This window comes from Haemorhous mexicanus, chromosome 4 (genome assembly GCF_027477595.1).
Source record: "Haemorhous mexicanus isolate bHaeMex1 chromosome 4, bHaeMex1.pri, whole genome shotgun sequence".
NCBI classification, from domain to species: domain Eukaryota; kingdom Metazoa; phylum Chordata; class Aves; order Passeriformes; family Fringillidae; genus Haemorhous; species Haemorhous mexicanus.
Window position 1 is genome coordinate 62,071,281 of NC_082344.1, and position 285,325 is coordinate 62,356,605.

Here is a 285,325-nt window from a genome sequence, read left to right on the forward strand (position 1 = left end):
AGAATAGATTAAAAAGTTGAGCTTGTATGGGGAGAACGATGGTGCTCCACTCAGCACAGGATGATGATGATGAAGAAGAAGTTTCATTAGGATTTAGCAAAAAAAAGATTTTTGTGTCTATGCCTTTGGCTGAACTGAATTCTACTTTCTACTCTAGCCTCTGTGAAATAGCCTGTCCCTCGCTGTGGTCCATCACTGAATGAGTATTAACCAATGTATGATGAGAATTATGTCTACATGATAGGATAGGATCCCATGGGAGAGCCTTGCAGTGATGCTCTTACTGTGTGTTGGGAGAACAATGGGATGTGCTGTCTGCCCCTTTACCTCACTGCCAGCAGAAGAAGACCTGGCTTCATGAACTGGCATGTGTGACTTGAGAGACACCAGTTTGAACAGCTGGGCAATCAGTGTCACAAGCACACTGGAGAGTGTGTCTGCCTTGATACACACCAGTGGGTTCCACTGCTCCTATGGTATGTGTAGGAATAGCATTTGCACACAATATGCCTACAGAAATGCCATTCTGAAATCAGCAATAAATTATGTCAAGCTGTATGCATGATATATGCTCCCAGTTTCTTACAAGAAACACCATTAACTTAAATTTTAGGTTGTTAAACTTCATTTAGCACCATCGTACCCTGTAAAAATTCAAGGCTGCTAATACAGTCACTCAGCTCACTATTCCAGTCTCCCCTCTCAGTCTCACCTCTTAACTCTATCATAATGAGCAGTTTCTTTGAAGAATGGTCGTGGGAGATGCATGACAACCTGAAATACATGTAAACAAAAATTTTGGAAGATGAGGCAGAGGGGTCTCTCCTTTTTTATATTACAGCTTCATTGCCTCACTGAGACTATGACAAGTGTAATCTCTGCCTACATAAAAGCCTGCTTTTTCCCTAAAGATTTTCCCAGTGACTCAATTTGATTGTTTTGAATCAAGGACATTAATTTGAATTTGAATTTTAGTATTTTCAAAGTGCCAAAAGCTTAAAATTGTGCCAAAGCACATATATTTACAACTGAGACCTGGGAAGAGTGAATGAGGTAAAAGCAGCAATCATACAGAAATTAGACTGGACACGTTATCAACAATAGGACTTTATTTTAAAATATTTCCTCTGTACAAGTTAATACAAATGAAGCTTAAGTATTGAATACTTAAAAGAACTATTATTGCTTTTGACTTATTTGCCATCAGATGTGCTCCCTAAAACTATATAGAGAATCCTGAGCCACTAAATGGAAGTGTGACTGAAGATCATATACAAACCACCTGTCATTTCCTTTCAAAGGGAAATGTAGCAGCAAGGACTCAACTGATGGGTATATCCTTCCATGAACTTGCAACACACACTGGTCATGTGCTCATCTTGACAGCCCCATCCCACTGTTCTTTTAATTCCTTCACTAAAACACCCTCAGTGAGCTTAGCTGTGTTTGGCAAGCACTGTGGTCTGGCCCATAATGCAAAGAAGTTCAGAAAATCAAAGCTGTTCATCAAAATGTGCAATGGTTTAAATGTTAGGGTTTTTTCAATGGCATGTTTCAGTGCAGACCTAACTCCAGGTGTGTGAACACCTCCTTGGTTTTGATCTCTATGCAATGCATATTACTAACTAGAGTGTGATTATAAGGTATGTGTATACATGAAATACAAAGGTTGTATGAAGACATAGAAAATTTTCAGTGCTCATGCTGTTAATGTAAAAATGTCCTGTAATTGTCTTTGTTATGTTCATAATTCTTTAGCTGACTAAATGTCCCTTCTCACACACTTTCATTTATTCTTTTCCTCAAATCTTAAGATGACCAGTTTAAAAATGCAAAAAACTAGAATACTGTCACTTAGAGTCTTAATGCCTGAATTCATTCCAAAATTTCATATCATGTTAAGGATGTTGTTAAAACAATTACAAAGTTGTTTTTAAAATAATGGGCATTGTTGTGCTACCCTTTCTAGCTAAGACATGCAGGTCCTGTGATAATTGTACTTGCTTTTTTGGCTTTTGGAAATTAACACAAATGTCTTGCTGGTTAATCTAAAGGCTTTTATCTTCCCTCCAAAATTTCTATCTTTATTGGATTCACATCTGTAGTTTTATTTAATGTGAAGCAGATGTTGAAATCAAGGCAATATTTACTAAGATACTTGCAGTGAAGAAGGCATGCTACAGAGTGTTGTGCCAGTTCCCTGGGTGTCAAGCAAAAATAAAGTGAAGGTTTTTTCTGTTTGTCTAATTAGAACCAAACTTTTTAATCAATAACTTTCAAACTTCAAACTCCACAAGCAAAGAGAAAAATGGGAAAACGCACTAGAATTCCACAAGCTGCTGTACTTCATGCACAAAACACTGTGCTTTTGTTAAAATGGTGGGATTTTAGTGCACCACTATAAAATCCACCATGGCATGGCTGGAGAGTACATGCAATGGGATGATGCTGGGAAGACAGCAGAGAGCAGAATGCACTTTTAGAATCAGAAATCAAAGCTAGCAATGAGGGTTGAAGCTGGGAGATGCAGCTGCTGCTATTGAGCAGCTGGCTGGTGGTGTCCTGTCTTCAGGAGTGACAGTAGCTCCTGATGTGGGCCAAATTTCAAGTCAGAGGGAGCTCAGATCTGCTGCTTCTCCAGAGATGTCAATATCTTTCCATGCTCTCTGCAATATGTGCATGCCAGACTTGTTTAAAATGCATCTGGTGTATTTTAAATACTGAATTAGATACATGTTCATTTTTTTGGTCATTGTTTGCATATATATATGTCACTGAGTAGCACACCAGGAAGGTATGAGATGTCAGAAGAACAGGATCTATGAGATAGAGTAGATAAAGATGTATTTAGTATATATTTTCCTTAGCCTGTATTTTTTTGTGCAAACTCATTATTCACTTAAAGGAGAGGCACAGCCAGTCTTTCGTCCTCATGAGCTGGAACATTTTGCTCTTGCAGCATAATCAGATTTTCCAAGCAAAACTCCTGGTTATTTCACTCACATTTATGCAGCCCTACAAGGCCTTGGCAAAATTCAAGCACTGCAGAGCATGGTAACATTTCAAATTATAAAACTTGAAATGATAACATGTACTTAAATTTTAAAGACCAAATTAAAAAAAATTATGTTGTGTCTACAAAATATGCATACAGGTAACTGATTGCATTTTTCATGTATTGAGTGTACAGTCTAAAGAGTACCTGAAACAGTGATATCCAGAATTTCAATGGATGGGATCCTGCATGCTTTCATTTCCTGGCAAGTTTGGGCTTGTGTTTTACAAATGCAAAGGTCTAAGATCAAATTAATATCAAAATGCTTATGATCAAATCTTTACCAAAAAAAAAAAAAAATGGAGTATGAACTATAAAATTAAATAAAAGACAAAAACAATGTGTGTAGTAAATAATATTTTTTTGATATAAATTTCTATGCAATTGGGACTTTGTGTTAAAATAACAGAATAAATAAAACAGAGGGGCACTGCATATTTTGTAGTAAAGTATAGGAGTTGGTTCAAAACAACATGGTGGATGCAGTCCAGGTTTTGGTGGCACCTTGTTTCAGCTACATGGTAAACACATAGTTACAAGTTCCAGATTGATCTGAAATTAATCCCACCTGGTACCAGGCACAGAATTTCTCCTTGCATCATTCCCTTTCACACCAGTTCTCCTGTCCATCCTGACTTGTTCTGCTTAGTATGTATATCTCCACGGTGCAAGATCCAAATGCAAATCCTTAAGTCATAGCTTCCTGAGGTATAACTACATTTCTACCATTGACTTTCTCAGTTATTCACCCCTCCCTTACCTTCCACGCCTGTAAAATAGGGACAGAGACCTATATGCAGGAGGTTGCACAGTTTTCTCATAGTGCTAATCACCACAGTGTCTCCACGAATGTTTATAAAGTGCTTTGAAGATGAAAATTGCCAAATAAGCTAGGGATGATTATTATAAGTTAATGAATAAATTTCAGCATGTATTTGATTGCCAGGTAATTCAGAAGGGAATCACCAACCCTACCCTCTCTTCGAAGAAGAAAAGTTGACAGTCAGCTAGTTGCTAATTAGCACTCAACTGAAATGCCTCCAAAGCTGAGTGCTCCCAGTTGAGTCCTTTAAAAAGTAATCTTTCAACTAATTGAAATATGCTGAAAGTTGAGCAGTGGGTGAAGTGTGTAACAGGTAAATCGGTATGGTGGAGTTGGTTATGTAGAAGGAATACTAAGTTTTTCCAGGTAGGAAAAGCCAGCCAAAATGATCATCAGTAAATCACCAGCCAAAGCGAGAATCTCTTTTTCATATTCACATATCTGTTCTAAGACCCATGTTAGGGAGAAAGGGTTGCTTAGAGCCTAGTGTTGTTTATCTCTTACTATATTAAAGGGTAGTTATCATGATTCTTGCTTTGGACTGAGACTAAAGAAATTTGAAATAAAACATTGCCTAATACATTAAAGCTGAGTGACTGTGCCACCTGCATTTAATTCTTATTTAGCTTGCCTGTAAGGGAAACTGGAATATCAGAAAGGGGCTCAGATGCTTCAGGCCCTTTCCTCTCTCCTGACCTGTCTGATTTTTTGCTGGAGGGTCAGTCTGCCAGACCATAGTCTGCTCCTGCAGCCTCCCCCACTTCTTTGGAGATTTTTTTTTTGGCTGTCTGCCAATGCTATAAACCGCAGCACTGTCTTCTCTGCTGCTGAAGGCTGTTTTCTTCCTCAGCCGCTGGGAGATGGCTGCAAAAAGCAAATTACAGGAATTTCATCCCTTTCTTTCCCCTGTTTGACTGCTCTAGATTCACCATCCTCAGCATCACTTCTTCATACTTTCTTCAGGGAAAACACTCCCAGCAAAACTTGCTGATCACTTTGAGTGGAGAAGCTCAGTTGCTTCAAATAGTCCTTCCCAGCATCAGTCTCCAGTGACAATGCACCCCAAACTTCAGCAGTATGCAGCCCCATGCAGGGGGTGGGGGAGGGGAAACCCAGTTTGTAGAGTGGGAAGCTACCAAGGTGGGTATGATTCATGGAAAAGGAATCCTGCTCCAAAAGGGGCTGTGGGCAGGTATGTGCAATATGAAGGAAAAGGGGAGAAGGAACAAAAGCAGACAAGTGTTCTTGAAGCTGCTAGATTCTCAAAAGCAGCCTTCATTGTGTCCTCAGATATTCAACAGAACCAAGGTATATTAAATCTCTTTGCTGTTTACCTAGTCTGGAAGATGCTGTCAATGGACAGATATTCCTCGGTCTTGTGAAGCTGCTGCAGATAAGCTTCCCTAGAGGTCAAGGGCTGAATAATGTCACACTTTAGACCTCTTACTCTCCTCCCAGCACCTATTTCCACTAACAGTAGTCCCCCTCACATGGTCACAAAGTACTCTGTAGTTACAGTGTCCAGGTGTGATGCAGGGTAGGTCGAGGCCGCCCAAGTTCACCGTCCACTCAGGAGCTGCCCTGACAGCATGGTGAGGAGCAAAAGGAAGTCACTTAGGCTTAAAGCAAGAGTCTCCTGTGAGCTGAGGAGCTGGACTGCAGCTGGGAGCTCCTACAGACCAGTATCCTTCTGCAATGGCACAAAGGGAGGACACTTAAACACACAGCACTGGCTTACCACAGCTTAATCAGAGAGATGTTAAGTCAGTTTGTCTGCTATATCTTGGTGGGTTTAAAAGGCCAATTAACGTAACATCAAGGGAAGATTTTTCAGCACTCCAAGTTTGTTCCATGTTTACTTCCCCTGCTCTGTCTCCTTCAGGTACTGTGCAGGTCCTGGATGAGTGAAGCAGACAGACTGCTCAGTCAGGCATGGGCAGGCTCCTCAAAGACTGCTTTCAGCTGAGCATTCATAAAGTTTCCAGACAAAATTAAATATCCATTTTGATTGAGGACAAAGACATTGTGTACACTGAAAAACTCAAAAACATTCAAAATCCCTTCTGTGTTATCATCAATTTAGAAGTACTTCTAGCATCACTAGTGAGTGCTGGAGCTGTAACTCTAATCTACTAGGATTAAATAAGGGAAGAGAATTCTTAGAATTTTCATTTGTATTGAATTATAATTATACGTAATTTATGCAAGGTAGGCTTGAGTCTGCAAAAAGCCTGAAGCATTTAAAAGATGTGAGCCCTTCTTGCCACACTCTGAAATGCAGTAGTTTTGGCGGGTCCTACTTATGGATTTTTAAAAAACCCTTCTGATAAAAACAATCATGTCATTCATTAATGACAGAAAATGAAAATTATTACAACAAAAATAAAAAGTAATCTACATAGAAAAAGTCTGGAAGTGTACACTGAGCTCAGTAATTTTTTTAACAATGGATTGAACAGATTTATTTGGTTTCCTGTCCACAAATTATCTGCGAAAGGGCACTATTTTCTGGAATATATTTTTATTTCAATGTACTAATATTTAATGCAAACAAATTACAGGTTCTACTTTTGCTATAAATTGCAAGCATCTGGTACACTCTATTCTATAGCTGTAGAAATGAATGGAAGTAACCTGAAGCCTGTCAAAATCTGTGTTTGAGCTGTGCAGTTGAGTATATGTTACAGATGGCTGGGTATTGCTGGTGGTTCTTCATTGTGCATCCCAGCTTTTGATAAGCATATTTCATGTAGCCACTCTTGAGCATTCACAGGAAAACAGTTTTGTTCTTCTACCTAAGGCCCCTCTATCAGAAGTCTTCAGTATTATTTGGCTTTTATATAAACAAAAGATATGAAAATGTAGTGTTGTTAATTTTAAAAAAACCAATCTTGTTTACTTGAGCATTCTCAATATTCAAGTACTTGTATTTTTTTATCTCTTCATATGCTATGTGTCTTTAACTAAGATCAGTCTCTCCTTTACTGTCTTTCAACAGCTACAAACCACATTAAATGCATCCTTGTAAACCTGATTTCTGACAGAGACTGAACAGTCAACACATACCAGGGATAAATAAAGCAATTACACCTATTTTCAGCTGTATAGTTTTTCTACATTATAATGATTATTATCACTAAGCAGTTATTAAAAATAGTGCAGCCTTCAGAGCTGCTGCCATTGTCAGCCTGGCAGGGCGAGGGCTGTGCCCGTAGCAGGGCTGTGTTCCTGGGCTGTGCCTGTGGCAGGGCTGTGTTCCTGGGCTGTGCCTGTGGCAGGGCTGTGTTCCTGGGCTGTGCCTGTGGCAGGGCTGTGCCTGTGGCAGGGCTGTGTTCCTGGGCTGTGCCTGTAGCAGGGCTGTGTTCCTGGGCTGTGCCTGTGGCAGGGCTGTGTTCCTGGGCTGGCCCTGGCGTGCTGGGGCACTGGCAGCACTGGAACCCTCCCAGTGCAAGCTGGCCAGGACCCCCTGTGCCAGGTGCTCCAGCATGGACAGATGAACAAACTGCTCTGCTTCATCCTATCTTGCTCCCTGCTTTTGTCCTGGAAGTTTCTGCCCTTGGTTTTTGGTCCTTCTACCATAGTGCGACGTGGCTACTCAGAGGTGCTACAGGTATCACAGAGGTGGGTACAGAGATAGAGGGCATGCCCCCTTCTGCTCCAACAGACCCAAGCTTTCCCCCAAAATGAAGGGAAATGAGCTGTCAGGAGTCCTTGACTTGTGTGGGTCCTTCTGTTTCTGCCCAGGAGAGGGCAATCCAGCACCCAGGCAGCAGCCAGATCATCCCAGCCCTCCTTTGGGGTGCCGAGGCGCCACGTGATGGTTAGTGCCTCGCCAGAGGGACATAAAATGTTGGCTGGTGGGTCTAATGGCACACTTCCAGCCAGCTGGGAATCACAAGCCTGTGTCCTGGTCCCTCTCTGCTCTGCCTTGTTTGGTGCTCATGTGCAGCATCCAGACAGGGTTAGGGTAAGCCAATGCACTGTGCAGGTTTGGGGACTGGGGAACCAAGGATGTGTCCCAGTCCCTCCTTCCTGGTCTCCAGGTGCTGGTGTAAGCTTCACCACTTTGAGGTGCAGCAGGATTTGCATGTGCAAACGCCCACATCAAGACAACTCTGCACATGGTTTCCTCATCTGTTGGTAGCCATGCCTATGCACAGGCACAGGAATAGACTCATTTTCAGATCTGGGAAGACTAATCTCTTCCTCTTGTTTTTCTCCACTTCTTTTTTTCCTCTGCTCACATTCAACTTGTTTTCCTGATTAAGGAAATTATTGACTGCCCAAAATCTTGGTCCAGATATTTGCCTTTGACCCCTGGGCCACTTCGAGTAGCAGCTTGATGCCAATGGTGCAGGGGTCTTGGAGCACTCCAGGCAGTGGGGCTGGCTGCATGCCCCCTAACCCATGCCCCCAGAGCACACACAAAACTTAAAAGGCGGCAGATCCAAGTGGGAATCGAGATGACACTGTCAGGATCCCTGTAACTTTATGTTCCTTTGATTCTGCCTTCTGTTTTACTGTTCTGCACATCACACTAGTCTAGATGATAACAGGCAACTGGAAGAGCTGCTGGAGCCTGTAATTAGCAGGCTCCTACCCTGGGACTTGGTTCTTGCTGGTGGGCTGTAGGTGTGGGATAATTTGCCAGTTAATCAATGGGAATTATTAAAATATCACTGCATATTTTTGCTTTGTGCTAGACCCATACACAGAAGCTCTTATAAGGGGGTTGAGGGGAGTATCTGGGTTTTCTACTCATGAAAGCAAATTCTACTGCTCCTTCCTTTCCCACTACCTCAGCCAAAATAAAAATACTAATATAATTGCCATGTTTAACTTCAGTGAAACAGTGAATTTTAGCTTAATCAAAAAGCCCTTAAAACAGAAATAGCTTACAAAATATGCAAAATTCCACCATTTTAATTACAGAGAGCAGTGTGTCCTTTCTTAGGCAAATATATTATATTTTGGATTTGCTTTGCAAAGAAGGTAAAATCCATAACTTGGCAGACTTCTGGTTGGGTTTTTTTTTGACATTTTGAAAAGTATGTCGTACTTTGGTTATAAATACTATGTTTATTAATGCTGTAACTCTATTTTTTCTGGTCATTATGGGTTTAGGTTTTAAGGTAGCCTTGTTGGGATCTTTTAGAGAACAAGGTAGATGCAGAGAAGTTTTCTTGTAGGTGTGTAGCCATGTTACATGGTTTTCATGGGGTCAGCAAGCCCTGGTAGAACACTGCCACAGTCACTGCAGCACTGCTGAGCCAAACGTTGCACATGCTATTTATTAAACTCAGCACCTCCAGTAATGGTACTGGAGTGGCAGGGGTCAGCAAGCCCTGGTAGAACACTGCCACAGTCACTGCAGCACCGCTGAGCCAAACGTTGCACATGCTATTTATTAAACTCAGCACCTCCAGTAATGGTACTGGAGTGGCAGTGTAGTATTGCTACATAGCTGGGGTGCTCTCAAAGAGAGAAGTGACATTCCTCATGTATTATCTGTTGTCTCTGTGTTTAGTGACAGAAGCTGTGGGAAGTCTATAAAAACAGCTCAATACGTCACTTCTTATGGAAACTGTTATTCCATAAGAACATTCAGAAATAGTTTTGCTAAACAACTACTGGTAGGGGAAAGATAAATCATGATTCTGATCAGTGACCAGTAGAATATGAAGTATGAAATTTCATATTTTATGCAGAAAAGAGAGGTCAGACTTTCCAGAATTAGCCAAATTCCAGTGAAAACTAGAATTTTTCAAATATCTCTAAAATATTCCTACATTCAGTCAGATTCGAATTACATTTTTGACAGTGGGTAAAGCCATACCATGCTCAAATATCTTTCGGGATTATTAGAAAAATTTAGAAAAAGTAATGGCGTGTGCCTTGATTTCCCCATCTGTGAAATGGGCGATCCCGCAGCGCTCATGCAGAGCGCTCCGACTGAGAACCGTTGTGGCTGCAGCTCATTGTTATTCTCTTAATCATATTAGTTAACTAAATCTGTTCCTAGAGTGGTTCCATTTGCTTGAATGAATTTACATGAGAGATTAATTCAGCGCTGTTTATTGTTGTTTTTACATTTATTCAGTACTGTAAATAATGCCTGATACTTTACAGCTGTGTATGAGGACACAGCCTGTGCTTCGAGGACTTTTTCGTACAGGTAATTTGAAGGCTCCCCTCCTAGACCTGGCACTTTCCCATTGAGCGCATGAGCCCATTTTGTTTATTCTATATTTTTAGGACTTTTAGTTCACGTGGTGTCCGCTCCCAGCACTTTCCTGCAAGTATGATTCAACAGATAAAGTTCATCCCTCACCTCCGAGGGGTGATCTCCTCCCCTTGCCCTCCCCTCCTCCCTCGGGACCCCCCTCCCGAATGTTAGATATTCACTGGCAACGCTCTCTAACCGCTACTGGATTTATGCCCAGCAATGATCCCAAAAACTGGGAGCAGTCTCCCACCTAGCTGCCGACGCCTTCACGCCGGACAGCGGCGTCTAGAATGACCCATTTGTGTCGGGCTGACCCCCGCCGAGGGGCACTGCCGCTGCTCGTCCGGGGGTCCCGCTCTGCCACCCGCCCCTTTGTGCTTTCCCATTTTCCGGGAGATTTCCGCGCCTGGCATCCGAGTGCTTTCCATTGTGTGAAGTGCGGCGTGCGGGGCTATTTCTTTGTGCCGGCCGCCCTCCGTGCCGTGCCCCGGGTGCGGCCCCCCGGCCCGGGCAGCGCGGAGCGGCCGCCCCGGGCGGGCAGCGGGCGCTGCGGGAGCCGTCGGGCGCGGGGGAAGCGGCGGCTGCCCGCGGCGGGCTGGCCGTGGCCTGTGTTTATGCATTTTGTAGTAATCACATTTCTGACATTACCCGCGGGGTGATTGGCTCAGGCAGCTTTTAAACCACCTATATGCTAACGAGCCCGCCGCGGCTCCGGCGGGGGCCTGCGGGGGGACAGCGAACCCCAACCCGCACCTCTGCCAGGCGGGGAGAGGGGGGGATGGCATTTCTGAACTAGTCGGCAGCGCGGACAGGAAATGACCCCTCCAGAAACTGCTGCTTTAAAACCGAGCGGCGGTGCCTGAAGCTATCCAGCCTCCCTCTCCGTGTCTGGAGCCTGTGCGCTCCCGCTCCCCCCACCCCCCCGCCCGTCTCCGCCGGAGCGGGCTCCCACAGCAGTCCCCAGCCAGTGCGTGCAGCCTGGATGTGTGTGTGTGTGTGCGCGCCGCTACTTTGTACTGTGAAGAACACACAGCCCATGTGCTCTGTATGGATGTTGATGATACTCTGTGTAGCTTGAATCTCTGCAAGCAGGCAAGATGTCCAGCACACCACATGACCCTTTCTATTCTTCTCCTTTTGGCCCATTTTATAGGAGACACACACCATACATGGTGCAACCAGAGTACCGAATATATGAAATGAACAAGAGGCTGCAGTCGCGGACGGAGGTAAGTCCCCCAGCCTTGTTTTCCTGTGCATGGACCGTGGTTGGTTTCAGCCCGAATTCCAGCTGAAGCGTCCCACTAGACAGTACAGTATATGCAGGCATGAACCATAATTAATTTACTAGTTTAATTGGGTAATCCCTCATTATGTTTCCACGCAGAGCAACTCTTTGAGGAGATACCAGCTTAGGCTGAAATCATGAAATTACAGTACAGCACTTCAGGATTGATTAAAACGCTGGTCTCAGGAAATTTCTTTGCCTTAGTGTGTTGTTTGTTCAGGATCTGTCCTGCTGGCATTTTCAGCTATAATATTGCAAAGTCTTGCTTCGGCTTTTGCACAAAATTAATTCTGGAATGTTGCAGGTTTAGGGGGGAGAGTCGAACATTTTGGTTTTGTTCTGTGAACTCATTAAAATGAAAAATGGATGATAACTGAAAAGAGGAACGGAGTTTTAAAAACTTATTCCTAGGCTACTCTTAAAGAACACATGTTTGGGACAACCGACAAGAGAAATTTGTGTTTACATTTAGAATGCTGTTGCTTTTAGCAAGAGAGATGGTCAGTTCACTACTTTATCATATAGCTGTCAAAAGTACCCAGTAATGTAAACTACATTCACTGTTGGTTATGCTTTGTAAAATGTGTTAGTGGTTTATATCCCCTGGCTTCGAAATCCAAATCTGCCACTGCAAAGAACATACTGAATGGGAGGGGGAAATGCTTTTGTCATTAAAACAAAAAAAAGAAAAAGAAATACTGGGGGCTGCATCTTGTTATTTACGTGGTTAAGTAAAGCACACTTTTCAAGTCTAATGAAGTGAAAGTGAATCAGGCTGCATTTCTGTCCATGTGTCTGTGTTTGTGCAGCAAACATTCTTGTTGCTGCAATTTTTCATAGTAGTCTATTAGTGGTGCCCTGAAAAGACTTTTTAAAAGTATGAATCTTTTATAGTAAACGGCTTTATGTAGTGCCAATATCTGTCAGGTGTGTGACACACAGAGTGGTGAAGGATCTCAGGTTGGTCTGTTTGTTGTATTGTGATTCTTTAAGATAACATGAGGTTATCATAAAATAAGACACACATGCCTGAATTGTCAGCTAAGCCATGGAGAATCTGTGACGTTTAATGTATATGATACAGCTAACGAGATGTGACCTGCTTTCTGATTGGGTACCGCCACGGGGTAACTGCTTTTCTATCACTGTTACCACTGCCAGGCTTGAAACGTTGCTGGGGAGCAATTGGTGATACACTTTGTGCTGGCTAAAAACTCCAAGCAGCTCTTTGCTCCCAAAATCATGGCAAGTGTTTGTCAGTTTTGCCCTAAGTTGTTGGCTGCAGAGGGTTGCTGCCATTTAGAATGAGGGTTTGTTTGCTACTGCTCGTTTGTTACTGTCTTGCAACTCCGTTCCTTACATTCCTGTACATATTCCTGTAATAATTTATAGACTTTTTTAAGTGAGAAGAACAAATATGTATCACTGAGTAAATTTCTTCAGGGTTGTATATGCAACCTGCTGTAAAAGCTGTCAGTGCTAATTTAGCCTTTTAACATATTATTTTAGTGGTACTTTTAATGCTTGACCAGTATACAGTTTCTGATTTTAGCTCCTGTATGGATGTTACACTAGAAAAGTTTTTGAGGGACTTGTCAAACAACTTTTCCCTTCTTTGTTGCTGAGGTGTGCTGAATTAAACTTCAGCACCTTTAATTCCAATTTTTGCTGCACGAATTCAGATGGATTGTTGTGGGAAAAAAAGCAATAACCCACTCTTTCTTGCTAGGAGTGCCTTGCTAGGTTTCAGCAGCATTTTATTTTGACAGTCAGTATTTAGTTAATGAAGGCCTTATGCTCCAGCATTTCTTTTATTTGGTCAGAATAAAAATTCTTTTGCTTTGTGATTGTTCAGTGTTTGCATTCTGGTTCTCTGTTTTTTCAGTTTATGAGTTCTGTGCTGTAAGCATTGTTGTTCATTGAAATGTGGTTTTTAGCTAACTTCAGTTCATCTCATTCATCTTCCAATAAAAACATCTCCATAATAAACACACAAAAAATATTAAACTAATTTCCTGGGACACTAGAGTGACTAGGTGTGGACAGTCTGTAAAGAATAATTCTGGCTTCTTGGGCAGGTCAGAAAGTGGAAGTTTCACATAATTTTATGCACTTCCAAGCATGTTTGGGATTCGTAGGTGAAGACTTCTGGAGCATGTGTAACTAGCTCTAAATTTTTTGAATCCAGAGCCTGGTATGTCATGGAAGGAATGTGCTTGTGCTGTGGGTGATAGAGGCTTGCTGCATGAACGTTTCTCTTCAGGCAGTCTTTGGAATAATGTAGGCACTGGTCTCTGAAGGAGGCTGCTTGTGCTCTGTGAGCCCCAGGGGGTAGGTGAGCACAGGCAAAGCAGCTTAAAGCGAGAGGAATTACAAAGAAACTCTCCAAAAGACTGGGGGTAGCAAGCTGGCAGATTCCACATGGACCCAACTTGTGCAGAAGGACAGTGGCAAATGAGGATGCATTAAAAAAAAGGGAAACTACAACCTTTTTCACAAATATATCCATGGAAAGCCTTTGGGATTTTTCTGGTTTCATAAAACATAAAAATGTTCTTAATAACCCTGTAGAGCCAGATTCTCTACTGTCCCTTGCAGAGGTGGACGTTCCAAGGCAGAGCAAAGCATACCTAATTTAATAAAGTTGTACAGAGGATGGATGGAGAGCCTATGGAAGGAGCATCTGTATGTCGTGTCTATCTGTTCTCTCCTCTCCCTTCCCACTGTAGTTCTCCAAAGCTTGCAGGTAGGTGAGAAATTATTAAAAACAAACAAACAAACAAAGGCAATGAGCTGGTAGAAGCCCCATTGGGGAATCCACCACAGGCCATTCCTACTCCTGCTCTCCCAGCAGCAGGGTCAATGGTTTGGGAGGTAGAAGTGCTCTCAAAAGGGCTCAGGGCTTGGGGATCCTTCCTGAGAAATCCACTGCTTCCACTCCAGTTTCTGTCAGCATTGGGTAGAAGGGAATAACAGCCAGTGTGAAGGATGTGCTCGGTGTATTAAGCAGACAAAGTGCAGAGTGATAAAGAAAGGTCATTTAGATGCAGCATAGCTATCTTTGTTGTTCCTGTTTTCTTCAGGAAGACATGGAAGTCATGAAAGTAAAGAATTAGCAGCTTTAGCCTGTGCTAGACGTGCAAACTTTTGCTCTCCAAACTTCTTATAACTTTATGGGCTCCTCAGACAGAACCTACAATTGCCTTTTTAAATTCAGGGTCAGTCTTAGGCGAAGAATTCCAATCACACCCAGGCAGGGGGTGGTTTTATGATGTAAGTACTGGCAAAAGTCCACCACCTAGCTAATTCTTATGTGATCTAAAGTAAATTAGGGAGTCTGAGTTACTAAACAGTCTACAGGAAAACTGAACCTTCCTTAAAAGTTGTTCAAAGAAATCTAATGTGGTAATACTTTTTTCTAAATTAATACATGCTTTCTTAATAATACTTTGGGAGCATCCAGTGCCATTTTGCAATGCATCAACAATCCATATTTAAAGAAGTAAAATGAATATTTAAATGTTTAATAATCTCTGGCAGATCTAAAGATAAATCTTGCTTACTTCTCTCATAGTTGATTAACTTCTGGTTAAACAAAATGCAGCTGTTTCCTTGCTCTGTGTGTGGTTTTCAGGATTTCATTCCCATTCACTCATACTTGGTTTATCTTAATTTTTTTATATCTGTGTTAGTTTAACATTTCAAGAAAGGAATCCTGTTGTGGCATAATCAGCACTTTCTGAAGTTCTAGGTAGCAATACACTACATAAGTAAATGTCTCTGTTTTTCATAAAACTTGATGTTTAAAAAGGCACCTCTTTTCCTCTTTGATGTTGTAAATCCTTTTCTGTTCTAATTTTTAATCATTTGAAATTGCTTACACTTAAAAGAAAAAAAGGTGATTATATCTTGTATATAATTATTCAGTAACATTACAGAGTGCTGTGAATAGATCGCTTAAAGTTGCTGACAGTTTAAAGTTTGAGGCGTTGCTTTATTGTCAGTAATCAAAGAAATGTATCAAGCCTTTCACTTGTTTATTTAGTCCCCTGTATTGTTAGAACTTTTGTGTATCACAATACATTAAATTCACCTGTATCTCTCTCTGTCACTACAAGAGATTATGCTTTACATCACCATTGGATGCAACACACAGCTTTCCCTCTGGCTAAGAGAGCAGTGTTTTTAAGGGTGACTAGAGACCTTGATTAGTAGCATATTTATTTTAAAGACAATCAGCTTAATCAAATGATATTAAACTCCTATTAAACTGTGTAGCGAATTTAACAAAGATTTCATGATGGAAAAATATATAAAGAAAATTAAAAAGAAAATAAAGGAGGGTGTTATGATTATTTAAAAGCTGCTAAATGAACTGGAAGCTTACACAGACATTCATATGCAACCAAATATTTAATGCAAATCAAAGCAGAACAAATTTTCTGCAGTTTAATGAAAGTCTCTTATTTTTCTTTCTCACATTGCTATCTGATGAAATAATCTTCTTCTTCCTGATGAATTTTTAATAGATTAGTCATAAAAATCTATGTTGTGGCATCACATTTGTTCGCCTAGCAACTTAGTATGGCAAACAGATCTCTCATATTGTGTACATAAGTCTGAGTTTGTCCAATGAGTTTGTTTGTTGAGGGGAAAACATATAAACTTCTGCTTTAAAGTAATTTTGAGGAAATATTCGTTCACCCACAAATATACTAATGCTTAGCAATGCTAGGAACATGAGTAAAGTATTTTGAGAGTACTGATGAACTATGCTTTGCTGAAAATAAAAGGTCAGTGTTAAAAGAAAACCCTTGAATGCCTTAGGCAGACGCTGACTTCAGAATGGATTCAAGCCTCTTTTTACTGATTTTCTTTTATTTCATACATGTTTTCTGTCCGTTAAAAAAATTTCAGTTGCAGCTGCTTTCAATTAAAATTGTTGCAAACTAACAATTCTTATGAGGCCAGGGGAGAAAAAAAAGACTCCACTTCCTTTACATGTTGATCCTTAGCTTACGATCAGGGATATCTTGCTGCACCCGCCCACCCTCCCCCCCAAAAAAGTCATGTAATAGAAGGGAAACTGTAAACATGCTGCATTTGGGGGTAGGGGCTGGTGAGGGTGGAGAAAGAGTCACTGCAAAAGTGTAAGAATGGGTCTTGTATGCAATCATTCTGATCCTTACTAGATCATTTTCTATCAAGAAAGCTTTTCAATTCTTCTTTTTTTTTTTTTACTCGTTAAGCCATAAATCCACTTAGAAAAACCCCTAAATTTCGTCTTTCCCTGATGTAAACAAGATTTACTATGCAGATCCAGTCTCAAAATAGAAGCTGTTGGTTAGTGAGAGAGAACAAAATAGAGATCATAACAAGGAGCCAGTCCTGTGCTATTATTTAAGCTGGTGTTTCGCCTGCAGTAAGATTGCAAGATCAGATAAAAAAGAAAATAATTTGGGTTTTGTATATGAATTTTCTGTGTTTAAAAAGGGATAAGATTGCAAAACTCTCTGCAGTATTTTTTAGCTGGACTTCTTACTTCAAATGGTATTTTTTTTTGCATCTCTTTGCCAGAAGTTGCATATCTACTATAAACACGCATTTCAGCCATGCTGGTTCTTTGTTCAGTTGTTTCCTCCACAAGAAGAGTCTTCTTCCCTGCACTGTGCTGTGTAAACAGGTCAGGATAGATCCCCACTTTTGCCAGGTACTCTTTTCCAGAAGTTGTTGCTGGGCTACTTGATGCCTTCAGTTGTGATTGTGGCATGAACAAGGTTGCCCCAAAGAGGCTGATGATTAGTCTCCAAAAAAGATGGTGGCAGGACCTGTTGGCCAATTCTCAATGGTCCTATTTATTACACAAAATTAGTAGTGAAAGAAGCATCACCAGACCCCTGGATAAAATCTTCTCCCCTAAGCCTGCCCCTTTCTTTTCCCTGGTATATTCTTTCTGTGTTTGGTTACTGTCAGAATTTCAGAGAGAAGGCAATCTATGGTAGAATGCTGTTTCTATCACATTGTGGTTGACAGCCATGCCCTACTAAACTAAAACCTGTAAATTATTGATCTAGGCTGAATCTAGTACCATCCACTTGGTACTTCTGAGCTAACAGGGAATCAGCTAGAGCATCTGCAGAACTTGAACCTCAGTTTGGGAACATCTGATACCTCTGGAAACAGCTCCAGTACTTGCATGCCTTAAAAGGTTAATGAAAAACCAACTGCTCTGGAAAAATGAGACCTTTTCAGAACTAGACATGAAGTAGAACTCGGTGTGTTTCTAAACCTATCACCTCTTCAGGATTTAAGAGTTGCTGGTCCTGCAGAGTCTTTGCAAAGGCCATAAATTGTACAGCCACAGGCTGTCCTCTCTGCCAGACTCAGGTCATCTTGGCATCACCTTGATGTTTCTGCAGTATTGTCAAGGAGGATGCCCATGTTGAAGCTTCTGGCCAGGGGCTGTGCCCATCCTCAGCGTACAGACTTGAATCACAGACTCACAGAATGGTTTGGGTTGTAGTGCTTTTGGGTTGAACTAGAGCCAAAATAAAAGTGTCACACTAGAACTTCTCCCTGAGATCTTTCTCTTGTCAATATTCTCATTCAGGTGCTTATCCAGAGCAGAATGGCAAACTCAGAATTGATGCAGTAAATCCCTCAGCTTTATGTATGTTTCTAAATGTGCTTAAATCTACTGCTGGGTCAGCTGCAAACCAAATAGTTTGCATCCTTTGGAGCACCTAATGAACTGGAATGTTGCTGTAAATCTGTCATACATGATCTGCAGTACCTGTTGATATCCATCTTCCCTGGTTCTAAGGTTGCTAAGCCTAGTTAGCTGAGCAGGAGCATCACTCGTATGTGTATTAAAAGGGGAAGGGAGAAATCTAATCTCAGTATGGTTTTGACATCAGATTACTCACATAAAGCAGATTCAATATCTTTCTAGATCCCATGCATTTTACCCAACTGCTAGCTGCAGACTATAACATCCAAAAAGAATTGCCTGGCTGAATCACCTTATCTGTTGCATTCAAAGTACAAAGAAACATCATATGTGTAAAAAAGTCATCATATTTGGAATCCCCTGATTAAAGCAGACTCAAGAATAGATTGAATCATAGATCCACTTTGCTTATTCTTGAAAAACTAAATACCTGGAAAAAACAACTGACAGTGCTTGAGTATTAATATATGCAGTCTTACATTACATGTGCAGTGGACTATTTTGACTTTCCTTTTGGACTTTCAAACATTTGGGTTTTTCCTAACTACATTTTTATTAGGTTATTTTCTAAAGTAGTAGATTGAGAAAATTATGACTTTGAGCACATTGTGCATTTGAAGTATTTTATGTACATTATTGTGATTTTTGTTCCAATTGTGTAGTTTTGCCTCAGCCATTAGCAGATGATTTTATCAGACAAATAGCTGCCATCTGTCCTAGAGCAGGTTACAAATAGATTTCTGAGATATTAATGACTACATTATACAAAAATGAAATATTCTAAATCTTTAAATACAATAGTTACATGAAGAGAGAAAAATGCTCAGAAAACAGGAAAGTAAATAGAGTGAAACTCCTTCATTTGATTTCTTCTTATGCTGAAGCACCTTCAGCATACATCATCCCTTAGGAAGACAACAGCATCAGCATTTCTAACCATCTTCTGTGGACTAGACATGCTCCAGGGTGAGGTGGGCAAAGCAGGTGTGACACCAGCTTTGCCTCTAGGTTTGCAACCAGGACAACCCCTAATAAGTGGAAAAAAGGAAGATGAAATACCTCACACCTAGACTGCTATGTTTTATTCCTGTAGTTTACAAAAGTCTCATGCATGGGTCATTTGGCACTGAAGAAGGCCTACAACTGTGTTTTACTCCCCCACATTCTAATAGTAACTTGCCTTTTGAGATTAATTCCACTCACCGTCTTCCATAGGTCTTGTAGCTGGTTTAAGTACCAAAAATGTTACCATGTTACTCTATCTTGCATCACAGTGATGTAAAAGGAAAAGAACTGCTATATAATAGTTCCTTTAGAGCAAATGAAAATAATTCTTGTTGTTCAGTGTGTTGCAAGAGGGACCTCCTTCCTTTTGGCACTAATTTCTCCACCTTTTTTCTCCATACCAAGACGTTGAAAACATTCACAGAACCTCAGTTTCACAGAATCTCTGATGGACTTGAGGTGTGCAGTTGCGATCATACCTTTTGCTTTAGTGGATGAAGGCAATACAATAGCTCTATTGCTTCTACCTAGACTTAATCACTGGAATATCAGTTAACCCTTAGGGTAGTTAGGTAATAATGTTGATGATGTGATTTGAAGTATCATTTCAAGCAATTAGAAGTTCAGATATAATGTGATGCAATTATGCATTATATAGTGCATCTATCCATTTTACACAGCAAAAATTACCATATGTTTTTTGGGAAGCTTGGCATTTTGCAGTGACTGGGGTTCTGCTTGTATTTATGAACAGCATGCCTGTAAACTGTGGTAATAACTCTTTGAAGGCCACACCTATGCACACTGCTGATTATGTTAAATAGCATAGGCCCATTTTAATGAATGTGTTGGCATGAATAATGGGACATGAAAAGCCAACACACTGGGTAAATGTTCATTACCTGAGTGCAACAAATACTACATGAAAAATTTCCGTGACAATTCACTGGAGTTTAGCAGTGAATTTGCTTTGGCTATGTTCGTGCTCTTTAAGCTTCTCTGTGAATGTTTGATCAGTAGAGTTTTATTCTTACAAATAATTGCAGAATGCAAATTTCAATTTATTAACCATTACTGAAAGAATTTGCTTATTTTATACAGGCTAAGCTGAGAGGCAGTGTTTCCTGTTTTGAGCTTACCTCCCAGATAGAACCATGATACTTAGAAATTAAATACACCAGAGATGAATCTCTGATTGCTTTGCAGTGAGGACTGACTGGTGTATGAATGTAAAGCAAATTAATAACAATGGCTGGTTGCAATGGGAAAATTACAAGTCAGTAAATATGATGTATGTGCATAATTTTTTCATGGAACGGAATGCTGCTTAGTGTGCAGTTGCATTAGAAAATGGTAAAAATTTTCTAAGCTTCCTGGCATTTTAAGCTCTAGCTCCATCTGTGCTCATCCAGTCAAAGATGCAAAACAGTAACACACAATATATGACCAACTACAATATATAGTCTTACCAGAATATTACATGCTCAGAGCACATTGCTTGTTATGAAGGACCAGCAGAAATATGTCATAAATTTGAATAATTAGTGCATTCAAATAAATTGTTACTAATTCCTAGAAACTCTTGGTAGAACAAAGTGGTATTCATAAATTTTTTTATTTGATATGAATGATTAGCTCAACTCTTTTCAGTACTTCCTAACACTGTCAGGGTTAATAATGCAAAGTGAAAAGATTGGCCAAGATGCCAGCGCACCAAGTACTTCTCTTGCCTGGCAGTGCTGTAAGATTATTTAATGCCCGTATAAAAAACATCCTTAGGCAACCGAGTTGCACCTTGACTGATAGTTGCATCCAAAGGGCTGCACTTCTAAATATGCAGTGTAGCACAAACTTCCTGGTAGGGAGCAGTGTTAGCACTGGTATGTAACCTGAAGCCACAACCTGCGTGTCCAGACTGACAAGAACCCTACCACTTGAGCCACTGTGACACCTTGTGGCTTGTGAAGCAACACAAGCATCCTTTAGAAAACTAACAGGTAAAAACCAGAGGTTAATGGGTATTGACAAATGTCCTTTCATACAAATACCAACAGAAATCTCTTTGCTGGGTTACTACACTGTGTTTTCAAGATACAGTTAAATTAGGTGTTAGTGGGCTCATTTCTGTTTGTGTCTTTATAGCATGTATTTTACTGCTTAAGTGGCAAAAGCTGAGGCATCATTTTGCTAAGTCTGACCTGCTGCTATTATCTCCATGGCTTTGGTGTTTGCTCATCAGTCAGATTACATAAAGAAACACTGGTTTTGGATGCAATACAGAGTAAATATTTTATTTGTTTGAGACCACTAATTTGGTGAACCGAAAGAATGCTTGAAGGGTGAAGAGTACTTTTTGACACTGAGTATGTTTTAAACAGTAGCTAAACTGCAGCTTAAGCTCAGTTATAGTTAGCATTTGGCAATGAGCATGTAACTCAGTACAGCCACGAATCTGGGATTAAATAAATCGACACTTAGCTGTGGATAGTTCATTAACTACACTGAAGTTGTATTTTGCTGAGAATTACCATTAAACTTAAAATTTGGCCAGTAGTGCATGGAGCTTAGAAAGAACCCTGCATCTCTAAATGCTCAGGACCTCAGGCTACTGTACTGGTGTCTTGATTGTCACTTGTTACATCTTCAAATGAGCATGTCCATGTTTTCTTCCACCCTGATCCTGAACATCTGAGAGGAGTTGCCTGTAAGCTCATGCATTATGTCCCATAATAATTTCCTTGGCTCTGATGTTTTCTAAAACTAGGCAACAGTTGGGCTGAAATAGTTGCCTTCTGTTGCCAAGACCACCTTATTGCTGAATAAGGTTTATGATGCAAAGGGTCTGCATCCCTCTTTTGTCCCTTATCTTCAGGTGTGTCCACAGTGCTGTCACTTAAGCATAATACATAGACTAACATGCCCAAACTTTCATTTAACTTGATGGCGTGGGGAAAGATAGCAGCCCAGGACTCAGGGTGTATAATCTGCCTTATTTCATGCAAAGATATATTGATCCTTGCTGAGCTTTATGCTTGTAAAATTAGGTGGTTACTGATGCTCATATTACCTTGTCTTTACAACGTGCACCGTTACTATACGGTTCTTGGGGCTGGAACCACCTTCTCTCTTCTTGTACAGTGCTAGAACAGTAGAGTTCTGGTCTGTATCTGCAGCATGTTTTTATTATTGTGCTGTGTACTGTAACTAACTAAAGGCTAAAAGTTGGTAGTAGTATTTAAAATACTTTCAAATCCAGATCTGTATATACCATTGTCATTTTGATGTCATAAATAAAACATATTAATTGCTATTACATGTATTTGTGCACTAGAAAGAATTGTCTGACTAGAAGGTATCATAATAGTCTAAGTTCTTGGAAGATGACTGTTTAATGTTATTAACACATTTTGTTATTTCTCAAGTAATTCAGCACACCCGTGCAAATCTATTGGTTTTGCCAAGGAACCACAAACATATTTAAGCCAGCATTCTGCTGGTTGATTTGTATGTCTGATACTGTTAATAAATCTTTTGCTTTTTAAATGTGATTCTTCAGTAGCTTCATGTCAGTCAAAGAAGCCCGTTCTAATTCCACATTTTCTTAATAGTGGAAAAAACATCTTATCTGAAATTCTACAGGACAGGCATATTATTTTGGATGGGAACTGGTGCTGTGGAATATGTATCTTATTTCATGATTTGGGGAGAGAATATTGTAAAGTCTGGTAATAAATTAAGTTCTTGTAATAAGTAGAGATGAATCAGGGAGGTTGTTCTAGGGAAGAAAGGCAACACTTATTTTTTCTTTTATTGTTTGCACTCTACTGATTTAATTAGCCAGTGAGAACAGACCCACTTTGAATATTAAAAAGACAAAATCAACTTCCCCCTCCCCCGTCCCCACATCTGTTGCCTTTTGGAGACTACTTACAGTACCAAAACTACCCAGAGTCTAATGGATTCTGCTTTTTAACAGACATTACCTGTATTTGCTCACAAATAAATGAGGTACTTGGAAGTATTTTATTCTGGGTCTGAGGAAAATGCGCTGTTTAAAATGTCATTTTGAAAGGAACTGGGCTACCTTAAGCAAAACCAATGCGTTTTTAGTGTTATACAAATGAAGTCAGCCTTGATACATTTCTGAATGGTGATCTAATAGAAATATCTTAATGGTTACCATATTATAGAAACTTATATCATTCCTAGGACTGCTTGAATTTGGAAAAAGTGAAGTCCTGTGTGGGGTTATATATTGGTCAGGAGCAGGAGAGCATAGATTGATAAAACTACTGGAGTGATCTCTGCTCTGTTTCATTATGCTACGGCCTTCTGCAGTATCAATTAGATGGACTGAATTCTGAATTTCAGTAGGACAGTGAAGCAGTTTGCTGCACCTCTGCTGGGTTAGGCTCACCCTTGCACAGAGCTCCAGCCTTCTTTCTAATCACAGCCTGGAGTGTGAATATTAATGCCTTACCCAGATTGCAGTGCTGCAGGGCCAAGGCATCCTTGTCGGTGGGTCCTGCTCTGTGACCATGCTATTTTGACACCTTTTATCACCAAAATTGTGAATCCCTTAGCTTTGTTTAATGCCACATTTAAAGGCATCAAAAATGGATGAAATTTTTAAATTGCATTTTTTCTTGCCATTTTTATAGGCGTATACACTAACTACTTTCTTAAAATATTTTTCCTGTTGAGAGGAAAGAGCTCTCCCAATTTTGCTGAAGGTGGCTTTTTAGAAACACAATTACCTATATAATTTTCAAGATTATTATTACTAATATATGAAACTATTAGGACCATGGGAACTTGGATAAACCCACCTGGTGTGCAAATTTTGTTACCAGAATAACTGCACTAAGGTTGAGAACACTGTGTGTGATTATAAGAGTCAACTGAGAAACATAAATTGAGAGCTCAGCCCAGCAGTCTTTCCCTTCCTTGGAGATTGATGGCACACAGATGCACAATTGCAAATAACATAATTTGTAGGCCAGCAGTGCTGTTGTGATAAAAAAAAGAAAAAAAAAGGGGAAAAAAAAGGAAAACAAAAATCTTTTTCTCTGTCAGAAGCTTCCTAGGTTTGCTTCAGTTTGGTCTTGTAACTGCAGCTCCTCATCCTATGCAAAGATTTCTTCTTCAAGTCAATGAAATGAGCATTTGGTCCTATAAATGAAGGTGTTAGAACAAGGTGCAAAAACTGGAACAGCAAAAACTTGGTTTTGTGGAACCTTACTATTCTAATGGATTTACCAAAAGGACTGGAAATATTCAGCTTTTCAGTGTTGTCCACAGTTGGCTCAGCAATAAAACTGCATGTTCAGGGACTTGTATCATGTTTGCACGTAAAATTTCACAAAATGCGAAAGGTATAATAGAAAGCATGGTTAAGAACAAGCAGCAGTCATTATTAAGGAGTATTGTGTAGCAAAACAAATAACAGAAACTAAGTGAAGTTTTGCTCAATCAGAAATTTAGCTAGAGAGAAATGTATGGCTCATAAATTAGCAGAATAGTAGGTAGATCTGGCAGGCTGAATGAAGTGCATAATTTAGTCAAGCTTATCAACACTTTGAAAGTGGACTACAAAGCCCACATTGTTAGCTGTTTTATTATAAATAAAAACAAATTTTGCAAGATTTGTCATTAGGGTTATTCTAATGCTGATCAAAACCAAATCCTGGATGTGCATAGTTAATATTTTCCAGTGTTTTTTCTCCATGAACTGCTTGCTTCTGCTGCTTTACCAGGAAAGGGAAGGATGATAAAATAAAATTCACAGCCTTTTAGTGTCTGCTCAGCCTGCAACTGGCAGCATTTGGGGTTTGTGGCTGCTGACCTGGCAGACTTACAGCATTTTTATGACGTCAAGTGCACACATCATGGGTCTGTACAAGCTAAATATGAGCTTCAGCCTCCCCTCTACACCCCCCACCCTCCATTTGTTTTCATTTGGGAGACTAAGGACTTCTCCCAGTAAAAGTAAGAGAGAGAACTGAGCTGCTTCCTGCACTTGCAAACTTGTGTGTGGCAGTGTGACCTGGGTTACTGGGCTCAGCAGCTTGTTTTTGTAGACATGCTTTCTGTATGGTGCTTTATTTGATTGGTAGGGTAAATGGCAACTTGCTGGTTTAATAAGTGAAAAATGGATGCAGCTAGCAAATCTGAACTCTGCTGAAATAAATAGCAAGTTCTTAATTATCTTCAATATCACCAGCACCATATAAAGTATGGATTCCTTAGGTTGCTATTTGTATTAACTTTTGAGCTCTTTTGCTTAGAAAATGAGATTGAATAATTATGTATCTACAAGGTTTTATATATCTTGACAAAATGTTACTGTCTGTTTCACACTCAGTTGTATTTAAAACCTGTGGGTGCATTTCAGGCCATAAAATAAGTTTACAAAATAACAGCCACTTGCATTCACAGTTGTACTTAATGATTTATTTATTTCTAGGAATTGCATTTGAAATTCCTAGACATCTAAAGCTTTTTCAGCATCAAACTGACCACTGATCTTAAAAAATCATCTACATCAGCACCAACTCAATCACTGACAAAGGCTGGAGGAAATGAAACATCTGGGATCTATTAAGATTTTTATTTATGCTTTTAAATATTGAAGTGTGCATGGATGCTTGGCTTTTACACTTTGAGCATGAATCCATTAAAGAAAGCTCTCACAACACAAACAGTTGCAAGGAGAAGTGATTTGGGCTGGAAAGCTGGGACCCCACCATGGAATTGCAGAGGAATCGCAAGGAAGGCGATCACTGTGGTGAATTAAGATTTGTCTATTTATTGTGGTGGCAGAAAAGTTCTTCCCAAAGATAACTCTTCAGTTTTATCAAGGGTTCCTGCAGAAAATGCTTCCCCTTTGCATTTATCTCCCTTCTGTATGCCATGCATTTGGGGTGCAACCTTGCTGCATCTTCAGTGGTAGGTGATGGCATGAAGTTTTGTTGCTATCAAATACGCCCCTGCCTGTGCCCTCACAAAAGGACAATGTTTGGTTATTAGCTTGCCTTTGCTCTGGGAAGGAGGCTGTAAGGCATGGGGCTCAGGCTGTTTCCATCAACTCTGTTAAATCTGCTCCTGCATTCCTCTGGAGTCCTGGGGTGCAGGATGGGGGATTGCAGCCTCTGAGCTGCTCTGTCACCATAATGCCTAGCAGCTTGTAAATATATGGTTAAAGGCTGACCTATGTACAACTGGCAGTTCAGCTACTGGCTTTTTCAGAGATCAGTTAAGGAAAGGCCTGAGTGGGAAAGGCAGTCAGGTTTTCCACAGGACAGCCCTGCACCTCGAAGGCAGCATCTCCGCCTGAACGACGCCACTGTTGTGTTGGGGCCGAAACAGCTGGGCCTGCAGACTCCTGATGCTTTCTAACACACCTTTGTGCCTTGCTGCTCCTGCAGCCTGTGCCTCTGATTGCTAAGCTGCAGAATGGCCTGGGCTGCTCTCGTTGCTGAGGTGCTGGCAGAGGGCAGGCTGCAGCATGGCTGCACGTACAGCGGCCGGAGGGCTGCAGGTGGGGCTCCAGGTAGGCACCAGTGAGTAACTGTATCCCATTCTCACCAGGACCAGTCACTAGAGGGAGGAGATCTTGTAATCTGGGCTAACAAACCTGGAACATCACAGGCATTTTCGAGGAAGATTGTAAATCCTATCTATAGTGGCTGGTGGAAAGGGAAGTGCAGTACCAGGTAGTGATCCCTCAGCTGAGGCCAAGCCTTCCCCATCCTGCAGAAACACTCCTGTAAAATATATTTGGGATTTTGTCTGTGGCTTGCTGATTTCACTGAAGACTCTGAAAATAGCATCTGGAAAGAATTAACTGGAAACCATGTGAGTTTGGGGAAGAGGAAGGAAAAAGGATGCATTCTTTCAGAAAACAGGTGCATTCAAGGTATGCTTCCCTTAGTGAGTTTGACCAGAATTTTCCATCCTTTACTTTTGGATTCGTGGAAATGGGAGAATGATGCAGTAAATAGTGTCAGCCTTAGGAAGAGATAGGATTCCAGAAGTGACTTTCCAACAAATATATTAGTCTGAGTGACCATGAACAGGCAAATGTGTAAATACCATTTTTATAGACATTACTAACCTAAAGGGAACAATAAGAGCAAAAGGCTTTCCTAGTTTAGCACACAGTGTCTTTAAAAGGACATTTTGAAATTTCTTGTGACCTGACATGAAATTTCAAGACTGGATAATAACCTGTAGCAAAGGTGACATAGTTAGTTTAGTTGTATTGTCTTGATGAGCTACATTTAAAACTTGCTTAGGATGTATCTCAAAAACTATACTGAAGCAGTAAGTCATGGAAAGCTAATCTATTATTTATCAACAAATGTTAACTAGGCTGCACAGATTTGAATACCCTTTAGGATTTCCCTTTGGGTCTTTTCACAAGTACACATAAAAATGTTAGATACATCAGCAGAAAAACTTAAAGAAAAATGAAATTTGTTGAAGTTTCACCCAGAACCTGCATTGCTGATACAGGGAACTGCAATGAATACAGATGATTCCACTGATGATTATCATTCAGAATACCAGTGCTGTGGGTTTTTCCCTATAAGTGACATTGTAAGAGAGATTTATTGTTTTACAAGTTTAAATTGGCATTTCTCATTCATTTAGAGAGATGCACTATGTTGTAATACCTAGCAGCTTAAACTTAGGCTATGAATGAAAAAGCACATTTACAAAATCTTGGAGCTGGATCATAGTGTGGCAGCTCTGTGAAAGATTGCCTGCTCAATGATTAGTTGCAGCACTCCTACCAAATGTGTTTCAATTCAGTTTTTGTCACTGAGAAATCAAGAAATAGGTGGCTTATTAAAGGTGACCACATCCTTTTATGCAAATTTAATGCACTTGGCAGGTTTATCATGATAAATAGTCAGGATGAGATGGTTCATGATGTATCTCTAATCTCTTCTGTGAAGATGTTCATGTCTTGCAGGAAGTAGCCCCTTGAGAGTTCAAATCTTTAGATGTATGTGACAGATGGTGATGTCTGCAGAGTCTCATAGACTTGCTTTGAAGTAACTCCAAATAGTGCCTTTAGTTAATGTTCAGTTTTTGCAAGTTCTCTTGCTTCATCTCTCCTTTGGTGCCCTCCTCTCTCCTCCATCATGTTGCATCCCCAAGTTGTTCCACATACTGAGAGGGACATGCACCACATCTTATAGAGTGCATTACAGCTCTCTCCCAGTCCTGTCATATTTTTGCCTGTAATGTTGTTCTTCTATTAGACATCTTGCATATTTTAAGGGAAGTGATTCACAACAGAAAAACAATAAAACAGAACAAATGTCTTATAAAATCCCATCTATCATTCATGCATTGTTTTTAGTTTTTAGTAACTCTGGAGTAAGGAGCCAGCATCAGTGCCAGCGTCATATTAACTATGCTATGTTGTGTTAATTATAATCAATTACCAATAATAATTAGGCCAACTTCTCTTTAGATTAGTAACAAGAAATGGTTAAATTTTAATGCTGCTGCAGGGGATCTGAAGGAACTCACATAATCAAAAAAAAAAACACTGCAAAGATTTTTATGTAAATCTTATTCTACTGGAATACAGCTAATGAGATATAATGATATAAAAGCATCAAAAATACATAAAAAAACCATCTTAATATTTTCACTTTTCATTACTTGGCCTTGATTGATCTCAGTTTGGATGGGCTTCTCTTCTAAAATCAAGTACCAAATTTCACGTAAAGTTTTATACCTGTTATGGTCCCTTTCTAAGTTCCCATTTTAGAATCATTCTTAAATGTTGCTGTTAGTATCACCACTACACATAACTTTGTGTGTTAAAACTGGTAATGTTTAGTTTGGTATACATAAATTTGTAGTGTATAGATGTTTTTCGGCATTACTTCTTCCTCAAATGGAATTCCCACAATTTTTCAAGGAAAATTTGGGGAAATCATTAACTTCGGGATTAGTCTGGTTTGAAAATTCTTGGGTTTGAGATTGTACTTTTAGCCATCAATCTATGCCATTAACTAACCCCATTTTGGACGGTTGACATTTTTTAATGACGTGTCAGTAATTAAATGTTGAAGGCACACTAGTACATCTTCATCAACATATGTTTTAGATTCTTGTTATTATGTTTTGAAAACATTGTACTTTCATATCACAGTGTAATTGTATTATAGTAGTAATAGTAATTATAATAATAATAACAAAAGCCCTAAAAAGTGTTACCACAGACCTGATCAGCTGTCTATAGTCTAGGAAAGAGGTACTGATGAATTGTACAATCTCCTTGTTAAAATTCTGCATGTGAGTTAGGAAAAAGACTGTAGTGACTTTTCTGTCTCTGTGACATTCCCTTTGTTTCTGGTTATTGCTACAGCATGTCATCCCAAAGTGATTTATGGAATCACTTTGACTGATTCTCAATTTATAACAATTTATTTGCAGAGCAGAGGTGTTATTTTGTTTCTGTAACGAAAAGGAAAGTCCAAAATTATAGTTGCAATCTTTAATTTAAAGATACATATATTCTCTTATCCAATTGGTACTTTATAGTCTACATCTACAGGACTTCCATTTCTTACTTAAGTAATTCCTGCAGTTCTAATGCAGACTCAATAAGCACTCTAATAATCATGAGTCTTGTACTATATTTTAATAAGTTATGTGATGGAATGCAAACTTAGATTACCCCTTACTCAGAGAGCCTGCCTGAAAGGTCACCATTACATTTCTTCTCCAACCATTTGTACATGTGAGTGGAACAATAATAGGTAATTACCTGCTTACTGCTGCTGTCAGTAGTTAGGCTGATGGAGACTGAAGCAGTACCTGTAACGTGCTGTGCTCCACCACAGACCATGTTAGAGTTGGGTGGACCTTGGAGCCACTGGAGCCAATATGGCCATGACCAGAAGATTCATTTTTTCACTTCTCACCTATTTGACAATTCAGCTGTTAAAAATATGTCTGGCTTGTGTGAGTCCCTCTTGGTTGCTGCTGTTTTCGTGCAAGCCATGCTGGTTGTCTTTCCTTTGTTAAGCAGGACTGTTTCTTTCCCAACTTGCTTTCAGACCTAGACTTAGACCTCCTCAGTGCCATGTTCTGGTCTAACTCTCTTCTGTAGCCTTGGAAAGATTGTTGATAATACTTTGCCATGATTTTAATAGTGAAGTTCAGTAAAGAATATTGAACTTGTCTGCATCATTTTTGAGCCTTTCTGGAGAGCACCCAATCAACCAATATACTCACAATTCTAAATTTTCCAACTTTGATGTTAGTTTTTTTGTAGATTTTTTTTTTTTTTCAAATGATGGGCACATAAGAAACCTTATTCACTATGATTCTGATAATTGTCATATTCATCAAATACCTGCATTGCAAAATGAATATGCAATGCAATGGTCTCAGTGAAGAACGTCCTGAATAGTATATTCATTGCACACATTGTGAATCATAACCCAAATCTTTTATCTAGGGCATCTTTGACTGCTTATGAGTGGATTGCTATCTGGTGATCTTCAGAGGAGAAAAGCTGCTTAAGTGGAGAGAAAAAAAATAGGAAAGAAGGGGGGAAAAAAAAGATAATGCCATCAAGACTAACTGCTTCACCAATAGGTAATATTTGTGCCCACAGAACTGATGCTACTTAACAATCAATAATATGCACTGATAAAAAAGAAGTGGAAAACACAAAATATTTACTCAACAGTCTGTTTGCTTTTATAGTAGCAACCAGTCTAGGCTTTTATTTGCAAACTGTGAACAAAAATGTAACATCAAAATAACTGTGTAGTTTCCTAAATTTTTTCTTTTTTCTTTCTTTCTTTTTTTTTTTTTTTTTTGTCTCTTTGGAAGCCATTTACATGACTGTCAGTTTAGTAAATGAGCACATTTTTAAACTTCAGGCATCGCACATGATAGGTGTATAAACTAGCTAGAGCAATTCACTTACAGCAATGCCAGCAAAGCTCTGAAAGCTAAAGTAGATGCTAAAGCTAACTGATTGTCCTGGCTGTGTGGGCACAAACATGAAGATATGGTGCCATCTCTTCTGTGTTGCTTGGCCAGACTGCCTGGAAAGAGAGATCAGGAAAAGACAGATTGGCATAAGCCCTCTTGCTCAGTTCCTGTGAACACCATGAAAAAACAGATTCAGACTCAATAGTACTGGGGGCCGGCTAGCAGAGTAAGGAAAATATTGGCAAAGTAACAGCTCTAGAACAGGGTTTAGAACAGCCTGGAGGCTCTTATTTTTGTGAGTCAGTAAGAGGAAAGATAGTTGATAGATGCTGTTTAGATTAGTCAGCTTTGTTGCTCTCTTACTATTACTAAGGATTGCTTTAAATAAATCTCATTTCTTTTTATTCATAGAAGAATATTCCTCTGGACTTAACAGAAGTGTTTAGCAGGGTCACCTAGTGATGATCAATACAGTAACTTGTTTTCCATCAGTGAAATGAGTGTGCACAATTCGCCTGCAACCATCATGTTTATGCAAAGGACAAAACTGGTAAATAGCTTGAAATATGTTACTTGACAATTTTCTGTGAGATCTAATGCAGAGAAGAGAAGGTGAAGGACAGAGTCTACAAATATATCTGATATCTTATAGATGTAAGGAGCTGTAAAAGGAGATGATACTGCAGGATCCTCTTTTGCCCCACCCCCCCATGTAAAGAAAGAACGTGTGCATGAAAGCAAGCAAAACAACATGATCTTCTAGCATTATCTTCAGCCAAAAAGTGGCAGTTCTTACCAAAATAATATAGGTTTTGTGTTCTCAACAGGAGAATATTGTCAAAAGGAGCGAATGAATAAATTCTCTATAAAATGTATGGGTTCAGGTCCTGTGAATTTCTCATAGTCGAGTCTAATATAAATTAGGAAACTGTAGAGCCCTTGAAAACACACAAGTCAAACCCCTAGAAAATTCTGTGGTTGCTTTTTCATCTAAAGTCCCCATTTGACTTTGTTTAAGATTCATATTTGAAATTTTAGTTAAAAATAATACTGTCAGCTTTATATAAAAAAAACAAGACACCAGAATCCCTGGACAGTCGTGCCATAAACAGAACGTTTTTTTAAAACCTCACACCATTTATTGTGTGTTCTTCAAATTTGCATAGTTTTTTCTACCTGGTAGTAAAAACTTTTTTTTTTTTTTTAATTCCTGTTTGTGGTGGAATTTTTGGAGGGATGTTCTGGAACTGGTTGACTGGTTGGCAGGACTACTGATAAGGGTTTCATAAAAGGTAACCAGGAAGAAAAACTCATTGGAAGCCTTTACTTGTCTTACAGATGCTAGCAAATTTTCTGCTTAAAATTTTTAGGTGTCTGCATGTACAAAAATGAAAACGGATGCATTTTGTGGTTTCGTTGTCATATTTTAAACACTACCTCCATTGTGCAGTATCTAGATTACAAATATACCAGTTCAGTTTCTTCTACTTCTGACCTGATATGCAGGCTTAGAGATCTCAACACAGATCCATTGAACTTCTTTAGTTCTAACTATAGCTCCCAAGTTTGTCTGCTAATTGATAAAAATAGTAAACAAAGACTTAAAATGATCATCCTTACCCACGCGCACAACAACAACAAAAAAAAAGGCAAAAAAGGGCTGGATGCTTGGCTTGAACTGCCAGACATTATCTGTTTAAATTCTCAAAGAGAGTGAGTGAAATCTGCATAGAAACTCAGAAAGAGCATCTATAGACTGAACACTTTCTCACATGTCAGTGCTCTCACAGGCTGGCATGTCAGAAAAGGCTTTGCAGTTTTGTTTTTTAGGGTGTCACAAGCTAGCACAAGCATGCAAGCCTTCTTCATTGCATGAAATTTTAAGAAATAAGTTGGATCACTGAATGAATGGAAGGAGGGAAGCTCTCAATGCTTGCAGTGCAAGTTTAACATATGAATTACATGCTTCATCCTTCAGCCCATCTAACTACTCTTGTGCACCTGATAAGAGCTGGGCTGGCATATCACTCTCTTACAGTGAAACAATTTTTGAAGAATGTCCTAATCTGCCTGCCTAGAATCTTGTATTAATACTCATTGCATTGTATGTGAGTACTTCCCAAGTGTCAGAACAACAATGATATCTCTCTCTTCCTTCCCCAGCAGGGATGGAAACAGTTAGTTTGTTCTTTCGTCATAAGGGAACTCAAAAGGGGTCAGGGAGGCAGGATGGTTAACAATATGGTTTTGTAACTTAGCTGGCTGGGTGGATTTCATCTCCATTGTTGCTTTCTTCCTGCTTTGTGGTGGTTGCATGCTCACTTGACAGCTTCCCTTCCTGGTCATTGGCACAACTCAAAAGAGGAAAGGAAGGCTCTAAGTGGCTGGGTGCAGAATTGAGGCTGGGAAGAGGTGAGATGTTGTATGAAACAGACTGATAAGAGGCTTGATGACACAATCAGATAGAGGAGCTTTAGAAGGCTAAAGTCAGACCTGCTGAGAAAGATTTATTGCAGTAGAAAGAGGTCATGTATTTTTCTCTTGTGAAGCCCCACAGGAATGGACTAGAGTGCAGAGAACGATGTGACAGGCCTAATAGTAAAGGAAGATGAGTTGGTTTTCTCTCACAAACCACTGGAGAGGAAGTAATGCACTGAATTGTGTGGGTAAATATGCAAGGTGGAAGGTGGATAGCTGGGGGCAGGCCTCAGCTTTGCTGTAGCTGGGTGCTCTTTAGTACCTCCTTCTCCCAAAGGCAGTGACTTTACAGGATCCTTCTAGTAGACTACTCGTGTATCAGAAAGTGACTGAAAATATTTTTGAGGGAAATAAAAAAATTAAAAATCCATTGCTGACAATAAATACTTATTTATTTATCTCAAAAGCATTTTAACAGTGTCCATGTAACCTTTGCATGACAGCTGTGAGTGATTTCATCCTTTAATCTTCCGAGATAGCTTGGATGGAAGAAGGGAAGTAGAACAGGAAAGACAAGGTGCTGCTGAGAAGCTCACAGCCATGGGACTGTGGAGTTTAGGACCATTCTGTCTCATTAAGGCAGGAGACAGCACTGGCCCAAACATGTCAGACCTGCTGGCTGCATGGTCAGATCAAAGAAATGCTGCAGCCTCACACACTGGGTTTTGCTAGGAGTTCCAGAGTGTGTGACATGCAGAGGGTTTGCATTTCTTCTTTAGGAAGATAAAATGTCTGTGCACTGTTATGTCTACTCCAACCCTCCGTACAAACAGCAGGAGTGACACAACTAAGTGTAACAATGCAGCATTGCACATGGTATTTCCACTGTGCTCAGTAGTTCTGACAGGATTCTTAATGCAGAGAGTATTTGCAGTATGAATTGCTGCCAGAACTACAGGCACATTGTTGCTAGAACAGCAAACAGCAGAGAGCTAAAAATACCAGGGGTCAAAATTTACTGTTGGAATAAATCTGAGAACTGCGTCAGTTTTGAGGGACTTCCTCATGCATGACCAATTTGCCACATATGTTGCTCGATATCTGGCCATACAAGCTCTTTGCTTTCTCAGTTTTTGTAGTACAGGATTTGTCCATATCTGCTTTATGTCTTTTTGGAAGCAAAGTGCCTGGCATTTGAGAATTCTCTTTCCCTCTTTTTTTTTTTTCCTTCCTCTGTTTTTTACCCTTCCTTGGCTTTTCTCACCTTTGGTTCAGAAAAGCTGATGTCTTGAGAAGCTGTCAATGCACAGGATATTCCAGTGCTAGCTGGTGATTGATAGGTCCTGTACTGAACCTTGTCTTTCTTCATCCCCTTCCCTTACTGTGTTTCATTTCCTTTTCCCCTCGACAACATAGTGGTTTCCAAACTGAATGTCTTTGGCTCTGCTGTGGATTTAAAAATACTTCAAATTTAGATATTTTGGGAGTTCTGGAAAGGGAGAAAGAATGGTTGAGGGCTTTTGTCTTCCTCTTATTTTCTGATGGAGCTTGAATTTCCTTGAATTCCCAAGGGAATTTCCCATGGGAAAGAGAGCAACTTTCACAAGGAAAAGCTTTGCCAGTCTGTCTTGAACTTAGACCCTGGGAACTTGCACAACTATTCACCTGTACTATGAATGCAGCAGTCAGAATATCTCCTATAATCTTCATCTTGGGATTCAGACTGCAAAAAAAAGTTCATTCAATTAAAAAGAAGAAAGAAAAAAAGAAAAAAAAAGAAAATAGCAGGTGTCACCTCTTATTACGCTTGCTCTGTCAGGGAGTTAAAACCTTTCCTTTTTTTCGGTGGTGTCATCTCTTGCCTTTGCTGAGGTTTTTGCAAACAAGACTTGTCTCTATTCTCCCATTTTTCTTTTAAATTTGGATTTGGTTCACATATTTGTTCTTCCATAAAGTGGAACACGGTATCAGAGGCAATTCTTTGCATATCACTCCCTGTGCTAGTGTCCCCTCCATGAGCAGAACAGCCTGATTAGGTGGCAAAGCCCCTTATCTGATAATTGCATGTATTTGTTTGATGTTACTGCAACTCTCTAAACAGTTTCCACACACCCAAACTTTGGTTATATCCTCTACATTGTGGGTATATTATCCTGTCTCTGTTTTCTGTTGAACTCTTGCACTGTTCGAACTTGAAACTCCCTGGTGCTGATGAGAATTCACCTGGAATAGAAAGTTTTAAGCCAGCCCATCCTCCAACTCCATATTTTTAAGTGATAGCATGAAAGAAATGGAAGGCTGATTTATACATCCCAAGAACAATGTATCTTTGTATAGACATCTCTCTGTGCTGTGATAGCAGAGAATTCTTATGGGAGTGTGAAGTAACCTGTGCAGTATTTGGGGTAAAACTGCTGATGGTGGGAAAAAGAAGTGTTTCCTGACCACTTCTATTTCCATGAGGTTGAAAACAATGTTGCCCATTACTTGTTGACTGAGATGCTGCCTTGATCCTTTTGGCCTCAGAAACCAAGAATAAAAGTACTAAAGGCTTAACATGACTCACTTACAGGCAGTTATTTGCTACACTGAATAACACAATCTAGACATTTTCACCCTATCTACATGTTAGCTTTGGCTTAATAGTTCTGGTGGATGATCCAGAAAATCACTCTCCTGCCTTAGTAATTTCAGCAAACATTTATTTGTGTTCATATAAACTGTATACAGACTGAAATTATTTCAAATAATAAATATAATTCCCTCACATGCCACATGTTTTCTACAGTCTATTAGTATTTATTTGTGTGTGTGTTTAAAATAATACTAGATAGAAATGCTAGTCCAGGCTTTTTTCTTGTGCACGATTCAGCTGAACCCTTCTTCCCATGGTGGACTATTCCTACACCTCATTCCCACAGGAGCTTTTCCTCTCCTGAGATTCGTTGTAATGCCATAAGTATTAGGGTAAACCCATAAATATCACAATAAACAAGCCTGATCACTAATCAGCATTCAGCATTCCCCAGGTGGAACAACACCTGTTCATTTGGACATGGGGAATATGCAGTGAAACCATTTCTGTGACAATAAACAATGTTTTGTTTGTTTTGCAGTTAGTCTTCTAAAACATACAAAGAACTGAGGAAAATTCTGGGTGCATAATTCTATTAAACATGCTTGTCTTAGTTTGTTTTGATAAGAGTTGATAAATGCTGAAGCTACAGTGACCAGATAAATTAGGGACTACATATCTGACCAACAGAAACAAAAAAGGCACCTGCCATATAGGAGCATTTTAAATTCAGCTTCCTCCTTCAGGACTGGATGACAGATTATGAAGGAGGAAGATAGCATCACCCATGTAATCCTGCTATGATCCTTCATTAAACAATCCAAAGTGATGAAGAAGAAGCAGGAGGAAACTTTTTTAGAAATGTTATCCCTCTTAGGCATCCTACTTAAACCTTCAGCCTGTTGGTCATGTTTGAAGATCTGTTACACTACATGCCTCTGGGCCTTTACCCTCCTTCTCTAGGCCACCTCTGGATCACGTTAATTGGTTTTGTTAGTGTCCTGTTGTGTTTATATTTGAGTTTTTGTTTGGTTGATTTTTTTTTTCCCTTAAATCTGGCTACTTTAATTTGAAGCGCCTAATTCAGACCTAGTTGCAAGTTTCAGCAGTCAGATTTAAATATCTTGGCCATAATGTTCATCCTGCACTGAAATATTGAATCTGTTCTCGCTAACAAGGCAGTTTTTCACACATTAAAGGAATATGTCGAATGTTGAATCTGTTATACTCCTCAAGTGTTGGATCTCTCCCCTACTCAGAACAGCAGTCCTCATCACAGATTGCAATTCAACAGTAAAATATTGAAATTCTATTGAATCACATGGATTCTCCCTATGCTTCAGTTCTTAAAAGAAAAACCAAAGAAACAAAGCTCAATTAATCCCTAGAGCCTGAGACAGAATTTCATTGACACTGTGAAAAGAAAAAGTGCCTTAAAGTACTATATTAACTTTTAGCTTTATATGTCCTCTGCAGATATTAGGAGAGAGAAACAGGCAGCATGACCCACAGTAATTGTGTGTAACATGTACTGCCTATTCCTTCCCTGTATCTTTTCAGGTTTAGTGCATGGCACTGTCTGTGTCTCTGCTCAGAGCTTGTGTAAAACCAATATGCCTATTAGCTTTCTGTAAACTCTGTTTATATGGTCTCCTGGACCTCTTCAGGAGACATTTAATTTACTGAGAAATACCTCAGCTCTTTTATAGGTAAATGCTTGAATTCTGTGCTTCAGTAAAACTGAGGTCAAAACACATCTTTACAAAAAGTGAAATAGCTGGAACTTTAGGATAGTACTTAAAAAAAAAATAAAACCTTCTAAAATAAAATTTTTAGTGAAACAGCAGACAAAGCTGTGCAAGAAGTATCTTTCAAAAGCAACATTGCTGGGTGATTAGACTTTGTTTTTAGTTAACAGTACTGAGTTGCACATATATATTGATGCAGTTTTCAAAGCCCATAAATAGTAATAGTGCTTCAGCTCCTGTATGGGAAGAGGATGTTGCAGAAATAATTATGACATGATGTGATAACCCCTTCCTAAAAAAAAAAAAAACAAAACAAAAAAAAAAAAAAAAAAGGAAAAAAGCAAAGCAAAACAATACTGCAGTGTTCTGGCCATCAGGAAACCACTACAATGCTCCCACCTTTTTCCTGTGGCTTACCCAGAGTTCCTTCCAGGCGACAGAGATAACTGACTGCTGCAGACTGGATCCTGTGCCAAATGAAAATAAAGTAAATTTTTTTGTTAAATTTATATCTGATTAAAAATGAATCTCAACAACACCTTTTTTTTGACACTCAGTTTTACAGATCTTCAGCTAAAATATGTCTTTGTAACTTTAAAATTGCCTAATTTCTTAGTGTGAGTGTTACTCCAGCAGGACAATGATGAAAAATTACTTTATTTTGTAAATTCATGTTTCATAAACTAATTGTGATTGAATAAGAAGGTTGTTCATTTCTGTTTCTGCTTAAGAAAAAACTACTTGGAGTTAGCTTTTATGATTCTCTGGGACTTGAATATTCATGGAACAGCTCAATTTGTCAATAATGCTTATTAAGGTGCATGTGACTCAGGGAGACCTTTCACAGTGTTTGAAATGCAGATGTAGTCCCCTACATGTGAACTTTTGGGGCTGTATACCTTTATGGACATCCTGCTATTCTCTGTGCATCCATGGATGTGTTTCACTGTCCCCCTCTGTGCCCTGGGTAGGGAGGAGCTGGAGCAGCTCTCCAGCCAAGGCTGCAGCAGTGCAGGAGCTGTGGCTTTAGGGTCCTTGGTGTCTTGCTTAGAATGAGGCCACTTTTATCTCTTCAGCAATGGTATCTAGATAAAATGCCCCATCTATGCAGGGCTCTGCAAGCATGTCTGTGGGAGGTGCATCAGGGATTAGGAGCTGGCTGTGACATCAGGGTACAAATGAAGTCTTGCTGGGCAAGAAGGAGTCTCTCTGGTGTGTCTGAGTGATGCTGGCATCCACAGGGCCTCGCTGTGCTTCCCATCAGCACACACACACATAAACACACACACAGACACACATACACACAGACACACACACACATACACACACACACACACAGACACACACACACACAGAGTTATTTCATGCTCTCCTTACAGATAGGGAATTCTTTCTAGTCCCTTGTTTTCAGCTCAGCTCACTCAGTTAATTTCCACAGGCATTTTGCAGGGTTATTTATGCTTCAGCCTGTACTTAGCAGCCAAGTTATTTTTTTTTCTGACTGGCTACTAATGAAGAATAAGTCAATTTATCCTCATCAGTTAAATTATAAATACAGAGAAAACAGAGTAAAAATGTCACCACATGGAGATGGCTTTGCTTTTTTCCATTCCCTAAATCCTGGTTTATGTAAACTGAGATAAATATTTATAAAAAATGCTGGGCACAGTAACCCTCTTTTTAAAACTATTTGGATTAGCTTGTGAGATGTAACTATTGATAACAGAGTTTGGTACCTTTGCAAGTAGATTTACTTTGTACAGCAATGTCTTCCATTAAATTTTAAAATAAATACTGTGTTTTATTTGAGCTGTATAAGTAAAGAACTTGTAAACCACCAAAAGAAAGAAAAGCTGTCAGAAGAAGGTTAATTTTTATTGTGTATATTGTGATTTTAAAAAAGAGACTATCTTACTTGCAGGCCAAAACGTGTCCCCAAACCAAATGGAATTGAAGAAGACAGGCAGGGGGGACTTCATGGAATGTGTGGAGATGTTCTGTGCACCCAAAACATGTGCAGGAAGCAAAGAGTGTGAGTGCAGGTGTGCAGGTCAGCACGGGGGGCTGTGGGGAATGAGGCTGCTGATTGTCTCCATCAAAGCCTCTCTCAGAGGGGCTGATCCTGCTCCTGTTGAAATCAATGCCAGGGCTTCCCTGTATTTCAAATGAACAGGGTTAAACTCTTCATTACATGCCCTGGTGTTTGTCCTCTGGTGTGAGCACCTTGTGCCATCTCATCCTCACAACTGCTACTTCTGCTGTTGGAAGTGTGCAAACCAGAGGAGAGTTTTGGGGTTTTTTTCTGAAGTGTACAGTGAGGGATTTCAGCATCTTACGATGTTTTTAATAATTAATTGTCAAAAAACACAACAAAAATAGATGGAGCATTAAAGCAAATTTGCAAGCCATTGAAGTAAGGAGTTGCAAATAGAAGCAATGGCTGTATTCTACCTTTAGCTATCAGTATAAAACTCATCAAAGTAAACCAGTTTTATTTAGACATCTGGAAAATGTACTTTGACAAACATCCACTTGATGACTGTCAGTGTCTTATAAAAAGACTTTGATATCAAAGATCTGCAGAAACTGTCAGAATAAACTGATTGTTTTTTTTTCTTTTGACAGAAGGTTGTTTCCTAGCCACGATTTGTATTGTCTGGATGATATGTTTTTAATATCTTAATACAAAGGATTATTTTTACAAATGTTTTTGTATCTGCTTTTGCAAAATGTCATGACTTTAGGAAGATATATTTACAAGTTAAGCAAACTAGAAATGCAGACTCTGTATTCCTGCTCCTTCCAGCACTCTTAATTGTTCTGTCCTCGAGGTTAATGGATAGTGATTTTAAGACTTTGTGTTTTTGATAGACTCAAAGAGCTTAGGTAATTTATCAAAACCTCTTTTCAAGCAGATGAAGAGAATACAATAATCGTGTCAGTATCTGAAGGGAGGGTGTTAAGAGCCACCAGGCTCTGCTCAGTGATGCCAAGTAACAGGCAAAGAGGCAATGGGCAGAAACTGATGCCCAGGAAATTCCACCTGAATATGAGAAAGAATTTTATGTGTAGTGCAGGTGACCACATATAGAAAAGTTTGCCCAGAGAGGTTGTAGAGTCTCTCTCACTGGAGATATTCAAAAATCACATGGATGCAGCCCTGTGCCATGTGCTCTGGGATGGTCCTGCTTGAGCAGGGAGGTTGGATCAGATGACCCACTGTGGTCCCTCCCAGTCTTACCCATTCTGTGATTCTATACTTTGAGTGATATTGATTCCTTGCATTTAATACTACTGAATTATATAGAGACAGGGCAAAATGCAGTTTATTCTGTTACATATTGTAGCCCTTCTGCAAAAGGCTTTTCATCACCCATAATCCAGCATTCCTCACCTTAGACAGAAAGAACTGTTTGAGGCAGTAGGCATAACTGCAGATGTCTAAAACAGCTTTTTCCTCTTGGCTTTTTTTTTTTTTTTTTAATCCAGAAAGAAGGTGTTGCCTTGCAGTGTTACTGGAGATGCTGAATACATTAAAGTAGGAAGATGAGAGGAATGCCTTGTGGGGACTTCTTGTAAACATGCAGCATGATTGCTTTTTATTGGAAAAGGCATTTCTGCGATGTTCAGTGCAGTGCTGTAGTGCCATAGATATGTTGAAAATGCTATGAAAGCCTTAACTATTTAATTCTCATAATCCATCTGTGAGCACTAAGTGATTAGTTGCAGTTTATCCCAGTATGGATGCTGGTGTTGCTGCTTGCATAATCCTGCCCTGCAAGGTCCTGCTGGAGATGGCAGTGCCCGTGCTCAGTGTGGCTGGAAAATTTCTCTAGAGAGCTGGCAGGGTGGCCCTAGGCAAACAGAAAAATCTGCAAGAGGTGAGCAGTTTAAACTGGTTGGAAGAGTAATAGTGGTAGTTTCTTGATGGCTACAAGGGTGGTCGTACTGACTAATTTAGGCACCAGATTTAGGACTATGATTTCCTGTTTTGTCATTAGGGAACAGAGACTTCTTATTTATACAGACCAGATCAAGAGGAAAACTAAATTTTAGCATATATATATATATATATACGTATATATATATATACACATACACATACTCTTCTCAGCCTCACTTACATAGTCTGGTATTTGCTTAAAGGCAGGTTTCTGTACATGTGTTTTTCTGGTTCCAAAGATATGCCCTGGCCATTGTCCCAGCTTTGAGCTTTGGGAGAGCACATTGTTTTGCAGAAAGGCATTTTATAGACAGATAAAATAAATACAAGAATCTTGAAACATTTTGTTTTAGGAAAGCAGACTGCCTTGGAGTGGATATCCTGTATGGAGTCAGGAAGGTATAGGAGGGTACAGGAGATGCTGTGCTTGCAGTGGCTGTAGATCTAGAGAGAGATAACAAAGGGGTGGGGGAGGGAAGTTAGTTGCTTTTTTGCTCATTCTCTCAGACACAGATACTATTTTTGTCTAGCAAATATCAACTCATCAGCATTATAAAGCAATCCTACTAAGGAAATACCCTTTTTAAAAGTCTTTGTTTGCTACAAAATTGCAAAATGTTTGGTCAACTTTACTTCAAAAATGAAGTTTTTTCATTATTTCACCATTTACTTTCAGGGTGGCTAAACAATAATTCAGTTCTGTCTGAAATGCTACACTCTTTCAGAGCAACTGTTTGTGGTACAGGCAATTCCATGATACAATTCCCTCATGTAAGGATGGCTGTTCAGGGAGTCACAGGTATCAGCATACTGGACACAACAAGCATTGCCTGCAGCATTAACATTGGATTAAACAAGTGTGAAGGAGGCTATTTATACTATTAAGGAGATGCTGGAGAATTACCGAAAAAAAGTGTATGCTGATAAACTTTGTCCTGCAAGGCAATAATACAAGCTATTTTGACTAGTTGGAAAAGTTTTTAATGCTGTGGCCCAGGTTCTTTGACAATGGCTTGTATGTTTGTGGCAGCTGTGTTATGGATTGCATTGACTAGTTTCTGTTTATGACCATAAGTGTTTGAGCTCACCAGGATGGATTTTGAGGAAGGAGCTGCTTTCAGCTGATTTGGGTGGGCTACTTTCCTTGACCTAGGGATCGTGTTCTTCCTTTTTACCTGCACATCTTTTTTGAGGGAAGTGGCCTCCTCTGCTGGTCATTCTATTTTTTCTTCAAATACGTGAGAGACATCTAGTATCCTCATTTCCCTTTTTTTTCTAATCCACAGAAATGATCTTCAGTTTGTTTGTTTTGGCAAATGATTCCTGAGAAAGGATCCATGAGAGCAATTGTTACTATCCTATTAGCTTCCCCTAAGTTATTTGTAGCACCCCTCCAAGTCACCACCTTTCTCTGCTTTTCGTCTTCTTGACTGCTTCCACTCTGGTTTCCTTTGATGTTTTTTTTGTTCTTGTTGCTTGTTTATATCTTTTTGTTGTCTTTTCAGTTATGATTTTTCATCCATCAACTCACTGCTTTTCTAAGCCAAGCCAAAAGAATTGCAGTAGTTTGCACCTACACTCACACAGAGATTTAAATCTTCAAGCTTCTGACTGTAATTTGTCTGCCAGTTCTCACCTTTTTTTCCCCTCTGTATGAACAGCCTGTGTCTTTCCAAATTCCAATTTTGGGATGCTTTTCTCTTCCCCCGTCCCAGTTTAATTCCTAGGAAGAATAAAATCCTGGCTCCGCTGCATGCTCTTTGCTACAGAGCAGTGCCCACACTTTCCATCCCTGTGACTCACAGCGTACAAAATTAGTGCCTGCGAAGCTCCAAGAGCAGAGAGAAGCTGCAGCTCCCAGGAAACCCTGTTAGCAGGCATTAGCTACTGCTCTCACTGAACATGGTGACTTTTTCTTCTCTGGGCTTATCCCTGTTGTCTGCCCTGCCTTTTTTCCTTATGCCAGAAAAAGCATATGTGCAACTTTCCCAGATCAGGACAAGATTTCAGTTAGAGTAACTGGGGAAAAGGAAAGACTAATTTGATTGTGTGTGTCAAATGAAAATATTTTTGACTTGATTTTTTTCCCTTCTTTTTAAGGAATTTAGATCAATTTTTTTCTAATTTTTGTTTTCATGGATTCTGTGATGATAAAGACTACTTAAATGCTGTGGGCACTGCCAGAGAAAATGTGCAAAATTTTACATTACACATCTGTTCAGGTTTTCCTGTGGTAGCCAGAGACCTGCCAAAACTATGGATTCATAGGGAATTTCCCAGGTCTCCAATGAAATCTCACATCAGCTACAAATTTATAAAAAAAAGAGAAAAATAATTTTTTTTTTGCTTTTACCACACCATTTATGAAACAAATGTTACTATCACACAGAAGGTTCCTGTTTGGAAAGTATTTCAGTTGTAAGCAGAAGATGAGAAACTTGGTGTATTCAGAGCATTATATCAGCAACTGTAGCTAACAATGTAGTTTTAAGAATAATTTAGAACACAAGATTAAAGTTGTCATGGTTGTTTCCATCTAAATCCAGACTAGTCTCCTTATTTGACTTAAATTTCAAAACTGTTTTAATAATTGTGTATCTGATGTTGTTTCATGCATTCAGTGTTTAATTGTTATGCAGAAAACTTACAGTTGGTACAGGCCAAATTATTTAAGGGTCCAAAAAGTTAAATTTTCAGATTTTAATTGATCAATATATATACTCACATGCATGCATGCATGAGTGTATATATATATATATATATATATATATATATATATGTATTTATGCATATGTATACACTGTTTCATAAATATAGCTAAGAATATGTTTTTCTGCTAGATGAAAAACACCCAGTAGAGAAGGGTGTAAGTAGTCTGTAATAAGCTAAAATAAATCATCCAAAAAAGCTGAGGTGACCATTTTTTGTTCAAAGCTGCATAACTGCCCATTTCAGAATTATGACATAATATATATTTATAGCTGTCATCACAGTTTTTTAAAATCAACCAGATCTTAAAACATTTGAAACAGCACATAATATTCTTCTCTGTTTAGGGGTGCTTTCCTGTAAATTTAAGTCAGCTCCTAAATGCTAATGCTGGAGCTAGTTATAGTTCAGTTGAATTTTAACAAGTGTATGGATGGCATGTTTCTGTGAAATAAAATTCAGTGTAACTTTCCAGGGTACTTGCTCTGCCAAGAAATATGTAATTTCCCATGCTAACTGTATTTAATTGTTGGAGGATATCTTGTAGTTTCTAGTGGTAAAAATGGAAAAATATGCCAAAATTGGTCAGGCTAGGTAATACTATTTTGAGCTCAGTCCTACATAGATAGCACTGAGTATCTCCATCATTCCTTCTTCCTTGTGGAAGGAAGACAGCCAGCAGGGAGACCCAGTGATGCTCATTTTCTTTCTGTCCTATTTGGTACTGCAGTTGTGGATCCAGAGCAAATGGATCACTCCTTAGTCCCAGATGGGGATGATATCCATTAAACTCTGTGTTTGTTCTCTAACTCCTTTCTGAGAAACCATTTCCTCTTATAAAAAGGATGGCTTTTGGTTTTAACTGGAATCAATTCACAGAAACGGAGTGAACAAATACCAGCCAGCTGCAATGGTTGTGTGGTGCTTCTGCAGCACTCGAGGGGAAAGAGAGAGGGGCTGAGTGCAGGCTGGGGGGAATGTGAAGGAATGAGGGAGGGATGGATGATGGAGCTCACTCAGCCCTGTTCCTGGCTGGGCTGTTCCATCAATGACCTCTTGGTTCTTGTCACAGTGGTCTCCCTCCAGCCATGCCCCCTCTTTTAGTTGCAATGGCACATCTTGAACCCCTCCATGAATTGATTTGTCTTGATGAAGAAACAGAAATTGCCACAGCAAACCAACAGTGAAATCCCTGCAGTGTTTTGCCAGGTGAATGGCTTACCTGGCCCACAGAGGAGCTAGATGAACCCAAAGCAGAAGGTGGAGGGCCTGCAGAGCCATTAGAGAAAGGGAAGGAGGCTGAAAGGCTGCTCATTTTGACACAAGGTGCTGTTGGACAGGCTCCTCTGTGCTGCTTATCCACACTCTCAAAAGAGGATTTTTGGCATCCAGGACACTCTGCAGGGAACCTGCCACCCTAGCCACCAAGAAAGACAGGAGGAAAACCAGGAGCTGTAAATCTTGTCTTTGCTTTGGTCTTCAGGGAAACACTTCATTAGGGCTGTTGGCTCTCAAATGCTTCCTGAAGCAGCCATTGGTCCCTTTCTGGCCCAGATTTATTTCTTTGCTTAAGGTGCTGGTGAAGAGGTTCCTCAGCTGTCTTGCTCAAGCTGAGCTAATGGGCCCAGAGAGCTGCATTTGTGCTTACTGAGCAGGGTGGGGCTGGAGAAGAGACTCTAGACCACAGGTTAGGCAGTAGGGCATTCACCTGACCTGGGGAAATGTGGGATTCAGCCCTGCTCCCAGCACACTGACCACAGCTCTGATGGTGTGCAAAGAGGAGACTTCTGTAAAGAGGAGGAGTGGGATTCACCTGACCAAATGTGGATGATGACCTCTGAGTCCCTCTTCTAGACTCCATGTACTGGAGATAAAGATGTTTGCATAGAAAACAGCTCTCCTTCCAACGTGGAGATTTGAAGTAGACACAATGAATTGAAGCTTCAGAGCATCTCTTTCTCTCAGACTACAAGGAATTTAGAAAAGCAGCCCACATGTAGATGGCTGCACCAAAGGAGCCTGGCTGACATAAATGTTGCAAAAGGTAACTGAAGAATTCAGGGGTATTTTGAGAACACTTTCAAATTCTATTGTCTGAATTTTCCTATCGGCTTCTATGCAATTTAGCATAACTAGGTCATGATACCTTACAGGATAGAATCTTTCTGCCTCAGAATAGATTTTCACATCCAAATATCTTAAAAATATACATATCCATATAACAGGTGTGGCTGGCTGTGATCGAGACAGGTTGGTGTTAGGGATTGTGACATACAAATAAAGTCTACACTGGACCAAGTACCAATGGCAAATAAAGACTTCCCTATGCTCCACTGGCTATCCATGGGCTGTGACAAACAGTGGCCTTACTGTGATATTTTCCTATCAATATCATTCTCCAAGTCAGAATTTAGGTTTAAAATAATCATTTGCATTTTTCATCCAAACAGTAAGATTTCAGTAAAAATGGGCTGGGAGTTTTAAGAGAGATAATTATCCATTATTTAAAACACCAGATAAAGTGAATTAATGAAAACAAATCAAATTTAAGTATTCTGTATTTATATAACTCAGTGTGTTGCAGTACCTTCCAATCAAATGGCAGTTGCTTTTTAGTGACTGTGGTATCAATCATAATGAAGCAACAGGTGAAGACCACAGTAATTTAATTAATTAAACTTCAAACATTAATTTTCCCTGTATTTGAGTCACAGTTTTGGGAAAGAATAACAGAAAAATTGTGTTCGTTATTAGAAGTTGTTCCTTCATAGAAGCTTTGGTTTAGCTTTTTTTTTAATTATTATTTTCTAAGCTTCACACAGTGGTTTGATTCTGATTTAGTTAATGTTCAGCCTATTCAGAAGGGTAAAATTACTGGAGTGAGCTTTATTGCTGTAATGGAGGTCTTGAGAAATTTAAATTGAGAAGTATTCTAATGCATCTCTGTAGAATATTATCTACCTCACTTCTGAATGCTTTGCTACCATGTGCAGAACATGGCACATAAGTGGCTTTTGGGGCTCAATGCACTTATGCAAGTGTTTTTCCTTGCCATCTCTTAACACAACAAAAAAGACACTTGAAGCCTTTACTTGGGATTTATCTTTATTCCAGATTTAAATGTAAAGAGACAAAAGTCCATCACAATGCACCTGCAGGCTTTTTTTTTCATTCAACTCTAGACATTGTGATGATTTTCAATGGAAAATTCTGTTGCTAAGGAATTGCTGAAGTGAAGGTTTGCAAAATTCTATTGTTTAAGAAAGAGCCAAGATTAAATTTTAAAAAAATATTTTTGCAATGAGTTGCAGGTAAAAATTGTTTATAAGCTTATATTAACTAGTCAGGGAACATAAACTTTATTTTGTGCTTTTCACAGACTGTTCTACAGTGCAAATGTTGAACTGCATCTAACAAATTATCTAAGGAATATGCCCTGTGAACAGTTGCAAACATTATATGCTGAGATGTGTTCAATACACTGTTCATTGAGCAACTCTGAAGAGTAATAGCAATAATAATAATAGGAGCCTATTTGCAGACAGTTGCAAGCAGAAGAAATGGCTAAATGCTTCAGTTAAATTATTCCTTATTTGCCTTGTCATACTGTGTGGTAACAGTTAATAATATAATGTGTTTTAGTAATGGATTGGGGTTTTTCCTGTGTTGCTTCCTCCGTCCAGACTATTCTCTTCCATTAGCCCATTCTCAGTGGTTTATTTGTTTGTAAAGTCCATCCAATGGTTATAGGCTGACTTCAAATTTGACTTTCCTACTATGTGCAAGGGATGAAGTAATGTCTTTTGTGGACACTTATCCAGCAGATCAACTAGAGGGCTTTACTGCTATTTTATTGAAATTCTTCCTGGAGGCCTGGTAATAGCTGTGCTGAGTATCAAAGCTGAGGATAAATATGGACATAGGCCCTCCCTTACACATTTCAGAGAACTTCTAACCCCATTTTCTGATCTTTAATATTTTAAGATACTTTAACAAATATTATGATTGAGATTTTCAAATAATCAGACTTAAGATAGTATTAGGTCAGTTTAAAATTACATCACTTGAAGTTCTAACATACTTTACACCTCACTAAGCTTTCCTATTTGTGTTTAACTCATCTATTACTTTCTGCAGAGAAAAGTATTTAAGCTTGTTGAGGAACATGTCTTCTCTGAGCTGTTTCTAATGAGCTGATTAATGTAATGTGTTACAAATAATGTGGTATTCAGTTGTTTGGGTTTTTTTTAAACTAAAACAGTTCATGTCAGATTTTATAAAAATGCTAACGGCACAAGATATATTCAGATACATCCATCTAAAAGCGAGGAACATTGTGCACTAGAGTGAGGCAAGAGGAATTTCAGTGTATGCAGTAGATATTGCCACTTGCATAACAATTCACCTCTCTCTGTTGCTAGTGAATATTCATATTCCCATAGTAAGGCTCTTTGTATTTACTGTTCTGCCGAAGTGCGAGATGGCATCCAAGCCCTCTAGTGTTTTATCGGAGTAGACATGTCATTTGCAATGTTATTCTAAGCCTCCCTAAATGGAACAAGCTGAGATGAACAATACTCATGTATACCTCTCCTAAAACTCCTTAAAATGTAAATGTAATGTGATATTGACTCCGTTATAACTGCCTGTTTTTGTAAAATCCCTTACACGGGCTTGACTTGGAATAAGAGTGAAGATGGGGGGAAGGGAGAGAGTCAGCTTCTCTGGACACTTAGCAGACCATATTTGTAGCCCAGAAAGCAAACTAGGAATCACCTGAATTAGAAGAAATAGATTCTAGCGTGCAGGAGAGAACTATCACACAGAAAACAAATTCTGTAAGTTATACATTAATCCATTCAAGGTTTCTGCTTTTTGCATATCTGAAGTACAAACTTTCCAATAGCCATCACTGCCTGTCTGTAGAAGCACAGCTTGTAACTGTGAACCATAGACTGCTTAAAAATAAGTAATCAGCATGATTCCTGGCAGTGTTCCCTGCTCTGGCTAGTCCTGCCTTCACAGCTGTTGCCTTCCTTCTCATACTGTCCTTCCTACCTGTGCTCTCCCTCAGGCCTTCCCACTCTCACCTCAAGGTTTCACGTGCTTCATCTTTTCCAGGAAAGCAGCAGCCCCTGGTACCAACAGAACCTTGGGGGCCATGGTTGTTTGCCTCCTCTTCCTCACCCTCCCCTGCTGCCTCTCCTCTCAGTCAGCTCATTACCTCGGCAGGTTAAGTAACACCCAAGAGTTAGATGCCCATTTTAGCACACTGCATTTACAGCTGCATTGGCTGCTTTTCACTAGGGAGGTCCCACTGGACTGGTCTGGGCACGAAGCAGGACAGCACTAGGTGCTCTTCTGGCTCTGAGGGGGCTGCTTTCTCTGGACAGCATGGCTCTTCTCTGAGCAGTCTGAGATGCAGTGGAGTTTCATGCAAAGCCTGAAATCAGGACTATCCAGGTTAGATCCAGACAGGAGCCAAGGATACAGCACAGCTTCAGATGCTTCCAATGTTTCAAAATTAAATAATTTCTGTCTTGAAAGGGATTAAAACATACAGTCAACCTTATCAATTAGTTTGTTCTCCTACAGATAATTTGTAGTCAACCTGCATATCAACCTTATCAATTAGCTTGTTCTCCTACAGATAATTTGTACCATGTTTGTGTGCAAATAGGGCTTTAAAGTGATCAGACAGCATAATTAAGCAAAACTGTATTTTAGAAATACCAAGAGAGTTTCCTTCCTCTTCATCTTGGTGGGGAAGGAGGTCACAGCCATCAGGCCTCACTCTTTAGAGTGACAGAGTTGTATGACTGTAGGTGCTCTTCAGTACCTCTCTAATCAAGGTGCTTCTCTTCAGATCACAGTTGATGCTTTGGGAAATCTTCATCAGCCTTCAGTGCACTGAAAGGACTGGGAATGCAAACATGGAAATAACAACCTGTTGTTCTGATGGATTGTTGTGAGTTGTGCAGGGGCTGGTGAATGAAGATCAGAAGGGTGGTGGAAGGTTTATTTTTAGCTGTGCCAGAAAGGGCTGAGCTGCTGGTGTGCCTGATTGGGAGGTGCTCAATCCTGAGAGCAGCTCTGCAGCTGAGGGGCTGCCAGTCCATCTTCAGAGGTGCAGCCCTGCAAACTGCTGAGGGCTTTTCTGGGAGCCATGGTGGCAGACAGACGGACAGACACCACTAGGCAGTGTAAAGGAAATACTTGACTGCTTTTATCCACTGTCCTTATCATGTGTGTTCCCAAACATATGAAGGCAGAGTTTTTGTTTTCAGACTGTGTGGTGACTTTTGTGCACCATCTGTATTCATTGTATTCTCTCTGTATTCTCTAGAAATATGCCATTACAGGTAAGCCATATTTATTCAGGTGCTTGTTCCCTAATGAAAACCTCATTGCCACAGGTTTCTGTCAGGCCAGGAGCCATTCAGAGCAGCAGATGGGAGCCAGGTGTCTCATTCCAGTCAGATTTCTTTGGCTTTTGTGTGTTGCAACTGTGGTCCTGTTGGGTGTCCTTTTTGCTAGTATAGTTGCTATATGTGAGTTAAAGTACTGATTTTGTTTAGTGATGATTGATATCAATAAAGATAATTTTAGTAATTATCTTCCTGTAACATCTTAATTTTGCACCATGACAAGGTTATATTTGTTATTTGGTTTTATTGCAGTCTATTAATTGGAATCTGTTTTTCTTACTTCATTACAGTATAGCCACTATATTTTATAAATATAAATGACTTATGACTTGAAACACTTGAGAGGACATTATAACTTTTGTCATTTTGTATTTTGGGAAACAGATTTTCATTATTTTGTCAAGCAAACTTTAGGATAAAATGCCCCTACCTGTAAATGAACAGTGTAAATTAACTTGGCTGGTAAGTTGAGTAAGACAACAACATTGCTTTGTGTGTCTTGCGTGGGTGATACTTTAATTAAAATTAATAATTCTTAGAACCATCTTTTCATGGGAGTTTTTCCTTGCCTTCAACACTTCAGCACATACAAGAACTCATTTTACAGACATGTATGTGTATGTAGCTAAAGATGGGGTGTATTCCAGACAGCACCAGCTGCCTCTGATGGAAGAGAAGGGGAATGCAATTGCTTCTGTGGAAGTCTGTACATATTTGCCAGAATTTATAAATGTTTACAAGTAACTGGTCTTCGCATAAGCAGGGCCCTCAGGGAGTGCTAGGCCCCCATCTGCTGGAGAGTTTTATGTCAATTCTGGTGATTTTTAGGTTATTTTTCCTGCATTTTTCTCTAAGAATTATCATCACTTGGCTTACTTACTTAAATGCTGATAGTGCCTGGAGAGGCAAAGGCCTTATTGTTTGGAGTAGTCTACATACATATGGTGAGAGACAGTTTCTCTCCCAACAAGTTTTCCATCTAAATAAACAAGGTTAACAGGGCTGGGAAGAAGCAGTAACTCCCCATTTCACGGGGGAAGTACCAGCAAGTGAGAGGAGCTGAGCACTGAGCCCCAATCCTGACAGGCACCAAAACGTTTGCTCCTGGCAGGGCCAGAGGGTTTTGGAAAATATTTTCAAGTTGAAAACAGTTGGAAATATACTTCAAGAAAAATAAACATTGCAATCTGCTTGGATAGCTAAGCAGGAATGGCACAGAACTTGGTATCCCAGAGGTTCTGGGGATTAAAGGCTCTCAACTACTTTTATGACCTTTTGGGGATATTCTGTGGCCTCCTGAGTATTTTTTGGTAGCTAAATTTGCAGCTTTTCCTGTGGCAATGCTGCCTAGAGCTGTGCCTTTGACTGGAGTCTCTCGACTCTAGTTACACAGCAAACACGTGACTGAAGTCTAAGTGTGAAATTATCTGTTCCTTGCTGGTTTTAAGGAGCCTGAGAAGGTAGCTGAGATTCCTGCCTCACTGTTTATAGAGAAGGCTTGCCTGAGGACACAGATGGGGACTCTTTCTAGAACGCTGCTTGTCTTCTGTGCACTGTTGGTTGGATGACACAGGAGCATGTAATTGAGAGCAGTCAGGCTTGTATAGAAATTCTTCTCTTTGCCCCATCTCTGCCCCAGCAGGGCCACTGCAGAAAGCAGCAGAGAGAGTGCTCCTGGAACCAGCCTTACAGCTCTTGGCAGCCACCTCAGGGCAGTGTGTTCCAGTGGCTGGAGTAAAATTAATTGCACACTTGAATTTCACACACATCTTTAAGGGCACCTCTAATTATGGATGCATTACAGATTGCAGTTAAAATTGTAACATTGGGAATGTTTAAAAACAGACATTTGTCATCAGCAGGGAAGCCTTTAAGAAGGTAAATCTTATATTACTATTTCCCTCTTCTCCCATGTAGGAGTAGTAGTGGGCGAAGAGGGAAAATCTTTGGTATGGTAGAGGAAAAGCCTTTCTGTCCAGTGGAGACAGCACCAAGGCATTCAGGTTTGGGGATCCTTTGGGAAATCTGTTGTTTTTCTTCTCTTAGACCTAAGAAATAGCTCACAGTCCTGCCCAAATAAACTAGTCTGAAGCTAAGCCCAAATTGTGCCAGCAAAGAGTGGCACACACTGTAGTTTGAAGAGACTGGGTTGGGCTGATTAGCAGGGAAAATGAATATTTAGGTAGAAATGCATATTTAGTAGAATCCTATTTATTGCTGCAAATTACAGTCACTTTGAAAGTGGATTGATTTACCTGTTTCCTCTGAAGTCCTCCTATCATTCTCTGACTTGATGTGGTGCAGAAAGAATCAAACCATCTCTACATTAAAAAGAAAGAAAAGAGAGAAACTGTACTCAAACCATAAAAAGGTTTTTGGTTTCTTCAAAAGAAGAAAGGCAGTCTTGCCATAAATTTGGTAAACTGCATTTATAGTGCTTATGCCCACAGATTTAGCTTGTATCAGGGAAATGTGCTATGTTTAAATACCCAGAAGGAGTCTGGAAGACAGATTTGTCCTGATAGCTTGTCATTTACCAAAATGGGTAGTGATAATTGGACACAGGAGACACTTGCAGATCAGCCTTTAGTGACAGTGCTGATAGTTACTGAAAACATAAAATATCTCATGGTGGAGCTTCAGTGTCTCCTCTGTCATCAGCCCAGCAATGTCCCCAGCAAGCACCATATGCATCATTGCCAATTGCATTTTAGCAAAATACTCTCACTTCAATCCCTTTATTGGTCTTTAAAATATTCTACAACTGTACATATTAAAATTTAAGAATATTAATGAAATTGGAGAAGTGTAAGGGGGTTGGATAAACCCATCCTTCCTGTTTTGCTTTTGGCTGTGATAGCTCTGGCCTGGAATGAAGCAGGCACATGAGTTATCTACCAGGTATAAACCTGTTTTCTGAACCTTGCTCCCCTTGATCAGAATTATATTCCTAATCTTCACCTTTTAGCTGCCCTGTTGCTGTCCTGTGCTGTAGGACTCAGTGTTGCTCTGATGGAGTGGAACAAGATGAAGAAGAAAATTACTTATTCGAAGAGTGAATCATCACACTTAACTGAGAATCTGGGTATCAAAAAGCCCCCTAAAGTTCCTTAATTAGAACTTTTTCTTTTGCATTGCTTTCAAGTATAATTTATTGCAACTTCCTTGTTATTTAGCTTGTGCTTTTGAGAAATTATGGGGTTTTTTTGGGGCACTGTACGCAGCTATGATATAATTGCAGAAATCCCAGCAAAAGGTCGTCTATCATCCTGACTTTTCCAACTACACTTCTGCCTGTCAAATAACTTATAAGAACTGGGGTTTTTTACCATGCTTGAATGCCACATCTTAGATGCAGGATACTTATCTCCTTGCTCTGTGCTGCCTTTCAGCACTCTTAACTAGTCCCTTTCCTGCTTCTTGCAAAGCATGCACAACACTGCCTGCAATGGATGCTTGTATTGCCTTGTTGTAACATTTGGCTGTCTGAGGAGCTGCTGAAGATTACATTCAGATGAAGCTAAACTGCCAGCTAAATACTGAATTGAGCAGTAGATGGTGAAGTCCCATGTGGTATTTTATTATTAATCTCATCAGGAGGTTGTAAAGAACAATACCAGTAATTAGTCATAACTTCTAACCCTGTAAACGAGGACATATTTGTTATATTACCCTTCATAGTATACTTTATTAATTCCTATTTTTCTGATGTATTGTGATGTAAGAAGGATTGCTGGATCTTAATAAAGGAATTATGTGAACTAAAGAATACAATTTGACTGAACAGGTTAAAATTTATTTGTTCATAACTAAATCATTGCTCAGCATCTTGATGTGTATGATTGAAAAGGTAGGGTTTTTTTTGAAATGAGACCTTGGATTAATAAATGCTGTAAAGATTTAAGAACTTCCTTTTCTGTCCTTTTGCTGATGTTGTTACCCTAGATATAAGGTTTTCAGGCTGTTTGTTATATTCATATCCACTGCTTCTAAGACATGTGACCTGAATGTGGCAAAAAGATAATTTTATAATATAACGGTAAGAAATTATAAGAAAAAGAAATGGGTCCAGTAGCGACCCTATAATGAAGGTTCTGTTTGAGGAAAGGATCCCTGTACAGCAGAGCTGTTAATATCTGCTAAAGTAAATGGCATTTAGGCATGTACATGCACACATCCCAGTGTTAATTATCAGGATCAGAAAGTTTTTTAATTCAGTCAAGATAAAACATATGAGCACATTTTCCTGACTACTTATGGATTCAGTAAACTGTGTTTTGAATCACATCATTTTACCTAAAAGTTTTTGGGAAAAAAGTTCCAAGGGAGTTCAGTAACATAGACTGGCTCAAGTCCTCAAGACAACACAAGTATTAAATACATTTATAGATTTAACTTTCAGGAATTTTACTAAAAATTACTGGCTTTAGCATTTGTTGCAATGTGCTAGAAACAGTTTCTCTGCCCATACGTTTGATGTATGTATGAATATCAGGTTGGCTGCATGCTTTGAACTGGTAAATATTTACATAGGAAGTTGTTGGTTTTCCTGTAGCCATCAGGCTGATGAGTGGCTAGTGTAGATCTGATGTGAAGTTCCATCTCGAGTCAATGCTCCTCAAATAAGCTAGACACTGAGTCCATCTGTTTTACCACAAACTTGCTCCCCACAAGCCACAAATTGCCCTTGTAGGAAAGCAAAGCAACCTTAAGGCAATAATAAACTGCACTGCTCAGGCAAAAGCACTTTTTAAATGGGCATGCAAACATTGCTGTAGAAAGACTCAAAAGCAATTAAAACTTCAAACAAATAATTTTAAAAAAGGGACATAGAAGATAATGTTGAATTTCAGAATTGTCTATCAATATTTAAACTTAAGTTTGAAATCCCATCTCTATCTTGAATCCTACAGGTTGGTTTGTAGAAGAAAAAATCCTGCTTTTGCTCTTCAGAATCTTCAGTCTTTCATTTATTCTTCTGTCTTGGGCACAAATGAATCCAACTTGGATAAGCTTAATGTTATATTTTTTTCAAGTGGTTGAGGAGTAAGAGGAGCACAAACCAGTTTTCAAGTCTTAGAAAGCAAGCTTTAGTGCTTGCCTACTTTTTTTGTTTGTTTTGTCTTGGAGTGCTGGTGTTTTTATGACTTTTTTTTTCATGAGAGACAGGCTGATCCAACAGACACTCAAAAACCTTGTAATCTGTATTTATTACTCAGTGGAAGACACAAGGCTAATGGAACAAATTGAGAGTGCTCTATATACACATGCTGTATTTACCTAGTTCTGCTTAAGTCTGAATGGAAATTTTACTTATTGTTTAACTAATAATTATTTTACCAGCTATATTAGTTCTGGATATTGATTTTACACTGGCAATAAATTTGATAAATCTTTTTACAACTATTTTATTGTTTATTTCTTTGTTTGTGGATAATAAAATTAAAAGTCCCAGCTGAGAAACTGAGGTGCCAAGAATAAACAAACACCTATAGAAACACAAAAATATTTTTCTCAGAAAATTCTCTGCAGATATCAAACTGTTTTCTGATCTTTGTACCCACATATATTTAAATATTAAATTTTTAAAATGTTGAAAATAATAAACCATTAATAGTTCTGAATCCAGGTGGCTGAAGTTGGAGTAAGATGCCCACTTATAAGTCCTAATGAGGAATAAAGTTGTAACCACAGTTAACTGTCCTGCAAATTTTAAATTGAGTTACAGATGCTTAAAGGTGCATGGAACCATTGCAGGGGGGAGAGCAGGCATCTAAACACTAACCAGGCTCCAGTTAAGTTAGTGAGGCAGGGTCCTGATAAATACTTCTGTGTTTAGGCATTGTTTTTGTTGGGGTGCATGGTTGAAGAAAAGCATCTTTGGAGCAGTGTTGGTTTGGAGTGATGTTCTGTTGCTCATTTAGATCATGAACCTTTTGTCAATGCGAACAATTAGTGGGCTAACGATTCCATTGACCACACGACAGGAATCAATACACACAGTACTTGTTAGTTGTTTACCACAGAGTGTATTAAAGCCTGTAGATTCACCATAAATCCTTTAAAGCTATCCTGCTATGATCCTTGCCACAACATGCATTGACACATCAATAAATCCTTTTGACAAGGGCGATATGTGAAAATCAATACCAGTTTATCAGCTATTTCCATGTAGTCTTTTCTGCAGAGGTTTAAAGATCTTTTCCCAAAGCTGTACAACTGACATGCTGTAGGGATGGATCTTGAATCAAATAGTGACCTTGATTAATGCTGTTCACACAAACAAACTCTTAAATCCCATATAAAGGACATACAACCATTTCTGATGAGGTTAACTGTTTGGAAAATGCTTTTCAAATCTTTTAATGAAATTTCTTCTTTTTTTTTTTTATTGGAAAGTGAATGAACTTTGTGTGCACACAGACCACGATGGGTGCTTTTTTTTCTCAAAGAAGTTTTTCTTCTGATAAAAAATTGCCAGATGTTTCTGTTTCACTAAATTATTTTCTATAACACATTGCCAAAGGCTGTGCTATGTACTTATTCTGCTATACAAACTTTATTGCATTATAAAAAGAGGTTTAATGCATATATCTATAATGGAAAGTATATGATTTAGGCAGAGTAGAACCATTTTTTTTAGTTGGTTCTTCTGAAGTGTTTGAGAAACTTTGAACTGATCCCATCTGATTTCAAATGTCAAGAAATCTTTTAAAAATCTAGGCACCTTAGGCTTCCAGTGGTGGTTATCTTTCATATCTAAGTAACAGATTATTTAGATTCCTGTAGGGATTCCTTCTATGCATACTGTCCTCCAAATGTATGCAGTAGTTTTATCCTGAAGTTTTATGGATTACTTATTTCATCAGGAAGTTCTAATTGTCCTAGAAGATGTAAAAACTTTCAGAGCCAAAGTAAAGAAAAAAAAGAAATGTCCCTAAAATACAGAAATATAGTTGAAACAAAACTTAAACAGAAAATAATGACTACATTAATGACATTAATTATCTTTTTAAATTTAAATATTTTCCCCTTTCTTGCACAAAAATTTAAAAATTTTTATTCCAAGGTAGGCAAAATATTAAATTAGTTCTGTATCTTGCATTCAGGGGCATGTAAGTCATGCAGCAGCTTAGAAATGATCTCAGATTCCACAGAGAAGAAAAGATAAGGAAGCCTAATACATGCCTTTATGGGACTACCTCTGCCAAAGTCAGCTTTGATAGAAGAAAATCCAATTCCCTCTTCAGTCAATGGGAGCTGGCACTGCTAATGGCAGGGTTTGGTTCTGCCCCTTGGTATAATATTTCCTGTGAAAGTTCAGAGTACTGATTGTGTTTCCTGTAAATTTTCCTACAGATACTGACCCTAAAGGAAGGAATAGGAAAGCTTTGGCTTATGTTGCAATGGTTTTAAGTGATGCAAAAGCTAAGTGTAAGACTCATGATGGAGATTCAGGTCTCTTGGTCTTTCCCTGCCCAGCTCTATACAACATTTCACTGTTAAAATCTTACCTAAAACCTCCACTCTGAAAACTCAGTTATGCTGCTATATGTATGACACAATGTACACCTTGTTATCTGCCTTGCTTTCTCCCCTTTCGTTTCCTCCCCTCCATCATGTTCCCTTCTCCTTTATCATGTTCCCTCTGATGAATCTCTTAAGTATGGATAAATGTAATGCATTAAATGGCATTAAAGTACAGGAAAAACTCTGTTTTGTTAAACTACCTTGTTTATGGTAATAAAGACATTTAAATAATATCCCCTCTTCAGTTAGATACATGAACCATCCTTAAAAGTAATTAGTGAATTTGTCACTTTTCACAAAGGATTTGTTAAATACCTTCTCTCTGTCTCTTTATCTTCTTTAAAGAGGAAAACTGTTCTCACCTAATGCTGCTCTTTCCCATTAGGGTAGTCTGGATTTCTTGGTGCACAACCAGGATGGGGTTCTGGTGTGTCCCTCAGGGACTGCAAGCTGAAAAGGGAAGACAGTATGAAGAAAAGGGTGGAATAAAATCCACGTAAACAAGTGAAGAACAATGATCCCTGAATGAAAAACAAGGTAGAATAGCCTTGGGCAACAGATAACCCAAGCTCCAGCTGACCTTGGCAGCATGACTGGGTCTCTACATAAGGACAGAATCCTCCAGCAATTTCATCAGTTTTGCCCCACTTTCAACCTTGCATTTATTATTATTTTACTTTTTTTTTCTCTGCTCACATATATTTATTGCTTAAATATATTTGCTATGACTAATAGAAGGAAGATCCCTAAGTAAGCTTGAGCTTTCTCAAGTCTCTCAGACTCCTGATGAAATTCAGGACCCTTTTTTATTTTGTTTCAAATCTTTTGAGCCAGAGAAAATTAGACACCAGTTCTGCACCAGCAGGGTTGAATTTTGGGCCTAAGAGCAGTCTTGCTTCTCATTTTGGCATATTTGTAGAGTGTATCTTTTGTCCTTTCTGCTGTGAATGTGGAGTTAAACTAACAGCAGAGGATGGAAAGGCAGCTGTCTTGAGCACGTCACTTGGCAGTGACCAGACCTTAAGCATGAACAGATTTGTTGAGGCAGCTTTCCCAGCCTATTCAGTACAGGCAACCAATTCTGAGCCTTGTGTACTGTGAGCTGATGGGGTCTATTAAATATCCTCATATAAAATGTGCCAGGGGCCAGTGTAAGGGAAAGAAAGGAGTATTCACTGAGAGATGTAAGCTAAAAACTGTCAAGAGTTCTGTGTTGCCAAGAATTTGTTTGTTTGCTTGTGAAGGATACAGCAATGCATCCTGCTTTAAAATTGTAAGGGCTGCATGGTTTTTATATCATATAAGAATTTTGCCATTTCTTTGGCTATAACAAATGATCATGCTACTGCATCCACAGCTGGTATATATGAATGAAACTCCACATATTCAGCTGAGAGAGGAAGATTGCTTCGTGGTGTTTTTGCTATCATGTACCCTATGCACCTGTGTTTTAAAGACACAACACATGAACAAGAGTCAAACACTTGTGAACTAAGCTGTACAGGATAAAAATGTGTTACCATGGTGTTTTGATGTTTTAGCTGTTTTAAATATTAATATAATTTAAGAGCGTGAATTGCAAATTTCTGCTGTTTGGATAATTTTGTGCATATCTTCACTTGATGCTGTTGAACTAATTTCCAATGTGTTTATTTTTAAAGGAAAGTGTCCTATAATTTAAAAGCACACTAGTAAAAATACTGTTAATTTTTAGTGCTGCTGAAACTAAAGGGGTCTTGTGCTCGTATAATTAAAAAGGGAACTTCTTTCATTAGAGTAGATTGATAAGTTATTACATGGAACATCATTTGCTGTTTTTAAAAGCAGGAAAAAACTTTTAGGTCTTCTGATTACACCCATCTTCATCAGATTTTCCTGCAGAGGAAGTGCAGGGGAAAAAAATCTGTGAAAAAAAATATGATGTTGCTTCATGACCATGAGGTCTCTTCAAGAAATTATTTTTCCTTATTATTCCTTATTATCCTTATCCTGTCAACTATCTTCTGTAGTTGACAATTTGGGTTAGGAGCAAAGTTAGAAGTGTGAATGATCAAACAAACAAATGGGAAAAAACAAGAGAGAGGATTTCAAGGCAAGGATTTGTCTGGTGGTCAGCAAGATGGTTTTATTCCCACCCTCCAATCTGACCCATTTTCTTTGCTTGAATTATTTCGTAGTTGTACATGAACAGTGATAAAGCACGTGGGCTAAATGCCTAGCAGTGTTTTGTCAAAAAGAGGTTCTATTTCAGTAGAAAGTCTGTATCAATTGCTTTAGTTAGTTTGTAAATCTGCTAGTAGAGATGCTGAATTCAGAAGTCCTGACAATGCTGCATAAATGTTTACCTGAAATAAGAATAAGGTGTAAAAACACACCAGTCTTCTAGATGGGGGAGCAACAAGCATATTTTGGTTTCACCTTCAACTGTTTGACAAAACCAAACCATCCATTCTTCATTTTGTGCCTTGCACAGAGGGAATGACAGAATATTTTACTTATATCCAAGTATATGATGCTAAGTGTTCTAAAAAACTGAATTTTTTTTTTTCTCCTAGAAATAGTATTTCCTCAGCTTCTAGGATCACAGATGTAAAATACTTTGGAAAAAAAACCAAAAAAACCCACCAAAAATCTCTTAGAAGCCTAGTGTGTGTAGTCAGTCCACACATTATATGCTTGTTCCTGGGAATTTCTTATTTCCTGGGATTCAGACATCCCTTCCATAAGCTGACTGATAATGAGGCCTGTGCTGGACTCAGCTTAAAAGAGGAAGGGCTTACTTTTAAAGATGTCTCTGCGCATTTTGGCTGAGGTCTTTGCAGGAGTTGTAAAGAAATTTGGCAGGTGAAATGCAGCAGTCCTTTGAAAAGATGTTTTCTCATGTTTGAACAGCTCTGGTGGCCACTGCCAAGGAGGGACAACTGCCAGTCACTCCTGAACTCTTCCCAGCCCTTTTTGGGAGAAACTGATGTCATGATTCATCTTTGCATGAGACAGTGCTCATGTTTCCCTGCTGTTTTATGCCTCAGCACAGGAGGAGGTTCTTTGTCTTCTCTCCCCTTGGGCTCGCTTCTTGCAGTCCCATGCAGGGCTGAATACAATCTGGCCTATGGTAGATATTTAGAATCTGTTTGCTTGCTCTACTAGAGCTTTCAAGGCTTGCCAGCAATACTGTGGGAAGCCTGGAAAAAATTAAAGTGTTATTCTATCCTGAAACTTGTTTCTGCAAAAATGCTATTCTAGGCTTCCATGTTTATTGTTTCTCCATGATTCTCCATATGAAATTTGATCTGTTTCAAAAGGAGAAGAAAAAAAGCAACAAAAAAAGAAATAAAATTTCTGATTACCTGTCCAGCAGATGCCTTTTTGAGCAGACAACCTGAATTCTCTCTCCTCAATCTGAGAATCAGAATCTCTTCTGGTGAAAGGGAATCAGACCCAGCTGAGAATGGCTCTGCTGTGTTTGAACTTAAAATTCTTTTAGCTGAAAAAAAATGAAGCAACTTGACAGCAAATTCACAGTGCAAGGTTATTTTTAAATGCTAGTATATTGGCTGGTTCATAGGGAAGGCAGGACTGTAAATAGTGGGACAGGACCTGGGGTTCCCTCTGAGAAATATTGTCACCTGCTTTCCAGTGTCATTTATTCAGCCTGCAGAACAACTTCTTATGTTACCAATGCAAGTCACAACCACTTTTCCACTGTATCTTCTTACAACAGCCCAAATCACCCCTGTATTAGTCCAGTTGGAGCGAATCCGTGAAGATTTAAATATTTGATCTCTGTAAAACTCAGTGAAGTTTATTGTGGAATGTTTTTGGAAGTTTTTGTTGGGAGAAGATGTGCATGGTACATAGCTTACCTTTACCTTTAGGCTGGTGACAGAGAAGTTCTGAAAGGGTCCCTGTGTCATAAACACAGGGAGGCACATCACAGGCCCTGATGTGAACGTGACCTGCAAGAATTCTGGACTGAAAACAGCAGATTTCTTAATGGTCAGATCTTGTAAACTGGTGGTAGCCTTATTCTCATCTGTAAACTGTTTCTGTTTATATTCAAAAAACAAACAAGTATGTCCAATCAAACCTTCTTGATCAATGAAAAATAAAGTTCTTCCAATTTACAGAGCCATAAACAAGACACTTTAACCACTTTCCAAGGAGCTAAGAACTTGGCCATTATTAGTTAGTTTAGGAGTGTAATTATCACCTTAGATATAATTAATAAAGATCAATCCTAAGGGACCACTAATTTTAAAAAAGCTTGGAAAAGCCAGGAAACTCAGAAGGCAGATATGTAAATCTGCCTTTTAATTATAGTCATATCTATACAGCACCTCTCAATAGTCACCTATGAGAGGCCAGACAAAAGGAGGGACTCTGTGCAAGTCCTGGCAGCTGATTCCCCTCTGAGCTGGCATCATGTCCTGGGTTAGAGGAGCTGCTGGCTCCAGGTGCCTCAGTGTCTGAACACTGGTGCTTGCTGCCCATCACCAAGAGGGTGAATTGGGCTTCACTGCACTCAGTGGGGTAAATTACTGCTCCAGCCTCAGTCCTAGCTGAGAATCCCCTTATTTATCTGCATTTCAAACTGGCTTTTCTTCTGTTAGTATGGCTCCTTTTAAATACGGCTGGTTTCCCATTTTTGAAAACCAATCATAATTTTAAAAATTGTGGATACTTGCAAACAAAGAAAATTGCAGGGGATTATTTGTTGCAGTCATTGCCAGGGCTGGTGTTACAATTACTGCTAGTTTTAAAAGTCCTCTTGACCCATGGCAAAAAGGTTTTTTTAAATTTGATGACAACTGGCAAAATAAAATAATGCACTCTTAAAATAATGTGCAATGAAATTACTACCAAAATTTATCACTGAAATCTATGCTTTCATTATATCAAAAGCATCAGTAATCACGTATTTTGTGCTACATTTTGTTCTCTTTGGTGCTACAACAGATAAGGTTTTACTAAGGTTGCATAATGTTATCCATGATAGCACCCAGTTTGCAGTTGCTGATAGCTTTGCCAGACTTTAACTGTTTGGCTTCTCTGTGAGGTGAAGCTTTTCACACTGCTTTTTTTCTTAGTTGAATCTGTTTTGGAAAATTTCAGAAAAAATGATTCAAACAATTCCAGGCATTAGGCAATGGGAATATATATTTTTTTTGACCACACTGAAATGTCCTGACAAACCTTGCTCTGAATAGCTGTAGCTTCCCCTCCCTCCCTCCCTCTGCTGCCCATCCAATTGTTTGGGAATACAGATTTGAAATTTGGAAGGAGGGTGCTCTTTGTCTTATAAAATCCTTACGAAAATCATCACATTGCATGAACTTAAAAATCTTTGAGAAAGTGTAATGAAGGCAGGTGGGAGAGTGGAGTCAGCTGAGAAAAGAAATTGTTCTATCTTTGGAAGCATTGGTGGAAAGAAAGGGGGAAAGGGGTATGAGCAGAGAAACAGTTAATTGAGGATGAGACACTGATAGGAACCTGGAAGTCAAAGGGAGTTACAGGATTTAATATTTACTACACAGAAGATCAGGCCTTGAAATCAGCCTTTTCAGAAGGGAAGATTTGTGGGGAAGAAGGGTCAGATGTCAGCTCTCCTGCCACCAGTAGCAGATGGATTGGGAAAGGATAAGTGAGCAAAACTGGGAAATGACCAAACATTTTTTATATATCAGCTCATCCCAAATGGTAGATTGTGCCTGGAGCATTGCATTCTGGAATTGCCAGTGTATTTTGCCTCTGCTAATACACCTAATATGTTTTAAAATTTGTTTATGCTTGTAACTTGAAGCCCAGCAGCAATGAATTCTACAGCTTGTGCACTGTACGAAAAATTATTTCCTTTTACTGGGTTTAAAACTATGAGCTAATTTTACTGCATCCTCAGTTTTTTTGGTAATTTATTTATTACAATGATGATTTTTAGACTGAATAATCATTGTCTAATCACAGAAAGTCCAGAACTTTCATGACTTGCAAACCTCCATTGTACCCATCCCCAGTTACCTTTTTTTCCTGATCTGAAAGCATGTGGTTGGCCTCTTTTATTACTACATATCATTAAACCAACATTTCCATGGAATTATCCATAATGGTTCAGAGATTTTTGTGCCGCATGATAATAGCTAGGGTCCATTGTGGTTTAGATCTAATTAGGATTTTTTTCCCTCATATGCATTACTTTGCATTCATCAATACCCTCTGCTGTTTTATTGTTGTTTAGTATTTTAAGCTTCCCACAACTCTTTGCATTCAGATCAGCTAGCCAGAGTGACTCTCCATGCCTGGTAATTTTTTTCATGTTGCTATCCGTCTTCTCTCAAAGTCCTACAAGACTCTACCTAACATCTCAGGTCCTTGGGAGTTGGGTAGGTAGCTTTCCTCTGTTGCAAAAGCTTGCCAGTTATTTCTACCCTTTGTTTGCTATCTTTTAATGATTTATTAACCAAATCTTAGCCCTCTCTTTATTACAATTTAGAATAAGATAAGAACTGCCTGCATTTCACAAAAAGACCCTCAAATTTTGTGTCATTCTCTAAGAAACTGTGGATGAACAAAGACACATGCACAGATATATAAATAGATGGACCTGTGTACGTCAGATCCTTCTTCCAAGTCTAATTCAGAATTCCTTTATTAGTATTATAAGAAAATATCTTTGTCTTTAGGCAGCAGAAGAACCATTGTCCACTCTGGTAAAGAACAATTGCTTGCAAATGATTAGACTTAAATGTTGGCAAAATAATACCTAAATTCTTAAGACAGCTCTCGTGTTTATAAATCAACACCAGCTGTTCCTGTTTATGCAATACTTTGTAAACATAAAAGAATAAAATAGAATCTGATATGACAGCTCATATACCAAGATTCAGCTTTCTGCAAAAACAAATCAGGCCATTAAAATTGTGGGGTTTGTGTCAGATATTCTAACAAAGCCAGTTAGTCTCATGATAATAAATGTAACCATGTTTCTCTAATGCCTTTAGGCATATGGCAGGTACCTGGAAAGGAGGCTTCCTGAGCTAAGGCATCAGAGAGGTTTTCTTGCTCTCCCCCTGGAAGGGACTAATAGGAAGACTCCCCCCTTACAGGCAGCACCTGTCAACCATTTCTGAGCCATGTCAGCTCCAAATTTGCCCTAAGTGCCAAATTCTGATTTCTGTCACACAGATTCTGTCAGAGGAAGGGAAGGGATCCTCCAAAGTCAGTGGGGTTTTCTTTAGTTTAATTGTCCACAATTCTCTCTTAGGAGTGGGTGTATTGTACATTTGGCATACTCCTCTCTCACAAACTCAAAGGTAACACCTAACCCCCCTGCCCGTGTCAGTGACGGAGATTGAACAGCCCTGGTCCCAGTGCACACCCCTCAGGGACACTGCTCAGCCATGGAGAGACACTTAGGTGGCCTTCCTACCTACCAAGCTTTGTGCAACATCTGGAAACTGAAGACAAGAAATGCTGAAATCTCAGCTTTCCTGTTTAGAGATTTTTCTGGGACATGATATTTCAGGGGCAGAATCCACTAAATAGAACACATTATTTTGGAGCTCTATTTTTAGCTTCTTTATTTACGACTTGGCAGACTCCTAGTCAGGAGGGGATAACCCTGGCCCTAGTGATAAGTTCTAACAACTACATGTTTATGCACCAGTAGGTATCAGGAGGTCAGTCATAAAAACCTGTCAGTTTGTATTACTTCTCTGTTGACTCTCTATCTAAGCATGAAGAAAATGGGAACTGCCATCTTTCTCTTCCTACCACTGGGTAGTATGTCATGAACTAGATAAAATAAGCTCATTTTTTCTTATATTGGTGCAAAACACAGTCCCTTTGAGAACTGGAGGAAAAAACAATTAAATTTCTATCTAGCTATTCAGTTACTGAAGCAGGGATACCACTTTTGCAGGTGAAGGCAATGGAAATGTAGAATACATGCTGCTTCTAGGCCTTTTCAAAAACACATGGGCAGTACTTTCAGGTGCTTGTGAATCTAGTGTTGAATTCTGGTCAGGTCTCCCCTAAGCACATCTGTTTGGATATTAATGAACTGTTAATTTTTTAGTTACACACAACAGGGAATTGTGAAACTTGCATCACCTTTAATATGTTCAGGTCACCTCCTTTTGATACCAACACTCAAATCAAAGAAGCTGAATGAGATAAGAGAGTATCAGTGATGATCATTGATGCTCCATATGAGAAATTTATACTCTGTTTAACATCCTGCTTCCAAGTGAGCTTCCAGTTATTTGATATTGATGGCCATGACAATGAACATACACAATTAAAATATGTAAACCATTCTGTGCTTCTACCCAAAGCATAGCCAGGCTCTGAAGATCATGCCATTGGCTGAAATTCATCCTTTTGAAGAAGAAAAGAGTTTGGAATTCCCTTTCTTCCATTGCTCACGTTTAAATGCATTTCATGACACTCTAACTTCTCTCTGCAACCATGGCTACAATTAAGTCAGACACCTGTTCTTATAAAAAACACAATTTATTGTCTATCTAGAGGACCTGAGAGCTTTGATTTCAAGTTATTTTTTTGATAGGACAAGCTAGAGAGTGCAAAGTCTACAGCAGAAGAGTAGAAGACTGAGTTATTCTGAGCTTGTATCAAGAAATCAGATACTAAAGACTGACAATTTCAGAGACCTGCAATTCTACCTGTGTGCTCCAAGCACCACACCATGCAGAACTGACACTGCTGCATCTCACCTCAGGTAGACCCTGTAGGTCAGGAAGGTATCCAGGATTATTTTGATCATTATCTGGGTGGAAAAAAATATTTTAATTTTTATAATGAAACACAATGCATAGTAGTTTCCTTAGAAATATTTATGATAGCAGTAGTCAAAGTGGAAAAAACTGTAGCTTGTTTCACTTTATTTTACCGTGGGTTTAAGTTACTTTTGAGTTTTTCTCTTTTAAAATCTAAAACATGGACACCTAGAAGTACATAAAGGATTACTTGATTAAATCTATGAAGTATACCTGGCAAGTGGACATTTTTTAGGAGTGCAAAAAGATTTTTTCAAGTAGGAAGCATAAATTCTTAGAGGAATGGTTACTTCATACTGTATCACCTTTTCACCCTACATTTCCTAAGGAGACATTTATTATTCCTGACTGCTGTGCCTATTATCATAGGAACACTGTGGAACACCATGCTTCCTTTTATGTTTGCAAGGCACTGCTGCTGATTGTCTGATAGGTTAGATATTTCCCTAGGACATTCTTTAGTGTAAGACTCATCATGTACAACATAGGCTGCACTTCTGTTTTCACATCCCATCTTGACCACTGCATTCAGTTGATATCTATATCTATATCTAATCTATATCTATATCTATATCATCTATATCTACATATATCTATATTCATATCTAAATCTAATCTATATCTATTTCTATATCTATATCTTTATCATCTCTATCATCTATATCTATATCAATGTGTATCAACTCACAAACCATAGGGTCTTTTATCTGCTGCATACTACATAATACAGCTGAAAATATTCAGTATCTTTGCAGTTTCTAGGCCATGTGCCCTGGGCAGTTTGGTGTCACCTCTCTGACTGATTCTAATGAGTGCTTGGAATATTGGCAGAGGAATGAGGAGAGTCCTGACAGTGTAATCCTGCTTGTGGTCCCTTCAGATCAAGGTGCATGAGTATTTGCAGGGAGAGACAGGGAAGCTGCTTTGATTCTGTACTTGTTCTGCAAGTCTATTGAGACTTCAGGACGGGAAGGCCTGTGATTGTCAGCTGTACTGGAGGGGGTGGAATCAAGTCAGAAGGAACTCAGACCAGACCTGACTCCTGCCAGATGCTGAGCCTTTCTGAACAAGTACATTTACAGGAGTCTGAACAAGGAACTGCTTGCTTAATTCAAAGTATAGTTGATCCTCAGTACACTGCTTTGCCCTTGCTGATATGCCATGAGATACATGGTGGGCTCTGTGCTGACCTGGCAGTTACTGATGTGCTTCTTGCAGCTTTCAAATCTCACATGTGGAGGTTATAAAAAGTTCACATTCATTCTAGAATGTCTCAGGTTAGGGATAACTTGATATGTGATTTTGAGAAACAGATGAGCTAATCCAGGAGACACTACTACTGAAGCTGAGAGTTTCAATAAAAATGTGTGTCTGTGCATCTGGTTTTAGAAAAAAATTTTACAAATCAGAAAGCAGAACTAAGAGAGGAAGAGGGGAGAAAGAAAGAGTAAATAATTTTGTTCTAGAGCAGAGAGGTGATCCTTCAGTGTGCCAGATAGAAAACAGGTGTAAAATTCAAGTGATTGGGGAAGAACTCATTTAGAGGAGGAGAATCCTAAGAACAGTCAGCACCTGAAACCAGCACCCTCCAAAGGGCATCTGTGCTATTTTGATAGAGTATTTTATTGAGGACCTAGAGTGATCCAGCTACAACTAATTTTGTAGGTTCTGACAAAACATAGGGCAAAGAAATATGATAATACCTCACAGTGGTTGTCATTGCACTAGTAGAAAACAAGCTGCTTGATGTGGATCCATATATTCTGGGCTCAGCTTGACATAAGGTTCTCCTAGTCTGAGAAGGCATTAGCACTGAATCTTTTCTGATTTTCTGTCTCACTTTCAGATGACAGCTCCTCTGGCAGTTAACACATTCCCAGAAATGGGACTGTGTAGTTTCTTAGCTTTGTCAATGCTATTGCTGGTGTCTCAGGCTCTTTGGTACTATGAACACAAATCTTTTAGGAAAGCTCTGAAACTGTAGATGCTCTGGGTTTATGGCACTCCAGGGAAACACACTGTAATTAGAAAAAAACTAGGGTTCTGAACACGACCATTGTATATTTTAGTTAGAAATGCACAACTGTAATGAAACAGAGAAACAATGGTATGCCCACAGTATATTTTATTATTAATATGTGAGGATTTAGATTTGTGAAAATAGGTCTGAGCTGCTCGATAGGGGCACTTCTGTGAGCTCTTGAAGTTATTTCAGTCTCCTCTGCAGCAACTTTGTCCATACTTATCCATGTTATGCAAAACTGTTTTCTTTCTTAAAATAGTTTTCTGTGTGTTTGAGCTTTCTCACAGATTCGAATTCTTTCTGGTTTTAAACATCTTGTATCAACACTGATAGGTTTTTTTAGGCTGTAGGTACACATATGTCTCTAGATCCTCTTCCTTAGCTGGGGAGGAAGGAAACTGCTTTTTCAAAAGCTTTGCTTGCTCTTTGTCAGGAGATGCCTTCACCTGGCAGGCACTGAGGGTGAAAATCTACATCAGCGCTCCAAGGTGTCATTTGGCTCTTTGACTAATGTGAAAATGAAAAATCAGAAAGACCATTAGTCATTTTTTTCACAAGGTAGCTTGTTGTCTGGCAGGAGCACACCAAGAAAGACCCAGGTTTCAAAGCAAATTCACATTTTCTGTAAGCAAGTTTTCTGAATTGTCACTTTTTTGCACTTCTTTATGTACTGCAGCTTTACACAGAGAAATCTTGACGGCATTAGAAAACAGGAAAGGCCAAATACCACTTCTGGCAAACTAAGAAATCTTAACTGAATCAGTTTTACTGATTTAACAGCTCCACAGAGTCTGAAGTGATTGGTTGTAGTTCATAGGAGGCTACTGTTGTAATGAAAAGATGTTTAAAATTTCATTAAATGTTTACAGACCCAGAGGTGAGGCCCCAGTAGATTACCATATACCACATAAAGACATATTAAAAGAAACCTACTACCTGTTATGAGCTTTTAACTGGATTGTATCAGGTCTCAGCTTCAAGGATGACCTTAGTGGGTGACTTCCTTGACATATGTAGCTCACACTTGACTTTGCTTACTTTGTTTAAATTTAGATTTATGCATTTTTCATGTTTAAGCAGTAGGGTAGCTAGTAAATAGACATTTTTAGTAAGTAATTGCTCATGTTGTTACTAGTTGACTGACAGCAAATGAAATCCTACAAGGATTTTTATACATACTAGTGGTAGTGATACAGCTAAGTGGCCACTTGGTAGGTGAAAGCTTTGTTTGTCTAGGGTTTTAGCATAATCATTAAATCACAGCTTTCTCTAATTGCTTCAGCTGCAGCCAAACTCAGTTGGACGGGATTCTGAAGCAAATGGAATTCTGTCACATTCAATATCAGTGTTTGCTTTATTAAATAGCATTTCTCTGGGGACCTGCATAGACTTTTGGAGTTTTTAATTTGTTACAGTATGGAGTAGCTGGCTTCTGTAAAGGAATTGTTCACCAAGCTGCAATTTTATTATTACTATTGATGCCTTTTTACTTTAAATGAGGTTGACAAGATAAGAGATGCCATTTAGAGGAAAGCTTTACTTACTTTCCTCAGTGAAGACTGAGTTTTGAAAGGGAGCGCTTCTTGGCATGCATAAATTCTCCCATTTCTTTTGAAGTGAAAATTTAAAGTTAATAATTAAAACAAACACACAAACCCACTCTGTTATCACAACCTTAGTGCTTCATTCTCTCTCTATTTCCTTCAGTGCCTTTCAGTACAGTATATCCTTTGATTTAGCAACCCTAACAGCCTTGTCAGCGATCTGTTACACTGTTCTACAATATTATAGCAGCAATAACAGTAAAAGTTTTGGTTCTAAGTAGATTTTTCATGGCGAGCAGGCAATTCAGACATCTCCATTTGAATCAGAATTTTAATTTGTAAATGCTAATGTCAGTTTAAAAAGTGCACTACCTTGTGCTTCTCACCACCAGAACTTGAAAACCGTTGTGTACACTGAGAATATGCAAGTGTCTGGAGCCCAGCTCATCCTCACTTTGTCAAAGCCACCTGAACTGCTGACTTGTTCCTTTGTTAGTCAGACGTGGCTGTGCCTGCCCAGTAGTGAGTGTTATGTGCTGAGAAGGGCAGTGCTGCCCCACAGAAACAGAGCACCTGAGTGATCTGAGGGTCACAGGATAAGACAGGAGCAATGTCAGTATTTGATCCGTGTTGTCTTGACCTAGGATTTCCTTATATTTCAGTTACCCAGGACATAGGAAGATATATTATGAGCAATTCTGTCTCTAGCTTTATTTTATTTTGGGCAGGAATTTTGTATCCAAATACAGTATGAGATTAAAAAAAAAAAAAGGGCTTGAGGGCCTTTATTTGCAGCTGTGGCTAGCCAGGGAGTAAAGTTAGGAAGCCAGGCAAATAATCACATCTTCTTCATTTAAAGTATTTCATACTGGCAGAAGTCTTTAACCAGTTCTCCAACTTCTGTCTGCCACTTGGAGCTTTTTATATGAAACAGCAGGAACCTGGCAGCCTGGAGATCTTTGAGAATTGTGAGCAGAAAACTTGAACATCATTTATAGGTTTTCCTGCCAAGACTGTAAAAATCTAGACAAAGTAGATACAGTTGTTTCATCCAGCTTTTCACGTATTTTTGTCCTTCACTAAGCTCTCAAAGCCTCAACCAGTTTTCTTTCTGACTTTTAAATTCTTGGTAGATATACAGAATAGGATTTATCTTACCTACCTTTATCCCTAAAAAAGTTACATGGCTAGACTGAACCATTCTCTAGGCTCCCTCTACAGACAGTGAAGAGACAGAGATCTGCAGGAGGCTTTTCATCTCACATGAATTTAGACAACTGTCTTGGGGTGAGATGAATCCCAGCCCTGTTGTCACCCTCTAGCTTTGATTCAGCAAATGTAATAAGTTCCATTTCCATGCTGGGATTTGGAGCCTTGTATAGAATATTCCAACATCTGATTTCCACTTAATTTAATGGAAAATGAATGCATAAGTCTTTTAATTAGCTTTGAAAATCTCTGCATTAATGTTTGATTAAGTTTGAATGCACATGTGTTTGTATATTTAAAAATGACAAGCAATAAATGGAGCTGTATTATTTTCAAATACCTGAGCATCTGATCCCTGCAGCTGACCAGTGGTTCAAATGGCCACTGCAGATGATACTATGCTGCATTGCTGAAAATTGGAACAAGTAAATAGAGTCTAAAATATAGACTTAATACCTTAAAACCTCAACACTATCTTTTTTCTTATCTCTCTCTTAAGTAGAATTTAGATTCTGAAACACATTTAACACAGATAATATTTGTATATAGAGTGACATCACCGGCTGACAAAAATGACTATGATTACCAGTCCTAATAAGTACAGAATGCAGACAGGAATTAACTTGGAGTGTAGTTTTGCTATAAAAAAGAAGTAATCCTTTACAAATTTTCACAAGAGTGGGGCTCCTGATATCGGTTGAATAAAAAATGCGAATGAACTTTTAAGGGACATAATTTGCAGGTCACTGTAACTCTTTTATGAAATTATTTGTTAATTACCACAGTGGGGTTTTTTGCTTAAAGAATATGCACTGTTTATGAAGCAAAGATATGGAGGGATTTTTCTATTACCTATACATAACAAAGAACACATATTTGTGCTTTACCATTGCTTCTTGCCAAAATTTCTGTAAGGTGCCATAATGTTTACTTCTCTGTACTGTCTAGAATTATACAGTGCTTTTACAATTTCTTTGGGTGGTACCTGGACACCCAAAACCACAGTCATATTATTGAACAATTAAATGCAGCAATATATAATTTAAAGTGCAGATATGGTCGTAAATTTTAAAAAGAGTGGTTTCTTCAATACTTCTTTTTAAATTGTTTTCTCTTTTTCTGACGAGTTGCTAAATTAAATTTTTGTGCTTGAGATTACCTGTCCTCCATAGGAGATGGGATATACAATACTCTTGATCTTTTCCACTTCCTGTACCTTCCCAAGAAATAACAGCTCTTTGGTTAGAGCTGTCTATAGTTTTGGTATGCTCTTACCTGGTTGCAAAGCTTAATAGTAAGTCATAATTTTGAGTTAATTAGACTTGCAGACTAGCAAAAGCATAGGTGGATCTCAGCTCAGCAAAACATTTAAACACATCCCTAATTTTAAAAGTCTCTTGCTATGACTTAGCCGAAGTTTTCTCAAAGTCCTGTAGGGTACTATAGGACTTTGTAGTATAGGACTTAGAGTTGTGTGTAGTGGTCTGGGCTGGAGGGGACCCTAGAGATCATCTGCTTCCAAATCCTCTGCCACAGGCAGGGGCACCTTTTACTAGACCACAGTGCTCAGAGCTCCAGCCAGCCTGGCCTTGGACACTGCCAGGGATGGGGCATCCACAGCTTCTCTGGCCAACCTGTGCCAGTGCCTCACCGCCCTCCCAGTGTTCATTAAAACCTGCTGTCTTTCAGTTTAGAGCCATTTGCCCCTGTCCTATCACTATATGCCCTTGTAAATAATCCTTCTCAGGCTTTCTTTCTGTATGTAGGGATGTGTATCTCCTCACCTATATGTCTTTTCAATCCATATAATCTTTTCTTATGATAAAATCAACTCTTTGTAGCTGCATTATTTGATACTCCTGCAAGACTCCAGAATGTAACTGGGAGGATGGTTTGTCTTACCTGTGTTTCCCTTTCCTACCTAGATCACCAGATTCACACAAGATTAAGGAAAAGTACATAGCAGAATAAGTTTTTTTTAACTCAGCTGAAGAGCCATTTATGACCTCTCAAAGAACAGTCTGCTGGATCATAGTTTAGACTGCAGTTCTTCAGGATCAGGGACCTGGGAGGGTCCCAGCTTTGTACTTGACTCCAATACACCTGGTGCTTTTGTGAGACTTCAGTAATCAAAGAGGTGGGGAGAGTCCAGTGTGGAATGGAGGTATCAAGGACTGTCTTCATCATGTTCCAATGTAGTGTTTAGATGCTGTCAGTAATAATTTTATTTTCAATGTAATAAATGATAAAGGGATTTGTGTTCACTAAATTTTAGAGCCTTGGGAGTTAGTGCAGTTGGATACGTAGACCTAGAGAGACTCATTTAGTAATCTTGCTGGGAATATGAGTTTTTTTCTATGCCCTAGTGACACATAATATTTGATGCTCTATATTCACTCATGGCAATACTAGTTATTGCCTTTTCATTCGGGTAGATGGCATAGCAGCTTCCATTTACTCATAGAGATGGAAGTAAACAAGGTAAAAAAGAAACCAGGTCAAAATGTCAGAATAAAATAAGAACATTTGTATGGCTGACAGTAGTGCATTAGATAATAGACACACTTAATATTCCATCTCTATAAACTATTCTCAAAGGCAGAGGCTGTGGGGTATTCTCTGGCAGAATAGAGAAATGTAACTGTGGTTCATTTTTGATAAACACAAAACTCAGGTCTGTGATTTGTCTGGAGTGATCATGGATTGAGAATACTACTAAGAAAATCTATTACTGTTTCCAGCCAGCCAGAGATATTTTCATGCCTATTGAAAAAAGGGCTCAAATTTAAAACAATTTTGAATGTGGATTTAGTATGCACTGTATATATACCATGTACTAACAGATAATCTGGTGTGGGTGGAAGTGTATAGCTCTGTAAAAACTGCACAATTTGGTTGTTAATGTCCAGTCTTTTTGTTCTCACAGCCAGAATATAGGTCTTCTCCCTAGAGACCAAGTGCAATCTATCCCATATATTTTAAAAGGACAAAAGAGCATCTTCTGCTGGTCACTGATGATATTGCTGTGAAATCTCAAGGATGGTGCCACATTGGCAGAAAGGAATTGGCAGTGGAGTGTGTCTTAAGCCCAGCTTCACTGCTCTTTTTCCCCTTTCTTTCTCCTATCCATTCTTGTGCACAAGTTTCAGGAATGGAAATAATGAATTCAAATTAAAGAAGCCAGTGAAATGACACATTTCACAAGTTAACTCCTTCTGCTCTGTACTGCTAACAGATAAGTATTGAACTGCAGTCTCCTGTCTGCTGCAGGTGAATAGTCAAACATGCAGAGAGTGGATATTTAAGAATTCATTTCTCTTTTGTCCACAAGCTTCAGTAAAATTTAAAGACTGACAAATAATAGGTTTTAGACCAGGCATTCTTCTCTGATTCTGATATTAGACTGAATCAGGTATGTCTCTGTCTTATCCTTTCCTGACAACTTAAGTTAAAAATCTCTGTAATTTTAAGCACTTCAATTTTAAAAGGATATCCAAATTGTTATACATGTAGCATCTGTGTAGATGGAAAAATCAGGTGGCTGAGATGTAGTGGAATAACTATTCTTTTATAGCTGTGTGTAGACTGGTCTTGCTATTTGCCAGCCTAGTGAGTATTTCCCACAAATACTCTAACAAAAGGTATCTAATTTGGGCATAGGTTAGTGGAAGGGTTCTACCATCCTTCTGAACACAAGAAAAATATTATTTGCCCTTATTTCAGTGTCAGCACGTTTCAGTTTATCTGAACCCCTGGTAAAATTTCCCAGTGAGGACTTGCTATTTGTGACATATAATTGACATTATCTCAAAGCACTATATCTGCAAAGCTGAGTTGTATGGCCAGTGTCATTACAGCACAGTGTTTTTGCTAAAATGATGCTGATTCTCACCTGCCTGGGTTCAGAGTACAACAAGAAAATGTCATGGATCAATTTGTGTATTTTGCAAAGCCTCTCTCCTTTTCTATTATTTTGTTGTTGTTGTTGTTGTTTCTCTCATTTGTATCTGAAATCAAATAATTCATGTTTGATGTTCTGTTGCCTGATATTGTACTGATTTATAGGCAATAAAAATAGGATCTGATATATTAGGCATTTCTAGTGAATGCGTAAGAGTAACTCCCTATTATGGGCCTTTCCCTGGAATTCCTTTGGATTTTTAAACCAGATTTACTCCAGATTACATGGGAAACAGAGATGTTGCCCCCATTTTGCACCCCAATCAGTCTCTCTGAGGAGGCATTGCTGTGGGGATCTGTTGCCTGACTATATTTTGCCTTTTCAATGAAACAGAAACTTGGTGTTGTTTCTTTACTGTACAACTGAAGATAAGTTCCTAAGTGGAATGTAAACTATAGTTCAATTAATTATTAAGTGAGCTGGAGAGGCTGATATGTTTTGGGCATTGAGCAGAGTTTTGGCAAGAAGTTGCAAGTGTATAATGGAACAGAAAACTACTTATGACCAAAGCCAAGTCTTAAAATCTTTTAGCCAGTTTTACTACACATTGTTTGAGAGATGGAATCCAGCCACCCTAGTAAGTGAAATGAAAAAGCAACACCATTAAAACTGTGAATATGTGTGAAATAACAAATGGAAGGAATAGAGTGGGGCATTCCTGGCAGAGATTCTGTAAGATACCACTAGGTGCAAGATTAAAGGTATATTAAGTTCTGTGTAAAATATGCTCTATGTTTGAAATAAAATAAATGAGATGGAATAACAAGTGGAAAAGCAATGGAGGAAGTTCTTAAAAACTGGCCCTGAGTAACCAGACTGGTCCTCTTTGTCAAGTACTTTTACTAACTATAGGGTACCACATATTCTTAGCAAGGATACTGGGAAAATAGGAAAGGTGTGCATGTTCTTGTATAACAGACAGCCATGTATGGGTTTCCCACCTACATAGATGTGAGTGTTCCACTCTTTCACTCTCTTCATTCTGTTTCCAGGAAAGCCAATCTAGGACTCAGTATCTGTAGGCCATACTGAATGTAAACAAATAGCAAAAAGCCCTATGCCAGATCATAAAAGCATTGTGCTTTGCAGGTCCAGACCTACAGATGAGTACTCAAATTTCCAAATCTACACAAATAAGATATAGAGATCCCTATTAATTTGTTATTCATTTGCAATTTATATCAGAATCTTAAATATATTAGGTAGAGACAACACTGGTCTAATTTAAAACTAATGGGGAAAATTATTGGTTTCTTGTATTTGTACATTTTATTTTTCATGGTTTTTCCATGTGCTTTGAGTATAAACTTCAATGTCAGATTTTTTTTTAATACTTGAGAGTTTTGTAATCTGTAATGGCTGTGGAGTTTTTCCAGGTGTATTTAATGGCATAATCTTATCTTGAACTGCATTTTGAAAGCTCAAGTGTAGTTTAATTTGCTGGGAACAGGAGGAGGGAAGGAATGCCTTTCTTTCCTTAGGGAGACAGCAGTTCCTTGTGCAACATTAACTTAAAAGAATATGAGACACATATATGTTGCCAACAGGAATGTAGATGTATAGAGTTCTGAAAATAGTAAGTGTCAATAGGGAAGGGTTGCAGATGCCAGAAGAAAAATGTAAGCTCCCAAGTGCACACTCTCTTTTTATTTTTGCCTTGTCCAATGCCAAGACTGACATTTAAAATTCAGGTTTTCCCTAAAAAGTGATTATTAAAAAAAAGTCTGACTTCAGAACAGATGTGTTTCCTGTGTGTATTCAGAATTGTATTTATTTGTTTCCATAACTCTGTTTGAACATAATATTTTCACCTTCATGTTAGACATGTGCAGCCAAAAGCAATGTGGGAGAAACCAAATTCAGGTTCTCACTGGGCATGAGCTGTGGAGCTGCTGTACAGGGGCAGCTCTGCCTGAGGCCCATGGGCAGCAGGATCTCTATACCCACTCCCCTTGGGAACGCAGCAGTTGTGCTCTGCAGCTCTTTCCCCTCTGCAAAACACTAGCCTAGAAATCTGTAACAGGGCATTAATCCACTTAACCTGCAATGGCAGCAAACTGAACCAATTAATACTTTTCCTGTCTGTGTTAGCCACCAAGGACAAGTGTTCACTCTTCCTTATAGCAATCTTTTCATATAGTTGAGGACTTTCATCATCTCCCTGTGAGTTTCTTATGTCTCATACAAAATACAGCTAGGTCCTACTGCCTTCTACCATTCTTCCTTTGAGTCTTTTGGGGGTTTGTTTGCATGTCTTTAAACTCATTGATTGCTGTGGTTCTCAGCTAATTCCTTTAAGAGTGGGTGGCCCAGATTTGGCCATAGTACTCCAGAAGTAGACAGACTATTCCAGTTGAAGTCTTTCCAGAGGTGTGTTTGCTGGAGTGGAAGGGTACTGTATCTAAGACATTTTTCTTATTTCCAAGAGCAATTGTTTGCTGACATATATGCTTCATGATCTGGACCATTTTCTACAATACTGCTTAGTCGGTCATTCCCCATTTTGTTTTTGTACTTTTGTCACTTCACCTTATTGAATTTCATTTTCATTTCAGATCATTTCTCCAATTTATCAAAATAATTTTGAATTTCACTTCTGTCCTGCAAGGTGTCTGCATCCCTTAAAGTGTGATTTCATGTACTGACTTTTTACGTCAGTCCATTCTGCCTTCCAAGTCATTAAAAATAAAGGAATTTGAAGAAAATGTCACAGTCTCAGTTGGCCTCATATCCCAGTTCAAGATCTATCACAGGCAAGTGGAAAAGCCTCATTTAGCTTGCAGACCCTTAATCATGTAAGTGTGGAAGGTGTAAAGAAGAACCCAGCTTGACTCTCAGATCACACAGGGAACATACGGGACTTTTAGATGGAGGGGGAAAAAGAACATCATTGTACCTAAAATCTGATTACCTTTGCCAAAGAAAATCAGAGTCAGAAAAAAATATTGAAACAGTAGGATTCCATTTACTTGGAGACCCTATTCAGAGCTGAGCCATGCTTCAAATTACAAATAATACCAGGGGTGGAGGGGATCAGAGGGAACAATGGCATTTGTGGAAGAAGTCGTTTTGCTGCTTGGGTACCTGGCCACAGCAGCACAGCATCTTCACTTCTGACCCAACTTGCTGGCTGTGTCTGCCCTCTTCTCTCCTGTGACCTATTCCTTAAGTTTATTTTAATACAAAATATTTTTAGAGAATTAATATTTTTTTGGTTATGTTTAGGCCATTATTTCAGTGTTTGAGCATGTGAGTGCACTTCGTGAAAGGGAGGTTGCCATGGTAATTTCTCATTATTGTTGAATAGAAAAATAATTACTCTGGCGAAATCCCCCATAACCTGTCAAAGCAGAAGTTAAAGATGCCTGAGGGCAGCCTTGCCTTCACCATCCCCTTTTTTGCAAAAAAAAAAAAAAAAAAAAAAAAAGGTTTTTTTTTTGAATAACTGGATCCTATTTTGGTTTGGCTGGGGATACCTCACTGGGTTTTCTTCACATTTGTCTTTGAGATTAGATGGGCCCACCTGTGACAAGGGTGGGGCAGAAAATTATTCAGCAGAGCATTTCAAAGCTTGACAGGATTTATATACTCTTTTTTTAAGGTCAGGTTTTCTTTCTGGGGGTGCTGTGTTGCATTTTATATTTTTCTTTCTTCCTCACCTAAAATATGCAAAAGCTTAAGATAAAGACTTTGGACTGTGCTCAAACTGTGAGAGAGTCTGGATATTTCATCTAACCAGGGAGGGAATCCACAGTAATTCCATTTCCACATTCTTCTTGCTTTCAAGACTTCTTGGGAGCCAGCGTGAGTGCAGATATGTGTGGTTTTGAGGTGAGGCCCTGCACTTTCCCTGCTCTTCTCTACCTTTCCCACATGCAGTTAAGTCCTGGCTGTGCCATGCTCTCCTTTTTGTTCCCATGTCATTGGATGCTACAGGCGTAGCTCCAGTGATACTCAACTACTGCATTAGCAAGAGCTGCAAATGTGGTGTGTGGCATTGCTGAAATTCTTCCCTCCACTCTTCCTTCCCTATGACAAGTATGTCCAAAATGTTAAATGGTACTGCAGCCTCTCTTTAGTCAAATGGCAGAGTGGGAACTCAGAGCTACTTGTTGGACAATACACTCTTGTAATGCAAGCCCCAGGCTGTGCTGAGTGCAGGGCCCCGTGCAGGGGTGTGTTGAACACCTGTGTGTGTTTCATGCTGACCACTGTCTATTTCATGCTTACTGCTGTGGCTGCTTGGCTACTCAACACAGCAGTGTTTGCACATGGGAACACTCATCAGGTTTACACCGGGAAAGAACAACAGCTCTCTGTGACAGCAGATTTCTGAGATGTGGGGACAGCTTTGATACCTCTTTGTGTGACTGAATGGCAGGGCTGTATGATCCTGTCACTGCCAGGTTGGATGAGCCTTGGCAGGGAAAGTGTATTACAGGCTCTGACTCAGACAAGAAGTCTCTCTAGGGTCTCTGGAAGGAACCAGATTGTTAAAACCTGTCCTTACCATTTCTCCCTTGGATGCTTGACAAAAAATCAAAGTGAAATTGAGAGGGATATATACCTTGCTTAACATTTGGGAGTGAAATCCAAAAGTAACATCATCAGGAAATACAGCAGCAGAACTAAAATCCCCAGATTGCTCTGCATGTGTACATAAGGAATATGATAGATGCACATTTTCTTTTAAATTGGCATTTTATCTCAGGATCTTTTTCCTGTGAAGCAAACATTTGTTTGCTTCATTTCTGGCTTAAATCTATATTGCTCAGGCATTAAGAGGTGCTCAGACCTCACTGTGCTGAGTGAACCTGGCCTTGCTCACTGGAAAGGAAGGTGCTGTGATGGGACAGAGTGGCTCTGAGGAGTGCAGCCAGGACATCTTCAGAAGTGTATTTCCAGCTTTGCTACTGACCTTGTGTGCTACAAGTCCAGGGGCCTAAAAGGAGAGGAAGAGACTGAACCAAAAATTTCTAATCCAGCTATTAAATATATCCATAGCTTTTGAACAAAACATTTGGTGGGTTTTGTGCTGCCCAACTGCTGTAAAACCCTTGCAAGCTGGACCCCTTCACTTGCTCAGGTGCTAGCCATTGAGGTTTGGGTGCCTGTTGTTGATCATCCAGGTCTGAAAATGCCTGGTTCAATTGATGAATTCAAGAAACTACCTGTAGTGCTGTGTTGGTATGTGTTTTCATTGTTCACTATTTTCATAATTGCCCTGTTCCTGCTGTCTGTATTACCATGAGTCTAAGCTTGCACAAGTCATAACTTTTTTTTTCACTTCTTGTATCCCACTTAAAAGTAAAGATTTTGCCCAACAATTACATTTAAGTAATTAGCCAGTATTTAATCAACCTGAAGTATTGTATTTGTATAAAATGCATTGGAGTAGAATGGCCATTATATTCAGTTTCTAAAAAACTTTCTTGTCATCTTGTGCTGATGATGAGGTTATGTGACATTATAGAATTAAGCATGGAGGGATTTTTCATTACCAGGGCCAAGCATTTGAGACACACAGCCCAGAAAAGGAGGGAAAACTCATAATTGCTTTATTTGCAACAGATGTATAAAACCATATCTAACATTTGGAGAAAAAAGGTTATCGAAAAGAAAGGTTTTACATATTTAGTATGCTGGATAAAATGAAAGTTTATTATAAAGTAAATTAAACACTTCAGGTTTTTTTCCTAAATTAGAACTAGAACTTTATCTAGGAAAAATTAGTTTGAAATATCATATAGACATCTGTACCCCAAAACCATAGGTGAAGGAGCCAAACTAGGTGTGATCCTGTTGAATTTCTTTTACAACAGATGAACATATTTTCATTTTGCCTCCTGTTAAGTGAATGATCTGTTGCTTCCTAGGATAGTGACAACCTCTGGTGGGATGCCTTTGCAACTGAATTTTTTGAAGATGATGCAACCTTAACACTTTCATTTTGTTTGGAAGATGGACCAAAGCGATACAGTAAGAAATGTATATTTTTTGTTCTAATGTTAAGTATGAGTTTTTAAAGACAGTTTATCTGTACAAGACAGATGCAACTTGGCAATGACAGTCACTTGTGTATATTCAGTGACTAGTAAGTTACAATAAAGAATTCCATTAATTGGGAATCCATTTTTTATGGAATTCCTCTGAGTTTTATTACATGAAAATATATTATTTTCTAGTGGAATGGAGCAAATAATAAAATATAATCTTTGGATTTTTTTTTTAAATTAATGTGCTTTGTGGCTGTGCTTGCACTCTTTGGTAATTTGTCTTCTGCAAAAATTCAAGTGTTGAGTCTTGTGGGCAAAATTGTTCACAGAAAGGGAACTTTATGGCAAATATCAGTATTATTGCTGGTAGGGCTTCCAAAAGTAAAGACGGATTAGAAAAAACGCAAATAAAATCTCTGTCCTTGTTGATGTAGATAAGTGTTATTCCTTCAACTGTGATGGATGGGTCTATGCTGCTTGCCCGCATTAAGGACCAGCCTTGGATGCTGTCTGAGCAGCAGTGGAAGTGTAGAATATTCTCAACTGAGCACTAAGTGAAAGCTTGAATAAAAGTGAAGCAGTGAATAAATCTGATGATATTGGAATCCATTGCCTGCACACATTGAGCAGCAAAAAGGGATAAAATTCATCGAACAAATCATTTGAAGTGAATAATTCACTCAGCTTTAGCACCAAACAGAGAGAGAAGTAAACATTGAAAAACTGCATTGCCAATTGTTTGACTCCATTCAGAGTGACCCCTGCTTCATGGTGACAGATTGTGCTCTCTACTTAATGTTCTGAATCTTTTGAGGTTCTTCTTTTTCATGAGTGACTGATTGTCAGCCTATCACTCACATACTTCTGATTCCTATTATCAGTTATCTCAGGTATTTATTTGACAAGTGTTACCTTCTTCTGGAGAAAAAATAACCACTTTGAATGCACGTTTCTGGGATTAGTGTTGACAGAATTACAGTTTCTTGCCTTTCAAAGCAAGTGATAACTCTCTAAAGGTCCTCAAATTACAGCCTATAGCAACATTGGTAACAGCTGATCTGTCCTGATTAGGTTGAGTCAACTTGTCAGATATCAGATTTGCTAGTTGTGTTATCAGTCCAGAAGGCACAGATACATCAGCAAAAAAGCAATTAATGTCCAGTTAGATCAGAGGGAGTTGTGATTCTGGAAAACAATGCTGCATATGAAAGAATTTGTCAATGTGCAAAATACTCCTGTTGTCACAAATGCTTGATAATGGTTGTAATGTCTGTAACTGGGACAGTTTGGCATGAGGTAATACTGGGATTCTTAGCATTGTCACTGATAAGAATGATTGAAAGATCAATTTACTGCAGTCATGCTTTTAAAAGTGACTAGCACACAAAATGTTTCCTCTGGTTTTAATTTCTGGACTCTGCACAAACTGATTGGATTATTCTCAGCATCTGGAATTGAAGCTCTGCATTTAAGGCTCTTTGCTGGTAATTAATATTTCCTTTCCTTTGTTAGTTAATATTTACTAACTAGTGAATCGTTAATAGTAAATCAAAAGTTACTGAACTACAGTATCAGTGATGCTTTTTGACATGAGCAGTATTCCAACTCAGTGAAACTCTGAAGAGCATGCTTGTGGCTGTTCCAGTTTGAGACTTCCATTGCCTTCTGAGAAGGTTTGGGAGCAGTCTCGAGGCCTCTGTGCTGTCCAAGTCCCTGCTAGGGGACACCTTTGGCATTGCTTGTGGTGGCTGCAGAGTGAAGGCTGCATGCTAAGAGTAGCTCTCTCTTCCTAACTGGGAACTTTGTGTCCAAAACCACGTCCAGGAGTTGAGAATAGAGAAGTCTGCTCCCCTTACAGCTCTCTGTTTTGCTTGCCTAAGCCGTGCTCATGCTCTGCTGTTCTCTTATGGATGCTCTTGGCATCTCCCAAGAACCACTATGGCACCCAGAACCTCTATTCCAAGCAGGTGGAATTGCTGACCAGGGGCTGTGGCTCCTGTTAGGTGAGCATGGCACGTGGTTGCAGCACCAAACATGGGGTTCTGAAAGTGGTAAAAAAAAAATTGCCCTTTTCTTCATCTGTGCTGTCTCCAGCAGGACACCTGCCTCCTTGACTAGAGAGTATCCTCTTTAGGATGGACAGGGCATTAAACACATTGGAACTGGCAGAGAAGAAAGAGAAAAGAAAAATGGTTTGTTCTTATTCTTATAGGCACAGACAGTAATGGAGGGAACCAAGATAAGGCCCAGGAAAGGAGAAAAAGGCATCCTTTGAGAAGTTGTTTATAAAGTTGAAAGTGATGAAAGATGTCAACCTCTTGCCTTTGCTCTAGGATTCAGGTCAAAATTGCCTGCCTTTGTCTTGCTTCAGCCTGTGAGAGCTTTGCTTACATCTCTGACATTGATTGTGGCCACCACCTTATTTTTTTTTCCTTTGGGCAATGTTTTCCCTCTTCTGAGAACTAAAATATTCTCTTTTGGAGCAAACAAATTCAAAAAAAACCATTGCATGTATGTGTGTGTGTGTGTGGAAAGGACAAAAAATTTTTGCTGTCCATGGCTTCATTTTTCTCTGGGTTATGGCAATTCCCAGTCCATTTCCCTCCTTCTTCTCAGGGGCTATTTAGAACTTGTGTTAAGCCATCAGAGACATAAAGAAGCACTCTGTTTTGCCCCAGGTTCCTTCTTCAAAGCCCCTCGAGAATGTTGTGGGAGGCTGCTGGGAACTAATCTTGAGTGCAGTTCCCAAATTTCTTTGGAGCTTTATTCTCTTGGTTGCTGTAGACTTTTTCTTTCTGTGAGTTTCATATCATAGCCTCTTTCCCAGTTGGCTCTCTCTGCCCTCTGCTCTTACCTGAACAGTCCAATTCCACAGACAGTACTAATGTTCAGAGCAAGCCTGTAAATCAGTGTTTGTGTAAATGGTGGAAGATTTTTTTTTAAAAATTACTTTTATTTGCCTCTCTTTTTGGTTTAACTGTAATATACTGTTTTTTCCAATAGATTATAAGGGTTGTGAACTCATTTTTTTTGTTTTGTTGTCTCAGAAAACAAAGTTGATTATTTACTTTTGTGGCCCAAAACTGAAGCTTTATGAAGAACACAAAATATTTTTAGGTGTTTCATTCATATTCCCATGTTTTACAGCACTCCTCTCTATACTGAGAAAAGCAGTTTTCTTCCCTTTGCTGTTCTCAATGTTTCTCTTCAACTGTCAGCTCTGAGATTCTTTCATTTGTAGGGAAAAATAGATATGGTTCAAAATGGGGATTTTAAGTCACTGGGTTAAGTTTACTTTGCTTCACGTCAGGCAACACTGTGTACTGATACTCGAGCTAGCTCTAAATGTCCCTGGATCTGCATGTCACAGCATGTAAACATACTTACTATTGCCCTGGGAAGAGCAGAGGTTTGTTAGTTCAGTAATCCACCTGTTTTAATTAATTTGATTGCCAGGTTTGTTAGACCTAGACCTAGTTATCTGTGCAGAACAATATTCTGCCTTGGATAGATGTGACTTGAAAGCCCAGCTTAACTTTTTCTTGCAGAGTTTCTGTGTCAGACCAGAAATAGCTGCTGTGCCCATCTTTGCAGCTCCTTTTGTCTTTCTTCAGTATTTGATTTCTGTACATGCAAGAACTTTACCTTCTGCAATCCTTTCTCCCCAGCACAGCATTCCAGAAAGAAGATATTATCTTCTTTCAAACAGACCCTGAAAATATGTTTTTCTCCTACTTGCTTATACCCCTCAGCTATTCTTTTGCTCTGCTATTATCTATGAACCCTACTGATATTACTGAATTCTATGTTGAGATTTTAATGAAAATGCTGCAAAAAATAAAGATATATTTTAAGTTAAAGGTGTAAATTATGCATTTCTCTTGTCTGGCTTTTCAGGGTAGCTTGACTACCCTGAGATGGAGAGAAACCTCACACATTCCAATGCTTAAAGACAAGGAAAGATTCCTAAAAGTAGAGATGCTACCTGTCTTACACTGCACTGAATTATAGTCAACAGAAACTAGGATGTAAACACATGAAGTTCATTCTACAGTGAGAGCAAAAAGAAATTTGCTCTAATATATTATGCCCTGATTTGATTGTTAAAGAAATAAATAGGATTTAAACAGAATCGAAAAAAGAAAATATGCCTAATGAAGCAGAATTTTTGTTTCCTTGTTGTGGATAAAGCATTCATTTCCTGTTAAGAGGTTTCTATCCCTGTAAAAGAGTAAATACTAGACTCTGATCCATTGTTGCCCAGGTTCTTTGTTTCTCAGAGACAAAATATTTCCCGAACAGATAAGAGAAACAAGTTTGATTGACAGCTCTTAGCAGAGTCTCATCAGCTGCTGTGCTGACAGCCTGGTGATGCGCACTGTGCTGATGTGGTAGGGACTGACAGGTGATTGACAGCCCAAGACTGTGGAGACAGGAAAGATGAAGCATGCTCAGTAAGAATAATGTGCAGTGTTTATGCAGCACTGCAGAGAATAGGAGCTAGAAAGTTAACTCTTTCAGGGAAGGGGCTTTTTTAACACATAATGAATGCAGTTGCCACTGTACAGAAAATTAGAGCTTGTCTACGTTTCTCTTCTGTTCACTAAATGATTTCTGTCCATGGAGGAACTATAAAGCTGTGAGGAAGCAAAAGCATGAGCTATTACATTTGTAGCTGTAAAAAAATTTCATGTGTGGTAGATATGATGGAGTTCTCAAAATGGATTTATTTAAGCTTATAGATGTAGAATATATTGAGAATTTCAGGCACTTTTTATAGGCTTTCATCACCCAATTTTATATGGCATTGCATAATGTTACACAGTAGAAATTTCAAAAGGAACAATTTGAGCTCTTTGCTCTCCATATCCTTAGGAAAATATAGTGATTTCACTTTTATTGTTGCTCTGAATCTGTAGCTGATAATTGAATATGTATTTTCTGTTATAATTTCTACTGCAGTTTGTGTTTGGAATGTACAGGGTAACTATACCATGCTTTGCATTTTATACCTTTATTTTCTTTTTCTCTACTTGGCACATGAACCCTGTTTGATTTTTTTTCATTGAAAGAAAGGAAAAGGAAGGAAGGAAGGAAGGAAGGAAGGAAGGAAGGAAGGAAGGAAGGAAGGAAGGAAGGAAGGAAGGAAGGAAGGAAGGAAGGAAGGAAGGAAGGAAGGAAGGAAGGAAGGAAGGAAGGTTGGTTTGTTTACTGGGCAATAGTTTCAGAGTGAACTTTGGGCCAAGCTGCAAAATCATCAACTTTGAAGTGCTTATCTAAGTTTTTCTGTGTGCCTTTAGAATATATTGCATAAGTGTATTTTAGATTTTACTACAAATTATTCAATTAATACACAGCAAGGAAGCTGCAAGCGATTACTTGTAAATTTGTCCCTGTTTTTATAACCTGTGCAATGCAGGTAACATTGTAGCCCTTTATAGAAAAAAAAATTGCAGGGATTAATGGTGAGAAGCTACATCTAGTGGGTATTTCTTATAAGCATAGTTTGGGAATAAACAGGGAAAGTTCATTACACATTACCCACTTGCATAACTATTTTCAAAAAGATGGTTTGAGGGGCCAGCATGCTACATTATCACCCCAGGTTTCTCTAAAACTCTCATCTAGCTTCTCTCCTATAAGTCTTAGAAAATTAAATTTGCCTAGAGAAAGAGATTGTTTTATTTCCAGGAACATCTTATTTATTTTTCCCTTTATTTTTTTTCCCCAAGAAATCATAGTCATTAAACATCATTTGAGCATTCAGATACAACACAGTAAATTGGCCGGGCTTTGTGAGACAGCTTATTTTGTATGACTCCCTGGTATTCATCTTTATGTACCACTATTCTAGTTTTGGGTTTTTTCAAAGTTTCTTGGCAATAGTTTTGAATTTAATTTCAGAACATAGGTAAAAATTTCATTAAAATCAGATGAAAAAGGTCCACAAGTTCCTGGATCACCACTAGCCCCTCCATCCTGCAGCTAATGATTTCTAATTAACAATTACTTCCTAAAATTGATGTTTTAGAGAGTTCTCAATCAATTTTACGTATGCTCTATGGAAATTGTATATTAATAAGCTTTAGAAAGAATGTAAGTGATGCACTAGAAGGTTGAATGCCTTACAGGTGTCTAAGTGTATTACAGCCATGCACTTATCTTTATCACCCAAACTTTTGTAAGCTCATCAAAGAATAAAATAAGATTTGTTTGACAAGAGCTATTTTGCATAAACCCATGTTGACTGGCATTAATTACATCCCTTTCACTTCAATCTTTGTCAGTTAAATCCTCTATAATTTTTTTCACTATTTTGTCTGGATTGATATCAGCAAGTGTGTTATGTTATGCTGTTCCCTGACTCTATAGTGTCCCTTAAATATCAGCTCAGCAGTAGCAGATTTTCAAAATTCCCTCAGTAGTTCTTTTATTTCCTTAATTAATATTTTATAACACCCGATAGAAATGGGGAAAAAATCCCTTAGAACAACTAATTTCAAAACATTTACTTCTCATAGATACTATTTAATATCCATCTTAGTTGCCAATGGACTAGAAAGCACTTTTCACTCAAGATCAACATTCTTTCCAAAAGTAGAACAAAAAAACTTCTTATATGTTGACAGTTTTTCTGTTCTTAAAATAAATTAAGGTTTGATAAATTTCAAGGTCTTATTTTCGCTAGTTTTTATGGATATGAATTTTTAACTGCCAACTTCAGCATCTCATTCTAATATTTTATATTTCATAATATGTTTTCACAGAACATTTTTCCTTTTCTTATCTTTGTTTTTATTTTCTACAGGCATCATAATTATCAGGATTTTTCCCCTTCTAATTATTGCCTTTGTTTTCCTTCTTACTTTTTTTGCCCAGGTTGTTTTCTTTTTTACCTTATAGCTGCATCTTTTAGATATCTTAAGAAACCTCTTTAAGAGATTGTTAATCTTCATGCATGGTTCTTTTCTGTATTTTCTCCCCATCAATTGAGCAATGGTGAATCCAGCATTCTGAAGCACCAGCTGTATCTCTCCTACTGCCTGGGATTGCCTTTTCTTTGTCTGTACTGAATGCCTGTTTTGGATGGCATTTGTACAGAAACATGTGGTCTGATTGGAGAGTGTAGAGGGCAAAGCAAAAGTCTTGAAATAAACTTACTAAGAAAAATTGAAGAATTGGAGTCAGTCTGCAGAAGACATAGAAAAAAGGAAAGAGGAACATGGGACATAATACCAGCACATATCAAGAAAAGGCAGGTGGTCTGTTTCCATAGCCATGATGAGCAGGAGAAGAGATGCAGGTCTTAAATTGCATTAAGGAAAAAAAAAAAAAAAATATATATATATATATATAAAGAGGGCTTCACTCTTACCTGTGATAAAAATGAGGTGCTTGGAGAGATTCCCTGGGGGGAGCTGTGGAGCCTCCTGTACTCAGGGGGCTGTCTGACCTTCACCTCTGTTTCCCTGAAGTCACCAGTCCCAGAGCTGGCACCAGCTTTCAGTCCCCTATTCAGTTCAGTCTCAGCCATCATAACCAGTTCTGGAACAACTTACTCATCTTGGATGCTAAACTTTTTGTAATTAAAAACACCTTACTATTTCTAATTCTGAGTAGTAGAAATAATGCTTTTCTAATACTGCTGGCTAAGCAAGACTTTGCACGTGCATCTTCCACCAATTTCCTTCGAAAGAGCATTTTTCTTTTTCTCCATGTTACTGACAGGTGTTAAAGGAATAGTTCCTGCTAGTTCCTGATTTGCAATTAGCAGGGATGAATTAGACTTTCACCTCTGCCAGCTGCAGTCTTGTTAGCTAGCTTAGTGTTCCTGCACCTCTGAGTTATCAATACTTTCAAATACAAAAGAAGGCTTCACTGCAAGGTGCCAGCCACATGCAACGTGTGTGGGTGTTGCCTGTGTGCACACACACAACATCAGTTAGGTGGAAAAGTTTATCATGAAAACTGTTTCATCAGCCTCTTTCTCAGCTATCCTAACAAATAATGTAAGATTTCAGATATCTTGCAAAGGGAGATCTCAGATTTCTTCTGCTTGTAACTAAGAATGTTGTACAAGTCAATATGGGAGACCCTGTGTCTGTGAAGTGGTACATGGAAAAGGGCTGCTCATGTAATAAGGGCTACTAACTCCAAATGTGAATATTGTGTAATTTTATGGAACCCCTTATTGCAATTTCTGAAACTCCAGTCAATCAGATTGGTTCTGCTAAACAATTTAAGTGATAAGCCTTCTTTGAGAGAAATCCTAATATCACAGGACATGACACATTAGGGGTGTCTTAGGTCTGTTCAGAAGGAGAAAGAATAAAGGTAAAATGAACATGAGAGAATCACAGTGATTTATGGGCTTTTCCCCTGCTCAATGCAAATAATCCCTTTGTTGTGGTTGGCTTTTGTTCACCCAGTTGGTCCAAATTATGTAGCATTCAGTTCTTTCTGCAGGAGGTGATGTTAATAAAATGAAGGAAACTCATGCTAAATAATGGAAGTTAATAGCTTCTTACATCAAAATATTAACCAGTTTTACACTATTTTAAAATTCAGGTTAAATTATGTCTTAATTGTTTTGTGTGCATAGTGTAATGGTAATTATGAGGAATTGGTCAGTACTTTTTCTGTTTTGCTGAATGACTGTGTTTGGCTTCAAATGTTGTCAGTACGTTAAATTAATTTTCTTTTACTGACAAATAAAAGTGTTGCTCTACTAGAGGTATTTTAGATTTTTTTCCATTAAATTGAAAATATCCAGTGGTTAGTGCTTCAACTTTTAATGTTATCAAGTGATTTTTAAGATGATAACTTAATATATGTTTTATTCTTTCAGAAAAATGTCCTAACATAATTACAGAGTTCCTGTATGAAACAAGACTGGATGAGAATATTCATGTTTCCCTTAGTAGTCAAGAAGTTTTTTTCTGCATTTTTCATTCTTTTCCTTTTCTTTTGTTACATTCATGTTTTGTTTTTTTTTTCAGAAGTGAAACACCTCACTTTATGAATTACCTAAGCAACACCATAAAAAATACAGAAGTTTTGTGGCAGAGGATATTTCCATATTGTTGTCTCATTTCTAAAACAGAGAGGCATTTAATTAAGTATAGTAGTTTTATCCACAATTGGTATAAACTATAACACTTCCAAGCACATGGATTGCCTGAAGGTATTAGAAATAAATTTCCTTTTATAGAGCATTGAAAAACTAAACTATGGGCCAGATTTTTTTCTTCCCATTTGAATCTTCAGGTATAGGTAATCCAGAACAAAATTCCTAATTGTTCTGGGAAGTTTATGCATATTAGGATGACTTTATAATAATTTATAAATTCTGTATTTTGCATTTACTCTTACCAGTGCAGTTAGTAGTGTTGAATACTTCATGGCTTTAGAACATTGTCAGGACAGGGCTTGTAGGTGCAGATGATCTTTTTTAAGTTCAGATAATAAAATATTTTCTCCTCTACCCACAAATTTAATCTTGCAGACCTGTATGCATGCCCAAATAGAACACAGTCAAATACACAAGCATGTGTCCTTATATAGTGTGAGTTCTATTACACAAAATGTGCATGCTTGTGTTTAATGTACAAATAAAACTTTATTAAGACTTTTACATTGTATTTCTATGATGCAGTAGAACTGTTCCACATGATGTACCTTATTTTTAGGCACTAGGTATTTACTGTACTGCAATATTTCAAATGGCTTCTGAGAACACAAAATGCAACATCACCAAAAATTATAGAATCTTTATAGAAATACATTTAAACTGGGTCAGCTGCAGCACCATGATTAGTAGAAATAGACCCAAAAGCTGATTCTGGACACTGAGATACTATTCCCAATTCCATACTGAAAGTTTCCTTAAATTAATGCAGTCATGATTTTTTTTTTTAAAGTCTGCTGTGTATGGGAAGGCTCAGATATTATACAGTGACTATCATTCTTTATCATATTGAATTCTGCACTCCAAATTATATTACCTTTAAAATGTTGCTGACATTTTGCTGTTCCACTCTTCTGATCCATATAGGTTTTATACCATAATATTTTAAGTTCATTCTGGTGCATATAGCAGTGTAAGCAGTACCTTGCATTTCTTGTTTCTTCTCCCCTTATTTTCACAGGAAGTGGTCTCTGTGAAATATTTGCTTAGGATTTTTCAAGACAAATGAACTCAATACATAGATAGTATAAAAAGTTTACATCAGAGAGGACAGTTTATAGGTATATGTATAGGATTTGGAACAGAATTATTAAGATTTATAATATTCCTTTGTTTTTGTGGAGTTTGAACAACTTTTCTACTGAACTGCTGGGAATATCCTGGCCCCTGAAGGACACTGGTGTCCAGCTCTGCCTGTGCAGGGAGAAGTGCTAGTGCAGGTCCATTGTTCCAGATATGCTCTTCTTTGAAGGATCTGTTTCAGGTCATTGAAAGTGTTGGTATCTTGATTTTATTTTGTATGAGAAAGCCAAGAGAAGGATTGCAAGCAAGCTCTGTGCTGCTGAGGAGATACCGCCACAGCACATGGCATCACCTGCAGCCCTGTGGTTACACCGTGTAGGGCTGTTTCCTTGCTGCCACCCAGCAAAGATATATGAATCAACAGTCAGTGGTTGAGAAAATTTTGCTGCTGAAGGGCACTATCACGTGCAGAGTCTGGGTGTTGTCTCTTCCATAGCTCTGCTCCAGAATAAACTGCACACGTAAGTGTTCCTTCAGCCAAAGAGGCTTGTGCCTTGACTCCAGGGTCAGGAAAGTGCTATTCCTTCATTATCAGTGTTACCTTTTGCACACCATTCAGCTTCAAACATCTGCTTTTTATCTGTGACTTGGGCTAATCTTAGCTTCCCATTTTGAATGTAGTACAGGAACATGTGCAGAGAAGCACCAGTGCACAGCTGTCTGTCCAATGGCTGCTTCTGAGTCAACTCCATTGATGCAGTTCACTGGGTACCTGAAAGTACATGTTGACCATTTTGTTGTATCTATTGAAAATTCATTACTCCCAACTCCATTTGGCTGTGATAAAGGTTTTTATATACAATTTTATCTAGTCCAGAAATATTAGAACTATGTAATTCAATTTTATTTTTGTCTTTAATGTCTGAACTTGAATTAATACAGCATTACTTTTCATCTTGATATCAATCTTGTTCCTTTCATTCAGTTCCAAATTCCTTTGTAGTACATGATTTAATTCACTAAAATAAGGTAAAATGAAACCCTGGTCCAGGGAACATTAAACTAACATATTTATGGTGTCACATATATAGCAGTCTGCTATATAACTGTGTTTCCCTCCCCTCTTTTAGTTGCTGACAGACTTTAAAACTTTTTTCCCTCTCAAGAATTGATGTTACCTCCATTTTTTCTTCCCCCCAACCCTATCCCCACCTTCAGCCTTAAGGAAAATAAATTCATCCATTATTAAATTATATTAGAGAGATTAAAAATACACTTCTCTTTTATAAACTCAAGTCCCTATTTTTTTAAGCAATTTTGAACTCAAACTAGTTTGGTATTCTCTAACTGTGGATCTGTGCTTTCTTTTGTGGCAAATTAGTTTTGATTTGACAGCTATTTTTGCTTCAAGATTGTGGGCACACCAGCTTTACTGAGGCTTGGCTCTTAGGGACAGTTGCACATGCATGGCTGGCTGTGCATCAAATTCTGTAATCCAAAGGGATGCTCCAGGTCATGGTCTTAAAACAAAAAAAAAAAAAAAAAAGGGTCCATGCAAAGAGATTTTGAGCCATGACATGGACTTGCACCAAGGAAAGATATATCAAGCTGGAAAACAAAGGAATGTTTTTCCTTTCCAGACTGTTTCTGTTCAGTACTCTTCTTTTCTACATTATGCATGCACAATTAATGGAATTAGTTAATAGTTTTAAAATGCAAATGAAACAGAGGGTATCTTCTACTGAGAAGGGTTAAATTTAGCTTAGCAAAACATGCACAGCCTCTAGTGTGAATTTGTACAAAACTTGGGAGTTGTGTTATGGTAGGGAGAAGGTTCTTGACTAAAAAGCTGGACAGTACATTCCAGCCACCTTCAGAAAGTTAGAGTTTGTACTGTTAGTACTCTCAGGGCCAGCTTGTTGATTCAATTTGTAATCTGTTGTGCTGGCAGCTGGATGCTACCCTGACATCAGCAGGCAGTGCAGTGCAGTCAGAATTGCAGTACTGGGGGCTTGGACTTCCACACAACTCATGTTTGGCAGAGGTTTATTTCAGACTAGGTCCAGCCCAGTCTAGTGAACTCTCTGCCTGTTGGTGGCTGGCATGCATGAAGTGCTTTCCTGGAGTCCATCTCACTCCTTTCTCACAAAGGCCTTAGAGTCTGTGAGCTTGGACACCTCTCCACATCACGGACCAAAGTGAGATGATTCAGCCACTGACTTCAGAAAAGTGTTCCCTAACTGAGCTAAAAAGTGAGTGTGAATTTAGGTATGGAGTAGGAATTCCTTAGTGATAATGCCTTCATTAGGCACCCTGCCAGATGCCATGTGTGCCATCCTGGGATAAAAAGTTCATTTAATTTTACTTTTGATATCATTTATACCATAGACCTAATAACCCTCTGCTGTTCTCCCTTACTTCTATGAAAAGCATCCAAGTCCTGGAGGAGTCTATTCTACATGTTCAGCACCAGTCATGTTCCTGTGACACTCCTCCAGGAGTCTATTCTGGTCTGATGACAATTCCTCTTCCTCAAACACCTGGTTGATTTGGTTTTTTTGCTCTAGAGCTGTGGAGAAGGTAGACTGTTCAGTACACAATCTCCCACCCTCTTTGCTTATTTAGTCTTTGTGAGGTCTGCAGCCTTGTTCTACAGCTGTGTCTCAGCCCCTCCAGTGCTTGGCAGTGGCTTGTTTTGCTGCTTGGACTTATTTCCCCCATGTGGGGTTGAGGAATCAGCCCCATCTGACAGTCCTAGAGTGCTATGTAGAAACCACATCCCATGAATAAGGTCGTCGTGCATGCTCTTGGCAAACTTTGAAAGCCAGTCTTAAATCCCAAAATGCTTTCTTCTAAAGCTTCTTTCCCCCCATCAATTCTTTTTAATAATAACAAAGACAAAAGACCTATTTAGGATCCGATGATGTGATTCTGCAGTAGAGAGCTCAGATATAATAAATATAACTTTGGCTGCTCCTAGCAATAACTTTCAACAGAATGTAACCAATATGTCAGTAGATATATTGTGAACTGCATGATTTCAAATAAGTATTAATATACCTTGATATGTCTCTGGATTGTAGGAAGGTGAACACATATATATATTTACGTTGTAGTACATTTGTATACTATCAAACTCATTTGTGCAAATGTGATCATGTAATTACACTCTGTATTATTGTGATACAGATGAACAGGGAAGCAGGATTAAGATTGTGCTGTCAGCTTCAATTTGAATAACCCCTGGCATCTGAGAACACTGCAGTGGAACATTAGCTTTTGGTGTGGCTTCTGCTGCAGCTGCTGGAATTAGGATCAATGCCTGCTTCTCTTTGGCAAGTTTCTGCTATCCTGAACACAGGTGTGTGTACCTGGTCATTCTGATCAGTACACTGCTCATCAGCAGCACACAAAAGAACTAATAGAAATGAGGGTAATGTCCATGGGGAGCATTAGCTAGGACAGAAATGGCAGTGTAGCTTCTCAGCAGAAGCAGTCAGTGAGAGCTATGGCACAGTCTACAGAAGAGATCTTTCCATGGACTGGGCCACCACAAGTGCACCTTGTTACAAGAAAGGAATGAAGTGGCTTGCTAGAGTTAGCAAGGACAAGCATTCATCATTACCCAACTTCTAGATGTCCTGCTAGAAAGGAGAAGAATGTCATTATTTTATTTTTGTTTCTTTGTATAGAGTATTATGAGATAGTCACTGTTTAAGTTGAATGATTGTTTAAAGACATCTTAGGATCTACTGAAAGTGCTAGTTAATAGCAGAGACAGGAAACAAAAGATATTGTTTACAGGGAGCATGTTAAAACCATTTCTAGCAATGCTTTAATGAGATAATATTGGCACATTAGAATTTTCTGGTTTGCATGTCTTGCCAATTGAGTATTCCCCTTCTGTCACTTCTGTTTTAAAGTAAGGTTTATTGGAGTTGCACAGCATATATATAATTTGTCTTTATGAAACTGATACATTTACTCACCAGAGCATGACACATTTCTCTAGACCTGTTGATGGGATCTAAACTGTACCTCTTCTGTGTGCTTTGAATTTGAAAGCAAAAGTCAGCAGGATTGAAAGGGACAACCATGAGTCATTTACCATGAAATTTTGGAGCAGTTTTAATATGAGAGGAAAAGAGCTGGAAGCCTGTATCAGACAGCTGTGTTACAATAGCACAATACAGTGTTTCAAATGCACTTTACTATATAATTTTCATTCTCACTGAAAAAAAAAAAATTTTTTTGGAAGCTTTTCAACTGCTTATGTCTTACTCTTCTCCTTCGTTATACCATCATAGTTGTACTATTTTTGTCACTGTTAATTTATGAAATGATGTTTGATATGTCTAGCTAGTTTAGTTATTAAGGAAGGAAGCAACAAGAAAATAGCATCCTACTGTAGTAATTATATTCAAGTCAACAGTGTTTGGGAAAAAACCTCCAGCTTTTGATATATACTCTTGTGCCTTACCTATGCAATGATGAGTCAAAAGGACTCAGAGCAGAATTTTCAGATGTCACTAATTCTTACAGTCATTTTTACAAGTGCTCATGTAAACCTCTCATTAATATATCCATACTTGCCATTATATGCAGTCATCTGATGAAAAGAAAAAACATTATTTAAAATATTGATTTATTTGTTTAGAATCTCACCATCACTTATGAAACTTTTACTTTTGCTTTTTTGTAAAATAATTATTTGTGTACCCTGTTTTCTGGCACAAAAACCTTGGTAAAATGTCATGCATATATAGCCTTCCTATTTGAAAAGCAGCCTAGGAAAGATAATATTTGATTGACTACTTATGAGTAAACCTTCTATTCCAGACAATGTAGCTGAACATATTTTATGCAAAACTATTAAAATGCATGGTTTTCTAAAACAACAATAGGCCAAAACATCAGTAATTATAGAAGTGTTTATGCAGGTTTACAACAGTTCTCTTTCATTTGATAATTACCTTTTTAAGCTAGTGTCCAGCTAGCTCTGTATACTTTAAACAAAAATAATTTTCTTTTTAATTCATGGCAGAGCTCCAGCACTCTTCATCAAAATATTGGTCTGAAATTTTGACTTAATTTTAGATTTTCTGGACTGAGTAAGTAGCTCCTTCTTAGATTTCCCCTTAATCATTTGCCACTCTATTTTTCCATTATTTATTTCTGCTATTAAACTTCAAATTACACCATATTTAGTTATAGAGTCATAGTGCGTGGGTTTTTTTTTAAAGTGACCTTACAGACCATCTGGTTCCAACCCCCTGCCATGATCAGGTCCATCTTTCACTAGACCAGGTTGCTCAAAGCCCCACCCAGCCTGGGGTGGGGGCTTGAATACTTCCAGGATGAAACATCCACAGGTTTTTTTGGGGCAACCTTTTCCAGAATCTTACCACCTTCATTGTAAAGAATTTCTTCCTAATAGCTCATCTAAACCCACCCTCTTCATTTAGAGCCATTACCCCTTGTTCTACCACTACACCACCTTTTCAAAAGTCCCTCCCCAGCTCTCTTGTAGCTCCCTTTAAGTCCTGGAAGGTGCTAAAAGTGCTCCCTGGAACCATCTCTTCTTCAAGCTGAAACAGCACATCCCTCTCAGCCTGTCTTCATACCAGAAGTGCTCCAGATCATCTTTTTGAGTTTGCCCAGGTCCCTCTGGATGACATTCCTTCCCTCCAGTCTTGCTGCATCACACAGGTTGGTGTCACCTGCAGCCGTGCCGAGGGTGCTCCTGATCCCACTGTCCATGTCACTGATAAAGGTGTTCAACAGCCCTGGTCCCAGTACAGACTCCTGAGGAATGCCACTTGCCCACAACTCTTTGAGTACAAACACCCTGACAATTCCTTGTCCTCTGAGTGCTTCATCCACCTGATCCATCTCTCTCAAGTTTAGAGACAAGGTTGTTGTGTTGTACAGTGTCAGATGGCATCAGTCCCTCTTCCCTCCTCACCAGCATTATAAATCACAGTGTCTGTGTCTGGATGAGTTCTGCCCAGTGCTAGCAGCCCTACACAAATGGCAAGAATTCCCTGTCTCAGTACAAACTAAAGAGTATGTGATTTTTTATTTTGACTGTCCATTTTCTCTCCAACTCTGGTTGGTACAATTTTAAAAATGGAAAAACATGTACCAACTTTTTAACTCATTGCTTATTTTTCAGGCTAATGATAGACATGGATCATGTTATAAGGATGACAGATAACACAAAAATCATTTAACAAAACATGTAAATGTTTCCTTGGATGATGTGAAAATGTCTACAAATCCTCAAAGAGAATTTTCTTTTTTTTTCCTGTTCCAAATGTAGTTCAGACTTCTTTAGTGGGATTGCTGAGAACCATTAACAGACTTAGATCAGTGGAATCCTTTCTTAAAGGTTACATTTTCTTCTTTTTTTTCTTCCGAAAGAAATCTAACTTCCTGCTTTACATCTCGGATGCCTTGTGCTCACTGAGAATAGCAGCAATCAGGTTCTTCCTGTTGCTGAACTAGCTTAAATATAGACATCTACAAAGGTGGCAATAATGAATCTCAGCTAATATCCTGTTTATTCTTACAGAGCTTTTGTATAGATTCCTTTGCTGTCACTAAAGATGCTTTTATGATTTCTGGAATGTATTTATCTTTCAAAACAGCAGATTATCTTTCATCTGTCTGCTGTCATTGCTATTTACAACTGCAGTGGCACTAAAGATGATCCTCCTCAAGTTTCCAATCCACAGTATTTTCTCAGATTATTCAAAACTGCAAGAAGTTATTTCAGAGATAATATATTTAATAAAGATGAATAAATCTGATGCCTTGAATTCCTCAAGATATGTCACAAGTGACTCAAGTTCTTATTTGTTTTCCTATGGACTGCACAAGAATATCCTTTTATTTGAAATTAAAGCAATTTAATCCATTGCCAAAAGTGCATGAAAATTAGCTCAGGATGGAGGAAAGGTCATAAGATATATATATATATATATATATATATATATATATATCGGAGTCCTCCACCCAGTGTTCTAGACATGCTGCAGAGCAGGACAGTCCAATTTTCTGTCTAATAAAAATAAAAAGGTATGGGAGGATGGGTAGTGATGTTTCAAAGTCCTCCTGTGCTTTTTCACTTAACATGGCATCTTAAGTAGTCAGTTCTTTTTTGACAGTTCTTTCTGGATGGCAGTTGAGTGCCCAGTTCCCTCATTGACTTTCACATCCTGATCTTCTGCAGAATCTGAGAACATAAAAGTGGGAGAGGGCAGGAAGGGGCTCTGGCCTGTTGGATCCCCTCTGTTAAGGACTCATTACCTTTACCAGCCCCTGAGCTGCCAGTGACACACAGGAGTGCCTCTCTGCAGCCTCCAGGATGACCCTAATTCCCATGTGCTTGGAAGCTGAATTGGCTCCAGGAACTGCTCCCTCCCTCTTAGTAGAAAGAACCATCTGTTCATCCTCTTTGGGAATGTTTACATTCCAGGTGTTGAGCCTACTTTCCCATCACCAGGCACTCAGGCTTATAGCTGCAAGGATCCCTAGATGATCTTTAAGGTCCCTTCTAACTCTAGCTATTATATGATTCTATGTTCCTTGAAATGCTTTGAAACTAGGACTTGAGTGATTCATCCCACCTAACTGAGCCATCTGTTAGAAGATATCTGGATTTGTTTGGTTTAGAGTTTTAGGATTCTTCTTTTTAAAAATTTTTGTTACAGTGAGAAACTGCAAGATTCAGTCCAGCCCTTTTCCTGTTGACACAGCAATACACTGCTATGCAGAATTTTACTGAATACCACCTACTTTTCATCTGAAGTTTGATCAGACTCTGCTACTTCTACTAAGTTTATTGGGACACAAGTGTTCATTAGTACTACATCTCTGTGGCCAGACAAGTGTCTTTGGGATTTAAAAGAGTACCACACTTCAGAATTTCAGAAAGTGTCAATGTGTACAAATTTAACACATTTGGGATTAGTTTTATCATTCTTATTTCTGTAAAATTTGGACATCGGAGTTCCTCCAAGCTCCCATTACCTGCCACTTCCTTCATCCCCTCCTCTCCAGTGCATGAAAAGTGACAGCAGGGGCCCTACCACAGGACCAAAGTCTTCTTCCAGCTGGAGATAGAAGGTCACTGCTGAGGCTGGCCAGAGAAATGGGACCTGAGACCTTGATGGGTGTCTGGTACAGGGGAAAATGAGGGATTGTAAAAGTTTGTCATATCTGCTGGGGGAGTAAAGCCAGCAGAAGAAGGTAGGAGAAAGACAGACCACAAATACTCTTTTTAGTGTGTTTATTGCTAAAATGTAATTGAGGGTCAGAATTTGGCTTACAGCAAGTAAGGGCCATGCAGGGAAAGCCAGCACCTGAACAATATAATGATTATGTTCTGGGGTTTGTTTAAAGCAGATCTCAAGATGGGGGTTTTTTTGTTTGTTTGTTTGTTTCCTCTAATTTTTCAGTGTTCTGAGGTTTTATCTCTTCTGAAAGACCACACATGACCAGGATAAGTAGTATTCTAAAAATTCTGGAAATAATAAGTGCAATATGAATTGTCTTGCTCTAGTTACATATAGATGATAGGAAGAAAACACAAATCCTCTGAGTTTTAATTCCTGAAATTTCACTAAAAATCAGATTTTTTTCTTTAGATCACCCTTTCTAAAGTTTAAGACAAGATGCTGTGTAGTTATAAAATTATTTCTTTAGTTAACCTCTTCTTTTACTATTGTTACTCTTTTTTTTCTGATATTGTCACCTTTGGCACATTTTGTCTCATTTTAGATAGAAGGTGCTGAAATAGCATGGGAACTTCTGTTTTCTCAAGATCTGGAAAATTGCCAAATCCTGTGCTAAGTTGCTTATTATTCTAAGAGATCAAATCTGGCTCTAAAATCAGGCTCAGTGAGTTCTAGCTATGTAACCAGAAGTTTGAAAGCATGCATGATCTAAACTGGGCCTCTTGTAAGTTGTATAGCACCATAAATTGCAAAGCAAATATTTTTCTCTTGCTGTAAGTACTGTCTGAGGTCTGAGAAGAATTCACAGATCTTCCACAGGAGGAACAAAAATCCTCTCTTCCACACTGCCATCATTAAATCCTATGCCATGCATTTTCTCGAGCAAAATACGAATTAATTTTATGTAGCACAGAGCTAAAAATCAAAGGTAATAAAACCTTGCAAGTTACTTCTAATCTTCTGTGGTATGCCTGGCTGCATCATATTATCCATGGAGAAGAGACAGTTTCCACTTGTGCACAGTCTTTTTCTGCTTTTGTTTTTTTTGTATAACCTCTAGTTTTTATGAGGAAAATTACCATGCTCTCATTTATTTTGTCTCTGACATTTTTATTGTCCTGGAGGTTAAAAAATTCGGTACACAGTGATTCCTGTCCAGTAACTGTCCTGAAAATTTGTGCTTTTGAAAACTTTTTTCTTCTTTAATTCAGAACAAAATCTGTGCATAACACCGTGCAAACAATGTATTTGCACATATATTATATGTGCTAAATAAAGCTGCTGCCTTTTGCTGTGATTTGTGACTGAAGTTACACCTCAGGAAGTGTAGGTCTAAGCCATGCAGCAAACAGGATCAAAATCTTGTCTATTCAGATTGTGACAGTTAATTCAGGTAAGATTTTTTTCTGTTGGAAAAGTCCAAATGCTTTTTTTGATTGCCTATCCTAAACACTTCCACACATGGGAGATGGACACCAGACAGCTCAAACTATCTTTCCACATGCACAGGTTCTGGGAGCCTCCAGGCTCATCAGAGTTACTTTCTGCACAAATAACTGCAAAGACTTTCCAGCTGACCTTCTTGTAAATAGAAGTCCAGAAGTCTTAGATGGAATTAGATGGTGGGAATTTTGGACATGATGCTTGCAATAAAGTGTTTGTCTTTGCTTGCCACACACACCAGTCCTACTTAAATGTCTTCTTGTACCTCCATTCCTTATTACCAAGGCAGCACTGTTCACTGTGAGGATGATGAACACAGACAAAAAAGTGTCCATAACAGGGTCCTGAATATGTTCTAAAACATGTGTCTAAGGCTATAAAAATTGGCCTCATTTTCAAAATTCCAACACATCTAATTTTCCACAAAATCAGTGGAAGTGACTTGCATGGTTGAGGGGAGGATTGTCATAGGCATGCAGAGGACATAAATGCCTGCTGTGTGTGGCAAGCCACTGTAAGATTAGGTGGCTGATATTACTAAGTGCAGTTAAAAATGCAGACCTGTATATCAAAGCACATTTAAAGAGCAAGTCTGCGCCATGGAAAAAACTGGCCCTGCAAATAGTCAGCATTTTCATCTCTTAAGTTTTTACCATCTAGGATACAAAAAGTCTGTAATTTCAAGTTTCTCATAGGTGAGAAAGCATCATAGAGGCAGAAGATAAATTCTGGTCTCTCTCTGTTATTACATATCTGATAGAAAAGGGCAATACTTGTTTAAATCACATGGCAGTTGTGGATTTGTGTGCTTAAACTGTTAGTGATTCATAGCTTTCTCACTTGGGGGAGGAAATGTAACCTATTAGGTCCTTGGGAAAGACCAAGCCTCTCCTATGCCTCTTCTTCAGTTATACCTTTTCAGGCAGCAGTGACAGCTTGTGTAGACTGCATCATCTTATCTTTGTCATTTGTCTTGTAACTGTTAGGTATCCCTATAGATACAAGGCTAAGAAAATATAATTGAATGAACTATACAATAATTTTATTAGCTGACACAAAAATCAGCTTCTACACTTTTTCCCCCCTAGAGAAATACCATGACATTTGTGTAGATGTGAATTAAAAATGCCATATAGATAGGGCCTGGACTTCTGAACTCTGTTGAAAATGGAATATATATAGCTGTCAAAAACAGTAACCAAAAACAAGGCAGTGAGGAGGCAGATCTGTCATTCAGACTGATTGGGCTTACATATATTCACCACTTTCTGTATCTTGAACTATGCAGTACTTGATTGTCCAGATGGCTTTTATCAGCTGTTCAGCTGACAGAAGTCCATTGAAAACTGGCCTAACAGTGTTTGAATTACCTTGCTATGATTCCTCAGGCACCTGAGGGAGGCTGTTAAAAGTTGAATCTGATTTAAGTCTGTGCTCATGTCAGACTACACAGGTGTTAATTCTGTTTTTATTTGTTTTATCTGATTATTCGTTTAACAGAAATTGCCAAATTAAAAAAAACTCAACAAAACAACCCTGACAACTTCCTTTGGCTAAAGAGAGGAGAATTTTCTGGAATACATGCTTACTCCTTCTCTAATGTCAGTTTTGTTTCGATTTCTTTAAATTACATATCTATGTTCAATTAAATTTAGTTTTCTCAAACAGCTATTTGTCTGTGCTGCTTCTGAAGCAAATTAGGCTTGAGGTTTTGCTTTATATATTTTAATGTAAAAAAAGGCAGGAAGTATCAGAGAAAATTGAAACAGAAGGACCTTATTTACAGGAGAAAATTCTACAGATGTTACTGGCTTAAATCCAGTGAGTGAATTTTATTTTGATGTTTCATAATTCCCAAATTTCTGTGGCTACTTCTGAAGTGCTGTTGTTTACCAACACTTAAAAATTTAAGAAGAGCAAAGACTTATTACATTAGTAGATTCATCTCCATTTCCTTGTCCTTTTCTGTGTTCAAGGTCACCCACTGCCTGGCAGGGAGCAGGCTGTTACCTCACCCTGCTCCCTATGATGCTTGTAAATGTAAATGGCCTACTGCCTTCATGTAAAAGGTGAGGCTCTTAGGACATGGCTAAATTGATAGAATCTAAGTAGCATAATGCAATTGGTGTGTTACACAAGTTAAAAATCACAGGTGACATGAAATGTTAATGGTGTTTGACACACAAACCTCTGTCATGAGTGTAAGACTCACTGTGTCAAGCCCACATTGAAGAAACACCTTCTCCATTCTGAAACCATCAGAAATTTGTCAAATTAAGTGCTTGTTTCTGTTCTATATTCTTTGTGTGTGTGTGTTTGTGTATATTTTCAAGAGTCTAAAATTGATAACTCATGGCTGCAGTTTTATTTATAAGACAGTCTTTGTGCAGACAAAGTTCTACAGTGCTCAACATGAAGAGAAACATTTAAACCTCTCTGCACAAGTTGTAAGTCAGACTTGGTTCGAGTCTGTAAGAAATCAGTTCAAAAAACTGAATTCTAGGAGGTGGCACCTTAATCTTACACCACCTTGGTTTCCCAGTGTTGTCACTCCTTGGCTTGCAGCAAATTGCAAGACTAGACTTACATCTGTGTGAAATGAGCATTAGACCTTTCATGAATCTAAACTTGGTTGTCTAGAGCGGATCTAGGTATATTATTTGGATATGTCCACATTAGATAACAAAATTTGCTCTGTTTGGCAAGGAAGTAGAACTGCAGAGCATCTCAGTTAATAACCTGAATCTCAAAACATCCCAGTGCCTTCTATGAGAGCACAGGCATAAGTTTAGCATCTATGACCACTTCTCTTGTTCTGGGTTACATGTGGGGTTCTACAAATGTTATCTACAAAGAAATAGCAAAGGTATCAGCCTGATATCAAACCAGGTACTGTAGTTCATTTTGTGAGGTTTTGAAATAGATTGTGTGAGTACAAATATTTGTCAGAACTGGTCCTGGCTATTCACTGATTTTAAACAACTGGATGACTGTCATACTGCTTCCCTAGGTGCTAAAAATCAACGATAATGCCAGACTACTTCATTCATTGTTATTTTAGAAAATCCCTAATCAAAACAAGTATAAGTGCTGATGTGTGCTCAGTGGTGGAGTTTTGTGTGTTCCTTGGAAATATGATATTCCCTGGAGAGAGAGGAAAGGATTAGAAATGATAACCACTTTTTAAATACATCAGCTTGCTCATGTGTGTGGTGTTTTTTATCAGCTTTACAGCAAAAGCTTCATTTGATTTGTGCAGGGATGTGGATAATAAGGAGAGAGGCCAGCAAGCTGATTTTTATAGTCTGTTTGTAGCTTAAACAAAGATCTGGGATTTTGCGGATAAAGACCAACTGAAATACCACAGATTATGCAGCTTTGGGTTTTTTTCAAAGATTTGTTAATTTTTCCCCCACAGAGCCTGATTTTCATGTATCCACTCCACATGAAAAGGTGGAGTTTTGAAGCAGAATTTGTGTCAGAACTTTATCAAATCCTGCTCCTTGATTGTGGCTGATTTGCTGTATTTAGGAATGTGTCATAATTAGACACTCTCGCGTTTGTCATAAACAGGGGTTGAACTTAGACCACAATGACATTAGCAGGCACAGCTCTCACTGCAAAAATGCCTCTGTTCTGGATAAAATCCTTGAAGTCAAACGATATGTGGAGCAAGCTGCCATCTTTACTGAAGGGAGTATATGAGTCAGTGGCATGGCTCCAGTTTTGCTGTGACACAGTTAGAAAACTTAATGAAAATCATACTACATTGTCTCTTGTACAGGACTGGAAGGCACAACCCTGCCAACAGATTTCTCAGTCCATGCAGAATTTCCCTCTTTTCCTCTTTTTTCCCTTTTTTCCCTTTTTCCCCCTTTGTTTATGGGAACACTACATCTAAAAAATATGAATAACAGGCAAAGTCTACGTTTTGTCTGGGGAAAAATAGCATTTCCCTTTTTTTAATTTTATTTCTTTTGTGCATTGTATATCTTTTGCTTAAGTTAGGATCACTTGAATGCAAAGTGGCTTCTGGATGCTGAGAGCTAAGTGAAAATTGCTGTTAAAGTCCAGCAGTGTGGCTCCTGCACAAACTGCAGTTCACAGCTTGCTCTCTTGTGAAGCTGAACCAGATGCCTTCACAACAGAGCTGGGGCCTCCTGCATTAGATGTTAGCTGGAAGTGCAAAGGAGCAGATAAATGAAAAGCATCACAGAGATGCTCCGTGTGAAAGCATCTGCGTTATTTTTAAATGCATAGAAGAAAGGCAGGCAAGCGCAAGGCGGAGTGGCAGGACAACACATCGCTTTAGTGGTACTGCTCACTTTCTTATTTTGTCAAAGTTGTTGTTTTCACTGTTGGAAGAAATGGATGTTTTTAAAATTCATTTTTAGCTTGGTCTAGAATTTAGCTTCTTTCAGAACCTGTGATAGAGATGTTGGTCACATTTATTTTTAAATTCCAAGGGAAACAAATATAGAAATAAAATCATGTTTCCCTGCAGCACTTGGAAAACAGCTTTTTCATCCACCAGAACATGACCACTTGGAAATTCAATTGACTAAAAATTGACTAAACGAAAGAGAATCTGCAAGGAATATTTCCATTGCAGAGAAAACTCCAAGGAGTAACTCAGCAGCATTCTGGCTGGCATTGTGATATAGTGGGCAGAGCTCTGGCACAGCTCTGGGGCAGCAGGTGGAGACATAGGTCTCAACTCCTGTAATTTGTAAAAGAAGTAAAGCAATGCTTTTGACTTTCATGTTTGAATTTTTTCTGATACACGATTTATATAATTTACATTTTCAATGAGCTACTTTTTTTCTTTTTCTTTTTAAAGCAGGAAATAGCAAACGGAAAGCAGTGGTACAGGAAAAATGAAGCATTCTTAAATAAGCTAGAGCTGCTTGTGGGAAGACTGAACCAGCTGTCAGTGACTTTAAACAGCTAAAACATGGGAGCTGATTTTGCTCTTAATAGCTAGACTGTCCCTCATTTTAGAAGACTTCTACATATTTTCAGCTTATGTTTGAAAACGTGCCATCTTAGATGTAGTCTTAGCACACCTCATGTACAACTGATGAGAGATTCCTGAGGACACCTGAGACTCACCCCAGATCAGTGATCAATTGCTGCATATTCAATCTGCAAAGCACTTTGGGTTCTTTGTGAGGTTAGGATGCTGCCTGAGTTTTCCAGTAGTAAGGGTCAGATTCTGATGCTAGTCCTCATGGTACCTAGTACCTAAGCCTGGATCAGCTTCAATGGGGATGTGTGTTGAATGCAGTATTATTCAACATGAGTTAAGGTAGCTCACGTAATCCTCAAAAGAATACATATGAGTATATAATAGATATGGTTTAAACAAAATGCCTTTATAAAACCATTGGCTATATGGGAAGAGGAGACTATCAGAAAATAATATTCAGAGCTTTCAGAAATACAACTGTTATGACCTCTACTTCCAAACCATCAATAAGCATGCTTTATTTTGTAGTGTACTTCTGAATGGTACCAGGCCATTAGTTTAGATCATTTTCAGTTCTCTTGCAAGTGCCTGGCCCCAAAACACAGTTCTGAATGACCTTCTTTTTATTTTGCTGATTTTAAAAGGACTGACGTGGTGCGGCTGCTGTTGAGGGACTGCCAGCCAACTGCCATCCTTTATTATAGCTGGGCCTCTTCAGCTTCAGTAGGGTAAAGTCACAAAGTCCCTCTAAGAGCCTTTTTTGCTCTACAGGAAATGTCACGTGTAAGGTATAGTAGTGCATCTATCATGAAGTGTTCATTTAGGGGGCAAAACATTGCTAAGGGAGGTAAATTTGGTCTCTGGGAAGCAGATGAAATAGAAAGCAAGCTAAGAGTCTCTGGTATAAATGAAAGAAAAATATCAAAAAGGTAATTGTGATTGTGTGAGATAAACCCTGTGTTGCTGTGACTTTCTTACTGCTGATGGTTGGAATTCAGTGTCAGGTTGTGCTGGATACACAAAAGGTATACATGGAGGACTTAATCCAAAGGGAAAAGCTTCCAGTGGGACTGGCTGCAGCCCAAGACTAAGCAGGGGTTAGTATGGCCACATTCATGCCATAGGACCTGAAGCAAAGGAGTGCTGCACAGCTCAGTGTTTCCTTTTGTGTTGGCCAGTGTGGGCTTTTGAGCTGTTCCCACCAAGCCTGGTGAGGAACCCCTTGCTCTGGGCATGGCCTCCCTGTGGCATAAAGGCTTTTGGCCAGCACCAGAGGGAATTAATTACCAGAAATTTACCCTTGCTTGCTCTCTAGAAGGCTCCCACAAGACTGTGTCCTGTTTTTTAAGAAGTGGGTTATCTCAGTTGAGCATGTTGACTTCATTAGGGGCCTTTGAAGGTATCCATGTACTTCCTCCTGCAAGTGGAATAGGGACTCTGTCTCCAGACCTCACTTCCAAATTGGCAGCAGGCTAGAAGTAAAGAATGCCTCAAAATTGGGTAGTGGTGACAATACTTAACCCTCTGTGTTTCCCAGGTGCTGCTTGCAGGAGTGCCAGTCTGCAGGAAACAATTTCTGTGTCTTCCTGTCTTGTTTTGTGCATTCCATTGTTCTGCTCAGCACTTCAGAAATGGTAGAAACGTGACCTTTCCTATGCATTTTAACATAAGGGCCCTTATCTTACAAACTTGTCTGCATCTGCACACCCTAAAGGACTAAAGTCAGAACAGCTTGATAGAGTAGCAGCATTTGTTAGCAGAGATCATCCTGGCAGAACTGAAGCCTAAATTCTTTCTGATTCTTTTAGAAATATCCAAAAAATTTAGGATTTTTTTTTTAAATATGTTAAGCAGAATCAAAATTTTAACCAGTATATTACTTTCTGACCAAATAGCAGTAATTTCAACCTGTCCTCCTTAGTATATACAGATAATTTTTATGCTTGAGTTTGCAATTTGGAATAGGATATATGGCATTCTATTACTGTACATAAATATGACAAGATTCCACTATTAAACTTAAATTTTTTAAAACACATTTTTAGTTGAAACAATCTCTGTTATCATGAGACTGTTTAGTAATAAATACAAGCTGAAATAAGTAAATTTTATCTGTTGAGAAAATAGTCTGTTATTGTTAAACAGAATTTCTATTATACACATATTGTTTACTATTATTTGAATTAAAAAGAATTTATTTACATTACAAACTGTAAATTTAATTTACTGTTAAACAGTTAAATTACAGCATTTGCAAAGCTAAGCTGCCAGTAATTTGACCATAAATATATGCAATTTTTTCCCTGAATGCTTTACACAAAACATTATGAAAATTCATATATTACAAGAATCCAGACAGGGAGTTCAATTCAGCTTCTCCTAATTTTTATCTGAAAATCTAACCATTTTCAGCATTAGAAAGGGAGATGCAATAATGTATTCAGAGTGATAGAACAAGGGATTCTGATGGCTTTCAGCATCTAACACCCTTCTTAATGCTTATAGGTTTTGATCCTTTCAGATATCATCTTGAAAATCATTGTGAAGGAAAGCTACTATGATTTATGTGATACAATGCATCTGGTATCTGCTTTCGTGCCTTTTTTTTATCTGCCCTTTTTTCAAGTGCTTTAAACTCATACATATTTCTAAATTGCTTTCCGTAGTCGACACTTACTATGACAACAGTTTTCATATAATTCATGAAGGTCTGGGTCCTATAAGGTGTTGACTGCTGTACTGCTGGTCTCACAAGGGTTACCTCAGCTTTAACCAGAGCTCTCATTTGCCCGCTGACTTGGCAGTAGGGAGGGCTTACACCTGGCTGTTGGATTTGGGGAAGGAGCATCCTCGTGGACAGCAAAAGACGAGACCTGTCTGAGACTTGGCATCCACAGCGTATGAGCCCTGAAAATGAAGAAGGTCCAACTAAAGGCTCTAACCCTTCCTTAATGTCCATTCTGACTTCCAAACTGAAGTTCAAATTCTTGCTGGCATACACTTCTGAATGGCAGAAGGTGCGGTCATGTATTTTTCCTGCCCTATAAACATTAGCTCTTGTGATATACAGAAAGAAAAAACTGTGATAAGACCAGCCAGTCCACCAGCAGGACTAGTTAGTTTGCAACACTAGTTTTTGAACGGTTAGTAGAAATTTTAAGTTATTAGTGGGACATGGTTCTTATTTGATGTTTTCTTTGTCTGTTTTCTGTTAACTGTGAAATGCTCAGAACACATACAGATCATTTGCCACTTTGGCACTTAAGCAAAGATGCCTATGGCTATCAGTTAATTTGGCAGAGACTATAAAGACACAGTTTAAGTGATCAATTTGTCTATTCTCTATTTCAGGAACTTAAAATTTGCATTTTCTTATATTAACTGTGCATTCTGGACATTAGTTTTATTTTTTCTGCAGTGGATGGACCCTTGTGTTTTATTCTGTCGCTGCCTACACAGGGACTGTGTCTCTTTATCTGTCCTGTCATACCCTTTCTTCATTTTCTTTGGAAGTAAGAGTCAAAATTTGTCTTATATATAACTGGACAAACAATAAGATACTTTTCAATTTGATAATAGAGAACAAAGATAATTTTAACATCTTCAATAAACGACAAGCTGAAGTACTTGTGCAAGAGCAGTCGGAGCAATTACAATTTCACCATATTTTTTCTACTTCAGCTATTCTACCCACCAACTTCATTTAAACTCTCTGATGAAAATCTCATCCTGTCTTCCCATTTCCTTTAAGGTGTGCTTCTGTACCCATCTTACATTGATGCACACTTGACAAACCAGAATAGTGTATGTCTTTACTGTGCTGTCACATCCAAGAAGTGTTTTGTGAATATCACTGCTGGTTTCATTTCTACATGATGTGGTTCTACAGTGTGTTTGCACTAGCTGTGCTGGCAGATAGGATGGAATATTGCACTGTTACTTTGAACTGGTCTTTTCAAACATTGGTTGACTCTGGTTTTGAGTTAGGTCTTCTCCTGAAGAGAGAGTCACTCAGTGATAAACATGCTACATGGGCTCTTCACATGTGTTCTGAGAGAATTTCCTGTCAGACCACAGAGGCACTGAGGCAGCCGAATGTTCAGCTGATTGATCATGTGCACCACTGGCCCATTCTCCAGCTGTCTCCAGTTTGCCTGCTGTCAGCAGATTCACAAGGAGGATCTTGTGAGTAATGCTGTGGGCAGCTGGTGTGAACCAGTTGTTCAAGATGTGCGAACTCCTTTCCAAAATCTGAAAGACCATTACTTGGGGTAAGAGGAGGTCAGGATATACCTATTACCAGCAGGAAAGGCTCTCATTTGAGTCATGCAAGCAAATTTACTTGGAATTTCTTTTTCCTTTGCTCGGTGCTGTTGAGTTGCACGTATTGAGATCCTTGCCTCCCAGTAGTGTGCCATCAGTCAGAAGGTCAGAATATAATGATAGAGCAGTTTGTACTTGACGACATTTTTCACACCGAATTTTTTCTTCTTAACATTTCTGAAAAAAAATCACACAGTTTTTAAGCACTTCTGAGCTGAATTTGAACAAGCTGGCTTAGGAATTCACCATCGCAGCGCTCACCCATCCCTAACCTTGAAATGTTTAAAAATAAATAAATAAATAAATGGATTAGCATAAAATAATATAGTAACCCACTGAATTTATTTAGTTTAATTTATGCTAATCATGGCATATTGGTACTCTGGCAGATAAAATAAAGCTGGTGGAGAAGATTGCGTCAAGGAAACTATGACAATTAACCCTAGAAATTATCACTCTGAAAGTGTGTTCAGCTTTGCCATTGAAAGGAATGAGTCCAGCAAATTCTGTAAACTGCCACTAATAAGATTGATTTATTAATTTTAGGAATGTAACTTTAATTTTTTAATCATATATATACACATATGTACACATGCAATTTCTCAAAGTTGTGCACATTCCTGTTCCATATTAGAATTTTAAATATTTGAATATAAGAAAACAACTTAATCCAGAACAATGTTCAGGTTATTTTACATTGGTTTTTAATTATTTCTGGCTTATAGTTCTCAGAAGTTTTTTTAAGGTTGTATAGTATACCATGTCAGGAATAACCATATATAATACAGAAGTTAATATTAGTTTAGGCTTTCAGTAACATCAGAAATAATGAAAATGACTAAGCAGAAAAGGTTGTATGTAGGTTTACTATTATTTTATCAGAAAAGGATAGATGGACTCTATCATGCTGCATCATTTATAAATGGTGTCTTGGCTCTGTCTACCAGAGGAAGTATACAGACCACGTAAATAAATAAAATATTATCATAAACAAACAAGTATGTTAGGACTTCTCACATGCTTTATTTCCTGTGTTTGCTGATTTGGTTTTAGATGTAAATGAACTCCTTTGGTTTCTCACTTAAAACCTTATATAACACTCAATGGAAACAGAGATGTAGTTAATACTTTTTTTTCCACACAAAATGAAAAATTGAAATTGTGAGGGAGGGGAAAAAAATTTCCTTTCTTCACCTTAGACCACATTGCATGAGGTAAATGTCAGACAGGACTTGAGCGCAAGCAGCCTCTGAAAAGGTAAGATGTACTAGGTTAGGGCCAGCATTTTTGTTGATTTGATTCACTTTTTAAGGAGTAGAATCACAGGCTTAAAGGTGATGTCAAGGATTTTGCAAAGAAGATGCCTCAAGGAGGTTTTAATTCTCTTTAGGACATAAGTAGGTGGCCTGATTTTCAATATTGCAGAGCAAGCAATGGCAATCCAAGGCCCACGAGGACTGCAGGATTTTTAAAACTCATCCATTTTACTGCTGCATTTTGTGGCTTTAAATTGTTTTGTCCTGAACCTTTAAACAGGTCTTTCTTCCTGGTTACTGCCTGCAATGCCTGAACAAATGGCAGGAGCTGAGCAAGTGAATGCCTCTGCACAGGGCAGACTAAAACTGATGATGTGCAACTTCTGCCATGCATGCAAAACAAATATGAAAACAAAGCTCATTTTCTCAAATGCCTTTTGTTTGCTGTTATTCTTTGAAGCAAGAGACACTATTTTCAGTATTTTCACTAAATTTTCAGATGCTCTTATGGATTGCACTGCACGTTGAACTCACATAGTAATTTTCGTATGAACTTCTTGGTTTCAGTCAATTAAAACTTGCCAAAGTGTTCACTTGGAGGCTGAAAACACTCCTGCTGCATACCTACCTGGGAATCCCCTGTGCCTGAACATGGGTTGAGCTGTTTCCTGGAATGGGCCAAGATAAAACATACTTTTCCACTTTTACAGAGAATATTTGTACACTGAAAGCTTGTTCAGCTGTAGGTAAAAGCTTGAAATTGGCATGGAAATAGCTCTCATGAAGGAGAATGCTATTAGTTTTTCTAGAGAAAATTGCTTTGATTTGACTGAGTTGTAAGCCTTTGGGAAGTAGAACAAAATTTTATTCTCTGAGCTTACAGGGTGTGTAGTAGAGGAAAGATTCTGTATATGGTTAATTTAGTGAAAAGGCAGAGTATAGTGCAACATGCTTCTGAAAATGGGAGGAGGCACCTGAGGCTGGAACTTTATAAGGTGCAAGGGACATATTGAAAGAACTTTCAATTTTTAGGTGCTAAGGCAAAGGCAGCTCCTTCTCCTCAGCTCTCAGAGATCTCCTTACTGATGCTCCTAGCACAAGCAAGAAGGCTCTCCTACACAGAGTCATATTACTCTGTCCCAGAAAAGCAAAAGAAGGAAGACTTTGAACAAGTTTTTTTAGCCTCTTTTGGATTTGAAATGACATTACGGTTGCACTACAGAAAATCCAGCAGATCTATCCTGCCATATACACCATGACCCAGGTAGCAGGGTCTGTATCTAATCTACCTTTTGCCACATCCTCTGCCTCTCTTTCTTCACTTCTAGATAACATCAATCCCCCATTTAAGTATTTGAAATCCATCTTTGGGTATCTTGCATATTTTTAATTTTCCTCACATTAGAGATCAGTAGGGTTTTTTCCCAGCCATCTTTCCAAGGATGATATAGTACACCCACTCCTTTACCAAAGCTTATCTTTTTTATTAATTTAGCTAGGTTTCTAATAGGGTCTCTACATTCTTCTCTTCTGTAATGTTCAAACTGGTCCTCAGGATAAGATGACGTAGGACAGAAGAAGGAATCTGTGGCATGTTCCTTCAAGAACAGCTTTTGTTTCCTGGACAGACAGCAGCCATCCTGAGCTATGAAAGGTTCTACCATGACTCCAGCTCCTGAGCACCTCCTGCCTTTCTCCCTGACTGGGCCCTGGGCTTCCTTTCATGTGCAGCTATGTCACCTGGCTACCACTTCAGAAGTAGATCTTCAATCCCATCATCCATGAATCCATATCTTGTTGAACGCAAGATGTACTTAAAAGGCCAGCTCTGTGGCAGGTCCAAGCACTTCCCACTGTGCAATTTTACTGTCTAAAGCCCTGCCCAATGTAACTCTGATAGACACTGATAGACACACCCCCTCCAACAGGGTCAGATCCAGTCTCCCTAAAACTTCCCCCTAGCAGCTCTGGCTTGACTACCTGCCTACAAGCCTGGCCTCTGAAATCAGGTCAGTGCTTGGGGAGCAAGGCAGCTCCTCTCTGGTGTGCAAAGAGGTGTACAAACCCTCCCTGAAGAACCTTCCTTAACCAGAGCTTCCTCACTAAAGGATGTCAGTGGAGACCAGAGAGACAGAGCAAGGGCAAATCCATCAAAGATCTACCTGTGGTAGAAGGATGCAGTGATTTTCATATTTCCCTTGTCTTTGTTACAAAGCTCTTTTCTCCAGAATTGCTGCCAAATATACACATCATTCACACTTGCTCAGGCTGTTGCTGCCTGTTGGTGTGTCCCGCTCTGTCAGAGCCAGTAACGCTCCTGACCCCATTGGACTTGATCCCTGGAGAATTCAGAGAAGGGATGAATTTTTTCCTTAGGCCTTTAGCTGCCAGGCTTCCCCAGTACAGAGCAACACAATATCAAAGCCATTTTATTCACTACTAAATTAATTATATTGTTAATTGGTTAACCTAGGGCAGAATGTATGGAAAAAATGCTTAATATGTGTTTGTTGGCAAGAGCGGATGGAGCTGGACAATGGAGATGCACAGATTATGACAATAAGATGTTTTCAGAGTTAAATGGTGGAAGATGATGTACAGTCAAATGTTGTAAAGTGTTGCTAATATTATTTGAAAGTACAGCATTCTCTAGAATCAAATCACAGATACTTTAGGACTGAGTGTAAGTAGTTCTGCTATGTCTTAGGTTTTTTATGCTTAACTGGCTGTTTTACTCCTAGCTGCCTGGTGTACAGGCAGCATGGCACAAAATGGTAAAAGGGTGGTGCCAGTTCAAACAGTGAGCTCAACAGCTGGATCCTGGCCTCAAGTCCTGTTCTAGCAAAAGGACAGGAAGCCACTGCAAGCATTAAAAAAAAAAAAAATAGAAAAAAGAAAACTGTAAAAATTTCCAAAAGCAAAACATCTCCAGAAATGTGCTGCAAAGAAATAAAGCATAATTAAATTGCTCAACCCATTTTAGCCCCAGAGCTTGAAAATGTCAGTAAATAAATTATTGGTTATGTAAAGACTACTTTTTTCTGCTAACAGAAGAGAAGAAACAAAGCCATGAGGTGTTCCTTCTTTGATCCATAGCAGGAAATACAAACATAGTCAATATCACCAAAATGGAAAACAGAAAAATACATATCCTTTCATAGCTGTCAGTACTCTCCTTGCTTTGGAAGGGGGAAAGGCAGGTTATCACTTGTGTATGTGTGAAATTCAGCCTTGTTTGCAGTATGATTGTATAAACAGCACTTTATTAAAAGCTAACTGTTATTTCCAGACTCTAAACTTAAACACAGACAGGTTCAGGGATAGATATAAAATCAGTATAGCTCTTCAAGTAATGCAAGCAACATTTTGAAAGGCAACTCTTTAGAGTGTAGCAAGTGATTTACTGATAAGGATGCTCTGCTGATCCGTTTGTTGCTGATTTGCTACACCTTGTCCATTAACATGACTGCAAAATGGGACTGTGAACTTGGTTTGATTCTGCTGTAGGACTTTTATTTCATCCTCTGAAAAAAACTGAGAGCAGCACATCTGATACTTTGTGAGAGAAAACTTGTGACACTTAATATGAAGCTACAGTGTGTTTTTACACAAAACATGCTGTGCATTTCAGATGGTCTTCTAATCACTGTGCTAAAAATCTTGTTTTATTTTGGAACAATTAGGTGTATACACATCTCTAGCAGTGCATAAACACGAGTGATGAAATAGAAAAGACCATGTCTTTAACTATTCCTATTGCCTCTATATGCATTTTGATGAAATGACACATGAATTTTGCAGTATTAATATTATTTTCCTTCAGTTACACGGACTGAAGTGAGCACAGTAGCCATTAAACAAAGTGCCAATATTTCCTCTATGGCCCCATTTTCCTTCCTTAGTTTCCTAGTTTATCTGGTTCTGAGTACCATCTAATAGGTGAATGTCATTCATTTCAGAGACATTGGTTTGATGTCAAATGTGACTTAGGCTTTGAGGTTGATGGGATGATAAGCAGCCCACCATTTCCCCCTGTGGGAGATAATGTCTGCACCAACCTGCCTTTTTACATTCAGAGGTCATGTCCAGTTGAGAGAGCAACATGTACAAATGGGATTTTAGCTACACATTACCTTTTGCCCCTGAAAGTACAGGGGGCTTGTGACACAATAAATATGCAGGTTTTCCTTCAGTCCTACCTGTTCCTCTGACTAATCAAGCAATTTTAAAAATGTACACAATTTAGCTTAGACATGCTTGTCTCTTTAATTAGATCCTTCATCAGCAAAGTCTGCTTTTCGAAGCACAAATCAGTCAAAAGAACAAAAAATCTCCACAAGCATATACTGGACAAGTGGTTTTTTTATATATAATTGCTGTGATGTGCACAGCAGAAGAACTCCTATATGGTTTGAGGACAACAGATGGAATTGATTCCAATTCTTTTTTTCTGAAGAGCTTTTTAAGTGAATTCAATGATAGTACACTTTTGATCATATTTTTCATTTAGTATTTTAGGTCTCTTATTTTACTACCTACTCTAAGCTAAAATATAAAAAGAGGACATATAAATGCATACTGCTACAGTGCTGAGTATGTGATGGGAAAATATCTTACCACTTGGTAGCTCATATTGTGAAAATATCATTTTTTAATTGTGGTATTTATGCATAAGCGCCAGATTTTCAACCAGTGTGAGTTTTAACAGGTGAGACACTATTTTGCCCAAGGGAATACAGAGTTTATGGCAGTATCACTGCCAGACCTCTAACTGCTGTTACCCTGACACTTCATAGTGACGCTAGTGACCACCACTGTTATGAGTGTAAATTCTGCATGCATTGAGCTTTTATACACAAGTTTAAGGGTGAGGGAGGGAGGACAGTGCTTCATGACTGGCTTTAGGGATATTAAATCCTTGCCAACCAGTTAGATGGATAGCACACTGTTTCTAAAATTTGCAAGTCAAAGGGAGACAGGCCTAAATTCTTTCCACTATGAAACCCCCACAGTCCTCTGCCTTTCAGGCAGAAGCAAAAAGGAATGGAAAATTCCAAACTAACGAGCGCTTCATTTTTTTTTTTCTGCAGTGCTGTGCTTAGAAAAATTGCACTCTTTTTTTTTTTTTTCTAAGGCAAAGAAGTAAAATTAAAGTTGTATGACTGTTATAAATATTACATGTTCAGGGTATCAAGAGTACCTGTAGTTCTCTGGTTTCTGATGGTGTTTTTGAATTAACCCTTTTATAGATAGTGGCTGTTGGGAGGAAAGGATTCATTCTTAGGCAAATGTTACACTGTTAAGGAGAAAGTGTCCTATCCTAAAGGTTTGTGGTATTTGTATATATGTTGTTTGCATATCTGTTTTGTAGAAGTGGACTGCAGGGCATTAAGAAATAATGACTTGTCCAAGTGTCCCTGACAAGCCAGAGATGAAGCAAGAAATGGAACCCAATATCTTCATTCCAGATTCTTTCATGTTTTTTAATTCTTTCAGTTTTACTGAATATTAGAGTTTAGTCAACATAAATGTTGGTTCTACATTAAATACATCCAGCAGCAGCACAATTCAGGATTTAGAAGATGGTGAACTTTTACTGAATTTCTCAAAGACTTTGACAAATATGCTGTCATGTTTCACTGACATGTTTAAGAAGAACTTCTGATGGGTCTTTTGGGAGGAGTAATATAAAATGGAAGGAAATTGAAGCAGCCAGATTTCTTGGTTGAGATGTCATCAGTCTGAAGGACCCCCACAAGCAGGAATGGAGGTGCAGGAAAGCAGACTCTCCTGCTGATCCGGCCAAGAAACGCGCGCTGTGCAGCGCACCGGCACTCAGGCTCTGGAGGTTGCCTGGAATTCACCCAGTCATAACCTTCACTTTAGCTAAGTACCGCTCTTGCAGGGGATGAGATACTCCCAGATATCCTTACTCTGTGGGTGAGACACACTTGTAGCTTTCTGCTGGGTCTCGTATAAGCAATAGACAGGCTCTCTGTGTCCTTAATTGATCCATTTGCAACATCTTCCTACATAAAATCTGTCTGTAATTTAACCTATACTGTCCAGATGACAATGATTAAGAAGAACTTCCATCTTAAGCCAAAGTCAAAAAGACTACCATTCAATTTTTTGTATTTTTTTCTTGTGATACTCTGAATAATTTTTTAAAGCTGCTTCACTTCTGCTTCTCCATTTATTCCAGTCAATTTACTCATTGGATCAAACTCTGTTTGATCCACACTAGCACCTTTGTGCCTGCCTCCAGTCTTCATTTTGCAAGCTGCTCACAGCCAGTAATAATAATGTTGTTTCATTTTCTTCTTAATCTTTAGCTGTCTTTGGGCTGGTTGATGTTCCCACAACTTTGGGAAATGTTACCCTACTGAAATAAATAAACATATTAATTAGATTGTCAGGTATTAACATAGACGGGACATCCCTAATGTGATTAATCTTTTGTGCATTAATGTTTCAGGAGTGGATTGTTTTGTATACAGAATTATATGTTTTGGGGATCTTAAATTGACTTCTCTCTCTCTCCTGCAGAAGGAATCAGTGATATTTGAGAAAACTGTACCATTATGGATAAACTTATATATCTTTACTAACTGTATCACTGGCAGGCCAACAATTTGAAAATATATTACGCTTTGTATTTAATTTATGTGGCATTTCTTAAACATTCTTAAACATGTCTGTCTCTTTAAAGTTCTGCTTCAAAGCTAATTTTGCCTCTGACCACTATCTGATGAGAAATTCACATGTGCTAAATATACTTATGATAGTAATCTTATTTTCAGTCCTCCAGTAAATATCCTGATGGCCTGAAAGGGATTTGAGTCTTCAGTGGAGCTTCCCTGCCATTATTTTTTCCAGCAGATTTCAGGAGAAAGAAATGGTTAGAATGCTAAGCCATAAATACTGCTCTAATGTGGTTTAGCAATCATTTTGTCAATATAACAATAATATAGCAATAACAATATGTTCAATGAAACAGTAACAGTATATGCAATAATGACAATTATGTTTGTCTCATAAAGGACTCAGTGAATAAGGGACTACAGAAAGGCATTGATAGAAATGGATTCCTCACACATACAATACAGTCCAGGTGTGAGTAGTATATTCCTCCTATGTGATAAATTTGGGACAGCAAGGAGTGTTGTAAAATTATTGAGTTGTTCAACCGAACTTCAATTTGATTTTCACATCTCTGGGCTGCTGCTTGAAATACAGACTGTGGCAGCCCTGTCTGGTCAGTATTCATGCATTGTTCTTGGATAGAAGCCAGTGAGACTATTGCAAAGTCACCTCAGAAAGAGCAGACATTGTAATTCAGGTTTCTTCTGGAACAGATCTCAATGCCACATTTCATTGATCATTTTGTCATGTTTAGGGCAAATGGCATTGCCTGTATGGTTATGTGCCTTGTTTATACCACAGCTTAATTAGAACTCTTCTGATGTTTCTGTGTTAGTCCTCTGGCTAAAGAAATTTTCGTTCCTGATGTAGCTCAGGCAGGTGACAGGGCTTAGGCACAACGACACAGTTGGCAAGTAATTACTGGTGCAATGCCCTGCAGAGAGAAGAGGGCACTCTAGTACATGGCTCTTGGTTGCCTTAAAAGTATTTGTGTAGCCTACAAGTAGCAATGTCTGTATTTTCATATCTTTGCCTGAGCTGGTCTACACAGAAGGCAGCAGCATGGTCAGTGCCCATCAGACATTTCTGGCAGTGAAACAAGAAGGCTGTAAAGAGATTCTGAATGCTGTTGATGCAGACCTTTCAGATTACCAGTGAAAGACTAAAACAAAGAAATAAACAAAATGCCCAAACAGCAGCAACAACAAAATTATGAAACTCAAAACCACAAGATCTAAGAATCTGGGCATTATTGTTGAAAAAAGGTGGAAGGGAATATATGTGAATGTTATACCAACAGTGGTTTTATTACTGCATTGTTTTTTGAGATTAAGGCAATCTGCAGAGCGGGATTATTTTTGAGAGTGAAAGCAATACGAGAGATCTCAGCCAATATATAGAGAATACAAAGCACTGGGGTTTTGAGCTCCAAAAAAGAATCAATTTAATGAACTTTCTTTTCCAGATGCAGTCATGCAGAGCATGAATTTTACTAGAAATCTGAGCTACACTGTACTTACTGCTTACATCAAAGTTAGGTGGAGTAAATTACAAATTAAAACAATGATCAGGAACTAAACTCTTACTTTATTGTAACTGAATTTTAGATTTGAGCTAAGACCTAGACTTGAGCTTTTTTAACTTTCAGACTATTATTAAAGATAATATCTTGACAATCCTTTTCTGTCATGATTAATTTTTAGGTTTTTCAGAAATTCCTAGTCTTATTCTATGAGAGTCTCCACATTTACATCTTTATTCATGGTGGTAGTTCTCCTTGAAGATTTTCACAAAATTAGGGTTGTATTTGCAAATTCCTCTCCATCAAAACAATTGAAATAGTAGTAGAAGTTACATAATAAAAAGCTTTATCTGAATATTTAGCCCTGAAATTAAATAATAATTCAAATTATAAATTATAATTTTTTTTTACTTAATTGCTTATCATGTCAGAAGACACAGATAGATAAATGAACTTTTCTGTTAGCATTTTGAATAAAAGCATAATTTTAGTGATCAGGTTAGCATTTTCTTCATTCTACTATCAAACTGACAGAAAAATATAATGCAAATGTATTTTTATAATTTGAAGATATGCTCCTTCCACAAATATTTGACCCGAGTTAGAAAGTGAAGAAGATTATAGCTGTCTCTTAGTGTTTCATACTCAAGTGATGTTGGTTATCTAACAAGAAAAATTAGTAATGTGGTAAAGAGCCACACAGAATCCTGTGTTACAGAAGGACATTTTATTTAGTAAATCTTACTCTCTTTCATTTTTCTTAGGTGAAAATAAATGAAATGTGTTTTTTATTTGTTTATGGTGAACTCCACTACCTCACATGCAGGTTTGTTGCAATTTAGCAATACCAATAAATGTTTGAGCTTGTATTATTTTATCCTGTACCTTAAGCTAAAACCAGATTTTTTTCATCTTTGATTTCATGTTGAAATGGAATTTGGTTAATAATAGATATAATTTTTGAGTATTTTTCTGATTCATTAACATACAAAAATCGCTTTTGTCAATTTTGGGGAGCTAATTTAACCTCCTAGTATGGTGTGAAACTTCAAGAATTATGGGGTTATAATACCCGTGCTTCATTTAATAGCTCAGTTTACAAACTCTGAGGATTGTCATCTTTAGGTAGGGAAAAATGGCACAGGCTTTCTACCCTTTTAAACCAGAATTAGTCAGTCAAGTGAATCACAGAAATATTTAGGTTGCTGGAGGTTTTTGAAGGCCATCTGCTCAATGCTTCTTCTCAAAACAGGGCAAAAATTTCCAAGGTGCTCTGAAAGATGCATATCTAGGATCTGCTCAGTGACTGCATATCTAGGATCTGCTCAATGAAAATAACCTATTCATTATTAATATTATTTTTTAAATGTATTTATTTTCATTTTTCTTTAAAAAGGAAAATAACTGCAGTTCTTCCAGAAATTAAATAGTGGGTCTTGAAAGCACAGATTGTATTGTATAACACAATCTAGATTATAGCAGTTTTAGCTCAGTGAAATCCCATCATTTTTTATGCATAATTTGCTAGACTAGTGGTATGATTAATGCTTCAGCTTGCTACAAATGCTAAAAGAACTAGGAGGAAAACAAACTGTTCCTTTTCATTTATAGATAAATAATCTGAAAGGCTGCAGGAGATTTCTCCAGTCAGAGATAGGAATTTAGATGAGACACCCAACTTTTATCCACTTGTTTGGAAAACCCGTGTTCTTTCTGTTCAGCTGTCCTCCCCATATGCATACTAAAATACATACTTCTCACATAGCCAGAAATAATATCTAGGTTTCTTTTTTCTTTCTAGCTCCTCCAAACTAGATGGCTTCAATACCATCCAGTAACTATAACAGCAAAAAATTGGCGATTTTTCCATCTAGGTCTTAGTCCATACAGAAGCTATATGAGCTGTTTGGGCATTAGAATCCCATGGTCAGAAATTTAGAGTGCATGTAAGAAACAAGATGACCAAGTTTTTGACAGGACAAAACAGCTGAAAAAGAAATCAAATGGAATGTAGTGATTTGGCACCATGAACACATAATCTGCAATGAACACCAATGTTTTGCAGTAAAGTTTTTTCTCAGTCTTTCATCTGAAATTACACAATTCAGTAAAGTATTTTAGATTTCGGCCATTTCTCAGACTTGGATTTCTCTGTTTCTCCTCAGTGGCACTGCAGATGTGAGAAGCTGTGAAAGCAGTTACTCCTATCTTTTAGACTCAGTGGTAACTTTGTACTGTTTTATGTTGATTAACTTCTGCAGAGACATCCAAAAATAGCAAGGGAGGTAGAGTCCATGGTGGTGATTTGAAACCACAGAAATTTTGGTTCTCAGGGACCTGGGGACCAGTTTTGTTTATTGCACACTTCATATCAAGCATATAAAGTTTAACACAGACAAATGCCAGATTCTGCACCTTGGATGTGGGTTCAGGCTGGGGAATGAGATGCTGGAAAGCAGTGCTGTGGAAAGGGACCTTGGGGTCCTGGTTGATGGCAAGTTGAATGTAAGTGAGCAGTGTCCTGGCAGCCAGGAGGGCTATCGGGGGGCATCAGGCACAGCATGGCCAGCTGGGCAAGGGAGGGGATTTTCCCACTCTGCTCTGGGCTGGGACAGCCTCACCTCGAGTCCTGGGGCAGTTTCAGGTGCCACAATACACAAAAACATGAAGGTGTCAGAGATCATCCAAAGGAAGGTAATGAAGATGGTGAAGGGGCCTTGAAGGGAAGCCACATCAGGAGCAGCTGAGGTCACTAGGCTTGTTCAGCCTGGAGGAGACAGTGGGGAGACCTCAGTCTTCAACATCCTTCATGAGGGCAAGAGGAGGGGCAGGCACTGATCTCTTCTCTCTGGTGACCAGTGACAGGACCTGAAGGAATGGCATGAAACAGAGTCAGGGGATGTTTAGGTTAGATACCAGGAAAGATTCTTCACCTAGAGTGTGGTTGGGCACTGAAACTGTGTTAAGGAAACCTCTGTCTAACAATCCAGAAGCCAATCTGGCAGTCTCACACCACCTGAGTCAGGAGTGAAGCCCCTTTGCAGCTACACACCCCACACTCTCACAAGTCAGACCATCTTTTGTTACCAGCTCAACCCCAGGTTTCCCACAGCAGAGTCTCAGATGTCTCGATCCTTACAATAGTTTAATCATGATGCAATAAGAAAATAGTTCAAACTGGGTGCCTCCAAGGAGAGACCTTAAAAAAATTGGTTTTTATACTCTTGGAGTACAATCAGGTGAAAGACTTGGGTTGTCATCTCCTGCTGTGTCTCTGAGTGTCTTGTGCCACCGACCCCTGTGCCCGTTGTCATGGAAAAGGTTGGCAGTTCATGGCCTCTTGCCCAGGGCTCCAACCCCAGATGTCAGACTGCAGTACAACGAGCTACTGCACTCAATGCACTCCCTGACAGGCTCCCCAGGGCAGTGGTCCCAGCACCAACCTGACAGAGTTCAAGAAGTGTTTGGCAACGCTCTCAGGCACATGGTGTGACTCTTGGGGCTGCCCTGTTCAGAGCCAGGAGCTGGACTTCTATGATCCTTGTGAGTTCCTGCCAACTCAGGATCTTCTATGATTCTTTGCTTCTGCACCACCTTCTTCTCCTCCTTCACTTCTGCTTTGGATGGTGCCACATGTTTCTGCAGAAGTGAGCTCCAGTGCATTGCCATCAGATCTTCAAAAACACTTGAGTGAGTCTTCCCCTTCCCTATATATTGAAACCAAATGGGAGCACAATGTGGACAATGGGCTTGGGCAGTTGAGGCCCTTCCCAAGTGTCTGTGAAAAAACAGAAACCTTTATATCAATCATTGGGAATGTTTTATTACTATAGATAGATACAAACCCACTCCCCCTCACCCCCCTTTCCTCCACAAGAAAGAACTTCAGGCTTCAGTGCATCCCTAGAGGATTCACCATCTGAAAAAAGGAAGAAAGCACAGATAATAAAAAAATAATTTAAACAGGCAAGAGGAAAAAAAAACAAAAACCAAAACTGGAGAAGTTCCCAAATCAGTGTATAAGCCTTTCCAAAATGTCACTAAGTTATTCTCATAAAGCAGCTTAGCTCTCTGTTTTGGCACTCTTCATCCAATGTTTTTGTGAGAGAAAGCAAGAAAGAGTCTCAAGTGAAACTGGTCATTTTTTATTCCTTGGTCATTCCCTATCTAATGTCTGGATTATTTTTCTTTCCACACTTAAGAAACTTGTAATGACTTTCATTTACCTCACCAGAGACCTGGAAAGGAGGAGTGTCTAATTCCCTCAGTGAACTTGACCTTAGCTGGGAACACCTCTCCTTCTCTATCTGTTTTTCTCTTTTTTCAACTTCATATACATGAAGTATCTTCAAGTGTATTTTTTAAGGCCAGGAAGCTCAACAAGGGGAGAATCATGTCTGCATTTGTAGCAACTGTTTAAAGAAATTATATCACAGAATGATTTACAGATTTTTCTAAAAAGCAGTATTTTAAGGCATGAACAGTTCTTTTTATTTTTTTAAAGAACAAGCAAAGAGCTGTAGTAATTACCTTCAGTCAGCATAACCCTCAGTGTTCATTGCTGTCACAGAATAGAAAAGTATTTCTTCTTTGTATTTCTGGATGCAATGTTTTCCACTTTTAACTGCAGTATAAAAGGACAATGATTTCCTTCTCCACCCCCAGAAGAGTGAGAGATGAATGCTTAATTAGAGCCAGAATTTGTAATGTTCACAGAACAATTTTTCCCCATAAGTGTCTTGGCTGATATGGATACTGTTTGTAGCTCATCTCCATGCATCCCTTCTATCTGCTAACAACAGAGCCCTGCTGCAGTTGCTGCATAAGCAGTTTTTGCCTTTTTAATAAGGAGAGGGGAAGTCTTGTGGTTCATCCCAGTGGTGCAGTTTAAGAGAAAAACAAGAAATGAGGCAAACAAGGGCAAAGAGAAGATTCTTTTAACTCTCTGATTGCTTTTGCCACATTGCTTAATTTACACTGGTGATAGAAATTTTGGCAGCGTGTCTGGTGCACCTCATCCTCCCTCACTGCCGAGAAATATCAACTGGATGCTGTCAAATGACTTTTGCTTGCCATTTTTTCTTGCATTACTTGTCATAGCTTGTTATCTCTTTTGAGTATTGGCTCCCTCAGGTTGCTGTGGCACGTCAAAAAGGAGGAGGAGAAATAACAAACTGTTCAAATGGGATCTGTTCAGCAGGGCCCTGGTGAAAGAAAACCTGTAGAAACAAAAAGGAAAACTCGTGGGGAATGCAGAGGAGAATGAAGACCAGGACAGTGACTGCCTTCTATTTTAAACTTTTTATAGAAATCACCAGTTGTTTTCCTTAACTTTTGGCCATTTAAAGCAATTAAAATGGAAATAATCTTATCGTGTTTAAAGGAGCTATTTGCTGCAATTTGTTCAGGAAGTATTTTGCCATAGTCTCCTGAATCTTTCAGAAACAGGTGGGAATCTAAGGGCTGTGTTTTTTAAGGTGTGTTTGCCTGGCAGAAGCTGCACTGACCTGCACACTTTGCATCCTAATAGCCAATTTAATTGCTCTTCTCTGATTCCAATGAAACCACTTACAGAAAGACAGTGCACTGTTGCCAGGCATAACATCCAAACCCCAAAGAGAAGTAGGATATAGGAAAGGGTGTGATCTTCATGTTAATCACTAATTCCAGTAAAAAATGAAATACTGGGGATGGAGGGTTATGTGATCGCAGACATATTGCTGGAAGGAGTTGTAGCATCTCATTTATGGAGCAGTGAAATGTAGGAATGATAATAGCTTGAGTTTATATAGCACCTTCCATCACAAAGGATTCAAAGGTGATTTACAAACTTAAATTGTTACATAGATGGCACTTATAAAACAGAACACAATTGCTGTTTTCAGAGTAATGGTCTGAAACGCCACAGATTGCGTTAGTGCTACTGAAGTGATTTGGGCTGTTATTGGAGAATAGGTAGAATTCTTTATTTTTGTAGAATAAAAACTGAATCATAGTGACCAGCTCATGAATGAGCTGCAACAGCTGTTAAAATGTGCTTGGAAAAGCAGCACAATGCAGGATCCAGCACATCTGGGGAAGGTCTCTCTTTACACAAAAACTTTTGGAGTGATTCAGTAAAAGCAGTAGCATTACCATCCCATGGAAAAAATCTGTATGTAAGGGGTCCTGATCCCTCTGGAGTGGCTTTTCAAGAAGTTGTGACTTCTGCATTTCCTGAAAAAGTATGTCCAATAGCTTGATGGCCCAAAGCACTGCAGGAGGAAAACAGGCTTGCAGTCCAGGTTCCTGGGGAGAAGCAGCCTCTGCTGAATTTGCAGTCTCTCTCCTGCTGCCTTTAGGCTCCCTTGCAGGTTTCCTGCCCAGATATTAGTGCTGCCTGTGATGTTTAAATGTGATTTATGGGAAAATAAACTGAGGGTATACTGTATAAGAAGTCCATATGGGTGTATCTGACACCAATAGGAGCTATCATTGTTTTTGTCCCTCGATATACCTTTGAGTGTGATTGCAGAAGTGGTCTGGGTTGACTCAGCTAGAAGAAGGCAGATAGAGGCAACTGCTGTACAAAGTGCAGCTCTTTTGCCTGACTTCCATGATGCAAAGTGTTATGTCCAATGCCCCTGTTACAGGTGAAGTTACAGCACGACTCTCTCCAGCACAAATGTATGTAGTTACTCATCTGACTATAAATCTTTCTTTGAATAGACTGAAAGCACATGCAGGTGAAAAGAGGTCCCAATGACTTCTACTGCTTGGCTACTAATTCCATACCAATCAAGAGGAAGCGTGCTGACACCTCATGCAAATCATGCTTCTGTCCTATGCCTGCATTGCTGTGCTATTATCACTGCACAATATTAAATGGAGGTTGTTTTCATCAGTGCTTTCAACAGTTTGTAAGAATTGTATAACATACACACTGTAAACTGTTACTGTGAAGTGTTTGGAAATATTTAGAAGATGGGCAGAGGAACTGTGTAGTTTTTGTTTCGGCAATAGATTTAGTCAAACAAGCTGTTGGGAAGCAGTATCCATTTTTATTTTTGTTTTCCTGTTGTACTTATTCAATGTAGATCCATCCACTCCATGCAGACTCTTCTGACCTAAAAAAAATAATGCTTCAGATGCAATGTATTCTAAGCACTTAAAACTGAAGGAATGTGTCTTGCTGGCTATATGAAGTCTATTAACAAAGTAGGGATTAATAAAAAATGTAAAAAATTTCTACTGAAAGATGTGAGATCAACTTGATTCTAAGCAGAGTGTTGGCAAATCTCTATGTGGTAACACCTGCAACTATGTGGCTCCTGTGCAATTTAGTCTGGAAAATGCAAGCCTTAAAACTTTGCAAAACAATCTGAAAATGTTTTTTCCTGTCCTGTACATATTCCAATACAAAGTGAAGGGTAATTTTAAATGTAACTGTAGCTATATGTACTGATGGGACTTGTAGATTAAAGCTTAATTACAGCAAGTATCTCATGAAAACCTCCTCCAAAGTGCAGATCTCTCCCCAAAAATACACCACAGAGCAACTAGTAGCGGTCTTTTACCAAACACTCCTGTATTTGTTGCTAAGTAGACTAAATATCAAAAGGAGTATTGGTCTAGAATATGTATCTTGATTCTGTTAAATCTGGAGTAAAGAACCACTGAAGTAGATGAATGATGTGGGGTTTTGGTTGGTTTTTTGTTTGTTTGTTTTTTTTGGTGGGAAATAGGGAATTGCTCAGAAATATTAAAGTTAAAATAATCAGCTATATGTAATCCTTCTTTACAAATGCTCGTACAAAACTCAAAGCCATCCTTAATTCTTCCCCAAGAGATCAAACATTCTGCTTTGGACAGGTTGCTTTTTGTGCTAGATAGAATATCAAGAGACCGTGCTTCTATTTTGTTTAGCTAGTAATCTGATACATTTTCTTACTATTGTTCATGTCTTAATAGGTTTATTTCTTATATATTAGTTAGAAGTTGATGAGACAAAATAAGACAATACACTTCTGTGTATTCACATTTTATCAGTTCTGCTCAGTATAGCAATTCAACACAGAGATGCTTAATTTTAAGCCTGTGCATGCTTACTTTGCTCAAGTGTGTTTTTACTGCTCTTTTTTAAATTTTGTTCACTATTTTGATAAAACTGTTGCTGATGTCAGTGGATATTCTGTCTCAGAAAGAATTCACTAGAACAAAAAGGAAATTTGAAGGTCTGACACAATCTATAAAAGGTTGAAATTGCTTGCACCAGAAATGCTGGCACAGAAGGCAGCTTTTACACAAAGGATGGTAATAGTGTGCAGCTCAATCCAGCTGAAATTACAAGGAAAGGTTACAAAGACATAATGTGACAACCCAAATTAGATTTTGGCAAACTGGGCAAAACTAACACTTTACCCTCAATTTTTTTTTATAAGATTTCCAATGTCCCCAGTGGTCAAGACCTTAGATTTATTTCTTGTAAGAAAACTGGAGTGTTCAGGAGTAACACATGTGAATTAGAAGAGAACAGGGGAAAGTAAGTCAAACAGCAAAAAAACCCCCAAACTAAACAACCAAACCCAGAACCCAAAACAAACAAACAAACAAAAAATTAGAAGCACTTCTATTTATATGAGAAGAGGATAACGCTGTGTGCCTAGAAAGCTAAATTTCTGTGTGTAGATCTGAAATGTTGCTGTTTTATGAAATTCAGTGTTGATCAAAGGGAGAGAATCAAGCTGTTAGCTTCTTTGAGTGAATGCTAAAATGTGCGTTTTACTACGGTTTCAGGTACTTTTCAGATGTGTGAATGCCATCCCTGTTGGCTAAGCTTGCAGGGGCTCCCGGGAGGGGAGGAGGGTGCACGACCATGTGCTGCTGCGGCTGAGGGGCCCGGCGAGCTCCCGCTGCTGCACCGCTTCAGTGCGAATGCTTTTCACCAGGCATCTCACCAGAGAGTCCCGATTTAGAGCAAAAATATTTGTTGCTGTCTGTTTCGCTGATGGCCAGTTTTTGTGGGAAGGAAGGGCCCCTTGGAGACTGCACGCCAGGCTGTGCTGTTACCTGCTCATGCTTAGTTAGCAGCAGGCTGAGGCAGACCTTGGAAAAAGCTTAGCCTTTGCCAGGAGTGGTTCTGGGGAAAAAGAATCTGTTCACTGATGCAGAAAGTCTTTTTTTGTGTGAAGTGCCCCCGGCTCATTCAGTCTTGTTTCCCAGAGTGGCTGTAGGCTCCTTCTGCGGCAGCTGGGGCACCACCGGGAGCCTGCTGTGTGTCTCCGCACCGCCCGGCTGCGCCTCCCGCGCGGCCTGCCCGCCTGCGGGCATGGCGCGGGGGACACAGCCTCCGTCTATGGGCTCTGCTGGCTGCGGGCATGGCCCGAGGGACACGGCCTCTGTCCATGGGCTCTGCTGGCTGCGGGCATGGCCCAGGGAACACGGCCTCTGTCCATGGGCTCTGCTGGCTGCGGGCATGGCCCGGGGGACACGGCCTCTGTCCATGGGCTCTGCTGGCTGTGGGCATGGCCCGGGGAACACGGCCTCTGTCCATGGGCTCTGCTGGCTGTGGGCATGGCCCGAGGGACACGGCCTCTGTCCATGGGCTCTGCTGGCTGTGGGCATGGCCCGGGGAACACGGCCTCTGTCCATGGGCTCTGCTGGCTGCGGGCATGGCGCGGGGGACACGGCCTCTGTCCATGGGCTCTGCTGGCTGCGGGCATGGCGCGGGGGACACGGCCTCTGTCCATGGGCTCTGCTGGCTGTGGGCATGGCCCGGGGGACACAGCCTCTGTCCATGGGCTCTGCTGGCTGTGGGCATGGCCCGGGGGACACGGCCTCTGTCCATGGGCTCTGCTGGCTGTGGGCATGGCCCGGGGGACACGGCCTCTGTCCATGGGCTCTGCTGGCTGCGGGCATGGCCCGAGGGACACGGCCTCTGTCCATGGGCTCTGCTGGAGCTCAGCACGGCCCTGGCTGCAGGCATGGCTCGGGGAACAGGGCCTCCATCCATGAGCTCTGCTGGAGCTCAGCACGCCCCAGGCTGAGGGCAGGGGACACAGCCCAGGGGACACAGCCTCCTTCTGTGGAGCTCTGTTGGGGCTCAGCACGCCCCATGCCCACGGGGCATGGCCTGGGAGACACAGCCTCTGTCCGTGGGGCTCAGCACAGCCCTGGCTGCCGGCCCTGCTGGCGCCACCGCCGGCCGCAGTGCCCACCCTTGGCAGCGCTGCACAGCACAACCCTGCCGCTTTACAGCCACGACGCTCCTGAATCTCTACAAAAGCTGATCCACTCGTGTGGGTGCCCCCAGCCCCCCGCTTGGACCATGCGAGGATTAAAGTAGGAGCGCATTTCTTCTTTTCTCTCTGCCTGCTTGTACAACGCGCTGCTGGGGACAAGGCAGCGGCTGCCAAATTGCATCCTACATCTGTTCTTTTCCAAATGTGCCTTTGTTAGGTGAAAAAGGAGGCCTCATTATTGGCTGTAAGTATGTAGTCACTTAGGAAAATAAGTCAATAAGTAAACATCTGAGTGAACAAATTGGTGATTTGCATCTCCTTGTTCCCTGAATGCGTTCACAAGTGGTGAGAAAAAGAGCCAGCGTCTCCAAACAAGTCCACGTGGCATTTCCCCACAATACAGTTTTTCAAATAGACTGTCTGGCTTTTGCAGCCATATGATATGTAATAAAGTCTGGAGAGAAGAAAGATGGATGCACTGGATTTAGTAATATGGAGCACTGAGGTACAGGTACAAAGATTACGTTCCTTCTGGAATACTTCTGATTTACTCCTAAACACAAAGTTGACCATATGGAGAACTTTCTGTGTTTGAAAAAAAGCAGCTCCCTATTTCAGGTCTGCAAGGGAAACTTCTGCTTCTTGTGATAGTAAATCTCTGGTCTATCCATTTTTCTATTCAGTAGGCTGAAATTTAGATTCAGGAACAGTATAGAATTAGAGGCAAATAAACTGTTAGAGAAACTCTTAAGTCATATTGACTTAAGTGATGAGATCATGCCAAGAAAGTTAATGCAGGCAGCTCTGGGGGAATGCTGATCAACTGATTTATTCACCTCTGTTTGTTTTAAGCAGAAACATATGTCTAAGGAGGATTTCAAAGCAGATGAAAAAGCTGAAAATACCCAAGTTTCCTTTAGACCCTTGTTGTCTTCATTGACTATATATTTTTCATGTACAGATAAAACAGTATGAAGAGATGAAAATACAGCATAAATGCCTTTTAAAGTACCTCTTTAATTCTATATTGGCATTTATTAGAAAATAACCTTGGAATCCAGGTTGTGTGGTTCCACATCAATAGGGCAGGATCTGGCTGTATGTTTTTGCTTGCCTTGTTCACTGCTGATCAACCTTGCCCACTTTGGTTATGCTTGCAGCCACTGCCTGTGGCTTCCTTATAAATTATTTCCTACAATTTATGCTTGACTGTAAGTTGGTACAAAGATAGCTTGATAGGCTAAGATCTAAAGTAAGTTTAGTTTGTTTCAAATTCTAGATGCACGTTGTCCACATAGACACACAGTCCCTTGTTAAATGAATGAATCTTTTTGGTTAGTACGCCCTGCATGGAATCCAGTCTCACATGCTATATAGATTTTTTTGAGTCTGTTAGTGTTAAAAAAAAACCAGATCCAATTTTCATTTTTAAAAAAACTCTCTGAAATGGAACAAAACAAAAATTTCATTAAAACTTGCATGAGGACCCACATAGGGATTCTAGGAACATAAAAATATATTTTATTTCTAGACTATAATTTTTCTTGGAAATGAATAAATATATCATGTCTACAACAAATTTGTGCTCTCTATTCAGTATGGACTTCAATATAGTTAGTAAGCCATCAGTACAGACGATAGAGCACCTGCACCAAGGCACTGAAGAAGCTTTTAAATATTGTTTTTTAACATATTTAATAGGGACTTACAAGTTTAGTTGTGGTTGACTAGCAGGCAAATAGTGCATATTGCACTTACAAACATACAGCTCCGAGGATTGACTGTGTAAATTAAATTTGTTTTGTAACTGTGATGTGATTGTGCATGCATCTGTCTGTTTCTGTGATAATCAGATGGAAAGACTACCACATCAACAATGAAACAATCTCTCACACCCATGAGAGATTTCACATCTCTGTTTTGAATCCTTTCTCATAAGGATTCCTTGTGCGTGCCTGGCTTTTTCATGGTTCTGCTTACATAAGAATTTAAAGGCTATCTTTTCTGCATCTGTATGTAAACACTGAGAAACACATTTAGCTCTACACACTACGAAGGAAGCATGCTGTTCTCTCCAAGAACATATTTTTTGTTCTTAGCTGTTCAGATCATTAGATGTTAGATTGTAAAAGTATTGAGAAACATGTGTCACTGCCCCCATGTTCACTACCAGAACTCTTTGCTGGCATAACCATTAAGCTGCTTAACAAAGAAGGAATCTGCTTCTGGGAGACTTTTCAAGAGTGTTGTAGTTGAGTGGCTATGGACTGACCAGCACTGCTTGAAAGCCCAAGTCCATTTTTTTGAAAGGGAGAGAAATGAAAAAGAGCAGGTTTAGGCTGAATGTAGTGGGAAAATGTCAGATGGGCCCAACAGTGCTTTCCACTGTGGAATAGTTAAATAAAACAGTTGAGCTGGATTAAAATTTAGGTAAATAAGAAGTTGAGAAAAGGCAGAGAAGTGTACCTCAGGGAATGGTTTTACATGGTTTCAGGAAATGACCAAATAATACCTTCATTCTTATCTCAGTTATTCGTCTTAATATGAGCCAAAAACTCTCCAGGTCTCTGAAGAGGTACATGGCTCATCATTTTTCAGTGTATATAGATAACAGAAATGAAATCCCACATTCTTTCTTTCTCTCCAGCTAAGGCACTTATTGTTAAACCTGATCCACTCTTAAGGAAAAGCCTTCCCCATCAGGCACATAAATCCTAGTGAACATAAGGATTCCCAAGTTTTGCAGCATGATGGAGAATTTGGATGTGATCAGAATCAGAGGTACCTTTGATTTCCTGAAGCAAAGGTCCTTGTTCATTAGCACAGGAAATACTGCTCAGGACAGGGAGTTGTAGAGATGAACCAGGAGTTAACACCGAATATATAAAAAGCATTTGTTGCATAAGCAACTCATGATAATTATATACGTATATAGAAATTGTTGCACCAGCAAGTAATGTCTACTCTTCATACTTCAAAAAAAAGACCATGTTTTAACCACAGCTGAAATCTCTCCTGGCATAAATGATGGCAATATTATATTTAAATTTGGAATTGTAAGTCTTTGGTATTGTTGAAAGAGATAGTCCTGGTGGATCCAAAAGCCACGGCTTTAGAAACATGAAAAACATTCTGAAAAGTCCCTCACAGATGACATATGGAATCATCTTTAAAAAGTAATACAAATAAATATAGAAATAATGGGGAAAAGTGGAAGTAGAAGCACTGAATTTAAATTACAGGTTTAAAATGCAGGCAGCGAAGAAGAGGAGCTAAAGAAATCAGTGAGATATAAGTAGAAATAGAATTAAAATAGTAAGAAAGGAGGAATAAAAATCACCTTTGTCCAAGATAAAGAATATCAAATCAAATAATACAAAAAAATTAAAAAATACTGAAACATGCAGTTAATAATTATGTTTAATGTTTGAAGAGAAGTAAGAGATGAAATGGTGGATGAAATGAGAAGTTTACCATCTGCAGTGAAAGCGAATGTGAAACAGTATCAGTTATAATTAAATGCCATAGAATCAAGAGACACAGAGAAGTGCAATTAAAATCTTAGAGGAATTATCCAAAGAGCAGAAAGAGCTGAGTCAGTATGTGATTGAGACATAACTCTAGGACTGGACATGGATAATTACCTGTGTAAGACAGGCTTGTTGGAAGCTTAGATATCACAAACAAAAGCACATGAGGGTCCTCTGGGTAAACATTGAACATGAACAAATTTGGCCTCAAAGGAGACTGATTTTCCTTGTATTAAGGTAATTTAGCATGGGAACAGCTCACCAAGGAAGGTGGCAGACTCATCAGTTGGAGACTAAAATGAAATAACTCTTAGAAGACTTGTGTCTCAGGAAAATTCTATTCCCTGTATAGACCAGGTCAGACTAGATGATCAGAGCAGTTCTTTTTGACAACATCATATATAAATTATAAATTAAACCCAAACTAATGTGGAAAATTATGTTTCAACCCAAACTAGAAACTTAATTTACTGCCTCCTGCATTAGACTCTTCTCTCTTCCAATGTATCCAGCATAACTGCCATTGATTTTTTATTAATTAAAGGCACAAGTTTCTAGTGTGGTCTGTTTAGTGGCCATCTAGTACTTAGGTTCCTTTTGTGTGGCTAATGTATATGCACATATAATGAATTTTATGTAGAAAAGGACTGTAAAAGAGCTTACACTAAAAAGAAAGCATGAGAGACAACAGGTGGGCAAAACATCCCCAATGAAGGGGGCTAAGGGATGGTACAATACTTGGTAGAACTGAAAGGTTTCTATTGAGTACAAGAAGGTGCCATATGGTCAGACATGCCTGAATGTGTTATGGTGGCTTTTCAGCAAGACTGGCTGCTCTAGCAAAAGGCTCACAATTTACATTAAAAATGACTAGGGGGAAATTTTTATGAATTGTCAAAAAAAGCATACTCAACAGTGGATGGTACCACAACCATGTAAATACAGAGGGCAGCTGCACAGAATCTAGGCCTACATAAATATTTTCAATATCCTTATTTTAGAGGATGTTGGCATCCTTAGAGAAGCTGAGTTGAGTCATTAAAGTTATTCCTTGAAGAGCCTTGAAACATGTACTTCTGTTCAGTGACATCTTCCAAAGGTATCTGAGCAGTGAAGGATGTTTTATCACAGGCGGCTCAAATAAAAGACAGGATACGTCTCCTAGCATTTAAAATAAATTTGGAATGAATGGAGGTGCAGTAAGAATGCATGTGCTAAGTGAGCTTTTAGATTAAGAAGCGTTGTACTGCTTTCTTCCTGATCGCTCGTAAGGGCAGAGTGAACCTGGTAAACCCTGAGAAAGATACCCTGCTTTTAAACTCTCAGTGAATTCTGTGCTTTACTGGGTACTTTTCACTTGTTCAGATACTGTTCTTCAAGAGTCTGCCTAATTATCTTTAAAGTATAAACACAACAAAAGAAAAAATAAGCCCCATAAGCATCCCTCAAAACAACTTGTAGTAGTTGGAACATAGTGGGTTTCATATATATATATATATATATATACACACACACATATAGAATGTGTATTATATAGTATTTATTTACGTACTTGTTTATTTCTGTAGCTAGCTGAATTGGTTGTGCTAGATAACCTATACAATGATTCCTGTATTTCTGGGAAAGTATCCGTGATGGACTGGGCAAGCTAATTCTTTACTTGTAATACATGCAGTGTTATGTGTATGGATACTTTTTGTCTATAGCTGAATGTGGGACAAGTGTGTAAAATGTGATAGAAAGCTTCAAAACTTAATGTGTTGTGTCAGCTGGCATTTAATGTGCACTGTATATGGTGCTCTTATCTGTTGCTCTCCATACAGCTTGTTAAGAAGCAGAGGCAGTGGTTTGCTAATATGCTCATATATACAAGTACCGTGCAGGCGTACACAGTGCAAACTGAAATGTGGATCATTTGAAAAGAGGATTTTGTCCAGTGATTTCAGTGGGCAACAGATCAGGCCCATACCATTCGTCTTCATTTCTGTTTAAAGTCCCAGAAGTTGCTTCTGAACAGGTGTGCAAACAGCAGCAGCAGAAAATCTTTATTTCTCAGCAACTAGTTAAAGTCATTCACTGAAGTATTGTGTCTGTCTGAGGGAGAGCAAAAGTGCTTGTGCTGCAGTAAGGCAAGATAGGCACCACTGGGGATTTTCCTTGCACTGAAACCCCAAGTCTGGGACAACACTGTAGTTTTTTTAAACACTGCATAAGTCACTTTGTATTACCATCATAGCTCATGGTCCTTGGCACAGGAAGAAGGATTAATAAAAAAAGATTCTTAATACATTTCTCAGGGCCTATGTCTGCCTGACTCTCTGGGTGTCTAATTATCAGTCATAGCGTGGCCTTCCTAGAATGCTGCACGTATTTATCATTTGAGGTGTTTTTTCAGTTTGGTCTTTTCCTTGTAGAAAAGTAATGAATTCATAGTGTGAGCCGGGATGTTTCTAATATCCCCATGATCTGGAATTCAGGTACATTAGGAGAAATTGGTGATGCTATTCTTTGCCCAGTCAGTTACTGATCTGGAGTCATTTTGTTTTTCCTAAAAATTGAACAGTTGCAATCCTAATACAAATGCTAGATAGTTTTAATGTATCATTACTTATGCAAGCAGAACTATTGATTACAAAACATAAGCGATGGCAGATAGCTTCTTTTGTTTCTTACTGTGTTTGGCCTCACCATCTCAATTCTCAGACAGCAACTCTTTTCCTTCCTCTATGAAAGGCACATTTCATATTGTATTACTGAAATGTACAGCTGTGTTTAGTAGCTCCATTCTCACACATTTAAGAATAGCCATGCCTGATTTTTTGAGATTGTGCCAGTATTCCAAATGGCTTCTCTTTTGTTTTGGAGAAGTTAAAGCTGAATTTTGGCATTTATCAGTTATGAAGTTATGTTCCGTTTCAACAGCCTTTTTTTTTCCTAAGATGCATCATTTGAAATAACCCTCAGTAATTACAAGAATCAGTCAGGATGTTGCTGAGCACCTCCTGTGTGTGTTTTGTGGAGAGAGGCGTGGGGGCAGGAGGCGGGGAAGGCGAAGCCAGCCCTGCCCGGGGAGCGCTGCCCGGCGCTGTCAGCACCAATCCACCTCGGCGCCTCCCCGCTCTTCAGTCAGGCTTTGTGGCCCCTCGTCTCTTGTTGTTCAAGCTGTGTGTCACAGCCAGTCACAACAGTTACTTCAAGCAAATTTTCACACTCTTTGGCTCAAACTGCTGGCAGCATTCCTAAAGACTCTGAGGAAATAATTCCACAAAGTGGCATAAATTAATGTGACTAATTAACATGATGTTAATTATTTGTAAATTGTATGTTTGGATACACATTACTTGAGAGGCATATGTTACATTCAATGTTTACTGAAACAAGTGACTGCTAATCGCATCTCCTGAGTGTTCCTTTCACAACAGTCAGCAAATAGAGGCTTCTCTAAAAATAAAAATTGTGTCCTAAGGGAATGCATGAACTATAGCATGCAGTGAAATGAGGAACTGAAGTAGAGAATTACCTTCGTGGCACCTAAGAAGTGTGTTGAAATTAATTTCATAGGTAGTAACTACTTTCACATGTAAGTCAGGACGTATCTAGTATATTAGCAGAAGGTTTTTAAATGATCCTTTCCCACACCAGTGGCAAAAATAACCAGAGCTCATGTAATTAAGAGTTGCACACAAGGACAAGACCCCTGTTTAGAGTTAAAAAAGGAACAGTAACACTGTTGTTTTCTAACTTCTGAGTTTCTGAGGTGATGCTGAGACAGTCCTCCTGCATCATAAGCAGCAATTGCAGGCATTTGAGTGGTAAGTGCCAGAAGGGAACAAATGTGACCTGCTCAGTAACCTGTGACTTTCTCAGCAGGAGAGCCTCCTGTGGTGGGTGACAATGTCTGCAGTCACCCACTCCCACTGCAGCTGGCAGCAGACTCAGGTACACGTTGTGCTGAGCCCATACGGGTTCTCCTGTGCTCTAGAGGGCATCGACAGGTCACACTGGTGCTCATCAAGGGGCACTGCTATGGTGACCAGGGAGTTTGGCTCTGAATGCCACTACTAAGGGGACATAACAGAGAAGTGCACTAAGTCCAGTAGTGTGGTACCACAGGCCATATAATCCCTTTATTAAACTGGTCAAGCTCCATTATTTAGAATTGTTTTCTCTGTATTGCTGTCAGAAAATTATTTTAGAACGCAGGGTGGTAATACTTAAAAACTCTTTATATAATTTCTAGCTTACGTTTCTCCATGATTGCTTACAGCTATTCTTTTTTGTCATATCAACATTCTCTTTTAGATTAAATAGTTCTTTTTCTTCTCCCACATTTTCTCTTCCAGCTTCATTTGCATCACATCTTTAAAAGTTCAGGTCCATAAAAGCTTAATTACTTTAAACGTTGTTATTGTTATTGTCCTGCCATAGCAGCTCCCTAAACTCACTTGCCACCTGAGTGCACATGCACTAGAGTTGGTGCAAAGCAGGGAAGAGACCACGTGTTTGTAATATAAAGACACAGAGAGAAACGTAGACAGAGATTAAAAAGGACAGGCATAGCATATCTGTGAATTACATCAGTAATTAGAATTTCGAGAAGTGATTTTTTTCAATCACAATACAGCCATATTGTAGATATTAGGGAAACTTTTGTATTTCACCCTTTCTCTTCATCCTTCATACTTCCCATTCTTGCCTCACAGATCAAAATATATGAGCTTCCCAGTAAAGAAAAAGAGTATGACTTTTTGAATTTTTTTTTTTTTTTTAACACAAGCAAACAACATGTTTTTCTAGCATGCTTTCTTCTTTTGGAGAGACAGAAGCTGCTTTTGTTGAAAGTTAAAAGATAAAATTTCATCCGAGGCAAACATCTAGCCTGGAAAATTTCAGTGAAAAAAATTACAGCTTGGCAAAGACGTAAGCAACTGAAACCAATGTATTATAATAAAAAATATTAGGCAAACTTAGCCAGAGCTCTTGTCTATAATAAAAATGTACGCAAGCATACATATGTATATACCGTGCTATTTTCTTATACATGTAATGAATAATGCAGTTCATTATTTTTGGAACTGTATCATTTGCAGTACTCTTTCAAGCCAGCTCCTGAATTCAATGGGGCTTATTGTATATGTAAAGTTTAATACATGCATAACTCTTTTGCAGAATCATATCCTACAATATTAATGTGGTATTCACATTATGAATTTACCTGCCTGAAAATCCAGACTTTTTAAAAATATGGCTGCACACACACTGACAATAAAATTAGAAATCCTAGCATTCTACATTTTCATGCTTTTTTGGTGTGTAAAACAGTTGCATATATTGAAAAAAGAAGACAGCATCTAACTTCTGGCTTGGTTTTTCTTGTAAATTTATTGTGGTTTAAAGTTTTTTTGTCATTGTTTTTTCTTTCCCTGGAAGGGGACGGGAATATGCATGCAAACACAGATTGTACATTTCGATTTTTTAGGGAGTATTTGGATGCACTGAGTTCACTACTGGCAAGGGTGGGGTGGAAGTCCCAGTTGCTGCTGTGATGAGGTGCAGATGTTGAAGAGGCTGGTTTGGGGCATGTGTTGACCTAGCTCTGCTTGCATAAAGAGCCTTCCATGAGCAGATGCTCTGAGAATCTGTTTTGTGACCAAGATTCTGATCTGTTTGAACTCTCTCAGCTGTTAAGTTAAAGAAAAACTCAGCTCTGGGCATGGATGCGCCACCTGGACTGGGATTTGGTGCTGAAATTCTACAGAATACAACGGCAAACTTACTTTCAGAAAGTTACAAGTTCCAGACACTTTTCAAAAGAAACTTAGAAGGGCTTTATTGTGCCGCAGTTGATGGTGACTCTGAATTCTCTGTACAATGCATTTTCAGATAAATGGAAAAGGGTGAGTACTGGGAAAGGTTATTGTTCCATAGAAACACAAATACAATTTTTGAGGTTTTGCAGTTATGCTGAAATCATACTATGTTTTTTGAAAAGAGAAATGAGAAATTACATAAAAATAAGGACTAACAGTAGGTCTTTAAGCTGTGAAGTCTTTTTGAAGTGGAAATATTTATATATCTCTTCCTCAATGGAAGTAGTTTTCTTGGCATTTGGGTATTTCTTAGATATTTTGACAACAAAAACAACTAGAATAACTCAAGTTATTTTAAAATACATTTTTTATTTTTTTTTTTAAATAGAAAGCAGTTATGATCTTTCACTCAGCCAGGCGGTTGCTAGCTGACTCTGATAGCAGTTGAATCTATTACACTGGCTAGACCACTCTTAGAAAGGTGAGAAAGCATCCTGGCATGTCCTGTCTCCTGTGGCTCTGTTGAGTCATGTGAAACAGAGCCACTACCCACAATAAAATAATTCAAAACTCCCTTTGGATGGGACAGGAGGTAAATAGCAGAATTTGCCGAGGAGAAATTTCTGCCTGCAGGCAGAATTAATCACCAGAGCTGGTGTTGGAAGTTGCACTTGAAGTAAGTCCCAAGAAATACCATCTCAGTAAGCACACGTGCTAAGGACTGTTTCTTTGGGGATCCAGTTTCCCCTGTGGCATAGTCCTTCAGGGCTGAGACATTGCCCAGGCAGCTGGGCAGCTGAAAGGAAAGCTGTGGTTTGTTGGCCACTCCAGTCCACAGCGCTCAAGTCATCCCTGGGTGTTTCAGGAACAATCCAGCTGGGATTAGTCAGAGGACAGGCTGAGACTTTGTGGAATCAGCCATATACATGAATGTAATCTTAAGGACCTGACACAGACCCAGAGATTTGGTAGGGAAAACTGACTTTCATTCGACTGTTAACCATTTTAGTTTTCTTCTTCCCAGGGACTGCACTCCCTGTGCTGATCAGCCCACAGAGGAGCTGTTGTGAAGTCCCAGTTGTGAAGGTGTGTGATGTATAGCTGACAGCCAGTGCCCTCTTGTCCAGTGGGTCACATTGGGAGTTCAGCCTGAGCCCAAAGACTGTGACAACACAGGAAACCCAGTGCGCTTTCTGAACTCCCCCAGTCTTCAAGCTGTATTTTGTAATGGTACAGGGAGAAATTTTGGGAGACTGGTGGCTTTTTTTTAACTTAAAGGTCAGTTTTCTTGGTGAAATGGGAATTGAAGAATCTCCAACAGATGAATGGGGAGCAAAAGAGTCAGGTTAGGCTCCTAAAAGTACCTCTCTGGCTGGGTCAAGTGAACTGCTGTCTCCTAGGGAGCTTAAAATTGAAGACAGCACTTAGGTTGCACCCTAATTTCCTACTTGGAAAAATTGTACCAATGCATTAGATGTTTTTAGTTTGAGCATGTACCAACTCACAAAAATAGCCAACTAAGGTTCAGTTAAACTGCAGGCATAAAACTTTTCATTTATGCATCACCTTTCTTTTAGGGGTGCTTCTATTTGTAGGTTTATCCCCGGGAACATGCATATCCCATCAAACAAAACTGAAAAACCTTCTCTTACTATATTCTTGAGGGACATATTCTTGTTCCACCCTTCTCTGCCTGATGGGTGACACATGGGCCAGATACACCCACCAGCCTCTTCAGTTTCATGTAACAAGACACAGTTCCAGCCCTTGTTAAGACACCTATTGGCACTGTGCATCTCAAACATGATAAGTATCAGAATGAAAATCCAGCCCAGCATCTCTGTGTTAAAATTAGACATGCACAAAAAGTCACATGAATGTGATGTTCTTGTTAACTATATCCTTAAAAACTGCAATGACATTCAGTGGTGTGTTTTAAGAATTTTGTGATAATATTGTCACAATTTGCCTATCCATTACTTAGATATCTCAAATGGATGGATGTCATTTAAAAGTGCAACAGTGATGTGTTTGCTTGATTTATAGTCCAGTCTTCTCTCTGGCTTTCTGGCCTCCAGTGGGATTTCTATTTTTTGTTAAATCCCAGCATAATGGATACCACAGCTGCAATGGACAGCTGTAATTTTTACTGACTTCTGTATGGATGTGTGTGACTCAGCTATGCAGTTCTCTAGTCAGCCAATGTGTTTTGAAAATGATTTTGAATAATATCTGTATATATTGTTGAATTAATAATAGAAAATGTTTATTCTTTTCAACTTCTCAGTGTTGAAAGAGAAAGAAATCATGTCTGTTTTGTATTTAATATTAGCATTCCCTAGGAGCTTAATGAGGGAACGTACAGGACAGATGGTTTGGATGTACACAGAATGTAAACCCACAGTAGAATATTTAACTTTTTGAAATTACATTTAATTTTAAAGTCTCATGAAAGGTAAAGCAGTCACAAAACACTGAAGTGGTCATAAAATCTTATTACTAAGAGAACAGGATCCTTAGTGCCTAACACCATGTTTTTGTGCTTGGAGAAGGGTTTCTTGCCATCATTTACTAACTCATTTTTCACCCCTGCACAAAAGCATTAGAAAGTACCTTCATCATCCCTGAGCTGAAATCGAATTGATATACCCAGCTTTTCACTAGAATATCCCAACACATTCAACTTGTCATGTTCTACACTGGATCTTGTCCTTTGAATGACACCTGATACCTCATATAATTGAACAGGAATTGTATGCTGCTATTCTTGGGGTTTGTACTTAATACCAGGTAATACACACTTACATGTAGCCTTCTTGAAAAGCTGAATATTTTCTTCCAAACAACTTTTACTGTGATAGCATCTGTAAACACACACTAACCTCACGTCACTTTTCTGTGGAACCAGAGAAGAAGGAAGATGGTGTATTTGCACACACTGAAAAGGAGCAGTGTGCCCCAAAAACATGCTAAACTTAGCTTTTTTGCACAAAACCCCCTGACAGTAAGAGCTGTCCCTGAGAAAAAGACAAATATGTCATTCAGCAATTTGGCCTCTCTTGTTTGTACCTGAGATGCCAATGAACATACCATCATCTCCTAAAGGAAAACTAAATTACTAAATGGTTTGCAGATGAAAAGCCCAGTGCAAACTACAGTATAAATATTTAAATAATATCTCCTCCATTGCATTAGGTAGAAATCTGTTTGCTGTCAACATTTAACCAGTCCAGCCTAGGATTTTATAAGAAATATCAGTTAATCACAAGTCTATCTCTAGGCTATATGAGTCTCTCAAACGTCCAGTTCCAGGAAAATTGCCACAGGGCTAATGTGTATCCAGCATTGAAGCATGTAGCACTCTCCATGAGATCCACTGTGGTAGAAAAGTGGAAATAAATGCCTTAGTCTTTCCAGGAGGAGGTACATTAGTGTAGTAGTTGGCCATTTTTAATGCCATTTGATATCTTGTAAGTGCATAAAAGTATTGAGAATTACTACTCTATCAGGTGGTTTTCTAGCTCTTCTCCAGGTGAGAGAGTTTTGCTGTTAGCAGAGATATTTTAAGAGAGGAAACAGTGTCACTACATCCATTTTTTATCCGATTGCTGTAGCTATTTAACATGATTCTTTACACCCTTGGTCAGGAAGAATGCTAAATACAGTCTGCTAATTAAAACTGGAAGGGTTTGGGTTTCCTTGGAAACTTTTTGGTCAACTGCCAAGTGAGTGGTCAGCAGAGACACTGGATACTTATGACAATATTCAGCTTCTAACTATCAGAGTCAAATTCTGTATTGGGTTGATAAAATTGAGAATGTAAGGCTGTAAGAGGTAATGTAATAATAAAATTAGTAACCTTTGATACTTGGAAAATTATGATAGCCAAGTACCTTTAAAATATTTACAATTGAAACCTTTTTAGCTTTGGAAATCAAGATTTGCTGTTATGGATCAGCATGTTTTTTACTGTTCCATTTGAAGGAGTCTGACTTCTAGATGGTTTAGTGCAAAGACTATCACTCTATGAAAAAAATCCAAACTTGTTCTTTTCACCTAGCTATGATTTACATGACTAATGCAGTTAATGTAATAACACAGGTGAGGTTCTTCACAAATATACCAGCAATGGTATTATCCCTTTATTTATCTTTTGGTATTTACCTTTGCATCTGTGTGCTGTTGATTTTCCTGTTAATAGTTTATTAATTTTGTACTCTCTTGTCGAATAACTTTCCATTAGAAGAAATGCCTAGTGTGCAAGATCAAATACTGCGCTATGTACTCCACTCATTAAGGAATCAATAGCTGTTTTCTGTATTGTAAGTAGCTTGTTCAAAGTAACAGCTTGCAAAAGTAATAGTAAGACATCTCCAGTCTGTTTTTCTGTTTCCCTGGATATAAAAGGAGCAGCTGGTTAGAATCTGTTCTACCATATTAAATAACATCCCAGTAGGAACTGCTTCTCTCTGAGAAAAAACTAACACTAACTTACCAAAATGTGCAGAGTGTTGATTATACTTCAGCTTTTACTTTAATTCATCCTGTACATCATGTCTAAGTACATGTTGCTACTCTTCTACGTATGATTTTTGATTAATGTATTTCTTGATTATTTAAATTAAAAGCTCATAAATGGCAAGGAACATTTGATTTTTCAAAGTGAAGATGTACAACTCAGATCCTGAATTTGAAAAGTCCTTTGGGAGAGATGAAAATCCTGTAAAAATATTTTTGGTGGTGGTTACAATATGTATGTTCACATATTATGTATCTAAGAAAAAAGCAGTGTGTAAGAATTTTCAGAAGAGCTTTGTGTATGATCAATCTGCAAATTAGATTTGCAGAGATTTATTTTATTTAAAGTACGTAGACATTTGTCACATAGCTTGGAAAAAAGGTGTAAGTTAGAAAGGGTATGTTGAGTTTTACAGAGTTTAAAATGTCTGAAGAGCATTTTTTAGGTGGCATCTTTGACTATTAAGTACAAGGTACTCATCTGAGTGTCAAATATAAACTGTTAAGACAGTTATTTGGTATATTGGCCTGTTGTATGTAATTTTTCTAAAATTTACATGTTAATATATGTTAGATTTTTAAAGCTTTCCTTTTATTTTGTAATCAAGATTTGTTGGTGATTATATTTGGAATGTGTTTGTGTAGGTGTGCACAGACATACACCCTTAGACGTATGTATAGGATAATGAGGTAACCATTCATACAATAGTGAGCTATTTAAGCTTAAACATTGCTTACAGATTCATTATGCTCTTTGACATCATTATAGCTGCATGAATAAACCATGAATTATTCTTCTTCCATAGCAAACTAGGCCTGTTTTACTAAAATAATCATAACAATTAAAAGATAGTGTAGTAGTTAACCAGAAGCTCACTCTGATGAGTTAAATTTTATTTACTTAATATCCACTCCACTGTGCAGAAGTGTGGAGGAATTTCACGCAGACCTTTTCCTACACTATACCTGCAAGCAAGCAGTTGTTATTATGGCTTTAACTAATCTAAACACAGGATTTTGTCCAGTTGATTATGTTGCATCTATGCATGCTTGACATGCCAGGACAGCCTTTAGAAGCTGCACAGGAGACCAGGTACCACCAAGGGCACCCCTTGTTTGTTGGTAGAGGTAGAGAATCTGCTCTGGCAGATGTGAGCTGTGTAAGTTGAGGCCAGCTGAGGTGCTTCATCAGGACCCAGGTCAGCACTACCTCGTGCCACATTGCCTTGCTCTGGCATAGGGATATGCATTGCTGGGAACAGAAACCCTGCAGTCACTGAGGAAAGGCCAGGGAAAAGACTCTCTCATTCATGAAGTCACAGAAATGAAGGCAACTTGTTATAGAACAGATTCCTTTTTTTGTTTGGAGCCTTTCTTAAGATGATAGAACAGGATTGTACTCCCTCTGTTTGCTTGGGTTTTCTTTAGGAAAGGAATTTTAAAAAGGAGAGAGCAAACGTGTACTACTGTCCACAAGAGAGGTCAGTAAAATGTGTGTGCCCATATGATGGCTTACAAAAAGAGCTTTGTCATTAGAGATGGTGCAATTTCTAGTGATATAAGTACAGCAGATGAGAAATTATTCTGGCACCTGCAGTTTCTGTAGTAATAGAAGCAGCTCATGCAGTAGTGAACTCTGGTTTTTTAATATGTTTTGTTGCTCCTTTCCATAATGTGAAATATTGGGGCCTGTCCTTGCTGACTTTCCTGCTCAGACTACTGTAGTTCCATGCAAAAGCGCTGCTTGTGGAGAAATTCAACACCACAGTCATGGAAGTTACTGCTCTAGAAAATGATGCACAGGCCAGCCCATCACATAGAAAAGCATAAAATATTCTTGTATTCAGCTGTATCTGTGGTAATACATATATAACATTTTAACAGAAATTAAGAGAAGGTGCTGTGCTTATCTAGGGAATGGCTAATCTTCCTCAGTTTTTTCAGCTGTTCCTTACCAATGTACTTGGTACTATACCTTTAAGCTTTCATTTCTGATATTGAAAGTGTAGAGGAAAATGGATTCTGGCTGATACTTCTCACTTATAACTTAATTCAGGAAACAATAATTTTCATCTTTTCATTAACATCATCGATTCAGTCTTCAGACCACTTTTTTTTGTCATCCTTCTCTGGCTATCTGCAATCAATTTTTTTCTTTTTCCTTTTGGAAGAAATATGTGGCTAGATTGTTTTTTCCCATCATTCCCCCTCTTAGCTCTAACTTTGCCTTCATGTATGCTACAGCAAGTACAAAAAGGTTTTACTCATTTCTATAACCAAACAATCTCTGAGGTGGCAGCAGCATTTCTTAGTGTTCTGTAACAATTTTGGGAAACAGGATCAAATTTAGTGCAATGATGACAAGAACCCATTCACTATCGTGGATAGATCATATTTAAATTGTAGAAACATTTTACATTACAGGTTTATATTCATAAATTCCAGGGTGAAGTAAATAAATTCAAAACCTGTTCTTCAAAGCATATAAGTGAAAGAAAAAGGCTCTTACAGAAATTAACTTTATTCATATGATCGACACTGCATCAGAGGAAAAGGGCCATCACTCCTGAGCTTTAAACAGGATTTTAAACATCCCACACCCAGATCCTTAAGTCACTTGGAGCTAAGGCTGCAGAACTAACCTTAATGTAATATTCTGGAGGGAACTGGTGAATTGACATATTCTTGGCAGTATTTCCAAATTTATGGCTGAAATACCCTACAGGCTTTCCTTTGGGAAGTGTTTGGAAGCCCCCATCCCATTGTCTGACTATAGAGGTGATAGTCCTGTGATCCAGGTAAATCAGGAGTGAACCATATGGCAGCCACACAGCTGGCATAGTCCCCTCCTGGGTCATTCTGAGTCATTTCAGCAGCCTCCATCACATCAGGAAGGGCAGGAGCACCCCCAGCATGTCCCAGATGGGACATTGTGGAGTTCCAGAGAGCAGGAGAAGGCAGTGAGGCAATCCCAGGAGACACAGGTGGCCTCTGGTCTGGGCCGGGGCAGTCTTTCATTCAGAACATCCTTTCAAATGAGATAGAATACTGCCATATTCACTCTTTGTGGTTCCTTTCAATGTGATGTTTAAAGCTAAGGCAAGCTGCAGTGTTAGAGCCTGGTCAGACCTTCCTTTCAATTGAGGATAGGCGTGTCAATTTAGTTACATGCTCTCAGAAACATCCTTGTTATCAGTGCTTAGTGGTTGCCTTCTGGGCAAGTACAGCTCCCCAGTAAAGATCTAAAAAGCTCCAGGAAAAAATGGGTCTAGTGGTGCAGAACATTTTCCAAAAACTCTTTCCACAGCCACATAATAACTACTGAATTTAGGCTAACAGCTATGTTCACTTACTTTCTAGCAATAGCAAACTCAAACCCCTTGCTAGAGCTCAATGCTAATCAGTCACTACTGAAATCTCTAACTAGCCTGGGAAATGTGCTGTTTGAAGAGCAAAAATTAATATATTTGTATTTTTAATTTTTCTGCCTTGCACTTATTTTCTTGCTATGCTCCATGGTCAATGAGAAAGAAGCTGGATAGATTGTCACAAATCTTTGCTTTTCAATTCTTTTCCTGTATTGTGAATATGCTGAATGCTTAGTTTGTTAATAGATATAGGAGGATAGTTATGTTCTAAACAAAGGTTCATAAAAGAATGTTTATTTCTTGCCACACATTGTATTGTAAGGCTCTCTACCAAATCTTCATCATAAATTTTTCTTACAATTGTTTTAGATCACTGCTGGTTAATAGCCAATTTTAAAGTGCTTTAGTTAATTTTTTGCATATAAGTTGTCTTTATTCCATAGGTTGCTGTGAAATAAAGTTCCTTTAATGACAATTTTCCTAAGAGGTGATTTACTACAGTCTCATTTTGTCTGACCTTTAAATTAGTTTTATGCAACCACAGTATTAGAACATTCAAGCAAATGCAACATAGATTTATCAAAGTTATTATCCCAGTCTACATTGAGGAACTAGACATTCATAAAATTGGGTATGCCTGATATTAGTCAAAGTTCAACATCTGATACAGGATCACACATGGGAAATTATTAGTCCAGCTGAACAAGGTGGATGTAAAGAGTAGCACTGCAGAACAGAATAGAGCTGAGTAAAAAAGCCATCACAACAGGTTATGTTAAATTCAGAACTGTCACACTAGAAGGAACATATCAGTGGAATTTGTCAAGGAACAATCTAGAGTACTTGACTTACTTAATATTTTAATTAGTGGTTTTGGCACAAAATGTAGAACTGGAGGAATGGAATGTAGTGTGGCAAATATATTGTGTGGCATCATTGATGTAAAGGATGACCAGAATATTATCCAGGAGAAATTTTCTGACCTTGAGGACTAAAGTAATAGAAATAAGAATAAATTTAAGAACACTGATGGCACTTAAGGGCTGCTGGAAAGAATTTCTGCTAGAGACTTATCAGTTGAAAACAGAGGAGGCAAAAGACCTGTGTGTAACAATCAGTCATAGAATAGCTATGAGTCACCAATATGACAGAGCTGTGAAGAAAGCAATGTGATCCTAGAAAGCATAAAATGAGATATTTCCTGTGGAGATGGGAGAATCTTAATGTTTTAGCAGCACTGGAGAGCTTGCTTTTTGAAAAACTGTACACCTGCTTTTAAGGAAGATTAAATCCAAGTGATGCAAGTGATAGGAAGCGTTATAGGGATGGTTAGAATGATACAGAAGCAAACAAAATGTACTGCAAACAAAATAAAAGGCTGTGGCTTGTGTAGGGTAGTAATATATGGGTGAGAGGAGACTAGATTGCTGTCCACATGCTCTTTGGGAGGGAAACAGCAGGGTTGGAGAAAAGTGGCACTTGAGACTAAAAACAAGTGGGCATGAGTATATATAGGCTGGAAATTAAAAGAACATTTCTAGTGATCAGATCAGTAGGGTCAGAATCAGCAGCAGCAGCAATGAAGAGGGAAATTGACTGATTTTAAGCCAGAGCTCAGTAAACTCATGGAAAGCTTTATATGGTATGATTGTCCTATGATGGGATTTGCTGAGTCAGTTGGGAAACTAAATCTGCAGATTTATGAAGTCTTACATTCTTCATTGCTTAACCTGTGTATGCATCATATGTGATGCATCCAGCTTGCTTAGATTGTGTCAATTTACTCATCCTCAAATTGATATTCAACAGCAAGACAAATTCTCCATGAGAGGTATGGAAAGAGGATCCTTATTCATAACTACATTACTTAAAAGTACTCATTCATACCTGCAGCAGTGCTCAAAAGTACTCAGAATATTTATGTTTGTATACTTACTATGGACTTTATAAAGGCCACACTGCAGTCTAAAAAAAAGTATGGAATTGTTTATCTGAAACCTACATTTCATAATTTTGGCAAGGAAACAGCATGTGGGTGCAAACAAAACTTCTGGTCTTCTAAGAGGATGTAAAACGCCTTTAATACCAGTAAAATTTACTGATATTATTTACTTCTTTTCTGACACAACTGCAAATCATAAAAAACCCCAAAAACCAGTAGTGTCTGTTCTCCCTATTGCATGCAAAATTCTTAAACTACTTCACTGGAAAAGTGTGGTAGTAAGTTTTACTGAAGAGATTAGATTTGGCATAGAATATGAAAGGAACCTCTTGGATGTTAAGATCCTTGCAATGTGAATTCCACCAGTAGAAATTCTATCAGGATAATAATTTCTATCAGGATGCAAAGGGTCTGGTTAGATAAAAATGTTGATCCTCAGATGCTTGTCGGTAACAATTGAAAACATAGGAAAGTTTTCCCATTAAAAATACTTGTAATGGGCTATTCCAACCTTAGGCAATAATATTTTTTTTTAATATATGCAAGAAAAGAAAGGGGCTCTGGCAAACAAAGGTTACCTAATTTCAACCATGAAGTGTTTCTTCACTTTACTTCTTTATAGTCATGGATTGAAGGTGGGGGAGGGAAAACAGTATGTCTTAGTAGAGCACTTTAAATGACAAGAGTTGTTATTAAGAGAATGGAGAAGAAAATTCTTAGGGAGGTAAGCATCTTAGATTTGCCTGGCTCACACTGCTGCAGAGTACTTGTCTTGTTTGAAAAATATTTTACTATTTCAATTACAGAACCCTCTGGGCTCTTTGCAGAGCACAGTATCCACTGCTTTACCATTGCAGAGTCTGCAGGAGATTGTGCATATGTTCTGCAAAGAATCAATTCCTCCAGTATAAACATCCTCTTTGCAGAAAGTTGAAACAGAAAAAGAATGCGTTACACTGACATGTTGCTAAGCAGCATATGTCAAGAACCATTTATATCTTTTGTATTAGTACACTTCCCTTCCTCACACCTTCATCACACGGGCTGTTATGGTTCTTATGTTCCCATAGTATGGAGAGAAATTACATAGAAGCTAGTTTTTCCTCATTTCTTCTCTATTTCCCTTTTTTAAATATCCAGTAGTAAAGAGAAGTCCTTGGTGGGCTAATCTGGTTGAGACATTACTAGTTTCAGGTCAGTTCAAGGCTTTAGGCATTTTTGGTGTAGTTGAATAATTCATTAGTTGAGGAGCATCCTGTAGTGAAGCCTTTTGGGTCTGGGTTACTTCCAGAAATAAAATTAAAAGCTTGCCAAAAGGGAGAATATTAACCTTAGCAATAGAACTGGCCTTTCTAGACCATGAGGAGGTCAGCAGTATTCTGCTGGAATAGTTAAGATCTACAAAATGGTAACTGACAGAAATAAAGAGGTAATTAGAAAACATTAGCAAGTAGGAATTTTGGGATGGTATGCACTGACCCCTAATTTATGTTGTTTGCCATATCTTTTATTCCCTGGATTAGGGGTAGCTTCTTCCTAGCAAGTTTTCATGGGTAAAGAAAACTCTCCCTCTTGCTCTCCCAGAAACGTTTGTGTGAGTAATTTCAGTGACATGTATTTGTAGAGTGCATTAAAGACTTTTTGATAATTGATTACAATTTTTGCAAAGATGTATTTTATGGTGGTGACATTCCATGGTTTTAAAAACATTTATTTACTGTGAGACTATTACTGAGTACTTTCAGGACACCCTGTCTTCCCGATAACAAATCTCTTCCAAAATGAAAAAGAGCCTTCCTTAATTTAAAATTTCAGTGTTGAGATTATTTTTCATTATTACAGCTATTTGATAATCTCTTCCAAGTCCTTTCATATTTTCAAGGTCAAGAATTTTTAAAAGGACTTATGGGACCCAAATTTCTTTTTGCTTCTGTCAGACCAACTGAGATGAGGTAATGGTGTTCTGCAAGCTGGCATTGGAACAACAAATTATACATCAGCCAGGGCTCATGCCTTTTTCCCTATGTGCCCTGTGACTATATGACTAATAAAATGCCTATTTTTATTGTGTGTGGTCCAGCTTCAGAATCATAATCATCCTTGAAGATTAAATTAATGAAAAATCAATTTAGCAATCAAGTATTTCAACCATAGTGGGTGGCTGAGTTAAGAAGGTATTATAAGCAGAGTATCATTTGTTCAGACATATAGGCAGTTGTTGGCTTTCTTATTCAGCCATCAATTAGTGCAAAATGGTTAGCTGAAATTACAATTAAATAACAGTTGCAAACCACACTGTTAGAGCACAGTCACATCTGGAAGCAGCTGTAGTTATTTTAGAAATGACCATCCCTGCTGGTTTTTACTGCTCTTCCTCTGGAGGTCACAGACAGCAGAAAGGGTCTTCTGTCATGCCCTGCCTTGCTCAGGCAGCTTCAGCCAGCACCAAGCCCTGGTCTGGGCAGGAGCCTTCACAAGCCCTTGTGGTGTCTCCTGCTGGGCTTGTAGCTCCCAGCAGGGTGACAGGAAGCAGCCAAGGCTGGTCACATCCTGCCCTGCTCCCACTCTGCCTTGGGGGTCTGCCTGCAAGCCTGGGTTTGCTCAGGTGAAGAAGTGGTCCTTAACCCCTTTCAGGATCATACATTTGTAATGACATCTTTCATGCCTGTATGCAAAGAGGCATTACCTGAATAATATGTGTTTGCCCAGTGCTACTGTGACTGATCCTGGAACGTTGCTGCTCTAAGTACTGCAGTAACATTTATTGTCCTACAATTGCACTTCTGTCCAACTGTGCCTAGCTTAGGAACTAGGCTGTAAGAACAGTATTTTCAGGGAAAATATTTTTGTCTTTCTTTTTCAGTTCCCCACGTTCAGTACCCATCTTCATGAAATGAGTGAAAATAATTAATTGCTTCTTGATTAAATAATTGCCCTCCAGTTTACTGTGTGCCATAGGACATTATAGAGGGCATGAGAGAGGCTTTGAAATTTGCTCTCAAGATTTCCAAGGGAAAATGATGATAAATTAAGAATTTGGACCTCCTCATGATTTTGTGATTCCATTTCAGGGAAAAGCAGTGACTTAATAATCCAAGCCAAGTAATTCCTTTTTATTCATGGTACAAGGGGTTTTAGTACTTACTATCTGTCTCATAGAGCATTATGTGCTCACTTAAATATTGGGTGGAAAGGTTGTTCTGTGCAGGCTTATCTGTTGCAATATTTCTAGATATCCTGTTTTAAAGCATGTGTTAGTAGCCATATGCATGCAATACATCATGTACAAATGCCAAAAAAAATCCTATAAAAACTTACTTTGCATCGTGAAAGAGGATGTAAGTTCAGATGTGCTCCAGTGCTGCACCACGGATGTGCCTTTTGAGCAGTTTTACATGTAGGCGTTTGCTATTAGGTGTTTGCTATTGTTAAAAGTGACAGCTACATCCCCCTCTTTAGGTGAGCCTTTTAAAAATAAGTGTAATCTACATATGGTTTGCATATTTTAATTTCTCATTTGCATATGTTAATTGACAGTCATTGCAGCAGCAAGTGCTATTGCGTGTAGTCAGTTTAACTTGTAAGAGTTACAGGAAAGTTTGCTCAAAGGCTCAGGAAAGACTGAGCTACCACAGATTGTCCCCAGTGATGCTGAGGATGGGGAGGGCTCTGTACTGAACACTTCGAAAGTGAAAATGAATAAACACAATGGTTGGTCTCCTGGTTTTAAAACACATCTTGCAACTTTGGAAGGGAACCATTCCCTGCTGTCATTGCCTTCTATGGCAGAGAAACTTCGTGCCAGATCATATAGAAAATTGCTCTTTAAGTAAGCCTATTTTTCTAGAACTTTTGGGGGAAAAAAGATCCTAATTTTACCAGTTAGATAATATATGAAGTAGCTATCTCTTGTACCCATGCAGAGGAGTCAGGAAGCAGAACTGTGGTGCAGAGTGTGCCACATGAACCCACCACTTTGTAGCACTGAAAACACGAGATTCATTTCTGCAGATCACCCATGTGTTTTGCAAGAACAAGACAGATCAGCAAATTGAAAAACATCTATTGGAGGAGACATCAAAGTTTTTGCTCAAAAAGGTGTTAGATAGGAAATGACATAGTAGGGAATAACTACTTTAAAGATATTTGGGTTGCAAATATTGCAACAGTTGACCTGTATTGGAATAATCTTGTAACAGGAGTCCCCTGGGATTCTTCTGCTCTGTAGCAGACATACTGGTATCAGTTTATGTATTTTCTAGGCCACTACATTTCAAATAAGAGCAGTTTCATATTACTACTGTCAGTGATGCATTCTGAAAAAATAGTGAAAAAGACAAAAAGAAAACCTGTACAATCTTCCATCACAGTGACACAATTGTGGTATCAATAATATGGATCATCCATCTTGCAGTAGTGTTTTCCTGTGGTTAGCAGACAAGTGGCCAATGACTCTTCCCTTCAGCATATCTAATGTCACGGGCAGTACAGTTTTTATTCCGTGTTTCAGCAAGGCTTCAGCTTAGAATCACATTTAATAAAAAGGTAGAAATTCCTGATAAATTTGGTAGTTAGAAGAATGCCATATAATTGTCATCTCACTGTGCCGTTTAAGAAACATCCATTGGCAGTCACGGTCTTGGGACTAGTTTGCAAATGCAGCAGGGGGAATGCTACATTTGCTTAGGACATGTCACCTCAAAGTACCACAGTCAGTACAGGCAGCATGGTGAACGGAAAGGAGATGATTATTCAACATCAGGTGGCTAGTTATATAAAGGATTTTTTATTTAAATTAGATGACTGTAGAATATATCAAAATATTCTTAATTTCTGGAATCGCTGGAGAGACAAAAAAAGACACCACAACATAGTTGCTATGAGTTTTTTCAATGCCACTGGATTGTAAACATAGACATTTCTCTGAAGAAAAAGAAAAAAGTAAGAATATTTCTTGGGTTTTGATCCTATTTAGTAAAATTTACTCCTTATAAAGTAAATGCCACTTTTACTTGACACTGTTAAGAGTGCCATTCCTCAAGTGTAACTTGTAACTGATGCAGTAAACAAAAATGTTGTTTTGTTAATACTACCATTTGCTCTTAAATCTTCTCACGGTTGCATGAAAACCTGTGTTTTGAAATTCAGCCATTCTCATCACCTTTCTTATGATTCTGAAGGTTTGGGTGCATTTATCACTACTCAGAGCACACAGAGCACAGATAATTTAACAAACAAGCAGCAAACCCAAATTCTTCAATGAAATGCTTTGGGTGACCCTGTGAGTGACTTCCATGTGAGTACCCCTTTGAAGGACATTGAATGGAGCAGACAGCTTACAACATGGGAGAGTAAAATGTGAATGGGATGACATACAAGTGATGAAACTCAAGGGGAAAAAAGAAGGTGGAAATAGAAGAGGAGGAGCAAAAGTTCAGCTTCCCTAGGCAGCATCCCCACGCAGAGCAAAGGCCTCCTGTGAAGTTGCTCTTTGGGGGTGTAGCCTGCCATCTGCCTTGGAAGTGGTAGATTTTTAGGAGACATTAAAGGTGACAAAAGTCATTCAGAGCCACTGTTTGTGATTATGCTGCACACCACCTCATGGGAATAGCTCTAGGAAATCAGACTCATGCTGCTTTGCTGACAAAATGAGTGTGGTTGGTGGCTCCTGTTCCACCCCAGCAGGGTACTGCATGAGTGTGTAGGCATAGATGATTTTCCTGGAGAAATTCAGCATTACTTTGCTAAATGTGTATTGCTCCTGAAGTGGGCACATTATGGACACAAAGCACGTGCTGTAAGAGAGGGGTGGTATTTTCTTCTTTCAGAAATGTGGGGCCCTATACCCTGTGCCAGTGTCAGGGCAGTGACAGGGGAGATTCAGCTGTGTGGTGTGGCGAAACCAAACCACCCCTCAATCTTGTCTGAAGCTATGTGACATGCACTGTGGAAAATTGGGCACCTTCTGGGTACAAAGCCTGGGGAGGAGAGGTTTTAGTATCATTTTGGTTGCTGTGAATTGTTTTCTATGTTATCTTGCATGCATTCAAATATTTAATGGGTTATTTCTAAGTTCAAAGCTATAGCTCAGCTCATCAAAGTAATTTCAGTCTCTTGCAGTGGCAAGCAAAATTGCCATCCCTTTTTAAGGCCCACTTGCCTCTGAGGTTCTTGCAAAAGCAGGAAACAACATGAACTTCAGGCTCAACAGGCTGAAAGAATAAACTTCCTCACATGATTTTTAGCACTTCCTAACTCTAACCAGATGTGAGGTATGCAAGAACAGCCTTTTAATTTATAATTGTAGTTCTACTGATTCCAGGAACAGGGGTGTAGGAGTGATGTGGTTAAAGTACTGTATGAAATACAAGACTGCTGATCCAAAAAAATTTTAAATGTCATGTTCAGTCCAAGGCTTGTGCAGAGGTCTGGGAACAACTCCTATTTATCTAAATTGCTTTATGCTTCACTGTGGGTAATTTTTGCTCAATTTCTTTTTTTTTTTTTTTTTTTTTTTTTTTTTGGTAGCAAAATGACATTTTAGTTTTGAATTAATCCACAATTTTGCTCAAAAATATATGCAAGCTTCACTTTGTATTAGAAAGCAGTTGCAGAGTAGAGCCCATGTTTTCAGGTTGTGCTGAGCATGCTTTATTAGCATAATCCAGAAGCATTGTGGGCAGAAACAGTGCAGCCACCTGGCCTGCATCAGAGTACAGCACTGCTCCTCTGCCCTCACCTCTTAGGTGACTAACTTCACATAAATGAAAATTATTTTCTTTATTTCTCCTCATCATTATGCAAACAAAATTTCTGCTGTTTAAGTGGAGATCCACGAGTGGCCAATGTTTGTGAATAATGCCTGAAATAAAATCAGTATTAACGGAGGGAGTGGAGGAAGTAATTTGAAAATATTTATATATTAGTGTATTGATGCAGTGAAGAAAGGTTGACTGTAGGCAAAGATGTTTTTCTATGGTGAAAAAACAACTTTGTAGGGTTGTTCTTTTCTATTACTCTTCTCTGTAATGGATGCTCACAGCAGAACAATTTTGGACTGGTGTTTTCTGCATTTTATTCCTGCACCTTTTATATTTGTCATATAATAAAAGTAGGAATTGGTTTCTACCAAGCTTAGTCTTACAAGGTGTTAGGTTCTGTAAACAAATAAGTCAGCTCTCTACTCACTGCAGTAACTGGCACACAACTGTGTTTCCAGATGCTGAGTTGAGTTTGCAATGCTGAAGTTAAAAAAACCATATTCTTGGTTGTGGGATATGTACAAATTATTTGAAAGCCAAGGAAATATTTCAGATACATGTGAATACAGTAGCATATTTGTATGCTCACACTGCAAGGTGGAATATCTTATTTTTCATGCAGAGTCTTCTTTGACCTAATGAGTCTGAAATATACTGAATTAAATTAGTTTTCCCACATTAGGTGTTCCTGTACATTTTTAAAATTTGGCAGATTTTGAAAAAATACATTTAATTTTTCAAAGAAGCACTTTGAATTGCATGGTCATATATATATTAGGATATCAGAACATCAAGTGATTTATCTGGGATCATTCTCTTGGATTTCAACAGGGGTTTCTTATTGGGAGACTTCTACTGTAACCCTCTCAAGCACTGCTGATAGATAAAAGTTGTTGCTAAACCTTTAGAAATTAGCTTCTCACCTTGAATTTCTCTCAGAGTTCTGCAGGAAAACATGTTCCAAGACAAATTTTTTATATGCTTTCAGCCTTAGATAATAAAGTCTGTATATATTTTCCTGTAATTAAATTATGAGGCTTTAGGGGTGGCACCTGGAGCGTGGGGTTCCCTGCTCTGTCACTGTACTTGGATGTCAGTAGCTGTTAGTAGCTCTGACTTCCATGTCTAACTGCAGGCAACCATCACTTCTGTGACTTTCCACCTATTTATTTTTGGAAGTAGGTGCGATGGACCAGGACAAGGATTGTGCCACACTTCTTTTTGTCTTACATTTTTTTCTTAGGTTTCTAGTTTGCTGTTAAGCAATGATGTTGTTCTGGGTGGGCATTTGGGTTTATCCTGCACAATTGTGGTCAGGCAGTCCCTGAAATTGTCCAAACAGTGGCAGTTCAAGACTGTCATGGGAACTGTATCTTACCTAAGGTAGTTCCAGAAACCACAGTGAGTCATTGCAGAAAAACTGTTCCAAGAAGATAATATAATGACTCTAAGAAATGTGAAAAAATGTATCATACAGCTAAAAGGTAGTTGCTTCAACTTCAACACAGATTTCTTGTAGTACTTATTACTGATACCTTTTTCAAGTTAAGAGGATTTCACATTGCTTGCATAAAATTTTATTAAAAACTACATATAATGTGTGTTCTGACTGAAGCTTATAAACCTGCTACATTGCTTGCCCTTTTCTGAAACTGCTTCTTTATTATTTCATGTTATTTTGTCAGACATCTGATTTGTATAAGTGAACACAGGGCACTTACCTTCATTTTAAGGGTAATAAACAAGACACACTTTTAAAACCAACAAAACATTTTTAAATAGTAGGCTAGTTTTCTAATTATCTTGTCCACTGTATTCAATCCCAATTTTACTTTCTCTGCAGTTAGCTTCCATGAGCTTGAAAGAGAAAGAGAGTGGGAAAGCAAGCTTTTCTGCTGAAAAAAAAAAAAAAAAAATCAAAGCCAACCTCCAACAGCTTTTTGAAAAAGAGTGTTCTGGTTGTTATAAAACATGTATATAACCGACAGCTGATATTATCCACTGGTGAGATATTGTTCATACATCTGCAGCATAACATTACCAGAAAAATCATGCTGGTTATCAATCCACATGTGCTCAGTGCAGTTTGAGGATTTTGAGAATGCCATGTATATCTTTTATCATGTTACTGTAACCCCTCACCTCCCACCAGTTCTCCAGACACACTCCCCACTACGTTATCTCCTCTTTGATGCACGTATCAACCCATTTCGCCTCTGATATTTTTCACCTGAATGTGGACCATGCTGTGATGCTTGACTGACAGTGGTTGAGCACTAAGTCCTGTGTTCGGGGAAAGGATGTCTTTTTCCTTCACATGGCCAGACTGTGGGTTTCAGTCTTGCCAGGAAAAGAATTCTTACAGCATTGAGGAGGTCAGCTGCTCCTGTGGGGCAAATGCCTGTATGAGCCTATTTTCCCCCACAACCAAGCTGACCAGTTGCTGTGTGGCCTTTTTCATGTCTCAGAGCCCAAACCAATATAGGAGCTCTCAGAGCTCCTTCTTACAGGAATGGCTTCCTCAGACATGATGCTGAGCTATACAAACATGTAGCTTTGGGGTTACTCCATGTTGGTGTCTGCCTACAATATGCTTTACAGAAATATCCATGGCTATGTTTGCACTGCCCCAACCACAGTGAAGAATAGCTTTGAATACTTAAACTAGCTGCCGTAAGTACTGGTATTGCTGCCTCTCAGTGGAAGGGAGCTTGTGGAGAGCTGAAGAAAGCATCCAAGAAGAAAAGTGAATTCTGTTTGAGCTAAACCCTCTGAGGTCCCAGCTGCCTGTGCTTGTCCTCAGACTTCACATCATGAGCGGTGTCCCCAGGCTTTTCATCGGGCATGGTGGTGATGACATGAGGTGTTATTCTGGCAGATACAAACTGGACTGAACCCAAAAATAGAATTTATCATAGTTGCAGCTAATTGAAGGTGCCTGATGTTGCTGATTTTGCCTGGAAGAAAATCAAGAACTTTAGAGGTGGAAAGGTCCTCCACTACACATGGTACACATGGTACTCTGTCTCAGTCACTCACAGCTTCTCTTCCAACATTTCTAAGGGTGAAAGTGCATTTTTCAGATCAGTACTTTCTCAGTTGTTCAGTCTTCCCTTATATAGACTGCACATGTTTAACAGTATTTCTAGAATACATGTAAGACTTTTTCTCCTGCCTCAGCTTCCCATCTCAATGTGGCTCAGAGGACACACTGGACATGAGGAACTGGTAGAATTATATTTGTAGACATCTGTCTCCAGAAAAAATTCACTCCAGAAAATATAGCACTACAGATCTTCCCATGTGCTTTTGTAGCAATAATTGGAATATTTATACAATTTGGGGATAGGATGGGGAAAGGGAGGGGAGATCCCCAGCATAACAACCAAGTTCTTAGCAGGTGGTAATTGGTGGGGTTGTAGAGAATTGCCTAATTTTCATTGAACTGTTTGATTTAGACCAATAAAAGGTGAATCAAGTCAATGGCTGTGCAATATGTGGGCTGGTCACTTAACCCACCACCAGCATGGACACACCACAGAAAGGCAGACACCTTTGTTCTGCAGCACCCAAGCTTTGGTTTTGAGGTTTCTGTCTAGGTTCTGGTTCAGACCAGCTTGGGTACCTGCCTAAAAGGATTGTGGCAGTATATGAGGGTATGGCTAATATCACTTTATCTTAACATCATTTTGCTTATGTTTTTACATAATTCTTTTTTTTTTTCATGCCATGTTTAGCATTCTGCTAGGTCAGATGAAGTCAGAGGTCAGGGGTGCGCTTGATTTAATACAACTGGATGGTTTCCCTGGTTTTTGTCCCTTCCTTTTGGTGTCCTGTCATTTGAATTTTTATGGTTTTGCCTTTATTTCTAGAGACAACTTTTCTGGGTATCATTTTCTCTGCTGTGTTGGTCCTTTATCCTGGTACAGATTGCATTTGTTCATCTAAAATGCCTGTCCTGCACAATTTCCATCATTTTTACAATCTTACATTTTGTCATTTTCTGCTTGAGTTTGGTTGGAGTTTGTTATGTTTTGACAGTGGTTTGTCATACAGCTGTGAATAACCTCTTTGGTTAGCTTTTAAAACTTTCTTCTTTGCAGTTGTTGAACAAAGTTAACTGAACTACTCTTTCTCCAAACTGAATGATTAGCAGAGACAGTCGTGTGAGTAGCTGTATACAGGCAAACACTTTGTTCTGGCTTTATTTGCATTCAGAGTGTAGAATTTTTATGCAAAGACAAATACTCTCTTTTCTACATTTTCATCATGGGAGTGATGGTTTTGATTTATAAGACATGGAAGTTTTAGAGTTAAAACTGGAGCTTCCTAATCTGAGGTATATCTTTTTGTCTGTGGAGCAAGAATATGGGTAACCCACCCATTTCTCACCTCCAGCCTAAAAAAATTAGACTGTATGCTTCCTGATAAATCTGCCTGCCATGACAAATTCTGAATTTTTTTATGTCATGTAAGGGTCTGGTCTGCTCTGTACTATTAGAAATCTAATTCAGTTATTTAAACAATAAATTGTGCGGGCTCTGAGTTTTCATTTTAGGATCAAGTAGCAGGCTCCCTAAGTTATTAGTGTTGTCAATGGATACAGAGAAAAAAAATTAAAGCTTGAAGCTGGTACAGAACTGTGCAGGGCTGGTGCTCTGCTATTTGTGCTTCAGCTTGAGACACTGGTTATGAGACCTGCAGGAAAGGAGAGGAGAGTTGAAGTTGACTGCGAGCCAGCAATGTGCCACTGCAGCAAGGAAACCAACAGCTTCCTGGGCTGATAGGCAGAGTTTGAGGGAGGGGGTGGAGGTGATCTTTCCCTCAGCACTGGAGAGACAGATCTGGTGTAGGACATTCAGTTTGGACTCACCATTTAGAAGCAAGACATGGATATACTGGAGTGAGTCCAGAAACGAGACGTGAATATGATTAAGGGCTTGGAGGATTTGCAAACTGAGAAGTGGCTGAGAGAGTTGAGACTCTGCAGCCTGGAGAAGCCCATAATGTGTGTAAATATATGATGGAGGCAGAGAAAATAATATAGAATCAGGCTTTTCAGTATTGTGGAGTGTAATGCAAGAGGCAGTAAACACAAAGTGCAGCACACAAAACTCCATTTAAACACAACAAAACCTGTTTTCTTTCAAAGGTGGTCAAACACTTGCACAAGTTACCCAGAGAGGTTGTGAAGGCTTCATCTTTGGAGGCACTCAAAGCCCAATTGGACACAGCCCTAGACAAGCCTCTGCAGATGCTCCTTCTCTGAGTGGAGGGTGGGATGATTTCCAGAGGTGCTCTCCAAGTCCAGGTGCTATCCTGTGAAAGGGATCTTGGACTCTGCTGCTTGCTCTCTACATTCCCTGGTCTAGATTCTCTTAGCTTGAGGCTGAAATACTCAAGATGTGATAAATGAATTTTGTACTGAGCAGTTCTTTAAAGACTGGTGTTCAGCTTCCAGTGTAATAAGAAAAGGTTTGGGAGGATATTTTGTTGTAGGGTGGCCTACAACAAACCTTAATTAAAAATTACTTTCATGCAGTTTAGCTTTGTGCTGAGACATACAGGGGATTTTATAGTTCTTTTCTTAATGTTTTTACCAAAATGAATTATAGTGAAATATTGTCTCCAGAGGAATGAAGGATTTAAGACTGAGTTGCAGATTATATGTCAATTGAGAATAAGGGTCATAAGGTGCAGGGAATAAAGCTGAGGTCTCATTGTCATAGTTTCTGTTACTTGCTCTTGACTCAAGTGTGTTTTAGAGGATTGAAGTGCTGGTTACACACTTTCAAGAAAAGGAAATACACTGTCAAGTGAATCAAATTTTACACACAAATCCTCACCAGGGTAAAATGTTGTTAGAAAATACTGGAGAAAAGGCACAGTCACATCTAACACAATGATTGAATTACACGGGCTAGAAGGAATTGGAAAGAAAAAAATCTATACATTTGCAACTTTATAAGCTTTAATATTTTGGGTTATAGCCTTTAACTGTAGGCAATGTTGTTGATATAAATAAATAAGATACTGCAGATAGGTACCATGGAAGTGAAAGTGAAATGGATCTAAACAAAACCATTGGGTTCTGCTTCTGTGGGAAGGATTCAATTCACTCAGTAACAATACTGAATCCATGTTACACTTCCCACTTTGTAATCTTGACAAAAAATTGAGAACAAAGGCAAATTGGTTTGAAACATTAGTTTTCCACAATATCCAGAAAGTGCTGTGTAGATAATTAAAAATAAAAACGTATTTTTAAATACGTGGGAAGAATATATATGTAATATGCTACTTTTACTCCTCAAAATGTGTGCTTTTGAAATATGGAGGTACTATTTCTACTCTCTTCCAAATTTCAGGGTGTTTAAAATTTATAATGTGTGTAGATTATGCAGATGTTTTTGGAATGTAGCATATTACTAGTATAATACTATTAAAAGTACACTAATGTACTCTAATATAGTGTTATCCTTATTACTATTGTATAGATTTTACATCATACTTTTACTTAATATTTAATTAGTATAAATGATCAGAAATTTCTGTTAGTGGAAATTAGTCATACATTCTAATTTTTATTCTAAAAGCAATCTACATAATAGAAGCCCAATCTTACACACTAGATAGGGATTAAAAAAGGACAGGTCTGTGTGTGCCAGATTCTGCCTTGGATACATGTGGGTGGTTTAATCAACATGGCCCACATGTCTCTGAGACAGAATTTGGACTTATTAGACTGCCTTTTCATGCCTTCTGTGCCACACTATCAAATCTGACAGTAGCTTTTCCTAGGAATTGACAGATTTGTGTTGTTTGGATCTGAATCCACTCAGCAGATAAGGTGTTACAGAGGTGGAGGAGCAGTCCCATGAGCATCCTGCCTTGCAGCTCTTCTAGAGCTGGAGATTTGCTGTTGCCCAGCTTCAGAGTGGGATTCCTCCCTGCACATCCCAGATGGACTGTGTCTGGGAGAGAACACTGATGTGCTCTTTCACTGGGACACTTTTGAGCAAATTGAAGTGTAGGCAGAGCAACAGCAGTGCCACCACTATGGAACTCCATGAAGTTCCGCTCTGTGTGTACTGGTGTGTTTACTTCAGTTACAGAAACACATGTAAATGAACATGCCAAGCCCTGGCCCATGCAGATGTTAGTTGGCTGTGCCCACAGATGTCATTTAACAATTAACAGAAAGCTCATGCTCTCTTTTGCAGTGCCCAGAAAGGTTCATTTGCAATCAATGGGCTGTTGTCTCCTGGCTTCCCTAGTCCCGGCATCTGGCTGAGGAGAGTTAGTTACATCTCCATTTAATTACTGAGATCCAACTGTGATAATCTCTCAAGCAAGAGACTCTCATAGTCTGCCTAGAGCTTTATGGGACAGCTCAGCATTTTGCCAAAAAAAACCCCACAGCCCCAACCAGCAGAGTTCCTCAAGCCCATCTATAGCATGTTGATGAGATAATCAGCTGCAGACTGCACCAGAGCTTCCAGAGCTCTTTTGAGCTATAGGCAGAGGGTGTTTTTTTCATTCTGTTGCTGATTCTGTGGAACTTCTAAGGGCTTTTTATCTTTTATATTTTTTGGGTTTATTTGTTTCTGTTTTATTACTTATTTTATAACCTAGCTTTAATTAAAGACAGAGGACTTGACAGGACTCAAGCTGCAAAAACCAGCCTGAAAGCAATAAAACCAATATTTTTATTTTACTGATTAACACTTCCATTGTTCTTTGCTACACCAACTTGGCAGTTATTTTACATGGTATATATGCTAAATCCAAATGTCTGATCCTGAGAGCTTCTACTGTAAATGCAACACATGAGCAGTGCAGTGAGCAGGGAGGGTTTGCTATCAAGCCCTGCTTCTGCAAAGAGGCCATGAACCTTCATTTTGTAGAGGGGGCACTGAGATTTTGACAGCCTATATCTGGCACACAAAGGGAGGAAATGTTCTACTATTCCTGTCCCACAAATAATACCAGTTTCCTGTGAACTAGAAAAAACATGTTTACTTTCTAATTTACTCAGATCTTCCTTGGGGAAAAAGAAAAAACCCAACCATTCAACAGTACCATCACCACCACATTGTGTGGTGGAACCAAAATTATATTGTAAACTATTTTTTCAGCTGGCTTTCTACCCATAGCTCATCTGAGGCTTGGAAAAACCCTGAACTGCACAAGTTATGGATAATCCCATCTGGAGATCATTGGACTTTTTGGCTCAGTTTGGGATAGAATAATAATTCTAGAGTTAAACATATTCCTAACAGAACTAAGTGTTTTGTGCTCAGGCAAACATCTTTAAAAGGGAAAATAAGCTAAAGAAACAGGGCGAGAGAGGGACATCCTAATCATCATTGTTGCATGGTCAGGCCACAAAGCAGGAGTGTGACCTCAGTGCATCCCTCCTTGAGAGGCAGGCCTTGGGCTGTTTAATATGTCAGGTGGTTTCGTTCTATTCTTTGGAACTCCCCATGGGTGATACTTGAGGAATTATATATAATATAACTGTTACTGACCTATAAAGCTTCTTGCCTATGTTCGTAGATTGAATTAATTGATTTCTGGACCACTCATATTTGGGGGGTGGGGAGGGGAGCGTGTCACAAATCTATCTTACTTCAATTTAAGATTACTTTTTTGTCTCTGATTCATGGAAAAGTTACATGGAATCACATTTAGCCAAGCTGTCACACTACAACATAAGCTAATGTTACATGATGCCACTGGATGACAGAATTCTTTACTTGTGCAAAATATTCATTTCTGATATACCTTTCTTATAGATATTTTCAAATAAAAAACTATTTCTTGTTGCTACATCCAGCTGATCTTTGTCACTTTGCTTTTATATCTGGCCAACTGCTAGCAAAATCAAGAAAAGATTAAGTGGCAGTGACCATTTGTCATAAGAAATCCTCCTTCAGCTAGGGAGGAATGCTGCCCAGGACAAAATGATGATGTAAAGCAGCATTCCAGTGATCTGGAATTAATGCCTGAATGCTGAGGAGCAGGTGATTTTTCCTTCTAGTATATTCAGTACCTTGCAATGTGGGGTGTCACATTTCACACTATTAAATGGTCTTTTCTGGGTAATGGGACATAAAAGTCTGTTATTATTTGTATAGATGAAGGTATTTTTTCCATGTTACGAAAATATTGCAAGTTTGTTTTTTAATGTTTAAAAATCTGTAGGCTTTGGAGTAGGGTTGCTCACCTTTGTGGTAGGTGTATCCCTTTGTCCTCTTTGTGGAAATCTGACTGAATTTCACAGATTTCTACATATTTGGGGAAAAATAAAGGTATTCAGGTTCTCAGGTATTCAGTGCAGGCTTTGCAAGAGTTTGGGAGCTACAATTTCCAAGGTTTCCCTTCCCAGGAACATAGCTCAGTGGGGCATCCACATGCCAACTACATGGAGTAACTTGATATTTTGCAGGTCAGGGCTATGTGGAATCATGGTCATTGGTCATTTCCATTACAAAACCCACAGGGCAGGCTCAGCCAGGTGCATGCAACAGCAGGAAACACTTTCTCCTACACTGCTGCCAGATGTGCCTGGGATCCAGGTGGCCTAAGAAGGAAGAAACTTGACCTGAGTGTAGAGGAAAGGAAAGGGAAGAGGAGGGGGAGAAAAAGGAGGGTAAAAATCAGGACCAGATGCCATTGATATGATAGAGAAGAGAGAAGTAGGAACTGGGAGATGAAAGGAGAAGATAGAAGATGACTGAGTAAGGGGGAGTTGGGAGTCAATGAGAGAAATACAGGGAGTGAGGACATGTTTGGCTGGCTGAGGGTACACAGAGGAAAGAGGTCCTTTTGACTGGTCTCTTGCTGATGAGAAGCTGAAGGAAGCAAGGGAAGATGGGATTAATTTGGAGAAAGAATCTGCTGTTACAAGGAGACACAGTGGAAAAAGTGCAGAGAGAGAATGTGGTGGGGGTAACCCACAAAGTCAAGATCCAGAAGGAGAGCTTAGGCTGCTAAGGCAGGGAGGCTGGGAAAGGCAGCTGTGGAAGCCTGGCTGGGTAGGAAGGGCACTGAAAAGTGTGTGTGAAGTTGGCATTTTGGGCAGTGTGGAGGAAAATGAGGAAACTGAGACTAAATAACTAGGCCTTCTTAATTAAGAAGAATGGAAAAAAATCATGAAGATTTAAGGTAGGTTATTGAGTTTCCTTGAGACAAAGAAAAAGAAGCATCATTTCAGGAGAGGAAGAAGACAAGGAGATACTGGGAGTTGAACAGTGAGCTTGGAAGATAAGCAACCAACCATAAGCTGAGAAAACAGAGGACTGGATCATGTGGGTGGGTGAGGAAAAAGACTGGAGAAAGAATGAAGCCCTGACATTGAGAAAGGAAATTACAAAAACTTCTCCATACACAAACTGCTTCTGCAAATTCTCAGCTCAGAGCTCCTTTAGCTAAGATCTATATGCTAGCTCTGAAGGCTCCATATGATGCTCCTTTAGGGAAGAGTGGTGTGAGAGGGAGGAGCCCTACAAAACCATGCACAGACACACATTCTTCAACATGTATTCTGTGGAGTAAAAGCCAAGCTCTAAAATATTAAGGAATTCCAATAAAGCTTCATTCAGCTATTGGATGTGCTATAGACTATACTTTCCATTATTGCTGTGACTGGCACTGGGGATTTGCAAACCCAAGGCCAGGCTAGCACAGCTTGCTCTGTGCTCTGCAAGAGATGAGTTCATTTCACTGGCATAAGGGTGCCTGGACCACATCCTGAAGTGGCCACAATTATCCAGTTGTTCTATAGCTCTGCCTTCACATTGTTTGGGGTCCTCCCAGAAAGTATTCTGCTATCTCTAGCAGAAGATACATGGTATTGCTGAAATCTTGTTGACATGTACAGCAGCAGGCAGAGGTTGAGTGTGTGTATCCACATGTGAGCACATTCATCTACTGCAAGTAGGGAGAGAAAAGCACCATTGCCATGTTCCCATTCTTTTTCTCAGGAAAGCATTGTATGTATGCATGCAGCAGGGCAGGCAGTGCACACCCATATGTGCTTGCATGCTCATCTACACAATTATGTCTTGGAAGAGAAAAATTCAAGGAATAGTCCTTTACACTAAAAAGTGCACAAAGTTTGGGATGATCTCTAGACCTCATAAGAGTTATTCCACAGCCTTTTTTTTTTTTCTTGGATATTCCATCTCCTGCACAAAAACCATTGCTAGCAGCTGTAGAGTTTCATGTTTATCCTAGAAATGAAATTATCATTTTAAGCCATTGAGTGCTTCGGGAAGAGAACCAAAGCCTTGAACATGCTTCAGTCTTTGGTGGTAAAGCTGACCAGAGGTCTGCTCATCAACACAGGTTTCCTTTACTGTTTCTTCTGGAGCTGAATATTTAGCTATAAACAATCACCCTGGATATTTGCATCAGTTATTTTCAGTTCTGCAGACTGACAGGGTCTGCACGTGAGTCTGTCATGGAAAATAAGGTTCCATGGAGCACATCCTTGTCTGCACCTCTATTCATCTTCATCCTTTTGGTCTCCCACTTTGTTCTCAACAGTAGCATATCCCTGTGGCAAGCATAGATAACACTTACCAGGAAATAACTTTTATTAAAAATGCTTACTATTAATAAGAATAAATTATTTAATGTATTTCTAGCCTTGTTTAATATGTTACAGCTGTAAATACAGGGCAAAAAGCAACACCACATGACCACGCTACTTTGGGAACAGTCTATAAACTGCAGTTTAATAGTTTTAAGATATTTATGCAGTGCAAAAGTCACATGAATAGAGGTTTATCACAATCAGTAGGAATGCTGGATTTTCATATCACCCATTTGCTGCTTAAGATGATTAGCAGGAAATTTAATTTGCACTAATTAGCCTTAGGGGAGCAAGAAATTAACTTGATGGGTAAATTTCACTTTTTACTGTATACCACACCAACATGAAGAAATTTGAGTTAAACCATGAATTAAATCCTATGCTAATATGTTGGACTTCAGTTTTTCTAAATTAAATTAAAAAACTGTAAAAATTATTATATGTGTGGTTACTGGGTGGGGTTTTTTAGGATCTACAGTTGTACAACAGTCTTTCAAAATATCCACTGAATTGTCAGCCACTTCAAGAGAGTGTGGTATATTTTTGTACATTAAACTACATTGATATGTGATATTACAGCAAAATCTTTTACAAGTCCTAATTTTCTCTATTTGCATATTTTCATTACACAATATGCATTATGACTGCCTATTCAATATTTCACATTGCAGTGCACAGAACAAAAACAGTATTCACAGAACTACTGTGAATATTCCCTATTTTTTAATTTGCAACACCCATTTGCAAATGCATTTGTAGGTTCAGGAGCCTTTGTTCATATGCTGGCAAAATTTCTATGAAAATAGTTTTTTTAGAAATCACGCTCAAAAGTATACAGCAAATGAGGGAGGCATGAGACACCACATAGTCCTAATAGAAAAATTAGAATTAGGAACTAATAAACTCTAATCTCGCCTGTGGATGGTGACTTTTCTACCTCATTCTTCCAAGAGACCATTTAGATTGCTTGGTTTTTCCCTGTAAAATGAAGGCAATTTTTATGTATCCACCACTCAAAATTACTGTGGATTGATTAATGCTTGCAAAGCAATGAGTCATTTGGTATGGAAGTATCCATCTATTATAAACTGAAATGTTCTCTTATACCAGGCTTGTGGTTACATTCAAATTTATCTGTAAAGGAGGAGATGGAAAGCATCAGTTGCATATGAGATAATTGCCTTTGATGTCAGTGCTGCTGCTAGTTTGTGCATCTGAAGCACCCTGGGAATCTCACTCTCACTACTACATTTTTGTAATTAGACCTTGCAAAACTTACCTAAAACTACTAGTGAAGTGAGAGATGCGACTTCAGTGAGTTTTGCCTGACTAAATAATTCTGAATTGGGTACCTTCTGTCCATAGTTTGGGGTTTAAGGGTGCATGTAAGGGAGTCCAGGTGTCTGCTCAGACTTTTGAGCCTATGACAGAAACACTGGTCTAAAGAGAGATCTCAGATAGATCTGTGGGTTGTCATATACGTATAACATTCTAGTTTTCCATTCCCAGGTCCTCCTTTGACCCCCAATACTCTGATTTCTCAGTAGCAGCCCTCCTGTTGAATCAAGAGTGCATGTGCATGTGTGTGTGTGCACATGTATGGGTGGGTATATAGAAATATACTCGTGCCCACACACAAAAACCCATATATGTGTACACAACCCCCTTATATAAAAGTGCTTTACTTTTTTGGGTGTAGAAGTATATTTCTGTCAACACTCACCACTTGTATTTATACTTATGGGTAATATTCAGCTTTGAATTGACATCATGTGGGGTTTTGTGTAATAATTACTTTGGGACAAAAAAAAACCTTGCAGATGGTTTTAAGAGTGACTCTAACTTGCCATCAGTGTAAAAAGATTAAATATGATGAGCCCACTCCCTCTGAATAGAGTCAGCCATTTTCATTGATTTCAGTGGGAGCAGGCACAACTTTGTCTATACAAAAGGGAGAGAACAAGTATTATATTCATTAAATGAAAGTTTGATTTCATTGTACTTAAAATTATTCGTGTGCTGTTAGCAAATGGTTTGAGATTTTATAACCTAGAGCATTTGCTGAATTCTGCTTTGTATTTTCCTCACAGCAATTGGAAGAACCCTCATTCCTCGTTATTTTAGCACTGTCTTTGAAGGAGGTGTAACAGACCTGTATTACATTCTCAAGCACTCAAAAGAGTCATACCACAACTCATCCATCACAGTGGACTGTGATCAATGCACCATGGTCACTCAGCATGGAAAACCCATGTTTACCAAGGTAACAGGGAAGACTCAATAAAGCATGTTGTTGGTTTTTGGTTTTCTTTTTCTTTTTCAGTGTGTATAAGGGTGAAGAATATTGGCTGTTGAATTTTTCTGGTAGACTGAGATTATTTCTAATACTTAAAACCCTTGGAGCCATTTAATTACTGTTTTCTATATTCATTATGTGACTGGAAGATTCTGTGGGTATCTCCTGTAATTCTCCCAGTAAGATTGCAAGAGAAGCACGTAATGCCAGGTTGCCAGAACTATCAGTTTTATGTGAATTAAATTCAGCCTGCCCATCTCCTTTTCTCTGGGTTTGATTTTAAGCAACAATGAGATTTCACATTGCTGGTACCTATCATTTGGGATGGCATGCATTACATTTGATACTTACCTAGTACAAGGACTATAAATCTCTAGGAAAATACTGATTTAATACAGTAGGATGCCAGTCCAAAAGGCTATGAAGTCAATGGAAGGAGTCAATTGAAACACACTCTGGATAAAACAGTTAGTGAATATTCAATATTTGTAATTGATAGTGAATTATCTGCACATCCAGTCCTGTAATTAAAATGGGTGCCATATATGTGTATAAAAAAGCAGTACCAAAAGGATGAAGAATAAAACTTAAACCAAAATTTTTCTTATATTAAAAAGAATCAGTAAACTTGTTTCGAAGTGAATACATTTTAATACATTAACAGTAAATAATGATAACAGGAAATACTGATTTTCCATCTTGTACCTGTTCATCTTTAACTTTTTCATAAAGAAAAAAACAAAGGGAGAAGTGGCAGCAGGATAAGGTAGCTAATCTGTGTTGCCCTTGAATTGCAGGACCTTGGAGGTTTTAATTTTAACTCCCTGGCTATTGACAGCATCATGACCAGGGTTACAGGGCTTATGCTGTTTAGCATGTATGGGAGTCCCATCCCTGTGCAGGTCCTGCTCTGCCATCTGCCCTCGGTGGGGCTCAGAGGGAGGAGAAGCTGCTGGTGTGTGGTGCACTGGTGAGCCAGGATGTGTGAGACCATCCAGCCTCTGTGGCTTACACAGACACAGATGGACAAAGAGACCAGATTGGCACCTCTTTGCTACCTCACTGCTCATCAGGAGCTGTGAGTCCTGGCCAGGTGCAGGAGATGTGCCAAAGTTACACAGTAGCTACTTCATTGCTGAGCCCCCTACAGTGATTTCTGTGTCCTTCCCCTTTGTGTCAGCTTTAATGGAATAGCAAATAAAGGGAGTAGGTGTGGGGGTTTTTAAGCAGTAAATACATAATGCTTTTCTCAGTTCAATTAGATTATTTTACTTATCATGGTAGCACATGACAGTGTTGTTATTTTGGAAAGGAGCTTAGCAGTATGGACTGGGCTGGGTGCCCCCTCCTGTGAGGGGGCTGCAGGTGCCTCCCGTGGCACTGTCCTGTTGGGTGCAGTGGGTCTCTGTCTGCTGCAGCCCTGGCAGTGCACAGCTTGCCTCAGCCTTCACTTTCCTCTGGCAGATTCCAATATAAACCTGTGTCCTGCTAGAAGAGTTCAGGTGGGGATTTTATTTGGATTTTAGGAAAAAAAATTAGGAAGTTTAATGCCTGCATGTTTAAAATACAACTTTTTAGTAAGAGCAAATCTGAAATAAAACACAGTAGTTGCTGGAATAGGGGAGAAGAAATAATACTCCCTCAGAAATAAGTTAAAGCTGAATGTTGTCTCAGCTGTGCTTATTTAACTTCTAGCAGAGATACCGAGGGCACAGATCTTGTGCCCAAAGGTAAATTCTTACTCTCACAGCATTGGTGATGGAACAAAGCAGACATCCCATAATATGCACCACTGCAATGGGCTGTGTAGCCCCTTGGATTGTATCTGAATCTGACCCTCTGAAACTATCCTGGGGGGAGGAGTTAATGCAAAAATACAAGCTGTTTCAGTTTCACAAGCAAATTCTAATACAACAGACTAAACCACTTCTCATTATGTATTGAATCAAGAATCCACAGAATCAAGAATCAAATGTATTTTATTCATTTCAACATTTTGCTAGTTAGAGCAACTCACTGCATACAGCAGTATTGGATGAATATATAAAATGGCATTTCCAATTCTTTTGAAACAAATATGGCCAGAACATGCCTAGCAGTAAGAATATGAATAGTCCAGCTTGTCTTTAGAGGCTAAAAGGTCCTTGTAAAATGTCACACACTTAAAAATTGTTTTATCAAGATATAAATAAATAGTATAAAGAATTTATAATAGTTCAATGGCATAAATAAAACGTTGTAAAATACTGAAGCCAAGACCACTATGTTTTTTTTACCTGGGAGATGCTCCACTTTTTTCTTCAGACAGATGAAAGTTTTAAAAGTCCTCCTAAGTCCCTGTTTTCACTGTGTTTACTCCAACTCTGGCACTCCCACTTTATGTGTAGGCAAATTGCTTTTCTGCAGTGATCAATGATTATGTTTCCCAGTGGAGTGGTAGGGATGGGCATTGCCCTCCCCACTAAAGCAGTGAGTGCCCCATGTGCTCACTACTCACCTCCTTCTCCCAGGAATGCAGCCATCAGCTGGATTTTATTGGTGAAGCCCTTAAAATCAGTGAATCTAATCTCTACTAATATTATCAGGCATTGCCCAGATTTGTATAAGCTTTAGGTTTCTTTTAAAGCAACGACTCATGTTTGAGAAATGGTAGTTAATAAAGGGGGAACACTTCTAAAGATGCCAAATGTTGGGAGAATGAGATTGTGAGCAAGAAGGCACAGGACCGAAGCTGGTTTTCATAGGCACAAGCAGTTGAAATTCCTACAATTAATAAGTGCAGTGAAGGGGTTAAAAAGCTATTGGTTAGTTTGAGAAATGTTCTTTTTTAGTTTTTTCCTGGCCTAGTCTAGAGCAACCACGTGATACACTGAATGCCTGCCAGCCTCTTTCTTGTTGATCCTCCGGAGACCATCTGTGCTGGGGGCATTGATTAGAGTGTGTCTGCTGGGATTACATCTTTTCTGTTGCCATGCCAACTAATCAGCTGATTTTGGTTACCACAGAAACAAAATGTCAGAGCTCACAGTACGGTAACATGAATTCAGCACAACAGAAAATGTTTTCTTAATTGGAGACCCTTTTGATTTTTTGGATTCTATGTAAAAGGCAGCTTTCAGGAAAAAAATAGCCCTTTTAAAACAAGAACTGTGCCAATTTTATTGATTAAAAGCAATGTGTGAAATTCTACTTTACATAAGGAAATTAAATTCCTTTATAAGATATATAAATTTTTACCACTGTAATATGGAGAATGTGTTTTTCTATTAAAATTTGTTAATGCCAGCGCCTAAAATCTGCTAAGAGCTTTGGTGGTGTGAGCTTAACAAAAGAAACATTTGAGAAGCCACTGGTATTATTATGAAAAAAATGGTTTTAAACCTGAAATATTTTCACATTAACTGATCAGTAACGAGGATCTTTGGCCTCAACACAGCACCATTAATGCAAAATATTTTCCTTCTATGAATCCTTATGTCTGTGCATGTGTATTGTGTAATTTCTCATCACAGTGCAGGTGATGTGAAAATGAAAGGTGAAATATAAGGTGCATTAAGTATCTCAAGGCATCACTAGGGTGTGTTGAAAAGGGCAGATGAGAACCTGTTGCAAGATTCTCCTTCACAGGTCTACAGGAATTTGTCTATATAGTATGCCTGTTAAAATTACCTGTGTGTTTTGGCAGAAACAGTAAGGACATTAAGTGAACTGTTAACCAGAAAAGCTACACACTGACCAAGTGAGAGCTGGCCAAGTCTGAGTTGGAGCTTTTAAAAAGGTTCAACAGACTCAGCTGAATCTGGGATGGTTATTTTTCAATCAAGTACTAGCTGTATTAAAATTAAGGTTGCAGAAACCCTCTCTTTTGAAAGCCATACACCCTGTTTCCACAATATCTCTGTACCCTGCACTTGCAAGTTTACTAGGAACAGGGATTGTAAGACCAAATCTACAATTTAAAAAAAATCAACATTGGTAATTCAAATCAGACATAAATTTCAATACTCCACAGTGTCCTCACTCAACATACCATGCTGGGCTTGTACTTTTCACCTTAAAGAAGACCATAACCATGTACCTTTTCCACAAAAAATAGTGGAGAGTAGTTTAAAAGTGCCCAGTAATTTATTTTATTTTTCATTTATAGGTAGTACCCACTTGCTGCATTTATTCCTCCTATATTTTCTGTCCTTTCTTAGACAAGATTCTTCACAAAGCTGTGTGAGCCACTTTCTGTGGAAGTAACTCTATTGTCTGGCTCTCCTCTGCTCCCCTCACTCTCAAAGCTGTGAGCAATGCAGCTCATAGGGCCCCATGGCAGGCACCCACCTGACTTTCCTTGGAAGGGGGCAGTAATAAAATTAGATAAGAGGAAAAGAAAAAAAACCATCTCCCCCCACCAAAAAAAAAAAAAAATCACCACAAAATACAAACTCAACAGAAGAAAATGCTTGGAAAAGAAAAAAAATATTATGAAAATTGCTATGAAAATGGTGGGAAAAAATTTTGGCCACAGGCATTCAGGGCACTGCCTACTCCAACTGGACATGAGAGAAAGGTTTATATGCCAAGCTATAGTAAGTCTAAAACAGGTTGGGAATGAGTGGTTCAGCAACATGCCATCAAGTGCACTCAGTTGCACCACAGTCACCTCCACTGCGAGGTTCAGTCATTAATTAGCAGTAGCAAACCATGAGGAAAAGAGAATTGATGCAATAAATAAGATTTAGCACACAATATTCTATGTTTGTAAAATGCTATAAAATCTATAACATTATAAGTTACTGTCTCTGAGGTAAGGCCTATGAAGTAATTTTCCCACATTCATTTTTTCTCCCCAAGAGGATGAAAAACAATTAATCTAGCAGAGATGAACAATAGAATACTGCTCTGATATTTCTGAATGTTGTTTAATCGATGATACAATACCAATGAAAACAAAATTCCTGGGAATTTATTTCATGCATTTTATGTATTCTAGGTATGCACAGAAGGACGTCTTATCTTGGAGTTTACTTTTGATGACCTTATGAGAATAAAAACATGGCACTTTACTATTAGACAATACAGAGAATTAGTCCCACGCAGCATTCTAGCCATGCATGTAAGTAATCCTTTATTCACTTGACCTAATGCAAAGAGATGAGATTAGGTTTGTGAAGAACTCCGGAAAATTTCACACCCAAGGCAATTAACTATAAATATTTTGGTTTGCCTGCAACTGCATCTATTCACAAGTTCTTTCTCCCTTGTTTTTCAGTGCTCTGTTATTGCCACTGTTGCTATGTTTTCATTCTATTTTAGCACGTAATTTTCTTTTTAATCCCACTTGGTAGGCTGTATGATTTGGGTCCAAAATCTCTTCTTATTGACCTGAACTACCAGAAAATTCAGACCAAAGTCTGAATTTTCATTGTTGTACCAATGATAAGTTTGAAATTAAGCAAACTGATGTTACCCTTGCCTAGACAGAAGGTAAGAAATTGCCTTATATTTACTTAGAAACCTTTAGAATTTTAATGCAGACCTTCTTTTTGTTTCACATTTCACGACTTTCTTTTGTTATTGAATGAAAACACACACAATGAAACATTTAAGTATTAAATATTCCACAAGTTAAAGTCAAAATATAATAAGATAAATTGTAGAGAAACAAAGAACATACTTTTATTGACACTTCCATTTCTTCACCATAGACCCACTCCTACTAGTACTGCACTGATATACAAAATCAATTGCAGGACTATAGTTTTATAAAGGGTAAGAACACAGACACAAAGATTTTCCTATATTTTGACATCAAGTTACTTAGATATCCCCAGATAAAAATGTATTAATAGTGAGGAATTATATACAGCTTAAACTGGACCTTTTTCAAAGTGCTATTACAAGCCTGAAGAAACCACCTTTGAAAACCCACCCACCGTTCTGTCCCAGGATTATCTGCTCTTTTAGGGAACTGATCAACTGAGCTCTTCAACAGTATCCCATTAAGGGACAATGAGGATGGCCATGATTGACATTATGCATTTAGGGGGCTGCTAAATTCAGAGTGGAAGCAGGTTAGACAGCAACCATCAGGTATTAATTTTAGTAATGAGATTGATCTCATTTTAAAGAGGAGGCTGGTCTCACAGGTAAAGCTCCAGGCTAGGGTCAGGGAAGGACTATACTTGCATTTTTCCCATTTAATTCTGGGTAAATAACTTAGATCAGAAGGGTTCTCCAGACTGTGCCTAATGTCACATATTTGATGAGGTCTTTCTGCTGTAGTTTCTTACCCACAAAAAGAAAATATGTTCTTTATTCCTGCCTTTTTCTGTCTAGTCTCCTGTGACCCACGGCCAACAAATAGAAGCTCAAGGTGTACTGCAAACCTTCAGGAAGCTCTTTGGACCTCTTAGGTCTACCTTTTGAATGGGTGGTCAGGGATCAAAGGAACATATTGGAAAACAGTCTTTAGGCTGCTCCAATATCATAATGCTTTAAATTTTCCTTTGCATATGGAACTCTAGCTTATTACATAAATTTAGCATCAGTGTGTAATTTTTCCATAGCAGTGGCACTGCTTTTCAGGGAACCCTCCCTGCATTCCACTAAGCACATAGAAAAAATACCCCAATGAAGAGCAAAGTGAAAATTCTTTTTTCCTTTGTTGTTTAGGCACAAGACCCTCAGGTGCTGGAGCAGCTGTCCAAAAACATCACTCGAATGGGTCTGACAAACTTCACCCTCAACTACCTCAGGGTAAGCATACCATAGCTGTATTTTGTAAGCATTTTTTAAAAGGTACTGTTGGCTTTGAGTCAATAAAATGACAGCAGAGCCTGTGTAAGATCAGGTAAGAAATTGACCTAACCCTTAATGAAAGTGGAGGAAAAACAAAGACACTGCAGTAGAGATGTAGCTGATAACAATGAGCTATTAAAAAGGCTAAGAATTTTATAATTCACTCCAAGCCTTGTGTGAGTAGCCCCTCTTTTTAACAGTCTTTCTTCTCAGTTTTGAGTAATGCCCTTACTTTGTTGTAAGCAAGGAATTTCCAGTATTTTTACTCTCTGTTTCACTGTGCCTGAGAAAATGGCAGCTAATTCTTATTAAAAACTGCCTGTCTTCTCAAGATTTTCAACCTTGCCACCTCTCCCAGGCAGAGGCAGGGCTGAGGGAAGGTTCAGCTCCAGCCCTGTTTGCAGCAGCCCCTCAAAGCAGTCCTCACTTCACATGCCTCTGGGAGCCTGAGCTTCCTCCTTAGCCTTGCCCTGAATCGAGTGTGGTTTTTGCGATTAAATAATGCATTTGTTCCCATTGCTTTTTGACCCTTAAAGTGCACTCAAAGTTTAGATGTTTATTTTTATTTTTGAAGGTGTTCCCTGGTGTGGGCTTACAATACATACACAGGAATACAGATTTGTAGAGTTCATAATTCAAGCTTAAAATTCAGATTTTTTTTCTAGATGTGCCATCAGTAGATAAAATGAGGCAAATTGCACAATGATACACCAAGCTAACTGGGTCAGGACTATCTGGTTTTATTCTTTTTAATTTTATGAGTAATTATTCAAGGCACTTTTTTAAGATAACACAAACACTAGCAAATGCAGCTATTTTCAGCCTAATGTAGAGCTGTACCTAAGTGTGCAATTTAGTCATGCTTCATTCAGTTCTGTGAACCTTGTACTGCCTTCCCTATGGATGGATGGAGTCCTGTCCCCAGAGTGTTTTGAACTCCAGGGAGACAGTGTGCAGAACCGAAATGCTGGTGAGATGTCTCTCACTGTGTCCCTACAGGTTATTGATAGCCTGTAGTTGTACTAACTCTCCCAACAGCATAAGCCATTGCTGATTGTTGCTTATGTGGTATTAATGTAAAAAATTACTGTTCAAATTACAGCCTGAGTAGTGCAGGACAGGTCTGGTCTTTTGTAAATGAAAGAAGAATATGGCGTAAAACCTCCGAGGAATAATGCATTGCGTTAGGGTTTTTCCGTGTGTAAATGTAAGATTAACATGTCCACTTAATGCACATTGTATTCCCGTGGTTGGTTTGGTTTGTGATTTGGTACAGAGAGAAGCTCTTGTGCTCTGGCAACCCTATAGCCACGCTGTCAGTGTTTTGTGGTGGGGCATCCTAGAGCATGTCCTAGAGAAAATCCCGCTGGGGATTCCTCCTCAGCCAGGGCACGTTTTGCATGACATGTCATGCATTACATGCTTGTGGCACACTGGGCAGAAAGTGGCTGACTTAGGTAGGGGATTTCCGTGGTTTCTTTGCAAGCTGAGCAGTGGCACCAGGCATTGACCACCTCTGGGGTGTTTGCTCTCCTGGGTGTGACGGGACCTGGTGTCACACACCTGGGCTGGCCCCCAGCAGCCTCCGCGAGGCTCCCCGGGCCAGGCAGGATCCGCAGCATCGCCTCTGTCACTGACCCCTTCTGCTCCTCCCTGGTGGAGTCTGCGACTGCTCCATGTGACAATGCAAAGGACAAAGGCAGGGCTCCGGTTAGGAGGCAGCTGCCAGCAGGTACCCATGCTGCTCCCTCTGTTAGCATCAAAAAATAAAAAAAAGCAAGAAAGGAAGAGGGAGAGGAGGAAAAAAAAACTCAGAAAAAGAAAACTGGGATCAAGATAAGCACTAGGGAGATGAGCAGTGAAGTGGGAGGGGATGAAAAGATAAAGTCTTACTTTTTTTCTTTTTCCAGACTAGTTTTGTTAGCTTAACAGACTACATTAGGTCTCTGGGTGCAAAGCTTCCTCTGGCTCCTGCTGTGGTGATTCCAAGAGGAAATCTTTTTTTCTCAAGCCAATCTTTACATGTCTCTTTTTCTTGTGGTGAGGGATTGATCATTCTGCTCTTTTTTCCAGATGTTTGGTTCATCATGGCAGCGTGTAGTACATGGTGTATTTCCATTTTGATTTGCTTCTTTTCCAGTTACTTTCCTCTGTTAATTTTAACATGAAAATATTTTCTGAGCCCATGCACTAAAAATCATGTACTAAAGTAATGTGGTAAATGTACTTAGATTTAAGGTGTTCTGTTCTGTGGGTTTTTAAGTCAGCATTTTATGATATTTTATTCAGTCTTTCCAGTGTTTAGTAATTAATACTGTTGCATGATTTTGAATAAGGATCAGAATCTAAGCATAAAAATTATTTTCTTTTTTTTCTGCTGCACACAGCAAAGGCTTGTGATACTCATAAGCAAAAACTTCAGTGATGGGCGGAATTAATCATTTTTATTCTCCAGCGTGCACACAGCAGCAAGCTGTGCTGCAGTTTCTTTAAAGGCAGAATTTAAACCTGGATTTCAGATGGTTGTGATATAAAGGCATAGCCTGTGTTTTTTGGGCTCTAGATATCCCAGAATGCTAAATCATTGCTAGTTGGGATAATTGCAGTTGCTGGCATGTAAACCTCCATTCCTGAGTGCCACATGCTTGTAGAGCCACAGCTTTGGATGTGTGCCCTGGTTTGTCTTCATTCATTGCAAGTAAAGCTGTCCAGCATAGAAGAACATTGATTTTTTAAATCATATATAATACAAATGTAAAATATATCTTCTTGGAACCTGGAAATGAAATGTTTTGTCCTATGTCAATTGCCAAATGGGCTTTCTCTCTGTTTTCTCTGGCTCTGTATAAAACCATAGGCTTACTTTCTTTCTAGTTACGAGTTTGTTTTGTTCCAGCATAATTGATTACCTCATCAATGGGGTCAGTGTACTTTGCTGTAGCTGCTGACTAGAAGCTGAATAGGCTGTCTCAGAAATAATAAGCAAAACCTTGTAGGTTTTAAATTAATATCAAGCTTTTTAAAATGTAATTTCTTATCAAGTCATCAAGAAGAAGATATTACAAACTATCAGATAATAAGGCCAAGACCTAGTCTTAGTATGAGTCCAGGAACAAACAGGAATCCTGTACAGAATCTGGAGGTGAAGATAACATTGAGAAGAACAGTTTCTACCAAGCTACAATAATTAAGTCCCCGCAGTATCTTATTTTTTTTTCTAATTTTTTAGTTGCTGAGCTATTTTATCTATATCTTCAATGCATAATGGATTTGAATGTACTCTAAAAACAATAGCTCTATACTTGCAGCATTATTGAAAATTCGGAACTCAGCTATTTCTTCCTGCCATCTATAAAATTATTCATTCTCCTAAAATTCCTGACATTATTAAAAAGTCATCCCCTACTGTCAGTTAAGGAGGACTACCTGGTCTGAGCCTTGAAAGATAATTGTACCTTGCCCAGCTCGTTTTCAAATTTTGCCTCTGCTTTCTTGCACTGGCTGGCTGGAGTGATTTCTTAGAGCTCTTCCCCAGATGTATCTGTTGCATTCTCCCCACACTGTGGTCTGCTCTGGTTGTCAATTTATTGATGTTAATGGAGCTAAATCTGCACCTGCCCCTTGCAAAGTCAGAGTTGGCATGGCAGAGCGCTCCTGCTCTGCATCAGGAGAGGTTCCTAAGCAGGGGAATGCACACTCCCATTGCCCCTTACATCCTGTATGGCTCCATTAACCAGGGCTTGCTTGTCTGAGCTACAAATTATCCAATTTGTTTGTTCTCTATATAAGACAATAACGAGATGTTCTATTGCTATACAGAGGACAATATTTTCTAAGTCCTCTCTTTCACTAATTTAGTTCCTCGCTAGAAATTTTTGGATTTCTTCTGCTGGGAGGATAATGTAAATTCTTTAATGGGACACAATTTTCTAAAGGCACTACTTACACTGTAATCAAAAGCTGTTTGTATGTATACCCAGTGTGTACACCAAATTTTCTTTTCCACATGCAAAATAGACACACATGCAACATTTTTCCTTAATGTGCAGGGAAATTTGATTTTCTAAATATGGTTTCAAGCACAGGAAAGATAAGAGCTGAAATAATTTTGGAGCTGTTTTGCTCCTAATCCATAACAGTTTGTGGCAGCTATCTGGCCAATATTTTATGGCTGTTGGTGTATCTTCAGTGAAGAAGGAGAAAATTTACATGCATACATGTTCAGGATGCAAAGTCAGGTGCTCGGGGGAAAAGAAATGCTATACCTATAGTCACATGTGCAATCTGAACTCATTTCCCTTTGTGAGTTATGTTATGTCATCATCAAATAGCATCATCAGGCAGTGCAGGCAGTGCATGGGCTAACCAGCCCTCACTCAATAGCATGTGCTCCAGTTCTGCTCATTTTCTTGTAGGGTCTTCCCCAGTATCATTCTGCTGCCCAGGGAAGTGGTGGGGTCACGATTCCTGGAGGTACTTTAAAGACCTGTGGAGGTGGCACTTAGGGACATGGCTTAGTGGTGGCCTTGCAGAGCTGGGTTAGTGGCTGGACTCAATGGTCTTAGGAAGTGTTTCCCAACCTAAACTACTCTCTGATTTCATCTCAGCTGCAAACCTTAAGGGCTGCATGGCTTCTACCAGCTAAGCAGGCATTGTCTGCATTCCAGTGTGCACATGCACATGTGGTATTAGGGCACATGGATGAGCACTGGGAAGTCTGAGGGAACAACTAAAAGGAAGTGCCCTTTCTGAGGAAGCAAGGGCCTGATTTTGCATAACACTTAAGATTTCATCTTGCCCCATATACTAACGACAAAACCATTGCTATTGGATGCAGTCTGTTGTCTGAGGCTGGCTATGTATTTTAAAAAGTAGATGGTGTTTCTGGAAACAGACTAGTGAAAATTCTTTTTCCATGACTGAGGATGACAGTGAAGCTTGGGAACAAGGGCAGTTTGGTAAAGCAGCACTGGGTAACTCCAAGGCCTATCCTTTCTTGTTCCGCAGTCCCCTGCTTCTGCCATGTTTCCATGTCTTCAATAGCTGCCAGTGAAGCCCTGCACAAAGGAGCTTCATTTGTTTGTGCTGTGCACTGAATGGGGGGTGCTGGCGAGACAGAGGATGTGTTCAGGTGCTGTACCCTACTGGATGTGAATGAGAAGTTCTATCAAGGGCTCTCAAGCACTCCAAAGAGGGGGCTTAGATAATTTAATTCTCTTGGTGACTTTCATATGAAAGCTGCCAAAATTTTAAAGAATCCTCTGTGCAGTAGATGGTGAAAGCAGACTACAATATTTTGTAGTCTTAATTCCTGTAAAAAATGGAATTTTTCAATCTAAACCAATCAATCTTGGGGTAGCTCCACAGGAAAATACAGCCAAACCCAGAGGATTCTCACAGAAGGATTCAGATTACTGTAGCTGGCTATCCATAATCTATCTGTGCCAACTATAATTAGCTGATTCTGCCAAGGTTTTCTGGTAATGTAATTTCTTAGCATTCATTTTAGTAATGATCACAGTGGTTTCTGTTCCTCTCTTTTTATGCATGTTACTTTCAGAATAATAAATGAGAAGAAATGTATTTGCTCATACAGTCAAATGTTAGCTTTTCACTTTTAATAAAGACAGAACATCACAGAATCCATATATCAGGAGTTAATTCATCATAAGCATGAGATATCAGAGAGAATAGGGATGGGAGAGTTGTAGAAGATGGGGCAGGTAGAGAATTAAGCACCAACTTAGAATTTTCTAAGGCAAAAATGGAATCTGAAGAAATCACTGGATAGGGCATGGATTGGAAAGATTATATTCATATTGTTAGAGGTAATACTGGTGTGCTTTTCATCCCTTGATTTCTAAGCATTTTACTAAAACAAATGGGAAAATTGCAGCACATGAGAAACAAAAAAAGATGGAGCAAACCCAATAGCATTTTAAAAAGTCAGATGACAGTTTTAAACCAGACTGGAGAGTACAGTAAGCTGGTGCAGCAGTGTCCTCTTCTGCTCCTAATGACTTAGAAACAGATTTTAGTGTCTGTGAGTATCAGAAATTTCAGAAGTCAGTGAAAAGTGGGCAATGGGAACAAAGAACAAGAGACATCAGACAGGAGAATACAAATTGGGATTTCAGCAGAAATGGCAGATTCTATCAGTGTTCTGGAGATGGTAATGGCAAGTTTTCACACAAAGAGCACTAACAGGCTCATGAGTATCAGTTAAGGAGAAAGATGTGTGTGTATGAGCGCAAGCCAGTTACTGTGCTCTCTGGACATACAGACCATATGACCTTTGAAATAAAATTAAGGTCTGGGCTAATGAAAGCATGATAATCAGCAATGTGAGTCCTTGAAGCATCCATGAGTAAGAAATCAGAATGAAGTTAGGTTGGAGCAGTTTAAAATTAAAAATGTCAGAAGGGTAAAAGGGAGAAAAAGAAAGACAAAGACAAAGCACTAGTCATATAAAAACAAGCTACAAGATTTGAACTAATAATGTTATTTCAGAGAAGAAAAAAGATGAAAAAAATTCCAAGAACACAGCCACAGGCTCTCTTTTTAGAAGACCAATTTGGACTAGTATGCAGTACAGTCATAAATAATAATAACTATTAATTAAGTTTAGGAATGAGACCCGCAGAGGTACAATTTGTATGAAGACCTGAAAATGCCCAAACCAGCTTCGTGTTCGAAGCAATGAAAACAGCAAAAAATTTTAATTAGTTGTTTAATATTGAATATCCATCAGTATTTGGTATGAATTGGTATGCAGGGAGGAGTGAGTGCTCCAAAGCAGTCAAGAAATAGGCTTTAATGCAAAGCCGGTGGTTCAAACATTTGTTTTAGAACTTAAAATATTTATTGTGGAAAGCTTATGGCAACCCTAAGGTCTGATACTCATCTGGAAAGGGAATCCTGTAGCCTACCCACTCATGTTTTTAATCGTCAGGAAGATAATTTCATGAGTCTGTCTGTTGTGATATGACAAGCAACTAGCTCATATAACCTTGTAAAGTAGTTTTCTATAGTTACTGGTTAGCCTGCTTATCCCTTCCCTTCCCTTCCCCTGCCACTCTTTGCATGGGTAAAACAGCATTACTGTTTACCCATCTCTGCTGGAGAGATCTTTTATGCATCTCAAGCTAAACTGTTCAATAGAAGGTTTTCCTTGGGCTATTGAGTTTGATCCTACTTCTAGGAAGTTTCTGAAAAGCCTTTGCCTTTCTTGTGTGATGCCCTCCCTGATCCTTGTGTTTATGGAGGATACCTACCCACTTTGTCACTTTATTCTGTCTATATACTTCCATTTTATAATGTCTACTTTAATCTTTCTCTGTAATCTCGCCATTTTATAATCACAACAGAACCCCCAAACACCAAAATCTGACTCTAAGCAGTAAAATACTTTAGAGACTATTAGTCTGGGCTAGAGACTGGCACACAGAAAGCTAAATTTGTCTTGTGATCACCTCCCATGTACAGGTGCAAGCACTGTTGGAGTCAGGTCAGGTGACTGATCTGATGAAAGAGCTAATCTAATCCTTTTCACCTAAATTATGACCATCCTTAATAGCTCCCCAAGTACTACTTGGGCTGGGCAGAGAACAGAGAAGCAGTATGGATTCATATCAGCTGGCTTCTGTCAAAGCTGGACCTCATCTTCAAATTTGCCCACACTGATAGAAGACAAGAAAGAGCTCAGGAATCCTACAGATTAAGTAGGATAAAGCTGTAAATTTCTCTTTTATTCTTCTGGATCTGGAACACTGTACTGATTGTTTCTCATGTATTATATTGTTTCACAGTTTTAAATGTGTTCCTTTCATTAAAGTGACCACTGACTTTCAACCATAGATTTTAGAACAGACACTTGCTCAAAACAGATTACCAAAATTTACAAAACTTGAATTGAAAACAAAATAAGCATAAAGAGAAAAGGTTGATTCTTTGCACTACTTCTGAATGAAAAGAAAATTCTATCTGTATACACACATGTATCTATATAAATGGAGCACCCATTTCTGAAGGTATGCTGTGAACCATACTCATACTATTCACTACCTTTGCAATTAATTGTCACTATTCTCCTACTGGAAACCTTCAGTAAAATTTTTCCTTGCTGTATGCACACAAGTATGAATATTAGTGTCTGTCATAAATGCATAGATCTGTGCATTCTTTTTGATTTCTAACCATACCTTTTGTTGATATTAAAGGGAATATCAACAGGTGTATCAAATTCCTAAATGGAAGTCCATGATTTTGTGTTTACCCTGCTTCAGGTAGACCCATGGGGTGTAATGTGGAGAATTTATAGGCAGCACTAATGAGAAAAAGTGCTGAACCAAACCTGTACTGATGCCCACAGAAGGCTTGTGAGCACAGGGGGCCAGAGGACATCGAGACTTGACACAAGAACTGTATCATTTCTAGTGCTGTGTTCTGCATGGCCAGAAAACTGTGCTGTGGTAAATATTCCTCCCTACTCTGAATTGCTTCCTCAGCCTTGTGCCTTGTTACCTTTTCTACTTGGTGTTGCTGCCTCACGATTATTCGCAAGGAAGTTTGTTAATCAAGGATCCAGTTCAACATCCATTAGAGTCAATGGTTACATCTCCTTTGATCCAAATGTCATCTCATAGTTTTTCATTTGTTTGGAGGTATTTTATGCACATAAAATCCAATTTATTGAAATTAATTTCTCTATTCCTTTAGGCAGTTTTAGCCATGAAAATGTCACGCTTTGTGAACAGCCACAACAAATGGTTATTGTTATTGCTTTTTTGTTTTTCTTTTCTTTTCAAATTTTGTGACAAAAAAAAAATTAGCTTGATTAACTGCAGATTATAGTTCTGAGGTGAGCCCAAAGGAACAAATATCAACTTGGGGATCTGATTTGAAGAAAGACTTTAAGCATATAAAAGAATGGAGGAATACAGAAAAATAGAGCTTGCATAGCAAGACAGAGAATCATCTCATTTTATTAATCATTCAGGCAAAACTTAGAGCTGACTTAAATAAAGGGCTGTGCACCATTTCTATCCATGATAAGATGGTTTTTCATTAAGTGAGTATGAGTCACATGGAAAAAAACTCTGCAGCTGTATTCCCTAGCTAAGATTTCATAGCATTTCATTTATAAAGCAGAATTGGACTCAGTCATGCTGGATCAAAACCTTCAAAGAAAACACAAGGAGCACCATTTTGTCTAAACAAAATGGTGTTGGTCATTAGGCAGAGATCACAGTACTCTGGAGCAGATCTCATCTCATTCTGGTACTTTACTAGTCCAGCTTTTCAGTAATACTGCAGCATACCACAATGGAATGTAGGTCCCGTGTCTGCAAGATGTCACAGGTTTCTTTCTAGAGACTTTCCAATCAAAGTAAGGAAATATAAAAGGGAATATTTTTTTAATAGTGATATGCAAAGGAAGGAAGTAAATTTCCCTCTTCTAAACACTATACCAGACCTTTTCACTGATTAACTTTTGATGAGGTATATTAGAGCTATGGTATCATTTGAAATATTTTAGTCTACTTAATAGCAGGTCTGTATTTTATAACTATCCCAACATCATGGTGGTATTCTAGTGTATCTTTGGATACCTTACTGATTTTCTTTAGCAGTGTGTGAGAGGAGATTTTCATCCATACAAAGGACAGCATATCATATTCTATTGCTAAGTGCTCTTGAACAATGTAATTTAAAAAATGACTTAATTTTACTAAAATAATTGCATTAAAAAACAGAACATGAAATATAGCTTGCTCTTTATGATAGTTAACAGTGTAAGGAGAATGACAAATTATTCAGAACAAAACATATATTCTTGAAGTCTTTCAATGTTATCACCAAGTATCATATTCATGATATTTTTTGTTTCTTTTAGGCACTTTCTTGGTGTCTGATTGTATTTTGAAGACCATCTGGTCTCTTCATTTCTCAGTTTCTTTGAGTTCTTTCTAGTTTAGTATAAGGAAAGGTTGATTCCTATAGTCTTATTCTAATATTGAGATTCCTACTATGGGCCACTTTTCTCCCTAAGTAACCTTTCTGTTGTTATAATAAATGATAAGGAAAACTTCTGCTTTTAATCACACACATATACAAACTGGAACAACATCTTGGAAAGCAGTGACCTTTCTCCAAAGTGACATAAGTGGGTGCAAACCTTCTCCTGTGGTAGTTATGTGTTTAATTACCTTTAGAAATACAAGGTGCGAAGACCATCAGATTAATCACAGCAGCAAAGGACATGTGGACACTGTCATGGTCTGACCTCCAGGGCTTGCTCCAAAGTCTCTGGTATCAGCCCACTTCTGCTGAGGACACAGGGCCCAGTTATGCATTTCTCAAGGCTCTTCTGAGTACAAACCCTGTTTAAAAGGAAAAGGCTGCCTTCCTTATAGACCAAAAAACCCACTGCAGAGGCTTCAAGAGCTGTCTTTTTCATTGACTGCTAGAGCAGAGATTAGAAATATATGAAGCAAGGAGAAACAGCAGAAACAAAATCTACCCGCATAAACCAAAGCTCTGTAGCCCCCCAGGGGACTTGAGGAGGAGGCTGTCTATGAAGGGGCTCTCACTTCTCTGCTTTCACTGTCCTCCAATATTTCTTGCATCAACTTGTGCTGAAGACCACTTCCTTAAAGAGCAAAGAATAACAGAGAATTCATCGAAAGGGTCATAATATAAAACATACTTTTTAAATGCTGATTGGTTTGGAATGATATTTTAGGCTTTTTTCTTGCCTTTTCCTTTAAGTGAAATTAAAGAGGAAAACAGCTTTTTTGATACCTGCTACGAAGGCTGCTACTGGTCATTGATAATGCCTTTGTGTAAGGAGTAGTTGTGATTGTTTAGTACCTCTCAAAATGGATGTATCATGCCAGCTTTTATTCCTAATTTATATTCCCAAGCAAACCTAAAGGGAGCTTACATTTTTAACTTCCAGTGTTTGATTTCATTGTTCAAAGTTTTATTCTTTTTTTTTTCTTAGTTTCTTTCTGAACAAAACTTAGATTAGAAAGAACTTCAAAGGATATCAGCTGCAAGAGGCTTGTTGATTTCAGTGGAATTATACCAAGTTATAAAAAAATCAGGTCAAAACAGGGAAAAATCTTATAGAAGTATATGCATTTAATATTCTTCAAGCTAGCTTTGACAAAGCTCTTGAAAGGCAATCTGCTTACATTTTGCTCACACTCATTTCTTTTAGGTACATAAATGGATGCTTTTCTGAACAATTAATACAGTTCGTCTTTGCTCAGCTTCATACTAGTAAGGCTGGAATCAAGTTCTTGAGACAGTGTCTGAGGTTAGTTATAGATACAGTCCAAAAAGCAATTCATCTATATGTGTGATCATGGAAGGTGAGGTATGCAAAGGTGGAAACAACCATTTGGCATTGCATCTAACATAAAGATGGTGTGTGCCTTAGGAATAAGGCAATATGGACAGATCTCATTAGCCACTTTATTCCTATGTGCAAGGGCTGTTAGAATCATCCATTTAATGACATTCAGCTTTCTGAACTTTAATAAATAAGGTTGTATGAATCTAGAATATCATAGGAATTTTGATTATGCAGAAAACAGTTTTGGTGGTGAACAATTCAACTTCCCACTCAGGAGCGCTCAAAAAACTTAAACAAAGCCCCAGAGGGGTTAATCTCCCGTGACTTTTTTGGGCTTTTGCTCACCATATAGATATTTTTATAATAATATACAATTTTGTGTTTTCTCAATTTACTTGAAAAAAACCCACCTCTATATTTGTTGGCCATTTTATGCAGTGTGTTAGTGCAGCAATGGGAAAGTCTAGAGAGTGCATCTTTGCTTGGTTATCAGTCTTAAACACCTTGAATAAATAGTATAGCATCAGGAAAACCAGATGACTTCAGCCATCCAAAAATACAAGGAAATGCATTGCCTGCAGCCTCTTGCAACTATTATAAAATAGAAATAATTATGGAGAGGGGGAAAAAGTTCAGCCGTGTACATTTACTAAAGCATATGTCAGTGTCATCATTTCAAATGTGCCTGAAAGTTCTAGCATAGTAAAGCCATTTCATATAATGAATTTTGTTATACCTTCTCATTTTCTGTGGACTCTGAAAATCTAGATCTACCTGGACTCCCATCATCATGGTATCTGATGGTTTTGCATTTTTATTTTATTTTATCAATATTGTTGTAAAAGCTATTATACTCATTGCACAGCTGAGGATCTGAGGATGCTTAGAAGGGCATAAAGCCACAGTCTGACATAGTGGCTTCACTGCAGCCTTCAGCTGGAGGATTTCTTTTTGGATTTCATTGCTTGGGACACCACAGACATCTGTGCCAGCCTGGTTTCAGCCAGTCGCTGTGTTTATTTTTACAGCAAAGCATGAGAGGTGGGAGGACATGCCTGGCTTTTTGTGGTTTTCCAGAGCCCTTGCCCCAAAGTCTTGACATATGGGTCAACATCCTACTTAACCTGATGGAGTCGAAAGCCTCGTGTGCACATACACCACAAACAGGCTAAAAAAAATACAGTGGGTGCTGTGAGCAACTTATTGAAGCAGGTCCATGATGCAGCATGACTAAAAACAAGGAGTTATCTTCTCCAATCTGTTCTCAGGATCCATTTTTTTTAATTGAAGAGTGACTGAACAGCAGGTTGGAGTGACCATGCTAGTGGTTGCTCTTCTGTACATGTTCACAACTTGTACCTCTGTGTTCTTAGGCCATACACGTCTGTCAGACTTAGAACTCATTTTCCTTTTTAAGACCCTCAGGTTTTGTTCATCTTTGTATATTAAACAGCATCTAGTGGTGTTCTTGGGTTTCTGAATGCACTGTCTATACTCATTTAGAGCTGTTCCTGCCTACTTTGCTCACTCCCATAGAATTCCTGGGCACAGTTCAGGAATTGGCATGATAGTCAGTCCACTGCTGGAAGGGAATTTGTATGTAGTCCCCTGTCTTGGTGCATAAGAAGGCTTAGCTTTGTGAAGGTAGGACAGTCTCTGCCAGTTGGCCACACTGCCAAAGAACAGTGCTGGCACATTTCATTTACTAGAGTTGCTATGTCTTAACAGTCTTAAACATGATGTTTTTTGAATTCTGAATTGTTTGAGTATGTACCAGGCTCACCTCAACCAATGCAGGTGAAACACAGGACTTTTGTGGCTCATACTCTTGGAGTCAAATGCTTAAATGTAGGTACTTCGGGATCTCTTTTTTTCTGATAATTGATTTAGTGCTACAACTGAGGTCACAAACCAAGAATGAGCTTTAACACCAGCTCTCCTAATTTTTTTCCCAATATCGTTATCACCATTTCATTCAGCTATTTCTTCTGTATTAACAGAAACACGTGGTTGTGTGTAGCTTTTATTTCTGTCACTGGAAAATGCTACTATTGTTCTCCTATGTACTGGGATCACAGTAGGTAATAACTATTTTCCCTGTCAGCTAGCAGGAGAAATGGCATTCTCTTTTTACTCCATTCCCATATACACTTCTAGAAGTGAAAGAAACTTCTCACTGGAAGAGGCCTGCTGCCTGGACTGAAGGCAGGCATGTAGCAACCAAGCAGAGTGGCCAGCTGGTGAGAATGTGTTCAACAGAACACAGTCCAGGATGTGAGGAAAAGTCCTGAAAGCCATGGAGAACCTATAACACTTGGAAATGTGTATCTGGGTACACAAAACGGGGCTAAAATCTCAAAAAAAAAAAGATAAAAAAATTAACAGCTCCTTTTTGAATATCTCTGGTCTTCACATGTCTGTCTGAGTGAAGTAAGAATTTACCTTTTGATGTCTTCTGTTAATGCTGCAAAGTCAGGCAGCTGGCACAGACTAGAGGGGCTCTTCCTTTCTGAGTCACATTTTACAGCTGAACAGGTAAGGGCCAAGTGCAGGGTTGATACATGAAACAGAAGGAACACAGCCTGACTTTCAAACTCCAAGCAAGGGTTTGCAGTACTAGCAATTAGGAAAAAGATATTTGTAGGTGTAAACTGCAAGTCTTATCTGGAAATCACTGAGTTAATAATCTTGGGACCTTATGACATTTCTTTTACCAAGACACAGCAGTTTAAGGACACTGTTGTGTGAAACTTTGTACAAATCTGGTAATAGATCAGCTTGTCTGTTTTTAAAAGGAGGGAAGGAAGACTATTTATTTCCCCCCAAAGGAACTGCTACAAAGCTATTTTCCTTATCAGAAGAACACCTTTTTCCTGAATGTTATCTCTGACATTTGTTCTTTATACCCTAATGAGAGCAGGTGGAACACCATGGGAATGAATAATTGTTGATTTGATATAATTTTAACTTTTGTTGCAAGCCTGCACATGGAGTTGGTATTTTGAGACTTCATTTTGCTTATTGGTGACCTTGGGCTATTTTGTAGTCAATAAGGGGGGGATAAGATAGGGCTTCTTTTTACAGCTAGGCTGTTAGATGGCTCAAACTCTTGCCTAGAGGCCATGCAATGTTTCTACATTTTTTTTTTCTTTTGTGAGCAGCAGAGAGTGTTCGTGATCTTCCCACATAAAATGGTAGGGTGTATTTGTAATTTAGGTTCTTCTCTGAATGTTTGAATAAGCCTCCTTACACATCTTGTAACAAACACACAGTGGCCTTCCTGGCAGAGGGCCCTGCTGTGCAGGCGGAGTGAGGCAGCACCGACGTCCTGCCTGCTGCCCCCAGTGCTCAGCAGGGCTGGAGGTCAGCTGGGTGTTGCTGCCCTGGCAAACAACCTGACCTTTTCTCCTTAGGAAGGGTTCCAGGAATTCCCCATGGGATCTTTGGACATGGTCATTCCCAGGAGATGGACTTTCCTCTACCAGACACAGGGGGCTATGCAAACCTGTTACTCCACTGGTCAGTGGTATTGGCATAGGATTGATCCTCTCTGCACTGAATGCAGCCTTGTGCATGCAGTAAAACCCAGTGACTGGGAGAGAAGCTTGTGTGTCCTCAGATATGTCCATGCTGTGCCCATGGCCAGCCTGTTTTAATTTGCCTTCTTGGTACTAAACAAGTAGGGAGAACACCCGAGGTTAGAAACTTTCAGCATGAAAAGCAAAGCCATGAAAAGTAAATATTTAACCTCATCTGTGCCCAAGTGCAGCCTCTTTCTCTCCTGGCATGAACCCAGTGGTGTGTTAAATTCTGAATACAGAATATGACCTTGTAGAGTATCAAGGCTCAGGGAATACTCTGATATACTCTCTTGAATCTTAAATGGATGAACAACCATGGCATTTTTGCATGTCCTAGTACTTTACATGGTACTCTAATACCAAACCCTAGATGAAGGCGAATACCCAGTGTTGCTACTCTGCCAGCATCAGAGGACAGTTTCTATAACAATAGGCAGAAAAACTGCTTTGGCTCAGCCTGACAGTTAAATGACCATTCTTTTTGTTTCCATCAGGAAGAGGGTTCTTCCAAATACCACTTTCTTCTCTTCACCATACTTGGCAACTGGGAAAACCAGAAGAGTCATACACAAATAAAAAATAATTTAAATGCAGTATAGAACTAAATGTAGTTTGTTCTATTGACATCTCTCTTGACTACTGGCCAAAGAGATTTGGTACCCAGCTGTTATGTCATCTTACTCATGGATGTGTAAGGGTGATCCCCAAGAGCTTGTCCAGGTCTGGACCTGAGAGCCACAAGCCCCCACAGTAACATCATCCTCTGTGCCAGAATGGAGGAGCTGTGACAATCAGCAGTAATAACAGCTAAAACAAGATAGCTTTCCTTAAAGAAGCCAGCAAGAATCTGGCTCAGAACACAATCCTGAAGATGCCTTTGTCTATCACCAAGCAGAAGACTGTCTCCAGTTGCTTTCAGAGACCCACATACAGATTGTCCATCTGTACAGTTTCTTAAGCAGCATTGGTCCCGGTTTCAGCCACACATTTCTGCCCACATGCTGCCTATTTCCTTAGTTATTTCTTGGACAGATCTCTTGCCCCAGCTGTTTTGCTGTGCAGCCACACAAGTAGCAGTGCTTGCACAGCAGTGGGACAGCATGGTGCTGCTTTAGCTGGCATTGCCACCTAAGAAACACCAGCCTTAGTGCAGTGTCCTTTGGATCCTGTCCCTTCCCAAACCTTCCACATGATAATTTCTGGCCTTGCTTTCCAGGAGAGGGGGAGAAGGAGGAGAAAACAGTCTTTGGGTACTAACATCTCTGAATTAAGTTTTTTCCCAAGTAGCAGTTTATTCAACATATGATGGACCATTCAATCACAGGTTGGATACAAGAACTTGCACTCTTTTCAGAAGAAAAGTTTAACTCATTTCTCCACTAAGCCCCAGATTAATGAAGGGTTGGGGACACTGGGGCATACTTAGAGAACATAAAAATATTGCCATAATTTTTTATGTTCTCCACACCATAAATGTTCACTTCATGGTGCACATACCATATTGCTTTCCAGAATAGCTAGGCTAGGGTTCTTTTGCAGTCTGCAAAACCAATTAATAGCTTAAAAACAAGTGGTCTGAAAGAGCATATTCCTGCTAAACCTTTACTGGTCAGTGGTGTCTGCAGACTAATTTATCCTCACTTCTTGATAAATTCACTCATGCCATAATGATCTCATCCATTTCCCATTCAAACTCAGAATGTTTTTAATGATTGGAAATCTCTGTCTCTGGCTGTGCATTATATACCCTGTGCCATTTTATAGATTTTAGGAAATTTCATAGCAAGGGTTTCCACCTTTCATTGGAGCTAAATAAGGGGCACTTCAAGTTGTATGATTCTTCAGCAGCACCTCCCAGAATGAACCCACTCAGGAAGAACAAGATAAATCAAACGATATAGGCAAGGACATAATGCAGACAATTCACAATAATAAAGTATCTGCATTAGTCTCAACACAGTAATTCAGAGGAGCATAGGATTAACCAAATACTCTATATGCCAGTTCGTTTGCACCATCTGCTGAACCACGTATCACAAGGTGAAAGGATAATAGACACATGGGGCTGTGTGTTGAAATAGATTTGGGAAAAGAAAATTGTTTCAGAAAGCTATGCAAACAAAAATCTGGGTGCTTACAAATCTGCAGCCAGGAGAGGGAAGAAAAAATTATGTCGCTTTGTAGACCTCAGAGATTTGCTTTTGCCATTTACCATTTTTAGAAGTGGGGAAGGATGTGGAGCTTAATATAATCTACTCTGGAGCCCAGTTCAGACAGGAATTGCTATTTAACTGTAGGAACCACAAGCATGGTTCCTACTATGCAGAGAACATGAAGCACAAATTTTTCAAATGTGCGTGGAATGAGTACGTGCAAAGTTGGGGCTTGGACATAGCCCCAGGATACAGCCACAGACTGACTGTGTTTAGATGGTTTAGACATTGCAGCCACTTGCTAAGAATCTTCTCTGTTGACCAGAGCATGTGAGAGACATATGGAAGCTTTCAGCTGATCCTCAGATCAATAATATTACTGAGAATGCTTTCCTAGAAAATGTGATCAAAAGCTGAGAAATTATGTTGTTCAGTTACTGTTGTAAAATATGGGTATTAGTTAAAAGATGATATTGGATTTCTGCATTGCCAAACACAGGAACACTAAAATAGGGAAAATGATCCCATTATTCCAGAAGTCTGGGAAGTGCTGGTGGATCTCTCTGAAGTGTCATATGGTGTATTAGCATAAACCAACCCATTTCAAACCCTGAAAATATGTGTTTATTTCTCTTCATCAAGACCGCTTAAATATTGGAAGTTACAGATTTTGCCTTGTAATATAAATTGTTACAAGAAATATAAATTAATTGTTACTTATTTACTTGATAACAGTTACACTTAATAATCTGTGCTGCAAAAGGTAATGGCTGTAAAAGTCAAAAGGCATTTGCACAGAAGTTAAACTTGGTGATAAATGGCTTCCCTTTGTTAGATGATAAGAGCTGCAAATACAGTCCCATCTTTGGAGACTTGAAAAATTCTGGTTTAGCTGCAAGAAAAAGAAAAAATTCTATGTCTTTTCTTTTGGTGTTGAATAGGACAGTATTCTGGAACATGATTGTAAAATTTAGAAAGGTTCCTTTAAAATGCAGTAAAAAGTAATTGTTTATTTTAAATTTCAGTTTTTATAGTGTTAGAACACCTCAAAAATACTCATGAAAGCATCATTGATTCATAGAGAAATGGTGTTAAAGGAAATAAGGCATCAGAATAGAATTCAGTCTGACTTTAGGTATATCACAGGCCGTTATACCTCACTGAATTACTACCAAACTGAGCCTAGTGGCTTCAATTTCACTGAGACATAACTGGTGTTTGGCAAGAGCAGAAAGTATCCTCAGAGTACCCATTTCAAATTATGGAATTATTAGTTTCCTTATTATATAGATGGGACACAGAGTAGTTTGGGGAACCATTGAAAGGTCTTTCTGGATGCTATATGCTCTGCCAAGAGGCTATTTTCTCATGGAAAAAAAAAAACGAAAACACCACAGGAATCTTGAGGTCTCACTAACTCCTTCTCCATAAAACTGACTTCTCCTGACGCTAAGGGTGATAATGAGAATTTGACGATTGTTCTGTGACTTGTGAGATATTTTCGTTCCTGGCTGGAACACATTAAAAAGCTGTTTTGAAGATAGAGGATACATTACTGTGATCACACTAGCAAAAAAAGTTCAAAATCTCTCCTTGGTCTCTAAAAGCACTGAACTGCCTGAAGAAAATAGATGTGTTAGCATAGGCAAAATTACCCAAACCTTGTGCCAGAATTGAAATTCACATTGCCTTGCTCACATAAGAAGGTGAAAATTATATTTTTTTCATATGAATAAAGTTTAAAAAGCCAAATTGTAGTTGTTTTTGTGGTCAGAGTTTCCAGCAACAGGCACCATGTCTTGTGAGCTTCCAAAGACGTTGTGACCACTCTGGAAATAAGAGTTGCACTGACCCCAGCAGCAGTGGGACCACTGCACTCTCTCTACATGCATCAGTGATATATGGGCAGTGCTATTTGCAAGAGACCACAGATATTGGCTTCCTCATCCAGTCTGTCCAATGAGTCCAGCTCCTCTTCATTATGGAAATCAAGCAGGACATTTCCAGTCACCAGAGCTGTCACTGGGTAGATGATGCTCCCTGCCTGCATTTGCACTGACAAATGAGATGGATCTATGGCATTGAGAGCTGGCATATAAATGTCTGCCCATATAAGACCCATTGGCACGTTTTCCCAATTCATCCCATGCCACCTCACTGTCTCCCAAACTGTCTTGGTGCCTTTTTCAGAGCAACCTGGGTGAGAGTGGGTTTTAGTAAGTGTGGCTGGGACCACCCACTGCTGGGAGCAGGCAGAGCTGAGCTGTGTGCAAGTGCTGCACTGGCACCCTCCCTGAGGGCTGGAGAATGGCCTCACCTGCTTCATTTGGGAGTATTGCAGTTTATAATGTATGCATAAGTGGTTCCATACCCATTAGCGATGTATCCTCGTGCATTAGATCATCAAGCCATATAAATTTAGAATGGCTCAGATTAGAGCAAAATTATATTTCTGTTATGTTAACAGAGCATCCATTGTGGAACTGAGGCTGACTTTGTTGTCTGTGTTGAGCAATACCTGATCTGATGCTGGAATGGAACTGGCAGATCATCCCTTGTATGCCACGAAGCATGCTGATACAAAAGTAACTGTCAAATTTTCTTGAAAAATATTGAACTGGTCAAATTAATTTCTACAAGCACAGCTGCCTGCATTGCTGATACCCAGGAGCTTTAGCACCAGGGCTGCTGTGCTGCTGAAGCACAACCTTAGTCACACACTTTAACAGCTTTGAGAGCAGTGCTGAAGTGCAATTGGTAGCACTGATACACGCACAGAAGATCTTTCTCAATATTGCTGTTACAGAGAACTTCAAATGAATGGATGCATTTGAAAGTCTTCCCAGAAAATACATTTCCTTTTCAGCTGGCAGCTCATTTATTCATCGAAGTAGTCTGTGGATTAAGTAATTTGACACATTTCTTTTGTGAAACAATTGTGTGTTATTGCTCTCACCTTTTTCCATCTCACCTGTACAACTAACCCAGAAATTCAACACAGATATTTCAAGGCACATGCCAGGACCAGCCAGCAGCCACCCCAAGTAGTCTGTGATGATTCTGGTAACCACCACAGGGCCCATATATGGGTTCACAAACCAGGGAGGGAAAACCAGAAACAGGGAAAGAGTTAAGAATGTTGTTTTTTCCTATTTGCTTATTAGCTCAGTTCTTGGCATAAATCTCTCTGGACCCAGACAAAGCGGGAGAACAGATTTTAGTCATTTCATGTCTTGGAAGATGAGTGCAGGGAGGTCAGACTGAGGTACAGCATCCTGTATTATAACACAGCAGGATGATCTGGTATCTAATTTTTTAAGTGACCAGCAGATTGGACATCCTGATTTTTCTATATGTGTAGGAACTCTCAGTTTGTTGCTCCTGATAGTACTTCTTTTTCTGTTCATGCTGCGCTGCAGGGTGGGGTGGCTGGGAAGAGGCTGGACTCTCCCCATTCAGCTGCAGCTGCCGTGTCATGGCGCTTTCCTGTCTGTTTCCCTGGGGATGACTTTCAGAGCACAGACACTCAGACCACGAGCACTCGTGAGCAGGTGGTGTAAGGCAGTGCCAGTGTCCCCACCCAATGTCCCCACCCAATGTCCCCACACAGTGTCCCCACAGCACTGCAAGGAGCAGTCGTTCTGGGAAGCAGGGGCCACACGTGCCATTGTGTTTTACCTCCAACTGATCACCATATCCACCTACCTAAAATCCCATCTCTGTTTTCTATATAGATCCTGACAGAACAGCTCAAGTACACTGTGTACAGTCAGAGGACAAGTATTGATTTTGCTGTACCTGAATAAAATTCTTAACAGAAAAACAAAGCTAAAGTTGGTGTTTCGGTTTTTCTCTCTTTTGACTTCTGTGTGTGGGTTTCTGTTCTCACCATATAGCATTTGATCCATGTGAGGTGCACAGTCAGACCTTGATTTTTAAGATGTGCACGACCCAGGCTCTGATCTGTGCAGGCACGATTTCAGAGCCAGTGAATAATTTTGCCTGTGTTTTATTGCCTGTATTTAACTGTAGTGCAAAGCAATAATTTCCTTCCTGCCAACAAATCAGCGAATCAGATAGGCAGCTATTACATTTTTCTGGTAATTATGAGGAACCATACCCTACCACACCAGCATTGCCTAAAAGTTTCAATGTAGTTTATTTGCACTTCACTGGGCCAAGGGACAACTAGCCTGATCTGAAGTATGTCCTTATTTATTTTGAAGATGTTGCTGTGAATCAAGGTTATTAAGGCATTATTTTAATAGTAGGTATAGTATGCATTAGTTGTATTGCTAATTATATTGCCATGAAAACATTTGAAGTCTTAATGCACACACCGTCGATACTTAAAAGCATCATTGCCTGATGGTGATAATACAGCTTCACTAGTGGATGATCTATGACTGCAAGCATGAAATACTCCCTACTTTAAAGTCATTAATCCCTACTTTCTTCGAATATGTTTAATTAAAAAGTTCCATTTCTCAGTAATTGCTGTTTTTAATATAACCCCAAAATGGAATTTTATTTAGGCACAAGTCTTTTATATAAACATCCATCTGTCCACAGCATAGCAGTGCTGGGACAAGTTTTGTGGATTGGGTGAGAAGTGAAGAGATTACAGAAGACTCTGTGTCCCTGTTAGAACTGTGAACTTTTGTCCTCTGTGTAACAGCTTTGGAGCATTTTTGCTTTCAGAATTTTGGTGCCAAACAAGGAATGGCAGACTCAATAGGAGAGAAAATCACGAAACAATGGGTTTATGCCTACTGTAGTTGTAATATTAGTTTATAAAAAAGCTCCTTCCTTATTCCTTTTTCTTGTCTATGTCAAGGTTTGCACTGCAAAATATCCTCCTTTCTATTCGAACACAGAATTAAGCAAGCCTCAATTGCATGTATAAAAATACACATATGTATATATATCTATATATCTATATCCATCTATCTATAGATATATATATAGAGATATATCTATCTCCTCTGTGCTTCAGGGTGAGAGATATCACTAATAAAAAGAAAATATATTGGTATTAATAAGGTTGGCATTCAAAAAGTATGAAATAAATGCATGGAAGTTTGTCAGCTTATTAATCATTCCATTACAAGTGGTGTTTTTACTTTCATTGCTCTAACATCTAACCACAGTTCACTGGCTAAAGGCCAAGGTAGCTTTTGCACTGGCACATTACCATGCAGTGTACTTCTGTACTTCTCTTCCATTTATTAATGCTGCAGACTTCCTACAATTCAGGCTAAAAATAGAACTGGTTATGTGAAAAACACTGCATTTGTGCTTGAGCTGCAGTATAGAAACAAGAGGATTTTATATGGATGGGGGAGGAGATTCATGACACAGAAGAGCTAGCTGGTTATATTCTGGAAAAAGCTTTCTTTTTTCATGGTTGTAAATAAAATTAGAGTTGCTATGTACATGTTAGTCTGAAGGATGAATCACAGTTGTTGTATTGCCTCAGTCTGTATGAATCTTTATGTGTATCTTTTGTATGAAGGGGAGATGATTTCTTGTACGAGAAAACCTGAAAATATAACAATGTATGGAAGAGAATTTGTAAAATCAAAGGTGAATGTGATGTTTTGGTTTTCAGTATAGAGACCGTCTTCGTCTGTGGCACGTGTTTTGAAGTAGCCACAAAAATTATATGCAAATGAAAAACTTCAGCCTCACCACTAAATTTTTCGACTTGCATTTTGGCCAGGCATAGCACCTCCTTTTGTCCTGCTTTCAGTAACTTTTAGTCAGCATTTGCTGACTGCAGACCACTTCACCACAAAAACATTTCCAAACTTATTTCCAAGCTGTAATACAGCTGCACACTAAAAATTGTCAGCATTCAAATGCAGTCCTTACACTCTTGATCTTTTTTATAATGCTGTGATTTGTTTTGAATCAACAGTAGTTTGAACAAGACAAACAACATACCGGATTCCATCTGAACCTAAGGCAGCTGCCAGGGACACAGGTGAAGAGTGATAGTGGATGCATTTCATAGTCAAAATGAAAAGTGGCAAAACTGATAAGGTCTCATTGTTGCACAAACAGAAAAAGCTAACAGTTTGCATATCAGAAATATCAGGTGTTAGGATTTGACTCAGAACTGCTGAATAGGAGCTTGTTTGCCTTTGGAGAAATAGAAAGGAAGGAAATGTCATGCAGCAGCATCACACGTGGTAGTGATGGGATGGCAAACAAGGAAATAAACCTTTCCCATGCTGTTTCCGACAGATACTGCTTGGGCTGGCTGTGATGCTGGATTATTAAGGAATTCTGATTATTAAATATCTGTGCTTGGCAAAGAATAAGAGTGCAACAAACCTCTTTTAAGTGCATGACAGCCTCCAAAGTCACCCTTGTTTTGTTCTTATCTTGGTACTGTGTAAGAAATAAAATCGGTGATCGTGTTAGAAGCAGAGGCAATAATATTGAAATGAGAACAAATTGTAAGCTGCATGATTTTTGAACTATCTAGAGAAAATGAAATTAAGAAAGCTTTCAAATGCCATGTGCTTTGCACCAGGCCACTGAAACACAGTGAGATAAAGAATAGCTACTGTGTTTCTCTGTCAATTCATAACCCATAATTGGACTTAAAAAAGGAGGTATTAGTTCACAGGACAAGGCTTAAGTAAAAAAATTTGGTGCAAAGTGCTTAGTTTCTCCTCTTAATTACTACAGACCAGCCTTGAACCTTACCTAACAGTGGAACTCCATCCAAATCTAGTATAGACTGAAATTAATGAATCTGCTCCAATTTACATTAAAATTTAATTTTGTCCTGACAAGCTCTCTGAAATTGATACTCACTGCAATAGAGTGCAGTATAAAAGATCATATCATGCAGTCAACATGATGCACTTTGCAATGTAATTTAACACTAATGTTAAATTAAATTACAAAGATAAATTTTATGGTCTCTCTTAAAATCATTTAAGAGCTTAATTCTTATCTGAAATGTGTAAGACACAAATCTTTCCTATTGATCACTGACTATACAGATAATTGTGAGAGAATAATCACAAAATATGATGGGCTGTCCAAGGCTTTTCTTTATGATACAGACTTGTTATTTGATGTGTTATTCCTTTATTGCAGCTAGTACCTCTGCTGAAGGAAAAGGCCCGAGTAGGTTGTCCTCATTGAAGAAAATGCTAATCTGTACAGTTTGGATGAGGCCAAATTGCACAATAAAGAAGATTTAGACAATGTTAAGCAAGATTTGGAAGATTCAGATTGTAGATTTCCATGGTCCTCAGAACTAAGCCCATCAGGAGGAAGATGAGACTCATCCTATAAGTCCTTTTATTTTCATTAGCTGAAAATACATCCAGCAACTGGATGAAGTTTGCCCCTGCCACTGGGATTCCAGGAATATCTACCTATGTTATTGAACCCAAGTGCCCATACTTTGATTTGTCATCAAGGGAGGGGAAAGGAAGCAGATAACCTTCACTGTTCACTTTGGTGTAGGAAGAACTGTGAGCCCAGCTGGTAGAAACAAAATTAAAAGCCCATAAGACTTGTGTGTGATGCTGTTGAAGGAAGGGATTTTCAAAACATCTCCCCATTGTACAGGAGGTGAATAGGAAAAAGAGCATTTGCTTAAAGGACATTCTTTTAATGTCTGGGTAATGACAGGAAGAGTTTAAAGATGCAAAGTTCTTGCAAAAAATCAAAAAAATAGAAATAATTTTTGAAAAACAGTATTAAAACTTCAAAGAGAGAAGCAAAACTACAGTGGACCTCCTTTCTAAGCCCTTTCTAAACAATGGATCTTAAATAAAAAGATTAAGCAAAATCACAAGGAAAAATCTTTCAGAGTTTGAAGGAAGAGGGTTATCAAATAGTTACAGTAATGACTGAGAGCTCTAAAATATTTTTTTTAATGCTTAGTATTCTAAAACAGAATTCCTTCCAGCACATGCTGTAATGATGAGCATACTGACTAAAGTGATAACTAAATAAGGTGTATGTCAAAGTCATCTCCACAAATGCACTCAGCTTCCCCTTGGACAAGGAAAGGAGAGCACATCTGTCCAGTTCAACATTCACTATGTGGCATCTTGAAGGTGCTTCACGCCACTCATTACTTACAAACTGAAGATGTCACTAAAACTGATCATCTCCTCTGTAAGAAATGTTTAGTTTAATATGATATGATGCTAAGTAGGCCCTCAAATTAGGTTCTTTTCAGGGAGGAATGTTCTCAGCTATCTGCACAGCACTTCAGCAGCTCTGCAGGAGCAGGGACATTGACAGGAATGGTTCTGGGACTGTTAAAGCCAGAGCCCTTCTGCCAGCCTGGGCACAGTGCAGGGAGTGAGGAACCTGCAGTCCTTGTGGGGATACAAGGAGGGAGGAAAAAACTTCCTGAACTGTAAAGGAGGTTGGGTTCCCTGCTGACCAGGTGCACAGTTTTGATGCTGTCATGGTGCCACCACAAGGAAAGGCAGAATTAATAGCCACAAGATCTAACAAAGTTTCCATAGTCACCTGAATCACTCCAGAGTGCATGGAGCAGAGGGCAGTGGTGGAAGTTGTTATCTAGCAGGTGTGTTAAGGAGGGGGGAAAAGAAAAGAAAAGAAAAGAAAAAAGAAAAGAAAAGAAAAGAAAAGAAAAGAAAAGAAAAGAAAAGAAAAGAAAAGAAAAGAAAAGAAAAGAAAAGAAAAGAAAAGAAAAGAAAAGAAAAGAAAAGAAAAGAAAAGAAAAGAAAAGAAAAGAAAAGAAAAGAAAAGAAAAGAAAAGAAAAGAAAAGAAAAGAAAAGAAAAGAAAAGAGAAAAGAAAGAAAAGAAAAGAAAAAGAAAAGAAAAGAAAAGAAAAGAAAAGAGAAAAGAAAAGAAAAGAAAAGAAAAGAAAAGAAAAGAAAAGAAAAGAAAAGAAAAGAAAAGAAAAGAAAAGAAAAGAAAAGAAAAGAAAAGAAAAGAAAAGAAAAGAACGGGCGGGGAGAGATTAAATTGGGGTGCAACACTCTAACTGGAATTAGCTGCAATGCTGGTGATAGCTGTGCTGTGTTAAGATGTGTTTCATATCCACTCATAGTTATTTGCCTGAAAAAACATGTTTTTCCAGCTTAGTCTTACCTGAAATGAATGCTGCTTCTTTCCATTATCACTGTTGCTGGGAATTGAAATGGCTGCAGATACAGAACAGTGTAAAAACATGATGAGCTATGTAGCTTGGGAGCAATTGAGCTGCTGAATACTGCATTATTGAGAAATCATTCGCTACCTCTGGGTGTTAGTGAGAAACTGGAGAGTCCTAGACTGGCATTCAGGGCATAGCATAGGATGAATAAACATTGCTGAGTGCTGAGTATTTGCTAGTGAATCCAGTATGGAGCTTCAGCAGTTGTGTGTCATCCCACTGCGTCCTCCAGGGCTGGCAACCCACACAAAAGGAACAGTGAACACCAGGAGCCTTATGGCAGGATTGTTTCCTAAATAACCAAGTTATCAATGAAATTAATGACATTTTGTATGATGTGCAGCAGGCAAAACAGCCTCATTTTCAAGGGTCAATGTGTGAGAACCATTTAAATATATATCAATAGTCCTCAAGGGGCTTGTAGATAGGTGCATGAAATTGTTGTTTTTATGTGCATACCTGTCTATTGCCAAATTATTCCTGGCTTAGTATTTTACCTCCTTTCTAGTTAAGACAGGAATCTCTTTTGAACAAGGGGCTTAGGATTTTGCAAAATGTATGTGTATCTCTGTCATTGTACAAATAATAAGCTGCAGATGCAAATGATCACTAATATTGTGAGTGTTAAGCTAGAAATTCTAATTCCTAGCTTCTTAGGTGATTGCAAGTACAAATGTTTCTTGACTCTGCAGGGTGTCACAAAACATGGAACCTTCTCCCATCCTGAGTGGTGGTTATTAAGTATATTCTAGACCCTGTAAATCTCAGGTCATAGAATTTGTCCCAGAATCTGCTTTTGCCTTGGTATTGTGCTGCAGAAACTCATCCTGTATTTTTTAAAGCTAACACAAAATATCCATTCCATATGGTTTTGGAGATGTACTTAAAATATGAGCCAAGTTCAACCTGATGCAGTGCTGTCTTGCTGAGCCCTGAGCTAGTCTAAAACAATTTCTTTCAGAGGTGTGATTCCATTCATGTCAATGAGATTTTAAGTCAAAGCCTAAAGAAATTAGTTTTAGTAACAGTTTTAAAACCTTTTCATTACTATCTGTTTAAATCAAATGTCTTTAATTTAGGAGCAAACGCAGTAAGTGTGCCTATACCATCATTCCAAGCAGTTTCCCACCTCCTTGCAGATTTCAAAACTCCTATTCTTTCCTACCTATGTAGCAAACCCAAGGACTTCAGTCTGTTTATACACAGCCAATTTAAAAAATCTTTGGCACAGAAGGAATTGGAAATATGAAGAGAACAGTAGTCACAGTTAACAAGTTAGGGATTACTCTGTGGTATTGCACTGCTTAAGCTATTGAGGTTAAGAGCTGGCTTTTCATTCTGTCCCAAAGATCATCTAAGATTTCACTGAAATAAATGACCCTGTGCAGACTGGATTTTGAACATTCAGGTTAAAATAACTAGATTTATAATTTAAGTTGAAGCAGTTACTGTATTTGCTGCTTGCTACACTAACTACTGTCAAAATTGAACATTTATTTATTCCATGTATATCATTACATGAGGTGTACAATGAACATTTATTAGTTCCACATCTCAGCAGGAGTGCACAGTGGCTCCTCAAAAAGAGAAAGCAGGTAACAAGAATAGTAAGTTGAGTGATGGGAATCTCAGAGCCCCTTCTTTTGGCTTAAAGTTTATCTTGCAGGGAAGGACCATGGATATAACTGATCCACTGAAATGTACTGATGGAAGAGACTTGTATTTGACTTGACATACTGGGCAAGAGCTTAAAACAAAGCCAAAGCATTCCCCCCTAGAAAACAAGTATGTAAAAAACACCTAATTTATTTCAGTTCATAAAAACCCCAAAACATTTCTCATTTATATCTTTATGTTTTTAATGGAAAACAAAGATGGTTTTTAAGATGAAAATGTTCTGTATTCACATGTGATCCTTAAAAAACACATGCTATTTTGAGCAGTGAATTGCAAGCCGGCCAGTGAAAGAAGCAGCAATATGTTCCTAGGAAATTTTCATTTCTCCCTCTGTTCTGCAGGGGAATGAAACATTAATTCTGAAAAGCAAGCATGAGCAGAGAAATTTAAAATCAGCCATAAGCTTTCTCTGTTTCTGACTCCAAAAATGAACTGTATTGAGGACTGCAGCAATGCTTTCCTGTTTCAGTGCCGTGCTGCTGGGGGTCCAGGGAAGTCATACAGGGTTTTGAAACCACTCAAGGAAGACAAACTTCCAGCTGTAGCTCTTTTACAAGAAAAAACGGCCCTAGTGTGTCCCCTTCCTCACTGCAGGTGTGTCAGTAACATATTGTGGGCATCTGGAAATGTGTACCTGTGGATGGGCATAAAAGAGTGAATGTGGATGTTCAGAGACATTTCAGTTCTTTGCAGAAATCCTGCCCCTCTGAAGAAATGGGACCTTTCCCACAGAAATGCCTTGGGGCCAAAATTTCTCTAGCAGCATGAACTGGAGTTGTTTTCTCTAGAGCACGCAGAGGGTGTGCAGAGGGAAGACTGCATTTCAGCATAGAAATAAAATGTTGTGTTTAGATTTGTTGGTTGATAACTCAGAGTCTTTGTGGAGGATAAAAAATGAGCTCTAAAAGAACACTGAACCTCTTCAAGGCTGCACATTGTATTCCAAGTGAACCTTCACTGTCAACATCCTACCTGAATATTAGCCAATGATTAATACTCCCATTCAAATGGGGGTTTTGTCACTTTTAGGAAGGGCTGTAAATCAACATGAGCTCTGAATATGCAACAGTTCCTATAATTTTCAAGTGATTAATACAGGCATTTGACCAGAAGTTTCAAGCATCAAAGAGTTAAAACTACATTTCAGTAGAACCTCAGGGAACACTCTTATTGCTGCCTGGTTCCTTGCTGGCTCATTCAGAAAAACTGATGTTACATTATACATTTACATTTTTAAGTGTCATCTACATGAAAAATTTTAGCTATTTCCATTTTTAAAATTGTAGTTAGTGAAACTTTTATGTATTCAGACAAAATAGGCAGCCATAGGAAGATAGTTAAAACTTGCTTGTTTTGGTAGACCATGGGACTTGTTGGCCACCTGGCTTACTGACCAGATATGTTTCCTGATGTAAAGAAACTGCCCGGGTGATTATGTAGTGTCACCAGCTGAATACGGCAAGACTCCAGGCTCACCGATTTCCCTTTAAAATGCACAAAGCGCTGGAAAGCCGAAGGGCTGCCGTTCCTTTGTGCTGCTGGCGCGGAGGCAGCGGAGCCCGTTGGCTGGAGCAGCTCTGCCACCTGCAGCTCAGCGCCGGCAGGAGCGCTCCGCCCGCGCCTTCCCCGCCGCGAACCGAGCACCCTCCTGGAGCAAGGAGGCTTCAGGAGCAGGGGAATCGCTAGTGAAATTAGACATACAGTGCGCTAGCTTATGGTGTGCAAAGGGTAAAAGAGAGATTTCACATCGGTGTTTCTTGCTAATATTCACTGCTTCCAGAAAGCATCTGTTCTTGGAATGGAATAAAAAGCCAGCATTAGAACAAAAATCATAAGGCTAAAACTACTCTTAGTGTGACTGGACTGATCTCAGAGCTGAATATGACCCCTTGCTGATGAAGGCCAGTTGGGGCTCAGCTGATATCTGAGGCATTACAGGAAATTATGTGTGGATCCATATTCTCAGAACCCTTTAACTCTGTCTGCAGTGCTACCACTATCTCCTCATATAACTCCCTTCTTGAAAAACACTGGGTTTTGAAACCTGTAAATGCTAGTTTTCTCCTCCAAAAAAAAAAAAAAATTAAAAAATAAATGAAATTCTTTCAGATGTGTTTTACTAACACATACACACACACACACACACACAAAAAAAAAAAAACAAAAAAACAAAAAAAAACTAAAAACCAACTAAAAACCCTCAAACGTTAATATGTTCCCTATTTTCCTATTTTCACTTCCCTAAGCCCCAAGGGTATAGCATTACCACTTTGTCAAGTTGGATCCACACCCTCTAACTGATGAATTGTCCATAGGATCCATCTGGAACTCCGGGAAAGTCCCTGCCAGTGTATATAGTACCAAACCATGTGCATGGGTCGCAGTGTGTACTGGACACCCACAAATACAGGCTGCTCATGCCAGTGATCTCTCAGAGTGAAGCACTGTGCTCATCCCTAGAGCTGGCTCCACCTCACAGCTCTGACAGTGAAACAGCAATGGTTCTGAGTAATGGTCAGACATCATCACAACGAGCTCAGAGAAGAGGGCTAGAAACTAATTCTAATAATATTGGGTTACTAAGCATCATATGGAATCCTTTCAGTGGGTTTTAGTACTGCAGAGGGAAAGTACATAATCTATTACAATACACATTTTTCCAAATACATTTTAAAAGCTAAAACAAACATAATTTTTTCTTTGAACTTTAGGCTTTGTTCAACTGCACACCCAATTAAGACACATTCTAGTGGCTGAAACATCCACAAGGAGCTTTGTGTCCTTCTGGGACAGCAAGAGCGCTCTGGTGGATCAGATCCAGCATCATCTAGGGCATTTCAGCTGGCACTAGACACCTGTGCACAGGCATATGGATCTCAACTCTAGTGTTGCCTAAGTGTGGAACTCAGAAATATCTCTCTTGTCAAGCACTGCCATTAAAGATTCTGTATTCCTAGGAATGTAGAAATTATTTTTGTAATCATACATCACCACTGCACTAAATTCTTGAAGTCTTTAGGCTATTTTCTTGGGTGACTGATTTCAAGCTGGGAAGAAACTGCTTGTAGAAGAGATTGGTTTTGTTGGTGTTCCAAAAATTATTAATATAGTACTGTAGTAAAAACTTGTACATTTTGGTATTATCCAGTGCTTGAAAAAATGTTAAAATGTATGTTGTGAAGAAATCTCACAGAGGGAGACTAGATGATCTGTGGGGAATAGACAGTTTATGCCTCAGGCTTCCATAAGCCAATGAATGCAGGAGAATAAAACATTTCATTAGCTTTGTTTTAAGAACTCACTCTGTCAACCCAGCCTGCCAGTTACCTGCTCTCCATTGTTTAAAGACAGCAGGTGGTTTTGGCCAATCAAGCTTTTAAATGCATCTTGTCCCCACATTTTTAAACTGGCTTTTTTGAAAAAAAAAAAAAAAAAAAATTACTGATTGTCAATGACAAGTTCCTTGGATTTAACATAATTGAAGCACAATGATTTCCTCTTTCAAGGATTTCAGTTTGAGTTACTTTAGATTTCAAGTAGGTCTCAAAGGTCACTAAAAAATACTGTGAGATTTGATATCAATCATTTTTAATCCAGTTCATTTTACACTTATGCCACATTCACATGATCTAGATACATTTAAAACTATAGAGTTCAATGCCCTGCTATTACTCAAGTATCCAAAGCCGACCTTACAGTTTTAGAGGAAGAAAATGGTTGTGAATTCCCCAAAAACCAGAAGAATTCATGTGAGTGGGTACAGCTCCCAGGTATTCAGAAGATGAGACTTTCCCATGTCCTCGAGTAGGGCCCTCAATGCCCATATGTTTTTCTCTATGCAAGTGAGATCAGTCAAGCATTTCTCCGTATTGGGTCTGTATTCCATTTTAACCTTGTGTGTGAAGTGAAAGAGGTTATATGCAGGATTAGCAGTCAAGATATCCACAGGCAGCAGGGACAGCATAGTCCTCAGTGCACATTATGGTTAGAGCACAATAGCAAACATCTTTGCCAAGATGATAAAGAAACATTCTCTTTGTTGCCAATAATAAATATCTAGGAAAGAGTAAGTATATAATGAATAAATTGTCCTGAAGGAAATGTTGGAAGAACCTACATATATATTTCTGTATTTTTAGTCCCAGCAGCAGTAGAGCTGTGTGAGTCTAGTGCTCTGCCCAGGGTAACTAGTTTGTTCAGAATTATCACAAGTATCTTTTTCCTGCTTGCTGCTGTCAGCTCATAATGAGAAAATTTAGCCAGCCATGCCAGAACCCAAACTTTAAACAGTCAAAACAATGGTGTCCATTACGACCACAAATCTCTTTCTCACTCACACACACACACACACAAAACCTGAGCAAGCACCTGCAGGTTTCAGAATAAATTGAATATCAACTCAAAATACAACACATTTTTCACAGCATAAACTGAATCCTGCATATATTTTAGGACCTGATGATATTAATTTTTGTAGAATATTGAACCAGATGAAAATCCAAACCCAGAGTGCACTGTGTGATAGTAGCTTTCTGTCTATTAGATTATCTTGCAAATATTTATTTATGAAAAATATGTAGAAACTATGTAAGAAAAACATCAATGAGGCAACTGCAGATTCAATTTCTGCAGTTGCAAAAAAAATAATTTCTCATACTCAAGCTCTTCATTCTCCCTGCTGCTTTATGTTATCTCTGTTTTAACTGCTGTTAATGGAAAGCTCATCAAACAGCAGTGCCAATACACAGTAATATTTAAATGCTGAATTAGTCTCAGTCCTCATGGCAGTCCTCACCCTTTCAACTATTTTCCCTGCATACTTTGCATCTCCATTTGTATGAATGAGAGATGGGTGCACTTAGGGAGAATGGAACAAGCGTTGCTCAGCTCTCTAGCCCAGAGAGAAGAATTTGTCTTATATATTTGTAAAAGAACAAAGGGAAAACACCTCCTGCTGAAGAAAATCCAGGACACTCTTTCAGCAAAACTTCCTAAAATTAATAAATAATTCAAAACAAGTCTTGGCTTAAGTTACACCTTTCTTCAGTTGCCATTCTAACTTCCAATAATTTGATCAACTTGTTGCCCTACTTCTGTTGGTAAAAAAAAACCAAACCTGCTCCTGCTTCTAAATGCAGTTCTGCCTTGAAAAGTGACTAAAAATGGCATGCAGGCTCCATGCTTATTCTGTGCCAGCTACTTCCTTATCATATGTGCTCAGTTTGCAAGTAAGGAACCATCTCCTCCTATGTGCCAGCCGTGCAAATTTCAGGTAGCACCTGTAGCTCAGCCTGGAGTTTTTCATACTCATTTATGATGCCTAAAAAACCAAGGCTCTGGCAAACAGGAGTAAGCCCTCACTTACAGGTGTGCAATTTTTCAGCCTTCTATGGCTTTGAGTGAGGTTTAAATGACTGGAAAAGATTCAGTGGTTATAAAGGGGAGAGACTAGAAAGAACAGTGGTGCTCTTTCTGCTGGATCTGCTGTGCTAACAGGAGTAGAAAGCAGTGAACAATATTTAATTATTAAGTAAACAAGTAGAATATATATAAGACTCTATTTAAAAAAAGTTGTTTGAAATTCCTTATTTTCAGAAATCTCAATCCTATATATTCAGCATTCAAGCGGACAAGAAAAATAAAATGCTTCTCTTTTGTTCTCCTTTGGGTCATTCATATGATAAGAAGAGAGTGTATAGTCCTCATATAACAAAAAAAGCCCAAAATTACCGGGATTATTTTGCATGCAGTATCAAAATAAAAGATCATTTATAAGTTCTCGTTGTGGTGTGCAGCAGGTCAGAAGAACACATTTTGCTGTATGTGAATGCTAATCCACTATGGGCATTTTATTATTTATTAATCTTTGCAGCTTTGGCAATGAAGCATGAACATTTTCTACTCTTCTGAAATCTCTGTAGCCTGGAAGACTGAGTTGAAGTTTATCTGATATATTCATAAATTACCTAGGATAATAAATAGCAAGAAGAAGTTTTCCCAATTCAGAGTTCTTATTTTGCAATCCAAGTGCAGATTAAACTGAACTGTATAAGGCATGCTCCATTAGCAAGAGTAAAAAAAAATCCAAAAATATAATTTCCAGCTATGTAAATACTGATCAATGGAGGCTTTGCTTGGATGAAATTGTTCTATTCTGTTTTTTTCTTCTAGTTGTGTGTTATACTGGAGCCAATGCAGGAACTGATGTCAAGACATAAAACTTACAATCTAAGTCCTCGAGACTGCTTGAAGACTTGCTTATTTCAAAAATGGCAGAGAATGGTGGCCCCACCAGGTATGTTTCACTTACAAAATTCTACTTATTTTATAGTAAAATTAATAGAGAAGCAATGGGAAAGCTTTCTTATAAAGGAAAGTAATAAAAATTAACAATGCTCCCAAAGCAAGCCTGAAAATTATTCTGATATTTTATGATTTCGGTCTGACACAGCTGATTTATAGATGTGCACACTGAGATGGCTTCACTATGACTAGGATATAATTTAGTACAAAAATATGTGTAGATGGAATGCAAAATGCCTACTGGCTCCATTAGAATTCATTGTTTGTGTAATCCTGCTTCCTGCTGTGACTCCAAAATTACAGCTACAATTCATAATTAATTGTCTTTGAGACTAATATTAAAGTTATTTACAGGCCTGGACCTAATCTCCTTCCTCTTACACTTCAAAATAATAATTCTGTCTTTTTTCAGATTATAAAGATTTTTATATCTTAGAGTGTTCACATGGGTGCCCAGGACAACTTTTGGAAAGAACAATTGTCCCTCTGTGCTTTGCCATTTTAAGCAACGCTGTGTAATTGTCCTGGTGCAGTCTGAGGTTTGCAGGCTTGCAGGGCAGTGCCATTTGGCACACTTCATGGGTTCTCCTGGGAGCAGCAGCTGTAAAGGTGAAGCCCACACAGGTTGTAAAGGAGCTCAGAGGGTGGTTGGTTGCTTGTTGCTTGCTGCATGGATGGCAGCAGCAGGGTGGAGTTTGAGGCTGTACCCTCCATCACAGTAGGGTACTTTAGCACGGTTTCTTGCTGTGCAACCTTCAGCAAGTTTCACAGTCACTTTGACCACAATGATCATTATCATGATACTCCCATCAGTAAAAGGCTCTTGAATACTTTTTTTGACAATACAGGGAAAATAAGCTTTGTTAATCCATCAGAAAAAATTGAAAGCAGGTTCCATTGGTTTTTCCAAATATAATTATACAGTTTGTATGGTAAATCTAACACAACTGCTGCTATTAAACTTAGCAATTTAAAACTAATTGAGAAAGTATTTCAGCACCACTTCTTATGGATCATTTTAGTTCTTGCTTAACAGTATCTGCCATTCGCTTTCCTTCTTATCATTTTATTGCAGCAGAACCCACAAGACAACCAACAACCAAACGGAGGAAAAGGAAAAACTCTACCAGCAGCACTTCCAACAGCAGTGCTGGGAACAATGCAAATAGTACCAACAGCAAGAAAAAGTCAGCTGCTGCAAACCTGAGTCTATCAAGTCAGGTACCTGTAAGTCTCACTTTCCTTTTAGGCCTGAATCACTTATGCTGCTTTAATTCTTTCCATACATTGTAAAGAAGGTGCATTCTTGAGCCAAACTATCACATGCAAAAGGCAATCTTGCACAGTGTGCTGGGGAATTAGTGGGGAGGTGTGAAGAAGCTGTTCTGCAGTGCAGCTTTAATGCAGGACCCTCAAACAGAAGTGTCCTGAGGATCAGATGTGATTTTCTAAAGGCCTGGGCCAGTTCCTCTTTTTGTCAGGGGGTGTCCCTTCAGTGGTGTTGGGACTCAGATTAGGCCCTGTGTTTTTAGACATAGCAGGAGCCTTGCAGACTTCACCTGCCAGGTGCCAAGCAAGGATGTGCCCCAGTGGTGCCGGAGAGCTGTACCTGAGGAAGCTGCTGGTCTGTCTGTGCCAGTACCTTATCTCTAATTGGTGCCAGGTTCAGATGCTGAACAGGAACAGGTTATGATTTGACTTACCTGCAGATTTTATCTCTTTGTCCAATCACTCCAATCACTTGTGGAGGGTAGATCCCCTGGAATGTGGTACTCAGCTTATCCACCCTACTAGCTGTAACTCTTGACATCCTAATGGTATAGGGAGACACCAAGTCATTTCCAGAGTAACAACTGTATCAGCACTTCAATAATGTCACATTTACTGCCTTAGTCACAATACAGGGGTATTCAGACCCCAAATTGTGACAAAGTGTGCCTTAGTCAATAAGGAAATAGTTTATGCATTTTAAAGCTTGGGAAATTAATTTGATATTATAGAAACCACAAAGTCGTATGCTGGGAATAATATGCAGGTTTTTATTGGATTTGTGATCAGCAGATAGGAAGGGGTAGGTCTCTGAAACCTACCAAAGAATATGGGCATTTTGCTAGCACAAAGCAGACACTTCCTAGGAAACTTGAATATCCAGATTTAAAAAAGAGGAGTAGACTAACACCAGTGAAATGAAATGAAGATTTTTGTTTAGCAACTGATTTAGCAATCCACTAGTTTACAGCTTTGGGCTTCAGTACATTAAACTCATATTTCCTCCTTGTCATATTAAAATTGGCTCGTATCCCCAGAGTCAGATTCTTTCCCTAATATAGGCATCTCTGTGTTTTTCTGGCAGCACAAAGCAGTCAGAAGGCTGACTACCTGATCTCCTGGTGGCAGGCAGCACTCTGCCCTACTGATGGTATCTGCCAGGAAAACCTTTGGATCAATATTCAACCATATTTAAGAAAAAACTTCAATGAAGTGCAAAACCAAGCAACCAGCTAGTTCCCTGCTGTCTCCAGCTTTAAAAGACAGTAGATATTTTCGGTCAGCTACACCCTGCTCAGAGTTCAGCAGGACCAGAACCTGACCCCCTGCCTCTCTTCAGCCTGCTCCTCCCTGGAGAGAGGACTTTTGTGGCATTCAGTGGTAGCTGTGTGTACTTGAATGTTTGAATGTGATTGAGCCCTCTGATAGTCACCTGTCATTCCCACTGATACCAAAAGTGACTTCAGGTGCTGAAGGCTGCTCCTGACAGATGAAGCAGTCAAGGCTGCTCTTCTGATGGAGATGATAGTTGAGCATCTGAGACATATTGGTGAAGTTTATTATGGTATAAGGGATGGATTTTAGCTTTCTTTTACTTTCAGGATGTTGCATACTCAATAGTTTTCAATATTCTTTGCTTTCTGTACAAGAGTAGCAAAATGGTCCAAACTCTTTTGTATGGAGGATCAGGTTCCATTTTTAGGACACTTTTCCTTTCCATCTGCAAAGGGGAAATGCTTAGCTGTTCAATTTGACATACTAACAGCTCTTCCCATCTTCCCCACAGCAAAGATAGCAAACCAGATGGAATTGATGGTTTGACCACCCTGTAGAGTAGACAACTCAAAATAATTTTAGCAGGAGGATATTTCAGTGTAAAACTATTCAACGCTTTTCAGTTTAATAAAGAGATGCAATCCCACGCTTCTTCAAAATTATGCATTCTTTGAAGTGGACCTTGTTGCCCTTGCTTTCTGAAGATAGCTGCAGGTAGCAGTAACTTGCTTTCTGTTTCTTTGCCATAAGTGTAATTTAAAGTGTACCATTTAGTAGTTAATGTTTGGTTCCCCTTACATGCAATAGAAGACAAGAGATCCTTGAACACAATTTGGCAGTTTTCATTTCAATAAAATACTCATTTAGCTGTACAGCTTTCTGTGAATGGGACTTTCCTTCTCAGTAGAAAAAAAACCCACCCTACTGAAATCATTCACTTTCAGTGTTAAAAGCATTTCCCCTCTCTTTATTCAAGAAGAGGAATGAAATCACTGCATCTTCTATCTAGATGACTCAAATAAGCAGAGCTAGTTTCAGTTCCATTTTTCTCATCCTCCTCTCTGGAGAACCCCACAATGAGCTCATATCTATATCAAACCTGGATTAATATGAAGTCCTGTATTCTCTTTCTCTCCAATGATTTCTTTCCTGCCTGCAAAGTCAGTCTCTCCATCATAATCACATCAAATTTCCTGTCTCTTTTATGCTTCTGTGTTGTTTTAACTTTGATATTATATTAATCCTGATTAAACACTGTTTTCTTAGCCTCTATTCTATGTGATGTTTCTTGGTTTAGAACATTAGTAAATCTTCCATTTTGCTCCTGCATTAACATTGCATGCAGTCTGGCAAATATGTGAACTTACCATACAGCTCGTCCCCATTTCTCACTCGCACCATTAATTTCTGGTTCTTTAATGAGGTCTTCATGCCTAGAGAGGCAAATGTCCTGTGTTCAGGATAGTGTCCAGATAACAGAAGCACCATCAGCTATGGAAAATCTTGAAACTTCAGAGTTTTGTCATTTTCCCCACAGCCTCTTCCAACTCTTCAGATAAATACATTGGGCAAACCTTGATAAATGAGGGAATGTTACTTGCCAGATAGAGGTTCTTCTACTAGTAGAAGGAGAAGGTTGTGCCCTTTCCTCCACCTGCATTATTTTTTTATCTGTTCTCCAGGCAGGGACAGTGCACACAATACAGAGCCAAGCTCAGAAAGTGAAATTATGTGATTTTGTTTCTGTGCATGGGTCAGGTTGACACTGCATCCTGAAGCTCAGTTGTTGAAGCCTAATCAATCAGTATCATTTGGGCTCCTTGTGTTGCCCTAAATTTATTAGCATTTCCACAGTGCTGACACATACTGATACATCTCTAATGACAATCCATAAAAGAATCTGAAGGGTCTCTGCTAGTGGGTGGGTATCTTCCATTTCATCAGGAATTTGAAAATGTTTACTCAGTCCATCCTCTTATCTCTAACTATTGTTTATACTTTCTCAACTGTGGTAAATAAAATACAAATTTTTGTCCTTTTGACAGTCACTTGCACTCTACTATATCCATTTTCTCTTATAATGGTGGGATGAACAGTGGTTTCTGTGATTCTGATCATTCTCAGGCTACTGATTGCAGACCTTCAGGATCCCTTCAGGATCTCTTGTCAACATGACTCTTCTGGCCCAAGTCCCTTGTTTAATACCTTTTCAATGTACTACACATTTCCTACATATTTCCTACGTTCTTAATTCAAATGCAGTTAGCCAGTGTGCCACATGATTGCACCACAGAACTCATTCTTAGCTTGGCCCATTGCTTGTCCAGTGATGCTTTTGACCCAAATCCTGTAGGTTCTGAGGTAACACAGTGTACTGTGGTGGAAGCAGAGCTAAGTGCTGCTAAAGTCAGCAGAAATACAAAAACATTTTTCTCACCTGTTCTCAGGCTCTCCTGGGTGCAGGTTCAGTACTGCCAGTGCTCCCCATAGATGCATTGACTGGTTTTAGTGCATAAAGGAAACAGACAGGACAGGGACCCAAACACTGTACTCCTCTCAACTGCCTTAGTCTCAGCAGATGCCAGGAACTTAAACTTGGATCTGTTATATTCTCAATCACATCTGATCTTTGGAAAGCTTATTGGGCAGAAACTGGAGTTACCAATTTCATCTAGACAAAGAGCAAGGATAGGCAAGAGTCCTTCTGCAAGGTTCATAAAAAACCTGCCTTTCTGATGTTGGCCTTCCTATGATTTTAAAGAAATTAATTACCTAATTTAGGTGTGTCATTGTCATACCACTTACACAGTACTAACAATTTCCTCTAGTATTTGAAGCTAGCTGCAATATTTTCCCAAATCTTTGCTCAGTTTTCAAGCCTTCTCACTGACTAAAATCATATTCCTTAGCATTTTTCATATTCTTCTGTTTCAAATACAACTTTCCTGAAAGCCCAAGCCCTTGTACTGTAGAGCAGTGATTTCAATACTGTGATCTATAGATTACAATAATGAGCAAGGTCATCAGAACGGGGTCCATACAGCTATTTTACCTTAAATATCACTCTCTGTTCAGTTTAATTTTAAAAGGGCATATTGATCCATTTTCATATTTTTGAAACTTGGTAGCAATCCACAACTCTCACAAACTCTAAGAACCATTGCTCTATGCTGCTCCCAGTCATCACCACAGAAATTAATAGGTGGATTTTGCTTTCATTTACTGATGAGGATCCCATTGAGTGTAGTGCTGTAATCATAAACCCAGTGAAATATCATGTGTTGGAAAGAAAAAAGCATCACTACATGCCACTGAGTAAATGAAACATTCTTTGTTACATCCAGAGTCTAAAGCAGAACCTCCTTGCACTCTTTAAGCAAGGACCTCAATAATCTCTCTTTCTCGGTGTAGCTCTCTGTAAGCTCAGAAACCAAATCCATAAATAAACCTGCTAGTGTGGAAGGCAGCAATACAGTCTCATATGTGTTTCAGAAACAGAGTAGGTTTAGGTGGTTTTGTAATGGATGTTGTAGAACCAGAGCTACAGTGCCAGGGCCAGAGATTAGTGTCAGAAATTATCTCATGTCTCAAAACCATGCAAATCAGAGTCTAAGATTTAGTAGTAAAGAGATGAGAGAGAATAACTTTGTTTCCAGTTCTTGTGCTTTAGGAAAAACATTCCAAACAAGAACAGAATGTCAAGTTAACAGCGAGAATTATGATGAGATGTGAAAGATTTTTCTCTAGAAAGTGTTTACTCTGAAACCTAATTAAAAAGTCAGTTCTGTTTCTAAAGATCATTTCAATACCAGTCAGTCTGATGTTTTTCTCATGGAAGCAGTGACCATTATGGCTGTGGGCAGCAGTGGGGCTCTCAGTCATTACTAATTTTTGTGCCAAGGAGCTAAAAAGTCAATTATTAAAATAATTACCACTAACACAATTCCATAAGAAGGAAAGCAGGGGGAGGAATCCTTCTTCTTTTGACTTAGCACTTAGAGGTATGCCAGCTGCTAAAACTAGTGCAACTTTCAGTTCTTGGAGAATGAGATGTGCTTGAATGATACACTTGAGAGTGCCAGGCATTTTTAATTACCTTAGGCTTGTGAAGCACTGTTTGTCTACTCCTGGGGGCTGTGACAACAGAGCTACAAACTGATCACTGTAACACACTGAGCGAGGCTATGCATTAACAGCAGCAAAGATGGAAGGCTCGGGGATGGGGAATTTTACATGGCCCAACAGACATTTTTACCTCCAAACTTCACTAAGACATTGTTTAGACATAGGATGATCCCAAGCTAAAAAGTTTAGTCACTTAACTTGGCAGGGCAGAGCTAAATTTTGAGGCTTGGTATAAAAAAAAAAAAGATAAAACCTAGAAATGACCAGTCTGTTAAATAGAAGTGCTTGCATTTGAGTGTTGTGTCAAGTGATCTCTGTTTATATAGTTTATATGCATCAATTTAAGTTTGGATGGCAACTAGGGTTATTACAGGATGAAAGGTATGATATACATGAAAGCTGCTTTTGTGGTTATATTATAAAAAACTACATTTCTATCACATAATGTAAAACAACCACTGCTTTATTTACAGTGCTTCACTACAGCCATATTTTACTATCATGAGACATTCCTTGACCAAAAATGTTGTTTCTAATCACGGAGTAAATTAATAAGATTGAGTGACTACAGTCTAAATCTTTTTTAAACTAATTTAGTCAAATATGTGCTACCATAACTAGGCCATAGCAGTGTGTGCTGCCATGCAAGAGACTAGGGTTTAATTCTTGGATTCTGCTTCTCACTCCATGAGCAGGAGCTAGGAGCACTCCAGAGCTGCAGCCTCAACCCTGGGAGGGATGGAGCCTTGTGTCATTCAACAGCAGTGACCCCCACTGGCCAATTTAAGGAGAAGCATTGAGGGGCTCTAAAAGGAGTCACTTCCAGTCCTCCTCAGAGGTTGGTGGTCATTGCACGGGATCTAGTGAGTGGAGGTTCAATGGGGTGCACTTGGTGGGGTCTTCAGCTTTCAGTCTGAGGAGCAGAATCCTCTGGGGAGGAAACAGCATGTGCGCTTCCTGAGACACTATTTTTGCCTGATATAACTGTAAGTGGCAAGATTGTCAAGAATTTTTTTTCAGATGTCCTGTAACAAATGCCATGATATCTGTCTTTTAAATAGAGTGAGGGAAAACTCCACTAACCTCAATATAATTGTAGTTCAATTCCCAGAGAGAGAGAGAGAGACTCAATAGCATAGAGGGAAATACAAGTGCAAACTGTTCTCTCAGTGGGAGTCATTATATGAAAGGAATAATATTTGAAGTGAACCTGAGAAATCAGAGGTGGAAATATTTACAAGGTCATTGAACATCTCCCCACTGATGCACGAATGTTTCCTACCACAGACTGAGATTTTTTCCCAGCCTAGTGTTAGGTGACCTGAGCAGTAAAACTAGCACTGTACCCATGGGATGGTTAATCCTCAGCCTGCCATTATCAGCAACAGGAATATTGTCTTAGGAGTGGGGATTACACTTTTGTTTACTTAATTCCATTTTAGCACCCTAGTCTACATCTCCTCAGATTGGCCTAGAGTGATTGTCTTCTTTCAGCACTTGCAGCTGTTAAGCACATTTCCCCTCCCAATCATTTGGTGGATGTAACACATATTTAATTCTCTCACCTGCCTCCCCAGCCAGCTGCTGCAGCCCCACGGTGACTTTGGACATGCTTGTCTGAGTCTCATCCGAGGCGCTGACCTCTTGCTGGTATGGCAACAGAGAGAGCTTGAGGCCTGTCCTTGAGAATGCCCAAGTAAAAGGAGCTGTTGCCACCTCGGTCTGTGATTCTGTGTTTCAGCCACTGTGGTCCTTTTTGCCTGCCATGTAACACTGCACACTCACACCCAGCTCGCTGTCCTCTGCCAGGTCTCTTTGGTCATTAATGCTCTCGCCATGCAATGGGATCAGGTCTGGTCCAGCAGTGCACTATACATTGCCTGTTGTTTAGAGGGATGGGATAAATTAGAATAAACTTTTGCTTGTCAACACCTTTGTCTTTTAAACTTCTATGTCGCAAAGCTGTGTGTGAGGTTTTTTAACCAAATATTTTATGGATATATGGAGTAACAAAACAGACAAAGTGAAGAAGAGATAATGTAACAATTTTCATATAATCACAATTTTTTTACATAGCACAGGCTGAAAATGTGTCACAAACATTCTTTTGTAACATGGCAGCCTTTGCTGAGGGATATCAAGAAATAGTGTAAACACTTGCAGGCAATAATTTGTATTGTTTTGTGGTGAAGAAAGTAGATATCTGATTAAAAAGAAACCTTATTAAATGCAAACATTTGTCTTCTGTTTGCTATTAACATTCATAAGGAGGAACAGATCCTTTAAAAAATGAATCCATTGTTCACCAGAATTCTTGGAAGGGCTTGTTTAATCAGCAGGAACAAAACTATACATCTGGAATTACTGCACTTCTACCAAGCACTACCTGATGCCCTGACACCTGAGCTGCATGAAAAGATGCATCCCACATATTTCTTTAGCTGTTAGCACAGCAGCCTGATTCTCCCTTGAACAGAGAGAACAAGAGAGCTCTCTGGCTTTGCACCTTTGCTTTCCAATCTCAAGTTTGCACCTTTCTATCCCATGCTGCTTAGGTTTTTTTGCAGCAAATCTGTGATGCACTGGAGTACAGTAGGCGGTTTACTTGTTTTCATGGAAGGACAATTTGTACTTAAAGCAGTGATTAGATGAATTCTTTCTTTCTTGCATGCTTTAGTTTCTGATGAGTACTAGCTTCATCAGTGTAATTATAATTAGCACTCTTCATCTTGCTTTTACGGTACCAGCTGGACAGATTGGTCCTCTTACTGCACAGATTGGCGGCAGGGTTGCCTACATGGAGTTAGGTGACAGGCACCATGAAATAACAGATGGTAAATTCAGGGCTTGTTGGCAATCAGCAGGTTTTTGCTAATGACTTAATTAGCTATGCAAATTGTCAAATCAGTGTGAACATTGTTTTTATCGAAAACTTTACCTAAATTAATTACCATAATTAAGTAGCAGAATGTCAAGTATATTGGATGCGTAAAAGGGCTTGGCTGGCTATGGATAAGAGAGTTACCATCTTTATTAGAGTGCTGTGCTCCATGTTTGAGAAGTCTGAGGATAAGAAATGTGATTTCTTTCAAACTACTTTTAAAATACGCATATCACCAAGTTCCTACTGAGATACACCCTGGTGCCTTTCCAAAAAAAATGGCTCAGGAAGGATTAACTGGATAAAGGCTAAATATCTTAAGGAGAAGTTTAAAGGCAGTCTCATAGCCTGTTTATTTGCTTAAAATCAGGCATATTTTTCAGCCTACCTGCTTTTCAGTTCTGGGGTATCTGAAATCCAGAGCCATGAGCATGCGGCTATAGAAATGTGTTATAATTTTTAATTAAATTAGAAATAAAGTGTAAGCCTCTCTCCTTGTTCCTACTATATGGGAACCTTTAACTCTGTTGTTCAAATGTCACAAAGTAAAAGAGATGCGAATTCTCTAACATAATTTTTTTAAGTTGATTTTTTCTCTCTCAAGGTTTCCATATAACAAATATTGGGTGCTGTTCACAGGATGTGATGGTGGTAGGAGAACCAACTCTGATGGGAGGCGAATTCGGGGATGAAGACGAAAGGCTTATCACTAGATTAGAGAATACACAGTATGATGCAGCAAATGGCATGGATGATGAAGAAGATTTCAACAATTCACCTGCACTGGGAAATAACAGCCCATGGAACAGCAAACCTGCTGCTAACCAGGAGACTAAATCTGAAAACCCCACACCACAAGCTTCCCAATAGGTCATTCTGCAGCAGTGCCCACTGCAGTGTACCTCAGTGGGTTATTAATTACTGTTTCTCAGCAATCTTCAAAATAAAATTTAAAAGAAACACCTTTCAAATGATACGGTATCTATTTCTAAACTAAAGCTATCCAACTTTTTTCGTTAGGGAAAACTCTTGTATAAGCTTCCATATACATTCCTTGGAAGTATTGTCATACAACTAGATACTGGCACTGACCTCAATAAAAATAATTGAAAATTAAACAGCATCTCATGGCAAATTTCTGACAGTGCATTTTGTTGGAAGGGGTTGTTTTTTTCCTCATCAAACAATGGCCATATTTTAACAAGTCATCAGTGCTCAGGATCTCATTAACATAACTATGTAAAACTTTTTACAATTGTAATATATTTTCTGCTTTTCAACTTGCACCTGAAATTTCTTGTTTCAGAAAAAGATCAGCTTTTGAGGAAAAGTAAATTAAAGTAACTTTTGTTCATTCTTTAACTTTTCTTTCATCAGTTAATCATTTAAAGGATCCAGCATTTTTAATTTACATGTAGCTGATGCCAGTAGATACTCTATCCATCATTTAATAAAAAATACTGAAACAAGAAATGTCTTTTTTTCATCAAAGACATGAGAAATATTTTTATGTGGAAAAAGACACCCAGTCCTATGAGAGTTTATGCTTTGTAAAATTGCTGTCGATCCAGATATTTTAAAGCCATGTAATCCATTAACTTTGTGGGCAGCTTAATAAATCTAAAACTTTTGTGTTTTTATTATTGTATCTGAGTTGGCTTTGTTGTTATTTCTTTTCATAGTATATTTCTTGTATAATATTTTTGTAAAGCTCTCATTTTTTTGTTTTACTTTTTTTGTTTTGTTTTGTTTTTTATTCCGGTGTATTTATGTGAAACTTTATAAAAGAAACTAATTTTTTTCATTTACATATTAATATGTTCAACTCATCATGTAAAGACACAGTGAGTCAGTGTGTTATATAATACAACTGTATTTTATGTATGCTTTGCCAATAAGTGTGCCAATAAACTGTGTTAACAAATGTGCTCTTATACAGCATTTACAGTTCCTTGTCTGCACAACAACACACCCGTGTTCAGGATCATGCACCAGGGGTTTCTGGAGTTGGTGTTTCACTGAATTGCAGTCTTTTTCCAGCTAAAGGGAAAGCCTATGGGTAGGTGTGAATCGCTTGCAGCTCGATTTGGTTTGATGCTCTTTTTCTAACAAGGATGTGCAGCACCACAGGTGAGTTACAGCAGTGCAAGCCAAGTGTGAGGGACTGCAGGGCATCCAGCCAGAGAAGCTCCATCCTCAACTTTGCATCCCTTGCCTTCCAGGGCCAGGGCTTATCCGAGCAGGGATTTCCACTCTGCTGAATGCTGTCTGATAGTTTTATGTTGAGTCTCTCAACTGGTGATGAGAAGATTTAAAAAATCCTCCTTTCTTTGCTTTGCTATCGTATCAATTGTTCACAGGCACCAGTGAAACACCTGGAGTTGTGCAGGTGTCCCGAGCACAGCCCAACCTGCAAAGCCCTGGGCTGAGCTGGAGGACTGAGGCACACATACTCAGGCACATTGGAAGCCCTGCAAGGTGCACCCTGAGAGTGGCAAACACAGGAAGAACTGTCATCAGAGAGGTGCTGAATCTACACAATCCTGCCTTTTGTGCAGGGAGGTGGTGTTTTGTTCTTCCCTGAAACTCTACTTTCAATATTGCTGACATTGTAAGAGCAGCTGCAGAACTCCTAGGTTTTTCTGAGTGGTTGTACGTATAGCCAGAAGCCAGCCTAGGGAAATGTGTCTCCTTAGCATATACACTTTTTTTTTTTCATGCTTTTGCTGAATGTGATTCTACCAAGCAGGTTTGAAACCACTGCTGCAGAATGAATGCAAGGCAAAGCACCCTGTGTGGCCAGTTGGTTCCTGGTGAGAGACAGCTCCCTCCCTGCCCCAGGAACCAGCCTTGGCCCCTGATGTGGGCTCATGCTCCTGCAAGCAAAATCCTTGTTCAATGAATTTTGGTACCTATGGTACTCCTTGCAGGAAGACAGCCTAAAAGACATTCCAAGCTCTAGAGCCCAGAGGAAAACTAGCTAAATAACAGACATGGATAGCCATGCTGCTCCTTCATAACACTTTCAGATTGTAGGAAACTGTAGTTTTATCATTCAGTGACTACATCAGCCCTGATTTCTCCATGTAAATAATTAAATTCACAATGTATTCCGTTAGGGGATCTCTGGCTTCTATATAACCACTATAACATTACAATTATGCACTGTAATTCTAATGTTCAAGAACACTAATCATTCATATTACATCTCCATGAGCACACTCTAAAAGGCGTTCCTTATTATTAATCTTTCAAGACTGGCATGAGTATTTCCATTTTTAAAAGATTTATGATGTCATATTACTCCTGTTGTTTCAGTAAATAAACACAGGAACGCTTGAAAAATGGGCAACAGACTCCTTGGAGTGCTGTCCTTGAATTAATCTCCAAGGACACTTTCTCCATATCTCCTCAAAACCCTCGTCTACAAGCTATCAATCCACCCTGTTGTGGTTAGGGTGAACAACAGATACAGCTAGCTGATTTTATTTATTCACTTATTTATTCATAAAAGAAATGTCCAAAGCGGGCCAGTTGGAGGAAGTGGTTGAGATGGGCAGCAGCTGGACTCAGCCTCCTCACTGCTACCTCCTTCAGCCCTGTGCCCTGGGCTGCTGCATGGGCTTTTCATTCCATGTTTGAAATGACATGGTAGACTCAGGACAGAGCCTGTGATCCCATTTCTGATCCTAAGAGCTTATGCCCTGTCCTCAGGAATGCTCTCCCCAGGCTGAGGGTTAAAGAACAGCGAGCACATGAATGAATGGATGTTATGGCTTTTGTTTGTGGGTTGTCATTAAATGACACTGCAGCTTCCCTGGGCTCCATGACTGCCTGGCACAGAGCAGTGGGAAAGGTCAATAAACACCACAGGTGAGTTGAAACAACAGGCATGTAAGAACTGAGGTTGCAGCCTAAAGAATGAAAGCTGGAAACCAATGGTTAATTCTACTGTAATCTAATCTCACCACCTACCAGAACATTGTATCTCTCTCAGAATTTGGAAGGAAATAATGTTTTTGGCACTTCCCCCTGGGGAGCCCTGAAGCTATTAAAAGGAGGAAGGAAACTTATCTTATAATGTTGAACTACTTTCAAAAAGAAATCTCTTGTTTGCTTTAGCTAAATGGAGGGAAATACTGGCCCTGAGAAGTGCCTGCACAAATCAGAGGGAGGAAATTCCTGGAGTTTACTTGGAAAAGTTGAATCACATAATTAGTAAAGTGACCAAACACAAACACTAATAACAAAGCTGGTTGCTGTTACAAAGAACTTAAACCATGGAAGAGTCATAAGCACTGGTGGGTTTTGGTTGTTCTTTGAATTGCTTTGTTTGGGGATTGTTTTATTTCTAGGGGGGGTCTTTCTTGGGCAAAGTCAATTTTTTAGAGAACTTTCAACTCCCATGAATCACCAGCTGGTCTCACCAGCTGCCCCTTGTGAGAACATTTCAGTTCCTAAAGCTCCTTCTTTCTCTCTGTTTCCACAACAAGCAAAAATAAGCAGTATTTGCAAATTTGCAGTCTCTTCAGAAAGCAGGTTTTCTCAGGTTTCATCATCATTGCATTGATATGTATGGGTCTAATAATGTGGTAGGATAATTAAATTTGGAAGGGACCTTGTATATAGGGTATAACTTGTTATAGGGTATGACTAATGACATTCTTTCAGCATCACAGGACTCTGTGAAAATCATGACTAATTTTTAGCCTTGGTCCTGGAGGAGTTACTGCTGTCAAAGACTTGGGAAGTAACCAACTTGTGTCCTTGGGGAACAGAGCAATAGCACCCCATGCCAGAGAGCCAAGGCTGCCAAGGATGGTCAGTCGGAGTGTGCAGGAAGACAGAGGGGTTAGAGGGGGAAGAAACTTCCAAAGGAAAAGGCAAAATACTGAACACCACCGGGTGTTCTCTAACACTGGGGTGGAGAGAGGCTCCCTACCCAGCCGTGGCTGCAAAACACCATTAAAAGTCTAAATGATAGAACAGACTAAATTTTGCAATTTCACAGCCTCCATGAAAATCCCATTTTAGCAAAGACAGGATGAAAGAGAAAACATGAATGATTGATATTGAAGGAAACCCAGTTTGTGTCTAATATATCCTGGAGAAACTGCTAATGGAAATTGAATAGTCCTGAAAATATTTCCTGAGACTGCAACTCTGATCAAGTAGCCCTATGGTGATGTATTGCATGTCCAAATTAAAGCTGCCCTGGGGCACACGTAACCCCAGCAGCTGGTTTTACTGTGCAGGACTGGATGATTTGTATGTTTTTTCTAGCTTTTTGACAGCATATTTTTATACAAGGCTAAGGCCTGAATCTTCTACTATGTAAGAGGAGCTACTGAATATTTAACATCCCATAGAACTGATGTTACTCCAGCATGTCATTATGCTCTATTAGGAAGCCTGGTGGTACCCCACTGCAGAATGGCAGATGGTACCTTTAGATAGAGAGTCACTTATGCAAGTCTCTAAATTTATGGACCATACTCATACATTTCTTGAGAAAATATGTATTTCCACTGAATTCTCACTGTATTAAAATCTGTTCTAATTTACCATGTTATTTTGACAGCAACTAGTATCAATTCTTTAAAGGGGAGAGGTTTTATTAGAAACAGTGATGGAGCAATCCAACTGTAAAAGCATTTCTTCCATGACCCTGGGAATCACTTCTGAAATAAAAGAACTTTATCCCTCACATCAAGAAATAATTTTTAATGGGTCTATGGGCAGTCTTAATTCATAAGCACATTTTAAAACACCATTATGCACTAAAGATGACATCAGGAAATAATTCACTTATGTGTACAGAATCAAAAACTTTATAAAAAGCATCCATCTACAACAGAGCACAAACACTCCAGCTGCCCAAGAAATTCCCAATTCTGTTTCCATCAATTTTACAGGGATCAGGATGAGATTAATCAGCTTTAGTTTGGATACTGAATCCATTTCTGATAATTCAGATCACAGGTTACTGCACATTAGCAAGGAATATGCTTCATCTGAACCAGATAAATGCCCAATGTGCCTCTACACAATGCCCAGTTTGGTTAGACAACCAAATTCAGGATCCTTTAGGTCAGTGCTCATGGCTGGAGTCCAAATTTCTTCAGGTACATTTTCTTTTTTTTCTGTATGTGGTTGTGGGAATTTTATGAGGGTGGGGATTTTTAATTTGGGAATATTTGGTGTCTTCTTTTTTACTTTTTTTTCTTTCCTTCTTCAATCTGTACAGTGCCCTGTAATACTTCTCTGATGTCCAAGACCATATCAGTTGGCAGGTGATATGCAAAACACGTGTTAGAGTGTATGTGTAGCAGTATTTTATATTATGTTAGAAGAAACTCTGTGTGATCTCTGGAGATCTTCAAGTTGTGTATCACCCCAGTTTAATTAATAGCTCTGTCTCAACAACTCTGAATTCGTCTAAGTTGCTATGTATAATTTTGTATTGAAGAGCTGTAATGTGTAAGGTTAGCATCTCCTTTGTAATGCATTAGGAGACATTTTAGCAAATGCCTGATATAAAGCAGGCATTTAACACTTCCTTATGGCATTCAACTGCGAATCTCATTTCATCACATGAAGTTCCATCCTCCCTGAGTAATCTCTTGGGGGGGTCTAAGTACTGAAAAAGCTTTTAAGAGCTGGTGCTTGGTGCTTTCAGATGCTGGGGATTTTTTTTTTTTTTCCATTCTATTTTTTTCCATCTCTCTTTGATAGCTTATGAAAATTTGTTTGTCATTTTGCACAAAGTTTTTTAACTTTCCATCTTCTTCTGGCCATGTGCAAAACAGAACACAGGACTCGCATGTGCTCCACACAGACAAACCCATCCAAACCAAGGTGGGTTGCTCCTGGCTTGCCAAGAGAGATCAAATTCAGCAGACAGAAGGTGTGACATTTAGGAACTGTGATCGATACTGGGGCTTGTGTCTGTCTATGACTGCAAACTCCATTCTGAAAGGGAATTTTTAGCTGTTTTCTTTGAAATCTCCCCTCCAGGTTAAACTAATGTTCCAAAGGGTGATAGCAAAGGGTGAACTACTGAGACAGCTTTCTTTTCATTTGAGTTTGTCAGCAGCTCTGCCTCTGTGTCTGTGCTTAGACTGCCAGCTCCTCCAACGTGAATCAGGTGGGGAGTGCTGCAGGAGCTGGGCTTATTGCTCAGGTGTCCCTGGGCAGCAATCAGGAACCTCTATTGTGGTTCCTGAGCTCTGCAGCAGCAATGCAATTTCAGTTTTGCATATTGCAGCTATCTCCTCTGCTGCACTTCCTGTCAACAGGGATGGGGAGCTCCAAGTTGGCTTTGTTTGTTTTGCTGCTATTTCAGCCTAAAAGTAAAAAAAAAAAAAAAAAAAACAACCTGTATCAGCCTTCTTTCTTCCAGAAAATGTATTCTTTTTAAATATAACCCCTTTTCCAAAGAAGTCAGGACTTCCTTGTGAAGGGCCTAACTCAAATTTCACGCAGCAGGGTTTGGCTTGACTGTAGATGCCGGTTGCATTCCTGAGAGGGAGGAAAAAATACTAATGGCCAGGTTATAATGAGGGGCTGAACAGTGGCACTCCACAGGGAGGCAACATTTTTGAGCTCAAGACCATGTAATAGTAGGATATGGGCTTTTAAAATAGAAAGAGAGTTGTCGAGTCCTGTGATTTTCTGTGAGACCCACAGCATGGCCAGTTCTCAAGTAGGGAAGGGAACTGCTGGGGAAGGAAGGAGTGGTCTGTATAATAATTGCCTTCAAACAGTCTGAGGCTTCTGAAAGTGGTAATCTACAAGACAGCAGTTTCCAAGAAAAGGCCATATACAGGGGGAGAAAACTGCAATCAGTAATGAAGGAAACCTTCTAGCAATGGGCCTCATGCAGGCACCTCCACGTACCAGGACGGGCACATAGCTGCAAGGTCAAGACTCAAAGGGGAAAATGGAAAATTGATCTTATTTAATATGTTTTCCATGCTATTCATTTGTTTTATTTTTTAATCATCTGTGGCCATGCTGTTCAGTGCCAAAACTTCTGATTTCTTAACTGCAACAACCTCCTTTAGCTGATTAACGGGTGGATTAATTTGAAATATCCTTTGAGGTAGAAGAAAGAAAACACAGGGACAGCCCCACCTTAAAACCAGTAGAATCATTTTCTCACACTAAAAGCCTGGCTGCAGCCACAGCTTTTCTGGGACTGTTATGCTCATCTACCTACACCTCACCCTCCATCCAAGTGCCCTACAATCTCCTCCAGACCAGTGCCTTACTTAGGAGAAGGTTTGTGGTGATTTGACAATCACTAAAAAATGTCTGCCTAAATGACTGCAGGCTGTAGTGAAATATTCAGAGTAGATGGACAGAGCTAATGATCTCTCAAAATCATTATTCTTGTTGTTTTGGTTCTTTGTTTGCCTGGTTGGTTGTTTTTTTGTTCAACCAAAACCTTTTCATTTGTTTGGAATGCATTTTTCCTTTTGGTTCCTTCTGGGTATTGAAATTTTAAGTTGTACTTTGATAATTTTCTTTCCAGATGTGATTGTCATGAAATTACAAGCACCAAAAATTTGTTTTCAGTTTAAAACAAACAGTTAAATTTTTCTGGAGCTGGAAGTAAAATATCAAATATAAACATCTCTGAACTAGCCAGGGTTGGGCTGATGAGGTTCCCTTCTCAAGGCTCCTGACTAAGCCACAACACTTAACAATGTTAAGTGACAGATTGTGTCCTGCCCAGCTCTCTGCAGAAATATGCTTGTAAATGTTGCAGAGAGATAGTTTGAAGGACATATGAATGATATAGAATGATATAGATCACCCAAAGTATCAGTTATTCCATCTTTCTGCTCTCCTTCCTTCCCCAATCCCCTTCAATATTTGAAAAGAGACTAATCCAGGAGACTTCCAATTGAAAAAAAAAATAAAAAAAGGTGGTAAAGACTTGTCAGCTCTGGCTCTCCAGTTACATGGGCTGTTCTCAGGATGCTGTTATGTCAGCTGGTGCTTTACATGTGACCATGATAACCCTGACTGGACTGTGGCCACTGTGTACATATGTGGCTTTGTAGCACTTTCTGTGCATACAGCCCAGCAAGCAGCTCCTAAAAAGTACAATTTCCTATAATTCCCACAAAAGGAGTGCACTTTCTGTGCAAAAACAAAAGGCTTCAGAGCTTACCTGGCCTTGTGGCACATCCTTGGTCCCTGATGGGAAGCCAGCAGTGCCCTGATGAGGAGCACAGTGCACTCCACTGCCCAGTTCATTCCCAACCCCATCCCACCCCCTGGCAGCAGGCACAATCCCTCAGCCTCAGCATCCACAGTCCTGCACTGAGGCCACTCAGCCTTCTACACAACCCAAGATATTTGTATGTCTTAACATTTGTGAGTCTTGAGTGGAGCTGGGCCAATTTGGATCCCTTTATTAGCAGTATTAAATTCCATTGTGCAGGTATTTCCACAGCTGTGAGTTATTCAACATAAACTACCGAAGTAGAGAAAAGGCTGCAAATAACCCACCAGGGAACAATTTCTTGAGTGCTAGTCATCCAGCAAATTCCTTTATTCTCAGTTTTTATAGCAGGATTATTTGACATAGAGGATATGTCCAGGTTATAATGGATTTGATTATTTATAGCAGATATCTTGTGTCATGAGCTCTATTTTAAAATGGACAAGGATTATTGAAACTAGACAGATGTGATGTTAATTTCCAAAACTAAACTCATTTTCAGTGGAGCCTGTGCTATTGCTTGTACTTTTGAGAATACCACTTTTCTGGTAATTTGTCAACCCCCCCAGTTGTTTTGTTACTAAGCCTACTTTATCCTGTGATTTTTCTGTTTCCTATATCTTTCCTTGATGACTATTCCTATTTCCTAGTGAAATATTTCCCTCCCAATGCCACCAAATGGATCCCCCTGTATGGAATAAAAGCTCTTTTTCTGTTCCATGCTTCATCAACACTCAAGATATGTTTTCAGTTCTGTGGAGGCCTCAAGAGCAGGTGTCACCTGCTTCATATCCCCCTGAATGGAAACTCCCTCTTCTGTGTCACCTGCCTGAGTGTGGTCTCTCTCCCAGGAAATGTATTTAGAGGATTACACCTTTTTTAAAATGCTACTCCATCAGCCTAAGGACAAGGAGACCTTTACACAATTCTTGCTGGTGTCTCCAAATCAAGCTCTTGGCACAGCACAGCTGTCGTGGTTTCACCCCAGCTGGAAACTGAGTACCACAAATCTCCTTGCTCACACCCCACCCACCCTTTCATCTCTCTGGTGAGATGGGGGGGGAATCAAGGAAAAGAAATATAAAACTCCTGGACTGAGATAAGAGCAATTTAATAATTAAAAGTAAAATCTATTAGTATTAATGATCATAATAGCAATGATAACAATTGTAATGAAAATGAGAGAGGGAAAGGAATAAAATCCAAGAGAAACAAGTGATGCACACTACAAATGCTCACCACTCACTGACCCCATGCCCTGCCCATCCCTGAGCAGCAATTGGTGCTTCCCAGGCACCTCCCCCCAGTTTATATAATCAGCATGTCCTGTGGAATGGAGCAGCCCTTTGGTCAGCTTGGATCAGCTCTCCTGGCCATGCTCCCTCCTGGCCTCTTGTGCACCTGCTGACTGGCAAAGCACAGGACACTGAGAACTCCTGGATTTAGAGGGAGCACCACTGAGCAAAAGCCAGAACATCAGTGTGTCACCAACATGATTCTCAAACTGAATCCAAACCACAGCACTGTACCATGTGAAGAAAATTAACTCAGTCCCAGCCAAAGCCAGAACAACGGTTCAGTTCCTTTTGGAGGCTGTGGTTGCTCTCTCTCTCTTCACCCCTTGTTTACTATTGAAAATAATTTGACTGACACAGTAACATCACTGAGGGCTCCTACATCTTGTACCAACAGGGTTGCTGAACACCAGCTCCACATTCAGCTTCTCTGCCACACCCCTGCTTTCACAAAAGTGACCAAATTTCCCAGCTTTTCTGCCTGCAGCTTCCAGAGCAACCTGTCAGCCAAGGCTGGATTCTGCCCCACCATGAAACATGCTCAGCAGGGAGGGCAAGTGTGCCAGAGCAGTGGCCAGGCAGTGAAGTCTTAGCAGATGCTGTGCCTCTCCATTTGAAGTTCCATTTGCCCCTTTCTTCCAAGTCATGGAGAAACCAGTTCTGGAATGTATTTTTGAGGTTATTCCACACTGAGTGGAGCCATTAAAGTGCATTGCCTACAACTAATGTCCTTTTTTATTATTTTTGTTTAATTCCCATGTATTTATGGTGTGGTTTCAAAGTGCTGTGAGTGGTTTTTATTTGTGTAACTTCCATTGAAATTTTAATTTTTTTTTTTTTAATAGAAACTGTTGCAAAATCTTTCAAGTGCCTCTTAACAGTGCTAGGATTTCATTCCTGTCATCCTTATCCTTTTTTTGCAGACTATTCAGCCAGCAATATTCAGAGCTTTTCTTAATGCCTTCCATCTCCTCTGTGCTGCTGGGAAGGGGCCAGCTATCAGCCAAACAGCAAGTAAATAGACTGCCTGCATTTACTGTAGTGACGGGCACATATGTTTTTAGTGAAGAGTTTATTTGCCAGAAGAAAACTAGTTTGAGAATTCAGGTCAACTTTTGGTGAATAACTTTGAGCTAATAAATATAAGAGGTGAGGACAGAAAGATTTCAGAAGTGCAAGGAAAGCTCATATCAATTTTTCTGGAACCAATCAGCTCTGTTTAGTTGGGCTAGGCTACTCCTGTTGCCAGCAGGAAAAAAAAAAACAACCAAAAACAAACAAACAAAACAAAACCAAATCAAACAAAAAAAAAAAAACATAAAAAACAACCCAGGTTGGGATGAGAAGGAAAACAGGACAGAAGATTGCCCCAAACACAACATCTAAGTCAGAGGTGTTTAATAAACCCATTTCCTTTGGTGCCTATCACCCTCCCTCCCCAGCCCTTGCCCCAGCTCTCCTCCTCTCCAGTGACAAAACTCCTATTTCTGAACTATCCACTTCAACCCTCCCCATCCCTTGGTCCTTTTCATGGACATGCCTGGGTGCCAGCTGGAGAGCCCCCAGCCCCTGCCATCCCCATATCTTTCCAAAGCTCTGCATTAAATTCCCCTTGTCCAAACCCACCAAGAGCTCCCCACATTCATGCATCTCCAAAAATCCTCCCCAAATCCCCTTGGTTCACTCCTCTGCGTCAGAGCAGGGACTTGGCTCTCCCCAGCACCACGGGCTGCTGCTGCCCACTGTGCCCACCTTGCCTCCTGAAAAAGCCTCAGACAGTGCTCCAGCAGCAAGCCAAAGATTCCAGAGGGGTGCTGTGCTCACTGGCACTACAAAGTCCCGTCCTAACGGGTCTCCAAGGGAAGGAAAGGAGTACAGTGATGAGGGAATATCTGATGGACAGAACCTCTTCTTTCAGGATACGTTCACAAGAGACTGAAATGTCACTTAGATCTTTAAAAAATATTGCTCTTAAGACTCCCTTAAGATGTAGAAGAGCTGGATTCAGCCTTCAGCCTCCCATGTTACGTGAGGGTTACACTGAAGAGCGGCCAGTCTCATCTCCTGTGGAAGGGTAAAGGGGATCTCAGTAGTATCTGGGCCAAAGGACAGTGAGTGCCTCCAGAATGTGCCAATGCTTTCTGCAGAAACTTCGTCTGTATCTGTATCTATCCCCAGAGCAAGTCACAGGGAATTTGAGCTTGGCTTTTGTACCTCACAGAATACACTATCCTGTTTGCTATTCAGGTGCCACTGGGATCATGATCTTACTGTCATCTGTAAATCTCAAGTTTAATTTTTCTTAAGTTGCATAAAGGACCAAGTGAACTGAGCATGATTCTTTCAAGCACGCCGAGAAATTTTTGTTGAAAGCCGACCCAAAACATCCATAGTTAATTTAACTTCTTTTCATTTAGCACATTACAAAGCAGTGCTACTGGGAGATCTCCAGCCCTGTGTCCCTGCCATGGAAGGACAAGGGTGTTTTGGTCCCAGGGGAGCAGCCTTGTTCATGCAGAGAGGAGGGAGTCCAAGGCACCATGTAACAAGGTGGCATTTTCCCACTGGGGCAGGCAATGCCACTGACTTTGGTGAAATAAAAAGCTCTGAAGCTCAAAATCCTGATGCTAACCTGCTACCAGCACACTAAATCCTTGTTCTGGCTTTTTGAGGTCGGTGAATTCAGCTCATACAGCTCTTGTCAGCAACCACTGGTGCAGCTATTTCAGCATAATGGTCCTTCTTCATGGGCACAGCAAAGCGAGCTCTGAGGAGATTTATGGAGGATCAGATCACAGAGCACTGCACAGCTGAAGATGACAGAGGCCAGTGTCAGTGTGATGGACCACAGCCAGACTCCCCAGCACTGAACAGAATGCCTCACCTGCAGAGGCAGCTCTGTCTCTGCCCTGCCTCCCCCCAACTCGGCACTTCCAGCCCAGTTGCAAAGCTGCAGTCCTGTCCCCCACCAGCCACGGTGCCCACCTTGAGCAAAGCCCATGTTCAGGGCTCGTCCCCTCTCACACAAGGAGCACATCTGTAGTCTGACTGCCGGTCATTCAGCAAACGACCTCATTTAGAAACGGGCCCCCTCAGTCCAATTATCCCTCTTCTCCAGCCACATGTCCTTATGTAGCAGCATTGCTCATTTATATGCTAATTTTGCTAAATCTACTTCAAAGGGGAGAATTGTTTGTTAAAAATCTTACACTCCAGCCTGAGTTCAGACCATCTCATTATTTACCTGCAAATTTAGGGAGATATGGGTAAAAGCTCTGTTCTTTTATGATCTATTGTCTAGGTGATCAAAGGAAACCATTCAATATGAAGATCAAAAAGAGTCTGGCTCCCAGCAGCCCAGTAGCTGGCTCTGCCAACTCCCTAAGTCCACAACCCCAGTTATAAGTAAAGACTGATTCTACTATTTAATAACTTTTGATTACAAATTGGAGGGAATAAAAAAATCCCCCCCCAAAAAAAAACAACAAAAAAAACCCCCAACCTCACATCATAGTCTCTTTACTAAGGTGTTAATGAAACTAGGCTTCATATTGATATTATCTCAATTATTAGTCCAGGAATAATCACTATGTATATAGTGTCTCTATTAATAATCCTCAGATAATGAAAAACATCCCACAGACATAACTAATACTGCTTGATAAATTGCTGGTGGACCACAACTAACCCAGATTTTCTTTTTTATATAGATATACTGCTCAAAGGATTTTTTTAAAACAGGAACTCAGCGACAGAAATGTTTATTATTTAGAGGAGGCAAAAGCAGTGGCTGTAGGTTGAACTATCAAAATGGGACACCTCATGTCCCAGTCTGTTAGGGAATTATGTCAGCAGAGTAACACGATGTGAATAATGAACCCATGCTTTTCAGGGCTGACATAATTCCTCAGCCTAAGGAGTTTCAAGAACCATGATTTGTAGAAATTCTACTCTTCTTAAAAAGATAACCCACAGAGACAATTCCTCATCTTTGCCACAAATAAACATTAAATAGTATACAGCTTGCTTTAGAAAAATAATGTGAGAAGTGAACATGCATGGACTTTGAGGCATTAATCTCCCTTTAAAGTCGACACGCTGCTGTTGTGCGCTGCAGCGAGTCCCTTTTCCGTGCTACAAATGGCAGCAAACGAGAGGCTGAGCACTGACGGGTATCTGGGGCTGCTGCAAGGGGGGCACGAGGATGTTTTGACTGCTGAGATAATAAAATATGTTGGGGGTTTTTTTGGTTGTTTTTTTTTTTTTTTTTTTTTTTTTTTTTTACTGGATGCATTTCTGAAAATACACTGAATTCTCCTAAAAGCTTGAAGCCTCCAGTGCTGGTAGGAGAGATATTTTGCTTGCTGCGCTTTACTGTAGCTTGTTTGTGTGAATCAGTATGTTGCAGCCTTCCTGTCAGTCAGCAGTAAATGAATGCCTTTTAACAGGTCTTGGATGGCTTCTAGAGCTGTTCTCATTTGGAGCAGATCTAAAGCTGATGTTTTGAGCAGTTGCTAGCATTAAAGATCCGATGGTATTTTACAGGAGGGTTGGGGTGTAAGTTTTGGTGTCCTGGCCAAATTCCAAAATGTGTAATTAAATTCTGTCCATCTAAACTTCCCCCCGTGGTTTTAGTTGGCTCAGGTATTCTTAATTTCCTGCCTCAAAATGTTCCACAGTGTTGCAGCAGTGCTGTTAAAGAGTTGCCAGGTTTCACCCCGCGATGTGTGAGATGATTCATCCCTTACAGATCTGCAGATAGCAGCACGTCCAGGGCAGCCGATGGGAGCTGCAGAAAGGGCAGAGTTGGAACGACAAGATGTCAGAACGACTGCTCCTTCCATTCATTTTCTAATTTTGTGGCGCTTCAGAAAGATGTAATAAAATCTCTCTGGTTTTTAATGAAATAAGCTCCTCTCCCCCTCGACCCTTCCATTCCTTGCATCCCCAGGAGAGAAGAGAGAAGCTGAAGAGATGTGTACAGGGTTAAATGCAAACCCAGATCCCTGACTATGCCACGATGTGAAGAGAACTGATGTCTACATTTGACCTGCTCAGAAGAACACTTTTCACCTCACATACTCTGAGCTTTGAGAAATTTCAATTCCACATCAAAGCTTTATGCCCTTATGGTAGTTTTTCTTCTTAAAATGTGGCAACACAGCACCAAAAGAGTGCTGAAGGAAAGATGAGCCCAAGTTAATGTGTCTTTTCAGTTGCTCCCTGTTTTGTTCTTTCACTGGCAGTTCAAAAGCTAAACAAAGTCTAAATTACACACACACCCCCCCCATAAAAACAAAATACAGCCTCCAGAAAATCCTTGTTCTGAATGGTACACACAAGGCTGTTATTTGCCACTCCTTCATTGTTATCTGCCCTGTTTTTTCCCTTAGTTTTCTTCAGACTTTCAGAACTTCTGAACTCAGTCATGACATGAGGGAAGAGCTTTAAGTATTCAGTCTTTCATCAAAAATGAGTTAGGAGGGGATAATGTCTTTATTAGGGAAAAGAGGTTTTTCTATTAGGCGATTCAGCCCACCCAAAGATCCACTGAGTTTCCCAGAGACATCTACCTGAATCCATTGCTCAGGAAAAAAATGCAAAATGAGGCTTTTAACTTTAGCACCTGACTTCGTTGCCTAAGGTGGGAGGAATAGCCCTGCCATTTTAACACAACACCTAACGTGTCTGCCTTCTGGTGTGGCTCATGAATTTATCATGAGGTAGCAAAACCAGAATAGTAATAAATTGGTGAGAATTCATTTTCATACAAATTTCTGAAAAATCTCAATAGCTATAAAAAACACTGTGAGCCCAGCAAGCTATCACTACTGTCCTCTGCTGCATCCAATACAACAACAATCACTTTTGCAAGAGCAGGGAAGCAGCTGAGATGTGTAACAGCTCAATACTGCTGGTTTTGTGGCTTTCCCCCACAAACCTTGCTTCAGGAACCATCACCAGTGCAGCTCACAGGGAGAGCTTTGTCCTGTCTGGAAGGAGCTCGGGGAGTTGCTGGCTGGATTACAACTGCTTGGCTGCCTGGGCTGCAGCTCTGTGAGTGAGGGACAATGGACAGACTTTTAAACTTTTTAAATAAAGAAAAAACTCTTTCAGAAAGAGAAAGCAAATATGTGCCAGGTTTTTTAATGGCAAAAACAGAGCAGTAAAAAAAGGGGGGAAATACTAATGTGACTTTGGGATAAAAGTGCTTTGAAGAGGCACATCTTTAACTAATCAGGAAGCTCTGGACAGTAGGCCTAATCTTTTTGGTCTAAACAAAAAATCTATGCATACAATTTTTCTGGCAGAAAGCCAGTTCTTATTCTCTTGAGGGTTCTTGAAATGATATCAACTGGGCTTGATCCTGGAAACCTTGGGGGAGCTGAATTCCCAGGAACCACTCTGTAGTAGACTGAAGGAAAAAAACCAGTTTTGTGACACCTTGAGTGAAAAAAAGGTGAGTCCTTCTTGATGAGGAAAATCATTGGCTGCATAAAACCAAAAAGGGATGAAAAATGTGGTGTAGGGAGTCCCAGTGATGCTGTTTGAAAGTCAAGAGTTTTTATTTTTGTCCTCATGAATGAAGGCAGGGATCATTTGCTGGAGCTGCTCCAATCCTACTGCCCTTAAACACATAAAACTCCCTCTTCAGTCAATGGGATCTGTGCATGCTGAAGAGCAACTGGGTTGAGCCTGTAAATGTCTGACAGTAATTGTGTGACACATGGGTGCCCTTATGGCTGATTGGAGGAACAATGTTCCAGCAGCAGACGAGACCTTTGCACAAGTAGGATAACAACACCATGGCAGTGTTTTCCCAATGTGTGAATAAGTGCTCGAGGGACAGGGCATACAGGGCATACAGAGTCCAGAAACTGAAGTGTGAGAGATGGCTGAGAAAACTTGCTGAATTCTTATCTAAACACCAAAAATGCAAATTAAATATTTAAATCAAATTATTACTATTAGAATATAAAATGTTAACATGACACTTCACCTTCTCTAAAGCTGCGTGTTGCCACTTGCCCTTGATATAAAATCAGGTGCTAAATGAATGATTTTGTGTTACTGTTTTCAGTATGAAATCAATGGGGTGGAAAAGCTATTGTTTTGTCAGAGAGGAATTTCCAGGCAGGACTGCATGATGTGGTTGCTGGAAGTGGCAGCAGTGGGGTACATGTGTGACACTTGGCCTTTGCAGTGTCTGAGGACAGAGGTATGAAGTGGTGTTAAGGCACCCTGAAGCCCTCGAGCCCTTGGGTTCCAGCTCCAGGACAAGTCCTATGCAAGAAGTGAAGCAGCGCTGTTTTCTTCTGCTTTATGCCTTGTTAAATTCAGAAACAGCTAATTGTGAAAGGAGAATTCTGCATTTTTGAGGTCACAAATCGATCTGATTCTAACTGATTTTTTATACACGTTTGCTGACTTCAAGCTTAAACAGAAACCTCTACCATGTAGTTGTACAAATGTGTTTGAAGAGGCTTGTGTGGTGCCTGGGTCCACCTGGGGATCCTACCAACATTTTATCCTTCCAGTACCAAAGTCAGTGTTACAGTTTACAGGAGCAATTCAGAAGAGACAGAAAAAGAGAAGTGGTGGTCAGCCCTGAACACGTACAAGGGCTTCCCTTCCCAGGAAAGCTGCTTCTTGCTACTTGACTTGCAGCTGCTTTGTAGCCCCTAACAGGGCAGGACATTTCACCTGCTTTCTCACAAACTACAATGCTGCATGTTTATCAACTTTTGTTAGTACTGCCATTTTATTGAGGGATAGGTTTTAATTTTTCTCACGTCCAACACAATGAGAGTGGCCCTTGCTTATTCCATTTTCCCCCTTTCCCTAAAAGGGACACATGTAGGAATATGAATTCCTCATCAGCTCAGTGTTGTCCTTTGTCTTTCCTCCCCCCAACCCTGAGCCCTCACAGTGACACCCCTTGTGCAACCATGCTCAGGGTAGATAAGCTCTCTAAAGACAAAGCTGGGTAGCAGTGCCACTTACCTGAGCTACTTGCATGGTTGTGGCCATGGCAGACACAAGTCCATCTCAGCCCACAAGAATTTTTTCAGGAGTTTTATGTAAAAAATGTATTGGCAATGAAAAATGGAAGTGGGCAAAAGGAACCGAGCTAGTATTTAAGCCAGGCTCCCTGGAAAAATAGAAGACAGGAGATACAGTTGGACCTACTCTGAGCAGGAACTGGACCAGAAGACCCTCAGAGCTCCCTTCAAAGCTGCTGGAGTCTGAGTGTGGCTGGAGGGATGGAGTGGAAATGCATCAACAGGTTTTTGCAATGGATGTGCCCAGTTCGGATCTTGGACAATCATAAGAAAAGGAATGTGAGACTTCATGATTCAGAAAGGGATCCCAGGCCTCCCAGAAATCTGCATACTGCTTGGCAGGCTTGGATGAGCTACATTAGATCCAGGACAAAAGCACAGAGGCTCAATCATTAAGGGAAACACAGGAGGCCTTCTTGAAGTGAGCACCTGATGTCTTAAACTCAGGGCAAGAAGCTCTGGGGAATTTGGAAGTCCTCAGCAAGCAGACTGAGAAGCTCAGTCATTTCAGTGCCAAATTAGTGGGGATTTCTGACGATATCTGGGTCCTACAAGAAAGCTGGTCATGGTTCAGCAGTGTCTGTAACAACAGGACTTCCACATCTGTGTGTTTGCAATAGAATTTGTAATTCTGTAAAGCACCTCTGTGCTTGTGAAGCCCATTACATGAATTAATAAATATATAATATCTTGGAAACTTCAAGAAATTCTGCCTCAAATCTAAGAGGACTCTAATCTTTTCATGCTAGGAGGACATCTTTTCTATATTCCCTTTCTTGGGATGTCAAAGATAAATTTTTCCAAAGCATTTGAACAATTTGACTGGGACCCAAGGGGAAATTATGGATGCATTGTGGTGGAGTAATGAGTCAGAAAGTTTTCTTGCCAGGGATTGAGAAATGCCTGACCTCATTTCTGAGAACACTGCATGAGAGGGAGAGATTTTGCCCTTAGTGGAATTCTTAATGTTTAGTGCAGACCTCTGAGCAGAAAGCAACAGCATTCCTGTTACAACAACAACAAAAACAACAACAACAACAAAAGGATCTGTGATTACTGTATTTACCTCTAGAGAAATAAATTTTTAGGTCAAATTTAAAACGAATTTTAGGTGTCAAAAGAATATAATAGTGAGCATATTCTAATTATTGTTTATTGAATTTATAGCTTTGACCTAAAGTGCAGCTTTATATACATAACATTGTCTTTTAAATCCTGAGTCTGGGAAGCCAATGGGGGGCAGCCCTCTGCACCAAGGCAGGATTAGCCATATCTACTGCCTTTCTGCAAGCATTAATCTAATTACTTCTTAGAGATCCGCAGCACTGAGGATGCCTCAGAAACCTGTTTCAACATCTAATCTGAGTCACCCTTGCTCCAAAGGCAAGCCCAGTGTCTCAGATGTAGAGAACAGCAGGCACATATTAGCCCTGTGACTACAGGGCACAAGTTTTATTGAACTTCTAGCAATTAAAATTTGGGGTAATTTGTGTTTGATGTGATTTGGTTTCTTTTATAGTCCCTGGGTCTGTAATCAATATATCTGTGCCATAAAAAGAATTAATACTGTGCCCAAGTATATAAATAATTGCACATTTTGTATCATTTTCTTCTGCAGAGGATGCTTAATTGCTTAGGTGCACAACAAAGCCTCTGTGGCTGCAGCTACTCGTTGGGTGGCAGGCTGGGTGTAATCCCCACTGGTGGCAGGCAGCTCTCTGCTTTGCTTTCTTGTTTGTTTTGCTTTACCTCTGGAAGTCAATTAACAATATTATCCACTGAATTCCATTTATTTGCCACAAATCTGTTTGAATTGACTACATGAAGGATCATTGCCATCTTATCTTGGTATCTGGTCATCACACACAGGTGGATATAAAAATCCATGGAAAAGTTACCAAAGATGACAGCTCACTGCAGTTTTCTTAATGGGAATTGTTCCAACTGATGATATTCTACAAAGGAGGTTCCTACATGTACAAAACTTTTTTAAATTACTATTTTATTTTTTAAGGCGGTGGGTACCACTGTCTTTAATGAAAATCAGTCTTTTTATCCCAGAGGCTAATACAGCTCCTGGCCCTGGAGTTTGAACCCTATCTCCCTACACTGCCAGAGCATTCTCATTTTTCATCCCTGCTGAGAACACAGCTACAGCACATTTCCTAATTTCTATCATATGTTACTGTATTTTGTGAAGCACAGTTCCTTTTTTTTTAATAAAAATAATCAAATCAAACACTTTTGAATGAATAGATGTTTTTCACTTTTTGCCTTACTTGATCAACTCATTTGAGAAGCAAGTTATTTTCACTGAAGCTAGAATTTTTAAGACTTCAGTCAAAAATGTGACTTTTTTATATCTTATTAAATTTCATGTGGGTTATGTAGAAAATAAATTACATGCAACTGTACTACCTAAGTACCACTGCTGTATTTTTTTTTTTCACTGAGCAATTTTTGAAAGCAGTATAAATCATAGGCTAAATTTTCCTGCCCTTCCTCCAACCTTGCTAAGCCAAAATCCCATTAAAGTTAACTTTGAGATTTGGCCCCATGACTGGATGAGTATGGGAAAGCCTGTAATTTATAAGGCCATATCCCGTCCATTATGTGTCTGGAAAATGTGCAGAAATATATTTTTAAGAGACTTTTCTCTCCAAGTTCCTAAAAAGGCCTGAGTAATTTCAGGGAGGCAATCTGATAGACAGATTTGTATGAATATTTATATAACTAATAACAGAGCCAATATTTCTAAATATTTTCTAAGAATGTTCACTCAAGTAAAACAGTGAATGTGTCTTGGCTGTTTGTCTTCTTTCCATTTACTTTCTGTGACTATTCCTGCAGATGAGTTCACAGGCAGGAGTGTTGAAGAATATTTGAGAATAATGACACTATTCACCAAGAGAATTTAAACTTGTAGTTCAGAGCAGTTTAATCAGAAATCTCTCCTAATTTGCAAATGGAAATAATGATGTGTAGCAAGTGAAGTTCAAAATTATCTTGCATTTTAAATTTTGAATAGTAAATCTTTCAAACATAAACAATCTACAGGTGATACTCAGAGAACCTATTGAAAGAGTAATTTCCACTAATTCAACAAAATTATAAAGCATCTTCAGAACATATGCAAACAGAGAAAGGTTAAAACAATTAAGTAGGTTATTTACTACAAAATATTCACTCAGCCATGGAAACTAACCCCAAACAGATGTACACTGCTCTGATGTACACTTGTGGTCTATTTGAACACAAATTAAAATGCTTCTCTTAATATCAAGTAAATACCCTTCAAAATGCTTCTTCAGATCTTCACTCATTCCCGTGAACATGCGTGGTGCAGAATCAAACACTGCAAATATGTGCATCTTGATGGTCAGGAGCTGAGCAGTGATGTCTGCATTTACACTGTGCAAATTAATAAATACCCACGTATCCTCTATGCCTGACATCAAGTTCTTCATTAAATATATTGAATTTTGGTGGCTGGGATGGAAAAAACCCAATAAAAATGTAGGAATGCCCTAAAAGCCATTTCAATTGTAGCCTGAATCCCCACTGATGGGCAGGTCCCATAAAGCTGGGGATCCACATCTTGTCTCTTCCTTACTGTTTAATTAAGGAAAGGAAATCCAGGGAAATGTATCAGTTAGGTCCATTTTTCTCCCTACTTACTGCCCATCAGCAAGGGGGGAGAGACTAAAGCTTCTCTGTCTGAACAAGCAGTAAGGACACATTCACAGGACACGCAGAAAAGCTGGCATTGATTATAAGAGTGTCTTGGATCCATTAACAGGAAAGCTCAGCATAGATTTTAAAGCTGTAGGCTGTTCAAGTAACAGGCATTTACTACAGGGCCAAGTACTTAATTCATGGAAGTTTTATGTTCTTATATGTTTAAACTGCTTGCACACATATATATATAAACCCAGATACTTAAATGTGCATATGGCCTACAATTGTTCATAGAAAAACTTCCACAACTTGTCAGACATAGCTGGTTATAACAGTTTGCAAGCACTAATATGACTGATTGATGTTAATGTGTTCTGATTAAATTTACTGCTGATTAGTTGATCATCACTTGGAACAACAAGAAATTACATTTCACTGTTTTTATTACACTGATTGGCATTTAGTTTATCAGCCATGGCACCAACGGGAATTATCAGAGCTAAGTGATTTCTAATGAGGATATATTAATTACATAAATGTAAAGAAATTCAATCAATTATAATCTCTTTTATTTTAAGATGAGCAATCATGAAACCAAGAAAGGGAAACATCCAGAATCCTACAGTAATCCTTAAATTCTGCACAAGTACAATGAGTTATACTTTAGCTTGATCTGCCTGTGCAATGGATATTCACTTCTGAGGCTTTTTCCTCTGATTCTGACTGAAGATTTAAAGAACTCTATCTTTTTTCTTTTAACATATTGTGTTTTTTCATCAAGAAGTAATTCCTAATGGAAGAAATAATTATTTTGGTTTTATATCATAGCATTTCATGTCTTCTGGTGTAAGAGAAAATTATTTTAAATAACGCTATTATTAGTTTAAAAACATGAGTAGAGAAGAATCAAGGACATAAAATATAAAAGCTTAAAAAAATAAAGCAATTAAAAACCTCTTTAGAGTTCTTGCTTAAAAATCTCATTTATCTGCCTTCCGCTGCTTGAGGGTGCCAAGACAAAATGTTCAATAATTTTGCAGTTTTTAAACCAGATTTTTGAGTTTTGGTTCATGACTGAATTACACCCCTACTCTGGTTCCACATACTGATATCATCAGTGCCATTGGCCCTAATTCAGCAAAGCACTCATGTATGTGTGCAAATCCCACCCAGAGAGGGTTGCTCTCTGCTAAATGGGAATCTGCTGACATCACAAAATTAAATGGGGAAAAAACCCAATAGTCAAGGCTTTCATATATAACCAGAAACCTACCAGCTGCACATGTAGACCTCAGCCTGCATTTTCCAGGATACTGTCCCTGCTAGCCTGCTTAAGCTGCCCTGGACTATGGGGATGCAGTATCCTCCCACCAATGAACTTTCCTGCCTTTGCTTCACGTTTTCATTTACCCTCTTCCCCTTTCTCTTTGTCAGATGAATTTGGTGTTCTACAGGCTGTAGTCTCCATCCTCTTTAATGCCTTCTGAAAGCTGCTTGTTGCAGGCTCAGGATCATATCTAACTTGTTTGTGAGTATTATCTTTAATGCTCTTGCTGTCTTTTAGACCTGCTAATGAAGGCTGAATGTTTTACTTAATGTACACAGAAGGAATTTTTTTTAATGCATTCTACTCGGGGAACAAGTCGGCAGTTTCTTATGAGCACATGCTCCAAGAAGAAAGCACATACACTCCATCTTTAGGGAATTGCTGGCTGTCTTAACACCTCTCCAACATGATTAATGCTAAAGCTCTTAGAAATATCTGTCTGTCCATGTGTCCAACTTCCACAGGCTGTGCAGAAGCAGCAGGAGTGGCCTATTGGTATGAATAATTTATGGCAGGGGATAAAGCATTTTTACGTATTCGTATGTTCACCCATTAAGTTCAAAACCCACAGGAATGCACAGAATTTAGGGATTTCACCAAACACCAGGAGCCTTAAAGGAAAAGAAACTTATCTGCCAACACTGAAGAAAAAATTAGGAAAACTGTTTCTAATGTAGCATTTCAAATGGAAGATCTTAAGACACTTAATATTTCTTCATTATTTTACTGCCATGGTACTGACCATAAGATAGATGCCAAACTGACAGCACAGTTATTACCTGAATGCTAAAGTTCAGCTTTACAGATGGATGTGTTTGCAGCATGCACTCATTAAAGAATACATTTCCAAACAGATTTAACTCTTTATATTCTTACAAGACTCCTGAAATAAAAGAGTTTATTATTCATTGATAAGATGCTTACAAAGCACAATTTGTTTTCCAGAATTCTCACCTTAACTCTCAAAGTTTTGGGTTTTTTTTACAGCAAAATTGGAACATGTCCTATTTTCAGATGGGTGCAATTTATTAAAATTCTCAAATTCCATATTTAAATATGCTTCTGCTTTTACAAGACTGACATTCAACTAATGGTTTTTAGCCATCACTAAATACTACATAAGTGATGCAAAAAGGAAAAATACTCTCCTGCTATGTTTATGGGGCCTGTGACATGTTTCCAGATGGACTGTGTTGTATGGGGAAGGGTAGGTATTAATATTAAGAGCTTGGATATTTTAAAAGTGTCTGGCCAGAGCTGAAGCAGCAGGCAAATAAACCCCAAACTAACCATAAATTCAAGAGATTCAGAGTTGGCAGTCCTCATCAATCTACAGGAAGATGCACAATTGCTGTAGAAAAGAGTCTTTGAGAAGCAGCCCCTTGCTGGTATGGACAGTGCCAGAATTATCACTTGGCAAATGCTTTCAGTAGAGCTGCAGCCTTGCTGGGAAGTCTGAGCAGCCCATAGCCAATATTCTGGTTAGGCTGGGGGATGGCTCAGGCACAAAACAGTCTAAACTGGCAAACAGGAGCTTCAAGAAGATGGAGTCTGCACAGTGTAGGTGAAATCTACTGACAACTGGTCAAAACTCTGATGTGTCACAACAGGGCAAGAGGAAAACACATGAATTTTCATGAGCTTGAAGAAAAGGAGCGTCACTAACACCAAAACAACACCCTTGGCCAGATTTCAAACTCTGCAATAATTATGAGCATGTTAGAGACTTTCTTAAAAAGTAGTGTTTCAACTCTAGAAAGGGAGTTCTCCCTCTGGAAAAGCTGGAAATCTGTCCTAATTCTGGAAAAGCCACCTGACTACTGATTCCCAAGATCTCCAAGAAGTATCACATGGCACAGAAATGAAGCACAGAACATTTCAGAGCAGCTGCTTTATACTTGACAAAATCATAAGAACTCACAATAGGAGTGGCCAAACAAATCACTGATGAGGACAGAGACAGGCCTAAAGAGCTCACGGGTGCCAAGCCAAGCGCCGAGCAGTCAGAAAACTGATGAATTTTAATTTGCCCAATGTATTCTTCAAACACTTGATGACACATTTCTCTTGTTCCCTTCCAGTGAACCACCACCATCTCCAGTGCCCAGAATGAGCAAGGTTCAATTGATGAGCAGATCTGTTCTGGAGAATGGGAGTCCAGTGTGAGAAAGACAAGTTTGCCCTTTGCATACTCCTTTGAAATCACTTATTTGTGTTCACTGAAAAGAAAAAGAAGTTTCTAAAAAATTCTTCTGAGCCAGCCATCAATGATATCAAACCAGCAAGGTACCACAAACTTAAAGCCATCATGAAGAAGGTAAAAAATAGGTAAAGGTACAACAGGAAAGCCTGTGGAACTGTAGCAGCAGTGAAGTTAGTATTAAAGAAAACCAACCAACCAACCAATCAAACAAAATTTCTTACAATTACCTGAAAAACAAAAGCCTACTTATTAAGTTTACATGCACTGTCAGATTTACAGGTTTGTTGATGGTAAGGAAAGCAGAGTTTACTTCTTTAACAGTCACACAAAATGTGTTTACAGCTAAAAAATAACATTGTGAACACTTGCTATTTTAGAGTGGAAAAAAAAACATTTTTCATAAAACATTATTGATAATGTCAGTAATTTTCTTTTTTATATAATATTTTGGGTTTAAAAATAAATGTAATTGGTTGAAAATTCTTCAACAGCTCCTTGAAACCCATTAGCCTTGGCTGCCATTCCTAAAGGAACGAGAAAACTCATGCATTTAGGGAAGCACAGACCAGTGGTTAAACCTGGTACTTTGCTGGATTTATAACAGGAACAGAATGCCAATAGGAAGGATGCTACTACATTATTTTCTGACTTTATCCAAAGGAATACACTGGAGAAGGTGTGTGAAGGTAGGCAGCCCTTACTTCTCAAAGGGGAATGTGCATCCTGGAATATATGCTTTGCATCAAAACAGCTTTAGGAACAAAAGCTGTTTCCCTGCAGACATATTTCTGATTCTGGATCTTTTATTATGAAGGTTTTTGTTCCTCTGTTGTGATGCTGAAATGGTTAACAGCAAACTTTTGAAATGAGATTTGAAAAGCTTGATGAAAGAGCCTGATGTTTTGCCTGATTTTTCTTTTCCTCTGCGGACAAAGGCCTTGAATGCTGAAGGCTGAAAAGCCTATTATCACCAGAAAGAAATGTAAGTAAACAAGGCATTACAATAATGAATTCTACAGTACACGAAGGCAAGAACCAGTTCTGTGCAGCAAGCAGTGAAAGATTTGGCTGTATCTTGGCAATTTTTCAAAAATGATAACAATAAGAGGTTTTGTCGCTTCAGACATGTAAATCAAAAGGATATTTCAGAACTAAAAATGATGCTGAGTTTCTAACCATTGACCCCAAACCAGCATTCAAAAACAGACATTAAAACTAAGAAGCTATAATCCTACAAGCCATGCACAATCAAACCTAAAGAGCTAAAAAGATTGAATTTTTAAAGTCCATTTGAAATTAGGTTGGCAATAACTACCCTTATCCACAGGAGAAGAATTTCTGATATTCAAAGTTAAGATGTGATAAAAAGGAATAATCCAAAAATTATACCAAGAGTATATTTCAAAACCAGCATTTGAAATGGTCTGATATTCCCCAAGCTTGTTCTTAAATAAACAGCAAATACAGAGGCCATGCACAAAGGTAGTTTGGGCTATAAGATGCAGACCATTTTATTTGTAAGTTAAAGATTGCATAAGTGAAATGAGAAGATATTTTGTAATTTGATATTTAGGCTTTTTATAGTGTATTAAAAAACTGTGCAAATGTGCCTAAAAGCAGATAAAACCAGCAGCTTGGCCAAAGTGGGGCAGTAGAGTTTTGGTGCAGCAGAAGAGACCCAGTTAAAATTCATCTACTGGTAGAATTTAAAGCTGCTTGAAGCTCCCAAGGCAGAAGAGAGCATCCGTGTATGTGAGCAATGCACTACAAACTCTAAAAGAACAGAAAAAAGAAGTTTGCAACCCATTAATGGTGAATTGAGCCTTTTGCACTGCCTGTCTCATCTGTGAGGGAGGGCAAGAGCCCCTGCTGCAGCAGTGTAGCTTTTAAATGCCACTGCCAGCAGAGCATTGCTGACTTATCTAGGGCATCCTATGGGAATGAGCAGTGTCACTTCAAGAGACACATCCAAGCAGCACACAGGATTGGACTAGGCACTTGTTCCTTTCCCTACCTAAGCCCTCCTCACACACTCATATGAAGACAAGCACACAAAAGAGCAAAAGATGGCTTAAACAACACACACACTCCATGTGAAGCGAAACTCCACCACAGATGGGGTGCAGGTTGGATTCAGGTATTGGAACCAACTCCACTGAGATCCACACTGCATCTGGCAATGCCTGGGCCTGTAACACTGCAGCTGCTTTCCTCTCACATCAAACTGGACAAGTGTGACAGATTCACAGCCTTCCCTTTGGGATTTGCCCCTTGAGTAATTTGCCAGAGCCAGGTTCACAGGGAGGGAACACAGGAAGTTCAGGTGACAAAACCCTTCAAATCTCAGTTCATGACTTTGTGTTCCTCTGCATCAATCTTCCCTGCAAAGACAAACCCAAAAGACTCCACTTGACAAGCCTGATGCCTGAAAGAGCAACACAGAAAAGGCAGAACAGCCTCTGAGGATGCTTTAGCATAGGAGCTAGGCCAGGAAGTGTAGCTGAGATGATTTGATTTGGGTGAAGATGACCTTTGGGGCACAGAGTCCTCTTGTATAGATGGCCATCAAAGGGTCAGCACCCAGGCTGCAACATGAAGAAGGCAATCCCAAACTAAGGATTTGGTCCATGGGAAAAACTTTCATTCCTGGAGGGATCAGACTGGGCTTATACCCAGGCTTGGATCATCCCAAGCTACAAGTATTTCTGTGCAGCTCAGCAAATGCCAGTGCAAACCATGCACAAATCAGTGTCAGTCCAAGGGTCAGAAGGGAGAATAACATGCCACAAACACAAGAATGTCCCCCCAAAAGTTCAGAAATTTCTCTATGGTGTTGGGTGGCAAAACATGGCATGGTCTTATACAGCTATGGGTCCTTTTGAGTGGAGCAGGAAAGTTCAATATGTTCTGAATTAGTATCTTCTAGTCCAGATTCCCTAAAAAAATGAGATCTTTCAGTAGCAGAAGCACCTACAGAGAAAAACAAAGTAAAATAAAACCCCAAACAAACAAACCTCCAAACAAAACAAAACAAAACAAAAAAACAACAACAGAAGCCCTTGACCCCTTTAAATCTACAGTAATAAATATATTTACATGAATAAAGACATTAGTAATCTGTGAGACCTTTGTTAAGGTTTCTAACTGGCCCAGAGTAGAGCTGAAACTTCTGCTCTCCAGGGCAAAGTCCACTTTCCTAAAGGTCTGCCCTAGCTTCAGCATGGAGCTGAACAACTGAAAAAGCAGCTCCTGGTTTCAGTTAGCACCAGAATTAGAATCAAGAACAAAGATTTGGTTTGTGATTTGTCCCTGCTAGATCAGCTCTGCTGACAGCAAGAAAAGTTAGTTTCAGTTAAAGCTCCAGCTCAGGATATATAAATGAACTAAATAAAATGTCAGAAACCATGATCTCTTTCAGTGATAAATAGTCTACTTGGGGTTATTTTACTGATTCCATTTAATAAATCATTTTAATATACATATGAGGCAATATTTTCAGGACAATTTGAGTTCCTCAGTGCTGTCTACCATAGGATATATATATATATACACACATCTACACAAAAATGAGGATGAACTAAGTAGACAAATAAAGTAGTATAAATATTTGTACTGTGAAACAAAACTTGATTATTTGCTGAAACATGTAATTAGGCATTAATACTTCATAACATGGAAACATTTATCTAAAATTACCACAAAAATTCTATTTCTCCTAATATTTTTAGAGACCTAACGTATATAGGTCATATAATATATATATATGTAATCATATACTGCTTTCAGAGACAGAAATTGCTGCCATGATTGTGCAAACTCTTGTTTAAATAATGTGCAAGGCAAACAAAAATAACAGTGTAATTTTCCACATAGACCTTTTATTCAGAAGTAGTTGGTATTTAGTACACTTACTGGAAGCAATGGGATTACAAGTGATCATGCAACTTTCAGCACTACAAGTTACTAAACTTTCTGCCTTATCAGCATATCTCATACATGCAGAAAATTTATTGCTGCTATAATGAAAAAGTTGTTGCAATAGCCATTGGGCTGGTATATTTTTCTCAACATATAAATGGTTCCTCCAGAATTTTCTGGTTTTCCCATACATAATTAATTCCCTATGGATTGAAGTGATTTTAGTAATTCATTGACAACATCAAAATACTTTATGTATCTAGAAGTTGAACCTGATATTTGTGTTAAATTACTCCATTTGGATGAAAATATAGGTAGTGAAATACAGCTTCCATACACATTCCACAATGCTCATGCTGAGTAGGTCACAAAACCATTAAAGTGTTATTTAATGGCTTAAACTCAAGAAGGTCTGGGGGGTTGGGAAGGGTGGTGGGGAATGGGATGAACCAGAGTGAGAACAACCAGGTCAACCTAGAAAAATGCTCCAACTCCATAGACCATACAGGCTTAGTGTATGTTATTTATCCAGAGAAGAAAATATTATGCAGAAATGAGGAATAACACAGCATGATATGAAGAGGAATTGCATGGCAAATCGATTCATTTTTTGTGAAAGAAAAGGAAGCTCTAACAGGTTGTCATTGGACCATTAATCTAAATAGGAGAGTGTAGATTTTAGGCCATCTGCCAGCCTGTGGAAGTTATTGAGTCAAGAAAGTATGACATATCTGTTTTTGGGGGGTTTTTTGGGTGGCTATAATTGTACCCCTTAATTCCCAGCCCAAGAACAGACTCTTGGAACAGAGGAGCTTTGCTGAGCATTGTTCAAATTAACAAATTATAATGATTTTTTTTCACTATAAACTTGTTCCTATAAATATTTTCCCAGTGTGGGAAGTCCATTGAGCTCACAGTGAACACTCCTTTTCTAACAGAAGCTGAATCTGGGGCCTGTTTAGGTACCACCCAGAGCTCTAAGCTTCTTGGCACTGTCAGGATATATTTCACACCTAATATGAACATATCTGATGGGTACAGTCCCTGTTGGCCACCTGTCTGGTGCCTGGTCTTATAGCTAATTCTGACTACCCCAGAGGGTAATAGTGCTTTTTCTGCTTTTGCTCAGCTTCTCTTTCCATTTTTCATTGGCCAGGGGCTTAAATTATGCCTGTCTACTTGATATATCCTGGTCAGTTACTGCTCCATGCAGCTGCACCTGAGAAACCAAAACCCTGTTAGACTTGGTGCTATACAAACATCAGCTTAAAAAAAAAAAAAAAAGAGAGATTGATCCTGGCATAAGGAATTAGGCAGAAAGAGTATGCCTGAGGAGATGCAGCAATGCTAATAGATGCTTGCACATTTTATAAGACTTTCTTATAGAGTGTTTCTAAAAGTAAGTCTATTTGCCAAAGTTAGGTCAGAAGAGCTGACAAAAAAAAAAAAAAAAAAAAAAAGAAAAATCAAGGTGGAAAAAAGGAAAAAAAGGAATAGTGCAGGCAGCACTGACCACAGTTTGAAAGCAGGCTGGTTTAGCTAATCCCAGAATACACACCAATGCATGTAGATCTAGTCTGCCTAGAAATACATCCATTTGCCTTATTTGTAACAAGGCAGCCTGTATTAATGTTTGTATAATAAAGTGCTAAAGACTAGAGAATAAAGATCTACATGCCTTACAGCAGCAGTCCTCTGCAGCTGGAGGTCCTCACCTTCAGGGAAAAGAGGTCCTCACTTCCTCATATCTTAACAGTCTTGGACAAGACTTTGGCCAAACTGACTAGCTGGCTATTACTGGATTTCATGTTCTTTATAAAGAATTTTGGTGTTAGGCTTCTTTCTATTACATTTATAAAACTATGCTGCTTTTTTAACATATTTTATTCAGTATTTTTGTTACACAAATTGATTCACAGAGATCTGGTTTTAATATTTTCAGTAACTTCTTCTACAATGAGTGCTTTCAAATGCTTTACTTTTTTGGACTCTTTCCTGGAAAACTGCCTGTGATTTCCAGTCAGATATGGAAGTCTTCTGTTCCTTTGAGAACATATCTTCAGTGTCTGACTCCTCCCATTCATCATCTGGTGTCTCAGACCTCTGAGATGGGAGCGTGGCAAGGGTGGTGCTACAACTTTCACCATTACAGTATTGAAGGTGTCCCCATGTAAACACTGACTAACCTCAACAAATGTCCTGGAACAAACCCTTCTACCCAGGCAAGCTAGGAGAGCTGAGCTTTTCCCTAAAGACTGGATGCTGCCAGATTTCTGGATGTCAGTTAACTCAAACATCAGGAACCTTCAGCTCTGTATCCCCAGAGTATAAAAACCACTGCTTTACTCCCCCATCCTATTCCTTAGACTTACTGAAAAAAGTCCCTGCAGACATTTTTACTTATATAATCAACTTATGGGTTAAACTCATCAAGGAATAAAGAATAGGTATCATATCAACAATTCACTGCAGTAAATCACATTTGTTAAAATTATAAACTTGTTAAATAGGGCCTTGATTATAATTGCTAACATTGTGTATTTATGGTAAAGTGACACAGACTTAGTCATTAGAAAAGCAAAATTCAGCATTTTGAAACTGTGGGTTTTCACTGACTATTGAAATTCAGTATGCTATCACTGGAATTATTTATTGATCTATTAAACAGTTTTACAGACCATTGCTGTATACTTGTTAACCATCTTTTATGTTCAGTCCATCTTGTACTATGACACATTTCCTGGATGAACTATAAGCAATAAATTCCATGTTTGCTACGTGTTTTTGCAAAACGAAAAAATCTATGGAGGCATCAAAAATAAAATTTTATAACACAGATGATGCCCAGACATTCCTTTCCCATTGAAAATCCTAAGGACTGACTTGCAGAGGAATCTAGATGAGCATTTCCCCCTGATTTCAGTAAAAGCTATGAATAAATCCTCAAAGTAACTTAGCCACTGAAATATCTTACTCATAGATGATTGCCATCTAATACCATCTCCTTTCCTGATTTAGGAACATATATGAGCAGAGAGCACTTGTGGGAGAAGAGAGAGCAGCTTTGCCAGATACAATTGCAGTTCAGAGGAGAAGACCAGCCCCAGGAGGTACAGAGGCTGAGGCACCAGGATTTGGGCACCTGGCTCAGATCAGGAGTGCCCCTTCAGCAGGATCCCAAGGAGTGAGACACATCCTCCAGCCAGGCTCTGCTCCTGCTCACAGCCCAAACTTCAGCCAACATTTTCTATCCCCTGGGTCAGTTTAGGATTAAACTTTCCAGCTGTCCCACTGCTGCTGTTCACTTGCTATAGTTAGCACAGGAATGAAGAGAGGCAGAACATATAGAATACTGTTAATTAACATAAACAGAATACTCCTGCTCCAAAGGATATCCTTTATTTATTCATAATAAAATATCTCTAAGAAGTCACATTTGGAAAGTATAGAATAATCAAATAACTTGCCCATGGGAGGGTCTAGTAGAGCTGAATTTAGGCACAATCTGTAGATCATAGAGAAGAAGAGAATGAATCTTGGTTCTTCATCTCCCTAAGGGATGCTCTCACTACCCAACTCCTCGGGACATATGCACACAGTCTCTCCCCCGCTCACTCCCTCTCCCTCCTTCTGTTTCATGCTTCAAGCCCACCCACTGACTCTCCTCCTGTTTCTTTGCACAGACTGAGATGTTGGCTTTGGTGCTGGGCAGCAGTGATAGCAAACCATATGTAAGTTTCTATATGCTAAAGAATGGAAATATTTCCTACATGAGTCTTGTCCTAATTGTTGTACCATTTTTGTCAACTACAATTCTGCTATTTTTAAAAGAATTGATAGAGTTTTCACATTATAATTTTTGCATATTTTAACAGAAGTAATTAAAGAGAAAAAAGAAGGCTGAAAGATATAGATGCAACTGAAAATGTTTAGAAAATGAAAATAAAGTTTTACACTCCAGTACCCAAATTCAGCTAACACATACTTGGGACTGGGACAATTAAATTGCCACACTTTGTCTGACTTCAAAAAATTTTTGTACAGTATCTCCATATGTATCTCTATTTTATTTCTTTATAATGAGAAGAACAGAGGAGGGAAAAAGAGCTTGTGTGTAAAACTTATCCTTTAACCACATTTGCTAAAGACAAATAACACAGCATCAGTATTGGATTTGCTTGGAATTGAAGAACAAGATCTTCAGATGTCTATTAAGCAGAGGTTAGGTATTTCAGCTTTAAATGTAAAAGAGAAAGTCTTGCAAAAGAAAATAAGAGATGGGTCTTTGTTATCCATGTGGGTGGGTTTTCACCATTATCTGCTTTTCCTGGTCCAGTGATGACCTGGCACTTAAATTCCCTAGCTGGTCTTTACACTGGGACAGTGCTCAGCAGCTGGGCCAGGCAAATCAGTCAGCTGGGCTGCAGGCACAGTAGCTCACCCTGAAATCTGAAGCAAGGACAGCCAAGTGCACACTGAGCTGTCCTCTACACTTGAAAGCACATGACCATTTGTCACAGCCTCCAGGAAAGTATGGATATGAGCAGGTATATCATCTTTTACTTACAAGCTGGACAATCTTTGGGTAACCTTATGTGGGTGCCAGGACCTCACTGTTCTTCTGCCAGTACACCTAGCTGCAAACTGACCAGGAATTAGTCCTCAGTATTGTAACGGGATTAGTCCTAAGTTTTTTAACAGCAAATCTTTTCTAAGAACAAGAAAAAGCATTTTATCCTTTGGTCAATAAATATTTTCAAGCACTGAAAAAGCTAAACAAGTGTGTTCCAAAGGTTTGGGAATACTAAGCCCTGATTGATTAGAATTAAGCATTTATAATGAAAGAACTGATTGCTTAATTCACACCTCAGAGTCCTGCAGTATTTCATGAGGTATTTCAGGGATGCAGATTTTAAATTAAAATATGACATTTTTAAATGCGAAATTCAACACAGTAGTTGCAGCTAAGAAGTGTGAACTGGTGAAGTAGGCATTCTTCCTTTCTGTCATTTTATTTTTAAATCCATAGTCTCTCCGGTGGGTCAGGTTTTGTTTTAATGCATTTGAATATTGTGGCACATCACAAACATTATAAGATGGGGTTTAACTGCTAGAATGGAAGAGTGTTGATTTTATGCCATGCCTTGAGATAAATGTGCCTTTGTGTAAAGCAGTAAAAATTGGTAGAGATGGGATACAAGTAGCAGTAAAAAGAAAAATGTTGAGACTCTTTTAAAATACATCCTGCAGTTTAGCTATAAAGCTCCTTATTTTTAGAAAACCAGTAGAATTGTTCAGGCTCTGCCCCTGCAGTTTCAATAGCAGTCTAGTGCTTTAAAACCCTGACCTTGAAAAGAAAGCGTTTACATTGTAAATGCACTGGCAGTATGGAGACTATTCTATGACTGAGTATCCAACTGCAGCAAAAAGTTCAGAAGCAGGTTTTCTTTCTTCTGAAAGGCCTAATCCATGGGGCTTTTTTAGTGGTAAAAGCACTTGGCGCTAATTGTGACTTACTTCTAGCAGTGAACCTGTATAATTCTCAAATTTCACACAGCCAATTAATTCCCATGAATACCAGGAATCACAGACTTTGATAGGTTTTAACATACAGCATTTTTTGATGCTTAGATTTTCTGCAAACATAGGGGACCTCTGAGAACTGGCTCTTGTGTTTAAAATGAAGCATGGTTTCATAGCCTGGGGTCACACACCAGTTTATGATGACCAGAGTACTTAAAGGATAAGCAGAAAACAATCTGTGGAGGTACCACAGGGATGAAGTGTGGCACCAGAGGATGTGCAACCCCCCTGCTCTTGGGCTGCCTGTCAGATGAAGGAGGATGGAGAAGAGACAATGCACAACTGCAGAGACTCCCTGCATTGAGCCCAATTCACAGCAAATCCTTTGTAAAATGTCTTAACTTCAAGAATCTCCTTGAAAAAGGCTCACATGTCCCAGCTGCTCACAAAGTTAACAGGTCCTCAGCTCTGGTCTTAAGACCTTGGTCACAACCCTATGGTTTAGGGAGACTTCTCTCTTGCTTCTAGAGCATAGAGTTACCATTTTTATTATGGACAAAAAATGAGCTCACCTCTCCAATCTTACAATTCCCGTCCTTTAAAAACAGGTTGAGTGTTCTGAGCATTAATAAACAAATCTGGTAATTTGAGCTAAAATTATACTGGTTATTTAAAGAAATTTAACATCTGTTCTTTGACCTGAATAATCTTAAAACTACAGACTCTTTCAACTCTCCATGAGTTAAAATTAATCAAAAACTTGTGCACAAGCTGTACTGTATAAAAATAGATTGCAGTTAAGATAAGTTGTTAATTATTGTTTTATCTAATTGTTGTAAATATGCAGGATGCAAAGAGGGTCAAGTCAACAGTTAACTCTTAAGTGGAGCTACTTTAGTGATGTAGCTGGCCACCATCCTCCTCTACAGCTAGTCTTCACCAACCAAGCCAGCTAGATATGACAGGGATTCAGCTCTGGGAGGTCATGTCAAGTCTCCAGTACTAGTATATCTTTTTGCACCAGTTTTACTGGCTAAATGACTGAAAGGTCTCTTAGCTGGTATTATGCTGTGTTAATTAATTAATGACTGAAAGGTCTCTTAGCTGGTATTGTGCTGTGTTTTGGATTTAGGATGACAATAATATTGATCTCACACTGATGTTTTAGTTGTTAATGATCAGTGCCTACACCAAGTCAGTGACTTCTCATACCACCTGTCAGTGGGGAGGGTGCAGGTGCCTGGAGCTGGAGGGGACACAGACAGGACAGCTGACCCCAATGAATCCAAGGGATATACAAATCATATGGCAACATAGTGAACAAAAACCAGAGGGGAAGTTGGCTGTGGGGCAGTGGCTACTGCTTGAGGACCGAGTGGGTATTTGTCAGTGGGTGCACAACTGCATTGTGCAGAGCATGTTTTGTATACCCCTTTATCATTATTGCTATTTTCCCTTGCCTTTCTGTCCTATTAAACTGTCATTATCTCAGCCCATGAGCTGTACCCTTTTTCCAGTTCTCTCCCAGATCTCACTGGAGGAGGGTGAGAAAGCAGCTGCGTGGTGTTCAGCTGCCTGACAGGTCAAACTGCAACGTGCTGCAATGCTGCAACCAATAGCAGTTCCCTTCAAGTTGCAGCGGCCCCATGACTGTGCTAAAGAAGCCTGATGAATGCTGCTGCTGGGCAAGATCTAGAAATTTCATTAGTTAATCATACCCTGCTACATTGAATGAATAACCAATGAAATCATTAAAAATAAAAATCCACCAATTGTGGACATGTTCCATGAGTTTGTGCTAATTATGATATAATCATGACCTTTCAGAGCAGTGTTGTGAAACTTTGATATCCTCAAAAAGGCTACTGAGGCAGCAGTTATTGCTATACAGGCTCTCAAGCCTCTCAAACATCCTCAGCACTCTGTGTTATGCTTCTTAAGTAAATAATTGGTGCACTCTTCACATCACAGTTGGACAGTTTAATACAGAGCTGGTCATATTCCAGTGTCAATGGCAGCCTGATTGTTATGTCCAGGGACTCCATTTGACAAGATAAATAATCAGGTCACTGTACACTGCTTGCTACACATCTAATTGAATGCCACCTGCAAGAATTCATCAAATGAAGCCAACAAGACAATGTCATTCCAGCAGTTGATATCCTGAAGTAAAACAGTGTCAACTCAAAGGTCCATCAAGCAGTCAATGAAGACCTCAAAAAAATGATAGTAGGTGGTCACAGCCTTGCCAAATGAACCCACCTTGTTAGCAGGGAAAGCACAAAATAGCTATACATTTTTAAGGCTTTATAAATAAACCAGGGCAGTCAGTTTGGGAGTTAATTTTCATTTAAAAGGTTATCTTGAATAAAAGTAATGCTCTGTTCGTCTGATCTCAGTACAAGAGAAGATTCTTTATACTCTTGAAGTACTTAAAGCTGTGCCCTATCCTCTATCATGGTATTGTAGGATTAACAACCATTTCCACTCTTAAACATTGTTTTTAGAACTTTTTCTGGAGAAAATTTCATGGACAGTGTGGAAAATTTCTCATTCAAATTGGTTGCTTTTTCTTAATGGAAGAGACTTCCTGGTATGACGTTGCATCTCTACTCTGCTTAAATAACCAGAGTCAGAATATAGCCCAGCAGACTCCCTGCCCTGGCTCTCTGAGGCCATATTTATGGCTATGGAATTGGTTATAGCTGAGCTCCCAGTGTCCAAAAATGAAACACTCAGGCTGCCCATCAGTCCCAGCTACCTTTGTAGCATATGGTATGAGGTGCAGGCAGAGCGCCTTCCTAGGAAAGATGCCAAGAAATCCAGGCTGCAGGCTGTCAGCTGGCCCACGGCACCAGCATGGCACCAGCAATGCAGAGCAGCAGCCTGGTCATCCAGCAGCTCAGCCTGCAGGCACCACCACCAGCACAGCCCCAGCCCTTGGCAAGGGACAGGGGTAGTCAGGGTTCCAGTCTGACCCTGCTCCTCCCTGGCCGCTTTGAGGCTTGCAGTGCTGGTGTGCAGAGAGCTTATGATGAAAAAGCAGAGCAGAAGAAGCTTAAATCCACAGAGGCATTTTGAGAAGAACAGCATGTTTCCATTGTTCTTCCTGCAGCTGAGATCACAGGCTTCTCTTAATGAAAGTAGCTGCTGGCTATATTCCTAATGGCAACACGATGATGACACAAAGAGAAAAGAAAAAAAAAAAAAGATAATTTCTATTTTTAGGCAAACATTTGAATCTGGTACTAGAAACACAAAATTCCCCTCACTGGAATGATTTATTTTATTTGATAATGTTAGACAGCAAAGCTTTCTTGGATGCTGTTTCTGAGCATTTCTCATGCTATCTTCCACATACTTCCTTAAAAGGTCAAGTTCCTTTGAAATTTTAGATACTATGTATGCTGGATTTTGCATAATTACATGATTTCTACAAATTTCTTGTTTAGCTTGAGCTTAAATTGAACTTTATTTCATTGCAATTGGTCTTTTTCCTTGACAAAGAATATTTTCTTCTCTTAGGCACCTGCAGCTAGCTGCACACAAGTCCTTGAAAACTGAGTAAATAGGTCATCCTGCCAATTTCTCTGCCTCAAGGAAGAATCAACCATACCTATGTCATTCCTGGCAGATATTTGTCCAACTTGTACTAAACAGTTCTAATGATTTAATTTTAACAATTTTCTTATCTATTCCAATACTTAAATATCTTCCCAATATTGCAATTCTTACAAGATTATGAAGAATTAAACCCTGCCACCACATCTTGCACTGGAGTCCTTTAAATTAATGTGAAATGACATCTTAATGTAAAAAATGAACTGTGCCTAGCAGTTTGTTCATGATGGGAGCCCTCACTCACACAAGGGATAAAGAATGATCCCTAACCTTCCAGCTCTACAAGCAATTGCAAATTCCTTCTCTTCATTTCCCTTTTCCTAATTCTGTGAGCAGGCATTGCATATCTTAACTACCTGCATGTCTCTCAAGGTTCTTCAGGAGGCCTTTGCAGAGGAGATGTTAGATGTTTATGTGGGAGCAATCTCGTGCTAAGATTAAAATTATACAGTAAGCATCTAGATAGCATATCATGAACTCAATCTCCCAATTTTATGTACTTGCTCTTTGTATCATGTTCTCCACCTGAACTATTATTTGATACCTTGGCAATAATCTCGTGTCTCTGGGCCCCACCCAGCTGTTTTGTGCAGTTTAGAGCCTTTAAGAGGGGCACAGCTTTCCACAGACTGACTTTGCCTGCTTTTGCCATCTCCCAGCTGCTCACCCCATCCTGCCTCCTTGCAGGACTAAACTCTTGCTGTGAGCTCCTGGAGAAAAGCTGTCTCCTCACCACACACTGGTATGCCTTGTTGAGCAACACCTTGATCCTTTCACAGTGCCAGTAATAAATACTAACAAAGCATAACTAAATTCAAAATAATGACAGCATATCATCAAAAGCTGTTTCGGTAATAACAGTAACAAACAGTTGTAAATGTAAATGGGCAATCTTTTAAATGAAGCTGCTCTTCAGAAAATATATTGCATGCCTTTAGAGATTCACAAAACAATGTTTTCATTTAAGAACTCTCCATGACATACAGTATTTTGAGGAAATTTCAAGGTAGACATATAAAATTTTTATTGTTGAGGTTTTTTTCCACAATAGGGGCAGTAACTGGCATGGTCCCTTCATTCACCCTGCTGCCAGCTACTTTATTAGCTGCTTTAGCTGTCGCAGCACAGGACAAACAAGCCACCAGAGAGACCAGTTGAAAGGCAGGTTAAGCAGCTGAATGAAGGAGGGCTGGAGGAATAGGAGAGCATAAAGCAAATACCTTTAAAAAAAGTTTAATATTTTGTCCTGCTTTTCTTTAAAGTAAAAAAATGCTGTGGGATTTACTGAGGCACCTGTTCTTTCTCCTGAAGTGCAGAATTCTGATTTTCTGAAAAGCTGGAGACTGCTGAAATCGCCTTCACTCATAACCTGAACAAAGACTGACCCATCCAAGGAATATTTTCTCCCTGTAAGTTATAACAACCAAGCTTGAATAGCCTTATTTACTATCGTGCAGGCACAAAGCTACTGGAAAGAAGAAGAAAATGAAGAGATTTTTTCCTTCCTCCATTACTGCTGGTTGCTGGGTCATATTCTTCATCCACTCCCTGCAAGACAGTGGTGGGTTTGCAACCCTCCCTTGAACCCAGCCAAGGTTGCCTGGGTTCCTGCATCATTTTTCCCTTGGGCACCTCTGGAACCTCTGCAACTCTGTGCAGCTAAAATCCCTGTGGTTTTTATCTGCAGAGCACAGTGGGAAGTCCAAAGGGACTTCTGCTGCAGCACAAAAAGGACCCAGTCCCTTATGGGGTACATCAAACTGAGTGTCCAAATTGCTTGTGAACCTGACTTTATAAAGAGAAGCTTTAGAAAAAGCAGATTCAGCTCCTCAAAGGACAAGCCCTGGTGAGGTTCTCCTGAATCTGTGAGGCAGTAAGGCACCTCCTGTCCCAGCAGAGCAGCTCAGAGGCAGATAACCCTGCTCTGCATGCACACAGCTGAGCACAACTCCAACATATGTTCTTTGCTTTTTTGGCTGAAGTTACTGCTGTCTTTCCTTTCCTCTCTCTCCCCCCAGCTCTCTCTCGCTCTAACTCTCGCAGGAGCAATAAATGCCAGCAGTAAATATTCTCAGCCTTACAAGGATTTCAGTAAATTAAGGTTCACATCCAAGCTTTGGGCAACTTCCTGTGTTCTAAATGGGATCCAAATGAAGGTTTTCCAAAGCCTATACAGTATAATAATAATAATAAAAAACATATATAAATCATTAAAATGAGTGACAGCATTCCCTATACTAGTTCTGGGCTCCATAAATAATGTATAAAACCAATCTGCATTATATTAGCAAAAGATAAAAATTAGAAAAGGGTGAGAGTAAAACCCTGAGTTTAATTTTTCGGTGACACAAAGAACATCATCCCCGCTCCTGAGTTGCGAGCTCCATCTTGTGGGGGTGGTGGAGGTGCAGTGGCATTCCGCTTACCGCAATACTATTATTCTTTAAAATTTCAAGCATTTTAAATAAATCATTATGATAATACAAGTTCTTTATTGAAAAATAACAGCAAATCAAAGGACGTAAAGCAAACTAGTACAACCCGCCCTCTTGCAGCCTCACGACCTGACATGCCTCTGCTGCACGCCGCCTTTCCTCCCAGACTGACTCGCTAGAAAGGGGCCAGTAATTTGTTCCCATCGCTGCGGTTCCAGCCCGAGGGAACGCACGGTGCTGCGGTGCCCCGAGTCCCCGCGGCTGAGCAGCACCGAGCGCTGCCCGGGCGGAGGGCGGGCACCGCACCGCCCCTGCCGCCTCTCCCTGGGATGGGTTCACGGAGTCACCCGGGCTTCGGGCCAGGGGCTTCATGGACCCACCGGCGCCAAGGCCTGCTTCTGCTCCTGCCCTAGGGATTTTTCCACCTGCATGAGCTTTGGTTCAGCTCAGCTTTACAGAGGTCAAGGATTCCAGAAGGGCTCCGTGGGGGCTGAACCCAAAGGAGCACAGCTCGACCCGCGCTGGGGGGGCAGAGGACAGCTGTGCTGGCCAGGACAGGGCGCTGCTCGGCCTCCCCTGCCTTCTTCTGCCCCTGCCCACACCTGGCAGATCTCCGCTGGAAGGAATCCTCCCCCAAAAATGTTTGCAACTGCTATTTCATTTATGCAACATCTGGAATGTACTTCCAGGATGAAAGACTACTTATCTGGCTAGCTTTATTGCCTAATTTCATCCCATTATGCCTTGATAGATACCCTTTGATGCCAGGAGTTCCTGTAGGGCAGCACTATCTCTTCAAGCCACTCTTCAAATATTTGTGAATACATTCCTCATTCTCTTACCAAGAGGCGTGAGATAAAGCATTAAAAACCAAAGCTTTTCTAGTGATTGCCTTTTTCTTTTCTTTTTGTTAATACACTCTACAGAATTGGAGAGGCTTTAAATTTAACCATTATTTTCTAGGCATTATTAACCTACAAAAAGTGCTTCGTTACAGACAATGGTGAATAGAAATGCAGAGTTTACATAGCAATACCCTCCTAAGCACTACCAAATGCAGCAACCTCTGCTCTGGCAGTCTTGTAATTAACAGAAATTTGGACACAGCCTTGGCTTTTAAAAATTGCAGACCAGAGCTCAGAGGAGGCCTAAGGAAGGAGACAATATCAAAAAAGGGAGGACACAGATATTTCATCAAAAATGGGCAAAGTCTTCCTGGAGGGCAGACCACAGCAGAAATGACACCCAGAGTAAGCACATTGATCAAGTGTGTGGTTTCCACAGCTGTTGAGCCACCAGAGGTAAGGAGCAGAGATAAGGAGCCACCTCCCCCACCCACTGCTGAAGTTGGAGCCAGATGTTTTTGGACTCAGGACACGCACTTTGCTACTGGGGCTGAGCAGGGGGCTCTCTCTGAACACCCAGGTGTTTCTAAATTGTAGCTCTAGCTGGGTGTCCCAACTCATAGGGATCTGCAAAAGAACAAAAAGCAAATCTAGTCCCCTTCCTTTTTCCTTCCAAAGCAATTATGTAGTTTGGCCATACTGGCCACTTATGCCCAAAAGAATCTGCACTCAAAACCCCAAATTTCATATGAAACTCATGGGACAAGTGGAAACCTACAGAGAGGTGAAGGACAATAGGCTGGAGGACCATGCCATTTCTTTCTCAGCTGAGGCAGGAGCTCACCTTGACAGCACTGGAAGGTCTGAGTGCTGATCCTGCTCTTGAGCACAGCAAAGCACAGACTTTGAAGAAAGGTGGTGAGCTGCTTTTTGTGATGGAGGAGGAAAAAACAAGACATGAAAACCAGAGGAAAGAAAGGCAAAAATTAAGGAGCTTACAAATTTAACCTTGTATATATTAGACAGAATAAAATGTTGGTGCTCTGTAACATTTATACTAAGGCAGAAGGAAGTACTGTTAGGTGGATTGCTGCAGTTCAATGGCCATCAACTGCTCATAAATCAAGTAGCCAGAAAGACTGCAAACTGCTCTGCTGCCATGACAAAGACAAGGTGATTAATGCTTCTGTTTTGGATTAGAGAGGCACTGAGGTAGTATTACAAATAATACTGAGATGTTGCCTTTTTTTTTTTTTAATTCTCAGTTGAAGGCCAAGCAAAGTTTGGTCAATATTGCTCAGACTCAAACTGTTAGGGGAATGCTATACATTTTATAACATACACACATGCCTGTACTTGCAAATAGTTTCTTAATTTTTTCTTATTTTAGTAAATTAAAAATGATTACACAGTAAATTTGTCAGTATTTTCTTGCACTAATTTCCCTATTTGTGTTATGTAAGTTTCTGTACAGGCTGTGTTTTAGCACATATGTATATATAATTCCATTCCCTTTGCTGAGGCAGTTTTTCAGTCTCTGCAGTGTGGCATCAATCTAGTAACTACAAATCATCTGGTCTTTTCAGCTTGGAGAAGAAAGGAATGGCTAGAAATCCTCTAGATTCTTTAGGGAGAATGAGCAAAAAGAGTCTGAAGGCTTTCAGAAAGAAGAATCATTGTGCCCCAGTTTGCACAGAGGGTGATCCTCCTCTGCCAAAAGGAGCAAGAGGAGTCTGGGATGTGGTGGATACAGCACCCACAGCTGTCCTGCATCGTCCCTCCCCTCCAGACCATAAGGCTCTTTCCTCTCATAGGCTTTTTGTATACAAACTCCTGCTAGTGAACTCTGCTCTTGGAAGGGAATAAATACAGGGGTGTAGCATGACTGTTTTCCCACATTAAATACATTCTGAAAAACCTCAAGAAACTATAGGATCTGTAAGAACCCCTCCTCTCCAATGCCCTTTTTATGCCCCCTTCTTTTTTTCTCTGCCTGTGTGCAAAGACTCAGAGGATTCCACAAAGGCATTTCCCAGTCTCACTAACTGACCAAGTTGGGGGGGAAAAAGTCACAGACACTGATAAAGCTATCTGAGTCTAGATTTCCACATTTTAAAATGTAGCAGATCTTTTGCTACCCATTGCATCTGCCTAGTGCCCATGATTGTGGGATTTCCAGTGTTTTTAGAAGGCACTGTCTGATAGATGGCACTAGTCTAACCTAAATTTAAATACATTTGTGTGAATCATTGTAAGGAAAAAAAATCTAACTCTAAATTTAAAAACACACTCTTCTATTGTTTCATTTGTTGATAAAAAATAAATGAAATGAAACTAAAATGTAAAACGTATCCATCCCTACATTCATAGAAAAAGTCATTTGCAGCTATTTTAGCAAAATGCTCACAGAACTCTTAGAACATATTTCCTCAGTTTCTTGTTATTGTAAGGCAATTGGTCAATGTCTATCAAAAACCTTGGAGAAACATAATGTTCTTATGTGATAAAAGCACAATGTTAGTGGACAAACTGTTCACTTAATTTTTTTTTTTTTTTGGCTTCACAAAAAAGGTAGCTGCTGTATTTTGAATACCCACCATGTTTCTAATATATTGCTGTGTGCACATCTTATTGTTTGCCTCCTTAATTCTGTCAGTAGGTATCTTACAAAGAGTACAGACTGCTGCAAATGATTCCAAATACTTTGAAATTTATTCATCCCATTCTTTTTGCCTTTATTTATTAAAAAGGCAAGAGCACTTGTCTCCCAAATCTTTTACTGACTTTAGTAGTTCAGCTTTTATGTTGCACACAGGTTTCATGGGAAAAGCTCATCAAAGTCATTCATATTCTATATTTATTTGCATCAATCAATCCTCAATTAGCCATTTATATATATTAATTTCTTCTTCATATTTCTCTATTATCTGTTTCTCCCTTGTACAATTGATTACATTTTTAGTTTAACTTTACTAGGCAAAGTCAAGACCATTACAGAGGGTCAAAATTAAAAATAACATTATTGATGCTGTTTTTCCCCTTGGTAAAATACGAAAAGATGTATCTTATTCACATTGATCTTCCTTAGCACACATTTGCTGGTTCAGTAGGTTTCAGCTATTTTCCTTTTGATTTTAAATTAAGCTTTTCAGTACAAATGTTTTTTTCATACTATTCAAATCTTTTAGCATGATAAACAGGCATTGAAATTTAAATGAATCACTATATAGGTAAATAGTTCTTTATTCCACAAAAATTACAGGAAGTGTTGTGACAAGTGTTTGCATTTTCATATACAGTTCTAGCTCTTTCAGATACTCAGGCATTTATTTACACTAAATGCTTTGCAGTTAAGTCATAGGAAAGGCTCTTTCTGAGGCATGACTCTCATTTTAGAAGGTCTCATTTGGGAATTACTCTATCATCTAACATTAGTCAATCAGATAGGTGTGATTTTAAGTAACTTCAGAGCCTGAGAAGACAAAACATTCAGGCCTGACACTTACTATGGGTATACAAAAATCTTCCTCAGACTTGTCATATGACTTCAACATACCTGTTCATGGTCTGCCAATGTGCATGGAGGTCCAGGTTATAGAAATGTACCTTAAATCCTGATTTTGAGGCCCTAAGATCTAATTCCTACCTTGGAGATCCTGGCAGTTAACGGTTCTGTTCTGTTTTCTATACACAGAAATGGTCACTACACACTTGCAGTGTGGGTACTGCTCTTACACACTGGCTCATCACTGCAGGGCTCAGAGCTCTGTCTTTCTGGCACCCAGCTTTAAATGGACACTCAGCTTTCCAAGAGTATGGGATTCTCTGTGAGGCATGGCAAAGTCTAAACAAGGGGTAGGAAGGAGTCTGTTGTTATTGTTCTTTGCCCTAACTAGTTTACTAGTAGTTTGTTGCAAGAAGAATATATAGTAAATCAAAGTGGTTCCTAATAAAAGTGAGCAATAACATTTCTCATTTGGCTTTTTGCAGGGGAAGAAAGAGCTTCCCCTTGGCAGTGTCTTTTCCTGAATTAGATGATGCTCTGCCTCATCAGCCTTTGTCTTTTTAATTTTCCTTTGGTAAAGACGGGTCCTTGGCTCTATCAGTACCAGTGGGAAAGGTGTGGATTATGGAACACCTTTCTTCTCAAGAGGAGGAACTTCTAATGTGGTTTAAAACTGCAAGTGTGAAAACCTGGCAAGTTTTATCAGCTACATGCTTTAATTATTGTGACTCAAAGTCTGGTGATATTTTACATCAAGGAATAAAGACATTTACAAAGCCCTGGGTCTTTATGGTAATGGTCAATGACTGATCAATAAATACAAAAAACCCCACTTCCCTGTGATGTAAAACAATGGCCCAGAGGAGACCAATAGTTTAGTGGCATTAAACTGCAGCTTTCCTCATTAGAGCTCTTGGTAAGGTGTGCCCTGTGATTAATGACAGATCATTTATACAGCATTACCAGCAGCAAATAATTCTAATTACCAATAACATTAAATCCTGATCACTATGCAAATAATTTACATAATGTAATGGAATATCTGGTCATTACAGGGCAAACAATTCACAATGTTAACTGAGGTTAGTCAGTTATCACAGAGTAAATAACATTAGGAATTAAACAAAGCCAAGCTAATATCAGGTTTTATCCAGTTAATAAGCAGTGAACATATCCTTAGCAAAACACATCAGACCGTGTAAAAACACATCAGACCATGGTACCTTGCTGTCTAATGCAATACAAATTTAAGATAACATAAAGACATCTTATCTAGCAGGATGTTCCTGGCAATCTGGAGGTGTGTAAACAAGGGGGTAGAGGGATTCATGGTGAAGCTTACTGATTTTTATTGCTTCATAGATTATATTTTCCTGTCTTTGGTGCTTTGTCTTTGGTCCTGTCTTCAGATGCAGGCCACAGGATCCTTACACTGTGGAGGATAAAGCACGATGGCAATCAGAACCAGCCCAGATGATGCCATTCTCATTCAAGTGTTCACACACTTGAAACATAGCTGTAGAGGTAGCATTATATGAAATCTGGCATTAATCTAAATCTGTTAACAGTTATTTATAATTGTGGACTCAGATAATATCCTCATCCAGCACATGAGGCATACAGCAGTCCAGGAAAATGGTGGGAAGGAAGACAACACTATACAGGAGGTAATATATTTGGGGGAAAAAAGACAAAAGGCAGCCCAGAAAAAGCTGGAATACCACAATTCTGAAAATATGGATGAATATATGGCAAGAAATTCATTACATTCTTGACTAAGGAGATGAGGGTGGAGAGAAGTAAGAGGAACGGTTGGGTTTTAGTTTTTCATTGCCCTACTGAGAGGAAAGGATAAGAGACAGACATTGCTGCTTGAAATAATGCCTGAAACCTAACAGCTGCACTTGTGAGCTTCAATAGAGAAGAATTTTTTACTAAATATATATTGATTTTATTTGCTTTTTCTCATTTTGTTTTGTCTTCTGAAACGATGAAGCAGAAGAGGATACTTGGGTTACAATGCCAGACACTCAGGTACTCTAGGTAATCTTAGGGGCATTAAAGAATTTTTCACAAAGGACAAGTCTCCTTGTGATGTTGGAGGACATTTGGACATCAGCAGTGAATTCTAGTTGAAAACTCCATCCATGGTAATCAAATGAGAGACAAAGCCTTGATTTGGCCTCTATCCTTATTTGGCATTGCTCTTGTGAGTAGCTTTTGTTTTTGCAGTGTCTCAGGTTAGGACAGACATTCTTTGCAAGATCCCACAAGGCTGTTCAAGCATTCTACCCCAGCTGCTTGCACAGCCAGCACTGTCCTGGAGGCTCTGCTCCTGGAAGGGATCTTGGGTAGATTTGCTAAAATGCTTCTGGCAACCTTGGCCCTGCTTGTGCAAACCAGTGTCATCAGCAGTTTAGATTAACCCAGTTGTGCAGCAAATGCTGACAAGATTCCTCCTGAGGTCAATACCCTCTAGCATAAGCAAGTAGCCATACATCTGGGGCAGAGAGAGTATTTCCAATGGGCAAAGCTGGGTGAATGTTCACCCTGATCTTGGCTGGCTGTGATGAACTGCTGTACAGTAACTGAGCTTATTGAAAGCAGGTTTAAAAAACTGGCTCCATGAAAGGGATGAGAAACGTGGGGCATAGTCTTGAGGTTTGGCATGTTCAAGGACCTACAAAAAAAGTTTAATTTTCATACATGCTGCCTGGTTTTTGCTCCTATAGAGTCATAGAATATGCTGAGTTGGAAGGGAGCCATCGGGATCATTGAGTCCAACTCCTGGCCCTGTGTAGGACACCCCAAAAATCATCATGCGCCTGAAAGCTCGTCTTGTCTTTTTTCTTACATGCAGGCAAGATAGTGAATACTGCTTGGAAATGACTTATGGAAACATTGTTGCATTACCTATGATCTACCTATGCTGGATTCAGGCTACATACCCTAAACCAGGGAAGAGCACATTCATCGAGCATTGCTGTATCTACATGTTTACTACATGAGCATTTGTGTTTGGTGATATTCTCATGGGAGAAAAGTTCTTGGATTTCATGCATATTCACATATTCTTCTTCCTAACCCCAACGTTGAGGCCATCACCTCTTTCATTTTAAATAGCTTTGAGCAGAAGATGGAAATCTCACCAAAAAGTATTTATTTGCTGACCCCTCTGAATCTGGGCAGAGGAAATAGTGTTTGATGGATTGTATGGAGTAGGAAAAAATAATGGCATTTGCCTCTTGCAAACTGATCTAAAGAGAACATAAATGAAGCAGGAGTAAGGCAGCAAAAGAGAAAGTGGTAACTGACTTAAAAAAATTACTTTAGAAAGGGGAAAAGTACATAGACTGCCTATATGAAGGAGACAGCTGGAGTAAGCAGCAATAGAAGACTTTAGGAAAAATTCAGGTTATGGAAGTAAGTTTTATGGAAAGGCAAACACAAGCATAAATGGGAGACAAATCTTGACAAGTTTTTAACTTGAGAGAGCAGTAAAAGCAGAGCAACCTCCTCTGTTAAATGAGTCACAGGTCAGTATTGCAAGTATTAAAAACTTTTAGCAAACTTGAGAGAAAAAGTAATTAAAAAAAAAGACATTTATTTTGCAAAGTCAAAAGAATGAAAACAGTGATACTGAAATAACTGCATGACTTCAAACAAATCAGGTCATTTTCCTGAGTGTTGTCAAATTTAACTACGAATATCTAGCCAGCTCTTAGGCAGTATCACTAATGTCTGTGATCCTTAAAAACTGAAATAAATTTAACCATTCGATGCAAAATAACAGATCAAAATACATTAGAAAACCCTCGATTTATTTGAAACCTTATGGTTGATAAAAGATATAATATTTTACAAGTAATTATTTTACCCAAGGTTGCCCTGTTTCAGTGACTGAATTAGTCAGGAAGGCCCACAGCCAAAAATCATCTATATATGATTTTATTTATTTTTCTAAAACCAGCAGTTCCACTGAATAAGTCAAACACAGGCCAGCTTTCCTACTGCAAGTTCAAGCTGGTAGGGAAGCAGCAAAGGTAGAAGCTCCCCAGTTCTTCCAAGGTGCAGCACATGCAGACACAGCACAGCCTTGTTCAGACAAAGATGCAGAGAACTGCAGGGGCACTGCAGAGAAGTCTGGATTCTGGAGATGGCTGCAACTTGCATGTCACCTTTCAGCTGGGTTATTGAGGTATCCCTAAGGTACAGAATGCAGGAAGAGTGCAGAGCTCCCTGGGGAATGGTACAGGGTGAAGGAAAGGTTCTATGGCCATGAGGAGTTAATAAACAGCACCCAACCCAGTTTTCTTACCACATGGCTTTGCCTTCTAACCACAAAGTAGGTTCAGAAAAGGATGTAGCTATAGTTGGTATATGAGCCATGTATCTCACCACTAGCTCACTGCAGTTCAAAAAAAGCAGGTAATGTGTTAACAATTGTCAAAGCAAACTATGAGAAAACAGGAACATCATGGCACATACAGGTTCAAGAGCTTAATTTCCTCTGTCTGACACCCCTTATCAATCTCCAGCCTGCTGTGCTTTCTGAGTACCTGTAAATGACAGTGTATTTATTTTTACTTTGGTACACCCAGTGGAATAGTCAAAAGACTTCTGTGGTATAACTCAAAATTTCAAAATATCTGTTACAGCAACATCTGGCTCTCTCTACAACTTTCCTCAACAGTCAATCTTCAGTGCACTCCCCATCTCTGCCACTCACTTAACCAGCTGCCACTGCCTTCTTCATCTGTCTGAAAACACCTTCAAACAGAAAAAGAACTGCCACTCTGCCCATCGACACAATGTGCTCAGTATGTCAGCTCAGATACATCATGAAATGCACCACTGCATTCACTGAAGTGTAGCAAATATGTGAGTCATGAAATATGGGTAATACATGCATCATCTGTGTACATAAAACATGTACTTTATCCTGCATGCAGAGTGCAACACACCAGACTTGCTACATGTACTAAAAAATCTGCTCCACATACTTTCTACAAAAATATTATTTCTTAATTCACCATGATCATGTACGATTTGATCAAAACTGAAGGTGAACAAAGAAAGTAGAAAATTAAAGCAATTCAATACCGTGGTGCTGTCTTAACTGAACTTCTCATTCTTCCCTATGCAAGCTTCCAAACTGGAGCTACCCATTACAAATTCTTCCAAGAGATGTTCCTCCACCTCACTACAAATGCACTTCCCTGGGTAAAAATATCTTGATTTTATTATACACAGCAGGGTACAGGAGCAGTCACAAGATGGCAGCAGAGAATTAAAGATGTCTGATACCTTGGGTTTGGACTTAGGTGATTTAGTAAATGTTCATTTACACTAAAAGCAATGAAATTTTTTAGCAGCGCCCAAAACATTTCATTTTTGGCACTAAATTTAATAAATATTTTATAGAAGCCTAGCTAAATATTCAGTTTACATTTTCCTAAAAAATTTCAGGCCTTTCTTTAAAAATCTGCTTACTTTTTTATTTTCTCCATGTGAGTCTTTCAAAGAGAAATTGTTCCTATAAGCAGACAAGAACACAAAATTTATATCCAAGTCAGAATTAGAGAATTAGTGATAATTCAACTTTTGGCAAGAACTCTTCAGTAGCAACTATGTAGATCTAAGTCCGCATTGAAAAAAAATACAGTGCAGTGAAAGATGCATTTTTAAAACTCAAGGAGTTTCTCATAAATAACTTACAAATCATTAAGACAGCATAGTGAACAAAGTTCTGAGTTGAAGGTCTCTAAGATCAACAGAGAGCCAAGAAAAGCCATAATTCAAAAGGGTATATGCTACCACAGGTGTGTGCAGCCCCGGGAGTACACTTGTCTAATCTACATGTCTCCTATAATTTGTGCTGTCTGCTTATTTCCTCCCCAGAAAGAGCCAAGCCACAGGTGGAATGATAGATTACCCAGGGCATATTTTTCTCCTACTTCAGATATTCCTCTGAGGTGGCTTTGGCAGACACATCTCACAGTGGCTCTGCCAGTGGTGTGTCAGTACCACCAGCTGCACACAGCTGTGCTGTGGAGCCTCTTGGTTTGGCCATGCAGTCATTCTTTGTTAACCTAGCTGTGGCAAGTCTCTAGAATACAAAATATAATTAATTGCTGATTGTTTCCACAGTTCACAATGCTTTGTATTATTACTAAAAGTGTTAATCACTTAATGACCACATTTTGAGATTTCTACCATTATTACAGGCACACAGATTCAATAGGCTATGTCACTAATGTTTTCAAAATACCAATATAATCCACACATACTCAGACTCAATGGAATTTCTTCATCACACACATGATCAGTCCCTGCACATTTTTCACCTTCAAAATGGCCTAAGCTCACAACTGACAAATTAGGAACACGTGAGTGACCCAGAAGCAATCTCCCCTTTCTGACTGCTGCTGCAAAGAAAGCCACGAAGGTCACATGGAAGCAGAAGCCCAGGCAGAGCCTGATGCCCTGGTCCTGCCTCCAGGGAGGTCCAGGTTACAGCAGCAGTGTGGGGTAGAGACCAGTCAGCATTCACCAGCCAGCGAGACAGGAATGATCTCAGTCAGCCTGAAACACTGCTGAGCCAACTCTGTCAAAGCTGCAAAAGGGGGTGAAAGCAGAAGGTAGCAGAAGCAGGGGGTGTGCCAGAGCTAGTCCACTACCTGATCTAGCTCATCCACAGGGGGGCAACCACAGAAAGGAAGCACCCAACCACTTGGGGGTCTCTTTTGGTTTTAAGTGGTGAATTCTTTTCTGCTACTGGTAATTGCTCATTGTGTAGTCCTAAAAAGACCTATCACACTGGAACGCACAAAATCTGTGCATGTTTTGGATAAACAGATAAGCACAGCCACAGCTGGCGGGATTTCTCCTTACTATGAGGCAGTATACTGTCTCCAGTAGCCTATCTTCAGTCCCAATTGTTTTCTTCTGAGGAAAGAGCAAGAAGTCCTGAAGCATACGAGGCTGGAATAAAAAGTGGTCATATAGACAGATTTTTCTAACTCTCATCAGTTAAAATTTGATTCATGTCCAAAAAAATGAAAATTAATTCTTACGACAGAACGGAATCTTTGCCAATTCAATTCTGGATATTATGGCTTCATTTCCTATTTGAAGCTGTTGTGCAGCATACCTATATGCTGTTAAAAGAGCTTTTCTTTGTCCCCATTTTGATCCAATTTCAGTTGGGGATATAGTCTGAATGCTTTTAGCACGGTGGGGGTTTATATACGTGTGTATATATGTGTGTGTATATATATATATATATGTGTGTGTGTATGTATTTATTTCTGACAGGCATGATTACACAATCTCTAGATGACAAAGTGAACCCTTCCTATGTTTTTGCTTAGTGTTTATCCAACATAGACATGAATGATCTTAGACATTACCTTTTGTTAATTTATTGTAGCTATATGACTATATGAATAACACAAAAGTAAAATTTTGTGGGGCCGACATATTTTAAATCCAAGCTTAAGTTAATTAAAAGATTTAAATACTGCTATTATTTTCAAGAATAACCAAAAGTCACTGTGCTTTGGATAGTTCATGTAACCCTTCATTTGCCTGTTATATCTGCAAGCTTCACATCTATCTCGTACTCAGAAAGAAAACCTTCTGGCTTGTAAAAAGCACCTTGTCCTTCCCTTTTGTTTCTTGAACAAACTAACAAAATGTGTTATCATAGTAACTGCTTTTTTACCTCTCACAGCTGTATTTTCATTTCCTCATACTTCACTCATTTTTCATTGTTATCACTTGATTTGTATTTATTATAATCTCCTATTCAGACAGGAAAATTCTTGGAACAAAATTTGCTTTATTTGTAGGGATGATGCAGTGAATTGAAATGACTATTGTAGTCACCATGCAAAGGAAATCCAGATGTAAACCAAAGTTCCCTTCCTTTTTTATTTCCTTACTGAGGGTTTCAGAGATTTCCCAGAAACAACACTCACTAGGCACATCACACACAAACACACACACCCCACCCCATGGCAGCAGTGTTGGAACTAGATGATCTTTAAGAACCTTTCCAACTCAAATTGTTCTATGATTCTGTGTTCCAGGATCAAGCACCACAGTTCTGGTAAAAGATGGCATATGTAGTAGTATCCTCATTTTATACGTAGGAAAAAAGTGCTATAATGATTCCACATCTGGAATAAAGAAAGAAACATGCTCATTCCTTATGCCTTAATGATACACTGTTCTATTTTTCTTCCATTTTAAATGGTCATTGTGAGTCTTCTACTGCAGAGAAATCCCTTATTAGCCCCTCTGGCTGGGAAGCAGAGATGCTTTTAATTTGTATCCAAATTTATGAGATGGCTTTTTACTAAAATACTCTACTTTTTGTTCCACACATTTCATTTCTAGTTGGATTCAAATGTCAACAAATTGATCCTTGGCAAACTAAGCTTTCCACTATGTAATATCATTTCCTCATTGAACTAATTACTTCATCATATCATTGCTTTTAAAGTAATTGGGGACTCATATAGCCATAATCTTTATGCAAATTAAAATTAATAGCTATATTTAGCAAATGGGAAAACTGCCTTGTTAAGAGTAGTTCCCAACCTGGAAATTCATTTCCCACAAGAGACGAAGTCCAGTTTTTAACCCACACCTAAATTTAAATTCCAACTTTTTAAACCTGGGTATCTAAAATGATATTCTACAATGCAGATCTAAAATTTTAAATACAAATGGCTCCCTTGCAAAACTGCTTGCCACCTCCAACTGCCTCTAACCCAGTAGGACACAGTGCTCTCACGTTCTCAGGACTGAGTTATCTGCTCAATGATCCCTGAAAGCCCATTGAAACTGGGCTTTGCTGCACAGAAAGAGCTGGCCCAGGATCAGTGTATTCCTTAACTTCCTAGAGCAGACAGCTTCTAGCACAACAGTGTTTGAGCAGCCATTGCAAACAAATGGGAGGGTGCTCCTCTCTCCCAGGACACCAGTTATTTTCCAGAGTGAAACACACAGCTCCTGGCTGTGCCTGCTGGACACTGTGATGCTCATCATGTGGCTGATTCAGCCAGGCATTAAATGTGCTCACTCAAGTTGGGCTAGAGGTCTGAAAAGTCCACAATACTGTTCAGGCAAAGTAAAGTTTGGCTGCCAAAGACCTGAGCAAAACGTGTTGAAAAAAACAAGATGTGTCCTGGAGGCACGGCAGATAAAAAACGGGTGGTTTGACATTATGAGTAATCTGAAGTCATTGCCTCAGAAATCAAGAGCATGCTGTGGTTAGGAAAGAGTAAATAGGAAGGCAGAGTAGTTCTGTGAACATCATTAACTTTTTCCTGCTAATTCTCAGGTATCTCTTTCTTAGTCCATATCAGGGACTCCAGTTTAAATGCACACTAGCACTCTGTGGATAATCAGAAGGTATACTTTATATATTACCATAAAGTATGCTGCTTTCAATTAAGATGATAGCTTTGCATTCATCCAAGGGGCAGCACTCAGGCATTCAACTGTTCTTATTTCAATTTATAAATCTTCTGATTTCATTTCAAACAATCTCACTTAAGGAAATGGGAGAATGATTGTTATGGATTGTGAAATATAGGAGTACTGGGAGGGAACTGAATGTACCAGTTGGGAATATAAAAACGAGGGAATGAGTCATGTAATTTCCAGTCATTCGGAAAGGGTCATCCTGACTGGGCAGGGCTACAATTATTAAAATTTATGTATCGAGCATTTTATTCCTGGGTTGAATGAATAAATGATCTTCTAGCAGACCACAATAATCATAAATGACCTGTTAGCAATGCTGCGATAAAGGTTCTGTCAGCAATTAAATTATAGGGATTTATAATACAGAACTAAAATAGCGCACCCTGGTCACTAAAATAACTCCAGAGTCAGACTTTGGATCAAGTTACTACAACCAAGCAACTGACTAATGCCCACAAAAATATCCATATACATGGGAGTCATCTTTGTGCAAGCTGGTTGAATAATTGCATGTTCAGGCTTGTTTTCATCAACACTTCCATGGGATATTGGGTACTTGGTCAGGTGAACATGCATCTCTGTGTGCAGGTGCTCTAAACAAACATTAATATCAATGCATATTGGTACAAGTTTTTTAGGCCAGAACAAGCCATTAGAATGTAAAGAAGCATATATTCATAAACCTGAGATAGAAGTAAATCCTGCTTGTCAGTACTTTAAATCTTATAGTGTTCAGATACATAATTTGCATTACTTTTTTTTAGTCATCTGCCTGTGTTTGAAAATGTGATCTCATTTTCCAAAAATGAATATATTTCATTTTGTTTCAATTAAATTGCTAGATTTTTTAACCTTTTCCTGAACCAGTAGGGGGAGGCGCCACTTGAATCTGCTTTCTAGAGGGAGCCCTTGGAAGTTTCCTCCCAAATTTGCCCTAAACCAGGACAAATAGTTTCCCCAAGACATATGTTCTGGTATTCCAATGTGAACTCAGCAACTGACAAACAGGATCTGAAGTTTTACAGTTGATGGCTCTTCATGAGTTCTGTTAACTCAAAATATGACTCTCAATATAAATCGTTGAGAATTACAGAATCTCGCAACAAGAATAATTTGAAAATGGAAAGGAAAAAATATGTTTAGTTACTGTTTTGCTAGTTGATTGATATATAGGGCAGGTAGGATTACTCTGCAGGAATATCAAAAATTTTCAGTGTCAAGTTCCTTTTTTATGATCTGTCAGTGCTGAAAGAACAATCCCAATACATTCCACTGGATCTTGCTACTCATCAAGGCAGAGCAATTCCAACTCCTGCAGTTCCAAATGATAATTGGACTTGTAAGGAGCCTGCCAAATTAAAATTGCCTGTTTAAAATATAAAACTTGAGCAAAAAAAGGGATTTTGAGTTCAGTTGATGATGTGTTCTTATCTCATCAGGCTACAACAGAGGGTCTTTGGCACATAAGAAATCACTCCCTTGATGCTCTCACTATGCTGTTGATAGACACAATTTGATATGGTGATGGATATACTTTGTAAATGTATCAAGACTCTATACCTGCACACTAATATATTAAAAAAGGATTGTACAGACCACACTGGTGTTACTGAAATTAATTTAGAGTTGAATTTGATCCAAATTCTGTTCTCACATTTGACAACTGAACTGTAAGTGTTAATAACAAAACCAATAAATAAAGCAAAAGTCTATCTAAAGGGATGATTATTATTAAAAAAACACAGCACTGAACCCCCTCCTGAAAGAGAATGGCTGATTTTAGAACATCTTTATATTAAAAAAACACTTAAAATTGACCTTGATTTCAGCTTCTAAAGTTGACCTTGATTTCAGTATTTTGTTGTCATATATATGTAATTAAACATTTGTGTGTCTATATATGTAAAAAACAATGTGTGTTCATGAAGAACAGTTCTGTAGAAAGTTTCTCACCCTTCTTATATGGATTAAGTGGATTAAGTGGATTACGTGTACCTATTCTAGCATTGTTTAAATAACAATTAACAATTAAACAATAAAACATTTATTCTTTCAAACTTCAAATATTTCAAAACCAACCTCATGAACACTGCATGAGTCCAGTAAAGGTCATGACTTTATTTTGACTTACAGTGACTGAAGATTTGGTCTCAAAGCCATTCATCCTTTATTTATAAGCAATGCATTTCCTTTATTTTTCATGCTATAGTTCATGGTTTTCACATGCAAATATAATAACAAAATAAACCATAGTTTTCACAAATAGAAATCTAAGCTTAGTGTCCCAGAACCTCTTAATTGATGCAGTTAGTTCTACAGGAGGCACGATGTTTTTGAAGAACACATGGGCCTTGGTGGGATGCATCAATGAGTGCTGAGAGAGCTGGCAGACACTGAAGTGAGGCCACTCATAATCATCTTTGAGAGGTCATGGAGATCAGGAGAGGTGGCTGAGGACTGCAAGAAAGCAAATGTCACCCCGGTCTTCAAAAAGGACAAGAATGTGGACCCAAGGAGCTACTGTCCAGTCAGCATGACCTCTGTCCCTGGAAAGGTAATGGAGTGTCTCATTCTGGAGGCCATCTCTCCTCATGGATGACAGGAAGGTGATCAGCAATAGTCAGCAGGGATTCATTGAAGGTAAATCATGCTTAGCTAACCAGATTGTCTTTTATGGGGAAACAACTACCTGGAGGAATAAAGGGAGAGCAGTGGATATTGTCTACTCTGACTTCAGCAAGGCTTTCAACACTGTCTCCCACAACCTCCTCATAGGGTCAGGAATTGGACTGGATGAGTGGACAGTGAGGTGAATTGGGACTTGGCAGAACAGCAGATCCCAGAGGTTTGTAGTCAGGGGCACAGGATCTAGTTGGAGGCCTGTCACAAGGAGTGTGCCCCAGGGTTCAATACTGGTCTTTGGATCGTTTAACTTATTCATCAGTGGCTTGGATGAAGGCCCAGACAAGTCCTCAGCAAGTTCACTGACAACACAAAGCTGTGAGGAGCTTTGGGCTGGTCCCCCTGAGTGCTGTGCAGCCCTTCAGAAAGCCCTGGGCAGGTTGGAGAGATGGGCAGAAAGGAACCATCTGGAATTCAACAAAGGCAAGTTCAGGGTCCTTAATCTGGAAAAGAATAAACCTGGGCACCAGCACAGGCTGGGGGCTAACCTGCTAGAAAGCCTAACTCTGTGGGGAAGGGCCTGGGGGTCCTGCTGGACAGCAAGGTGTCCCTGAGCCAGCAGTGTGCCCTAGGGGCCAAGAGGGCCAATGGTACCCTGGGGTGCATTATGGAGAACATTGCCAGCAGGACAAGGGACGGGATCCTGCTCCTCTACTCAGCCCTATTGAGGCCACATCTGCAGTGCTGTGTCCAGTTCTGGGCTCCTCAGCACAAGAGAGACATGGAGCTCGTGGAGCAGGTCCAGCAGTGGGCAATGAAGATGATGAAGGGACATCAGCATCTATCTCATGAGAAAAGGCTGAGGGAAGGCCTGTTCAGTCTTGAGAAGAGAAAACTGGGAGGGGACCTCATCCATGTCTGTCAGTATCTGAAGGGAGGGTGGCAGGAGGATGGAGCCAGGCTCTGCTCAGTGCTGTCAAGCAGCAGTGGGCAGAAACTGATGCCCACATAGTTACAGCTGAACATGAAGAAGAATTTCTGTGCTCTGCAGATGAACTTGCACTGGAACAGGTTGTCCAGAGAGGTTCTGGAGTCTCCTACACTAGAAATATTCAAGAAGTGTCTGGATGCAGCCCTGTGCCACATTCTCTGGCATGGCCCTCCTTGAGAAGGGAGGCTGGACCAGATGACCCACTGTGGTCCCTCCCAGTCTTACCTATTCTGTGATTCTGTGATTTTTACTGCCTAAAGTCAAAAAACACCTTTATGTTCAAATCTAACACATTTGAATTCTGTTCTGAGTAGAGATGTTTCCCAGAAGCGAGAGACTTCAGATCTAGAGATTTCACAACCTAATTTTAGGCACAAAGCTTGTACATATATACATATCTGTGTTTCTATACCTATATATCTTCTTACACTATCATAATAGAAATGCTCTTGCTGAATTGAGGTCTTCAACTTGTTAAAATCAATAGGACCATTTACAGTAAACCTGATTGTTAATGATTCTTATAACAGAGATTTCCATCTCCACTTAGGTCTGGCATGACTGAAAACTCATATTTTAAATTCAGTCATAAAATCCTGGACACTCTAAATTTGGGATTTCATCTCTGTTCCCTGGACCTTCAAAAATATGAAGAAATGGTAGACTGTAACTTATACATTAGGAAACCCATTTTTAGAGGTAACATTTTTTCTGACACCTAAACAAGTCACCAGCCAATTTCTGTAGGATAGTGGAAGTTTCATTCTTAGGTACAGAAAACTCATGTTTAGATGCTGAGATCCTATTTGCCAGGTGCTCTCCTCAATTCTTGACTTTTGGAGCTCTTTATAACCATTTTTCCATCTGCATTTTCTCCACCGATTTCCTCCCACCTAGTCCTCTCACACTTCATGTCTGGCTCAGCTTTCCTGAGGAAGCAGCTGGGGATGGAGTCAAAGGCAGCTGCACTTATATTTTATAACACTTAAAACTATCTTGTCATGTATAGAGCCATCTTTGAATGTTATGCAGCTACAGGCACATAATGTGAGAAAAAGAGAATAGATTACAAAACTTTTTTTCCAGCATCTCAGGGTAAAGGTTGTGATAAAAGTAACTTGGAATTGAAGAAACTTAGGAATCTTCATGCTACTCTACTTTCAAACTTTACTTTGAACTTCGTGGAGAAATACCTCATCACAGAGTTCAGTGATGCCGATGTTGAAAAGACACTTTGCTGCTTTTCTTACATAAAAGCTGTCAGTGGTTCAGATGTTTGCACTCCAACAGAGGCAGCAGTCTACGTTTAAGTATTAAGTATTGCGGCATTTTAAACAAGATATAAAACCTGAAATCTCGGCACTGAGAAATGGAGATCAGGTCATGGGCAGGAAAGCATTGCCACTGATGGTCACAGAAAAAGTATTGCCTTGATTAAAAAAAAAATCATGACATTTGAAAGAAAAATAAATATAAAAATATTATACTGGGAAACTCTTAGAAGTCTTAAAAAACAAATAATCAATTTTATCAATTTTATTTTTAAGATAATGTGAGCATGCATTTAAAAACCTGTAATACTGAACTAACTTTCTGCAACTCTTCCCTTGGTCCCAGGATAAAATTCCATATAAAAGCATTTCAAAAGAACTATTTCTCCAAAAATTTCAAAGATGGCAGGTGTGGGCAATCATGATGCCACTGGAAAGCACCATTGATTTTTAACTGTGCAGTAGCTCCCGTGCTATATAATGAGGTATCCAGAGCAAACAAACAATGGAAATGTACCAGTGAGAAGTCAAACTCGACTTTCAGGTACTGTAGTATTGCATAACATGATTTGTACTTTCATTATTCAAGGACATGCTGATGTTGAGTAATGCCTTTAGCTTACCTAGGAGTCAACCTAATCTTTAGCCTACGACATAGCAAAAAATATGATAAACCTTAGCATCGTAATTTTCTATTGAGATTTTTTTAAAGTGATACAGCATATGAAAATAGCTTATACTGATTATTTTTCATATGTGAGGATTATCCCATGCAAAATTAATGTGCTGCTTAGATGTTGAATATAAAATGGAGGAAAATGTCTTTACGGGATTTTTCCCCTGTGGGCGTAAACAGATATTTTTAACTTCAGCTACCAAACACAACTGACTGAGACAGAATTAGATTATATTTCCAACCAATACTTTTGTACCTTGCAAATATATGACAGCTGCAACTCTGAAAGATTTAGAACTAAGTTTGTTAATATCAGTTGTTGCTAAGAGATGCACTGCCTTTAGTAGAAGAATGAATACGCACTCACATAATAAATGGATCGATGAACTAAAAGTCACAAACTCAACACAAAATAAATTGTTTATATTGCAAAAGGAGCTAAAAATATTTTATTGTGGAAATAAATCAGCATTATTGCGCTTAAAATTCACCATTAATTTTGTTAACTTACCTCCTCACAGAAAGTGTACACACCAATGGCAATTTTAAAAATGAAAAATTATTCATAATCACATTCAAGATCACAATTCAAGATAATTCTTGCAGGAGACTCAAGAAACTAAATAATTAAACCATACATTTTTACTATCTAGTCTGTTTTGAATGATATTGCAAAGTCTAAAGAAGTTTGAGCCCCACTAGCAAAAAGCTTACAATGGAAAGAAACAAGATGTTTTCACATAGTTAAGAGTATTGCAGTTACTTGTAACTGTTTCATATCGCATTGTTATTATCATCATTTTAACACCTGCCTCTTCTTTGTTGTCACTTAATGTATTCTTTTTTCACTTAATTCTGCTTGGGGCAGTACACTGAGTTTCTCTAGACTTCTTTCACATTTCCTAACCTATGTCTGCAATTTACTTCTCATATGAAATGTAATTTTGGTGCTAGATCTTTTTTCCATGTTTATATTACTACCTAAAAAGATCTTACTTTACTTCTTTTTAACACACCTCACTGATATATCATCTGTCTTAAGAAGGCTGTCTGAGTTGGTGGGGGTGAATGACATAGATATGACAAGACAAGGTCTGAAAAGACAACAAAGTTCTGGCAGCAAAAAGCATTTACAAAAAATATTATTATGCATTTTCCGAGTCTTCTTCTTAGTGACCTTCTCTTGTGGTTTGTGGGGGAAAAATCCAGTACAAAAAAGGAGGAGTTTTAAACCATGTAAAATGTTCTTCAGAGTAAAAGAACTCTCCTCATTCAGAGAGAGTAATGAGTACTCAGGGAATAAAGCACAGCTGAGCTGGATATGTTATGAAAGTTTTAATACTTAACAGTGCCAGAAAAACTTTTCTGATATCAAATTAGCAAAAATCCCTCTGTGATGATTATGTATAAGATACTTTTTGTGTAGTTTAAGCATTAGTCTACTATATGTATGGAAAATTTAGGGCAAAAAATTAAGTAGCTTGGGCAAAGAAAGCCCCAAAGATCAAAAGAGCTGACATTCCTAATAAAATTTAAGTAGCCCTTGCTTCTCAGTCAATGTATTCACCATCCTAGTGTTTTTTGCTGTTCTATGAATGGAACTGGGTTTTTCTCCTGGGAGATAGTCATTGTTTTGAAACAATCCTCCCTCTCCTCCCCACCTGCTAATTATCTCTTGGGAAAAAGGTGGAACTACAGCTGTAGGAACATTGACAGGGCTGTGACTTGTTCTAAGAAAATCGTTACAGGAAAAAGATTTGTGAACAGGGCTGCAGAGTCACCCCATAGCATGTCTCAAAGCAGATAAGCTTTGGAAGGCAAAAGATACCAGCTTTTCCTGCCCAAACAGCAGATGGTTCCAGATAATTCCCAACAGCAGATATCATAATTAACCATTAGTTCCTATATGAACATCGCTAACATTTCTCACCAAGCAACTTTTCTCCTCTGTCTTGACTAGCTCAAGGCCTCAAATACCAAAACACTGGATTTTGCTGCGGTTGGGTTGACCTTCCAGAAATGGCTACTGTGCCAAAATATCACATGTAATATTTGGAATACACATATTTGCAAGTGAAAAAGAACATACTAATAAACCAGCAAATGATGTTTATAAACTGTATGTAAATACAGAGGGAAAAAAAAATGCAGAAGCGCTCCATGGGTAGAAACTCAAGGATATGTGCTCAATGTGCTTTTGAAGTGTCAAAAGTAGAGTGAACTCATAGCTGAACCATATTGCAGTCATAATATCGTGTCTTCAGCTGAATTACTTCAAGCAGAAAACTGAAGATCCTGTAAATTAAGCAAGGTTTTCTTGGGTCAGCCCCTGAAGACAAAAATGTATGTGCTGTCACAACTGGTGCCAGCAACTCATTAGATAGCTTCTCAGTGGGCCTGAATAAGATATTAGATGATGCTTGATGCTGCAAGCACCTTCTTTTTGGTAAGACTAACAATGACGTTGTGACAATTTATTGTCCTTAAATATCATGCAATGCATCTTATGGGTTGGATAGAAGTTTATACAGTTGGAAGGAGAGGAGAACATCTCTCAGGGCGTCATGTAACTTTGCATAGACTGCACCAGCCCTTCAGCTGAGAGAATTTTTCAGTTCTTTTTGAGGCTTTTGTTCTACATCCTGTTTTTCCAACTGCGTTTTACACCTAAAGAGAAAAGGTGTAGACTGTAGACTGCAGACTGATAATGTGTAGTATAGTAGCTATCACTGTTAGCTCCCTCTATGATGCTCTTATTTACACAGTATCACTGTCTGCAAAAAGCACTCCCCTGTCTGAAAACACAAGATTTGGATTTGAATATAAAAATTGGATGGAATACAAAATTGGATTGGATACAAAATTTTGATTGAAAATACAATATTTGGCTTGAAATGCCAGATTTGGGGCATTTAGAACTACTAATGGCAATGGGAATGGGCACATCCAGTCTATCCAAAGCCCAAAATGCTCTTTGAGACAACTGTACAATTAACTTATAGATGAAGACTACTACGGCCTTCCAAAGAAAGAATAAAGCATTGTTTTCCCAGGGTGAGTGGCTAAATATTAAGCTGACTGAATCTGGCCTGTGAATGTGTGATAACAAGAGAACTGAATGTGAAGGAGACCTCGTACTTGAAATTCAGGCCAGGTATTTTGTCCTCGTGCCCATGTGAATTCCCTTGCAAACAAGTGCTTCACCGTTACCTTGAGCTGCCTGCTTCTTATACTCACCTTTGTGTGTAAATTACAAGCAGTCGGTGGCAGGAACAATTATTTTTCATTAGTATGGTCTCTAGCAAGCTTCGTCACCGCCAGTACCACGCTGCCAGGAACGGATGGCATTTCCAGCCCTTCACGAGCCACGCGATTTCAGGCCCTTTGTTCGGGCTGGTGGGGC

At 39.2% G+C, this 285,325-nt stretch overlaps 1 protein-coding gene across 11 annotated transcripts; it reads left to right on the plus strand.

Annotated features, from left to right (window-relative positions):
* The first annotated feature begins 11,001 nt into the window (after window positions 1–11,001).
* On the plus strand, window positions 11,002–223,150 carry LDB2 (LIM domain binding 2). Of its 11 annotated transcripts, none has more exons than XM_059845118.1 (9): window positions 11,002–11,333; window positions 81,860–81,962; window positions 170,429–170,601; window positions 175,616–175,738; window positions 177,298–177,381; window positions 211,535–211,658; window positions 212,745–212,893; window positions 219,031–219,173; window positions 221,856–221,992. In XM_059845118.1, exons 1-8 carry the CDS (start codon window positions 11,202–11,204, stop codon window positions 219,133–219,135), a joined length of 993 nt encoding a protein of 330 aa, XP_059701101.1. In that variant the 5' UTR covers window positions 11,002–11,201; the 3' UTR covers window positions 219,136–219,173; window positions 221,856–221,992. The 11 variants fall into 11 exon arrangements, with proteins under 11 accessions (XP_059701101.1, XP_059701098.1, XP_059701100.1 ...); XM_059845117.1 differs by having other exon boundaries at window positions 11,003–11,333; window positions 212,742–212,893; XM_059845119.1 differs by having other exon boundaries at window positions 11,003–11,333; window positions 212,742–212,887.
* The last annotated feature ends 62,175 nt before the right edge of the window (window positions 223,151–285,325 follow it).

What these genes read in the sequence shown, in the direction of transcription:
- LDB2 (XM_059845112.1), top strand. Translation starts at nt 11,202, where the DNA reads ATGTCCAGCACACCACATGACCCTTTCTATTCTTCTCCTTTTGGCCCA. An exon ending in TCACCCTCAACTACCTCAGG is followed by an intron (nt 177,382 to 211,534) that starts GTAAGCATACCA and finishes TTTTTCTTCTAG; the next exon opens with TTGTGTGTTATACTGGAGCC. An exon ending in GAGAATGGTGGCCCCACCAG is followed by an intron (nt 211,659 to 212,741) that starts GTATGTTTCACT and finishes ATTTTATTGCAG; the next exon opens with CAGAACCCACAAGACAACCA.